A 243148-nucleotide genomic window follows, 5' to 3' on the forward strand; every position below is an offset into this window, starting at 1 on the left:
GCCTTTGTCATGTAAGTGTGCCCTGGGGCCTCACACTGAGGGATCTAACGTGAGGGAACCGCAAACACAACCCTGAGGGGATTCGGGGTTGGAAAAGGAGCTGCTTTGTGCTGTGGTGAAATAGGATATGTCTACATTGCATTATATGGTGGGGTTGGAAGGTTGTGAGGGCCTCCATCCAAGCATTGCTAACGTGGCAGCTCCTGGAGCAGCTGGAGGTGTTTGGTTGTACACTCAGCACCTCAGATCCAGCTTTCACTTAATGGTAAGAGTCTTTAGAATCATTTAATTCCTTGTATGAGCTTCGTTTGCCCCCTTTACAATGATCAGTTCATACGTGCCCCGTCCATCATACACTGAAGGGACTCAGCACCTCAGATCCAGCTTTCACCTAATGGTAAGAGTCCTTAGAATCATTTAATTCCTTGTATGAGCTTCATTTGCCCCCTTTGCAATCATCCCTGATCGGTTCATATGTGCCCAGTCCATCGTGGGAGTCAATACTCATGAAAATCAAGCTGATCAGGGAAAGAAAGAGGGGCATTCAGAGCTCACTGTGTGAGCTAATGAGCCAGAAGGAGCAAGGCCTATTAACAAACAGCCACATCAAGGGATTCTTTTCTTCCTCCTCTTAGCTGGATGTATTGGATTAAAACCCACTATGACAGCCTGGCAGATGTGAAAGTTTGGCGTGCTTATGTCCCACTTGTAGGTCAATAACACGATGGTAATGAAGACAACGAGATTTTCCAGAGAAAAAGGATCTAATCTGTTTTGCTGGCAACACAGGGCAGTCCACACTGGATGCTTTATAACACCTCCTGTTCTTGGCAGCAAAACTGTTTCTGTTTTGATCTCACAAACCCATTTCTTAGGACTCTTGAGACAGGAAAACAACGACTACACCAGCAATGTCAAACTCTTTTATGTCAGACCTTTGCCATATTGCATTCATTTACAGTTTGATAGGGAGAAAACCTCCCAGCAGTTTCTTCTCTTTGTATAAACATGATAATACTGCAGTGTTACAGTAAGGAGAACCCTGTTCTCAAATACTTCTGCATAACTACAAGCTGTTTTAAAACCAAAGCTCAATTTTGACCTCATTGATTCTATTCCAGTATACATTTCTATGTGGATCCACAGATTGCGGTCATCAACATATTAAATATGTAACTAAATGTCTCTTTTGAGACCCGTGACCATAGATTTAAAGAGTTAAGCAACGAGAAACACATGGAATAGAGTGAAATAGGCATGGATTGCCTGGAATCACATAGAGTACAATGTCAAAGCAGGCACTGCAGGAAGGAAAAACCAAAGATCATTTTCAAAGCAGGTGGAACAGCAGAACAGAAATAAGAAAATCAGAAGAGATCTTCCTTCGGCTTTTCCTTGTTTCTAAGAGGCACTTAGGGAAAATCAAGAGGTCCGGATACTAAAAAGGCACTGGTACGTATCCAAGTGATGTACAGAAAGTATGGCCATGGAAAGTACAGGCCATGGAAACCACAGTTGTGCAGTTCCTGCTCAGTTCCAAGCTTTCATGGCTGCATTAGTTGGTCCTGGGCAGGGACTTCCACCACTGCAAGCCTCATCCCCTTCACCTGTATGGGCAGCTCTAACTCCTGGCCTTTGCTCAATTAGACAGCAAGCAATAAATAATACACAAGTCTTTACAGCTTCATGACAGATCCTTCTAAAAATCAGACCCTTTTTTCTCTTTTCCCTGCCATGTTTAGGAAGTAAAACACAACAAGACAGTTCAATTTTGCTCCTAACCACCCCTACACACTTCATGTGTTTCTCCAGTTAACCCGAAGGCACAGGGAAAGGTATATTTAAGTGCTTATAAGGCTGAATTTGGCAATATTTACACAACAAAATCTTAGCCTGGATATTTGGAACATAACATAGGCCAAGGTTTTGTAGCCCTTCCTCACAGCTTATCTTTCTCAACCCCAGATAACAAAAGGCAATCAGTTCTTGTTCTTACTCTGCATCCACAGATGATGGATGCTCTTAAGGGAAAGTTTTTCTGCCTTTTAATCTTTTGGCACACAGAGATGTAAACTATGAGAGAAAACATCATTGAAGAGCACTTGTTTAAACCCTAACCTCAACACAGGCAGGACACAACTCTATAGCACAGCAGGATGATGAGAAGAGCCCACAGTGCTACACAACTGCAGCCTTGCAGACTGGCCTTCCTTATTAACTCCTCCAAGATAACTCTAATGTGCTCTATCAGTTTGTAGTTGGGAAGAGCCATTCACAGCTAGGCACACCTGGGGGATACATTAGGAAAAGCAGGCACAAAAAAAGCAGCTGGGGAGCAGATTTCTTCATTTCCTTTTGCCCTGCAAAGTCTTTGCTTGCCCCTTAAAGCACTAAACCAGCAGTGGGCTTCCAGCACCAAAGCCTGCCACCAAAGTCACTGCACTGTAATGGTGGGAAGGTGATGCAGCAGCAATTGCAAAGCTTAGTGAGATGGTAGGACGCAGGGTGTGCTAAAAGTGAAAAGAACTGTTGTTCTGGCACACAAAGGAGTTTACAACCCATTCCTCATTCAGCTCCCAGTGTCCTAATAAAGCCGTAGCAGAAGAGAACATATGGGATTGTGCTAGACAGAGGGTAAGAGTGAAGGAACAGAAGGCAACTGGGCAACGCTGACAACTCCGCAGTCAGCACACACGTGATTTAGGGCTGTGCTCCATCTCAGATCCACACCTTAAGGACATTGGATGACAGTGCTGAGATGTGTTCGTCTCCAGCAACAGGCAGACAGAGGTGTGAAGTTCCAGAGCACGGAATGAAGGGTTTGCTGTAATCTCACCCCAGGAACCCACAGGAGCAGAGAGAACGATTCAACTTCATGCGCATCAAATGAAGGTCACTGCAGCACTCTGGAATGGTTGCCTCTGTGGATCAGGTGCAGGTCTTGAGGGATAAAAGGTACCAAAGGTGCAACAGCATTAAAAATACACGTTCCATGTCCTTCACCTTGCATGACACAGGCTGTCATATAGGAGAAGATGAAGAAAAGTGCTCAGTGTTTTAAAAGATGAATCCCAGCCATGTGCTTGAGCACAGACTGCGCCGTGCTCCCACTGCTGCTGTGCTGGAAGAAAGAGGGCTCCTTTCCTCACTCCTTCCATTCCTCCTTCCAAGCCATTGGATCAGTGCTTAGTGAGTACGAATGTAAAGAGAGGACAGTTCACTATCTTTGAAAACAGACAAAAAAAGGGGTAGAAAACAGAAGCAGATGGAGCAGTCAGTACATCAGCAGCACGCCCAGCCCGGCGGGGATGTCTCTTTGATATTAATATAATCCCCCCTCCAGGAAGAAGCAGAACTTCCATCACCAGTGGATGAGGACATCATCTTCTCAATCAGGACTCTGGAAGACAAATAGATGTGAATTAGGACATTGGAGCACAGAGAAGAACAAAACAAAACAGAACAACAACAGAACCAAAGCAACAACTCCTGGTTGGACACAAAACTCCAGAGCTTTAAGGAGCAGAGGATCAGCTTCCTGGGTACAAGCTGCTTGACCAAGGGCAGAACAACGTCTGACCTCTCTGAATTCAGTTTCCCTTCAGGAGATTCACTTGCATGTTATTGCTGCTATCTGTTACTCGCTGACAGCATCTCCCCTTACCTCAGCCAGCACTGTCTGAAGGAGGGAATTAACTCTTGCAGTGTGCCCCAATTGCTGTTCCTACCTCATAGACTCGTTAATGTTCTTGTTCTCCTTGACAGATGTTTCCACCCAACCAGAAAAGCCATTTTCTTTGCTGAAACGATCCACTTCTTCTCTTGTCACTGCCCACGGGGAAAGGTCACACTGTAAAACAGGAGTCAGCCAGGTGAGGCTCAACCTTTCCATTCCCAAGCTGGGAGGGGAACTTCTCCTCTTGCCCATTCAGTGTTGGGCAGTGGGAGGAGGGCTCAGCCTTTTGAATCTCCTCAATCCCAACCTGACACAGAGCTCTCAGGGCAAGGTTCTTCTGGAGGTGTTCAAGGCCATACTGGATGGGGCCCTGGGCTGGTATTCAATGTGAGGGTGGTGGCCCTGTCCGTGCTCACCTTGTTGGCCAGCAGCAGGCACGGCACAGGGCTCCCATCTGGAAGCGTCAACTTGCTGTCCAAGTCCTGCTTCCACTTCTGGCTGTTGCTGAAGGTGCTGACATTGGTGACATCAAACATGATGATACAGGCTGATGCCTCCCTGTAGTACAGCCGGGTCATGGATGTGAAGCGTTCCTGCCCTTCAGGATCAAAAAAAAAGACAAAAATCCCCATTTTTAAGTTCCCATTTTTAAGACTTACTCAACCAAATAAGTGCCCACAGCAGGACTTTGCTTCCTCAGCTCCAAACTCCACTTAGGAAACAGAGGTGCACCATAATGAGAAAGCACTTATGCAGCCCCCACTGAGCACTGCATGGGATGAGGGACTCTGCTTTATCTCCCCAAATATCTTTTCAGGACCCTTTGATTTTTAATGCACTTCTCAGGACTGAAACTGAAATCTGCTTCTTTGCTGCAATCCCTTCCCTGCAAACTTCTCCTTCCTATTTTCTTTATGAAGATCCCAGACACCCAAACCCAAAGCCCTGCATCCCAACCTGCTCTGCACCCTAAAATCCCACCCATCCCAACACATGGATGGATGGAGCCTCATCCCAATCTGGATGCACTTTAGGGCTCTATATGAACATACCTGCAATGTCCCACAGCTGAAGCCTCACCGTCTCCGACTCGGACCACTGAACCACCTTCAGTGCAAAGTCCACTGTGAACCCCCATAGGAAAAGAAACTCCTTTAAGGATTAAATCATCAGAACCCCCCCAACTCTTTACAGCTTCATTTACATCCACGTTACACAAGGAACCACCGAGCTCACCCATCCCAACCCCCCCCTCAAGGCTGTGCTCACCTCCCACAGTGGATTTGTAGTGCCGGTTGAAGCTGTCGTTGGCGTAGCGCTGCACCAACGATGTTTTACCCACCGTAGCATCCCCGACCACCAGCACTTTAAACATTCGGTCCCTCTGCCCCATCTTTCTATCCCACCCCCCCCCAAAACCCACCCCCTCCTCCCTCCCCCCACCCTCGGGTGCAGCGATCACGTGATGGTCAGGCGGAACAGCGCAGTTCCGGAGCTCGTTGGGGCGGGGAAAGATCGGAGTAGAACGGAATGGGATGGAATAGAACGGAATGGGATGGAATAGAACGGAATGGGATGGAATAGAACGGGACAGAATGGAATGGGATGGAATAGAACGGAATGGGATGGATAGAACGGGACAGAACGGAATGGGATGGAATAGAACGGAATGGGGTGGAATAGAACGGAATGGGATGGAATAGAACGGAATGGGATGGAATAGAACGGGACAGAATGGAATGGGATGGAATAGAACGGAATGGGATGGATAGAACGGGACAGAACGGAATGGGATGGAATAGAACGGAATGGGGTGGAATAGAACGGAATGGGATGGAATAGAACGGGACAGAACGGAATGGGATGGAATAGAACGGGACAGAATGGAATAGAGCCGCATGGAACAGAACGGGAGACGATAGAATAGAACGGGATAGAATAGCACAGAATAGAACGGCACAGAGGGCATCCCACCAAGCCTGCCCTACCGTCTAACCACCCCCATAGGACAGCCCTTATTGCTTCCTGACACCCCCATACACAGCTCTATGCTGCTCCCATTCAGTCCATAGGAGCACAGAACCAACCCCCCCCCCCCCCCCCCCCTCCCCCCCCAGGGCTGTTATCAGTGCTGCAAAACAGGAGCAGCTTAGAAGCACACAGAGATGGAAGAAAGAAGGGCACCCAAGTCCACATAAATAAATGTCATCTTTATTTAAGGAAATATAATTTATCAGCAGTTGACATCCGTCAATCCAGTTACAGTAGCTATAAATAATTAAGACAAGTCTTTGCTTTGTTTCTTCTTTAATACAAAGAGAGCTCAACCCGGCGTTTCTCATTTGCAGTCAGCTGTAAGGTGGGCTGTGCAACCGAGTGCAAGTGATGGGTAAAGCTTTTGGCTGTCCATGTGCTGAGATGCTAAATGAGATCCTGCCCCATCCCATTCACCCCACAGCACCTCAGCACCCATAGGAGACCATGGGAGATCCTCCCTCTGACACCACTGCTTTCTCAGGGAACCAAACCCTGGCATCACAGCACAGAGCAGTAATGGCACGGCCATACACAAACATGGCAGCAGAAGGAAATCTCACATCCCACCCCTCAGCATCAGGCAGGGATAGGAGGTGAGAGCAGAAGATGCTGGAGGAGCCCCCAGGCTCAGACTTCTTGCTTTGGGGTGTGAGTTTGGTTGGTTGTTCTGATGTTTTGGTTTTCCTTTGTGTTTTCATGCAGAGCTGTGGCTGAATCAGACCTGCGAGCAGCCAAAGTCAACTACAGGAGACAGAAGGAGGGTCAGAGCTACTGCCGCTAAGGGGACAGCACAGAGATGGAGAGGAGGAAGGAGAGCCTCACATCAGCAAGGTGAGAAGGGGAGCATTGCCTCTTTGTGCCAGAAATGCTGAAGGTAACCTAAGGGAGGAACTGAAGCCATTCAAGACAGAAGAAGAAAAGCAGCAGCCTGTAGGTGACCCCAGATCCTGCAGCTCTCAGGTGATGGCCCTGGATCTGCAGGCAAAGAGGAAATGCAGCAGCACAAAAGGCGCAGGGCTGCAGTGTGAGCTCTGGTCCTTTAAGGGCATCTCCCTGTGCTTTGGGCACTGCAGCACCAAAACTGGGTCCCATGGGACACTATGATCCCCACCCCTACCAACATTAGGAGCTCTCTCCCATGCATGCAATTTACATCAGAGCCTGCTGAGCACATCATTGAGTGAAGCTTCCAAGTCAATAAGACTCGCTTAAATAAACTGTGCTCAGCTCACTGAATTGATTTATATCCAAATGGGAAAAGTAAAAAGCTCTGACAGCACCCAGGAAGATGATTGTATTACAAACACCTCAGTCACACAACCAGAACTGGTTTTCTCTCATTATGCTGCTGCATGAGAATCCCCCCAGGGGGCACAGGTGGAGGAAGGGAAGGTTTTCCTGGCCACCTCCCAGCTGGGCAGCACAAAAAGCAGGAGGGAAACAAGGCTCACAGTGCTCAGCCCCCCTGCTGGCATGCTGGGCTGTCACCAACCCCAGGCTGCAAGTGCAGCTTGAAGCAAGCAGGGTGCTCTGCTGAGAGCCACATAGAGTGCTGCACTGACAGTGCATGGCTGCACAAGTCAGGCTGTGCTGCTGACCTGTTTTCCTGCTTCCTCCTACGCATACAGGGAAAGCCAAAGGCTGAACACAGATGGCATCTTCTAAGAGACAGCAGCAGCAATGATGCTCCCGAGTTTCATACTCAGCAAGGGAAGGTACTGAGCAGCTCCTGCCCAACTGCAGCTGGAAGCAATCCTGAATGCACAGAAGTGGATCAACTCTGGACCAGAGAGCTGCATGTTTTGGGAGCAAAGCACAGGTGAGGGGGTGCAGGGAGAAAACACGAGGGAGGAGGGTCACAGGACAGAGAAAACAGGAGATCCCCATGTCCTCACCCACAAGGCTGCACTTTGCTAGCAGGTGCCCTCTCAGCAACATCCATCTTAACTTCATCTCCAGCATTTAAAACGCTTATGAAGCGAACAAAGCAGCCCTTCACCTCCAGAAGCTGGGACAGGGGGGGCTCCTGTGTGCTCCATCGACTGATGGGCAGCTCCCCTGGAACACTGGTCAGACAACTGCTAGGAAATTGCACTTAGTGATTGTCTCATTACACTCCCGCGTCCTTCCTAAAACTAGATTTATTTTCTGTACAAACTTGGCTTGAAATAGAAACCACATAAAATTCCCATTGAAAATAATGAGAATCCTGTATCAAAGATGAAGTCTCGTGAGAGACAGGGTAAGGGATGGGGGAAGGAAGGGGAGCAAGAGTGGAAGAAAAACAATCATGACAAAAATGAATGGAAGAGAGCAGAGAGGAGGGGTGGCAGGGAGAGCTAATCCCCCACATCGGAGTCCCGGTCACCAATAAGCCATAGGACATGAAAGCTGAGAGCAAGGAGACCTGTTCCAATCAGGTCGCCCAGCGCTGTCAAGTAAGGGATGGAGAAGTTGTCAGGATCGAGGTCCCTGCCCCACATCCAGTGCACCATCCAGTCAGCGATGTACAGCAGAATGAGAACCTGGGAGGGAGGCAGAAAAGAGCCACATCAGCCACAGCCCCAACCTCTGCCATCCCTCTCCTCACACAGTACCTCTGCAGCCCCTCCTTCCCTTCAATGCATCCCCAGCACGTTCAAGCATAAAGGCTCAGTGCACTGATACCCAAACACCAGCAAGTCTATATTTTGCATCTCCATCTTCAGATCTAACCAGAACAAGCTCAGAGATATGGGGCAAACGAGAGGACTCAGAAGCACAGAGGACTCTTAGGAAGGGTCAGCAACATCTTTATCCCAGGGATAAAGAGCAGCTGAAGCCACCAGAGCGCAATGTTCCCCCCACCTCCTTCATATCAGTGCTGTGGATGGCATGGCAGCATCCCTTACTGCAGCCTGAGCAGTTGCAGCCCCTGGAGGGGCCTCAGCTCACCTGGAGGAGTGCAGCCGTCATATAGAAAACAATGAAAATGGGGGTGAGCGTAGTGTGTCCACCTTGCATGGAGCTGATGGTGTAAAGGAAAACCAAGTGTCCAGGCACGACCAGAAGGAAGAGCACACGAGCAGAGCGGGAATTCACATCTGTTGGGAAACAAAAGTGGAGTTCAGGAATCAGTGGGATTGGAACACAGCAACTGTGCAGCCTACTTACAGCTGGGGGCACCTCAGATCTCAGAAGGCCAGAACCAAGGCTATGGAGTATCAAACCTCCCCCAGGCAGCCTGGAATATGACCACCTCTCCACACACTATGTAGGAATGCAGGTTTGGCTGTTCACTGCTACAAATAACAGGGCTAAGAAGCATTTGCAAGTTAATTTTCTCTAATTGTAGCTCTATAGGCCCAGCAGACCGTCAACATTTGAGCAGCTTCAAGGCAGGTTTAGGTATCCTGAACATCTGGAAAAGATTTGCTGGGTGAAGGAATTACAGCATTACACACTTAGGGCACAGAACTTGGGCAACGTGCTTTCCTAACCCAGCAGGGATGTGTCGTCTTTGTATAGCAGCTTTGCTAAAGGTCCACTGGTCTCTAGAGGGCAGGGCAGGCCAAAAGAGCAGACATCCACGAGCTGACAGCTGCCTCTGAGCCTCAGCCACCATTTCCTGTGACAGTGCTCCAGTGACGGCCTCAGCCGAGCTCAGCCAGCCATTTGCAGCAACTGCTGCTTGCAGAACTCAATACATTCCAAGCCTTAATTTGAGTACCTGAGCTGAAGAAAGTGCTGCAAGGGCTGGGGCATTTGCGAGGGGTTGTTTCAGGGCTCTCTCCAGGCATCCCACTCATGTGCAGGTAAGTGGAGATGCGACTCGCCTGCACTGCCACCAGGTTGCCACCCACACCTGCAGATAAGGAGAGCACAATAAGGGAAGTTTAAAGCTGCTGGTTTTTGCCTGAAGCACAAGGAAACTCTGAACTTGCCAACCCATAGATGAGCTGCTGCAGAATTAGCTCAATTTATTGCAAGGCTGAGAATGAGTGCACAACAGAACTCCCTTGGTTCATTAGGCAGAATGGAGGTCAAAGCTTCATTCCAGAACAAACCAAAGATTTCCCGACTTGAGTTGCAAACCCAGATCTTTATGTTACCAAGAGCTGCAGGGCTCGTATCTTGGATCGGGGGTCTTCCATGAGCCAGAAGGAAGTGGATAACAAACAGCTCTTGTTGTGGCTCCGATTTGGAGTTTCTCTCATGCAATGGCCTCCCCTAGGCCTGTTACCCTCTGCTGAAGGGGCTGGCACCAGGAGGTGCTGCTGTAAAGGTTGGGTTTGATCTCATCTCACTGGTGCTCTAGCAGAATTAGCCTCCTTAACCTTCCTACACTGAGGCAGAGGCCAAGAACCATCAGAGCTGCAACATCACCATGGAAAAGAACTCACCGTTAATAACAGGGGTGAAGACAGCCATCCCAGCAAAGTTCGGATCTGAGACTGTTCTGTCCAAAATTAAACCCCCAACGCTGCAGAGAGAAGAATGAAGAGGTCAGTGCTGAAAGCCCATCAGGCAGCACACACAGAGCACTGCAAGTCCTCCCTGCTGCAGCGTGTGCACTGGGTGACGTATCCACCCACTAACGCGTGCAATAACCACGTGCTGAGGCCTTGGATTCCAGCAGTCAGGTGCTCAATGCCCCTGGGCCTCAATCCCAGTGTCTTTGACTGGAAAACACAACGTGACCTCCAGTTTCCTGGCAGAGGCTGCTGTGGAAGGAGAAGTTTGGATTGCCATCTTCTTTTGGAATCTGTCAAGTGTGAAAAGGTTGGAAGGGCTGGGGGGAAAAAAGGTGAGTTTTGTGTCTGTGTTTCAAGGAGAAGAACTCTTGCACACCTTCCTACCTGCTAATTGCCATTGCAATAATGACTGGCTCCCAGCCAGAGTACAGCACCTCCCGAGTCGCTGCGTTCTTCTTGGCAATGATGATCCAGATGGGCAGCAGGGCTATGAAGAAGGCACACACCAAAGGATTCACGTATGCTTTGCTCCCTGAGGGGGAAATAAGCAAAGGCAACAGGTCAAGGACACATCCTGCAGCAGAGAGCTGTGGTACTACTTCAGCTGAGCTCATCAGCCCTGCCAGCATAGAGCTGCCATCCCCAGAGTCAGAAACATACAAACAAGACCCAGCGTTTCCTCCTGATGCACCTGCTGAATTGAAACCTCTTTAGTTTCCCAACTGCTCCTTCCTACTTCCCACTCCTGGGCAAGACCTCCCAGCGCTGCTTCACCTTTGAGTGAACCTGGCTGAGTCACATCCTCTGCATCCCAGCCACCAGGGAGGAGGAAATCCATAGCACACAGCTGCAGCTCTGCACTGAGGACCCCCAGCTGGTGCTGACAGTATAAAAGACTACAACCAAAGCTGCCTTCCCCCATTGTTTTAGCCACTACCAAGCTCCTAGCACTTGGAAGCCCCAAGAGGATTAAGGGTAAAGGAACAGGGTGAAACACAAGGGAAATGCTGCAGCAGACACAAGGACCAGGGAGAGACAAAAGCTTTTTGTTGCTGCTCACCCAGCTCTTTGTACAAGCCCCAGCTGATTCCTGAAAGCAGAGCCAGGGTGATGAGATCCCCCAGACTGGCAGCAATTGGTGTGGCTACGTTATCAGGATTGATTCCCATCTTCCTGGATCCAATGATGACTCCAATCATGATCATGCCTACAGCAAAATAAAAGAGCAAGAAATTAGGATGAAGGCAAGGAGAGCCCAGCATGTCAGGAAGAGGTGCATGAAGAATATACATGATAGATCTCCTACCTAGGACAAGGGAAGCAATGAAAGCAGTAGCCACGCTGCTGGCACAGAGCAGGACAGCATGGTCAAGGCTGAAGTGCCCATCTGGAATCCATCCAAATATCACTGCTGCAATCGAGGCCAGGAAGCCAACCACGGTAGCCTGAACCTGAAAATGAAAGTGAGATGAACACCAAGAAGACTGAGGCAAAATGGTACATGAAGTTCAACCTTCAAGGCAAACTGCAATGGTAATGTGACCATGGGATAATAAGGTGCCATTTGTTTCCCCCTTAGACATGCAATACCGATAGTCAATACCCAAGAAAAGACATTCAAGCCTTCTGACACCTCTTCAAGTTGGACTTCAACAACTACTAACGTCCCCATGTTTTCTTTCCCATTTTCTTACCTGTATCAGTGCCATGTTCCCTGTTATCATCTTCCAGAGCTCTTTGGGTGTATCCATTTGGCCAATATTAGCCTGCAAAAGAAGACATCACAGCATCATTAGAACCTTAAAAGACGGATGGCTCTGCTCTTCCAACAGTTAGCCTGGCTTTATAGCCCAGCACACCAAAGCTGTTCCCAGTTTGAGCTTTGATGCCCTGTCAACAGGAATGGGCTGACACTCCTATGCAGCAAAAGCAGAGCACAATAGAAGGAGTTCTGAAGGGAGCAATAGGAATTCTGATGAAAATCCAGTAAAAGCAACAAAATACACTTTGCCCTCACACAGAGCCAACACTGCTGCTTGAATCCACTTCAGTGGTGATGAAGCCAAGTCTGGCCCAGGCCCAGCTGGGTCACAATGCCCCTCATTTTAGCCAGCCAGGAGGGAAACAGGAGTTGCAGAGATCCCAGGTCAGCTATCAGTGGCCCCCAGCTCTGACATGGGGCAAGGCCAGAGCAGCACCACGTGGGCACAAGGAGCTGGCAGCAGGAACTACAGCTGGGGATAAAAGTTGAGTAAACAAGGCTAATGCCACGTGGAGACCTACTGAGTAGCAGGAAGCAGCCATGGCACACGGGTCATCTGGCATCGCTACGGGAGATGCTAATCAGAATAACCAGAACAGAAGGAAAGCTGCTTGAATTTCTTGGCATACAATCCAAACAAAACCCAGCAGAATCCCTGCAGGTTGCAGCTTATGGAGAACACAGGAGATCTGCTCTCCCCAACACCTTCTGGTATTCACAGTTGGAAAGGACAGGCAGAGAGATGGTGCCTGCATGCAATCTTGTAGCATTTGAAGCTGATGAATGTGAGGGAGAAACAAGTTTGTCACTATGAAATCATAAGGGAAAGGCTTAAGGAATATGAAGTAGTTGCATGATGGAGTCACTGGCTGAAAGTGTCAGACTTCTGACAAACAATAGAGCAGCAATTCCTGCCTCTCAGGTTTCTTTCCTGGTCCACACAAAGAAAGAAATCTATGATCAGCCAACCTTCACACTTCTCATTGCATCTACACTTCAGAGAGCTGCCAGGCCACGTCCACCAGCTCTGAGACATGCACATCTCCAGGGTGAATTCTTCTGCTTGGTTTAAGGGGAGGGGAAGAGAGAATGGAGAAAAACAAAGTCTTGGCTGTAGAGCTGCACCCACCACATCCAGCAGAGGAATTTGAGCTCCATACGAAGCCTGACCTTAACATTCCTGCCACATGGCAATTAGGTTGGGATTAACATAACCTAGCTGTAGTCAATGGCAACAGGATGTTAATCCTTTGACTTAATGGGAGAGTTTTACTTCTTAATTGTGGAAGGGACTTTCTGAGGTGCCTTAATGCAGCACTAATTAGAAACCCACAATCTGAGAAATCCTTCCAGACTGTTTTCCTGCAGAGCGAGCACGAGAACGGCATCGTGAAGCGCTGCCCAAAGGAGAGCCCACTCCCCATGGGAAAGAAGGGAGAACTAAAGAGACTGTCAGACCCCATCATGCATTGATACAAGGGAGTGGTGTGCAAGGCTGGGAGACTTGCACATAGGCAGCACAGCCTTCGTTCCTGTTGGGGTGAAGGACTCACCCTGATCAGTCCATGCTCAAAGCGTGCTCTGAAAGCTGGCCAAGTCAAGGCCAAGAGGGAGAATGGCCTGTGTTTGGGTCAGCGAGGATTCTGACATGATCTGAACAATAGGGAATGAATAAAACAAAGGGATTTGTTTCTGAGAATGAAGAAGCAAACAAAGCTCAGCCTGCCACAGGCTGAAGTGCTCAGCCTGACCCTGCAAGCCCCGGTGCAGGAGCACAGCAGCTTTGTTCTCTCCAGTAACACCTGGACAGAAGACATCAGCACCAAGGGAAGCTGTGCCCAGGTGGAGGTGGTCCCCGGCAGTGCTGGGGCCAAGCCAAGGGTAATTCATGCCCAGGTGCCACTGGTTCAGTGAGTTAGAAGGTACTGAGAGCAAAGAGGCACAGCTGGCATCAACCCACTGCTTCAGGTGGAAGAAAGAGGAGCCAGAGGAGTGAGTATACAGAGAATTTTTCAGCTCTTCTCTATGCTTTCTCCTGCAGCAACCAGGAAGAGGAAAGGGAGCACAACAAGCAGCAATTCTGCTAGCTGTGCTTGCTGCTGCTATCCAGACAGACAATTCTCCATCTGCAATGCCAAGGCTGAGCCCAGGCTCTCACTGCAAGGGCTCTCTTCCAGCACTACCCAGCTCAGAAACAGTAAACACTCAGCAGCAGGTAGCTAACACCTTGTAGATGTAAGATTTAAAGCTATACGCTCACCACAGGACCCACAGAAACATCAGGCTGTCACTTGCTGTCACTTTCAAGTAGATGCTTTACAGACAAAGGAGTATTACTGTCCCTGTTAAGATGCCTCTCTCCAGCGCTGCTCAGCTACAGGGAGACTGCTGTGCTACAGAAACATTTAAACACAAAGCAATTCATTTACAGCTGGACTAAGACACTGTTCTGAGGAGCTAACAGAGCCTGTCTCCATTTCTCACAAGGAGCTCAGTGTTACGTGGGAATCAAACTGAGTTCTAGCAAGAAAAACGCCCTGCCATTCCTCTCCATTAACTTGAATAGGCTGTCAATCCACCTGACAACTCTCTGCAAGCTCTCTTCTATCTCACCCTTTGCTGTACAACTCTCTGCAGGCTCTCACCTCCCAGCCCTGTTGAACCTGGCTTGTTTTGGCCTGCTCTGTGTGCTCTGGTTGCATGCCTACACCCAGCTTCCTTGTAAATGAAACCAGATCCAAGCACTCCAGGTATTAAACTGCCAGAGCCCTTTTGTGCACCGTACCTCCAGGTTCACAAGCAGTTCTGATGAGGAAGTGAACTGTCAGCAAAGCTTAAGGGCTACAGAGCCTTTAAATCTGATCAGTCAAATGGGATGGAAACACCTGGCTAGAAAGTTCAACTCCAGCCTCTGCTTTAGGTGGTCACTGCATTTATCACATCCCTTCCTGCCCCCCAGAAAACAAACATCCTGCTCCTCAGCATGTCCTGGATACTCACAGCTGTTGACAGGCGAGATGCCAGAGTCATCTCCAGGTTCCCCTTCAGGCCCAGTAGTGCAGGCACCAAGATGAAAACCTCAGTCACATATTTGAAGACATCCCAGTGCTGCAAGATGGAAACAAAAAAAGACCCCCCAAGGTTAGAAACCTTTACTTTGTATTGAGAACCTCCTTTGCACTCTGGCACTGCCTGTGTGTAGCCCTGGGTGGATGACTCAGTTTCACTTCCAGTTCTGGTGCCACACTTTCTAGCAGTGTTACTGCTTCTGCCATTTACATAGTAGTGACCACATGGTTCCTGCTGAGCTTACAAACAGGATCTCAGCCTGCAACTTGCTGTTCAAAATCCCCTAAAGCTTAACTGCTGACAAAACACTTACGCACGTAGAGGCCAAGAACACAGAGAGAGGAAGAAGCCTTGCCCAACACACTCCAGTTTTGGCAGAATCCAGTACTGAAGTCTGCCCAGAGGCATTCCCCATAGAGCTTCTTCCAAACACCCCTCAGGGCACAGCACTGCTGCTACTCCCTGATGCTGCAGTGGCTCACCGCTGTCTCTGCTCCCACTTCTGCTGCAGAGAACCATACAGTCTTTAAGATCCTTTCCAACCTGAGGCACTGTAGGATCAGAGTAACTGCAGGGTATGCAGTCTTATAGGAGAGCAACTGGCTTCCCAGAGATAATCATCCCCAAAAACTCACAACCTCATTAAAAGAAATAATAATGCAGGCGGTGCAAATCTCACTGCTCGATTCCCTGCTCTCATGAGTGTTTTGTGAGAAGACTGTGTCCAAAATAACCCCTGCTCCCCACACTGGTATCCTCCTCAGAGGAAGCTGATGGAATGGTGTGTTCAGAAGCTGCCTCCTGTGTTGAGCTTGTTGGCAGCTGCAGTTTCCTTCCTGCTCTGTTACCTGCACTGGGTTCTGTCTCCTCAGCTCCCCCCTTGGCAGGGAGGCTGAGAACCCAAAGGGATGTGGAATTCCTTCTAGGACAAGGAACACTATCAGCCAACACCTCACAGCAAATAAAGCTCACTACCTGCATGACTAACACCTTCCTGTTGGGAAAGACTTCAGTTATTCTTGTTTATTATTCCATCCTTTGTGATGCTCGTCTCCAGCACTGGGACGCTAAGAGCCAACGAGCTCCAACTTCCTGCCAGGTCCTTTCCAATACCACGCTAAAGCTGCAAGCACTGCAAGAACAGTCTGAGAGCGAAGTGTGATCACAGGAGGCTGGTAAATACTTGAGAAGGATGAACTGGAACCATTTCTCCTTAAAGGGAAAACTGCTTCCCAGTCACTCAAAAAGCAGAACATTTGACAGCTCAGTGAGATGAGCCAACAATGTTCCCATTCCAGGGATGGATGGAAGCTGCTCAGCTGTTTCAGGCACATCTCAGAGCCCCCCACTGTCTGAGGACAGCAGGTTCCAGACACTCACCTCCTCCTGAAGCAAATTCTCTCCCATCTGCAGTGATGGGCAGTGCCCAAGGAAACCCTGCAGCCTCTGAACTGCTTGCACACAACAAGCCTGAGCCACAGAGACCTCCGGCCCACAGCCAGAGGTGCCCTAAAAGCTACATCACTGTACAGCCATCCCAGCCAGCAGTGCAGTGGGATCCTTCCCTTACAGCACCCACCACTGAACAGGGGAGAGAGAATCAGTCTGAAAGACTTCCTTTGGCACAGCAGCACGCCAGGCTGTGCTTCCTTTAAGGTCACACCTAGGAACAGTGAGCTCTGCTTTCTTCAGCCTATTTTTAGGCAGGCCTGGCAGTCATCACAATTATTTTGCAACTCGCTCTAACTGGCAAATCCTTTACTACGACTTCCCTGGGCAGTACCTGGAATTTAATCAGCTCCCACATCCCAGCAGGATGAGCTGGGTGTCACCAGGATCACTTCACCAAAGGAACACTGTCGTTAGTCTGACCACAGGCTGGAAGTGCTGTGCAACAGCTTCCTGGCTCCTCCTTCCTCCAAGGAGACCATAGAAGCACGATAGGGTCAGGCAATAACCAATACAGGGCTGCAGCCCTCTGCACCTCATCCCATTGCCAGCCATGCACATTAACCTGTACAAGAGGCTGCACTGCAAACCATGCCAGGAGCTGCCATAACTGGGTAAGACAGAAGTGTTCCTGGGGAAAGGGAAAAAAGCCATCTTCAGGGAAGGAAAACAAGAAGATTTCTGCAGACATCAGCAGCTTGCTCACTGCAAAGTGCAGGACCTGTGGGCTCCTGCCAACTCGCTTAATATAAGATGTTATACAACACTGGTCTACAGGCACTTTGTATGTCTCAAAGGCCTTCTGGCTCCTGCAGAGCTCGGCCTTATAGGAGAGGCACTTCACACACCCCATAAGGGGAGCAGACAGCACAGCCCACATGGGTTGCCTTACTTCACCCCACCAGCATCAGGCCCAGGTGGTGTTTTGCTGTTCCTCCAGGCTTGCTGTGTTTCAGAGGCTTTGCACCTGCAGGTATCAGACACTTCCAGGACAACAGCTGCTTTTCTGCCTCTGCTGTGTTCTGTTGCTGTGTTGGGGGGGTTAAGACATGCAGCAGCATCATGGGGTGGGTCGGAGCAGGATGGTGACTCAGGACAGCTCAGAGGGAAGGAAATGCTGTGGAGGCAGCAGGTCGGAGCTATCACTGCCTCAGCACATTGCATCTTGATTCTCCCAATGCCCCAAAGAGACAAACATTGCCAGGAGAGCTTGAGCCCCATGATCAGCAGATGCATGAGGAGTCCTGCAAGACTCTTCCAGGATCACCCTCTCAATCACAGCACTCAGAGGACAACAGCACAGCAATGAAAAGTGAGCCCAGACCTGGATGAAAGAGTGAAGCTCAACATTCCCCACTGCACCTGAGGGGGATGTTAACACCTGAGGTGGTTAAATAGGGAATGAGCAGACTCCCTCCACCATATCCAATCCCATCCAAAGCATCTCCAGGGAACAGGCAAGTCTGGAAAACAACAATCAAGGCTCTGCAGGGAGATGGGACTGTGCCAACAGTTCCTTGCTGTATACAGAAAAGCAGGTGGCACACATGTAGGTCTCCAAACCCAAAGGGAGCAGAAGCAAATTAATAGGGACACATTAATGGGACAGCGTGGCCAGAGCTGCTTGTTTTCACACTGGGGAGACCAATTACAGCTGGCTGATTACTCCATTTGTCTCAAGTGGAGGAAATTGAGTGCATGGATCCCTCCATCCTTCACAAACCATGGCTACATCCAAAGCAATGGGGCTCCTGCCCACCCCCAGCAGCTCGCTGTCTCCTTCCCCCAAGGCTCTGAGAAGCCAGTTCTCAAGACCAGCTCCCCAAACTCTGCAGGAAGGCAAGCTTAGAGAGCACATTTCCCTCCCCCCCATTTCCACCCTATGGCATTTAATCCCAAGGCTAAAGGGAGTTAAAGGAGTTGGCAGGACACGCTGAGTAGCTACATGCTGAGCTGCTGTGGAACAGAGGAATTATGAAGCTTTATTTCTAATGGCTGTAAATAAAAGGCAGGAGAGCACAGTGGAATGCCACAGTATCCCATCCTGGCCCTCCCCTCCCCACTCAGGAGGGCTGTTCCTCTTCCAGGAAGGACCTGGGGCTGCATTCAAAGCCCTGGTGCAGGAAATTGCCAGAAGATCCAAACATGAGCTTAGAGGGGACTTTGCAAACAACATCGTGCTTGAATTTTCTCTCTTTTCAAGTAATCTATTAATTAATATTGTTACTTCCTGTTCTGAGGCACAACTCACAACCTCCCCCAGCAGGTTGCATAGGGAGAAAGTGTAAGGATGTAAGGATGACCAGCATGCTATGGCATGCAGGAAGCAGCCATAGGGGCAATATAGCTAAAGAAGTGCCTGCATCACGACAGACCTGCTGGCATTCAGCTCAGGTGCAGATAAACATCGCTGCCATCAATACACACACACACACAAGTGACTGATATTAGACTTTTTGTGTCAACACCATCAAACTGAGAGATTTTGGTTGACCGCAGCTCCAACGTGGCTACACGTGAATCAGCTCCACATAGCTGTCAGGAGGAATCTTCCTGTTAGCTCAGTTGCTCTTGGGTTGCTTCAAGCACATGAGAAGGCAGAGCAGGGTCACTCAGCCTGAGCAAGCACCCACTGCAGAGGGGGATCATTAACCCAGCTGGCACCAGCCCAGTGTGCTGAAACAGTACAGCAAACATCACAGGCTGTGACAGGAAACAGGACCCAGGGAACTGCAGAGCAGGGCTGGGATGATGGTCATCATCATCAGGGGATGATTACCACATTATTCCCAGCAGGAATGTGCCTCAGTTCCGAGATGAGTCCTTTGGCTGCATGTTTGGCAGTCACGACCTTGTCCTAAGAGCTGGAGCAGGGCAGCAGGAGTGTAAGGGTGACCAAAGAACCACTGAGGTCTGCCTCTACCCCAACTGCCATGCAATGAAACACAACTCTTCCCTTTGTAGCTGCTATCTACCAAACTAGCATTACAATTCAAATAGCCCCTAACTTAGGATCAAGCCTACAGAGATGGGGTTCAGAGCCCAGCACCACACAAGGGAGGGTCAGTCTTACCTGCACAATGTCCAGCACCATTCCAGCAGCGACCGTCCCAAATCCTGCCAGGAGGAAGGGAAAGAGGACTTGCAGCCCAATGGAAAAGGAGGTTTCCTTGAGCGGTGATGCTGGTTCAGGGCCTCTGTCTGTACTGGTGTCATCGCTTTCATTGCTCTGGCTGCCATTTTCCAGCAGGGCATCTTCTTCTCGCACACCTTTAGCATTAGCACGGGACTCCAGCACCACCACTTCCACCCCGACACCATCAGGTCCCAAGAAACTGGAGGGTTCCACCAGCTGCCCCCGGTCCGGACTGACAAGGCAGTCCATGGGCACAGCGGGCAGCACAGCCCCATTGGCCTGGTGGGTCTCCTTCTGCTCCTGCTTCGAAGCCATGCTGCACAGAGGTTTATTCTGAACCTCAGCTTGATGGGCCTACAGCCAGCAGCTGTTCCAGAAGAGACCTTCTGCCAGGAGCTTACACAAATGGCCTTTCCGGCATCTAGAGGCCACCTCTCCCAGCCCTGCTCTCCTGCCTTTGAGTGCAGAGACTGCTCCAGCAGCAGAGATCCCCATCAAGCAACGTCCAGGAATGGAGGACACCAACAGCAGAGCCAACAGAGAACACAGCGGTTAACTGGGAGCTACAGCAAGTTCTTCCTTATCCTCCTTCCCTCCAGGTTACACAGCCACCAAGGCAGGATCCGAGCTTCTCCTCTTCAACATGTGAGGCTTCAGCACATCTTTCTCCAGTCCAGGGCTTTATACTTTCTCCAGTGGCACTTTTCCTTTGCAGAACTCAATGCTGACAGCTCCCTGCAGGCGTTTGCTCCCTTTCTTGCCTCCTTGCTGCTCCCTGCCAGGCTGCCAGCACCACCAATGAGCTCCAAGTGTCACCACCGTCCTCTCCCAGAAGAATTTCTCACCTTACAGCGCGAGGCAACGGAGAGTTCTTATTTAAAGTAACAGCAGCACCCAGTTAAGGTTACTCACAGAGGCTGCGGGGAAAGGGCTGGCATTTAGACGTAACGCTGCTCTCCAAACAGCCGGCATTCACCTGAAACACATAGAAGGGAACACAGGGATTGGAACACGGGGATTCTTTGGCTCTCGCAGCACAACGCCTCATTCATCCCGCAGCATCAACGCGACACGTCAACAAACCGCCTCGCTCGCTCCCTCCGCCCCTCCCAGCTGCGATACCGGAGGGCCGAGAACGCTCCACGCGGAGCCCCCCATTCGTAATACCGCAGTCGTTTCCCCACGCGGGACTCACGCAGCCCCCGCTCCCACAGCCCCCTCGGCCACCCCCCACCCTACAGCACGGGATCCCACCGCCTGCAGCTCATGGGGCTGCTCAGCCCATCGCCTCACCGCTCCGCACCGGCCAACGCGAGCACCCCGCAGCCCGTAGCCGTGCCCATGCGCGGCGGGGAGGAGCGAGCTGCCCACGCACCGAGACGAAGCTCCGCCCCATCCCTATAATACACACGGAGGTGACATCTAAACTCCACGCTGCAGCTGGGATGGCAGCCCCAAATCGTGCCTCCAGCCCCAGCCTTCATCCTCCTGTATCCAAATAAACCCGGTCTGCAAAGCTCTGCCTTCATCTTTCCTTCCTGACCTGGAAAATGCGCATCTCACCCAAAGGGAACCACTCGTCTTCCAACCCCCATAAAAACAACGTGCATCAAAATGTGACCTTGTTGATTAGCAGCCCGGCCAGCTGCACGCTCAGGAAGTGGAAGCGTGAAGACAAAAGCGACATGAGACAAGAGAACAGAAATAGATAACATCCCCAACAGCTACAGAGATCAGAAAGGCAGAGGATGAAAGGGCAGGAAATAGCTTTCCAATTACAGGGGAGCAGGTACCAAAAGCAACAAATGCTTGGAAAGGAAAGGATTTACCACTGAGCTATGCTGGATGATGGAACTTTGTGCCCATGTGATGTCAGCTCAGCACTAACACAGCACAGTCCAGCTCTGGACATGCACAAGAAGGTCCAGCAAAAGAAAGTGGTTTGGTCAAAAATCAGTCAAAAACAAAAAGCTGTTGTATAATCTGACAGTGTTATGTTCAGACCCTCTGCTCCCTGTTCCAGCTTTGCTGCAGTCTGTCCCACATCCAAACTCAGACTAAATAGGTTATGGATGATGACTTACCCCTGCAGATGTCAGACCTGAGCATGTTCATGATATCAGACAACACTGGAAGCTGACCCTAATCTGGCTCTGATCTGAAATACAGCTCGTGGCATTTTGCTTGACCAGCCTGGAAACAAACAGACCCATCACAGTCCTTTTTCTGAAGGATTAAATCACATCTCTCAACTGCACTCAGGTGTCACCCACGTGCTGTGTCCGCTGCAACAAACACAAGTCACCCCTCAGCCAGGAACATCCTGAGGGCTTCAGTCATGGGAGAGCAGCTGGTAGAGGGGAGCTGGAAGGTCCTGGCTTCCCGTGCTCCAGGGCAGAGGTTCCTGTGTCACAGCTGCTGCCCCAGTGACAGCACAGACACCTGCCATGTGGGGCTGAGGACATGCTGTCATTGCTGCTTTGCTCCGGATATAAGCTGTAAATTCATTTATATTCTAATATTGTGGTGAAAAAAAGGACTAACAGCACAAGGCTGCTGGGATGGAGAAGCAAGAATCACCTTGATTCCCCACTATCCCCCACTCCATAAAGATCCTTTCACTTCCCAACAGCCCAAAGGTGACGCTGGATTAATTCAGGTGTCTAAATAAAACTACACAGCACTGAAGTAACAAGATTTAAGTATCCAAGTGTACATGAGAAGATAAAAGTTCTCCAGGGCATGTTATTCTACCTAAGTACTTAGTATAAGTACAGCTTGCCAGATAGGCTGAAATCAGCCCTGTACCAAAGTTAGAGTATGGAAGCTAAGAAATATAAATGTGGTTTGGATATGTACATAACAGCTGCAGTGGCTGTAGCATAGCCAAAATAGACCAAATAAACCCCCAAACAACAACCAGCCTTTCACATTCCCTCTTGTCAGTCTTCTGGAGCAGTTCAACTCCCTTGCTGTGGCCTTTGGATCAGTCTACAACAGCAATCTGCCTCTCTGTAATCATCTTTATCAAACAGGAAACACAAAAATCAGCTGGTAGAGCTGTGCTAGTCATAGAGCATGCAGAGAACCTCAGCACTGCCATGCAGTGAGCACAGTCCCTGAGCAGAGCATTGCTGCCATGAGCTAGAAGGAGCTTTCTGATTACTTAGAGGTAACTGAAGTGCAGCCAGGCTCCTCCATGTGGCTGTCTCAGTAGTGCACTCTTAGGCACAGTGCTCAACGATCCAAGTGCTCACAGGGCTACAATAAGCCACATATATATAAAAGAAAGGATATTGCCAAAAGCTTCCTAGAATACGCTTCATGACTTGCAAGTTGCCCCTCACACCCCACTGCCCAGGCACAGGCCAACGCAGAAGTGCGTTCACTCTTTGTCTCCCACCCACTGCATTAACCACCCTTCCATGCAGTCATTTTCCTTCCTGCTGAGAACCGAGTGCAGCTTCCTTTGGGGCCCCCCATCCCTGCTTTGAAATAAGCCAGCGAGATCTCTGCAGAGCAGGGCAGGGCACTCCCTTCCCCCCCATGCTGAGCTCTATGATCACAGCCACCCTGACAGCTGTGGAAGTGGAGCTGAGCCCCCCTGCACGGCAATGCTGACCACACATGCCTGCCTTGTCTGTGTTGTTTGATTAAAGCCAATAAATCCTGGGGCAGCACTGCTGAATAGACTTTGCTGTGAGCACTGGGAGATGGCAGCATGCAACTGGTAGCACTGTAAAGGAGACCTCAGAGGTGAAGGCAGCGTCATTTCCTCAAGCAGTTATACTGAGAGCTGAACCTGGGGACTAAAATGACAAACCCATGGCTGGCAGAAGAATGGCAGCTCTGTAAACTTGGTTATGCAGAAGGAAGTTACTATGGCTTTAATACAGGAACACGTTAACATACTGGAATCTGACTAATGCAAACAGCATTCACAACCCTGTTAGATATAACACCAAGTGTCTACAGAGCAGAAAAATCTGGCTTTTACTTCTCTGATGAATCAGAGGTAATTGCCCTAAATGATCAGAGCACTGTGACTCATTACAGAAGAAAAAGCCAGAGCTATCAACCTGTATTTGCAATGATGTACTTGATATCATCAAGTAATTCCTTATGCTATGCAAAGTATGTGATCTTAGAAAAGGCCAAAGCATTGTCCTGCCATTTTTATTGACATGATGACACTGAGATTTCAAATACTACTAGTAGTGTTCTGTCAGAAGAGCTGCAGATACCAAACACTGAGCAACCCTTCAGAACTGGGCCAGATGAGGATGGCACAGCTGCTAATCAGCTGAGAAAACAAAAGGAAAGCAGAAATGACTGGAAAGAAATGGGGAAAGGTGGGAAACGTGCTTTCCACCATTGCATCCTGCTGGATAAGGCCTTTGGTTTAGTGGCTTCAGGTTGCAGTAATGTTATTTTAGCACTGGCTGATGAGCAGCACTTAATGAGGTTCTGCAATGAACTGCTTTAGCAAAACCTCATGGCACACATTTGCACGTTACCTGCCAAAAACAACCGTGCCCTTCCCAGAACTGTTTTGCTCTTCGCTTTTCCTTCAGCAGCAAAATGAATCTTCAAATGAATTGCTTTTAAAGAAACAGTCCTCACCAAAACACAGCTGATTTCTGTTTGGGGACAGGAAATGATGAAAGAATAAAAGGATGTCTTGATTCTTTAGGGCTCATTTGCTATTAGAACAGGCAACAAATCCCTCCTTAACACCACGACACCATCTCCAGCATGGCGTGAGTTCAGCTTTTTGCAACACAATCCCTATAACAGAATCAGAACAGTTAAGATTCCATGAGACACCACTGAACCCTGTATGTTACTACCCAGTAACACATAAACAGAGTTAGGTAATTTTTGTATCAGAAGAACACCAAGGAGGGTACAAAGACTAAAGCAGGCTGGAAAATATGTGAGCTTGTTTTGATGGAAACTTTACGACTCGCTCTGCTGTAGAGTCAGGTGTGGAAATGATTTCATTGCAATTATAAAGGTACATCATAAAACTAAATAAGCATGAAAAGAAACTGTATTTGTTGCTTTATTAAAGTGCTGATTTGGTTTCAGTTATTTAATAGCTTGATACAGTTCAGCCCATTGGCAATACTGATAAAATCAGACTGCAAATAAATAGGAAACGGGGATTAGGAATCACAGTTCCACTGGTTTTTAGGATACATTCCTGGGTATTCCCTGCACATCCCAGCACCATTTTACACCATGAATTAAGAGCAGAACAACCATCCAATTCCAGTGTATCGCTCACACTCTGAAAGAGAGACACATCCCTGCAACAGGAGAAGGTTTGTCTCCTTCCTACAGCAGAGTCTGCATGTCAGTGCAAGAAAACAGCCTTCACAGTCTTTTCTTTGGCTAATGCCTAGTTCTGAATTCTTTAACAAATGACAGTAACTCCAACTGAACAGACTGTTGAGGCCAAAAGAATGCTTAACCCCTTAAGTGCCAACAAAGATAGGGCTAGTGCAAGAAGAAATAAAAACACAGCCAATATCAATAGCCTGTGTACATTAGGATTCCCAGAGAGCTGAGCAGAAGGTAAAGTGAGGAGTGGTAGAGTAGGCCATGAAGGTGGAGAGGAGGCTCAGCTCCCTCTGAACTGGAGGAAATGGGAGAGCTTCACCATCTTTCACGATGAAGCTCTTTGGGGAACAAAAGAGGAATGCTATAGAAATGGATTCAGTGAAGAAAGAAATGGGATGATCAGTAAGTACCGGTTTAGTTTAGCTGTTTAAAGCCATGTTTCCTTACTTGGACTGTCAGCATCACAACACATCCTGGGCATTACTAGAGACAGTCATAGAAAAGAGAGAAAGAAAAGCTTCTAGCACCTCATAGATCAGAGCAACTTACATTAAAGCAACATAGCTCCAACCCCCAAAGCTCAGCATTCCAAGCTACAATCAGACATCAGTCAGGAAACAGCAGGATCAAGTTCACCCTGGCACCACCTGAGAGCACCACTGATGCTGGTTGAAGGGATCAGCTGGGAAAGAAGCCCACACCATCGGCAGTGCAACAGCCTTAGTGCAGCTGTACCCAAAGACATCCAACCTACACCCCATCATGTTCTCATGTGAGCTTCTGACAGGCACATCATTAGTGAGAACTAATTAACTGTAAAAGACAGCTTTGTCAAAAGCACATATTGGAGGATCAGCCTCTTTTAAAGATGCATGAATGACTACAAATTACGGCTTCGATTTTTAAGTGACTTCCAATTTCAGAGGCTTAAAGACTGAAGAAGATGCTGAAAAAATTAATAATGTCAGATTAATGGCTGCATGTAAGGCCAGGGAAGCACAGAAATCTGGGTGGTTGTGTTTTGTCCCTATACTTATCACTTAACAGCAAACTGTATGTTTGCCTGGTGCTGCAAACCAGCAGTGTTTCCATCTGTATGTAAACCACAGTATGTAAAACCAAACATCACTCAACGTGCAACACACAACTGCTGCTTACGGCCCAGACTTCTGCCATCCCAGAGTCCACCTCAGCAGCTGTTCCTCTTGGGTTTTTGTCTCACAGCTCATGAGAGTTTGAGTGAGGCTCCGGAAGCTCGTCAACATCACAGTTCTTAATGAGCTGAAAGAGAAACTCGACTTGTTTCTCATAACTCTCAACCGAGATTCTCTCATTCAACCCATGGATCCTGGTAGAAAGAGAAGAATGTTTTTCATTCCAACGTGCATTTGTGACCCACTTGCACATTCCCAGCACCTACTTGCCTCTTCATTAAGCAACGCTCAGCACAAAAATACAGCAGTATATGCCAAAAATGTCTGCTGCTCAATTTAACTGAAATACTTTACTGATCCTAAGGCTCACAGCACAACTAAACTCATGGTGTGCATGGAAAAGAAAACTTATCTCAACTATCTTCTCACCTCTTGGCCATTTCTATCACTGTCCCACACAGCTATCAAAGCATCACAGCAGTCCTTTAACACATGCACTTCAGTAAGATGATAAATGTATTACATAGAACATAAGCCAATCCCTTGTATATTTGAATTCATGGAGTTATTGCTTTACCCCAGGAATCAGCCTTAAGGTGCAAGCAAATTCAGTGTCCAAACACAGGGACAAACCTCTTAAGCAAGGCCAAGCACCAGAACAACACCTTTCATACTGCAGCAATATATGAAGGAGCCAGACAGCTTCACTATACTGCCAACATGGGATACCTGAATGTGGTCTTGCTCACATTTAGAGTAAAGAAGAGTAAGGGCTAACGCTCTCTCAGTGTAATTACCACCCCCTATTTGTGCAGCACCCAAATATGCAGGAAATGGGTGGCCATACAGAACATGCGGCAACACCAGCACCATGCCAAGGTATACAAGGCTGGGTTTCCTTCAGCCTAACGCATATCAACTCTCTCTTTTCTCTAGTCCCCACCCCAACCAGCTGCCCACATGCAGACAGAATACAGTACCTGGGAAGATCATCTGACTTCAAGAGCACAGGGTTAAATCGATAAATGGCATTTGTGACGTTAGTGAAATGCCTGCTGTCTGTGTTTCCAATACACGTGCCTGGAAAACAAACCTCAGCTTTACTTTGCATGACAGCAGCAATTTAATGACTCACAGTTTTTTCCCCCAGGAGAAAGGGAAAGCATCTGATTACAGTTTTGTGTGACACTGAGCTACATCAAAATCAAAAGTCACTGAGAACAATTTATTAGAGCATCCTGGAAGGACAACATCGTCTCCTTCACGAAGAGGAGGAACCAAACGTATGATTCAGTCATGCTAAGAACAGCTGTGATACTAAACCTGCACCAAAGTTCAGGCTTCAAACTGCAGTCCAACAAACAGTACAGAAATAGGAAGGAGCTGCAAGCAAGGGAAGGGGCTGGGATCATAAGGAACAATACAGAAAAGCAGGAATGGCTTTGCCAGCTCTGAAAACAATAAAAGAAGAGCTAAAGAAAGAAGAACTCCTACTTTCCCCTCACAGTTCCTTTCTTCCTTGAAGAGATTCCTTTGTATGTACAGAGAGTCAAATTCAAGGCTCATTGTTCCTGTCTGTTTCCTGTTTGCTTTTTTACTTCCACCAAACTAAAAACTAACATAGAACTTGAAAACATAAAGAGGGAACTGAGCAAAAGAGGAAAAAACAGCTGTTTCCAGTAGTTAACAGCTGGGGTGGAGAAACACACAGCAAATGGAAACAAGGCAATATTGGGAGGTGGGGGAGAGAAAAGCAGGACGGAAGCTGAAGAGGAAACACTTGTCATGTGCTTGGTGTTACCTGGGACCACACTGTCAACATCTGGGAAAGTATCCAGAATGGTTCTTTGGAAAACATGGACTCCAAAAGTTTGGTCATCCCATGGGCTGATTGGGAGGGGGTCAAATGCCTCTACAACATCAATCTTCACTCTGTCATCAGCAACTGTGTTTCTAACTGTCTCTAGCACCTATAGGTAAATCACAGTGATTAATAATAATAATAATAAAGAGAAGAAGTTATCCAAGATGAGAGCAAAAAATGAATAACTGTGCAGGCAGGAATACCTCTGTGGCCTTCTCTGCAGAGTGGATTCGGAAGTTCACTGTTGCTCTTGCAGATGATGGGATGACATTGAGCTAGAAAAAAGATCAGATTATTGCCACATTATTTCTTCTCAGTTATGGGATATGTTGTGTCTTCACTAATAAAGTAACTTACTCTTTGCTACAGAACGAGTATTCACACTTTGTTACACTGAATAGGTATGAATTCAAGCAAAAGAAATCAGAGTGTTACTTCTCTCCTGGCCACTCAGTGTCACTGTTCAGCCACTGTATCACTCCTGTTTATTTTCCAGGGCTGTGATATTTTCTGGACAGCTACACCTCTTTATCAGGGCAAAATCTGCCTGTATCAGCCAGAACTTGTTTTCTCTCAGTCCAAGGTGCAGGCTAACCCTCCTCAAATGATGGTAAAAGCTTGACCTACACTGACAAAAGCAAGTTCCCATTTAGGCCAAGGAAGCATTCACAGCTGTAACACAGTTTCAGTTAGTGTCCACAATACTTTGTGTGGTTCTTGTCTATCCTATAACGTAAACAATTTTAAAGCTGGTTTACAAATGTTTCTTTGTGACAGGTTTCGGATAATTCAGAGAGGAAACAAGATGCAACTGTAGCTAAAGGCAAATCATGCCTGAAGGAACAAGGCTGGTTGTGATGGCACAAAGGGTCTAAGACCAGAGCTGTGCTGATCTTACAATTAGATGTATATAGACAGATACTGAAAGCCCTAACTGCCCCATTGTACTAAACAAAAAATAATGATAAATAATCAAGATGAAGCTACCTTAATTCCTGCATGGAACATTGTCACTGCTGTAGTAGTTCGAATCAAGGCATTAGTGGAAGGTTTCCAGGCAAGAACTCTTACAAAAAGAAAAGAGTCATTTTTCAAAGACATTTCTTTTCAACATAAGCACCACATTTACATAGGGAACAAGCTGAACTGAGGCCTATTTAATTAACAAATTGCTTATTAACTGTAAAGTATTGACTTTAAATGATATGGAGTGACCAGGAATCAATAGTTTCTGTGAGGCTGAGAGTGTTCAGCAAGGATATGATTTCTTACCTGCTGACAATAGGTGAAAACAGCCAGAGATTGCTCATGATGAGATTGAGAGGAAAATTGAACTAAATGAAGGAAATAGAACCACATATCAGTAAGTTTCTAGTTTTCAAGAAGATAACACATTCATGCATGCAAAACAAGGCCAACAGGAACAGCTCTCAGCATGGGATAAATGCCAGCTTCAGTCTTCTTTCCAAGAATTACATAACTGTGCTCCAAGTTCATATGCTGGGTTATTCTTCACTTAGCAATATGAAAAACTGGGAATGAAATTATGGCTCTTTCCTCACCTCCGATGCAAGGTGCTCCATAGTCATGAGTTCCGGACCATGGCCAAACAGATTGCGCATGGGATTCTGCTCCAGTCTAATGCAAAGCAAATCAACATTTGGAATGAAAACAGTCTTTGGCTGTTGCTGCTCCAGAAGGCTGATGGGGATTTGGTTTCTAAAACATATCTGTGTATTGGAGATGGAATCATACTTTCATATGTGAATACAGTTCCACTTTACATTTCTGAGCATCCCAGTCACATGCAAAAATCTTGTAAAGAATACATGGAAATCTATTAAAATGACTCCACATTTGAGGTTTATCTGAAATATGAACTTACTACTTTGCTACCTACAGAGATATGTAATGAGAAGATAAAACATCTAACATTACATCATGTTGATTGCTTTGGACAATTACCAGCTCAGACACCCCAGACATTTGGCTATTGTCCCTTTGCTGGGCATTGCGTTTCTGCCCTTCAAAGTGAGCTGCAAACTTCAGCTTCAGATCTGTAAGGGGGAATTTGCTAAATACTCTAAAAACAAATATTACAAAAGCAAGTCAAATATCAACGCCTGAGGAACCAGCTCAACTGTCTTTGATGTCAGACAACAGGGAAGCTCTCACCTGGACATTGCTGCTGCAAGAATGCCAATACTTGTCTCTTTTGGAGGGAAGGATGAATGTCCTGGCTCTTTTTCCACGGTGAAGTTCAGTGTTATTGAACCTTTTTCAGTGACTGCAATTCTGGCCAAATACAAACAAATAAATGATTGATGCGACTCCAAACGCAGAGCACAAGTAGAAGAAATCAGCCCGTATAATTCCAGCATTACATATAACACTGTAGAAGCAGCAATAACAAATTCCCAGCACAGTCTTTAAACATTTGGAGGTCTGATGTCTTGGCTTCTCCTCCTGTGAACAGACTCTACAGCATACAATTAACATGCTTGCATGAGATAAGTAGAACATTCTGCTTTTGTCAGCACAGCTGTGATGGACAGCAAGCAAACTGGAGGCCCTTTGCTCACTGTCATTTCAGCAATGCCAACTCTGCCTCATGCCTTGAAAACATTTAGGTGACATTAGCAAGGTCAATACTAACACATAATTAATGGAAATGAATCACTTTCATCACAATGATCCTCTTTCTCTTTTACTTACATCGCTACTGGCTTCTTCATGCCTGCAATGATGCCATCCAGTACAGCACTTCCTTCATCCAGCAAGAAGGAGAGTTTGACTCCTCTGGATTCCAGCAGAGCTGCAATCTTCAATGCTCCCTTCCGACCAAATACCTGTGAGAAACCAGGCAGGAAATGGCAAAGTTTAGCCACACCACAGAGAAGAATGCTGGAAAGCACCTTACTGTTGATCACCTGCAACAACCAAGCCAATCTTTGGCCAGCTTGCCATGTCTTACATACACTCCCAAGCACTTCCACGTCTTCAATCAGAAAACAACATGAAATAACACCCTACTGCCTTCTTTTCTCATTGCTCATTACACCAAATACCATCAATGTCACTTAAATCCAAACAATCAATACATAACTATGAGCACGAGCCCCACAAAATCTATACACAACAAATAACAGGAAGGATTTTCTAGGTGAACAAGGTTTAAAGAAATAAACCTTGTTATGTACATGCCCATCAAGTGGTTATCTATCCAAAAATGAAAGAAAATACCTCTTCATCATGGCCAATGCCAACATAGAAAGACCTGCGGGGTCTGTAATTTCTTCTCAGTAAGAATTCTAGAGCTTGCAGAATGCCCTGCAGAAAAGAAACACATCAACCCATCTCAGAACATTTTACTACTCTATGGTGTTAATAGGAGAATAAGTGTAAAGGATTCTAATGCAACAGAAAGGAAACACGATGCATTCTCAGACTGCAAGGAGACTTTCTCCTGCTCACAACTGAGTATTTATAATCACTCAAACAAACGCATCTGCATCTCTAAATATGTTTTCCTACATCTTGAAAGCAACCTACAATGGCAGAGTTCTTGTTGTCCAGCGTTCCTCGGCCATAGATGAAACCTTCATGCTCTGCAGCTGAGAAAGGAGGGAAATCCCAGCCCTCAGGGGGAGCAGGAACGACATCCATGTGTGCGAGCAGCATGTAGGGCATCATTGCAGAGTCAGAACCATGAACTGTGAAGAGGTGGCTGTACTCCCCAACGAGCTCATGTTGAATGAACTTAGAAGAAAACACAGCTGGGAAGGCTGTTTGGAAGAACAAATAAAAACACAAGAGAAAGAAAAATCAGCACTGATTTCCCATTTTATCACTGTATTAAATCAGAGGATGGTCTGGGTTGAATAGGACCACAGTGATCATCTCATTTCAACCCCTCTTCTATGTGTAGGGTTGCCAACCATCAGACCAGGCAGCCCAGAGCCACATCCAGCCTGGATGTATAAATCCAATGCACTCAGGAGCCATAGGGATTCCCTCTGACTTGTTTACTACAATAAAATGGGGTCACTAAGGATGAAAGTTTAATACCTTTCTGAATGTAATCCCCAAATTCTGCCATAGCGGTTGCATTGAAGTCATCCGGAGTTACGGAAACAGTTGGGATTTTAATAGCACCTTGGGTCAAACAGAAAACAGAAATCAATTGACACCGAAATCAGCCAAACTCCACTTGACTGGCACTTCAAAAAGGCAAAACAATATTTACATTCCTTGGCATTTTTGAAGCTTTACTGATCGTTTCACAGCGCTGTGACCGCAATGGGAAGGACGGGTGCCCTTCAGCTGAGCCCTGTGCTGCATTTCCCTTCTGTTTCAGCCAAGATAGAGACTTTAAGTGTCATTAAGGATGCTCCTACACAGTATATCACTAAGGGGAACTGATTCCTTGGCCATACAGCATTATGGCAAGTAGTTGAGGCTTCACATTTCCTCCCCCAATTTCAATCAGGCTACAATGGCAATATATTAACAACAACCCACAAGGCCTTATCAACACAGAGGGCCTTTCCTTGCTCATTTTCAGCCCCATATATAACATACAAGGCCCTATAACACCGAGCCCTACGGGACAGCCCGGGGATCCCGGAGTGCCCCTCACCTCGCAGCGCTTCCTTCAGCTCCAGCCTCTCTCCAGCGCTGAATACGGCGTTACCCCCACGCCGAGCCCACAGCCGTGGGATGGCTGGGGAATGGAGCACATAAGCACGGAGCAACACTGTGGCCAAAAGGGCCAAAAACACCGAAAAAAGCCCCAAAACAGCCGCTTTTATCGCCACCCTCCACCGCCCGCACCCACCCGCCATGTTGGACTGACTGACTTAGGCCGCAGCCTCCTTGTCTCGCTTGGAGGCTGACTGACGTATCCGCGGACCAATCAGCGCGCAGCTATTCGAAGGGTTGGCCAATAGGCTCCGAGGTCCCGCCCCCCTGTATGGTGTGTGTTGTAGTTGTGCTGTTGGCATGGCGGCGGGTGGAGGGGGGCGTGTTACTTCTGTGTGTGGAAATGGAGCTGTTATCCAGGCCTGAGCTGTGCTATGGGGCTGCTGGCAGTGTGAAAATGGGGCAATGAGAAAGAAATGGGTGTTTTTGTGGGGGTGTCATCTGCGATGTGGCAGCAGGAGATGGCTGGGAGATGTAGGCCTCATCCTGAGGGGGGATTCGGGCCTTCAAGGGGTCCAGGCCCTCATAGGATTCAAGCCCTCATAGGGTTCAAGCCTTCATAGGGTCCAGGCCCTCATAGGATTCAAGCCCTCATAGGGTCCAGGCCCTCATAGGATTCAGGCCCTCATAGGGTCCAGGCCCTCATAGAGTCCAGGCCCTCATAGGATTCAGGCCCTCATAGGGTCCAGGCCCTCATAGGGTCCAGGCCCTCAGCTCCACAACCCTCTCTATCCACATCTTGACTTCCATTACATTTATCCCTTCAAAAGCTGTTTCCCAATGTTCCCCCCTTGCTCCACCCAGCATTATGAACCCATATCCCCTGTCTGCTTTCACCATGGAGCACGATAGAAAACATGTTCATTCTTTCAAGCCGTGTTGTGCTGAAGGGTTGCATTGCTTTTTCCTATGGCATCTATATTTCACCTCAGAAATACCATCTGGGAGCTACCAGAGAGCCTCAAATCAGCAGCAGAAGTGAGTGATTGTTCACACATTCTTTATTATATATATATAAAAAAGGGGGGAAAAGAACAAAACCGATATTAAATTAAATAAATTACAAACATTCTGAGCTGGTTATACAACATGAGTTTTATCTGGGGAGGCTTTAGAGCTGTTAAACACTTTAAGAGCAATAAAAGGACACCGTAATATAAGATTTTCTACCCCTTTCCCTCACTTTCCTTTCCAGGCCATGGAAATGAAGATATAGAACCACTGGAAGCTCTATCAGTCCATCTTATCACCAGAGGTGCCCCGTGGTTACCAAAAGGAGGAATGATTTGTCCTGGGCTGTCATCACTGTATGTATACTGATTCCTTACTGTAAGGTAGCTTCGTGTTCCATTGCACCTATTTCTTTATTCCTTTTCTTCTTTGTTTTTCAAATGGGTGAATAGAAGGAACTCTCAGGCAGTAGCAAAACAACATGAGTAATCACTCTCCAAGATAAGATAATTCAGCTCTTGTTTGCAGCTCGTACAACAAAAACACAGTTCTGGAATAATCAGATCAAAATAAGTAATAACTATTAGTAGGTGGCTTTTTTTCTTATGGGAAACTCACTTTCTTTGGTGTTGTTACTCTCCTGCACCACGTAATCTGAAACTGAGGTAGAGAAATGGTGGCTTGGTTAATGAGGTGTTACATAAAACCGAAGTGGCGGGTCGTGATGTGGTTACCTGTTATGTTTCTTTAGCTATGATGGTTCATGAAGCTCTATTTTCCTTCCAAATGGGACATCTGGGAGCTTTGTCTGCTCAGAAAACTTTCCAGCAATGTGTTAATGAATCAACTCAACCTGTACTTTGCAATTGTGCACTGAAGCTTGCTTATCTCCTTAAAGTCATGGAGTGATAAAATCGAAATGAGCTTTAAAAATATCATTTGCTTCGATTATTAATGCTACTTTATTATTATTTTGCATTCCTGGAAATACAACAGACTGTTCACTTTTGCTTCCATGACTGTTCAGTTTTGCTTGTTGACTCTTGTCTTTATCCCAGTGCCGGATATACTTTGTAGGAGGATTTGAAAATCAAACAGAAAAAGCTGCATTCATTGCAACTGAAGACATAATACATTTCCTATGGCCTTACATACATCAAAGCCACATTTGAGGTTGAAATGCACTGAAAAAGGGTCCCTTTAACTCTTGGCTTCTGCTTAGATTTTTTTCAGGCTTTAGATTGTTATCTTGTCATTACTGTCACAATATCAGCACTGGGGAGATGTCAGAAAGGGGAATTAAAATAGCACTTGTTACAAGCATCACTCAAATATAAAAGAATGCCAGGTTTCTAGAAATGATTAAGATCTCATCTGTCTATCTCTGGGTTAGAGTGTCAGGCTTGTTTGCCTGAGAGGTAGATGGTCCTGGTGTTACCAACGTGAGATGAATTCTAATGGAAATCATCAAATATGCAATAGAGAATTGTTATAGAAATATCACATATAAAAAGAGAGTTTTGCTGCCTGAGTGACCATGTGAGAGCTTGTCCTTAGAAGCCCCCTATAGTGCAGGTGTTGCCAGTTGAAGATACAAAATGGACTGCTGCCTTGGATGTAGGACTTTATGAGCAGTGTGCAAGAGGGGATTCCTTGCTGTCCCTGCTTTTTTGTGCTCAAAATGACTCGGGGAAGAAAATACATAGACGTAGATATATCTCTTAAAACACTAATCCACATAGCAGGCTGAATCATTCAGGTACTGAAAAGAACAAGATGGGAAGAGAGGCAGAACACGCTTGGAATTAATGCCTTCATGACATTCCTGGTCTAAAAACCTTCTGTGAAGCTCTGTTTAAACAGAAGGAAGATGCCTAAAAACATCAGGAGGGATTTTAACTGGAGCCTGGGACTTCTGAAGTCTTCTGACTTATTGGGCAGGCAGAGCAGCGTGCACACATAGCACACAGTAACGAGGAATTCATACATCCGATTACAAACTAGTCCTATTAATAAGTCAAAATGTAACCCAGAAAATAGCCCCGCTGAGATAATGCACCAGGGGTCTTTGGGGTGGGAGAAACACAGCGCTGATTGGAGGCTGTGGTTTCTGGGTCACACAGAGAGCAGTGCAAGGGGCACGGGGAAGCTGCAGAAATGTGGGGGAGCACAAAGGTTGGCACCTGCAGTGCAGGCACCTGGATGGTCAGTGCATGTTTCCAAACGTTTCCTTACAGGCTGCACCTTGCAAGAGCTGTTTTTGCTCATGATTCAGAGCTGTGAGAAGCTCGCAATATTTGCTTAATTTCATTTCATCGGAAAAAGAAGGAGGAGGAAGGAAAAGGAAAAAAAGGGGGATGCCCAAATGATGTAATGCCTCTGTGGGGAGAAGAGTGCGACTGTGTGAGACAAAGGCAAGCACGTGGCAAAGCCAAGTGATCATCCCATGTGCTGAGGCACCTGCCATCGGGCGAGCTTGCTTCCCTTCTGTGATTAATGGGGTGGCATTTCCTGAGTTCCTGCTCTGTGCTGATCCGTTGTCTGCTCCAGAGGCCGTTTCTCTGAGCACCAGAAGCAGAGCAGGAGGAGAAATATACCAGTTCAAGAGGCTTGATGACTTCTTGCTTTGCAAACTCTTTGTATTCCTGGGTAGGAATGCAGCTCTTCACGATGGGATGAGAGAGAGGAGGCTGTCCAGGAGGGTTTATCAGCACGAGGCTCACAGCGCTGTCTGTGTCTCTGAATGGAACATGCTTCCAAACATCTCCTAGAGGGCACATAAGGCGTGCTGAGTTAGGGCTGATGCCATGGCAGAGTGCAAACCCAGCAAGAGAAATGTCACCTGAAGCCCCAGCCCTTCCCTGGCCTCCTCTTCATAGTGTAGGGGTCAGCATCAGACAGTGCCTCCTCCTGATTAGAGGGAGGATGTCCCACCTGGTTTCCTTCTTGCCCCCAGGTAAAGAAGTGACCCCAGGCATTAGGACTAACCTCCTCCAAGTTTGTGAACTCTGAGCTGCTTTCATCCACAGACTCATCGTAGATGGAGAGCTCTGTCTGATTCGGCCTCTGGGATGGAAAGAATCAAATTCATGTATTAACAGAGTTCAGAGACAAAACACAATGAAAGATATGAGTAGCTCACACTTCAAACCATCACACATGCCCAAAGGGAAATGCCCAAGCAGAAAGGGCACAGGTGGAATCTTGTTGCAGCTATTTATCGTTGCTGACTGAGTTAGCACTTACATATCACTGCAGAGATAAGGCATACGTAAACTTACTCTTATAAGGTAACTGAGTAAGACTGCCCTGGTTCTAGCTCTGCTTATTATGCAATAAACCAACCCATGTTTGGGAAATAACCTATCTGACCCTCTGTTGTCAGCATGTGCCATGTTCCTGCTTTGACCTTTTCTCTTCCCACTAAGGGAAGCATTGATGGATGTTCAAGGGCAGGTGCATTTGCTTTACCTCCTTTTGCAGTGGCCATATTCTGCCCTTGAGTGCAGTTGCATGTTCCAGCCAACACCAAACAGAGAGCACAGACCTGGCACTGCTCTATTGGCCCCTATGGGCTGGAACAACTTTCATCTCCAAGCTGGAGCCTTGCAGAAAACATTTATGCTTCCGACTTCCCGTTTAATGCAATTCAATCAGCAGGTGTTTGGCTCGTACATGAAAATTCGGATATGAAACATTTGGTTGGATTTAGACCTTTACCACTTAAGATAAACAAGAAAGTTTGCTATGTGCATTAGTGAGATTTTGTTCTTCCTTGTGCTGGCACAGTGTATGGACTTAGCAGTACAGTACTGTGAGGTGGAGAGAAAGCAAATGGGGAGCGAATGTACCTCTTCTAAGATGGGTGGGTGGACGACTTCTTTGATATTAGCTAGTGCAAACAGAACGGCATCATGGATGGTGAGGAAGATGTGCTTTCGGTCCAGGCCTCCTTCTTCAAAAACACCACCTGTGCTGATGTCGTTGTACACCTGGGCTGGGGAAAAGGAAGGTGTGTGAACCAGGGTGAGAGCAAAGAAGGAAACCAGGAAACCTTTAGTAGTGAACATGGCTGATGGTGGTTCTCAGAGCTTAAGCAGGAGCAGAGAGCATAGTTTGCTGAACTGTTCTATTGCCAGCCTATTTTTCTATGTGCTAAATGCAGAGATTTCCCATAATATCTCTTCCCAATAGAGAGAACCTATTATGCAGACAGAGAACAGCGTTTGTCATTTGTTTCTTCTGTTCTTTCATCTGTTCTGGTTTGGTCCTAAAAAGGGATGACAGCCAGTCCAGTTTGCATAAAGAAAACTAAAGAAAGTCCCATAATGGAGGAAATGCACATGGAAATGTGCTCTTCATGTGGATTCTTACCATGCACGTTTGCCAAGAACACTTTAATCCCAATCTTCTGATAGCTGGAACACAGCTAGAAGGGATGAGAGGGCAGAGAAAGCATTAATAACACTTCTACTCTGGCTTTGTGTTTATACATCAAGTCTTTTATCCAAGGCTTTACACGTGTCCTGGGAATGCTGAAGGAGAAACTCACACAAACCTCCGATTGAGGAGGGTAAACATCATTATCTAAACTGCACAAGGGAGTGGAAGGTACCTGGGTGGTAAGGAGCCTGGCTGTGTTCGTAGCAGAGGACTCACCTTGCCCAATGCTTTCGTGCCCATGAGGTCAACAAAGCACACCCCACTCATGTCCAGGATGATGGTGTGGAAGCTGACATAGGGCGGTGCTGTGGCCATGGGGTCAACATCTGCAGCTGACGTGGCCTTGAAGGTGCTTCCTTGCAGAGTGGTGGTGCTGCCCAGCTCACTGGAGGTGTGAACCTGCCCAGCACCATTGGCAGGAGGGCAGAATGTGACGTAAGAGATGCTGGCGCCGTTAGCAGTCGTCTGGTTGTTGTTGGTGTCTGTTGGAGAGGTGCTTTCAAAGTCTTTCTGGAGCTCTTGCAAGGATAAGGTCTATGGGAAAGCAGAGGTAAGCAGTCAGGCAGGGCTGCTGCACTTTGTGAACCAAGAACTGCTTTCTTTTTCGCACTGAAGTACATGCAGGATCTTTTCAGGCACCGAGAGGGGATGACTGGAAACATGCTTCACAAGGGAAGGATTTGAGGAGCTCCCTGATGGAGATCTGGGGAGCTTCATTCAGCATCACAAGCACCCAAACCCAGTTACCTTGTTCTGCCTTAGTAAGAATTTTGGAGGCTTTGTTGATGGTTTTGCTCTCCCCTTCTCCTGCCATTTCACGTATTTCTTCCTGGCTAAATACACTTTCCCAGGATCCACTCCAGTCTGCAGAAAAGAGAGAGAGTATCTCTGAAGAAGCCCCTTCAGCTCCAGAGTCAGGGATCCCCCTGAGCTTTCCTGGCCTGTTGTATGTGGCACAAGAGGACAGCAGCAGCTGTGCACAGTGAGTGACAGTGGAGGCAACCAGACAGCACCATGTCCTGCCATGCAGGGTGGGCACATGCATGGAGAGACACGTGCAGCAGGGTGACTGCTTTGGCAGAGCCTGGAGGAGGAGACATGCCAAGATGCAAATATAACTTCTAAAGTGAGACCTAAAAACAGATGGGAGAGAAAAGGGCAGAAGAGTAGATCTCTTGATCTACAAGAGCATCTTTCACGGTGTTCCTAGGATTAATTATCTCAGCCTGGCAAGGCAGGAGAGAGTAAAGGCTATTTGGGATTGGCTGCAAGCAGGAATTCCTCAGGGCTTTGCTCACCTTGGCTATAATCTTCTCGCGGAATATCTCTGAGTTGGCAAAATACAGTGGTGAGCAGTAGGTCACAATTTTAATGCCATTGATTTCATGTACCTGAAAGAGAGAGGAGAGCTCAAACCAGACGTGGTGGGTCTGTGTGGGGTGTGGAGTGGTCAGGGCTTTGGGCAGTGGATGACTGGGAAAGCCAAAGTGAAGAGCAGCCCTGAAACAAGCAGCAAACAAACTCAATGGGACAGAAACCTGGGCCTGGGATTCCTGGTCACATTGGGAACCAAAGGCAAAGAACAGCTTCTTCTCTGAGGATATTTTAACTTCTGCTTACCTTGTTGTAGGCCTTAGGATTCTTGTAGATGTCCATGGATGTTACTTGGCCGAGTGCAGAACCATTCCGGCTGGGAGAAAAATCCAACCAGAGTTAGAGAAGGTCTTAGAGCAGAAGCAAACTGCTTCTCATTGCACCCATCACTAGGATTTGAAGGAAAAAACTCAGATTTCAGCCCTGCAGAGCCTGCTTGGATGCTGGCAGAACACAGCCAGCCCATGGGACTGATTTGCTCATCAGGGGAGACCCAGCATAAGGCTGCAGAGCAGCCAGGCAGAGCTTCAGCTGGATCCCATGCCTGGCTGTAAGCCTGCTCCTGGCAGGGCTCCCCACCCCCAGGGCCGACAGGCTTTTCCTGAGCTCCCAGTCTGGGAGGTGTTAATGAAGGGCTTTGTGGATTAAAAATAGCGCTTCTCTGCACCATACATGGGGCTCTTTCTTTCTATGAGCAGCACTGCTGGGAACTATGCAGGTAGCTTTTCTGGCTGAGGTAAATACCTTCTGACATCCCCCTGCCTTGGGATGTGCACATCTCTAACCGTGCTCAGGAGTGGGAATGAAGGCAGTAAATTAGCGCCTGCCATTCCTGTTTGCACATTCCAGGGGCTGAGGAGGACACCTGCACTCCCCCAGGCTCAGACTGCACGTTCCTTTGAAACATAGGCCAGAGGTTGCTTATGAAAATAACTTATTGCTTATTATTTTGCTGCTGGGAGATGTTTCGTTCTCTTTAGGTGTTTGGACCTATGGTGGTACTTACAACTGGGTATGGAAAACCACAACCAGCACAGAAAATCCCACACCCACAGCGACTCCATAGGGCAGGCTCAAGAAGAAGGCAGCCAGGAAGCTCACCAACCAGACCAGCTGCAAAAAGAGAAGAGCATGGCACAATCCTTCTGCTGTGCCCTGGGCTGGAGCACAGCGAGGGATGGAAAATGGCTCATGCTGATATTCAGGACCCAAAGAACAGCACAGCTGAGGATCAAAAGAATGCTGCAGCTATTCTAATTGCACTGCTTATTGCATGTTTTCGCATGAAGCATCGCTGCTGGGAAGCTTGCCAGGAGCCCCAGCTTTTCAGCTGTAAAGCAACCGGTGTAATTCTTCATAGCTGCATGACCCCCTGTCACTCATTCAGCTCAAAAAGTCTCCTACAGATCAGACCATCTGCTGCTCGGTAGCACTCCCACCCCCAGGAAAACTCCTGCTGTCATTCAGAGTGTTTGGAAGGAATGAGCATCGATCTGCAAAGCTCCTGAGCCTCCTGCTGTAAAAGACCTGAGCACGGAGAGGATCTGATGACAAAGTGTGACAGGGCATAACAAAACCTGCTCCACCTCTCAGCTCAGAGCCCTGTCATTTGTCATTTTTATATATCAGCATGCAAGCATCTCCCTCCAACATGAAATTAGTCCTCTATAAACGTGCCCCGTGAGAATTATTACTAAGGGGATTTTAAGCACAACCTCAAGACTATGAAGAGTTAACTTTGATCTTGATCAAATCAGGGTAATTTTGATAATTTCAACATCTTAATGTCAGATTAAGAATGATGCCTATACATGTGAATTCTCTCCATCCGGACTGGACACAGGAGTGTGCCTATGGTGCAATCCCTGTGATTAGCACCAAAATACAACCGGACCTGAGGTAATGGACACCAATAGGCTGACAACACCCAGAAGTGGTGTTCCCCAGTTTGGGACAGGAAGGACATTGAATCTAGTTCAAATTCCAGGGAGATTAAGGTCAGCGGAGCGTAGTTCACCCCGATGGCATTTGCTTTGTCCTCACTCTTCTTGCACTGAAGGCAGTTTGTGCTTGCTGGGAGCTCTATGCTGGACAGTGGGCCCATACCTTCATCTCACATCACAGAGCTCATCTGGGACTGCTCCCAGCTGTTTGAACAGCGTTTTGGGAAAGCTGTTGAAGACTCAGGTCAACCCCTTTGGACTCGCGATGTCTACCGATAAGGCAGCACTGACAGGATATTGGCTGGGTGTCCACACACACCACTCAGCCCTGGGAGCCCTGTTCAAACACTGTCTTTTTATGTCAGACATTTCCAAATTCCGTTCTCACTCCCCCTCACGCCCCCCCCTTGGGTTTATACATCAACCAGTGCCTGGAGTCCTTATCGCTGCGAAGGGCTCTCCTCACCCTGGAGGGCTATTGTGTGAGTTTTTAAGTCATGACTCCTAGATATTGAGCAGGGCCGGTTTGGCTAGTTCTGGGCAAACAGGCTCCTGAGGATGATTGGCATTTAAACAGAGCAGGTAATAGTTCAGCCTCCATGATATGTGGCCAGGCCACGGCTCCGGACCACTCAGAAGTGGATGGAGCACAGCAGTAGAGCAAAGCCCACCTTCCCAAGGATGGATGCAGAGATCCCCCCACCCATCCCCAGGCACTCACGCAGTCCAGCTTGCTCTTCTTCCACAGGTAGAAGGGATCAGCCAGCTGCTTGAGGGAGTTCTTCAGGTTGACAGCGATGAGGGCTCCCAGCACAGACTATAGATGGGAGGACAAGGTGTTACCCTATATGTGGTGCTGAGGATGTGCTTTCCCAGCCCACCAGCACAATGGAGACAACGAAGATCACAGAGATCATGTTTGGAGCATGATCATTGTTTCCTACCGATGGGACCCCAGCCCATAGCAAATCATGCTGCACAATGGATTGCATCAAGCAAGGTTTGATGAGCTCTCCAAAGCAAAGCTGGGCATTCTCCAGCATGGAGAGGTTGAAATGCTTCTGCTGCACTTTTTGCACATTTGTTCACCTTACCTTTGGAAGAGGTTCAAGATAAATCCCCAGAGAGAGCATGGTCACCATAACCACCATTGCCACAAAGAAGCTCGCCACCTGCAGAAAGGAGAAAAACCACCTCATTAAACATCAGGGCCTTCCTGAACCCACTCCTGGTCCTTGCTCTCCAGCTGCTTCAGCCAACACTGGAGCTGGGCACTGCAGGACTGTGTGAGCAGCCATTGCCTCTGATGAGGGTCTCACAGACAGCCCCCAGCTTCCATCACGTGGCAGTTCTGCTCTGCTTTGCTCAGTCTGAGCAGCCAGAGTGGGAGCACACGCTGACAGCCCAGTGTCTGAGACAGGTCCAATGAACCATGCAGGGAAAAATTGGGCTGTGGGAGTATATTTTGTATTTAACAGCACTCCTACGTGTGATGTCACACTGGCAGCATGCACCTCTGCAGGGATTTGCATTGAAGATGGGGGAGTACTAACTTGTGATTTCCCTCCTGCCCCATCCACAGCGAGAGTGACAGAGAGAGCGCAGCAGATGACGTGGATCTTGAAGAAGGATCCAAAGAAGTTACTGCAGCCCAGGGCCAGCATTTCCTGCAGAGAACAAGGAACACATTGATCTCAGTGAGCTGCTCCACTCCTGCCCTGTAGAGGTGTTTGAGAAGAGAAACACGACCCCCAGCTCCTACTCTCTGCAGTGTATCCCAGAGCCTTTCCCTCCAAGAAGAGATGAGATGGGTTGCAGCGACTATGGCAGAGAAGCCTGGAAGCACCATGCCATACAAACACGTTGTCAGCTGTTGACACACTAAGGGCAGGGCTTCATGTGGTATGCATGGCTCTTATTGAAAGCTACCACCGGTGCCAATGATGACAGGTGAGGATTATTTAATGTCCTGCTTCTCACAGTATCTAGGTGACACACCAGGAATCCAGGCCCTCGTCTGCTCAGGGAGAAACACATGTGCTTCACTGTGCTTCAACTACCTGCAAAAATGCCATCAGGGCCAAAACCTGAGACTGAAGCCTCAGCTCTGGAGGGAAAGCAAAGCAATGAGCTGAATCTAAGTCTTTTCCTCCCCTTGACAGTGCCTCTCCCACCTGTAGGAAATGGATCTACCATGTCCTTTCAGCCCCTGCCTGGCAGGCTGCCACGTGCGTGGGAGAAGCACGTACGTTTTGAGCAGCCACGTGCATTTGCAAGCTTCCCATTCATGCAGCAAGGTCTTCCTTTCATGCTTGAGGGCCAAGGGAACATTCCTGTGTCCCTCCAGAGCAAGCATTACCTGGTTGGGGTCCACATCATAGCCATGCTTGGCTGCCAGAGTCCTCCCCATGGCCAGGTTGATCACGTAGCTCACGATGGCGAGCGAGAAGGCTGTGCCAATCATGTCCTTCCACTTGCTCACAAGGGGCAGGGTGGGCTCTGGGAACCTGCATTCAGAACAGAGGCGAGAGGTGGTTGGGATGCTGGCATTGGAGGCAGGGATGTGTGTTTAGGAATGGTGTCTGAATGTGTCTAAGCTGTGGACAGGGTTAGGGGATGGTGGTGTGGTGGAACAGGGCACAGCAGATCTGCCTGGCAGTCCTGAAAGGGGTTGTTGTAGAGCAGGGAGTGGTTTTCCAGGATATAGAATGAGGAAGAGGAAGGGAAGTTATTTGGATGGTGAGTCAGATGCGCACATGTACTTACCCCATGCTGATCTTCCCAACCACTGGCATGTTGTACTTTTCGGGCATCTTAAAGCTGCCAGAGATAGCAGTTGCAACTATTACCTGCAAATGCAGAGAGTAAAAGAGCAGTAAGCAGAACGTGAGCTGTCTCAGAAGCATTAAGTGGTAATCCTGGGGCTGGTGGTAGAAAATCAGCACTAAATTCAGACTGGAACAGGAGAGAACATCCCATGCAGGAGTTTTGTTTCTCATGTTTGGTGATATCAGGATGCAGGTGCAGCCCAAGGGGGATGAGCTGTGTTTCAAGGGTATCCTCCACAAGGATAGCCCCATTTCATACCCAAGAGTACTGCACTGAGCATGGATGTGCTTTCCTCCTCCAAAGTCCCCCTCAGAGCAGAACTGGGCATCCCAGGGCTGAGATGGGAGGGGAAGGTCTGTCACCTGGAGGTCTGAGGGACAGCTCATGTATTACTTACAATGATGATCTCCATAGGAATGGGCATCCGGATCTTTTTCATGTACTTCAGGTTGAGTTCCTTGACGACGATCAGGAGCACAGCACTGATCAAAGCATAGACCAGGGAGGCCACATTGGTTTTGGGCAGACCTTTGCAAATATCAATGAATGTCTAAAGGGGAGAGAAGAGAAGAAAATGCCATGGGACTTTAGACCCAGTGGATGGTAGTTATTACAGTAATCACCTGCAAACACCCTGAGTTGTGATGGGGCAGCAGTGCAGGTGTGCAGCCAGCTGCATTCCCCCTCCCTCCACCCTCTCCCAACCCCAGTTTCCCCATCACAGTGACTATGGTGCCTGCAGTGTGGTGGGAAGGAGGTACAGGGAAGGTCCCTGTCCAAGCACCCACTTACATAGACGATAGCTAAGGGCCCGGTGTAAGATGGGACTGTCAAGCCGAAGACGTACTTGAGCACGGAGATGAGGATCTGCAGCCCTGCTGCTGTCATGAAGCCCCTGATGAAAGACTCTGACAGGTAGATAGCAACAAAGCCAAACTGCACGAATCCCAGGCACAGCTAGGGTAGGACAGACAAGGAATTATTAGAAACAGGCCAGCTCCAGTAGGGCCACTTCCAATATCTGCTCCCAGCCCTTGCTTCTGCTCCAGGGAGGATGAATCCCTGGGGGCCAGCTTCGGACAGGGCACATAGCAGAAGTGGTGCAGAGTCCTTACTTGTATGATGGCAGTCAGGCAGGCTAGCGTGGCAGAGATCTCCAGTCTGGCTGCTTCCATGGCTGTGGTATTCACGCTGGTCTCATTGGTAGTGTGGTTGAAGTACTGGAAGTCTGACTCTGGAGCCAGCTCATGGCAGACGTTGCCAACAATAATGCTGATGACTGCAAAAGTACCTTTGGCACAACACAGTGATGTCAGTAGTTTGCTTTGGAGAATGTCCTGCCCTGGAAAGCACTCAGACAGGTTAGGCTGTCCTGAACGAGTCACTCAGCCCATCAGGGGATCAGAAACACCATAAACCAAGCCTGCCCAAACATTGCTATTCCAGGACACACTGAGTATTCCCATCCAGTTGGTACTTAGCTGCTCTGTGCAGAGAATTGCTCTGCAGACTCACCTGGGACCATCTGGTGAATACCACCAAGGAAGAGGTACGTTATCAAAGGGAAGAAGGAGGAGTAGAGCCCATTGACAGGAGGCAGATTGGCCAGCAGCGCAAAAGCCATCCCTAGGGAACATAATGGGAAGGTGCAGGTCAGCCTGGTCCAAGCAGCCCTTGCCCATGCTCTGGTTCTGATCTTGAGGATGCTGACAGCCCCAGAGCTGTGTGGCCAGGCAGAGCTGGAAGGGGAAGGGTCCACAGGAACAAAGAGGGACAGACAAATGGGAGGGAGAGCTCAGGTTTGCATGGAAACCCCCAAAGGCTGGGGGGTTACCCACTTGCATCGCAGTGCTATCCCCTCCCAGTGGAAGGGAAAGCTGTTGCTTCTCACCTTGTGGCACTTGGATCGTCCCCGCACTGACCCCACCGAGAACATCAGGCAAGATGTACTCCTTGATTTTATACTTGGGAAGCCACACAAGTATTGGGAACAGGCTGAAGAGGATGAGCTTGAATCTGGAAGCCGAACATCTGGAGGAGACAAAATATATATATATGCAAAGAAGCAAAGAAGGGAAGAAGTAAAGAGGGGCATGAGCAGGGAAGGAAACAAGAAAGCAAGGAAGGACCTTCTGAGCAATGACAGGGGTGGTTGTGCAGAGCCAAAGATGAACTTGTGCAGGTGTGTGATCAGAAAACCCCAAGGATGTCAGGGAGGATGATGTTTCTGAGCTGACACATGCAGCTTCTCACACCTCTGCTTGCCCACATGTGTGCTCTGTACCACTGCCTTCACTCTGCCAGGGAGCAGAGTGAGATTTCCTGGACAGCACTCAGCAGGATAATTTGTTTTTCTTAAATGGAAGCCAGTACAGGAGCTGACAAAAGGAAACCCCAGCTGGAAAGCTTAAAGAAATAGTCTACATGCTCATACCTGTATCATCAGCAACCCAAACCCCAAAAGCTGCTTCTGTGCCTTACAGCATAACAAGCTGATGCAGTGAGAACAGCATCCTGTCCCACTTGCTTCTGCACCATGCATGTTTATCCCATGCTTTTCATCCATCAAAGACTGTGGAGGTTTCCCAGGCTTAAAATATGAACTACATCCCCAGGTCCAAATTATAACCCAATTCCAGACCAGCTCAGCTGTAGTTTTACCCCAGGAGCAGGGATAGGATTCTGTGTTACCTGAAAAGGCTTTTCAACTTGTCCCCAACGGGATAACTTCTGCTTTTCTTCTCAAACTCTTCATCAAAGAGGCTGACCGAGTACGCGGGGCGTTCGATGGCATAGCGGGGTCTGGCGTGGCTCATCTCTGGATCATTTAAATGTTTCCCATAAGAAAAATAGAACAAGCAAATCCAAGAGTGTGACTGGAGCTGCCCCCACCTGCTGTATAACAGACCGGACACCTCCAGCCTCTGGGAGCCCTCCCAGAACATCTCCACCCTAAATAGTTTCCCTGTGCGCAGAGGCAGGCGCTGGGAGTGGCTTCTCCAGCACCAGGGACTGCTGATCCCCATGAGCCTTCCCCAGCTACTTTCAGGTGATGCTAAAAGTGATGCTGTGTGAAGGGGACAGAGCCCACCCTGGATTGCCTGGCAGATGAGCACAGGTATCAGCCTCGGCTCTGCCAGTGCCTGCCCTTTTTGCCTTAGGCAGGTCACTTAAACCATCTCTTGTCTCAGTTTCTCCACCTGCCATCAGTGTTGGCACAGCTGCAGCTCATGCAGCAGCAGACACCGGTGCTGTGATGAAATGTTGCTCCCATCCAAGCTGTCCCTGTTTCACTGCCCATCACACTCAATCACAGCAGCCTTCCTACATCCCATTTGCCATAAGAGCCCGTGAACTTGTCCTGGATCTATTATAGGAAGCGATGCACGGAAAGATAACTGTTGCTAATTCGTTTCAGTGATGATGATGCCAAAGCATCCTGATGGACTAGTCCTGAGTGGTATCTGGGTCTTACCAAAGAAGCTGATGAACTTCAAAGAGCTCTTTTTACCATGACTGGGAAGAGGGGAGAAGCATTACAAGCTGAGGAGCCTGAGGGTGGAGAGAGGAAGTGGTCAGGCATGGATCAGGGTATTGGTAATGATCTGTGGCACAGCAGTGATGTAAGTGGGTTGTTGCCCAACACAGGAGCAGAAGAGGGGGTTTAAAAAGCAGGTGATTCAGACAGGAGAGTGGATCAAGAAACAACATCCATGTTGCCAAGGTTGCGTGGAACGATCTGAAGCCTCCCCCTTTCTCTTTCCTCACTGCTTTCAGGTACCACTGAAGTCATCACACATCCAGGATGAGCAAACGTTCCTGAGTAGGAGCAATGCTGCCAGTGCTGTGCAGATCCCTGCCTGGGCTGGAGGGTGTGTGCAGCCTGGAGCAGGAAGGAACATGTGATGCATGCAGCCGAAACTTTGGGGGAATTTAGGTCAGCAGATGATGCTAATGGGTTAAGAGAGGGAGGTCATCAACCCCACTGCTGCCTTAGGAATCACAGTGGCACCGAGTGCACCTTGCTGTTAACCAGCACTAGCAATGCTTGGGAATTCAGGCTCTGCTCCACATACATTGCCATGGCTCATGGGACCCCCAGGAGCCCCTGCCCTGGATGGCTCTGAGGGCCTGGTGAAGTCCCCACAGCAGGCAGTGCCCTTCCTCCTGCACCCACAGATGCTGCAGCCACTGCCCTCTGCAGGCACACATCCACTGCCAGCTCTGCATCCCTTCCTACCAGGGATGCCCTTCCCAGAGAGACTGATTTCTGCCTTCTGGAGGATTGGTGCAGGCTGAGAACAGGCGACATCCAGGGCTCTTCTCTAGTCCCCACAGCAAAATCCCCTCTGCTGTTCCCATATTGAGCTGCAGAAATCCTGTCCCAGCTTCACAGCCTTGCTCCAGGTCCCAGCCCTACTGCTCTGCTCTAAATTGCCTGTTCTCCCTCATAAATATTCTTTACCCCAAGTTCAGTCCATGCAACAGGCTCCTAAGGTTGACAAACCCAACAGTTTTGGTCTCCCAGCTTTATTTGTCAGCTCCATTGCTGCCCAGCAGCCTGCCTGCCATCAGACAGACTGAATCAGCCAATTATATCACAGCTCTTTAATGAATTTCTCCCGCTGAGCGAATGTGCTGGCAATCAGGAAAAATAATAAACAAGGCAGGAATAGAGGGGAAAATATCCCCATGATTAAATTCCATCTTAAACAAACAGGCTGATGATGTCAGCGTCTCGGACAGAGTCAAGTTCTTGACTTGGCTTATCACTGGCCTTGCCCTAGATCAAACAGCAGGTTAAACCTTTGAGATTTTGGTATTAAAGAGAACTAGCCGTGAGATTGTGCCCTGAACAAAGGCAGGACCAGCTGTCCTGGTGTTAAGGGGTAAGACCATGGCAAGCAATGCAATGCACGTGGGAAGGGAAGCAGAGCAGCAGCGTGTTGTTGCCTCAAAGGGACCAGGCTTTCTTAGAGCTCAGGTCCAATATGGGCATGGAAATAAAGGATGGGAATGGGGGAGAGCTCTGAGAGTAGATCTCCTATGTCTCAGTGCCCATTACAAGCTGAGGCTTCAGGAAATCTATTTCTCTGTGGGTTGGCTGGAGTGGGTGACGCTGAGAAACATGATGTTGGATGAGCCCACTGAGCCTGGCATCTTGGAGAGCTCAGGAAACACTGTGGATGTAGCTGTGATGTGAGACCTGGCGTTAGCAACAAGTGAAGGCAGGACCACATCACTCCGAGACTGTGATATGGGTGATAGGTGTTGTGCCAGGTCACAGCTGAGTCCCACCAGGACACACCTGGCTGCTCCCTGCCCTGCTGATCTCAAACCACCTTGTGTTTGCCAAGCACAGACTTTTCCTCCCAGTGTTCATCTCGCAAGTGCACTCGCTGGGCTCTTATCTCCTGTCCCCGTGCTGGTGATAGCTTTGTTTGGGAAAAGTCACATTGAGGTTGATAGGACCCATTGGCGTAACGCTGCTTTCCTGTGCTGGTACAGCCCAGCAATGGGACTCCAGTCCAGGCAATGGGAATCAGAATTTGGTGAGAGAACAATGTGATTTTATGTTGTGCACAACATAAGGGCCCAAATTCATCCCAGTTTGGGAGTGTGGCATTCAAGGAATGCCCATCTATAACTTAGAGAGAAAAGAAATCAGTGCTCTGGAAATACTGTTGCCTCCTTTTTCTACCCCCTTTCCATCCCCCTTCTCCTTGCACAAGCACATGCACACACAGATCTTCTGCTGACTATTAGTGGAGGTCAGAGGTCTGGCCCCTTCCAAATCCTGGCTGGATCTTTGTTAGAAACATCTCTCTCCCAGCTCCATTGCCCAAGAATGGGCTGTAAAATGCTGCTTTCCCCCACCCCAGGAGGCAAGGTCTGGCCACAGACAGCAAGCACAGGTGCAAGGGTTTGGTTGCAACACCAGGACAAGGTCTTGACTCTAGCTGCTCTGAACCACCACTTCCAGCTCCCACTCACAGCTCTGACTGCAGGTGCTATGGGAGCCCTGGGGCAATGCAGCAAAAGGGCTCACATCTCTGAAGCTGTCACCTCTCCCCTGCAACCCTTGGATGCTCACATGCTGAGATGGGGCATGGAGAAGGACTGGGTGGTTGTGGTGCTGGATGCTGAAGTGCTGGGTGCTGCAATGCTAAGGCTGAGGTGTTGGATGCTGCCATGCTGGATGCTCCCCATAGCTGAGCTCTGCCTCAGCCTCACATCTGCATCCATCTCACACCTTCTCCCTTTCACACCTCCAGTGTCCAGCTGGGCTTGCCAAGCACTCAGGCAGGAAGAAGAGGAGGAGGTGGAGGTTTCTGCCATCAGTCAGCTCAGATATTACAGAAGGATGTGATATAATTCTCCCCACTATCAACACCAGTCAACCCTGCAGGTCCACTCCCATGTCTGTCACACTCTCAGGCCTCCTGGTATCGAGTCTGGCTGATGGTCCTCACCAGCAGCTTGTCACCAGGGCAGTGCCTTCAGTGGGGCTGTTTGGCAGAGAGCATCTTTTTGCAGTTAAATTCCCTTTGACCCAACTTGCCTTTAGCTTTGTGTTGCCCTAGGGCTTATCTGTAGGAAGAAAGCACCTTGAAGAAGTGAGGTCAGATCTATAGCCCTGTGTTTTTGTTGTAAGTATATTGGTAATAAATGCCTTTCCTAATAGTGCAGATGAGAAGGTGAGCAGGCAGAAGTGGAGAAGCAGGGATCGCATTGCTGAGCTGCCAGCTGCATTCAGCAGCATGCACTGAATGTGGGTTCATAACTTTCTATTACTCTCTCCCCTTTGGATACAGAAGAGGCTGATGCCAGTAGAATATGTTGTTCAGTGATGAAAAATATCCCACCCCAAAGAGGGCTTTTAGCCTTGGAAAAGTCAGAATGACAGTCTACAAAGTTCAGTCTACTCTCCTTTCAGAGCTCAGGTTCCCTCACAATGGCCAATACAATAAATGCTGGGGAGACAAGAGAATGAGGGAGGCACGAGCTGATCCTGCCTGACTGCTGGGGCCAGGATGGATCTGCTGATGGCCTCAGCTCCATCATCCCTCTGAGCAGCCCACACTGCTGTGCTTTCACCACAGAGCAGCCAGGCATGGAACCAACGCTTTCTTTCTGTTTAGATTGAACATTTGAGGTGTTTGGTTGGTGATTTCCATCAGGCTCTCCTCTTGTTTGGAACAACCCAGCCCAATGCGGGCAGCAACAGCGCTGCGTTCTGCTCCCGTGCAGCACTCTGGAAATAGCCCTGGGCTGCTGCCAATGTTTGATGTACCACTTCACACGAGTTTCTAACCAAACTAGCTCTGCGCTTGGTAACCAGAATAATAAGATCTGCAGACATCTGCCAGCTAAGGGAGGTGAAGCCAAAGTGTTTGGCTCGAATGGGAGTTTAAAGTGCTGGTATTCGGCAGCCTGACTCCTGCTCCTTTTAATGCCTCTGTTAATGCAGCAAATGCTGCGGGCACAGGGATCTGCTCTGTGTTGACAGCAGGTTAAACAAGCCCAGATTTGGCCAGCTCTTTCCATCATGTGTTTGATCAGCCCGCATGCTCTCAGCTCCTGCCCTGCCCTCTGTGGCTCCTGCAGTTGCACCCAGCGCCGTGCCCAGGGGGCTGTGCTGTGCACATGGAGCCCATCCCAGCTCGGAGATCCACAGCAGCAAAGAGATTTGGAGCTAAGAAAAGGCACAGTGTGATGGCTCTGGGGGGACAGAACATCTCATCCTACAGCCCCAGCTCATTGCCTGCAGCCACTCCACCTCACCCTGCAGCTGGAACCCCTTCCATCCTTCCCCTTTCTGCTAGGAGGCAAGAAAGGGAACCAGGATGGAGATTGACTTTTGGGATGTATCACCAGCTGGGGCTCCATGAAAGTGCTCCAGGAGCTGCCAGCTGCCCTGCTCTGTGCTGGTGGCAATGCCTGGAGGTGTCACCTTGCTGTGGGCAGTGCTGGTTGCCAGCTCCTTGGCAGGCAGAGTGCAGCGTCTGACCTTAATGGCATTTGCTTCTGTTCCTAGGAAGCACTGTGCCCTTCCTCCCTATCCCTTGGCTGCTCCCTCTGAATACAGAACCCTTGGGATGGGGAGGAGGAAAGGTTTGAATTAGAGGCAGAAAAGAAGGCTTGGCCTCCCTCGTGAGTCTCTGCATGCCTCCAACACAGACCTCACCCTCCGCCTTTGAAGAGCAGGTGGGCAACACAAATCCCAAAGGAATTAATAAGTCTGCAGGCTGCAGCATTCTTGCACTGAGCCGGGTTCCTGCTGAGAGCTCTGCAGCACAAACACCTGCTGGTCAGCAGGTCCATCCTCCCCTAGAGGTAGAGGGTAGGAAAGCTTTTCTCTGCTGGAAAGCTCTGATCTGGGGCAGAAGTGCTGTGTGGCAGATGTCACTTCAAGGACCTCACTTCAAAGGAGGGAAGGACAGGTCCCAGCTGAAGCTTTCAGATCGCTTGCGAGGAAGGCATGGATATATTTTAATGGGGCAGAGAAGAAAGCACCCTGCCCTCATGAACAGCAGCGTACAGCAAAGGGAGGAATTCTTCTCTAGTGTGTATTTGAGGGACATTGCCCAAGCTGAGCTGTCACACCCCAAGCAATGGTATCGGAAGGAGATGCAGCCCATGCACCCAGGCTGCACTCCTCATTTCCAGCTCCAAAAGCTCCTCCTGTTCTACCTGTGTGCTCACAGCCATTCATCTGCTGCCCTGGTTATCAAAGACCCCTCACTCAGTCTGGGTTCCTATGCACAGCGAATGCTCCTCTCCCATTGCACAGAGCTGCAAATACCTTCTTGCTACACCTGCATGTGCAAAGTCTAATCTGTGCTGTGACATCTGATGTTACAGATCCCATACACGAGATGTTCTGATAACAAGGATCACTAAACTGAGGGTCTCTCATCAATACTATAGCAGGGAAAACCCCATGTGGGTCTCAGCAAGAGGACAAGATGGCAAGATTTATACCAGCAATAACCAATTCAGATCTTTGGCTCTTTCAGCCTCTCTACATAAATCAACCTCTCGGTTTGCAGGTGCTGCTGTAGTTCTGCTGCCTCAAATCCCCTTTGCAAGAAGAGGGGAGGGAGGAAAAGAAAAAAAAAGGGACCAGTTCTCCAAATAGTGAAACTCACACCCAGTGGCCGTGTAAAGCAGAGGGTAAATCCCCCACGCCCACCCAGACAAAGAGCGGATTGTTGGAGCCGGGGTTACCTGTGCCTCGCCGGGCGGAGGAAGGGCCGGTCCTATGCGGAGCCGCGGAGGTGGCACGGAGAGAAGAGCGACGGAGCTGCCGAGAGCCGCTCACAGCTCTGCGTTCAAATAAGCCCCGTGAGTCATTTATAAATCACCTCAGTCAAGGGGACCGAGGGCTGTGCTCGGCGCCTGATTGGCTTCTCCGAGGTAATTGCAAGCAAGTACACCCAGGCTGAGCCCAGGAGATAGCTGGGGAGATAAGGAGAGATCTGAAGAGGGACAAGGGGTTGGTTTTTTTTTGGATGTCCCCCCTCACCCCACCCCTTCCTGCTCTGTTTGATCCCCTGTGCAGGTCCCGGTGCTCGGGGCTCCCCGTGACAATAGCCCATATTCAGCGGACCCCTCCCTCGCTCCGACCGCACGCGGTGAGCAGAGGATGCTTTGTTGGCCAGGGCGCTGGGCAGCGTCTCCTGGTCTTTGTGATCCAAAAGGGACAATGGGGTGTATTGTGCCAGGGCCTGAACCCCGGGCTTTGAAGGCTGGATTGGCAGAAGAGAGCGGCTTGTGTCTCATTTCCAGGTTCAAAGAGATGAGAGGAAAGGAATCGGATGGGAAGTGATGGGTGAGGGCAAAGGGCTCATCCTCAGCCCGTGCTGCATGGAGCCGTGCAGCCATCTGTGTGCTTGGGATGTGATGAGATGGACAGCACCCATAGAACTGCCACGACACAGCTCTGGGTGTGGGAGGAACTCATCCCTGTGCTCCTGTTGTGTCCCAGATGTGAATCATCTGCAGGGAAAGTGTCTCTGCCTGCAATGCTCCAACAGCGAGACTAAAAAGCAGGTGGGAAACCTGCAGGGAATAGGAAAAGAGAGGGAGAGGAGGAGGCAGGCGGTGGGATGGCAGGAAGGATGAGGGCAGCCATGCAGCCATCAGAGCAGAGAGCTGTTATAGATGGCACCAGCCACAAAACCTCATCGTATGGGAATCAATAGCTGTGTCTGCAGCGCACCAAAGCAACACCCTGCAGCGGGGTGCTGCCACAGGGGGCTGATTCATTGCCTTCTGACAGACAGAGGTAATAATTGCCAAGCACTTCTCCTGTAAATATCATTAATAACCCGTATCAACTGCTTTTTAAAAGGGCGGCCTGATAGGCAAGGAGCCCTTTGAAACGGAACTGTGTGACATGGCAGGAAAACAGCCAGGCCACCCCTGTGCCCGATGGTCTCTGGTGCTGTGTGAGCCCAGGGAACAGCCCCAGGGGTCCAGGGGGTCTTTTTCTGGCAGATATCTGAAAGATGCAATTTTTTTGGTCCTCATCTTCTTAAATCAACATCTCAGTGTGGGGCTGGAGATGTGACCAAGGGACATGGGGGTAAATGGCTTTGATAAGACTTGTACCTAAGCATGGGATAGGACCCATTGCCCTGAGCATCCCCTCTGAGGTCACCCAGCCACCCCTTGTCCAGAGCAATGCTGCTCCCCTTGGCTGGAGCCACTCCAAAGTCCTGCTGGGTGTGATCAGCCCCGTGCAGCCACTGATGGTCCTTTGGCATTTCTTGCAATGGGAGGTGCACTCCTGGGCAAATTCCAGTCTCAGTGATTATAAATAGAACCCCAATTCTTCCCCTTCCTGCTGCAACCCAGTTCTCCTTATAGGATACGGTCCTGACCCCAATCCTGACCCCAATCCTGACACCCAATCCTAATCCCTGCCCCAAAGCAGAAGGGCACTGAGGGGTGTGAAGGCACCTCAGGGTCTTCTATGAACCCAACACAGAGCACTGAGTGCACGATCTACTGAGCTGCTTATCTTTGGGTCTGATAACAGCATACCGAGCAGCGCGATGTGTGGATTTATTTGCAGATGATTAATATTAGCAGATACATTGCACTTATTGAGGGTAATAATTCAGTGGTAATTTACTGCTGGGAATGATGGGAAAGCTTCCTCGAGGCCTTGGGTCACAGAGGGGAGGTGGTACAGCCCCCAGCAGGGAGGGGGTTGCTTTGTGGGTGCTGCCATCCCATCCCATCCCATCCCATCCCATCCCATCCCATCCCATCCCATCCCATCCCATCCCACCCCTCTCTTTATCCCATCCTTCTCTTCATTCCATCCCTCTGACCAGTGGAGCCCCACGATGGAGATGTGCAGTGTGAAGCTGGGAGGCACTCCAAAACATTGGACATTATGTGGTGTGAATGTAGAGTTGCTGAGAGCTTTCTGGATATCTCCTGTGTGCTCGTAGCCTTTACTGCCTTCCTCAGCCCCAAAGGCAAAGATGGGGAGTGATGAGCCCATGTCCCATGTGTGCCTATAGCCCTGTGATATATGGTGTTGGTTGACTTCCTTATGGGAAACCCATTGGCCAGGCAGGAGAGCAGGAAGGGCATGATGTGATCTGTACGACAGCTTCTCCAAATGGGAGGTTTGCAGCACAGTGCTCCCCATCCCAAAGGGCAGAGCCTCAGTCCCATATAGGACATGGATGGGGCTGGAGGCAGCACCCAGCTGACTGCCCATCCTGCTCTGCCTCGGGTGACCTTGAGCATGGGCTGTTATCTCACTTGTGAAATAAGCACAAGATAACTGCCTCCTCTGAGGGAACGCAACGTGTGAGCATCAGCAGAAGCGCCGGGAGCGGGGAGCAGCCCCAACACACACCTTGCTCTGAAAATGCCTTGCATTGCGGGGCTGGGGGGGTGTGGGGGCTCAGGTGCAGCGGGGCCGTGGGTGCTGGTGCTGAGGAATTTGGGCTCGGGGCTGGCTGCAGGCTCTGCCTCCCATTGCTGAGCCCTATACCCCCTGGAGGCTCTCTTCCCACTCATTGAATTAGCAGAGCCATCAGCTTTAAGGCTTTTTGGATTCCAAGAAAGGGAGGTTTTCCAATTTGTAAAATTCCCCCCCTGAAATAAGTGGGGGGGAGGAGGGGAGCCTCCTTCACAGTGTGGTGTGAGGTGGTGCAAAGCTTTGGGGGGGGTGTTGAGGTTTGGGGGCTATCTATGGGGTTTGGGGGCTGCACCTGAAGGTCAATTGTGGTCCCAGGAGGGCAGGAGCCATCACGTCGGTGCTCTGCTGCTGTGGGTTATGTGGCCTTGGGCGACTCATTAAGGCCAAAATGCTCAAACTGCAGCGATGGGAGATAAGCGGTGACATCAAATGCTTCTTTGTTAAGGGTTCTGAGGTCAATGTCTTCAGGAGTACTCAGGTGTTTGGGATGAGGATGGCCGTGCTGGAGGTCCTGTCACCCTGCTTAGGGAGCTCAGCCTGCAGGTGCTGGGGATGAATGCTGCAGATGGGACGTGGCCAGGCCCATGGCTGAGCTCCAGCAGCAGGAGGCCAGCAGCAAGCTGGGGCTGTTGCTCTGCATGCCTTTAAACCTGAATAAATCATTTCAGGCCAATGTGTTGTTTCGCTTGCATGAAATCTACCCTGACAGCTATGGCAGGAGCGTGGGGCTCTGCCCTGAGCCAGGCTCAGCTGTGGGTGCTCATGGGCTGGTGGCATCCCCAGGGGCACCGTGTGCTGCCAGGGCAGCAGGAGGAAGATCTTTGTGTGTTCCCTTTGGTCAGTGTGGGTGGGTTCACCCACGGGGCTGCAGATCATCATGGGTCACATCTGCCTGTGTTCTGCAGGGCTGTTGGTTCATAAAGGTCTGGTCTGAAAAAACAAAGGAGCTGGGGTGCACTGAGCATCTCATCTGACAGCAGTGATGCATCCACGTGTATGTATGTGTGTATATGGATACATGTACACATCTGTCACCTGGAGGTAACCCATAGCACCAAAGCATGGGTGCTGGAGGAACACAGGGAGTGCTTTGCTGTGTCGGGAAGGGCGTGTGGGGCTGTGGATCATTGCTGACTTCAGCACATCCCCTCGCTGCCTGCAGCCCCTAATCCTCCCTACGTGCTGCCTTACAGATGGCCCCGGGTCGGGCACAGCCCCACAGCCCCGTGTGACCCCACAGAGACACACGGCTGGGACAGGGAGCAAAGGGCACCACAGGGATCCCAAGGGGTGGGTTTGAATGGGAAGCATCGGTGTTTGCTGTAAGTGGGTGGACAGCAGAGCACGGGAACAGGGAATGGCACGTGCTGCTGACTGAGGGTGTTGCTGAGGGCTGGTTGGAAGTGGAATAATGGGGTAAAGAGGCAAAGAACTAACATCCAAATGCTTAGTAACATTGGCCGTACATGGTGCAATCAGAGATGATTTGCTTTGCCTCCTTCCTCATGCCACCTCTATAGCAGGTGTCAGTGGGTGCCATGGGTGCAGGGTGAGCAGTCTGGGGGCTGAGCACAGTCCCAGCACAGCAGCAGGTGGGGAGCAGGTAGAGGTAAAGCTTTGCTTGATGCCATCATCTTCTTTATCATATCTGAAGCTCTTGAGGGGTTTCCCATAACTCTGAACCTCGGGGGTTTATCACGTTTGTTTTAAGACCAATTGCAACATCTTTAAGTGGCTGAAACTCTGTGCAGCCAGGCCCAGCTATGGGATAATAGGGCTCTGCTTTGGGGTAGAGCCATTGCACAAAGTCAGGCTCTGTCCCAAGGGTTTCCAATTGGGAATTAGCATCCTCAGGTGGGTGTTCTGTGCATGGCTTCAATCAGTGGAATCTGCAGCTCAGCAAGGTGCACAGCACAGAGCTGGGAAACCTCTGACACAAAGTATGGCAATGCAGGGTCACAACAGAGTGAGGGCAGAGCTCAGTTTGGGCCGGTTTCTGTCCCGTCTCCACACTCAAGGCTCTCTCTGCTGGGATGAGCTGGTGCCACTGACCACACAGGAACTCACTGAGTCACACAAGGCAAATATTTTTTCCCTTTGATTTTCAGCCTGAGAAAAAAAATATCTAGAGCTGACCTTGTTAATCCCACGCATTACAAACCACCCCCCGTCCTTTATCACGTTTCGGTTGTGGGGTAATGTTACCAGCTTAGCACCTCTGCTGGCTCCTGCCAGCATCCTGCCTGGCATCCAGCCACCCCATTGAGTCTCCAGGTCTTCCTGGAGCCTTCCCAAGCACTCAACCCTTCTGTGTTATGCCGACCATCCCGGGCACCCCAACCCCATGGCTGTGCTGCAGGAGCTGCTCTGCACACACAGCAATGGGAAGCAGCTGCATGCCCCGACCACCCAGCACACAGCTTGGGAATGACCCCATGATTGAGTCCGGGTGGCTCTGGTTAGTTCAGAAAGGACAACAACCCAAACCTTGGGGAGATGTGTGTGGTCTGTAGCCGCAGCAGACACCCTGCTGTTCTCCATCCCCTTGAGTTGGAGCCCGTTACCTCCAAAACAGCCCATCTCTCCCTGTTTCTCCATCTCCCTGTCCACCTCTGAACCACATCTGGCCATTGCCCTGTGATGGCAGCAAGCAGGATGAGCTGCAGCTGGAGTGATGCACAGCCCAGGGCTGGGTGCTGCACCCCATGGGTGATGCTGGGTTCTCATCTCACTGCAGACTGCTATGGGATGGGGCCTTTCTCTGCCTGCTTTGGGGGCACAGGTAAAGGGAGTTTGGGGGAGGAAATAGTTAATGCCCCTTTTCTCTGAATATTAAGGGACAAATCCTCTCCCCAGCTTGGTGCCCGAATAAACAGGCTGAGAGCATTGCGTAAGGAGGGGGATGGGAACATCTCTACATGCTTTGCTGGAGCCTGGCAGGTGAAATGCAGGTCTGGAGCCTCCACACCCCCAGCACCCCATGCCCAGCCTGTGCTCGGGTTTCACACAACCCTGCAGGCACACAGTGTGCTGACACTGATGTCACAGCCATGGATGAGCTTTGCTGGGTGGGAAACAGCTGCAGTGGTGCTGTTGCAAAGGGAAAGATGATGGTGATGCTGAGTCTGGAGGATGCAGAAGTCCCTGATTTGGAGACCTCCATAGGTGGGCACAACACAGGGTGTATGTTGGGGACACCAGACAGGCATCATTGTGCTCTTACAGCTCATAACGCTGTAAGGAAGGTGGCATGGGAAGGTGGCCACCAAGCTGTCCTGCCCCATCCATGGGCTGTGTCCCAGTGCAGCTGCTGGAAGGTGCTCAATCAAGAGCTGAGCAATGAAGTGCAGTAGGTGTAGCTCCATTCGGGCTCCCTCTGCTGACAGCTTCTCCACCGAAGCCACCACACTGTGGTTCCGTGGGTGATTTCTTCTCGTTGTCTCCAGGATTTACACAAGAGAAAAGAAACAACCAACAACCCCCCCAAAGAATCCTCCTCCCAGCTCCTGATGCAGCGCTTTGCAGCCCTCCCTGTTCTGTCAGAAGACTTTGCGAGCAAACGTAGAAATAAAAAAGGAAATATTTAATTTTCTTAGGGAAATAATAATAAGGAAAAAAGTGCTTTAAAGGGGATCCTCACCAGCGAGGTGGGAAATGGAAGACATCTGGAAGACAAGGGTTTGTGTGTGGGGGGGGGAAACTGAGGCACAGTGCAGTGATGGGTGCAGCTGATGGGGATGCAGAGCTCTCAGTGTCCCATCCAGCTGCCCCACTCCTCCCCTGGGAGCAGCTGTGTGTCTGTGCATGGTGAAGGCTGCAGTCACCCAGCGATGCTCTGGAGGGTGTCCCATGTTCCAGGGGTGCTGCTCAGCCTCCTGGCACCACAACTGTAGGGTCACTGGCACCACAGGGACACCCCTCCCTGGGTGCCACGTCACCAACCATCCCATATCCAGAGCCCTGGCACAGTCAGGGGACACAGAGCCCCAGGTAGGATCCAGCCATTGGCATCACAGCCCCAGGACGTGTGGGGTGCTCAGCTACATGTGCAGAGCAGAGCACAGCTCCGGTGTTGGACTCAGCAGCATCTCTTGGTGGGTTTGTCTTCAGGAGTGAGCTTGATGGAGTCGGTTAAATAACTCTCGTAAATCCCTTTATACTGGAAAAACAAGAACAAAAACAGGTTAAGGAAAGGACGTCCCCATTGGGTTCTCAACCCCCCATTGGGTTCTCTGTCCCCATTGGGTTCTCAGCCCATCTGCTTCAGCCTGAACACAAGCAAATGAACGTGAGCCATGGAGAGAGCAGGGCAGGCTCGTTCCCAATCTGGTTAAGGACAAAATCCAGGCAAAAGGCATTCGGCTCAGAGCGGGGCCACCGCCCCATTGGCGACACAGGGACACGAATGTCCCCATAGGACGGCCGCTAGAGGACAGTGGTGGCACACTGTGCATCCAGCCCTGCCGGCAGAACGATATCGATTCTCGCTCCTTTCCGACTCGTTACTGCATGGTGACAATGCTCACCGTGCTCAGGGCTTGCTTGGCGAGCGTCTCGAAAGCTTGTGCCACGTTGATGTTGTTCTTGGCGCTGACTTCGAAGTAAGGGATGTCTTTTTCCTTGCACCAGGAGGAAGCGATCTCTTTGGATACCTAAAGGAAGGGATCCACATCACAACCCTGCGTGGGGATCCACATCACAGCCCTGTCTCCGTGCTCACCAACCATCCCTACCTCCCGGTCACAAAGGTCTATTTTGTTCCCCAACACAACCATGGGGAAGTCGTGATCCCTCGGGATGACCTTCTCTAGGAAATCATCTCTCCAGTTGTCCAGGGACTCGAAGGACTCCCTGTCTGTCACATCAAAGGCCAGCATGCATCCATCAGAGCCCTTGTAAAAGGTCGACACCATGGACCGGAATCGCTCCTGTCCCCCCGTGTCCCAGATCTAGGGCAGAGAAGGGCATAGGAACATCAACAGGTATTTGGGGACATGGGTGTCATGGGGGCAGGGTGCCTCACCTGCAGCTTCAGGGGGGTTTTATCCACTGCAACGACCTTGGTCAGGATGCTGGCACCCAGCGTGGTGCGATAATCTTCATAGAAGGTCTTGTGCACGTATTGGTGCAGGAGGGAGGTTTTGCCCACACTGGTGAGATGGAAGGGACACAGGTGAGGGCTGTGCACTGCAGAGCCAGGCTTGAGGGGTTGGGTGCAGCCAGCATGAGGGCTGTGCACCCATAGGATCCCAGGCTGGGGCATGCATAGAGTTCCCCCATTGCCTTCCCTGCAGGGACAGCGTGGGGTTTGGGCAGTGTTTAGAAGGGTTTTGCATTGCTTAAAAGCACAGAGAGACTCAGCAGCCTCAGGGATCCCGTGTGGCTCCTTACCCCAGAGCTCCTATGATAATGATCTTCAGATCCACCTTTTTGCTGGAGTCCATGGGTGGGCCCTGAGGGACAAGAAGTGTCACACACTGAGCGCTGGCAAAGGGACAACCTTGGTGAGATCCAGTGCAGGAGCAGATGATGGACCCCAGAATGAGAACTGAGCTGTGCCAGGGGCTGGGAGCAGAACCCCATGTGTCAGCCCAGCCCACATCACTGCCTGGATCTGCTCCCCAGTGCTGCAGCACGCCTGGACATGCTGCTATGATCATCCATGTGAAACCCTGCCGTGAGAAACCTCCCAGCCTTTCTGCCTCCTTCTGAAGTGCAATTCCCTCCCCAGAAACCTGACAAACAGGGAGGGGGGGGAACTGCATTTATGAAAGGAGAATGTGGCTGCATGGCACTGCCTGGCTGCTCCAAGCACTTCAGGAGCACTCTGAGAGTCAGGAGCTTATGGGGGAGATGGGAACCTGGTGATGGCTTCAGTCCTGGTTAATAATCACTGCTGAGGGCAATGCCTGTGACTTGACTTGAGCCCTTTGCTGCCTCTTTGGCACCTGTAGGAAGAGCCTGAAACAAGAGCTGGGGCTTTGCTTTGGACTTTTGCATAGCCCCATGCGAGCACCAAGCCCTGAGCACCCCCAGCACCCCCTCCCCAGCAGGGACAGTGCACAGAGCCATCCCTCCTCCCCAGCGCAGTTCGTCCTGGAAGCCTTGGAATCACTCCCTAATCCCCGCATATTTACTCGATGCGCTGTCAGCCTCGGCTCAGCTCTCCATACACAGGGCGTGAGCAACACGCTCCCCCCTCCAGAACGGATCGCCCACCCGGACCCCAACTTTCCCACCCACCCCATCCCCGATGCTCACCGAGCCCCGTGTTGAAGCTCACCCATCCCTCCCTGACCCGATAACAGCCTTCCCATAGCCGGCAGTTCTCTATCCTTCCCCATAGCGTTGCTCCGGAGGGGTCCGATGTTTGCACACCCACCTGCTGGGGCATCGTCCGACGGATCCGGAGGTTTTTTAAGTCTCCTTTAGGAAGAGCGAGAGGAGGATCAGGAAACGGCGTTGGCCCCAGAGTTGGTTCCTTGTGCTCGAGGGAGGGAGGCTGCGTGACATCAGCACGAAGGGGCCGGGAGCTGCGGGTTGGGCTGGATCCTCTCGCTCAGCATCTCTCGGTTGTACAGGGGCAGGTTCTGAGTGTTTGCCGGGTGTGCAAAAGGATTCAGTGCTTCCCCACGTTCTTTTGTGAACCCCCAGGCTCCTTCAAACATGAACAACAGCCACTGGCTGCTGCATTTCTGCTGCCTGCTCTCAGTTTTTGCTTTGCTTGCTGGCTGTCCCCAGCACCGGGGTGAATTCGGGAGGTGTTTCTGGTCACAGCCCAGCAGTGACTCACTCTCAGCAAGGCTGGAGCTTCCCACTCGCAGCCTCACATGCTCCGTGTCAGAGCACAGCCCTGAACCTGCTGTCCCTTCTATCTGCAGATGGGCTCTAAGAGGTTGCTGTGCTCAGCAGGACAAACTCTCCTCCTCCTTCCCAAGTGTAATTTTGGGACCTGTCTGGCCAGAAACTCTGCCTTTCCCCCACAGGGCAGGCACAGGGAGGTGGGAGAAGCAGCTGAGCCACCAGCTCTGTTTGTTGGATGGCACTCGGGCAGAGCAGCTCTCTCCTGCCTTCTCCTGCTCCCTGTTTGCAGCCTTTGGATTGTTCTGCTTCACCTTTGCCCTTGCAGGAGGATTCTGCAAGGATTCTGCGGTGTCTCTTGCCCCACATCTGTCTGTCCTTCCCTACCCCATGTGCCCATCATCCCGGCGATGGGTGACGCTCACTGGTCAGATGATCCCTGTGTCTCCATGCAGTCAGAGATGGGCTGTGTGGTTGCATTGCCACAGCTGGTGCCCACTTCTGCTTTTGTGCAGGAGGGCACAGACCCATCGGAGGCCCATTTTGGGTCAGATGCAGCTTTGATTTTGCTTGGTTTCTAATGAAAAGGGATTTTCCTGGGCTCTTGCTCTCGTCATCACTCCAGAAACAGCTGGGATGATCTTTGTGCAGTGCAGTGCAATGGGCTGATGCCATGACAACTCCTTTAGCTGCTCAGCAGCAACCACAGCTACAGTCCTGCTTGTTTCACCCACGGTCAGCAATTCTAAGGGCAAAGTGTGGGAGTTTGTGCCCTGTGACAAGGAGGAAGGGATTGCAGCTGGGAAACAGTGAGACATAGGATGGCTGCATGCAGAGGAGAGGGCGTGTGGGCAACAAGAGGACACATCGTTCTGTGCAGCAAGCAGAGGCCACAGGATGAGGGAAGGGGAAGAAAGTAAAAGGCATCCCAATGACCAAAGTATTCTCTATGAGTCGTGCAGCTACTCCTACAGGGACAAAGGGAGATGCTTACTGAGATATTGCTGGAGCAATATCTCCTGATACCCCCCGAACATCAGCTGTGTGCTGAGAGCTACAGACCTGCGTCCACCTCTGCTGTCTTCCCCCTCTCTAAAGCCCACCAAGGGGACACAGGATGCTCTGGGATCCCAGGAGCAGATGGCACTATAGGGCTGCTCCTGGCTGGGTCCAGGCAGTGCCACCATCATTTAGGGACACCAGGTGGTCCCTCACTGTGCTGGATGCCCCCCCTCCCCATCCTTGGCCATGGCAATGTGCAGGTCCTGCAATGCTCGGCAGCACTGTGGTGTGCAAAGCGTTAAGCTGTCAGGAGCTGCAGGAGGAGAGCAGACCTTTGTCCAGCTGCCCCTGCACCTTATCTGCACGGCGCCTGGGTGAAGCACAGCAAAAGGTGATGTCAATACAGGAAACGGTTACAGAAACCATATGCTGGTCAGCAGCACAATCAATGTTTCAAAGTAAGGCAGGTATTTCATGTTGTGGCAAACAGAAATCCAAAGCCTCAGTGTTTATTTGCATTCAGCTCCGCAGGGAGACCCGAGCACCCCATCCCCAGCCTTGCTCTGAGCTCAGCCCCATTGCAGCAAGGAAAGCTGTGCAGAGCCATGGATAAAAATAGCCCTTCCCTGCACTTCCCCATGCACTCATCATGCATGAGCCACCACTTGCATCCCTTGCACTGTCAGCCAGTCACATGCATTGAGGTGGCTCCTTTCTGCAACCCCTGCAGCCCCCAACCCACTGTAATGGCTGCAGAGATTTGGCAGCACGTTGCTCTATGGCTTCGTGCACCCACAAACCACAACAGCCCTTTGAGAGCACACAGGGGGAATGAAGGAAAATCTGCTGGAAATCACCTGCTGTGCGGGGAGTTTTGTGGCACACAAAGAGCCGTGGGGTTTCTTCACTCTCATAATGATCTCCTTGTTTGTTGGTGGCAGCTCAGCCTGATGAAGCCTTGAGTTCTACACCCACCCAGCTGCCCCCACCCCATTCCCTGCCCAGATCCACCTCCTGGGGCTTTCTGGGCAAACTTTCCACTTCTATCACTGCAGAAATCCCATAACAGAGGACACCAAATGCACATCACAGTCTCCTCCTGCTGCTCCCTCCAGCACAAATAGCGCTGGATGGGGAGCACAGGCTGGGGCAGCAGAGACCTGCAGGATTCAGTGCTTTAGGAATCTCAACACTCACGGTTCTGTTTTACCAAAGCATTTATTGAGCTGTGTTCAAACAATGACCATCCGCTCCGTAGGGCCGCCCAAGGCGCTTTGTGTGCACTGCTGGGCACGGAGTGAACCTCTGTGTGCTCTGCACTCCCCGGCTTAGGGATTCCATCTCCATCCCCATGGGGTGCTGAGCAGCTCCTGCCCCACTCGTGGCTGCAGCCACAGCCTGGCAGCTCCACTTCCCTCCCACCCCATAGGACTCACAGCCCTAAGGGGCAGCGGGTGCGAAGCCCACCCTGTTATTTCCACGGTCAAAGACAGTGTAATACTGTCGGATGAAAACGTCACCCAAAATCCAGAGGGGTCCAGTAGGAGGAGGGACATCCATACCCTGGAAGCCACTGAGGCAGATATCCAGTCCATCACTTTGCTCCTGCAGGGAGAAGAGCGATGCTGGGGCCAAGCCCAAAGCACACAGAAAGAGAAGGAAAGGGGGATTTGGGGTCCTGGGAGCCCAGCAGGTGGGAGCTGTGGGTACCATGAGGGTGTAGGCTTGGGCAGAGAGCGTGTAGGGGATCCCATTGATGGTGAAGGTGACGATGGGCATCGAGCTCAGGAAGCTGCAGTCCACGATGTACTGCAAGAAAACAGGGATGGCTCACAACCCAGCACGGGGTGTTCCTCTCCCCCTACCAGCACCTTGGCCCCTTAATGTCAGCACATGGATACCAGTGAAAGCAGAACTCTCTGCTGTGATGGGAACAGTGCCACAGCCCACACTGTGCTGCCATCCTCGGGTGTCTCTTGAAGCACCCCCCCCAGCAGTGCCCACCCCCAGGGCTTTGCCCCTATTTTACCTCCCCATCCATAGCTGTGGCACCGATGTATCTCTGCAGCTCCTTTATGTCCTTGGTGGGACCAGTGAGCAGCGACGTGCCAGTGTCCACGATGGCCTGGCAGCCGTTGGCACAGAAAGCAACTCTCCCCCCTACCTGCACACTGCGGGAAGGTGCAAGAGATTGGGAGCACTGGGAGATGACTGGGAGGGACCCCAAGCCCCCGCAGTGCCCAGCCCCACTCACTTGTCCAGATGGATCTGCCAGTAGCCCTGCACTGTGACCGGCACCCAATGCAGGGTGCCCAGGAAGCGGGAGGGATCAAAGCCCCCGAAGAGCACTTCTCCACCCAGCGAGGAGTCGGGGTTCCTGGTGGAAGGGGGGGATGTGAGCCATTGGTTTTCCTTTTCCATCTTAATTAAAATGTGGGTTGATACCCGTATGCATCCCACAGATGCTCAGGGTTTTGACTCTGGTATGGTCTGAGCTCTGTGATACTATCAAAAATCCTCCTTGCCATCCCATTGCAAGCAACACCTGCACCAGAGCAACACCCTGCAGCAAATCCATGTCCTTACGAGCTCATGTAGACAGAGAAGATGGGCAGTTCCACCAGGTCCTGGGCCATCATGTTATCAAAGACGGGGGTGACCCCATCCACAGCCAGAGAGGGGTACGCCAGCCCCAGGATCCCATCGAATTCTGAATCCTGGAAGGCTTTTCCCGGCTCGCTGACACTCTCTGCAAAGGGCTGGTTGTACACTGTCATGCCTTCCACCTGTGGGATGGATGGACGGGGCTCATTGATGGCTCTGGGACATCCCATGTAATGACTCAGAGCAGAGAACCTGAGCACGACTCACAGTGACTTGATCAGAGCCAACGATCCCCGTCAGGCTGCCGGTCCCATATTGGATGGAGATGGGGAGGCCCAAGGGCTGGTAGGTGCTGGAGCGAGTGGGATGGAAGCGGGCGTGCTTGGCTGGGGAGAGAGTGATTGCCAGAACAGTGGGAATGCTGGGGGGCTCTGGGGAGCTTTGCTGGGGGAAAGGGTGAGTTTGTGCAGTATTTAATGAGTCAATAGTCACCAGTGCTATTCCCAATGCACAGACAGAGATTCTTGCAGCAGGCTGTGCTGATTCTGGCTTCATTCCCCAACCCCTTTGTGCTTTGCAGGGCATTGCTGCGTGATGTGCTGCAGTGCTGGGAGCTCAAACAAGCACAACACTTGTCCCCAGCCCGACCCTGGGCACCCAGCCCAGCACTGTGGTCTCTGTGCCTGCCTTGTTCCTGCCACTCGGCTCCTCGCTGACCATCCACATTATGTGCTATAATCTCTCCTTGTTTGCTTAAAGGCCCTCCCATAAGAACGGCTCAAAGAGCCCGGCCGATATCTCATGTGGGTTGATGGTACTGAGTCCTGGTTGTGTGATTGCTGCAGTGCAAATAAACCCACGCTGCTCCTGTCCCCATGCAGAGTGCAAACATTGCACCTCCTGCATCCTGCTGCTGCTCTGACCCCCTGGCCCCACTGGGGCCAGTTTGCACAGTCAAACTGGTTTGGGGATCCCCTACTCACTGCAGGCTTTGCTGGTGCAGTAGATGGATGGAACCCAGAGGTTGGAGGAGCCCGTGTCGAATATCACTGTGAAGTTCTGTGGGGGGGTCCCGATGGAAATCTGCCCAAAATACTCCATCTGGGAAAGGCAGAGCACAGGTTGTTGTTGGCCACCGGCACCACAAAGCACCATGGTAGAGGTGAATAGGGGTCAGTGTGAGGATGGCTGCATTGGGGAGTGTTTGTCTGCCTGGGCTGCATTGTGCAGAGGGAACAGAGAAGCCAAATATTTAAGGAAAAGCAATGCAAGCTGAGAACAGATCAGGATGGTGGGTGTGGGCATGAGCCGCTTCCCATAGGGTTGCAATGTAGGCTCCCTTTGTATCCCCACCATAGAGATCCAAACAATACATGGGGCTCTGGAGACCCCCTGTGCCCCTGCCCATATATCCCCAGTGCAGAGGCCTTCTCTGCTGCTGCAGATGGAATTTGGCTCCCTGGGCCCGGGTGGGTAGCACAGAACAGGCAGGGGGAGGGCTGGCAATGAACACACTGCCTTGTTTGTGCTCAGCATCACCTGCAGGGACAAAAGGAGCAGCCGGGTGCAGCCACCATCCCTGACGTGCTGCAGCTCGTCCCTTGAGCAGGAGCAGATTCATTCGAGAAGGATTTGGGCATTCAGGAGCGCTCATGCAGCACAGCGCTCCTTCAGGGTGCCACCTCCATCATTGCACTTACATCCAGGTAGTTGATGAGGGGCTCATTGGCCTCTCCATACAGCGAGCAGTCCTCGGTGTACTGCACCATGTCGAGCTTCTGGGCCTTCCAGAACTGGGTCAGCTGCCCACGGTCCCGCAGTGACTTTCGTACAGAGCGGTTCCGTGTCAGGGTCACCCTGCAGAGTGTGGTTCTGCATCACTGCATGGGCACAGGGCTCGGGGCTGACGCTGGGATGCTGCCACCCCTGTGCCCCTGCATCCACCCCGAGCATCTCTCAGTGCTGATGAAGCCCCCAGCTGCATCCCCACCTCCCAGTGCCTGTATGGGAGATAGCAGCAGTGCCCCCCAGCAGCCCCCCAGCACCCTGCAATCCCCTTTACCTCTTCAAGCTGCTGCATGGGGTGAGGCAGAGCACGGCGAGGAGGAGGAGGAGGAGGAGAAGGCTGTGCATGGCGGCGGTGCAGGGCTGCACAGCGAGGTGTTTCTTATACCAACAGGTACACCCTCGCCCCGCGCTATCAGCGATAACGCCCCTCTCCGTGTCAACACTGGGCTTTGGCTGTGGCAATGAATCACTGGGCACCTCTCGGTCAGGTCAGAACATTGGGTTGATGGGGAGGACGAGGGGCTGGGCCACGTAGGGCTGTATGTGGGGTTGTATATGGGGCTGTATATGGGGCTGTATGGGCACCCCCAGCGTTTTTATCATCCCCATTGCAGGTTTTCCCACTAGGGCTGCAGGAAGGGGACATTGAGATGGTGCTGAGTTGCCTCTAAAAGCTAAAGAGTTCATTAGCCTTGATGAGCTGCTCAGGAATCTGCAGCTTTGCTTTTTGTCATCACAGGCTTTGGGAAGAAGGTGCTTTGCATTAGGAACAGTTACACGTTGCCTTACAGCCACTGATGGGCTCTTCCTCTGTGGTTTCTAATACTGGACAGCCATCTCTCTTTAAGCCTCTGAGAATGCAAATAAAGGATGCTAATGAACAAACACAGCTCCTATCTGCTGCTGGGGCTTTGTCTCCCTCTGGTTGTTCCCCATGTCTGCGGCCCTGCAGTGACTGATGATGGATGCCACAAGGAGAGGTGTGAGCAGTGCTCATGTTATTAACAGCGTTTCTACCCTCAGTGCGGCGCTAATCAATTTCCCATTTATCATGGTTAGACTGTTTTATTTAATCTTATTTAATTAATGGCAAAGAGACCAACACTGAGGGGGTCCATAAATGCATGGCAGCCGCCTGGAATGCAATATAGTGGGATGGATGGAGCAGGGATGCAGTGTGGATGGGAAGCAACCTCCCCTCGTCTCCCTTTATGGCACTTGACTCATTACAAGAAATCTGCTCTCAAGCTAAAAATAGGTTATCTGCATTCTTTTTTTTTTCTTCTTATTTCCTTTACTTCAGCCACTTCCACTATTAGCAATGAGCGTTTTACATCATACTCGAGCATCACCTTCTGAAAAGCCTTTTTCCTCTGGTTATCAAACCCATCTCCCACCTGCTAATCTGTTTGCGTGTCACATAAAGAGTCAAACCCTGTAACAGCAGCACTGAGAAAAAAAATAGATGTTTTTATTTCAGCAATGAGAAACAACCCAACTCCAGCTAAATATTTACCCACAGCAGCTGATGGGTGATGGCTGAGACCCAATGGCATCACCCAACAGCACCCAACAGAGCATTTATCGCTCCATACCCAGAGCTGCTCTGAGTGCCCTCCTTGCAGTGAGCCAACGTTGGCTCACGGGATCTGTGGTTGTAGATTTCTCAGCCCAGGGTCCACCCAACAGCAGAGAAACACCTCAGGATATTTAAATGAGAGCGTGTGAGCGTCATGGAACCTGGTGCCATCACCTCTGGGGGCAAAGCAAGACCGCATCCGGCACACAGACAGTGAGCACTGCTGCACCAACTGCAGGCAAACCCCCACCAAAAATGCTCCAGAAACATCCTTGACATCTGCAGAACATCCCACCCATCTGCTCTGTGCACCAGGAGGAGGACGGAGGAACGGAGGTTTCTGCATCCCAGGTAACATCCAATGGGTTCCCAACGTGCCGTGCTCGGTGTGGCGGCTGGGAAACACAGGGCTGTGCTGTGCTCTGTGCTGTGCTGAGATCTAAGGCTAAAACTGAGTGCCAAGGTCAGGCTGGAATAGATTTGAAGTCATTTGGGGCATCGCCGTGTGTTTGCTTACCTCTAGACTGAGCGTAGACATCTTGCTTTTGCAGCTCAACCAGCCAAGCGCTCTACAGACCTTAAGTGCAATGGGGCATCTTGTTATAGATGGGGTTAATACACCAGGGGTGGGCAGGAGGGGGCTCACAGCCCCTGATACACCAAAGAAGATGTACTGCAGTGTTGAGCCCTTATCTGCAAAATAGTTATTTCAAGGCGCATCTGTGCGTAATCTCTTCCATCTCAGTGCACCCCAGCAAAGAAGCTGCTTGCCGCTGGTGTTTGGGTTTGGGTCCTGCTTTGCCGTTTCCTTCTGAGCAGCTCAATTCTCAGATTGCTATCTGCTGCTGCAGCATCTCCTGCACCAAAATAGGAAACGAGCCGCTCAAACGACGGCCATTCGAGGAGGATATTTGGGGACAGCTCATATCAATAAGGAAGGGGGAAAAAAACCTTGGCGAGACATGGACTCCTAGCTCAGCAGGTACCCAAGGGTTGGGTAAGTGGGATGGTGCAGAGGAACGATGACATTCTGATGCTTCTTTACTCTTGGAAATACATGGTTGGGATTTTGGCCCATGGGATGGATGGCGCCTTGGCTCTACCAACCTGCATTTATCATTCATATCGTTACGGCTCCTTTAATCACTGTCTCTAAGCTTTAGATGAAGATATCTCTGCATGAAAACCAAGTGAGCTTTTCTTCCCACTGAGCACTCATGCAATGAACGCTTTTGGTTGCCATCCTTCATTATAAACCCTCTAGAAGTACGGCCAAAAATCCCAAGCCAAGGGGTCCGTTCAGGCATTATCTGACGTGCTATTATCTGATAGCGCTTTAAGCCCTATCAGCTTCAGCAGGATTGAGGCTCTCACCTACAATGAAAGCCGAGGAGCTTCAAGCACAGTTAAAGGGAAGTGTGCTCCTCCATTTGCAATGGGATTTGAGCAAATGATTTCCTGCAGCACTTGGAAAATCCTCTCCCAGGTGCCCGGCGGGTGGCACTGAAGCACCGAGCACAGCTTTGCCTTTTGGTTACTTTCTTCTATGATTTATTTTTGTCTCCAGATGAGACTTAGGGAGTATTATTTTTGTGGATTGAAGAAATGTGAAAGAGGATTAAAGCAAGGAGGATACATTGCAGCTGGCGGTGATGGGGCTGTTATCAGCCCTGAAGCTCCGTGCTGGGAGCAGATAGAGCTGAGGGGATAAGAGCAGGGGGAAGCTGAGCTTGGGGGTGTTTGGGGCTGCCCATCTCTCTCTGTCTGTCCCCAGGAACCTCATGGACGTTGCTGGCACCGCTCTGACGGCGGAGATGGAGCACTGTGAGTGGTGAGTGCTGCACGACCCCATGGCACTGCTGGGCTGAAGCTTAGTGGGAACCATCTGCATCACCATCGCTTGGGGTTTTGCAAATCCCTTTTTGGGTTGGGACCCCAGAATGAAGGGTGAGGAGCGTGGGGTGTTAAGAATGAAAAGCAAAAGCAAAACCTCTGCCGGCAGATCTTGGGTTGAACAGGCTTTGAGGCCGTGTCAGTCCAAAGCGGTGCCAAAAGATGTAAAGTAATTCCAATATTTCTTTCTCCTTTTCTCCCATTCAGGTGGGTGCCCGTCGCCAGCTCAGCTGTGTCCCTGCTGCTCTGCGCTCTGCTCCTGCTGGTGCTTTACATCATGCTCAGCAAGAAAATAGGTAACGCACCGCTCCTCCATCAGCCCTCATGGAGTCTGACATCACAGACACCAGGGAAAGCACTTCATCAGCTCCGCAATTGAACTGACAGATATTTGCTCACTCCAATACAAGATAATAATTGCTGCTGTGATATGGCCAGCACCGAGCTGGCTTTGGGGAGCAGAGGTGGGGATGAGATGTGCAGGAAGCTGCAGAACCAGGCAGAGCAAGCACCCAAATGGCACTGGGGGGATGTGGGGGGGGGTTGCAGTGGGAATGGGGCTGCAGCAAAGGGCTGAGCCCATGTCCCCCTATTGCAGACAGGCACAGCTGCAGCGCTCAGGTGAGCAGCTGTCCTGCAGCAGCACAGCCCCATCAGATGCTCAGCTCTACAGCTGGAGGAGAAGGGATGCAACAACCAGAATGTACGGGTAAGTGGGATCCTGCAGCATGGCCATGCATTGCTTTGTGCTTTGTGCTTTGTGTTTTGTGCTTTGTGCAGTGCTTACACAGCGCTGCCCTTTGCAGCTCCTCCAGGTGCTGATGCAGGAGGTCTGCAGCCATGTTATGATGCCTGCAGCAGCATTCAGGGCTTCTCCTGCTCTCTGTGGGCAGGGGGATGGATGGGGTGGGATCACACTGTGCCTTCTGCATTTGCACTTTATATGAGCATTATGGGCTGAGAGCATTCCCACCTGTGTGCCATTGCTAACAATGGGGAGCATAGAGGCGGCCCCTTCTGCTCTCCCTGTTCTCTAAGTGCTTTTTCTCCCCATTTCTGGGATACATGTCCTGTTTTGAAGGGAGCAGTGAGACGTCTTCAGAGACCTCGGAGGACTCGGACAGCAGCTCCCTGCACCCACAGGTACAGAGCTGAGCTCCTACCAAAAGCAATCACAGCTGCTATAGCCATGGCAGCACTATGGTTGGGGGTACCATGGTACGGTGTGTCCAACCCAGTGCTGTGCCTGCTCCCCTCTAGGAAAGGAAAACCTCAAAGGATGATCTCAACTACACATCCGTGCTGTTCTCTGGGAAGGGCCACAGGTCTGGTTCATATAGGAACTATGAGAACATGAAGGTCGGTGCTGATTATGTCAATGTGGACCCGAAAAAGAAGAAAGCAGATTTCTGGGCCTGCTCCAGCCCCGTGGCGTCCAAACCCATCGAGTACACAGAGGTGAAGCTGTGACACTCCCTGGGGTCCCACGGCAGCTGTGCCCAGGTCAGTGCTGGCACAGGGATGCTGCCATTCCCTGTGATGGTGCAGCTCCCCAAGGGATCTCTTGGGGTTGGAGGCTGTGGGTGTGGGGTGATGTGGGGCTGCCCTACACCTCCCTGTGGGGAAACGCTCCTTCTCAGACTGCCATGAGCTCTGCATGTGTGTGTGAAAGCAAATGCTCCCCCAGTGGGATGTGGGTCAGAGACCAAAACACCCCTCCATTAAGCTGCCATCTCCTATGAATCGTGCTTCCTTTGCTGATTGCTGTCATAAAAACCTTTTAAATACACTCTATCCACCATCTTCACCCTTCCTGCCCCCACACTGAGCCCTCCTCCCTGCGCCCCATTATCCTTTGGTGCTAAACCCCATCAGGGCCCCGTTGCCTGGCACAGGGGTGGGCACTGTGGGCATTGCCTCTCTCAGCTGCTGGAGAGCAATGCAACATAATGCAATGCTGCAGAGAGCAATGCAACGTAATGCAATGCAGTGCAGCAGTCGTGTGCCCTGCAGCTCTGGAACACATGCATAACCACAGGGCAAGGGGAAGCTATTTGCAATGGCTGCTCCACCAGCAAAGCCATGAGGCTGGGAGAAGGGTAATGTGGCTGCAAGGAGCTCTCGAGCAGATGTGGCTGCAATGCCTCCTGCTGTGCTCACACTGCTTTGCTGGCAGCTGTTAAACACCCAGAGCTCTCATTAAAGGGTCTCTCGTAAAAGATGTGCTGATGCAGCATCCCCCAGCGGATGCCTGGGTAGCGCATGGAGGGGAGCAGAGCGGTGCTGGGATACACTAATACACACAGCAGGAACAAAACCCAAGAGGGATGGGGATACATGCTGGGTTAAGCACTCAGTGCTACCAGAAGGGGAGACAGTTCTTCATTGCTATTACCCACAATGTCACAGCAGCATCACAGCCTACAGCGTGCCCGATTCTGTCACCACCTCCTCCTCCGGGGGGCTGAGGTCTGTGCCACTGCCCCTGTGCATTGGGATGGCAGCATTGAGGCTGTGGATGAGGATGGTGGTCCTCCTGCTGCATAGGCTGCCAGCTGAGCCCTGCCTGCGTGGTGCTGATGGGGGGCAGCCCCACAGGGCTAAGCAACGTGCCACGTCCTGCAGTGGGCGCCCGCTGAAGAACATGTAGATGCAGGGGTTGCAGCAGCTGCTCAGGCTGGCCAGCAGCATGGTGATGGTGAAGGCGGCATCAGCGGACTCTGGGGAAGCAAAAGGGGAAGGTATAAACCTCCAATGGAGTGGGGTCAGGGTGCGGCATGCAGGGATTTGGGGGCTCCCTACAGCTGCTGGCCAGAAGTGATTGGTTTTCAATGGGTTCGGTGGCTAAAAGCAAAAGGTTGGCTCTGCAGAGATGCCAAAAAGAAAACCCCAAACACCCAAGGAAATACACAAAGGGCTCATCCCCAGCACTACTCACCCTCGTCAGGAGCATCCTCATCCCACACCGACCACATCTGCATGCTGAAGAAGGGAGCCCAGCAGGCAACGTAGGCCACCACGATGACAAACGTCATCTTCACCGTGCGGATCTTAGCGCGGGAGATGGTGCGCACGCTGCTGACACGTGAGGGCTGCCCAGAGGGGCACTGTGAGCCCTTCTGACTGCAGCACGGGGCGCTGGGGGAGGCTGCAAGGAGCCCTCCCGATGTGGGGATGCAGCTCTGAGTTTTGCCTTTGAGGTTCTTGCAGATCTCCCTGCAGATGAGGCTGTAGCAGGCGGTGAGGATGCCGACGGGCAACAAGAAGATGCACAGCGTGGTCCAGGTGATGTAGGCACGGGCACCCCATGGGTAACCAAAGTCGGCCCAACAATCCAGCACCCCTGAGCCTGGCTTCACCTCCCTCAAGGAGAATATGAAGAGCTGGGGTGTGCTGAGCAGGCAGCTGAGCAGCCACGCAGCCCCAACCATGGCACAGGGCTGGCGGCTGGGCTGGCGCAGGGCACGCAGCGGGTGGCACACGGCTACATAGCGATCCAGAGTCATGGCCATCAGCATGTAGGTGGAGGCGAACATGCTGAGCACCTGCAGGTACTTCACAGCCCTGCAAAGCAAATCCGGCCCTACAAAACGATACGTCACCTCCCAGAGCATCTGAGGCAGCACCTGGAAGAGAGCAACACCCAGATCGCTGAGCGCCAGGTGCAGCACAAAGAGATGCATGCGGCTCAGCTTCCTCCCGGGGCGGCACACGACCAGCAGCACGGCCAGGTTGCCCGTGGTGGCCACCAGCAGGATGGCTGCCAGCACCCCAACCTCTGCCTTGGCCAGCTGCTCGTCCCGGCCCTGCAGCAGGGTCTGGTTGGGGGTCCCTGCTGGGGGCTGGGAGCTCTGCAGCTCTGTGCTGTGCGTGGTCTGGGTGCTGTGAGAGCTGTTCCAGCCCCATTCTGGCTCCATCCCACTCCTCTGTCCCTGTGCACCCACTTGGGTTTCCTTTAGTGGTGCAGCAGTCCCGGCTCAGCCTTTGATCTTGGCAGCACTGAGCACTCCTAAATCCTTATATCTCCCTGCACGGCTCATCTTGCAATCCACCTCTGTCTCTCAATTGAAAGAGAGCTCTTCTTTGTCGCTTCCTTTTAGTGCAGTGACAGCAACAGAGCCTTCATCCCTTTGGCCTTTTCCCTCCAGGAGCAGACAGGACACCAAAGAACCCAGCACACAGAGTCCCTACAGTGAGCACTGCGGGCAGGGATTTATACTGGGATCCCCCCCCCCCCTCGCTGCCTCCAGCTGCTGCGTTGCTGCAATCAGGGCTGTGATCCCAGGCTCTATGGGGAGCTGTGCTGTCCCCCCCTGCAGCCCCTTTTCATTGAACTCCACCAATATATATTCTATATACTCGTGCCATTGTTCCGCACTTGTTTTGCAACCCTGAAGCTTTGGTTTTCCCCCTCCCAGCTGTTGATTTACGCCAAGAAGAAACAAGAGATATGCATCTGTTTGTGGAGCTATTGCTTTTCAGGGGGGAAATAGAGTAGCAAACAAAAGGAGTGCACTGGGAGAGGCTTCTTCCCAGCAGCTCCCTGCCCCACATTGATCGGGGTGCGCACGGCTCTGCCCCACTGGGTGTGATATCACCATTCAGGTGCCCGTAAGAGGCGATTATTTGCTGAGTAAAGATTTGCAGATCGCCTCCAATAACCATAAATGAGCACAGTTTGAGTCTAATTAAAAGACATTCATCCTTAGAAGAGACCCTACGGGGTAGAAGCTACCTATCATAAGAAAGAGCCTCTGTGTGTTGGTGACAGGAGGTGTTTCGGGGTGGAAAGCAATTTGCTGCGGTGGTGATCAGGCAGCTGCTTTGCTGGGAGATTAATGGAGGTCAATGCAAAAAGAAACCCAACAAGAAAACAGCCCGTGAGTCAATAAAAAGCAAAGCTGAAGGCAGAGCTGGAAGGGCTGATCCTGCATAAAGCAGCACTTTTTAAGGCCACACTCAGCTCTCGCTGCCACCAGTTGGATTTGGAGCAGCTCCTTCTGTGCTGGGGCTGCTGCTTTGGATCTGTGTGTTCAGCAGCAGCGAGAATCCTCCTGCAAAGGCACTTAGGGGAAAGTGGAGCTCATCCACAGAAGATAGATGTGTATTTTCTATAGGGAAAGATGGTCATGGAAAGGAAACTTCTCGAGCAAAAGGACTGGAAAATAAACTGGAAGCACAGGCTGAGCAGGGATGCACAGTGCATGGCATCAACCTGCAGTGCATGGCAGCAACCTGCAGTGCATGGCAGCAACCTGCAGTGCATGGCATCAACCTGCAGTGCATGGCAGCAACCTGCAGTGCATGGCAGCAACCTGCAGTGCATGGCAGCAACCTGCAATGCGTGACCTCCTGGTTGACCTGAGGTCCTGTTCACGCTCCTGTTGCCACTCACTATCATCAGCTGCGAGCTCAGAATTGAGCAGCTCAGGACTTACCCCCACAGAGCTGTGCAGGAGCCTTGGGGCTGAGGGCTGAGCAATACACAGCTGTGCCCCCCACTGACCACCCCCAGCTGCAGCCACTTGTGGCCATTCCCCAACCATCAGCCTTTAGGAGCAGAGCTTAAAGCAGGGTGGGCTGACACTGTTCTTTTGAGGGTGGTTTGCTTCTAAGCAAAGGAAGGAAGCACAGGGGGTCATGGGGAGCTCTATTGCTCTGCTGGGTGCTGCTGCACCGCTCTGCATTTCCTCATTCCTCCTGGGTGTGACACTGAGATACCGGACCGTGAAACTCAATTTGTAAGTCCTTAATGTTGCATTTGTCAAGGTAGAACCGTGTTACAGAGTCAATTTTTGGCAGCTGGTAGCATCAATATGACGTGAAACGGAGCATGCAAAAAATACCCTGTGTTTCTGCACCCTATGGCACAGAGGGGGGTGTTTAACAGTGATTCAAGCTCTTGGCTCTGTACCTGGTTCCTTTGTTTTGTGGGCAGTTAATTAATAGGAGGGAAAATAATGAACGAATGGAGGTTGTTGGCTCGGGTTGAAGCGCTGCCTTGGCTCAATTCTCAAAACAAATATTTTCCTTGTGGTATGTGATGGAGTTAATCTCGTGTTGCTGACAGCACAAAGCACGCTCAGGCTGTCTTTTGTCTTTAGTATTTAAAGGCTAAAATGCCTTTTATAGTTCAGGTCAGGAGGGGTAGATCTGCTCATGTCAATGCTCTAAGGTCGGGTGTTGCAGTGGGTTGGGGTGGCTGCCTGGGGTAGGAAGGAGATCAGCTCCTCTAAAGCCATCTGGCCTCTAAGATTAGGCCCCATGTTTTCCTTCCACCCCTGAAGATTCCCCTGCTGAGGGTTCCCACCCCTATGTGTTTACAACCCCAGCTTGGCTGTGCCATTGACTGCAGCCTGGGCTGCAAACTGAAAACGTGACATCATTGCTTCTAGTTCCTCATGATGTTTGTGAAGAGCTTGCAGAGAAGTGCCCACGTGGTTCTCCCCTTATCGAGGCACCAAATGTCTCCGTGCTGTAGTCATCGAGGAGATGTGATTGCACCCATTGAGGGCAGGGCTGGGATCGGGCACAGCCCAGCTCTGTGGGCACACAGTGACAGCCCTGTGCTCCCCTGACCCTGAGCAGACCCAGCTCAACACCTTCCTGCCATCACCCTGCAGACCAGACCAGCATCAGCTGTGGCCCCAGGGAGCTGCTGTGATTTGAAAGCGATTACAAGCCAGATGTGCCCATCAGCTTCTCCTCCTCCCCCTGTTCCCTCTTTCAGAGCTGTTTTGCCCTTTAATTAAAACCCGTGGTGTTGCTTCGTATTGGAGAGCATCAATAAATATGCTGAACAGGTCGCAATGGAAAGCTGTGCTCTGGGGTCAGGGCTGGGTTTGGTGCCCATCTGCAGAGCAGCAATGGGGAAGCACAGAAGGATGGGAGGGATAAAGTGCATCACATTGGAATCCTTCCCTTGAATATATTTGGTTTTTACTTAACTTATAAAGCAAAGATTGAGGGGTGACCCTGCAGTGGTGGATTGCATGGAGAGGGGATAGGAAAGGTTTCCATTGAATGAGATGAATGTAGCCCTGGGGCTATGGCAGCTGATAACTCCATTATTATTTGTTCTTTCTGCTTGTTCTGCTGTACTTTCTAATTGGACACACACACACACACGTGTGTGGAAGCAGTTAAGTACAGACAAATGCCAGAGGGCAAACTGAAGCCGTGCACCTTCAATCTGATCTGTGCATGTGATTTTGAAGCCCTGCAGCCTGTAGGGTTGGGAGGTATTTCTTTCCATGAGAAACTCTGCTAGCAAACCTGCATCCATGGGATGAACAACTCCAGCACCTGCAGTGGGTGATGGGATGGAGCTCTGATGCAGATAAAGGAGAGTGGAGGCTTTAGGATGTTTAATTCAGTGTAAGAAGCTGACTGAGACTCTGCTGTTTTCCCTCCCCTCCCAGTGTCAGCACTGCTGTCATTGGGAGCCCATTGCCTCCCAGGTGAGAAGCATCAATCAGGATGATGAAAGCAGAGGAGCAGCTGCTTTGGGACGTGTATTAGGAGATGATGAATGACAGGAAGGATGTCTGCAGTGATCCGTGCTCTCCCCACTAAAGCAAAGTTCAAGGCTTTATGATTAAAGGCTGCTCTTCCCTGCTTGATAATCAGGCCCAGGTTATACCCAGATACAGGGGAAATTGGTTTGGGGGTTATGTATTGCTTCCATGAGACAATGTCTTATTAAAGTGACTGCTATTGAGGACAACGTGTTTCCTTCCATTAAAATAGGTGATGCTGGGTATTTCTCACCTGCCTCACTATCACTGCTTTTGCTATTATTACTGTTAGGTGGCCAACTATAGGCCTCAAAGAGGTTGCAAGCAAGGACTTGGCTGCTAGAAGCCCTATGGGATGTGCTGCTCAGCACCTGAGCAACGTGCTTTCCTCTCCTGCTGTCATTTTGTGCTTGTAAGATGGAGAAGAGGACAAAAATAAGCCCAATTACGGCTCACTCTGGTGGTTTCACCAGTAGTTTAGCTCAGCAGATCTGAAGTGCCAGTGGCATTTCTACTTTCTGCCTGCACAATATGTGCATGTCTTATGTCCCCCCTCCCCATTTAAGTGTGTGAAAATCTCCTAGGAAACACAGCCCTAATGATCTGCCTCCTCCCTGTGCTGTGCTTCCTGCACATGAAGCAGAAAGCTGCTCTCTAAATAGGCTGCCTGCTTCTCCCAATGGAACGGCAGTGGGCAGAGGGTGGGGTGGTGCTGATGGAGTTGTGGCATTGGGTTGATGGCTTCGTTTGCTGGCTTCCTGGTGGTGGTCCCAGTTCTTGAGGTGCACTGTGTGTTGCTGTGCTCTGAGCATTCCCATTGCTGCAGGATCTGGAAGGAGGCGTGAAGGCAAAATGCAGCACAGAAGACGCTGAGAGATTATTGTCTATTCCTGGATGTGATTCTCCCTGTTCAGCTTCACCCTTTGGCAATGGGTGGGATTGGGGTTACCACCCCATGCTGAGGGCTCACCCCTGTCTTCTCAAGGCTGTGGTGCTGCTGTCCCCAAACCACAACTTGTTTGGGAGCAAACAGCAGCTGGTGAGAGCTGGCACAACACAAACCAGCCCTTCCCTTTGTCCTTTGCTTGGGATAAAGCCAAGCCAACCTGCTCCCTTTCTCCGGGTCCTCCAGCAGATTGGAGCCCTGGGCAGGCACTTAATGCTGCTTAATCCCCTCCCGACGTGGGATGTGTACAAGGGGAAGGTGATAAAGCACACGGCTGCACACAGTGTTCTGCCTGATGGTCAGGTCATTGCAGGTTGCTGCCCAGAGCTCAACCTGTGATTCCTTTTGGGATCTCATGAAGAACAGACAGAAATTGGTATTTTCAGCCTGTGAGGTTGGAAAATTATCCATCTATTCTTGAAGGGCTTCTTGCTTGCTAGGGGAAATGGCATTTGTAGGCTGCTGGTGGGGAAACCACGGGCTGAAATCAATGCATGTTCTTTTCAGGGGCCTCTATGTTATCTTGCTGTCTCACTGAGCTGCTGTTGTCTGGAAAATGAACCGCATTAAGATGCAGGTCAGGCTGCAAGGGGTGATTTCTTTCTCCTTAAGGCTTCTGTATGGGTATGGCAACATGGTGTGTATTGTAACAGAGGCAGATTTCCATCTGTTCTGCCCCATCTTCAGAGGAGCTCACACAGCAGAGCTCTGACCATCACCTGCAATAGGGCTGAGTGTGAGTGATGTGCTCCACACCTATAAGAGCAAGGAATAAATCCAAGCATCCTTAGCCTTGCCAAGGAGCACCAGAGATGACTTTCCATGCAGTGCTGTGGGACTTCGAGGCTGAACCATGCAGACCTGGTTCCATTCATAACCATTGGGTGCATTGGGTTCCATCCTGAGGCTTAGCAATGTGTTTCACCTGTCGCATGGAGGTGACAGCAAGTACAGCCTCGGTGAGGGGATGGATTTACAGCTAAGTGTTGGATGCAGGTGAAATGTGGCAATCACTGCTCACCTCTTGGTAATGAGCTGAGGTTGGAACCCTCACAGTCCGAGGTCTCCTGGGTAGGTTAATTTAATGGTGAGATTTAAAGAATAATTAAATGAATTTCTCCCTCCCCGAAAGCTAATTGGGAAAGGGATTACTGGGAGGAAATTGGAGATGCAATGGAAAGGTTCCCCTTCCCTTATGTGACCCATTCCTGCTGCCTGGGCAGGTGCTCAGCCAGGTGCTGCTTTCTCTCTTAGGAGATCTGAGCATAACAGAATCCACTATGCTGCACTCAGGGTGGATGCTGTGCTGCCATCAGCACCGCTCACATCCACCCCACTCTAAAGACCCCATTTGGGATGCAAGGGAATGAAGCATTGCTTGGGAACTTGCAGAGGTCCCCAGAGCCCTGAGCAGCCCCATTCAGTTAATATCCCAACTTCTGACAGCCAATATCCACTGTCCTGCCCCACGACTAATTAATTTTATACATGAGTGGATTTAACACCATCATTTAGCTCCGTCTGCTAGAAGAGGCTTTGAAGTACAAACTGATTATGCAGGGAGCAAGCTGGGAGCTGGTTAATCAGCTCCACCAAAGTGTGTGTGCTGCTGGGAGGCCACGTTAGATGAAACATAAAGGTTTTTATTGTTGTTTAGCCTCAGATTTCAGCTTGAAGATGAGGAGGGTTTGTCACCAGAGGGAAGAACACGGTGACAGCACCGGGAAGCATTTAAAGGTGTTCATGTGCAGGGTCTGGCTCTGCTGCTCTGAGAGCTCTGTTCATTCATCACCTCGTTTGTTGGGCTTTGCTTTGCTGCAGGCTGGCTGCGTGTTGATGGAGGAGATCAAATGGAAGCAGCTGAACCAGCCTGCCTGTGTGGCTATCACTGCTTGTGTGGGTATCACTGCTTGGTTGTTCCTAAATCCTGCTGCTCACATCTCCCTCTAAAGGCATCCTCTCTGGGTGGGCCCTCAGTAGCCACGTCCTTTTGTCTTAATCACCTTGAACAATAGGCGAGGAGGTTATTTAATCGATCGCCTTTTACATCGGCTGTTTGTTTCTTGCTTTTGTTACTTATCAGATCCGGCTCAGAGAGAGCACTTTAAATAGCAGATTGAGAGGCTGGGGCATCACCAAGGGGCACAGCCGTCCTTCCCGATGTGGCACTGTCCTCTAGTGGAAAAGGGGCTGCGCCTGGAGGTCTATGGGCACGTTTAAGAAGAGGCGCATCACTGAGAGCGCACACAGCTCCGTGCGTTCTGCATTGCAGCCACCCGGCCGTGCTTGGGATCTGCTGTGTTCTCCAGGAAGGTGAGAGAGAAGCTCTCCATCCCTCCTAACTCAGATCCGCAGGGCAGCTTTCAGCATCCCGTACCGCAGCCCCGGGGCGGATCCCAACAGCGCTGCTCTTCCACGCTCCACAAGGTGGTGCCATGGTGCCGGCTCCGGTGCGCTCTGCGTCCGGGCGGTGCCGGGCGGAGTTCCCTATGGGGGGTGTGGGGTTGGGGGGCTGGAGTGGGGGGGGAAGGCGTTTAAGGGGCGCTGTGAGCTTCAGCGAGCGGTGCTGGAGGTCGGGGGTTGGGCAGCAATGAGATGCTGGGGGAGGCTTTGTGCATCTGCTGGGAAGGCTGCGGTGCGATGGAGCCACGCGAGTGACAGCGCGCTGCGAGTGGAAGGGATGTGAAATGAGGCTGAAACGGGTTGATCGCTTCGCTTCCCGGCAGGGAAAAAAAAGCCTTTCCAGTTCTGTTGGTGCCCTGGAGGTATTTCTGGTTTCCACCACAAGTGACGGAGGAATTACCCCTCGGTCTGCTGCTCTCTTGCTGACGTGGCTGAGCTCGGATGTCAGATGCTGGAAATGGTTTTTGCAGTCTCTGGAAGTGCTGGGCTGGAGGAGGGGGCTGAGCTGCAGATTGTTCCCATGTTAGCATGGCAGGGACAAGTTCAAGGCCTGCTGGTACTGCGCTTCCAGCTGCTGTGCCATTCATTCCCATCTCTTTCAGGCTTTGATGTGAGGATTGTAGTTGCCAAAACGTGGCTCTAATAGCCACAGAGGTGCTTCCCTGTCCATGCTCACACAGGGGTTGCTGGCTATCACTAGCATGTGGCCAAACCATGTTTAAGGTCTTATTTAAGAAGCTGTATGTTGCTCAAGTTGCTTTGTGATGCTCCTTTCCTCCTCTCCTGGGGCTGCATGTAAGGCTGTGTCAGGGCAGATGCTGGCTCTGTGCTCACTCAGCTGAGCTGCTCCCAGACTGCGGCTGGGTCAGTGCATGACATGCCCAGCAAAGTATGTCTGTGCCACTGGAGGTCGGCAGTTCTGGATGAGGGCGAGCTGCTGCCATTGCTTTTGCACTTGTTAATTCCTGGCCAAGTCCTTTAGAAATGAGACAGAGATCTTTGCCCCCCAAACTCCTGTGACATTCTTTTGGTTACATGTAAGCAGTAAAGAATTCTGGAACCGGTTGGGAAATGTTCACCATCTATCAGAGGGCTGGGACTGCTTTGTTTTTGCACATGTGAAACGTCTGCATCTTTCTCCTATGTCTGACAGCAGAGTTAACGCTGATGCTCCAACCTGGCTGGTTTTCCATAAGCTACTATTATTCCTACCATGGTTCTATCTATGTGGTTCTTTTCCTGTTCAGAATAAGGCAGTTTTGTCTTGCACGCTTCAAGATCTGACTATACAAGGAGGGATATGGTGCAGACACTGCCCTGATGCCTGCATTAACCACACCCTCACAATGGCAGATTGATTTCTGTCTTTTCACCTCCCTTTGAAGCTCCTGATCTGGCTTTGGGCTCCTGGAGGGCGTAACAATAAGGAATGAGAACCTAAGGAACGTTTCTTTTGGGTTTAATAGCAGCATTTCTTCCCTTTGCTTCATGCCTTAGGAGTGACTCCAGGCTTGGCCCCACATCTTGCAAAACCCATTTGGCATTCTTAGGAGAGCTGATGTTTTTTGGCGAGTTGGAGCTTCTGATAAATGTTGTTGGCACATCTGATTTATTGTCTGCCTCTGTTCCCAAGGAGACCACATATGGAGCAGTCTGAGATAAGCAGCTTATAACCCAAAGGTGGTTGCCTTAAAATATCAGCGTCCCTTCCTCTGTTTCTATTGATAGCGAGCTCTCACTGTTTCCCTGCTATCTTTATTTCACTCTGTTATCAGAGAATGAAATGCTTAGCGCTGTGCTGAGGAACCTCTCTGTCTTTAGATTTGGCTCAAGTTATACGTTCAGTTGGATTTTCCTGTTATGGCTCTGAATGCGGATCCATTGAATATAATGGCAGCCTGTGGGCTGAATCCAAGCAGCAAACGGCTTCTTATGGCATCCTCTGTGAGTTCCCAGCTCTGCTCCCTTCTTGTGGCTGAGTCAGCAAATGGAAGATGAGTTTCCCGATTTCTCACTTCTTATTTCTCCTATTGCCTCCATGCTGTGGTATCAGAGCTTGTGTTGGTGTTGAGCCCTTCCCAGTGCCCATCTCCCAGCCATCATGGGGCTGGTTGCTGCCTCTTTGTCCCTGGGCCTTTTGCAGTCCAAGTTTGGTTTCAAAGAGCAGATGAGGACAGTGAGAATCTGTGAGGGAGAGGTGAAGGAAATGACAAAGAGAGAAAGAATTCATTTCTAGCAGAGAAATGTTCAGCCCGTAATTAACATGGGTTCTCCATGCTTGTATGTGCATGCATGCAGCCAAGCAGAGCTGCCTTTGATCTCAGCAAGGCTCAGGAGAGCAGGGCTGTGAAATCAGACTTATTAGGGACAGAGCATGGGGATAACTGCAATGCTTTCCTTGGAGGGCTGGAAAACAGCAGGGTTGGGTTCACTCAGCACCTCCCATGGCCTGTAGAAGAGATGCAATGGAGCTGAATACAGCAGCAAAGCGCTGAGAGGGGAAGCAATGCTGCACCTGTAATAAATGCAGATCAAGTTTTCTTCATCAGTCCTGCTTTGCACCAATTTCTACCTACTTTGATGTGCAGATGAGAGTGCTGTGGTGCAAATATCCCTCATGTGCCATTAGCTGGATGCATCAAGCAGTCAGCATCGCAGTGACATCAGAACCGAAGCACTGGGGATGCTATTTGCCTTATATCTGACCAGCTTTGTTTCTTGTTATATTCTTTTTTCCCCCTCAGTGCTGTCCAAAACGTGAGCCTTGCTTTCTAATGAGAAATCAATAGGGTGCAGACTCACTTTGTTAAGCTTGTGTCACGCATGCACGATGACAAGGCTCTGCAGGCAGCAAAGCAGCTGAAGTGTCCCTCTGGCTGTTAACTGCCTAGAAAACAACAGTGCTTTCTTAAAGCATAACACAGTTGATATTTCTGAGTGAGAGGGGATTTTGGGTGGTGCATCAGCAGCTTGGAGGTCATTTCATAATGTTGGAGACCAGCATCCTGCTTTTCTCTTTTGTTATTCTTATAGTGCATAAACTGCAGAGCACGTCTCTTAATTCGATGTATTCTGAAGCCATGCAGGTTTGGAAGAACCTGTTTTGTATGCAGGCTTTTGATGCCTGTTTGGCTAAAGGGAAGGTTCACTTTGTGTGATAGAGCAAGAGGAAAGCTTAATAATGCAGCAGGGCTGTGGGAATGTTGGTGTAGAGGCAGCTTCTTGCTTGAAGTACGAGGTGACTGAGCACTGGAAGAGCTGAATCTGTTCATAGACTTGCAAATGCACATTGGAATAGGAAGAAGTGATCTATAGCTGCAGGAATGGGCCCAGCTCAGCTCTCTGTTGCAGCCTCAGAGCTCAGAGACTCCTCTGCAGTTCTGGCTTTATCTCTGATGGAGCCAGTTGTGCTGTTCCCATCCCTTGGCTGTTTTGTTTACAGTGCAGGTTCTTGGAGCCTACACGTTGCTATGCTTGGGCAGATTCTTGCACAATAAGCACCCATAGCTGTTATACTCTACAAGCCTGTAGACACTCCCTTAATCCAAATAATAGTATACAAAGGCTGTTTACTTGGGATATGTGCTGTTCCTTGGGGTATGCTTTCAGAAACCACGCAGGTTGCAAACGTAATAAGCTCCGTGACAGTAACCTCTCAAGACAAAGTAATTAGATGGTTTATAATGAACGAGCATTTTACCCAGCTTAAATTAACGCCAGCTCTTGAATGGCAGAGAGAAGAGCTGGGATGGCTCAGCCATTCCTGCCTCCTGTCATACCCAGTGAATGTAAAGCTCAGTCCCAGGAGAGGTGGCCCATCTTCATCTGGTTTGAAGAAGATGAACTACATTCCAGGCTACAAAGAGAGCGCCTCACATGTGGAGTCTCCCTCAATAATCAACGTGTTGGTTCATATTGATAGAGATCACGCTGGATTTCATTACAGGATGATGCTGACCGTGGTCTTTGCAGTGTGCTGTCGTCCCCTTGTCAGCTGCTTTGAATCTTGGAGTTGGCTGCAGTTCAGTGGCAAAGAAATTCTTTACTGTTTGTCATTGGAAAGCACTTTGGGGTGAATGGTGTTATATAAATGGGAGATTATGATTAGGCATTAATCTGTACTGGGATAATGAGGAATATTTAAATGTGCTTTTTCATCTAGCAATCTTCACTTAACAGGAAGAGGAATCAATCGATTTATCACTGTCTTGCTATGACATTCTCTTACCCCTCCAGCTGGAACAGCAGAAAATGCTTGACCACAGAGGGCAGCGTGATTGAGCAGAGCCCTGTGATCCAGATTGAAGCTATTTATCCTCAGTGGCTTTGGGAATTCGACTTTCAAATGATTTCATCCAAACAAGTCTGATATACCCCAAGCCTACCAGTCAGTGTTACACAACCTCGGGGGGATGCTGGTGCTGTGTGTGACAGCTGAGAGCCCAGTGGCAGAGGTCAGGCTATGGGCATTGATTTCAGCTAAGTGGTCAGTGGCAGGAGGCTGTGCAAGGCTGGTGGTAGCACTGACTTTGAGTCTAAAATTGAAGGTTCTTTGCCTGTTTAATCTCTATTGAATGCAACCAGATCTGATTAGAGACATTAACGTTCTTAGAGTTAATGAGGAGAAAGGCCTGCTTTGCGTTAGATGCATCTATCAACCTGGAAGGGAACTCCAAGTGAGTCTTGGAACCTTAACCCAAAACATCAGGGCCCCATAAAGAGGCAGTGCTGGCTTTACCACAAGCTGCTTAGTCAGGTCTATTTTAACTTCAGAGAGAAAGCTGCTCCAGATAGGGCTGGTAGGTTTGGTAACATTCCTGACAGCTGGAGCAATAGATGATGCTTGTTTACTTTTCATATACTACAAACAATTTATTATTATTATTTTTTTTTTAGGATAAAGATAGAACTTACTTAAGAGTTGGCTCATCTCTTATTTCAAGCTGATGCCTGGTAGAGATGAACTAGCACCAACAGGCCTGGGTAATTATAGTAGTTCATAGTAGATCTTCCAGTTCTGTGTGCATGAGAGCAGATAAGAGAGCAAAATCAGAGTTAGTGACTTGCTGTGAAGTCCTCTATGGGTAGAGAGTGAGAACAGCTCTACAGTCACCTCTGCCACTGACACAGAATTGCTTCATGGTTGTGCGGATGAGGTTGAAAGTGGCAAATATGGAGCTCACAACAAAGCAGAGTTCTATTCTGGGATCTTTTTTGAGCTATTTATTATTTTGAACCATTGTTTTCATCGCCTAATTGATGTCATTGCACATCCAGGCTCATTACAGCCTGTAGAACACACAATCCAAGCATTTTATTTCATGTGCAAACACAACACAGGAAATCCAAACGAGGCATACAGACATCCATGGGCACACCAATATATACACATCAATATACATTTATACAACGCAGAAGAGGTAGCACCATTAATTAAGGAATACGTATGATGCAGTAAAGACATGAGACAAGTCAGATCTGCCTTCATTGTACCTCTTCAAAGCATCAAGAGAGGTTATGGAATGATTTATTCAGCATCAACCAGAGATTAAAAATGTAGTCAGGTCTCTTATGTGACTGTAACTTGAATTTTCCAGAGGTGATCCTTCAGGTAATGGGACAGTGGTTAATTAATAAATAGCTTTGATGAACTTTAAATCCATTCATTCTTAGAGGAATGAAGGTGATTGTATGCTTCAGGATAAAGCTAGGCACAAACCTCGAATATTTCACTTGATTGGTTTTCCCAACCTTGAAACAGACTAAATTCTGTCTTAGAGGAATGACTAAAATAAAGAAAAAACACAGAATTGGATGGATTTCAATGGTGATCTTAACCAAAGTTCTGCTGTAGTCCTGAAGTCACATTAAATGATAACAAATATCAGTATATAGGTTTAGCTGGCAGGTGTATGGGGAAAAGAAACTGAAACCTCTCAACTTAATTCCTGCAAAAACGTGATCCTAAAAGTACTCAAAGATGAAGGCTAGAGAACTCAGTAAGGCAGCTCCCCAGTCATCATTCAGGAGCTTTCCTGCATGTCTTAGATGTCCAGAGAGCAAGCTGCTAAAAGCAAGAGATCATAGAGCCAAAGCTACAACACTTGGAGACGTTCGTTTGGCTGCTCTTGAATGCTCTGGGCAAAGGATGGTCTGTGTGGCTTCACAAGCAAAGCTCCTTCAGAGCATTTTCCATCAACCAAACCAAGTATTTTTCAAGACTTTTAAGCTGTATTTCCAGCGAGTGAAAGAGCTCCCTGTTAATACTGTTATAGAAAAGAAGAAAAATACTGTCAAAGACATGTGTTAATTGTGGAGATTTAAGTGTAAAAGGAAAACAGACCAGGAACTCAGTGTAAATGCACCTGCTGTCTGTATGTCCAGGTGTTAGAGATGCAGATCTCATCAAGCCGTGTCTCTGGTCAGAATGATGCATACACACCAGGCAGATGTAAGAGATGAAGGAAGGCTACAGTAAAAGATGACAACTTCCCTTTTTAGGGTTGCCCTCCAGATTTCTTTGCTTCCTCTATTGTTGAAGCTCTGATGGGCCAGCAGGAAGAAGAGTCCAAAACAAACAGCAGCGCAATGTATCTAGGGGAAATACTGTGGTGTATCTGAGATAAATGTTATCTGATATACTCCTCCTCGGAGATGCATGACGTGTCTTCATCTGCGTTTTCCTCCAAATCTGGCAAGTTGCCCCATAGCAACACATTCACACCTGGTGGAAAAGAAGGTAAGACAAACGAGGAAGAAAACAGAAAAGGTATTTTTGGCTTGTGACCTCGTTTTCAGGTTGCTGTAGTGTCTAATTTCAGAGAGAATAACTACTTTTACTGCTGTACAACCTGGTAAATCATATTCATGTTAAACAGATCAAGACTATCCTTACTTTCCTTCCAAAGTGATCTTAAGTGTTGTTTACAGCACAGTTCAAAGAATTAAGCCTCTGTATACCGATGTATTCAGGTAGCTATTGATAGTCCCTTCATGGCTGATTTATTTTTAAACGCATTGATTTGAAGCACGGGTGATGCTGAAAGGTTTAGACAATAAGTTACTCTCATGTGCGAGGCAGAGAAATGATTTGTCAGAATGCTATGCACTCCTGAGGACTCAAGGCAAATTATGCTAGACACTTGGCATCCAAACAAGATCGAGCTGAATAAAGCAGTGAGCACGAGCTGTAATTTCAGCTTGAGCTAATGGGGACTCAGTTCTATAGGGTCAAAGTGACAACATGACTCACCCAAAAAAGAGTGCCCATTGGACAGCTGCCTGATAGCACAGTAAAGCCATACATACTGTTATAAATAGCAGCCAGTGGCCACGTTGCTTCTGCTCGTTATAACACTGCCTCAGAAAATCCTGACTTCTTGTCTTTGAGAACAGGAGGTTAAGTTTCCTGATGAAGGCTAATTTCTTCTAGAAACATTAACTTACCAAATAACTACCCCTACCTCCTCCAAAGTAGCTCGCTAGATTAGCAATACAGTAACACTTGCTGTATGCCTCCATATGTTATATGTTCTCCATATGCTTTAACTACATTGAGATGTCTCATTAGAAAGTGGATTTGGAATTCAGGATTTCAGGGAAGAGAAGGAAACATATGTGTTCCTTACCAGAAGAGTCTAGTCTGTTGGTGCCAAAGACTGCTTGGCTATAGAACATCCAGAAGTGACCATTATTACAGGACAGCAGGCAAGGTTTGCAGGGAGAAATCACATGATAACCCACTATGTTACCACTGGAAAGACAAGTGAAATAGTGAGAGACGCAAATGCCTGATGGAAAGGTAATGCTTTTTAGTTTATCTAACTCAAATTAGTGTTCTATAGCCAGGGAACAAGACAGCCATGCGATGTGATAAAGTTAAGGGAACGTAATTAAGCAAGCATCAAAAATATTTAGGGAACATCTGCCAGAAGTTATGGGATATCAAAGTTTTACATCTTTGGCACAGAGAACCATTTAGTAACACATAAATTGTGTAATCCAGAGCAGTAATCTGGAGTAGTTTGCATACCAATGGGACTGTATCACTAATAATTGTATTGTTTTTTTTCCTGTAGACCAGTGGCTCCATTGGAATCAAATCCATCGTGTGCATATAGTCCCTCTACAGCGAAACGATGTGTATGAGAGAGTATCAGGAGTAGGAGTATTGAGACTGAGAACAGCGATGCCTTATCTGGTTGGAGCTTAATGATAGGTTTTCTGCTTTCTCTGTCACGTACAGTGAGATATTTCTGTCATGAGAAGACAAAATTTGACCATAACCCACTCCTACCCTTTAAATGGGAACAAGGTAAAAGTCACAGTCATGAAGCAGGGAGGATTCTCTCAACTCCACGAGAAACGTGTTAGGGTTGTTTTTTAATCTTAAATATCACGCATTAGTAAAGAGGATAAAAGAACTCCAAGAACTTTAGTGACAGCATCTTCCATCTGCTAGCAACAACTAGATCTGCCAAGAGGATGTTCTATTAATTAGAATGAATAACCACTTCTTACTGCGGCCTTATTCACACAATTATCTCAGTGTCGAAGCAGACGTTTAATCAAGCAGGTGGCACACAAGCCTTCCCATACACTCAGACTACTGACAAGGTTGTCACATTTCCACTTGGGACTTGGGGCAGAAATAGACTGGCAGCCAAGCCTAGAAGCAGTGGGCTGAGTTCCTATCAGGCAGCATTAAATCTGAAATGGAGCATGCAATCTGTTCCAAAGCTGAAGGAACCGCAGTGTGAAGGCTGAGCAGCACTGGGGCTCTGCATGCACCATGGGTGGGTGCTGCTGGCTCTGAATGACATCCTTACCACTTCAAACATGCGATGTTCTTCAGTTTGCACTTGCAGATCTCAGTGAAGTAACAGCTGCCGATGAAGTCGATGGTGCTGGGTGGGAAGAATGGACAAGTTTAGCTACGGTTCTGCATCCAGCAGCAAGGATTCAATAATACAAACGTTAAATCCCAACAGAGCCGTGTTAGTGTCAGTTTTACGCACCTCTTCATTCATTTCAAGCTCTCCCAGGAGGAAACTGGGTCTGTTTCTTATCAGATAGGGGTGATGCTCCCAAGGGAATAAAGACCCACATGATGCCCCTATTGGGTTTGCAATGGAGAACACATAAAGTCCTCCCACACCACCAGCACCCACAGATAGGGCCCTACAGCCTCATGGCCCAGCTCCCAGCAGCTTAAAGCCTTGGGTAAAGCAGGCCTTGGATCTCATATCTCCTTTTAACCCCCTACTTTTCTTATTAACATCGTTTTTCAATCTTATTTCCTTAGCATTCAAATGCAGTTATGGGAAAGCAGCACAGCCAGCCCTTAAGCCTTGTTGTTCCAGGAACAGGTTGGTTGTGTTTGCAGGTTATCACAGCTCACTTTATGTCCCAATATCGCTCCCTATTGGGTCTGAGGCCTAATTCGGGCCTACCCGACTCGGTTCTTACCCCGAAGGTGGGATGTCTGTGGAGAAAAGGTCGGTGTCGGTGTCAGCCAGCAGCACGGCCTTCATCCCCCGTGAGCTCAGCACCTGCTGGCAGTAGCGGCAGCACAACACGGTCACGTTCCGATCCGCGAACGTGCAGCCATTGCCCGACATTACGAGCGGCCGCCTGTGGTACGGCTGCACCCGTAACGGTCGCGCTTCTTCCTGTCAGTTTGAAATCCCAACCTCAGTCAGCTATTGGTCGTAGCAAGACACGCCCCCTATTCTGATTGGTGGAGAGAAAAGGCGGGGTGATCTCTTTCCTGCTCGGTATTGGAGGAGATGGGTGGCACCACCCCTACCGGCAGGACATTGGTGGAGGGGTACGCCCTGCTTCACTCTCATTGGTCCCTCCAGCGAGTCATTTGCATACCACGCCCCGCCCCCCCGCAATCCTCGGGGCGGAGGCCTCAGCTCTGCGCCAAGCCCCGCCCACTTCACCACAGAGGGGCGGAGCCACGGTGTTCTCTCCCGATTGGCTGCCACACCTGCTTATCACCCTAAATCTCTCCATCTATTGGTCGAGCAGAGTGGAGGGGGCGGGACAAGCTGCTGGCTACTGAGGGGGTTAGCGGGTGGCGGGCGGCAGCGCTCAGAAGACGGCGGGTGAGTGAGGGGGCGACACAGCGCCCAGGTAACAGCGGGCAGCAGCCGCTGGGACTCCCCTTACAGGCCCTTATACGGCCCTTTATAGCCCCTTACAGCCCTTTAAAGCCCCTTACAGCCCTTTATAGCCCCTCACAGCCCTTTATAGCCCCTTACAGCCCCTTACAGCCCCTTCCCCTTCAGCTCTATCCCTGTGGTGCAGGCCCGTGTGTGTGTATGTGTGTGTGACCCCCCCCCCCTATAATGGGATCCGCCGCCGTTTCCTTCCCCACCGCCCTTATTGTTCTGTATGGCGGGATGCGGATCCGTTGTGTTTATTCACTCCTTCCTCCCAAGGGGGTGTATGTGTATGTGTGGGGGGGTAAAAGAGATTAAAAAAGGGTGATAAAAAAGCATAAAACCCCCCCAAAAGAAGCGGATACTGAGGGGGTGCCGCCCCCCTCCCCGCCCCTCCTCACCTGCCCGCCCCTAAAGCTCCGCTCCCTCTTTGCAGGCACACGGCGACGGAGCCGCTGGACGGATCGGATTCACAGCCCCCTTTGCGACTCCCCCCCACCCCATTAAACCCCATTATACCCCATTATCCCCCATTAAACCCCATTACAACCAGCCATGCGCTGCCCCAGCACGGGAGGGGTCGGGCTGATGCTGCGCTGCCGCCCTGCTGCCCCCCACCCCATCTCCATGGACTGATCCCTTTTCCAACCCTTATTCTTCCTCTCCCCCCCCTCCCCTTTTCCCCTTTCCCCCCCCCCCTTTTTTTCCCCCTTCCCCTCCCTATATATATATCTATATAATCGTGGCGTTGAGGGCGAGTCGCCTTTATAGGTCGTGGATCCGCTTGGAGGTTTTTTTAAGCTTGAAAACATGACGTCGCCAGCCAAATTCAAAAAGGATAAGGAGATCATCGCCGAATACGACACTCAGGTGAAAGGTAGGGAACCTCTTCGTTCCCATTTCCCGTCTGTTCCATGTCTGCCCATGGCCATGGTGGGAGTTTGCAGTGTGGATGTTGGGTGGGGAAGGGGAAATGCTTTGCAGATTGCTTGGAATCTGCAGGGCTGGCTTGTAATGCAATGCTGGGTTTGCCTTGCAGTGCTGGGTTTGCCATGCAATGCTGGCTTTGCTATTTAATTCTGGTTTTGCTTTGCAGTGCCTTTTTTTGCCCCCCCCTTCGTCTTCCATAGGGTGAGTTCCTCCCCGTGCTGTTGCTATTTTAAGGTGTCTCGGCTTTCTTAACCAACGAGACGGATCTTTTTGAGTGTTCCGAGGGATCCGTGTTGTTCTGTCTGCTGTTCAGAGCCGGGGTTTGGCGTTTGAAATATGAGAGCCGCTTAATTGCTTTTTAATCCTCCCAGCGTTGGAATCTTTGCAGTATCTGTGCAGGGTCGGAAGAGCCTCTTTCAGTCAGCGGTAACTGGGACTTTGTTGGGGTCCCTGTAAAGCAATTTGTGCTGGAAAGTTCCATTATTCGGGCTTTTGCTGTTGCTCAGCCCCTTCCATTGCTGCCTGCTCTCCTCCCTGTGCTCTTGAGTGCAACGCCTCAAGGTTGCATGCAGGCAGAGCTTGAAGCAAGCTGATGCTCCAATGTTACTCCAATATCATTGCAGGGAAGGTAATAAAGCAGCAGAGGCATATTTGCAATGATTGTGCAAATCTTCAGCAGAATTCAGCTGGTTGGGCTGCAGGCCATCATGTGCCAAAGGGGAAAGAGGAAAAAGAAGAAGATGGTGAAATGTCTGCTGAGCTTCTTGTTTTTTGCTGTAAAGTTTTTCAATAGGAGGCTTATTAAGAGCAATCCTGGTTGCTCGTGCTTGGCTCGGTGTGTGGCTGTGAGGGCGTTAGGAGGGTTCGTGATTTATCTCATGGGTTCAAACTTGCTTGGTATGCTTGTAGCCTGCAAGAAGGATGGCCTTTGGGCAGGGCTGACAGCGTGAAATCAATGGGAGTTTAAAACAACAGCAACAAAAAAAAAGGTGGTTTAAATCTGAAGTAGGAAACCTAGATTGAAAGTGATGATTAAAAATCACCCTGCTATTATACGCTGAGCTGTTTCCTCCTGCTGGGGGTGTGTGCTGCTTGTGGGCCATTGGGATGGCTTGGTGTGTCCCATCCTGACCCCAGTGCTGTGCACATAGAAGAGATTTGGGCAGCTTTGTTTTAAACCATGGCACAGCTGAGCAAATGTAGGGTTGGGTAAGAGCTGCTTTTGATGGGCTTTGTTTGTCAATTGGGTTCTTGAAGATAGAAATGGAGAAGAATGGGTTTCTTTTTTACTCGTTGGGTTTCTGTTCCTGTTTTCTCATCGTTGCTGATGGAAATGGGAATTGGAGACTGTGATAGTTGGTAAATGCAGTATTTGGGATGAAAGGAAATAAATACTGACTGTGATGTGTCAAAGGGACACAGTGACCGGTAGGGCTGTAGAATCAGTCGGGCTCATCCCACCTCTCCGTGTGTTAGAAAAGCAAAACCATTTTCTTTCTCATTTAAAAGAGTCCAACAGGAGCAGAGCTGGGAGGAGCCCTCCATCTGCAGAGACCATCGGTGCCAGAGCTTGGGTCAGCTCCTCCTGTGTGCTCCTGCTGCATCTCCATCCTCTGGGCAGCTCTGGGCTCCCGTCCCCACGTGGTGGAGCTTGCCTTACATCTCACATGCTTTGGTTTCGGGTCAGATAAGTGATCTGGCAGCATCAGAGTGGAAAGACCTCTTCAGCTTGTAATGCAGGAGGGCGCTGGGTTGTGCTGCAGTGGGAGCATGAGCAGTGTTAAGCACTCACATGTGGTGCTGCCCAGTCATTAAGCATCCAGAGGAATATTGGTGTCCTGATGGTGTTTGTACACAGGGACAGCATGGAAGTGGTGCTCACTGGGCTGATGGGATGTTCAGCATCTTCTGTGATGATGGTGGGAATGAGATAAGTTGGGTGCTGGTGCATTGGCTGCTCTTCTCCTCGTGGGGGGGAGCTCTGGGATGTTCTGTGCTGTTATTTAGCACACTCAGTGCTGGGTTCTGTGTTTAGAGGCTCCATTTAAAAGCATTTACCCACTAACGTACTCAAGTGCTTTAAATTATTACTGATAGAATGATTGAGCTTTGTTTAAAAATTTAATAGTCTTAAGTTAATCAACGACTACTTCCAGGATGATATTGGTTTATGGCTAATAGATCATTTACACAATGCTTTCTGGTTTTCTGTTGCTAAATTAACTTGGTAATTCTTTATTGTAAGAAGTGTATGGGGGGGATGGGATGCTGATGGAGGAGACTTTGTTCTCCCTTCCCTGTGTGTATGATCTTATAGCAGCCAACTCTCTGCTTTTTGGGATGAGATTCTTGCAGTGGTTTCTGCATGCAGCTAGTGATGTTAGGTTGAGATGGGAAAGGTTGAACTCTTTCATATTGACCAGGGGATGGGGAAGGTGTGATGTCTTTGCAGGTACCAGTGCAGCATCCATGTGCAGCCTGTGTTAACCAGGTCTGAGCTCACAACCGACCACCTGAGCTCCCTCCAGTCTCAGATAGGTGATGATCCAATGCAAGTCCAGTGTCAGACCTCTGCCTTGCAGGTATCAAAGTGTTGGTGGGCGCAGCCTGCAGCGTTGGGCTGTGCTGCCTGGTCCCTGTGTGCTGCTGGGTCTGAGTCTGGCTGTGCTCCTTATGAAACCTCCCTGAGATCACTGCTTTGGGGGGGGGATGATGAAATGGCCGTGTTACACAGCAGGAATTCTCTAGACAAGACAACATGGGGTCAGCAGGGGAGGGAAGCATGGCTTTGATACGTCCCTGTACCATGTGCTCGCAGAGATGCTGAGTTCTGTGAAGCTGGAAAGTGAGATTCTGCTGTTTCCATATGGAGCCTTTGATATCTTGAGCTCGTCCCCTTGTTTGGATTGTCTGTCCCAATTCCTTTCCACAAGTTGTGGTAAAGCAGAAATAATGACTTTATTCTGTGCCATTCGGGCTGTGCCCCACCGAGGGCTCTCAGACTGATATTTGGTTTCATGTATTAAATCAGAGCGTGCATCTGCTGTGAAAAGCCAGTGATTTATCTCTTAATTCTTCACATATATATATATATATTTCTCCTCGCGTCCCATGGGAGCATTATATTTAATTAGTTTGTATGAAGCTCCAGTAAATAGCTCCATGGTTCGGGCTACAGCAATTTAATGCTGATTGTATTTATTTTTACATGCAGTGAGAGCACAGGGGCTGCTCCTGTCCTTCAGCAGTGCTTGACAAAGGCAGCACCTGCAATACTCAAAGCAGTGCTGGGGCTGTGGGGTTTGGTTTAGTAGGGGAGGGGGATCTATTTAGTGCATCGCAACAGGGAGAAGAAGGAGAGGAGGAGTTCCCCAGGTGCTGCTCTGATGTCTGAATGCTTCTTTTAATCACCCCTAAATTGCTGATCCATTTCAGGTTGGCTCTGGTGGTATATCTGATCATAGAAAGGAAGGCTTGGGTTGGAAGGGATCCAGCGCCCTGCAGCAGGCAGGGCTGCCAACTACTACGTCAGGGACTAGATCAGGTGAGCTTCAATTCCTCAGGCAAGCAAAAAAGCAGGGAAACTAAACAAGCTGTTCCCTTCCAAGCTCTCAGTCTGCCCTTGAGCTTGTGGAAGCTACGCTATGCAGAACTGATGGTGATCTTTTGTCCTGAGCATTGCATGTGATTGGAGGCCATGCCTTCTGGACATCAACCAGGCCATCAATGCAGGTTGTTGCTGCATGGGTTAGGTCTTCTGTGCAGTCTGTTAGCTCACTCAGCATTACTCTGCTCACACTCAGCACTGCACACAGTGCCTTTCCCAACCCATGCCCTGGTGTGGTTCACTTGAACAGTTTTACATTTTGAGATGTTGAGTTTGTGTGCATTGGATTACAGTGTGCCTTTAGAATGTCAAACTACCTTTTAAGGGGTTTTTACAGTTAATCACTGCTCTGTATGTGTGTAAGTGGTTCCAGTTGTGTGCAGCAATGACTTGCTCCAAACTCTGGCTGTGGAACTGCTTGGGGATCATCTGTTTCTGTGCAGTTCCTGATAGTGCTAATCCCTGGGTGCTGTGTTGCCAGGACAGGGAAGAGGCTGCTGGGCGATGGGTTTGATGTTGCAGCAATAGTTTGTTCTTCTTTGTCTTATGCACAGCTCCTACTAATGGGTTATTAAGAGGCAACAAAGAGGTGATAAAATGCTCTTTCTTCCTGCTTGCTTCTTGATTTCCTGAATTCCTGGTTAGGTCTGTGTTGCAAATCCAAGTGTAAGGCAAGAGATTGGAGCTGACCCTGAGCACTGAGGTGTTGCAGTTCATCCCATAAGCAGAAGGAATTGTCAGAGCAAATGTAGGAGTCCTATTAAGAATTCACTGCTTATATCCATCCTTCTCCCATCCTTCCAATTGCAAGAGCCCATTTTGCATTCCTCCTTCTTTTCTCCTCTTCTTCCAGAGCAGCAAGGCAGAACAGAGCCTTGTTTTGGGTAGATCTCAGCATAGTGGTCAACAGAGCTCTTGAATTGAGTGTGAAAGCCTATGAATGTGCATGTGAAATGACTGTCAGGGAGGCTCGGCTGATGTGTTTTCCCAAGTAGATGCTGCAGATGGATTTGAGCTATGTCAAATGTTATTTCTTGCCATCAAAATAACTATTGGTGTGTAACTCTAGAGCTCCCGATCCCCATCACTTTCAGTTGGTTCAGTGAGAGTTAATCTCTCTCAAAGCCGGAGGGGTTGGGAACGGGCAAATAAATAAATAAAGCACTTCCTTTTCAGTTCTGGATGTGAAAGGAGTCACAAAATGCTCGTGGGATTCTCCCCTATCCTTTAAAAAACCTCTTTTCCCCTCTCAAACAGTTTCTCTCCAGGTGTTGGCCAACGTGGTGCCTACATTCCTTGCTCTGAGTGCTGCCAGCGAGCTGCAAAACAACTTTTACACTCATTTACTTCTGTGCTACCAGCTGAACCAGGCTGGGAGCTGACTTATCTGGAGGCCCAGAAGCAGCTCCTGGCTTTTTGGCTCTTGAGTAGGAGCCAAATAAACAGATTAACTATAAACCGAGAGAGGATTTCTTTCTTCTGCAGTAGAGAAGTGCTGCAGCAGGGTAATTTGGTCAGCCCTGCTCATTCAGAGGCTGTTTTTTTATTGCAGGACTTTCCAGGAAGAGCTTTTTGGCTTCCATCCTTTTAAGTAGGGAAGGCTTTTTTGGTTTGTTTTTGTACCGCTGTCATTGGGCAAAGGTTTTCCTGCAGATGTCAGCCATGGAGCTGTGTGATTCATGGATGGGGGGTGCTCACATCTACTGAAAGTAATGCAGTTGTTGCCCAGGAATCAGTCCCTGGCTGCCTTTGGGTAGCTGTCCCAACCTGCTTTAAGGATGTTTTGTGGTGTTTCTTTTGAGGAAGGCAGGTTTTGTTTCTCTTCAGCTGTGCTCTGAACATGCGGATGAGCTGTGCTCTGTGCGGAGATCCTCCATCAATGGAAATACTTATGTATCATTGCTATGTTCTTGTAAGGTGAACTGTGCCAGGTGAGCGGATCTGCTTTCCTCACCCCAGCCCTTAATACAGCACTATCTGAGGAGGGAGAGGACGAGAAGGAGCCCTCACACCACTGCTGTGGTGTCAGGGGATGTCTGGATTTGGCTGTAAATAAAACACAGCCCTTCATGCTCTCAGCCCTGCATCCTCACCTTAGCGTGGCCCTATTTAAGATGCCTATTGGATCAGCTTTGGATGCTGCAGCATAAATCAGTGCTGTGTCTTTGAGGATGCTCCTCTGTTAGTATTTAACTTACTAAGGTAGGCATTATGGGCAGTTCCATGTAATGCTTTTCTTGACTCCATCTCTCACTGGGACGGTGCTTTTGCTGCCCTCCCATCCCCATTCATCAGGGAGAGCCCTTTGTGTACCTTACTGTGCTGAGTTCACTTCTAAAGCTGTTGGTGGCACCACGAATACCCCTCTGGGAGATGATGATCATTAACTCGGAATGAAGCTCTCTAGAAAACCAGTTCTTGGATATCATCCACCTACAGAGCAGAACTGGGACGTACAGAATGATGCTTAATGGAATGTGGCTGTGCCTCCTTTTAGGAGCTCTCCTGCCTGCAGCATTTCACATCTCCGGTGATGGAGTTATGTTATTTGTTTTGTCTTCAGTAGATGGAAATTCAGGTCTGCGGGCCATAAGGGAGAAATAGCAGCACTTCCAAGCACTGGGTCTGCTGCAGATCTGTTCTGAACAGTCATAGCTGATGGACATGGAGTGCTCAGAAAGCTCAGCATAGAGAAGCTGTACCCAAACAGCTGTTATTGCTGTGAAGAAGGGAAGTTTCCTTTTGATTAATACATGCAGTGGATGTATTAAGGAGTAACAATGACAAACCAGGATATACTAAATATTTTATGAACTGTATGAGCACTGAGCAGCACCACAGAAGCTTTTCCCTTGCGTTCGATAACCAGCTATCCAGAAACTTAATAAATGAACGTCTCTATGAAGTGGTTTTGGAAAGGAGCCTGTTCTTGCTTTGGTCTCTTTAATGAAAATAACTCTTCCTAGCTTTGTGTTCTTTCCATCTGTTGAAGAGAGGCCTGTGTCATCCCATTTATACCCCCCCAAATATCAGCACTCCAACACTATCTGTGCTGCTGGTTGCTGCTGTTCCCATATCAGCACTGCAGGAGTGACCCATGGCACTGCAGGAGGATGCTGAAACACCAACAGAATTGGTTGGAGCCAGCCCAGAAGCGTGCAGCTGGGAAAGGGAGGGAGGGGATGAGTTCTGTGCTCTTAAAAGGGAGGAACAATTGCAACGCTGCAAAGGTCACAGGATATCGTAATGATGTTTGGATGGAAACTTTAGCTTGCAATGAATGAAAATGTGCTCGTGTGTTTTCCCCCTGGAGCTGAGCGTCTGAAAGATCTGGATACTTCTTGTTCTGTTTCGTTTCTATTTATGTTGTGTTTTTTGTTTGTTTTTTTTTTACCTCTTTTTGTGGCTCTTCCATGATTTGTGCTATAGAAAGGAGAAGCAGAGGGCGGGCAGCACGCAGCTGCTGGCAGAGGCTTAGCTGTGTGTTGCTTTAATCAAAGCCGGGGCATTAGTAGTTTGTGGTTAATCAGAGGGTTCCCTGCTTTAAATTAAATTATCTCTTCTTTTCCCCCCCTTACATCCATCAGAATGAACCTAATAGCTGTGAGGAGCTTGGTGCATCCCTCTGCTGCTGAAATGCCTTTCATCTCTTTCTCTCTCTCTCTCCAGAAGCTGTGTCTCTAAGTGCCCTGGGGGCAGATGGGGCTGAACCTTGCATGTAAACCAAGGGAAGAAATCCCAGAGTTGGGCTGGGTGGAAAATCCCTATCAGGTTGGATTCGTCTTTTTTGTGCTGAAAGCAGCGAGCAATGAATTGGTGGCTGGGTCTGAGGGAGCGCCCATGGCAGGAGCATCACAATGCCATGATCCTCGAGGGAGGAAGGCTCTGTTTGTATCATGGCAAGGAGCTGGTGGTCAGTAGATCCAGCCTAAGGAGTGTGCAAGGCTGCTGTGCTTTCCTGCTGCTGTGGGTTCCTTCAGGAGCAGCATCTGTAAGTGGCACAGCTCTGTAATGAGTACTTGCTGCAAGCTGGAGGATCAGCTGTAATTTTCTCCATACTCTGTTGCCTTTTCCAGCTCCCCAGCACCGTCCCCGTGGTTTTCTGATTAGGATTCATGCAAATAGTTCCTCGTGGCACACCCTCCTCCAAAGCCAGAGGAGAAAGACTGGCTGCTGTGGTTGGGAAGAAAGCTCTGCTGCTTTGCTGTTACCTTCAGTTAGAGATTCTGGATCTTGTGATAGGTTTACAGTTGTGCTTGCTGAGTTATTTATATGTTGACTATTTAAGCACATCTATCAGTTCTGAAAGAGCAATGCTTCTCCTTTCAAGGAGATTGCTTTGAGATGCTACATGGAAATGCACAGGTGGGGGATGAGAGATGAAAGCTGTATGTATCTGCAGAAAAGAGTCCATTCATTTCTATGTTTTCAGTATTTATGCAGCTAAATATAGTGGTGTCACTGTGCTGCTTGGGGTGCTGAGCAGCATCTTTCACATCCGAGATCCAGAAGATGCAGAGGAGCAGTGCTGTATTCGGAGCAGACCGAGAGGAGGTGCAGAGATTAAAGGGCAGCCAATTACTTGACCTGACCTTAAATCTCAACGGGGTCGTTGTGTTATGGGATTCCATTACAGATCTGGAAGTGCATTGAGAGAACATTGTGGATTTCTTTACCTTCTCTTGGTCTGGCAGTGCAGCCCGTATGGTTGGAGATGTGCAGGAATACCCCGAGCAACAGCTGTGCAGCTTCTGCTTCTCTGCTCTCTTCATCCAGCAAGGAACAATCAGAAGCAATTCCATGAGCAAGGCACTGAGTTGGATTGGCACGTAGCTAAATTGCAGCCAGACAGCACTCAGAGCTCTTCTCTTCACTCCTTTTGCTCCTCTTTTCTTTTTGTCCACCCTGCCTTTGGGAATTGGACAGGGAACGAGTGGGAAAGAGATGCTCCATTGAAACTTCAGAATGCAAATAAACAGGTTTGCTATTTTTAAATGCCAGTTGTTTTTGTTTTTGATGGTTCTTTCAAAGTTGTTCTTGCTCCAGTGGGAATGAGTCTGAATGAATGTTTCCTTGCTGGGTTATTTTTAGGAGTTAAGGGCTTACACGATCCTCAGTGCTGGAAGAGATTGACGGTCCTGAATGTCAGATGTGCTGTAAAACCTTTAAACTGCCAAAAAGATGGGTGAGTTGAGAACGTGGCCAGAGATGCTCACCCACCTCTTGCACAGTGGGCACTTCCCTGCAGCTGTGAGTGCTCAGTGCTGCAGCACACCCTGCAGCCCTTCCCTGCTGAGCCATCCCAAGGCTTTCTCATCTTCCTATCAGCTGGGGCTGGAACAGACACAGCTACAAAGCAATCATTCGCATCCAAGGAAGGGGAAAAGTGCATGGAGAGCTAAGAGGAATGCATTTGGCTGTGTCAGTAGTTAGGGTGGGCTGTCAGTTGGGATCCTGGTGATGTCATTTCCTACATGCCTTAGCTTGGTTTGAGGTTAGGCTGCTCACACTGATGTGTTTCTATGGAGTGGATGTTCTCTGCATAGTGGTGGTGGTGGGGATGTCTGTTATTATTGTTGGCAAATGGTTAACAGCGTGGTTAGGCTAAGTAAATGAATAGCACAGACTGCATTTCTTTCACTACCTAAGTTAGTATTTTTATGCTCCTTCGCTTCCCCACGTGGCTGTTTTGGGTGTAAATTCGAGCTTCTACAGGTATTTCTGTGTAATTCAATGGAAGAATTACTGAATTGCCAGCTTACTGCCTGTGCACCAGCCAGCAATGGAGGTAATATTTACCCTATGGAAGAAATTCAGTGTACAATCTCTCTTCCCACCCAGGTTATTCATTGGTTCTATATGTGCCATGGATGTTCCAAAACTGGATGCTGCGGTGATAGCAGTGTTGTGACCACGGCTTCAGTGCAAGTCTGACTCCACGCTGTGTCATTAGCAGGCAGCCTTTGGGGATGCAGTGATGCTGCAGGCTATGCTAGCTCTGACTTCCCGTATGGAGCTGACATTCAAAGAGAAACTTGCTCGTTTGACACTTTAAATAGCTCTCAGATGGAAACGTGGATAGCGAGCGCACAATGCTGCGGCTGCTGGGCTGTGTGGGCTCTGTGGTTCTATTATTAGCTGACAATAGCCGGAATGAGAAGCCATAGAGCTGTGTGGCCTCTGAACTGTTTGTCATCCTGGAGCCAGAGGTCCTTTCTTGTACTTCTTAGAGACCTCTTGCTCGTTTTCTTTGCTGGGTGGTAGAAGGGTAAGTGGCATTTGAAGCTGATGTGCAAATTCTGCTTCCTTGGGGTAACGCTTCTGACTGTATAGCAGACAGTACACATCTTCCCCATGGAGTGCTTGGAAGATGACAGTCTGCCAATGGAGCAGAGTGCTTCCTGGTGCTTTCACAGTCAGATTTGGTGTATGATGGGTGTGCTGAACATTGCTGCATCCTTCTGGGTGAGCTGAAGTGATGCATCTGGCACCTGAGAACCAATCCAGACCCACCCTCAGCACCAAATGCCATTCTGGTCTTTGAATATAGTTTTAATAGCTCTTTTTCTTGTTTAGAGTAAATCTTGGTCTGGTTTTCCACTTGTTCTGTGCCCTGTCTTCCATACAGGTTGCACACCAAAACAAGGCTCACGAGTGTTTCTCATTAAACCCCAAGGGCTGATGCAGTGGCGGCTGATTGCAGCTGGAAGTTGGACCATGTCACACCAGGAGGGGGGTTGATGAAGCTTTTGAAAAGAGGGAAGCGAAACCTTTTGAGGAAAGAATCTTCTGTTCATTCTATTTTTAAATCAGTTGTGAAATCCAGGAAAGCGCGGCGTTCAACTTGAAACAGCAGCGTGTGGCACAGCAGAAAATGAATGCTTGGGGTCAAGTGTTGCATGAGCAGCAGAGCGCATCTGCCCTGTTGTGCTGCTGCTGTCCCCAGGCACTGCTGTCTTTTTGCCTCATCTGAGTTTGAGGAAGGCTGTTTGCATTGCTGTTGCATGGTGTTGATTCAGTTCAGGCCTGCTGTGTGTGTGAGGATGTACGATAGAGCTGCTGTGTCACTGAGTGTGAAAATGGAGGTTTTCAGGTCAGGTGGGGTGGAAAGCTGGGATTTGTCCATCTGTCTGCAGGCTGCATTTGAAGGATGTCAAGCCAATCAATCAATGGTTCCTGAGCTGTGTTTAGAAGGAGATGATGAGCTGGACATGCAAACCAGGAATGCAGAACCTCCTCGCAATGGCACTTCTACAGCTGCAATGATATTGAGTTCAGGAGGCTACAGTTTGACTGCTCTTGCTGAAGACCATCCGTGCTCATTTGCTGTATATCCAGTTCTGTTCAGGCAAAACAGCTGACTTGCATCCGTATTCTTAAAAATCTTAATTTTATTCCTTCTTTTAATTACAGCATCCTCTGCAGATGTTGCAGTGCTGTAAAAATGAAATGTAGGAGCAAATGCGGAGCTGTCATGGGTTGCTCTGAGTTGGAGGCAGCAATTGGGGAGCAGGGGGAAGTTCTGCTGACTTCAGCTGAGCATCCTTGGGCAAAAGGCATGAGCAAATGTGAAATGAACTGGGAATGGCTCTTTGTTCCTGTATCAGTTGATATATAGGGATCTATCTATCTGTCTATCTATCTATCTATACTGGTTTATATATAAACCAGTGGCCCAGGGCTGAGCACCCCGCATGGCATTGCAGGGATACATCATCCTCATCATCCAAAAGTGATCTTCTGCTTATTGTCATCTTCTTTTAGGTTTGTTTTTGAAGGGAAGATGGTGAGATATCTGAAAGGAATCGGAATGTGCACTGAAATGGAGCATGCCAGGCCTCTGAAATAGCTGGCACTTAATCACCTTCCGGCTATTTCCAGTATTTCAGTGCTGGCCTGTTTGTTTGGTTTTTATTGGGTGTGTTTTTTCTTAAGTTCCCTGGTAAACAAACCAACATAAACATTCCTTTTAACGAGGCCTGGCAGAAGAGCTGAAGGCAAAGGCTCAGCTCCTGCGTCCCATGTTGACTTTGGCTTCTGCTCTATGGGGCTTTTTCAGCAGCTCGTCTTGGCTGATCGCTGCCGCTTCAAATAGAAGGGTAAATAAGTCACACCCAGGATCGCAGTCCCAACATTGAATGGGTTACGTGTGCTTTGGTTTCCTCCTGCCCAAATGGTTTTAATAAGTCTCATAAACCTTCATGTATTTTTTCTCATGCGTTTTCTGGGGACGGAATCATTTCCATTGCATTAAGCAGGTGAACAATGAGTGCACTTGCTCATTGGGCTGCAGGTATAGGGCTGTGGTTAATGGTGTGGTGGTGATGGTTGGACTTGGTCATCTCAGTGGCCTTTTCCAACCTTAATGACTCTACATTGAGCTATGTGGGCTTCCAATAGCAGTGTTCTTGCCTCCCTTCCACCCCAATCCCACCTGCCTGATGATGGAAAAGAGCCCATGGGTGATGATGGAGAAGGGCCTATGGGATTTCTCAAGAGCAGAAGGGCACCACTGGGCAGCTTTTTGCTGCTGGTGAATGCATTCTTGCATCCAGGTGCTGCTGTTTGATGCTGTGAGCGGTGCTGGGATCTGGATGAGCACCTGGCTTATCCACCACTCTCAACCTACAGTTGCTTCAAAGATACACCAGAAACACGTTGTGGTTTTGCTTTCTTGCATTCCGCTACTAATTGTGTTTCTCTGTGATCATCTTAATGAATAGCTGCAATCTGTTTGCTCTGTTGCATTCGTGTGTCTTTGGAAAACCCTTATTTTTTTGGCAATAGGGCTTTGTGCAGAGAGGAGCAGAGGAACAGCTTCTTAGATGAACCTTTGTATTTAACTTCTGCACTAGTTTACAACTATACATAATAGTAGGTAGAACCTTATTCATGTACCGGAGGAGGAGGACGTGAGTTTTGGTGTCAGCTTTGTGATGAAGGCGTATGGAAAGCCAGCATCTCCTTGTTCCTGCCCTGTTCTAAGCTGTGCTGATGAATGGGTGTTGCTCCAGCTGACAAAGAACTGATAGAAAAACGATGATTCACATAATTCGTGCTCTGCAGGCTCTGTCAAACACTCATTTTGCATCTTTACAAGAGGTGCTGTGGATCAAAATGCATGGCAGTCCTTCACGTACGCTGCTGAATATTTATGGCTCTGATGGAATTCTTTCCCTGTCCTATGATTGCATTGGGGACTCCTGCTTGTGCCGCCTTTGCTTTCAATTGAGCTATTCCTGGGCTAAAATGTGAACAAGGACTGAGCAATAGAGACAGGAGTAACGTTTTTGCATCTCCTTTGGTGGTTTGAAATTAGGTTTGGATCTTCTGCTTATTAGCCACGCTAAAGCTGGGTAAGGAACAGTGCTCCCGTTTCATTTCTAGTGTAAGCAGTTAAGATGGATGTGCCATAAGGTATTGTGTCATTTCAAGGGTGTGTGTGACTTAGATTGGGTGCAATGGGCCCCATAATGGCTCCTGTGCACAGGGATTGGGAGGTGATCAGCTGGGAAGCAGCCCTGTCCTTGTGCCCACGGCCACCTCGGCTCACCACGTGGGCCTTTTTGATCTCACTGAACTCATCTGCCACGATGCTCATTATTCATCTCTCCTGGAATGCTCATGGTTAATTAATGGCTCCCCAGAGCTCCCCAAAGCACGCATAGGGCTGGCTGGGAGGCGGGCTGGCGCTGCCACTGGGCTGTGCTTGACTCACAGTGTTGAGTTGTCCGTCTGTCCTTCCTTCTGTCCATCCACCCTGCTGTGTGCAGGCTGGGGCTCCTTCGGATGCTCACCATGGTGCTGTCCCCCAGGCCATGGGGCTGCTGGCCCAACGTGTCTCCAGGCACTGCACCACTCCGACGCACAGGTGGGTGTAGGTCTAATGCCACTGCATGATGGTTGATGAGCCGAACCTCATCCCCTTTGCTTTCCTATCTGTAAGAGAGATTCGAAGTGTTGGTTCTTTAGGGTATCAAGAGATAAGAGAGGCTGGTGGCACTGAAAGCCATTGCTGTGCTCCCACTGGGTGTTGGCTCTGTGCTGGAAGGGGCTGTTACGGAGCTCGCACGTCCCTTTCTGTTCCTCTTCATTTATTTCTTGATCATTTATGCATGTTAATCTGTTAGCTACCAAAGAGGAGAGGGAGGGGAAGGAATCCTGAGGTGAAATTAAATGAGACGCCGGCATTAATCATTCTGTTTGTATCTCTAAATATATGACATAATTCACCCAAGGATTTTCCTTTTATTGCGGAGATTAAAACATAACTCATTAATTGCCACTCGTGTTCCAGCAATTTTATTGCCTTGATAAATGCACCTGGCTTTGCTTTGCTTGATATGCCCTATGTAAGTATCACATAAACAGGGGAGGATTGTTGCAGAGCATTCTGCCCACAGCTGTACAGTGCTTTATGGATGGGCAGTGATGCTTGGGCAGCCCCTGTGTGCTGCTTTACCTTTATGGCCACCAAATATCCACAGAGCTCTGCCAGGTGGGCTTCGGTAGCTTTGTAATGGGAGAAAATGAGCTGCAAGTTGTTAAACTGGGAGCATTTGGAATGGAAATCGCTTGTTCCTCTTTGATACTCAACCCCTGGAGGTGGGCGTATGAAAGGATGGGGCAGGGCTGTGCGTGGTAGGGATGGAGAGTCTCTCTTAACTTTGCTTTTGAGCGGTTATATAGAGAATGATCATCTGAGCAAAATACAGCTCACCAGGGCACGTTGGCTTCATTTCAGACCAACCAGGTCCATTGCAGAGTGATGTCCAACAGCCCTCATGCACACAGTCCCAACTGTGCATAGCAAGTCTGGGTGCTTTGCCAAAGAAGTGGCACCATCTGAACTCTGCTTTTGTCTTCCAGACCAGTTTTGCTGTTCTCCTCCTGCTGGATTTCCATTCTAGCATAAATAGATGTTTCTGTTGAAAGCAAGTGCCAGCCTCTCCCTTTTACACAGGAATTTAACTTGCTTTGTGCAGCCTGAAACACAGCCGTGCAACATTCTTCATTTAAATGGCTTTCTGTTTTGAAACTCAGAGCCATGAGTCCCTGGCTCCCCTCCCTCCTCTCCCCACGCCCAGCCCTCTCATTGCTTGCAAATGAATTAAATGAGTTTCCCACACCTTCTGATGGAGCTGGTGCATTCTCACAGCCCATGGGGAAGCTCAGGGTGGCTGCTGCTCACCAACCATCCTTGGACTTGATGCTTTTTTCCCCTTGTAACTCTCTTATGATGTTTAAAGTGTTAAATGGTGGTGTGTATACAAGTGTGTCTTTCACCCACTGGTGGTCATTTCAATTCTGGGTTAAGACCAAAGCCTAAACTGTGCACCGCAGTGTGTGCAAGGAAAGCAAACTTGATTTAAATGGGAGAAAGATGCAAAAGGTGTCAAAGGCCGAGCTCTTCTTTGGCTTGCAAAACATGGGGCTGTGGACAGAGCTGTTCCCCCAGCTGTGCACCATAGAGATGCTTAGAGCTGTGCATTGTGGCAGCCCATGCCCAGGGATGGTGCAGTTCCTTTTCCCTTTGTGCAACCCAGATCTGATGATGGCTTCTGAACTGTGAGTTGTTCCAATAACTGGGCTGTCTCTGGGCTTTGAAACCATCAGCCAACGTTAATTATTTCCAGTGTCACTCTGGCCTGCCTGTGCTTATTGCAAGTGTAGCTCGTAGAGCAGCGGATGTGCTTATGGAGCAGATGAAAGGAAGGAAGCCGAGCTTTGCAGGGATGCTGTGTGCTGCGGGACAGCCCGTGGGAGCCCCTGCCCCCCAGCCACGTCTTTGGTGAAGAACCCACGGCTCTGATGTGATTTATTCCGCTTCCTGCAGACAGCTGAGCAGAACAGAATTTCATTGTGGCTCTGATAGATCAGTGTGAGCTGCTGATAAAGAAATCTGTCGCTGTGAAAGCATTCGCTGAGCTGCTTTCTTTAAGACATCTCAAGCAGTGCGCTGCTGCTCGGTTGTCCAGGCGACTCATCCCATACATTAACAGCATCCACCAACTCTTTGGCCATCCCTGCAGCTCTGGATTTGTCACTGTGCATGAGAGCAAAGCTGTTCAAAGAGCCGTTATGAAGCTGCTTGGAGAACATGTCGTTTCGAGCTGCTCCATAGTAGTCTGTGTGTGCTCAGGGCTGGAGGCTGCAGAGGGTTTGTCAGCAGGAGTCAAATTCTGAGCGCTGGGGATGCAAAGTGATGTCTGTGCATTGGGTTTGCTTATGCTAATGGTCCCTGTGTCAACGTGATTTAGTTCTTGCATTCTAGAAATCCACGCTGCAGACTAGTGGTGTGGTCCGACTGCTCGTCTGTAAGACTTCCTATGGCATTCAGATGGCATAAGCAGGTTTTATCTGCAGGTATGGAGAAGAAATACGTGGGTTTGCTCATTCAGTGGGGCTTTAGCTAAAGAACACTTGAAAACATCCAAGCTGTGAGTGGGACAGCATGCAAGTGGGTTGAGCGTGGGCAGTATGAGCTGTGTGGCTCCTTGGGGTGACATTGTTGTGTCTGGGACAGCAACCCGAGTAATTAGTGATGCAAATAAGTTAGGATGGAGGTATGCAAAGGAGAGATGAGTGTTCTCAGTAGTTCTCAGGGACCCAAAGCCTGCCTTGCTTTTTGCTTGCAGGCATGTCTCCTAACCTCTTTGACTTCACTGCTCCAGCATTTCCTGTGCTCATCTCATACCTCCAAACATCACCATGATCTGTATTAAGTAGAATTTCAGTATCTGATGCCTGTAACTGTTCTACATGTGTGTGACAAGAGCCCATCTGCAGCTATAACGTGCCTTACCCAATGGCAGTAATACTCCAATGAGTCATGAAGATCCCGTTGTAAAGGGAAGTTTACCATTTTCCAAGGCAGGCAGTTTTTAATAGGACTGTGAGCCTGAACCTCCCTCCTGGCTCTGGCCCTGAGCTAAAGCTGCGTGTCCTCCTCTTGGCATTTCCACTTCAAAGTGCAGTTCTTGGATTACTATGGGATGTGTCTGTAGCGCTCAGTGCTGGCAAAGGGTTTTGCTCCATTCAATCCTCCCTGCTGCTGGATGGGAGGCTTAGCAGTCAGTGGTGTCCTGGGAGCATTCTGTGTGCAAGGAAGGTGTTGTGCACAGCAGAAAGCAAAGCTCAGCTTATACAGCACAAAGTTTTCTCCTGGATATGGGCTGATGCAGCTGCATTGTGGAACCGCTGTTTAAGTGTCTGTGTTTAATTCAGGGGTAATTAGTTAATGATAAATGCAGGATCAGTTGTGCCTATCAGTACTTTGTGTGCTGTAGGGTTTCTCATGGAGGGGGTGTAAATGGGGAGGATGACAAATGTGGCTGAAATGCGGAAGGTAGAAGATCTTTCTATATGTAAATACGTTAATAACAAGATGTGCTCGCTGGGTGCATACAGGGAACACTGGAAAGCAAATTGCAGAGAGGATTAAAAAAGCCAAACAACTGTCTGGGATTTTACAATGCTCCGTGACTGAGGTGACATTGTGATGTGATGATGGAAGTGAGTAAACAGTTTGTTTTAAAGGCATGGGAAGCTCTTTCCTTTTGCTGCTGGGGGTGTTTGGATTGCGGCATGTGAGAAGATGCAACAGCAGTGAACTCGAAGCCAGCAGGTACAGGGAGCTGCTGTGATGGGGGACCTGCACTGTGCCCAGCACCAGCATGAATAACCCATCCTCTGCTTGTGCAGGGGAACAAGCGGATGCTTCATTCTCTAGGAAGCCCAGTAAGCCTCAGGAAATTCCTGCCTCGATGTTATGGTGTGGCAAAATATGGCGAGGTGATGTTGCAAGATGAGCAAAGGCTCCATCAGCTGCATTTGAATGGGGGATTGTTCCCATGCACCCCATCAGCTGCTGCTTCCCTCCCAAACAGCGTCTTTATTGATAACAGAGAGTGCTGAGAGCACTTTTGAAGCTGAAAGAGGAGGTTATGAGTCTGTGCTGCTTGCAGCAGGAGAGCTGCCTGCGAAATACTCTGCCCTGAGAACCACTGACTTCATTTTGATTTTCATATTAAAATGAATTGACCTCTCAGTGGCAATTTTGTGCATGGAGGGGGTGGTGGGTAGGGAATCTGATGGGGAGGTTGAGGGTCAGGATGGGGCTCTGAATGGGAGGGAGGAGCAGCAGTGTGTGCTGTGCGAACGCAGCCTGGAGGGACACACATGCAGCAGTGGTTCTGATTAAAGAAGTATGTGGACAACTTGGGCTCATGTATTTGCTTGTAGCTGCGTTTCCTGATGAAAAGACAGAAGTTTCCTGTTCTCTGAGATCCTCTCCCCGGGGTGAAGTTGGCGTTGACCAGCTTTGCCCGTGGGTTTGTTCCTCTGCTGTCACTTTGCTGCCCTGTGTTCTTTCTATGGCCTCTCAGAAGTGGTCCGTGCTAATTGCAGTGCTGAGAGAGGTCATCTTTGAGCCTGAACAACCCACATTCTTGCAGATCACTCCTTGGCAAGCCTGATGAGTAGCTTTGTTTGTATACACGTGTTTTGGGTTTTTGTGTCCCGAATATAAAGATGCATGCTTGCTTTGCTAAGCAGCCCCTGACCCTCTGAAACTGTTCCTGCAGATGTGAGTGCAGCTCAATGCAGCAGATAGGCCTGGCAGTGAGGGGTGCTCATAAGATGGGGCTCGCTTGGCTTTGCAGGGACTGGGCATTAAAAAGTTGAGTTTGGAAAATGATACTTCCTCATCTTTGGTTGTGGTGACCGAGTTGCGTGGACAGAAGCAGATCTGTGTGTTGGGAGGGTTCCACTTCCCATTTGTATTTCTTATTGAGTTCAGGTTGGAACAGCACATCTCTGATCTTTGGACAGAGCGCAGCAACTGTCCGGCTGCAGCAGGCAGCTCTGATGTTTGAGTGCTCAAAGTGCCTATTTTGTTAGTTTCACGCTGAGTTTATTGCCTTCTGAAAGCAAGCCCTCCCAGCTGCAGCACTGAATGTTTCCATGTTTTTGGGCTGATGCATTTCTGTGTTCTCTTGCCCTGTTGGACAGTGGGGAAATGGTCTCACCCAGTCCCTGGGTCTCCATAATGTGCTGGTGGGAAGCTGCCACGTTTGTGACACACTCTGCAAGCAGTGGCTAAAATACAGCGTAAATACAGAAGCTGTCTTCAGGAATAACTACATGCAATAATCATATTAACACTTGTCTGTGTTACTTCTTTATGGCCCTTGAGTCACAGTGTGTTTTTAGGCAGTGATTTCTTAATGCCAGAAGTGCATAATATGTTTTTGACTGTATTTTACTAGGCAGTTTTGATGTTGTTTAATGGGACTTTGTTTAATCTCGAGTGCTTTTTGTTTGTTACAGAGATCCGTGCCCAGTTGGTAGAGCAGCTGAAATGCCTTGACCAGCAGTGTGAGCTCCGGGTCCAATTACTTCAGGACTTGCAGGATTTCTTCCGCAAGAAGGCAGAGATTGAGATGGATTACTCGAGGAATTTGGAGAAGTTGGCTGAGAGATTCCTGGCTAAAACTAGGAGCACCAAAGACCAGCAATTCAAGTAGAGTATTTGCCTTCTTATTTTTGCCCTTTTTGTTTCCTTCTTCTCAATGTGGTTATGAGTGTAGGAATGCAAGAAGCGAGCGGATACAGTGGATGTTGGTGTCAGCATGGCTGTGAATGTCAGTGTTTCCAAACTCCATGATGGACACAGAACCTGTTTCATGTTTCTGCATAGTCTGCTTGCTGGGTTCATTTCAGCATCTCCTTCTAAGTCATACATTGTCCACAAGGAATGGAATGGTAAAAAATTGGCACAATCTAAAAAGGAGGCATTTCCTTAGAAAGGTGGGCAAGGTTCTGTGCCACGTTTGGTGCAGAGGACTGGGATTTCCTTCAGTCTCAGTGACAGCAGTTGCCTTGCCTGCTTGAAGTGCTGTGTGCAGGTAGGTCTGGCCATCCAGCTCTGGCTGCTCCCACTCAGCTCCTTGGGTTGGATGAGCAGTGAGCGGCGGATGTGGTTCCGTGGCACTGAGTGTGAGTGAGCAGCCCTGGCCATGAGTCACTGAGCATCCTGCACTGCCTCCACCCCGGCTTCTGGGCTGGGACCTCATCTCTATGTTGTTGTTGTTGCTACGTGGGGGGGGTGGGGGAGATCAACTTTCCCTTCCAACTACGGCCCTTCTTGCAAAAAGCAACATTTCAGCTTCCATTCTGCACAGCTTTGTCATCTGTTTAGTTCTCATTTAAGATGGACATTGTGCTATGTTGCCTGGAGAGCGTGACTCTTAAGTTGCAGCGGAGTGAACTTATTCTGCACACCTATAGAAAGTAATGGTCTAAAGCATAGTGTTTTCTCATTCACCCTTTGAGCTGTTTGTCCTCAGATCCCCTAACTATTGCACGGCCTGAATTGGGCAGGTGAATTTATCAGCACAAAGCTTTCACCTGAGTCTCTGAACTGTGTATCTGTGCTGTTCTGTCATGTCCAGGCCAGCACCCCAATGCTCTGAGCACTGTGCTCACATTGCTGTGCTCACTCTGCTCCTTTTGCTTATGTGAGCAGCAGATGGCTCCTAGCAGGAGAGCATCTTGCTTTGGGAACATCTCGCCCCGCGAGGCTGAGTCTCAACTGACCAATATGCTCATTTGGGTAAGAGCTGGGATGAGGGGAAAATCCCATCTTTATAAATCCCATTGTCATAAGGCTGATTGGCTGCAGACTGTATTGGTCAGTGCAGTGTGTCCTGCTGAGCTCTTGCTGTTGCTTGTTTGGTCTCTGCCTTCTGCTGGCCCCAGCATTCAGGAATACATCCAGACACCCCAGGGATCAGTAAGGAAAGCAATTCCAATTGTAACTACCCATCCCAAATGCTGCTGTGTTTGAGCAGCAAAGAGTGACTTGGCTGATCATCTTTTCAGTAGGCGCTGAAGCTGTAATCTAATCTGGAACCCCCTAAAAGGCAGTTTGATCAAAGCCAACCATCACATCTCTCCACCTACAGAGCCTGGGATTATATGACTTTGAGATGTGCATGGGCTGCTGGCTCCTCTGTAATTGCGTGGCTGTGACCCTATAAATATCCCATAATAGCATGTTCTTTCTATTACGTGACAATTACATCGGAAGGTACCATATCATTCAGGGACTGCTTACCATGTCACTTGCAGATTTTAGATCTCATAACACGCTGTCAAGGAGGAAACTTGTCAGGCAGGAACCCTGTAATTTGCATGTGCTTTCATACTTGAGAGCTATCGTGTAATTGCTGAGCTGCTCCAAAGGGGTTCATTTCATGGAGAGCTGTCAAGGGCAGGAGGCTTCAGCCTGACCCTCAGACCTGGGCTCTGTGGCATCCTCTACCACATATATGGTAGAAACACACCAAGGAGAGCATGGTGAGGTGCAGCTTGTAATAAGCGCACAGTGTGGGTTCTGTGCTTTGTAGCTGTGCCACATCACAGTGGCTGTGTTTTCCAGGTGGGCTTTGAGATGTGGGTGCTGGTTCTTAGAAGCACAAGCTGAGTACGGGCAGCGATGGGCTTAAAGGGTGTTGCACGTTGTGCAGATTCAGGCTGGTTTCGTGGGAGCATCTTAAAGGGATTTGCAGAGGTAGGTGTATGTTTTTCTCATTTCATGGCTTTGAAGAGGGGGAACAGATTGGTTTAGCCAAGGTGACATCCGAGTTGATGGCAGTTGGACACATCCCAGGTTTTAGTTGCTTTTATCTCCTCTGCTGTGGCTGTGAGAGCTCGCCTTGCCTGGTCCTCTTCAAAACTGGTTTTCCAATCAGGACAGACTTGCTCAAGAGAACAAACCAGATCTACGTGGTAAAGGCTTCTTCGCTGCCCCTTGGAAAATATCCCCACGTGAGCTGTAAGGACTGGAGGGGGAGGAAATGCATTTTCCAGCTCAATTCTTCCAACTCCTATTGTTAAAAGAGCTCATTGCTCTGAAGTTCTCAGTCATCACTCTTTAAATATATGTTGGACCAGCAGCCCATTATGTGGCTGTTCATGGGAGCTCCCTTCTGGTGGCATGGACGTGGCTGTCCTGCACTGAGACCCTGATGCTCCAGTGTTTCCTTTGCCTGGCTCTATCCTATAGACATTTGCCTTTTGGAATACCAGTTAATGTGAAAACCACAGCAGACCTTTGGTCAGTCCTTTCCAAGGAAGAAATTTAAAGGGGGAAAGGAGGAAAACAAAACCAACCCCAAACAATGCTAATGTTAAGGCCGTGTTTTAAATCAGGGCAGTCCTTGCAAGTAGGATACCAAGTAGCAATCAATTGTCAGCTGGAGAGCAGAATGTCCAGGATATCCCAGCGTGATTCAGATGGCTTTCTGGCAGCCTTTGCCTTGAAGTCAAAGATGCAGAATAAGTCTGGCAACCTTCAGGCCGAGCACTTGTAAACAACAGATGTTCATAACTGGAATCTTTTGGAGGAGAGGGGCAGGGAGCAGCATGTCTGCCCGTGCCTGAAGTGCTCCAAATTTGCAGCTAATGCTGAGCAGTGTCAGGAAGACTTGAAGGGGAAATGAAGAGTGTGTGTGTGTCAGCACTTTGCTGTTCTTAAGAGTGCAGTGGTTTCTTGAAAGGAGAGATTATGCAGGTGGTGAGGGAGGTATCAGCAAAAGCACTTGTGCTGGGTGGGCTTCTACAGTATTACTGTAATAGATAAATATGCTGTTTTGACCTGGGATTCCTCTTGATGGGCTGAGCCTGGAGCACTTATCCTGAGCCTTTCAAGTATTTCACCCTGGGGCAGAGGGTTGTAGTGGCACCGAGGTATGAGCAGCTTCTTTTGTGCTGGAAATCATTTTACTGCTATCAAGAAGCACTTGTCAGTATTGCTACAATGGCGATGTCACCCGTTCAGGACAGCTTCCCGATGCCTTCTGCTCTGCATGGTGACTCGTGGTCCTTTCTCTGGCTGTGACACCCTCAGGGCTGCTCTTTGTTCAGTGCTGGCACCCAGCATTGCCAGGGGATTTGCCCCCAGACCCGCAGTCTGACACCGCTGCTGTGACAGGGTAATGTTCATTTCAGCATTTTTCTCTATTTTAACAAGTTCGTTTGCCCTTTACTCATCCTCCTTCCCATGCTCCACATGGATATGTTATACTCCCATTGCTGGGTTGTGGGTGGGCCTTTTCTTCTTTTGGGGATGGGAGGAACTGCTCTTTAAGATGTTTTTTCTGCTCTTACCCTGTATGGGACTACCATGCAGTGCCAGGCCGATGTCACTGCCTTAGAGCAGATAAATCTCTGATCGTCTGTGAGTTCCTCGTATGAATCAGTAATTTAATTAAGAACCCTCAGATACTTGGACTCAATCTTCTCTTCTGATCTTTTGAGACCGACCAAAGCCTTTGAAGTGGAAGTTGCACAGGACTCGATCAAGATAACACTCGAAAACCACAGGGCTTCATACTTTGTGGTTCCTTATAAATCTGTGCACAGCTTCCTCTTCCTGTTCCCAAACACCCCCAATCGCTGTGATCTGCTGCAATTTAGGCTAACCTAAATAAACTCTGGATTCGTTATCATCACACCATCTCGAAGCTGTATAAACAGCGCTTGAGGTGAACCTGGATGCTGGCATCTTCTTCCTGTTGCAGGGGAACCTGGAATCGAGCAGCTCAACTAGTGCAAAATCACTTGGAGAAGCTTGTATCCAGCTCCTGAGGTTTGGTTTTTACTGCTCAGCAGCTCTAGGCCATCACTGCTGGGTATATCCCATCACTGCTGCTCTGTTTCCTTCCTCACCCCTCCTGCAGCGCCCTGGAGCTGGGAGCAGAATCTCTTTGCCAGCTCCTTTGAGAATTGAAATGGTTAATGGAAATCACAATTTGCTTCTCTACCATCTGCTTGTGGTTATGATAGAAAAGGGCCTGTCGTAAACAGTTGTATAACTTCTGCTCCGCGCTGTGAAAACTGTTGCCACGTTCCTCCCCAGAAAAGGCTACGTTTTAGGGGTGGTTTAACAGTTAATGTGAATACAGTCCTAAGGGTTGTTTGGAAGTCCTGAAACAAGTAACCATAACAGCTTGAAACAAGTAGCTTTCCTTTTCTGTTCTGTTCCTGTGCAGCTTGTCATCTGGCTTTCCTTTGTGTCCCTTTTGCCAGGGTGACAGCATTTGTGCTGCCTGGTCATTGGGGGAAGTTGGTTCTCGCTTCCTCTAAAAGCTCAGCAGTGAGCAAGCTAAAAGCTGCACAGAAGGGAGCCAGTCTCATTCAACAGGGGTTAATGAAACCAACAGGCACCAGGAAATGGAAGGAGTTGGAAAAGGAAAACCTCACGGAGCACAGAGTGGTGGTTACGTGGGGTTGGGGTTGGGGTGCGTCCCTTCCAATGCAGACCTGGAGGTGACGATCCCGGTTGCAAATGAGAATCATGTGGGGTTTGTGACTGCTCCTTCCTGCAGGACGGCCTTTCATGTTTAACCACATGCAGTGTGTCAACAACCTATACGGCGCCATGAGACACCAGCAGTTTTGCTCACCATACTTTACATGGGCTGGTGGTATTCGTGCTATGTGCTGCCTTTAAATGGCTTTGGGTGTTGTGGTGCAGCAGTTTGGGCAGTAGGGAATTGGCTGCTTCACTATTGCATCTCTCCTGCTTCCCATTTTTGTGCTCTGGTTTTCTTTGGAAAGCAGGGTGCTTTGAGCAGGCTGTTGCCCTGCAGGCTTTCCTGGCTGTGGTTGTACCTGGTTTCATCCAAAGTGCGTGGTGAGGCTGTGAAGACTCATAGCAGGAGAGGAAGATGCCATGGGGGTCATTGGGACTGAAAAGAGCTGAGTGTTTGTGGGCTGACATCTGGCACTGTGGTGCAGAGGCTGCATCTATGGGCTCCGGGCTGCTCCACTCCTATGAGCTGGTGAGGCAGCAGTGGGTTGCTCAGGGCTTTGAGATGGGATTTGGAATGACTGCAGCAGGACCGGCTGTGAGGAGTCCTTTCTTACTGTTCCTAAGCTTGTTTCCCATCCCTTCTCATGACTGTGGGGTCATGTCTTCTGCCAGCACCACTGTGGCACATGCACCTCATTCCATCACTGCTCCATGGGGACCTCATCCTTCTGAGGACCTCCCGCAACCCCATTTGTATTGGAAGAAAGTCTCACCTAAAATTGAAAAATCACAAATGGAAAACAAACAAACAAACAAAACCCTCTTCCTAAATGGAAAATGCCCAGCTCCTGTTGTGACGGAAGCTCTCAGCCCTGTGATTCAGATGGATTCAGCCCCTCTTGTCTGTGCCCTTCCAGGGCTGGCTGCAGCCTGCTGCATTCACACCAGGAGTGGCCTGGTCTTGCAATTGCTAATTAGCGCATTGGCATATTAACAAAACAAACAGTACGCTGCAGACACTGATTGCAGGAGATCTGAGGGCAAGTACTTGATTTATAGAGCTTAACATCTGGCAGTTTCAACCTTGTGCAGTTCTGCATTTTGATCGTTCCATCTGGTTTTGCCCATGTCAGCAGTATCTGCAATATGCGACACTGAAGTACAAAGGCAAATATTGTCTAAATGAAATCTCTGCCTTCTCACATTTTATTTTCTATGTTTTTATTCAAAACACCAGAACCAAAAGCCCAGAATCCTTTATATATATCCATATATACACACAAACTCACACGTGCCAAGCCCTGAAACAGCGCAGATGATGAGCTGCAGTTGTTTCCTAAGCTTTTCATTTTCTAAGGGAAAGAAACCAAGCATCAAAATCAGCTGTTTGGAAGCTGCTTTTTTTTTTCCTCTCTAAAATTGTCCATATTGCACTACAGCTCCAAACACTGATGTCATGTGAAGGGCTGCTGTGGCTTCTGCTCTCACTGCAATCGGCTTTTGGGTATTGGAAGAGAGCAATCAGGTCTCCCCTCAGTCTCCTCTTCCCCAGCCCAAACAGCCCCAGTTCCTTCAGTCTCTCCTCATAGAGCACATTCTCCAAGCCATTCCCCAGCCTTGTTGCCCTTCTTTGGACCTGCTCCAGCACCTCAGTGTCCCTTCTGTATTGAGGTGCTCAAAACTGAACGCAGCACTCGAGGTGAGGCCTCACCAATGCTGAGTACAGGGCAGGATGACTTCCCTGGCCATAAGGTTTGAGAGAGTTCATAGGTGGGAGTGTTGAGCTTGTGGGATGAGCACTGCTGTCTCTTTCACTTGGGACAGATGCAGATTCTTGCAGAGAACTGTTTTTATACAAGACATGACATTTTGTTTCCTATGCAGATGCTATTTAACTAACGGTGTGCATGAAGTCTTTTGCTTGAGGTGAGGTGCAGGGGTCTGTGGCAGCACTGCAGGCACCACTGTCAGGCTCCATAGCCATCACTGTGCCTCAGGCACTGCAATTTGTGCTCGGCTTCTTGGATTCAAAGGAAAAAATCAGAGCGTGCATTTGGCATCCTGTAGCTTGCACTCACCCAAGCAGTTTATTATGGGGTAAAAGCTGAGGCCATGTGTGATGGAGGGCTCATTCTGTGTGTGTGCCAGAGCCATATTCTCTGCTCCTATCTCCCTTATCAAATCCACATGTACTGCAGCCATGTTTCTAGCGTGTGTAGATACAGACCGTCATTAACAGAACCGTTTTGTCTCCTTCAGGTGAAGTCCTATCCAATTCTTGTTTCTATTTTGCGTCCTTTATAGGAAGGATCAGAATGTGCTCTCACCAGTCAATTGCTGGAACCTCCTCTTAAATCAAGTGAAGCGGGAGAGCAGGGATCACACCACCCTAAGTGATATCTATCTCAACAACATCATCCCACGCTTTGTCCAGGTCAGCGAAGATTCTGGACGCCTGTTCAAGAAGGTAACTTGAGTGCTGCACTGCATGTCTTTATTGTTGAGCCCTTCCAAAATGCACAGTGGGAGACATTACTTCTGGCCCATCTTGTTGTTCATTGTATCTAACACCTGGTTTTGGGGATAACTGCACTTGATTTGTCACTGTAATATAATGGGGATGTAATGGAGGTCCCTTATGTTGGCGTTTTCCCCTTTCTCTCCCTTTGAGTTCCACTTGGAGCAGGATGGTGGGACTGTGGGAGTATACTTCTATTAAGAATCCTTTCTTCCTGTTGGAGAAACACGATATGGAGACTCTGAAACTATATTAAGTGGTTATGCATGGGCTCTGTAGAGGTTTGTCAATGGCTGTACCATCTGTTGGTTGACACATTAAGAGCATTGCAGTTTGAGCTGCCCACCTCTGCAATGTGCTGTGCTCTGGGTGAGTTATTTCTGCTGTAGCAGTGTTAAGGAGAGTTCCAGCCTTCAGTGTTATTGCTATACTTGTTCCTTGAGGTTTTAATGGCTAGTAACAGGTTGTGATTACAACAGGTTACATATTGATGTGTCACATTCTGTTTCTCTTTAGTATATGTGTTTTAAACATCCTCCGAGTAGAGGAGGAACCTTCTCTCTTTCAAGCAACGTCACAGTGAGGCCTTTTTGACCTTTTAAAACTTTCTGGTAATTACATTATGGTTGATTAGATACTTACACGGGATTACTGAATGGCAGCCACTCTTCAATTCCACTAATCCTTCCAAAGGATAAGTAATCTCTGCTCTGAATTTCAACAGGAGCTATGCTTGAGCAGGGGGTGGCTCAGGAAGGGCCTCATAAGGACATACTGGAAATGGACACCTCTGCAGCCTGGCTGGAAGCTTGAAGCTTAACTTTCAGCCCCCGCAGAAGCAGCATCTTACCTTGTCTTGTTTGGGTTTGAGCAGACGTACTCTAATAGGGGGAAAAAAACCCAATTAACAAGCAACAACGCTTTGGTTTCTTTCTTGCAGACGGAGCGGAAGCTCTGCAAACAAAGGGCACTTGTTGCTGAATTCCAGCTCCGTGTCTGGCTGCAGGCCAAAGCAGTATTGCATTGCATTGCTCTTCCACCTGTCCTGGGTGGTTAAAACCAAAAACTGCTTCCTGTCTCACCTACAGTCATGCAGTGGTTTAAGATAACAGCTGATAAATAGAGAAATTTGGTACGTGTTTTGGGCTGTTATGGTTAGGAAGGGGGATAGAAACCAGGCTGGCCTGAATGGGAGTTAGAATTGTGTTGATGAGAGCATCTCAAAACCTTTTCCTCCCTGCCCCCTTAGCATCTCCCATCCTTTCTTAACCCTGAGACCTCTTTGTCATTTGTGGAGGGAGAAGAGATGAGTGCAGGATGCAGCAGCTCGTGGAATGGAGCAGTTTATAACAGCCTTGAAGCATATTGCTTGTACAGAAGTTGCATAGGTAGGTGTAAGGGAACTGCTATGTCACAGCTTGAACTGATGATTGAGCACCTGCTGAAGGGCTGACTGGCCCAGGAGGCATCACAGGTGGAAGCAGGTCAGGTGGAAGCTCCCCATCAAAACTGCAGCCTATGCAGCCAGCTCTGTGTCCTCTGCTCCCTCCAGCAGCGCTTGGCTGCAGGATGAGCTGGGCTTTCCTGATGCTGCTGCAGCTGAGAGGTCCTTGTTGTTGTTGGTAATGCTGCTGTGTTATGTCATGCTAATAGTAGACCCGCAGATGTTATTTTGGGTAGCAAACTTCACACCAGTCTTATTTTCACGACCTGGAATGAGGAATTGCCCGGCTGTGTCTGGAAATGCTGTATTGTGACTCCTGGCATCTGGAAGTCTGGAGTGAAGGGTTTGTTACATCTGTTTGGAAAATAGTTTTCTAAGAGGCTTTGTGTGTCAGCCTCCTTGCAGGAGCAGCAGTAAGTGATGTTTAGGAACTGCTTGCAGTCTGGGTTGTGTGTGCTATGAACTGTAAAGGAGATAGTGGTATTGGGATCTTTGTTTCCTTAGAGTGCTTGCAGTAAAATGCTGAGGTCTATGAGATCTTTTTCTTGGGCCATTTATAATTGAAAGCTTTTTAGGCTCAGCACTTGGTATCATGCTCGGATAAAGCAAGTGAGCACGAAGGGATGTGTGGGCTGAGAGGGATGCGCTTGAGATCCTTTTGTTGCTGAACTCTTGAGCTTTGCTGTGCTGTCAGAAGCAGTGAGCTTTTATGGGATGTAAGTGCAGCTGTAACACAGCCCCGAGGCTGCAGGGGCCTGGCTGGGTGTGATAAGGGCTGTGCTGGGAGGGAATGGTTTCTGGTGGGTGGTGGAGGTGTGGGGAAGCAGCAAATGTGGCTTGAATTGCACTGGGAACCAAATCATCGGGGCTTCTTGTAACACTGTGCTCCTTCCTATGTGTTGTATTGGTATTTTAGTGAGGACATGCTTTTGTGTTTTGGTGCTGGGCTGCTGGTTGGGCACAGCTCGGTGCAGTCTGTGCTGTGACAAAGGAAAAGGAGGAGAAATGATGAAATAAATAACCATGCCTGTGTGCAAATAAACCCAGGAGCAGCTGGTGGAAGTGCCTGAAGAGCAAAGTGCTGCACTGTGGGAAGGCAATGGGATTTTAAGGCAGGGTGCTGCCATCCCATTTCCTTTCCTATCCTGGGAGCTGGCAGCGCTCTGAGGTCGGCCCCATTGCTGTGCCCACATCTTGTCCCTCTCTGCTTTGAGATTTCCCAAGAAGCAAATTGAAAGTTTTCATTCCAATTTAGCAAAACCCCTCTCCTTAAAATGAGGGCTGTGGAAGTCTCGCTCGCTTTCATTATCTGCTAAATGGATCTTTTTGCAGCTTAACCACCCAAAAACCACCCTGCTGTGCTCCCTGAGGGCTGCTGCCCCTATGGATGTGCAGTGGCATCGTAGCATTCCTTTGCTCTGCCATTCCCTTACAGATATTTAGGGGGGGGGGAGAAAGCCCAACAAGAAGAAAGCAAAAGGACTCTTTGAAATTCGCTTCCCGATTAATACCTTTAATTGTGGAGAAAATCAGTTTATCTCTTGCGCCCTGTGCAGCTTTTGATGTGAAATGGAAAAACCTACAGTGAGTCGGTGGAAAGCCTTGCAGTAATCAGGAAGAGGAATTATTAATTCTCCAAAGGGGTCCTTGCTTCAGCTGACCTACTTTCAGCTGCGCTGCGTCTCGTTTGCTGCACTGGTACTGGGAATATGAAGCAGTTGAAAATACATTGCGTGTAGGAAAAGGAAGCCTGTGGAAAAGGCACTGCTTGGGGTGTATCTAAAAGTGTGAGAAGGTAAATCACTGTGAATAAAGCTGGCACTGAAGGGCTGAGTTCTGAAGTGCTCTGAGGAAGGCACGTGTAAATGCATGCAGCTATGGGTGCATCCCTTAGTGGCAAAATCACATGCAGTCTTTTGCAGGACTTCCATCCTTGCTGGAGGCTCCGCTCACCTTCTGCAGCCTGTTTCCCATTCAGCTCCTTTGAGTGAGAGCGTTGCTGGCTTTGCAGCAAGAACGAGTGCTCTGAGCCAGAAAATGGCTTGGTTTGCTGGAACGGAGTGCCTGAAGCTCCAGATTTCAGAGCATCAGCACTGAATGCTGCAGGAAAAAGGGGTGGGGGTGTTGGGAAGTGATTCCTTCAACCCAGAGTGTGGTGGGAGGCGGCAGTGATGGGGTTTGATGTCGGAATGGCTTTTTCCAAGCGCAGCGTTGTACACTGTGTGGGAGAAATTCCTTATTACTGACATAACGGTGGAGCAAATCAGTGGCGAAATGGTGGAGAGAACTCGATAATACGGCTGTAATTTAAACGAGACTGACCAGCGCATAATGGATCATTAAACGAGAAGCTGATGATCTGTTGCTCCAAATATGTCTGTGCATTGTATTGCACACATCTCATTTTTCTAAGCTTTTCAGGATTCCTCTGAGTGTTTGATGCTGTGGAAGAAGAAACCTTTGCAGAATTCCCCTTTGGTGGGGATGAGCACTGCATCCATAAAGTTGTGCAAGAAATTGCATTGGGCTTGCAGAGGTTTTTGGGTTGGTTGTGAGCAATGCTGAGTGTGCAACCCTGTGGGCTGGGTGTGATGCTGGTAAGGGATGGACCGAGCTGCTGCTGGCCATGGGATGCTCTTATACCATCCAGCTGGTTGCTCTTCTGTTTAGGTGAGAGCATGAGGATGGTAAATCATTTATTGCTGTGTGCAAATGAATTCAAGGCCTGTTGAAAAAGAATGGGAAAAGCATGTTATTGGGGCTGTAATTAGAAAGAGTTGTAAGCTTTTTGTTAGTGAATTTGAAGTGCTGTGTGTACGGTCTTGGAAAATCCTACCTGGTCTACCTGCTTGTTAACCAACTTTATGAGTGGATGTTAGCTGGGGTATGATAAATGCTCTGAGTGTAATGTCAAGGTAGGATTCCTTTTGTTCCTCTCTCTACTCTGCAAATCTCATCAGGGCTCTCAGCGAGGCTTTACCTCCCTGCTCCCACTGCTAATTTAAAAAGCATTGCAGCACTTAATGTTACTGTGTGCTGCATTTCTCTGTTCTGAGAGATGTGAGAAGCAGTGTGTGAGGGGACGGGCTCTGTGGCTCACATGGGTTTGGCTGCAGTGCTGCTGGGCTGACAGCACTCGGTGCAGGGCATGAGATAAGTGTTATCACAGCTCTTGGTGTGCATGCTGTGCGTGTTCAAAAAGCATCCGTGAGCTTCACAGCTGCTTCTACAGCCATCCCATCTCCTCTCAGATCTGGAGCTGCTGAGATGCAGGGCATGAAACACTGACAGCATTCCTGAGCTCTCTTGTTTATCATCCCCCCCCTCTCCATGAAATATTTGGGAGCTGAAGTCGTTAATGTTGGGTGGAATGCGGAACAGCCAGGCTGTGCTGCAGTCAATCCCAAAAACATCTTGCTTGAATTAGAGGGGAGGAGGGATGGACAAAGAGGCCTTCAGGAGCTGGCACGGTGTGCTGGGAATCCCGGCCCCAGCACACAAAGGACTGTGTGTGCATGGATGTGTGTATGTGTGCACGCTTGGGGCTGCAAAAGTAGTTTGAGAAAGGCAGTTTGGAAGCAGCACCCTGATGCTGGTGGAGGTTGATGCTCCTGGGCAGCAGCTGCTGCCATCACCTTGCTTAGCAACTTGGCTGTGCTGCTGGTAACCTTCAGCCTTGCTGTCTCAGCTGCTGGGATCTGTGTGGAGGAACATTAAGTGCTCGTGGCTTAGCTCTTGTTTATGTGCCACCTGTGATCTCTTCCCTCCTGCTCAATGGAAGGCTTTTTCCAGTCTGAGGGTGCAGCAGTTTCTTTCTTGAGAGCTCATTTGGAAACACAAGGAGTTTTGTGTTTTGACAGTTTCGGCTCCTACGCTTCTTCCGTTCATCTCCAACCCGAGCGTGCGTTAAAATACTCATTTTATTCCACCTCACCTAATTGATGCTTCAGCAGTTTGGTGTGAGAAAGGAGCAAATGGGCTGAGAAGAGCTGGTGAGAGGAGGGCAGCAGCTCAGGCAATGCAGTGAATGGAGCACGCTGCTCCTGTGTCACAAGCACTCGAGCTCCCACTTGTGCTCCTGCTCGTACAAAGATGGGTTATTTTACATTATATAATCTCTTGGCTTTTTAATCCATCAGTATTTTTTCACATGCCTTAATGCCATCTTGATATCGTAGCCCAGAAGTACGGGTGAAGTGTGGGTTTGTCTGTTTGCATTACGTCTCTTAATCTTTCCCTGAGTCAGGAGGCAGAAATCATCTTGAACCTATCAAATTTGCTTAACCCAACAAATATTGTATGCCTAAAACCTGCGGAGCATGGAGGTGCAATCGGGCAAATGCTGCCATTGTGGGCAGTGGTAATGAGAGAGAAGTGCTGCTTCAATAGCTGGCTATAGGTGCAGTTGTGCTGTCTAATTAGTAGGAAAACATGGGTAAAACGTAGCTATTAGATTGTTTTAACCTATCTGTTTTTCCTCTGAATAGTCCCTATTGGTGTGAAGGGACATCTGTTCTGTCCCCACTTCCTCCAGTAGCTGTTCCGGATGTCTTTCATTTATAAAACCTCCAAGGAAGTGGAATTCAGTGTGTTTTTTGTCCTTCCTTCCTGCACCTCGGAACGATGAGAGCTATTCAATTGCAGACAGATTATAAAAGGTTAAAGATGGCACAGCTGGGGTTGCGTGTCTGGGATCTGCCATGAAACATCCCCTGCTGGGGGCTCCTCCTGGCCAGGGCAGTGCAGCCTGAACACTGGGATGGTTTTATCCTTCAGTGATTGGGTTGGTTTGCTTCCAACAAGGTAACGCATAGAGGTGTGTCTGCATGCCCTGAGTTATCTGTTCTTCACGTCAGGCATCACAGAGCCTTACAGGTGGGCTTTGTCTCTCCCAGAGCCCTCTGTGCATCTCCTTCCCCTCTGCAGAATGCAGATCACAGCGATTTTAGCATGAAATCCCATTGCTAATGAAGAAAGCTTCGTAGTACAACTGAAGTCACTACAGAGGTGGCTTCGCCCTTCTTTGCATGCTGTGCTGTGTGCAGGAGTGCCTCTTCAAAGAGGGCTTTGCATACAGAGGTGCCATCCCTTGGTAATCACAGGGGTGAATCTTTGGGCGTTTCAGTATTAGAAAGCCAGAATCTGTTCCTCTTGTATTTAGCTGAAGCCATACGTTTGCCCTTTGTGCAGCAGTCACCTCCAACCACGACGCAGAAGCATTGGCTGCTTGTTGCCTTGCAGGGAAGTTAAATAAGTAAATATATACGTAAAACCTGATGCTTGGCTGCAGGGTGGTTTGGATGGCAGCCGAGTTTGACGGCCCCTTGTGTCCACCTGCAGGTTTTTATGTCTATTGTTGCAGCAGAGGGAGCGGGTTGGAGCCGTACAGCCTTAGGTTTAACTGCACAGCTCACTAATGCAAGTGCCCCTGGGATAGAGTGATTTATATTGCTATGGCTAAATGGCATTGTACTCAGTGTAGTTAAAAAAATAGATGTATTTGACATTAACACTGTGCTCAGAAATAGATGGAGGGCTCGTGTAGGCTTTCAAACAGAGTCAGACCAAACTCCAGTCGGATCGGAGCATCCCACAGCACCATTGTGCACCTCCATCTCCATTCCTCTGTGACAGACGCTCTGCTTCCAATTCAGTGTCCCAAAGAGTTTCTGTTGCCCTCTTAAATCAGGGGAATAGTTCTGGTAATGTTTCTAGCTGTGCGTGCAGCTTACATCAAGCAGGAGCTGGCAGACACTGCAGTAAGGGTTTGCTCCTGGGCTGAGCAGCTGATGGATTTGCTCATATAAGTAGTAGCACTTAATTGAGCCTAGATTGTTTGTAGATGGAGAGCATGCTTGCTTCCTCTGCCTTTCTGCCATCTTCTCCAGTTAACTTTCATTTCTCTGTTCTCGTTGCAGAGTAAGGAAGTGGGATTGCAGCTCCAGGAAGACTTGATAAAGGTCCTGAATGAACTCTACACAGTAAGTCCAACTCACTTCTTGGCATCTTTTCAGACAGAAAGAAGAAGCATTGGGCTTTTCCCAGCCTGCTGTTAGAGCACAACCTGAGCACCAGTGCTGATAAGTTCCTGCAGTCCTTGTGGTTGGAGGCAGCAATGTACACCAGTGAACACAGCATCATCAATCTCAGTTTTCAGTCTGCCTTTACATTGCTTTAGCTCTGTCAGTGTTGGCTTTGCTTCCTGAAGATCCCACCTTCACACACAGCTGCCGCTGCTTTTATGAAGAGAGATTCAGAATTATTTTCAAGCTCCCAGAAATCTTTGTTCAGATTCAGGTTGCTGAATTGGGTCAGCACAGAGGGTTTTAACTGCTCTGCATCTGGAAATGAGCATACAAAGGATGGCATGCAGTTCAGCAGTGAGGAGCCTGCTGTGTTGGTTTGTTCCTCAACTCTTTCAGCAGCACAGCTCCCCTTAGAGTAATAGTCTCCATCTGTGCGTTGTGCTTCTCAGTATATCCATTGGAGACACCAAGGCATTGCAAGTTCATGCACTGCTTGGGGACTGTTCCTTTCCCATAAATGAGGGGAAGAGCCTGTTGTTTGATTAAATTTGTTCCTTTTGGTAGCTGTTACTGAGCGGGTTGTGTTGTATAAGCAGAATCCACTCATGGTTTTATTGCTCTGATGCCTCTTGTTGCTTCTTAATGACACGTTGGGTCATTACTCTGAGGTTCTGTGTTCTTTTCCTCATTCCTTCAAAAGAAGACCCAGGGATATTTCACAGGTCAGCACATGTGATGAAATTCTATATTAATATCAATATTAGAAGGTGATGGGGAGCTTCCTTGGAATTGCCCGTATCAACGAAACAAATAGAAGGGAATTGTTTCATTCCAGTATCAGAACCAAATATTGCCTTAGAGGGGAGAGAAAGGCATTAAGAAGTAGGAAAAGATCATCTCTGTGTGCTACGTTTGCCACTTAGGTTGATTGTATTAAAAGATTTCCTGCTGGACTCAATACTTGATGACTTCTGGGGCTGCTCTTAGGGCTAGGAACATTCCCACAGACTCATCTCTTGCTATGTTGTGTATCTGAAGGACCAGCAGCAGCTTTGACTTCAGGCAGAATGGATGTCCATAATGATATAAAAATACATAAAATACAGAGGGCTGCTACCTGTGAGTTGTCTCTCTGAACTGTCCCATGCTGCTGACCCTGGTAGCAGGGGTGATTTGCTAAGACCCCCTGCCAGGCCTGGGGCTGCCAATGTGGCTCCATCAGCAAGATGGAAGCAGTAAAACTGGGCTGCATTTCTCTGCTTCTCTTGCTTTCTGCCAGCTCCACTCGTAGTGACAGAGGAAAAGAGAGTGCTTTGCATCTGTTATGATAAATGCCTGCTTTATAGTCCAAGCGTATGCAGTAGCTGAAAGTGTGTGTGTAAATTATTCAGAAAGTCTCTCTTTAATACTGGCTGCATTCACAGTCCCTTTCATGTTTAAATACAACATCTCTTTGTATGTGAGAACCTTTGCTGATTGCTGCGTGGAGATGGAGCGTGCATCCTACTTACAGGGAACTGTGTTACAGTTCAGGCTGAGGTGGGATAGTTATAAATAGGTTTCCATCTGAAATGATTTGCACGTGGGTATTTATTAGAGCTGAGGTTTTGGGCTTTATTTATGCAACTGTGCAGTTTGGGGCACGCAATGAGAATTAGAACTGCTCGTTTTGGTGTCCATATGTGAAATGAATCGCTTTGTGATGATGGATAAAACTGGCAGTGTGTATATTGTGCCCTTTGGCTTAGTTCTGTTTTCTTAACACGGAACTGGATGTGAATATCCTTTGAAACAAGGATGTTTTGTTCTTGTTTTGAGGAATCTTTATCTGGACCGGTTCATTTAATCCATAAATAAAAGAGCTGTGATAGAAGATGTCTGTGCAGTGCGGGATCCAGGTCTCCTTGAGCAAAAGAACTGCACTCTTTTATTAATATTGTTGTTAGATAAGGCTGGAAGGGCTTTTTCATATCAAATCAGATTTAAACAAGTTGAACCTTGAGTCGCTTTTGCAGCGGTTATGTTCAGGCTATAGATTTGCATACAGTTCCTTGAGACCTGTGATGTTTAAACGTCTGATTCACCCCGAGGAATGACTGATAACATCCCTTTGGAGCCCCTACCTGGTGATGAAAAGCCATCATTTCTGAGCCTTGGCGTGTAATTCTCTTTGAATAGTAAGGAGGCTGAATTTAGTCCTTTTTTTTTAGGGGGGGGGTTATTGGATTGTACACGAAGGCGCGTGCCAACGTTAAACAAAGAAGCAGCTGCAGAATAATCTGCTTTGATTTTGGATTTGTGCTGAGAGCCACACTTCCATTTCTTTGTTGTGCTTTGTCGAGATGCAAAATTTCCCCCCTTATTCTGCCAGTTTACATACTTCCAACTCCCAGTCAGCAGCCGGGTCTGACCTGCTGGTTGCCGGCCAAGTGTGGTACTTGGCCATTAATTAAACACGATGGCCAGCTATCATTACGTAGTTACATTAAAGGAACATGCCATTTTGACCACGTTCAACAAGCATTCTCATGTTGTGGCATATAACTTCTTCCTTCCTTGCTTGTGATGCTTTCCAGTTTGATGTAAACCATTCTGCTCTGAGGTTTGGCCGTGCAGATCAGTGGAAGGCAAGGATGCCTGTGTGCCTGGTTACTGGTGCTGGTTAGGTAAGCTTGCTTTCTTCTTGAGCAAATCCAATGTGATGCACTGCAACTCTTGTGTATCATCCCTTGCAGGTTATGAAAACCTACCACATGTACAACGCTGACAGCATTAGCGCTCAGAGCAAACTGAAAGAGGCAGAGAAGCAGGAAGAAAAGCAGATTGGGAAGTCAGTGAAACAAGAGGAAAAGCAGACGCCGCGTTCCCCCGACTCAACTTCCAACGTCAAGTTTGAAGAGAAACACGTTCGGCGGAGCTCTGTCAAGAAAATAGAGAAGATGAAGGAGAAGGTACTTCCACTGCACTGCTGCTGCTTGTGTAATGTGTGTGAGGAGGAGGCCTTTGTAGGAGCTCAGCACAGGGGGCTCAGATGTTGAAACAGGGGTCAGTGTATGAAAGTAACAGCTGCTCGCTTGGAAGCCACGATGAACGTGTTGTGTGCAAGGTTTGGGGCTGTCTCTTTTGTTTATTCATGCCAGCTTAATGCCTGACCTGCATACAGGGAAGCATGCGCTCCCAAGGTGACTTGCAGGCAGAGCAGGTGCCTTGCAGTTGGCCAGGCAGGTGGTAGCTCAGCACTGAGGTTCGAGGCAGCAGAAGGTGCAGTGTTATTTTAGGATTGATTTGGGTGCAGCCCAAGTGAACAACAGTGTGTGAGCAGGGTGAGATGCACTCGGTGTCCTCGCTCTGGTTGGTGTTACTAAGAACGCTCCTGTTGCTGCTGCACCTCTTTTTAGAACACACTCTGTTTTCTCTTCCAGCGCCAAGCAAAGTACACAGAAAATAGGCTGAAGGCTATTAAGGCAAGAAATGAGTATCTGCTGGCTCTAGAAGCAACCAACGCATCTGTCTTCAAGTATTACATTCATGACCTGTCTGATCTCATTGATGTAAGTGCTGCTGCTTGGGTGCTTATGGTGAATATCATTGCTGTTAACCCTCATGTGTGCCTCTCTTCCTTCAACGCTGTATATACACAGCTGGCAATATCTGCACAGCTGTAGAGTGATGGCAGTTACAGCCACAATAACCAATCATTAATCTGTTCAGTGAGCTTTCCTTACGTGTTTTAGTCAGACTGTTACACAGGTAGAAGCTCACACAATACACCTGGCATGGAAATGTGTAGAAGACAAAGTCACTTAGTTAAAATGAAATGGTTTCAGTGTGACTTTTGTTTGCTATTTTAAGCAAACCCTCAGCTTAGAAGTGTGCTTTTATAACAGGGGAGAGTGAACTGTAAAATCAGTATGGCAGCTGGTGAAGGAAATCAAGGGCAGGAGCGTTTCCTAAAAGCCATTTGAACTTGTTTCTGAAGAATTCCATCCATTTCAAACAAATGCTTTGGGTAGCGTGTCTGACAGAGAGGGATGTCCGTGCCATTCAGAGCTTCTGTTCTCTGATACCCCCATCCACCAGAGCCTGATGTGTTCCTCCTGTCCGTGGGACTGCAGAGCACTGTCAGAGCAGTTCTGGATGGTGTGAAAGGAGCCGGTTCCCCAGCTGCCCCCAGACTTTGCTCTGGAGCCAAGTGAAAGCCCTCAGCATTCCAGGGGCCTTAGTTCTGCTCTTGGTAAGATGCACAGCAAGAAAATTAACCTCTCCTCTTTGAAAACCCTTGAAAGCCGGTTAGGAATCCCAGCATTTCTTACAAACACACAACTGTTCTGCTTCAGCGTGCACAGCTGGAGTACCAAATGCACTCAGTGTGTCGTGTCTGGGTCTGTGACTTCTGCTGGGTCTTCCTATGTCCCCCAGGCACAGCCCACTGCAGTCCCTGTTCAGGACAATGTTATAGAGGGAGCTTTCTTTGTAGGTGGGTAGATAACTAGCAGAAATGTCTTGTTACAGGCAATGAAGGTCACTGGATGCTGCTAATCAGCCGACTGCACAGCACCTAACAGTGTGTTATCATACACCAATTCAGCTGACTGTAAAATCACACAAGGTGCACGTAGGCACTCATTAGCTATTTAGATGATTATTTTAGATCCCTCCTTTGGAAGACAGGCCTGTCTGTGTTAATAGCTTTGAGAAACGCTGTTATTTCAAAATACCATGTTTTGTAATGTTTGTTTTGGAAATCTTCTCAGTCCTCCCCCAGATATTGCAGATGAGCTCGATTCGGTTGCCTGCTATCAGCCTGTGCTTGGTGTGTTTTCATGGATCACATAGGAAGGAATTGGTTTGGATTTCATAAACCCCAGACAAATTTTAACCCTGACCTGAGATCTAAAGTGGTTTGTTGACAGATATAGGTTACCCAGCTTGGATAGAAACGCTCTTCTCACTGGGTGCTCTCAGCCTTCCCTGGGGGCACTGCAGGCAGCAGTGCAGGAGCAGAACCCACACACTGCAGTGCACTGATCTGTCACTGCTCCTCAATAGCAGCTGTTGTGGCTCAGAGCAGTTCTATGTCCCTGCTAACCCCCCTCCCCTCCCTTAACAGAGCATCACAAGCTCTCAGAATCTTTAAAAGAAAAGCGTTATCTGCTGTGTTTACAGAAGGCACGGGAAGATATGGAGCGTAACTGAATTGCATCTCCTGCGCTCCCAGGTATCTCATTGCTAAGACACAGCGAATGTGGGTCTGCTGATGCTTTGATCTGAAGGGCCAAAAATTGACAACGAGAGCCAGTGATGTTTATCTGAAGCATCTGAGTGAAATAGAGATGTTTTTTAAAGTCAGCTCTTAATTCTTTTCCTTGATCTAATCGTTTGATACAGCGGCTTCAAGCATAATAGAGAAGCAATCTTCAAAGTTACAAACAAAATTCTGTTCAGCCAAATGGCTTTAAACTCGTCGTGTTTGTACAGCACAGACCCGTGTTCACAGAAGGATAACAGCACATTGCTTCTACAGTGTGAGTTAAAAGCAATAAGCTGGCAGAGCTCTGAATCTCCCGACTTTGGGGACAGAGGCGCTTCTTTGATGCTAATGAAACATTACAGTAATGGGGAAGAGATATTAACGAATACCTCCTGTTTCTGGAGAGGTCACTGGGACAGAGTGTCTATTAAAATGCATGGGGTATTCAAGTCCTAGAGCTGATTTTATGCTGTTTGCTCATGGAATTCCTTCTTCCCCTTTCCAAATGGAGATGGTGCTTTGAGACAGAGGGCTCTTAACTCTGTCCTCAACTCTTCTGCTTTGAGGCAGAAAGCCTCTGACTGGAGAAGGGTTAATCAGCTGTCATGTCGGGAAGTGAATGTGAATGAGTTATCATTAAATTCTTATAAAAAATTGATTTCCTCAGAGAACGATTCCATCAAACATTTATGTAACCTAGCAGAGGGATGGCAAGAAAGATACGTTCATAAATAGGGTGTGCTGGACTTCTAGAGACAGCCAAGTGAGGGAGTGGGCTGAAAAACGTTCTCTGTCACAAGCTTCAATAAACTAAAGCTAAAACCCTTTGGCATCTTAATGTGGCTTTGCTACTCTGTGAGGTGGGCCATGAAATATTAACTCTCATTTGACTTTGCAGTCCCTGTGGTTCCTTTTGAGCAGCTCTGCTCTGCTTGCAGGAAGGACGGGCTGCTCCTGTGTGCCATGAACCCATTCTTGTGTGGCTGCACATTGGCTTATCATGGGTTGGCTCTATGAAATGCATCAGGCATGGCAAGAATCACATGTGTATGTGCCAGAGAACTGGGCTTTTGAACGGCTGCTTTTCCCCAACACGTGCAAATTCTCATTCAAGCATCTTTTAGGGCTGTTTTCTGTTGTTTCCGTGTTAATTATCTGCCTCCAGCCTAACTGTAAGATCTGCTCTTTTTGCAAGGCCCTGTGACTGCTGCAGCTGGTTGGCACAGAAGTGAGGCACTGCTGGTGGCAAATCCTGGGAGAGCAGGGAATGGGCCCCCAGTCAGCGGCTCCCTTCTTTCTCCCTCCACCCCTTCCTTTTTTTCCTCTTTTTCCTCTCTTTTTTCATGCACAATGACAGTGATGAGACCCAAATGATGGGTGAGGAGGAGATTTCATCTCAATTTTGCTTACAGAGCAGCGCAGCAATCAAGCAGATGGTCTCTTTCTTTCTTTCTTTTTGGATATCCTTCTAGCATGCGTAATCTTGCTTGTAATTCCAAGAAGGTGAACTCCTTTCTCACTCACTTTATTAGATGCCTGAAAAGTCTGGGCTTTTTCATGAAAAGCTCCTTTCTCCCTCACAATACGTGAATACTTGGCTGTGCAGCCGTGGTGGAGATGAAGCTGCTTGATTGTCTTCCAGTGACATCATCTTCATGTCGGCAGCAGCCAGGAAATTCTTGACCGTGACCGCTCTCTGCATGAGCATTTTTGCTCTTATTTCACCCCAGCGATGAAGTCAGCCCTGCCAACCACTGCTGGCTTTTGCACTGCTCCCTTCTATCTGCCTGTGGTTGTACAGGTTGTGTTCTTGCTCCCTGGAGTACACCAAGTTGAGCAGCTTTCTGTATCCTGGGTGGAATAATTTAGATGCAGATCTATCCTTGCAGATGATGCAAATCCTGTGCTTTGTGTTTTTTCTTTCCCAGTAGGACTTCAGTGCATTGTTTTCCTTGTGTTGAGAATAAATTTACTGGAGGGTTTTGCAGTGCTCTCAGTGGGCCTGGAAGAAAAGTTAGAGTTGGTAGAAGAGTTGCTGTTGTATGTTGGAATGTAGCGCTTCTAGTTCATCTTTTAAATGGAATGAAATGGGGTCTTTGGTGCTCCACGTGAGCTCCCCTGGCTGTTAAAATACTTAAAGATGTGCTTGTCTTGGAGAATAACTAGAACACAATGTGGACATTTCTATGGGATTATGGGCTCAGAGATTGGTGTAGAGACAATTCCAGACCTCAAGTCAGGATACCTCTGTGATCCGTGGGCTGGGAGACAGCTCTGGTCCTCAGAAGATGATAAAATAACCAGTTTGTCAGCTGTTTCTATGACTTACAGCCTCAGATGCATTTTAACTTCAGTTTCAGATTGTCTTCTCTTATTCACTTATGGAATTGTGTGTTTTTCCAGCAGTGTTGTGACCTGGGATACCACGCTAGCCTCAATAGAGCCCTCAGGACATTCCTGTCTGCTGAGCTAAACCTGGAGCAGTCCAAGCACGAGGGTCTGGATGCCATTGAAAATGCTGTTGAGAACCTGGATGCCAACAGTGATAAGCAGCGCCTGATGGAGATGTACAACAATGTCTTCTGTCCGCCCATGAAGTTCGAGTTTCAGCCGCATATGGGTGATATGGTCAGTCTGTGTTGCTGCTCCAGCTCTGCCTGTCTGCTTCCTTCATCTTTGATAGATGGAGCTGTTGGAAGGCCACCTGTTGGCCTCTATTTTTGGGAGGCAGAGGGGAGCTTTGCAAAAGGGAGCTGGTGTGAAGATAAGAAGTGATGGGATGGGTGCCTGAATGCAAGCGACCCTCACTTCTGCATTGTCACAGCTCCTGAAGGCTGAAGTGCTTAATTAGAGTACTAAGAGCATGTTTTCTGTGTACATTAACCTATTCTTTAGGCTGCTGTTAATTCCTGCACCCTGAGACAGGCTCTGGTTAGAGATCTGAAGTGTGATCTGAAAGAAATACTCGTTCTGTGCTCCATAAGAGGGCTTCTGTTGATGTGTTTGGTGATCTCATCTCTGGCGATTCATGGAGCTGCTTAGTTTTACTGTTGGCATTATGAAGAAGATGAAAGGAGATAGCTTATGTGGGTTAAAAGATGAAAGCATAATACCTGGGCATGTGCTGCCAAGGTATCAGTCAGCCTGCTGGGTAGATAAAGCAGCTTTTATACTGCTTTTAAGTAAGTGTTGTGCCATGGGGCTCCCAGAGGAGTGAGATGACCATCTCCTGGATGCCTTCCCACCTTCTCCAATTTGGGTAAAACTGGGTTGAGCTTCTGGTCTCATGAATCCCTTTGTAGCAGGTGATGTGTCTGCAGAGACCTTTGAAACAGAGCGGTGGTTTCCCAGAAGCAATGTTTGTCTGCTTTTAATTACTACCATTATTTTTCTGTCTGTGTCAGTAATCCCCATAACTTAAAGCTTCACAGCCAGTCAGTGATCAGCAGCTATCACTATGACCCAGCCTGATCTAGAGACCCACAAATGCCTCAAAAAGGGCAACAGATAAAAGGTGTAAATGCTGTTTTTGGGGGGACGTGTGAGTGTGTAATCTTAGAGCAGAAGCAGTTTATAATGGTGCATTGTGCTTGTTCACTGTGAGACAAAAGCAGCCAAAGGATTTTCAGCTTTGGCACTGAAAATCTCTCTTTACAGGTTCATCAAGCTTGCACAGGTACGTGGCTGGGAGCTGTTTAAATCACATAAGCAGAAACCAGCTCACAAACATAAATAGGAGCATGTATTATATATTACTTTAGGTCAGTTAGTTTGAGTTCTAGATTCCTCTCTTGAATAGTCAGTAAAAAAACTGCAGGGAAGGCCTCATGCCTCATCTTTTGTTCCAAGAAATGCAGTCACTGCTTAAGGCAGAGATGAGGAGGAGCCTTCTGAAGGGAGTCCCTCAGACTGCAAATGACCTTTCTTGGTTTTCCCATGCATTGAGAGTAGCTGTGAGATAGGAGGAGGAAGAACAGCCTGCACGTTTTCATTGCTACCAGCTCACGTTGACAGAATCATTTATCACAGCCCTTCTCGAGGCCAAATGAATGTGAAAGATGCAGAAGTGGTCCTGCTCATGCCAGATGAACTGCACGATTGTATACATGCATTAATAAAACTCCAGTTGTGTTGTCTGCCTTTAGAAAGAACCATATACAGTGAGAGCAGTGTTTTCCTGCCTCATGCTGTAATTTCAGACTAATTATTAACTGCACAAGGCAATCCACAGTTCTGGCATTTTCCACAGGTGTCTGACCAGTTCTTTTCTGTATAAACTCCCCTGGGTTGATTAAGCAGCCTGCCCTGTGTGTGCCCTGTGCCCGTTGTGCATGGGATGCTCTGCTCATAGAACCCAGTTCATGGTGTGACAGGTACAAGCTCGTCCACTTCTCCTTAGGCAGGGGGGGTTTGGGGGTGTGATGCAGCCTAACTGCTGTGATAAAGCACCTCCAGGCTTCCAGAAGATAGAACTACTTCACATCACTTAAACCAGCTATTTTTTTCTAGTTAATTATGGATATTCACATTCTCATTAACTTTGGGACAATGGAGGAGTGATCTGGAATTTGGTAGGAAGCTCTTTTCTGATTGAAGTTGGCAGCTGATAAAGGTTCAAGATGAGGCATTTTATGGGGTGTTAATAATAATAATGGGGTAATTAAACTATTGTTGATGGTGGTTTTTCTGTAATCAGTGCTGCTTTCCTTCCAGGAGTCCCAGCTGTGTGCCCAGCAGCCGGTGCAGAGTGAGTTAGTGCAGAGGTGCCAGCAGCTGCAGTCCAGGTTATCTACACTGAAGATAGAAAATGAAGAGGTGAGTTAATTGACCCAAATCAGCAACCCTCTTGCTGTTTCCAAAGGGTGGTGGCAGCTAATTAAGGAAGAATGGAGTTGTGCTCCTCCTCTATGGAGATTTCTAGTAAAATTGAAGAATAAGGCAGCGCTATGTTAGGTTGTGACTTTGCATTAAGGCTGAGTGTCATGGAGGGGAGCCATTAAAATACACACTCATCCGTTTTTTCCCCATCCTTAACTTAGTAGAAGAGGTTTTGTTGCAAAAACTGTGTTTGGGCAGTTAGGGTGAAAAGCTAAACTTAATGCTTCAAGGTTGAGGTCAGTGAATAACAGGAGATAAGAGCTAATTTAGGTTTAATTGGTCCTCTAGGATGAGGAGAGCTCTTGGGCAAAGTTGGCAACCCCTTTTTGTCTTAACAGGCTGCTTCTGGCCCTCAGCAAAGATTTGCAGTGCAGCAAAGCCTTTTTGTAATCTCACGTTTCTGTTACACCCAGTAGATGTAATTACAGAAGTAAGATGTTTATTTCTTTCTTCCAGCACTCCTTGCTTTAAGGTTAAATTTCTCTGCTTCCCTTCCTCACCCCAGCCTGTAAGGTTACAGCCCTTGTCTGGCTGTATGCTCAGCATGCACCAAGCTTTCATTTGTAGGGACAGTGTTAATGAGCAGAACTTGTGCCTCACTTACAGCTCACATGGAACAAGTAATACTTGTTTATTAGTAAAAATGCTCTGCAGTAACATGAATTCTTCCTTTGTTTCCCCACTTGCAACTTAGCTCCATTTTCTCAAGCATTTTCTCTTATTCCTTCTGCACAGGTGAAGAAGACCATGGAAGCTACACTGCAGACAATCCAGGACATAGTCACGATAGAGGACTTTGATGTCTCCGACTGCTTTCAGTACAGCAACTCTATGGAGTCTGTTAAATCCACTGTATCAGAAACCTTCATGAGCAAACCAAGCATTGCCAAGCGACGAGCCAACCAGCAGGAGACAGAGCAGTTCTATTTCACAGTAAGGAGTTAATTTTCAGTGTAAGCACGTATAATGTTTTTAGAATTATGCTTGCAGGAGAGAGCAAAATAATGCTATCATCTTGCAAAAATGCTTCTGTAATTGATTTTGGACGAGCAGAGTGAGCATATTAAGCTGTAAAAAGAGTTGCTTTGAGTTCTTTACAAGTACACTGGGATGTGTTTGTCTCTTGATGCAAGCTTAGTGTGGATAAGTCGTGTAAAATTTGATTTCTCCTGTCTGTCTGTGGGGAAAACAGCTATCAGAAGGGCAAAGCTGCAACAGCGTGCTGCTCCAAAGCAGCTACATCAAGCACCAGGCTGATCTTCCTTTGGGTGAGCAGAAGTATCCTTGAGGGTGGGTTACAGGGTGGGTGTCTGTGCTAAGCTAATGCAGGTGACTGAAGCAGTGGAGGAGCAGCAGTGGCTCCACAAGCCAATGCAGATCAATGTGCATTTACCAAACCCTTAAGACATGGGTAAGTATTATACTAATCTCCCCTGCTGGTGGCTCTTGCAGCAGTGTCCTGCTGGCCCACCTGCAACACCTGATCCCTGTGCCTTGAATCACTGCCTTGTTCATAGCTGCTCCTGGGGGGCAGAGGGGAAGAGAACTGCTTTGATTTCCAGATTGTGGGCAGTTAAGGATGTGGGACAGGGACAAAAGCTGTGCTTCTCTACAGCCTCAAAAGCACTGAGGCTTATTCCCATGGGGTGGGGAGATAAGGGCTGGGCTGCGCTTAGTGCTCCCACCCACCCACTGCTTTGTGCTGGAAAAGTACTGGTGTGAGTGAGGGTGTGGGGAAGGTGTCAGGCTGCCTGGATTTGAGGAGCTGCTGGGTGTGAAGGTTCACCTTCCCAGTCTGACAGCAGATTTTCACCTCTTCAGTTCTTACAATGTGGAAATAACGTCATTTGAGGATGTTTCTCCTGCATCATGTCTGACTCCACTGTCAGAACTGAAATCCTGAGGAGTTCATCCATACTTCTTTTGATTATTTTTTTTTAACTAAGCCATGAATTGAACCCCTGTGCATCCTTAATGCCTTCAGAAAAGAAAAGCCTTAACTTGAAATCACTGCCAACAGGCTGCAGAACGACAGGCATGAGGAAGAGTGAGGAATACATGACATATGTGCTCCCTGTTGGTTGGAACCCTCCCTTCTCTCTCGAAACCCAATCCCTGCAGCTCCGCTATAGGCAGGCGATGCTCTCAGCGTCTGTTGGAGCTATTTTGAGCTGAGCCTTCTTGTGCTGCCTCTCCTCGCCTCACATTGGCTGTGAGCAGCATCTCGGCGCCTTCCAGAGATGCATTGATCCTCAAATCCACACTTAGACGTTTGGAGGGGGACAAAATTTGATGCAAAAACATAACTGGTTATAAGAAAATACACTCAATATTGGCAAAGCGGGTCTGCAGAGGAGTTTTGCATCAATGAATGCTTTCTTTCTGTCATAGAGACCTATGCTTGCTGCTGGAGCAGTTAATTAAAGCTTTGTGATTATATTGCTTCTTGATTTGTACCCTGCCTTTCTTGGGGCTTGCATCCAGGTTGCTCCCATTGTACAAATACCATTTTTCCCCTTAAGGATTGGTGGTGTAGTTGGGTAATACCAGGCCAGAACTGGAAGGTATTCAGATGTTGGGAAAGCTAATGACAGGAGTAGAACCTTGTGTTGCAATGAGAACCTTTTCCCTGTGTTTGTGTTTCTAGCTCTGTTTAAAAAGCCTCGTGTTTCTAAAGGATGATCCATGGTGTTAGCAGAGTTCCTGTGCTGTATATTGAATGTAAACATGTGCTAATGATAACATGGCCAGCTACTGTACAATGGTATTTCATGTGCTGCGACACAGCGGAGATAAATAATGCTGTTCTGAGCTGTGAAAGAAGAGATGAAAGAGCTTTGAAAACTGCATTTGCAGAGCTGTGAAAGATCAGGAGCAAGTGGGAAAAGTGACTGTATGATCGTATAATGTTTCTCCGAGGGAACAAATCCGAACTTCCATAATATCTCTATTTGTTTTGCCCTGTTTTCCCCTCCCTCCCCCCATCCAACGCTGTGTATCACCCGGAGTGGAGGCAGACGCAGTGTTTGACGAGTGAAGTGGGGTGAGAGAGGTTAAATGGGAGAATAAGCACAGTAGCAGCCTTTTAGCTGAGAGAAACAGATTGCTCATTCAGCTGGCGGTGATGCATTTCCATTTCCCAGTCTGAGGAGGAGATGTTTGACAGTTCCTCAGATGTCTGAACGATGCCAGACGTTCCACTGATTCCACAGTGAGACAATAGGAATGGCACACAGATACGTAAGGGCAGAGCAGTGGGTTTGCACCCACCCGGGGTGAGGGGGGGGTTCTGATGCATTCTTTGCACTGCAGATCTCAGTGCTGTATGGTCCTTTGGTGCTGTGTTCAGGATTCAGTGACCTATAGATGCAATCAGAGGAATCAGCTGTCAGCTCATCACATTGTTTTCTTCCATTCTTGCAGAAAATGAAGGAGTATCTGGAGGGCAGGAACCTGATAACAAAGCTCCAGGCCAAGCACGACCTCCTTCAGAAGACCCTGGGAGAAAGTGAGTGGGGACCTGCATATCACTGCCTGCTTTACTGTCTAGAATTACCCAGCAAGGTGGACGTTTTCATGTTTCATGAATTTCCTTTTTCCAATCTGCCTGATGGGGAAGCTGGCTGACCTACATGGCTGCTTGAATAATGGTGAACAGAAAGAGCTTAATGACTCATTAGTGTGCATCGCTCAGTTGGTAAAACGAAGCGTGTGCCTGCTTGCTCGTCCTGACCCCTCCCCATTTATGCACGTTCTGCTTCTCACTGAATAACCCATATTGAGTAAACCTTGTGACTTCCAGATTAGTGATTAGTTCCAAAGCACTGCCTCATTAGGTGGGTCGGAAGGTTTGCTCACGTGGTAGCTTGGCTGCTTCCAACCTCTGGGGTTCAACCCAGACTGAGCTCATGTAAGTGAACGTGGCTTTTGTTTGGAGGAAAATGAGTGTATTTTGCAGCATGGAAAATATGTTGCCCATCTGCATGACACTGGGCATTTGCTGTTAGTGTCAGAACAAAGCAAGATTTCTTTTCCTTCATGTTATGGGCAAATTCTGTTGGCCAAACACGCCTGAACTATGCATCCAAGTTTCCATAGAAACCTGCCTGCCTCATATTTGCAGAGGAGAAGGTTTGATGGTCTGAATGTCACCGACTGGCTCTGCTCACTCTGGGTTTCTAGGCCAGAGAATGGCTCGTGGTTCGTTGTGACTTAATGGGACTCCCCACTGTCAGTGCTGTGCAAATGTTCTGAATGGAAACTTAAACAGCGTGTGGTCCTTTAAGCACTTTGCTTTCGGTTTAAAAATTACACCACAAAAAATGTAAAACTCTGCTGCGGTAATTAAGAGCTCCCTGCTTATCAGACCCCAAAACTGGAAGGTAAGGCTTGAAATGAACCTATTCCGTCACCTGTGAGAGCATAGATACTGGGAAAGCCAGGCACATTGTGTGTTAGCAGGTTAATGGTATGAGCTGTGACCGTGTCGAGGCTTAGGAATAAAATGGCACTTAAATGACACGTGGGCAAATAAAATCCCTTTCACAAGTCCCAGGAACACGTTTAGAAGCTTTGCTGAAGAAGATGCATACAGCACGTTTTACTGTCAGTGACAGCCCATGCCTTCTGTCCCTGGAAGCTCCTGGGTTTGTTCCTGGCTTTGCTCTTTCCCCCATTCTCAGGCGACATTCAATAGTCCTCTTGCAAAGTACCTTAATCTACAGATGACAGGTTCCAGTAATAGAAACAGCAGCGAGTCTTCCTGTGTATGAGCAGTGGTGTCCCTGCCTGTTGTATGCGCTGCAGGAGCCCCTTGATGCTGCTGCAGCCATGGAATTTATATATATGAATATTCTATGATGGAAATGGGACAGATGGCTGGAAGTTTTGCTTCAGAACAACATTTTCGTGTAAATTATGCACTGTTTGGGCTTTAGCTGGAGAAGGGAAAGCAGCTATCGAGATGCATCCAACTCATTGTCAGCCATCAGCAATTAGCCACGTTCCTGCTCCTCCCCAGGAGCAGGAAGGCAATGCAGGAAGGTGGATTTCCAGCTCACATCAATGTGGTTTTGCTGATGCTGTCCTGGCCATCGCGATTCCCACAGCCCACACTGCTTCAGTGTCTCTCACTGTGCTATATCAGAACGATGCTGCGCAGGCAGGCAGCAGTTGTTAGCTTGGCTGCTCCCTCACAAACTCAGTGCAAGTCAATGGAACGTTTTTATAGATGTTTGTGGAAAATATCATTAAACGTCTGCCTCCCAAAATAGCCCCAATGCAAACGCGCTCGGTCCATGGGCTAACAATTCTGCAAATGTTTCCAATCCTGCTCTAAGTGGCTTTATAAAGTACAATCTCTCTCCATAGCAATTCCCTTGGGAATGGAGAGGGCGGGGAGTGGTTGACAAGCCCAGTTTTTTGGCAGCTGAAGTCACCAATTAAGAGTGCACGGGGAACCAATTTCCCAAAGCTGTACTTTCCAAAGAAAGAAGAGTGCTGGGGCAGCCTGAGCTGTTGTGTGCTTTGCTGGGGGGGGCCGTGCTCTGCTGACCTCCTTGGCAGCACTTGCAGGGATGCTCACATCCAACCCTCTGACTCTCCTTGTCCTCCTCCTCCTCCCAAACGTGGCCCTGCAGAGCAGCTGAAGGTCTTTTCCCATTCCTCTCCCCATAATGATGGTTTCTTTCTTTGTCTCCATCACAGGTCAAAGGACTGACTGCTCTCTTGCCAGGTATGTGTGGCTTTTGCTACAAATCAATTGCCAGCCTGGGTTATGCATGAGGGAGGGGAGAAAAAGAAACTCATTTCACCCACGTGTAACCACATTCCTATCCTTCACATGGCTTTAAATGCAGCACATCAGTGCAGAGTGGTGGTGGTGCTTCTGGTTTCATCCCATGATCTGTGATGGAACTGGATTGCAGCAGGCCCCGGAGGATCACCTCCTTGCTTGTAATTAGGACCAATCACCGAGCAATAACTAACCTTCCCTTGATGGGGTTTCTATAAAGCATAACAAATGTCTGGCTGCAGATGGATGGGTTTGGGGAGCTGGGCTGTGCGTGGGGGCTGTGCATCATCCTGCCTTGTAACAAAGGGAAGGTGATTACTGCTGATCCACAGCCATTACTCCTTTTCAGGTTCCTTACAGCAAAGCAGAGCTGACAGGTCCTAATTAGTGCCTGACATCTGTAATAATAAAATATTATTCATCATGAAACAATTTTAAATATCAAAGAATCATTACTGCTAATAGTTTAAAATAGGCCTCATTGTCAGTGACAGCCCATGGAATCTGCTTGCTTTTACTTTTTGTTTTGTGGTTCATTCAGTACTTTTGAGTTATTTTTTTCCTAAAAGGAATTTCCCCTAAATTAACAATCTGGTTTGGGTTTTTTTTTCCCTCCCCCCCCCCTCCAAACTGCAGTTCTAATCACCTTATTTATAATTCAGCAGCCATCTGCTGCAATGAGAGGCATTAGGGCCTTTCTCCCGCTACCTCCCATACTTCATTTTTACCAGGGACTATAGGAATCTTAAACCCCAGTAATAAATCTTAGGGTGGTATCTTGGCAGAGGAAGGCTCCTTCCTTGTTTCCCTGCAATTAATGTCTTCCAGCATCACTAAATGAAGCCGTCATGGTTTGAACTGAGTTGGCTGAGCCTGGTGAACCAAGCCTCAGTCTGATGTTTGGGGGGGCACTCATTTATGTGTGTGTATGAAGGCTCTCCCATGCAGGCATAGGGCTTTGCAGTGGTGCTTTCTGGCAGCTGCTCCCACCTGCTCCTCCAGGAGTGTGCAATTCATAATCAAACTTCACCTTGCGTGAGGAGTGGATAAAACAGATTTCCATCTGGTTGGAATTAAAATGTCAAGGGTAATCTTTTGTCAAAGCCTTGGGCTCCCCTGTGTCTGTGTCGGGTTTGTAGTGATTTAAAGTCACTTAAAATCTTCTGAAGTTCCATGCATTGAACGAGACTAAGTCATTATGATTTGTATATCTGGCTCCTTCCCTCCCAGATCAGCATGGCTTGGAATACCAAGCAAGAGCTACAATAGTAGAGAATTATCTTGACTTTTTCTCCTCTCTTTTTCCTATGGTACCGATGGGCTGTTCTGACCTCATCATCCGCAGACGCAGCTCCACTGTAAGAAAGCAGGTAATCAGTGTTTGCTTAACTAATGGGGGGTGTGTGTGTGCAAATGAGGATGGATGGGAAACTGAAGGCTTCTCATCCTTTTCTTCCACGTCCCATTTCACCCTCCTTGAAATGGAACTGCTGTCTGCTGACTCAGTAACTGAAATCAATAAACACAGATCCACAGCCTCCATTCGTTTTCTTTGACAAAAACTTCAGAAAGGGTTTAATTCTGTTTCTGAGGGACCTGGAACCAAAGAAGCCGAACAGCCTTGAGCTGTCTGCACGGTTGTGGTTTATGGGTTTCATGCTGCTCTATTTCTTTGTCCCCTTTCCCCTTTGTTTTCTCTCTGGAATGCTATTAGAGCAATACCTACTTGCTTGTTGCCTCCTTGTAATGAAGATTTACAACAGCAACCCCTTGGTTTGCTGGCTGTAGTGGGTAATTTATTTCTTTTTAGAACCTAGACAGATCTGGAACTGCACTGGAGCAGAACGTGGCAGATGAAAGGACAAATTTGCTCTCCATTGTTTCCCCCCCAATGCACCCCCACCCCACTTCTTCCTTTTTACTTTCTGCAGCACGTTTGAATACAAGGAATATGGAGATTTGTATAAAGCAAAGCTGATGTCCATAGCAGTGCTATCAAGATCTAGGTAGTCTTGGAGCACATTATGCTCTGAGCTTTTAGAGGCTTGGAGGTCTGCCTTCATCACCAGTCACTGTAATGAGGCCAAATGAGGATTTCTAGCCCTGTTTTTGTTTTTCTTCTGTTGTTTTTTTACCATCCTGCTGTTCTTTTCTCCCCACTGTGCAGGATTCCTCTCAAGCCATCCCCCTGGTTGTGGAGAGCTGCATACGGTTCATTAGCAGACATGGTGAGTTCATGGGGAAAAAAGTTTCCTGTTCTCTCTCTTTCTATTGTATATACGTATAACTTTATAGACCTGGAAGCCTTCTGAAATACTCAGAGAGTAGTTTGGAACATGGTACTTACACAGATGGATGCTGGAGACACTGCAAGATAAAGAACTAGTGCTGGCTTCTTGCTGTGTGCTTGATACTCTGTGCGCTCCTCAATCCTCCAGGCTGCTGCACGTAACCATTGCTGTAAACACAGAGCTGTAAGCTGTGCTTCCAACAGCATCCCTTTGTTCCTTATGAAATAAGGCTCCCATCCTGAAGTACCACTCACGCCTCACCTCCCTTCACCTTGTTTTGGGACATGAAATGTGGCCTTCACCACTAATAATTGTGCTTCTTATAGAGGAGGAGGAGGACTCCCAGCACTAAATGTAGGAGGTCAAGTAGTGAATTAATTGCTTGCTTATTGCTGCAATGAGACGATTTGTCTCTGTTTCTGAGGTTAACTTCGTAGCCTTGAATGCTGTGGAAGGTTTTTATAGGTTTGTTTTAATCTGTTTTCATTTTTAATCAATATCATCTGTTAGGAGCATGTGAAACAGCTGTTAATTAACATATGTAGAAAGAGGTTGCATTTATCTTCATTAACCAAGACAGAGCCAAATAGCAGGTCCTGTTTCGTTTTCCTTGTCTAATTACCATCTCACATTAGAAACTATAATTGGGAGTTCCATTCTCATCATCACCTGGGAGAGCCAAGGGCTGTAATCCTTTACTGAGGCCATAATTGGACGTTTGCTAGAGAAATCATTGTGGTCACATTGCGATGCAAATCAGAGCCTGATAAAATGGGAGACATCAGGAGGTTTTATTCTTAGAAGTGTTTTCCTGGTTGGGGTCATCAGCAGACACGTTTTCCAGCAAAGTCAACTGATTTCTGCACAGGATGTGAGATCGTGGCCTGAAGGTACAGCCTGCAATGAGGAGGAATATGCCTTTAGACAGCAAATCCACTCGAGTGGGAAGGAGCCATACAGCTGCTTGCCTGCCACAGTTATGCTGTAGGAGTTAATGTAGTTGGAGGTAGCCTGGCTGACATTTACTACTTCTTTCCTCTATGGGAGTGGGATGAATGTCATTCCCCTCCTTGCTTCTCCATGCTCAGGGTTGTTTCTTTTTGCTGTTGTGAAGCTGTGTCACAGCTGTTAGATGCAGCACTGCAGAGCTTCCATTGCATTGTGATAAGAGCAGTGCCAGAAACTGAGAGGAACAGCAGCACACAGATGCATTTAAGAGAGCTTATTAGTTTGTGGTTGTCATTATAAATAAAGCAATAAGGCATTGCAATGCTCCCTGTTTCAGATAGCATACAATTAAAAGCCTCAAGAGAATACGAGTTGATTTTGCAGATGTGAAGAAGGCTTTGTGCACCAGTTGATTTGTGATGGTTGGTGCTTCTCTTACACCATGCAGCCAAATAGTGGTGGTGGGATGCTGGAATATCTGACAGTTGGTTTTCATGGCTCTGCTAATGGTGGTGTTTAGCAGCAATGGTTTAAAGACCATCCTGGAGCCCTAGGTTTGGGAGGTACTGCGGAGGGCTGCTTTGCCCTGGGCCATAACAGCATTGCTCCTGAGAAATAAGCTACATCCTTGTGTGGTTGGCAGTGTTGTACTGCTGGCTGTTACATTATTAGCTTGTGGTTTTCTTTGGGTTGTCAAATCCCATGGGATCCCCCAGGGGACAAGATGGCACACGTGGCTGCTGTAACCAAGGTATTCTGTTCCTGCGTACTGTGTACATGCATGGATGTGTACAGGAAGACTGCTTTTCTCACAGCATCCTTGTTTTGGCCCACGTTTCTTACATATCCTATATCACAGATGCTGTAGCTGAGCAGGGTGCCAGATTGTTGATTAGCATCTCTTGTTGCCTTTCAGGTTTGCAGCATGAGGGGATATTCAGGGTGTCTGGGTCACAAGTGGAAGTGAACGACATAAAAAATGCATTTGAGAGAGGTAAGCAGGATCTTTTCCAGGGTCTCAGAAGTGATTGCCAAAGGTGTCAACTTGTTGAAGTGTTCTGAAATGGTCTGTTTTGAATGCAGCTTCCATTCTGTTCCTGTAGTTTTTGTTTCCTTAGTGCCTGTAGCCCAAACACCTCTCTGTGCTCATTAACCTTGAATTCTCCATGTTGTTTGGCATCGTGCTTTCTCTCTTGTAGAGTGTATAATAAATATTCTGGACTCAATCCTCTCTCATGTCCAACAGCTTATTGATTATTTGCAGCACTGTAGAATAGAGAGGAATTCATTATTGGGTGTAAATTATTTTCCTGCCCATTCCCTGCAAGCTGCGTGAGCAGTTTGTTTGCTGCAGGACGAAGTCTTGTGTATTCCATGTTCTTAAGACGTGCCCTAAGGAAATGAGAGAGTAAGTTTCAAGATGCAGTTAACATGGTGTAGCTTTTAATAGATTCAAGTTGCTTTTCCTATGTAAAGATCTGTTCCATACAAAGGCTTGGAATGACTGGGAAGCTCCTGACTCATCAGCTTCTTGCTGGGATATCACTTAGGCCCCTTTTTAAGTAAAGGGAAGAGCTGTCATCTTTAGAAAGCAGCCAGTTGTTCCAGCACTAATGTGCAGAGATAATTTATTTCTTGCTTCCTCTCCCTTGTTTCTCTGAAGCGTGTGATATACAGGACTGACAAAGTTAACAGTAATGTCTCTGCAGTTTATTACTTCCACCAGAACCCTTGGTGGCAGTTAATATCAAGGATAATGCTCTGGTTTTTAGTGCCCATTTATTATCTGGTGCATTATTAAGATTATAGGCGAGCTTTGGTAATTCCAGTCACATAATGGATATAGATAGCTTCAATCTGAGGTTTGCCCCATCATTAAATCTAATTATATACAATGGGGAGTTTTCCATAGGGAGCAACTCCTTAAGTGGGCATCTTCTCTTTTGTCACGCAGACAAACAGTGGCATATCTGCAGTGACAAATAGTTTGTCCCAGAAACACCCCCTGCAGTTCAGCACGAGGTGTGTGCTCCTCAGCATGGTTATGATGCTCACTGCCCTCTTATGTGTGAACCGAATGCAGTTGGGCTTCAGTTGTGAGTTTACTGCTGAACCCATGTGACATTGCACTCAGTAGAGGCTCTGTGAAGCTCTCACCACTCCAAGAAGCTGAGGTTTCTATTAGAAGCTTCCCTTCTTGACTGCTGCCTTCAGGGAGCTCTGCTTCGTTGCTGTTAGTGCAGCTGGGGGAGGTGGGATGAACTCTGTGCTGCGTAAATCTTTTCCTCCAGCTGAGTTGCATCCTTCCATCCTGATTGTTTTCTCCACTCTTCTGATCTTTCTTGCTTGTTTCTTTGTCACCCAGGTGAAGATCCTTTGGCCGGGGATCAGAATGACCATGACATGGATTCAATAGCAGGAGTTCTGAAGCTCTACTTCCGAGGGTTGGAGCACCCTCTCTTCCCCAAGGACATCTTTCATGATCTGATTGCCTGTGTCAGTAAGTATAGAGATAGGAATGAACAGATTGTGAAGGCTGTATTGTGGATTTATCTGAGACAAAGAATAGAGCAAAATCCTCCACTTCTGGGGACAAAAACCTGATCTTTAGGACCTCTTATCAGAAGGTGTGAGAAATGCTGTTTCAGAAACAGAAAGTGTTTCCAGCAGGGTTTCCTCCTGGTGTTAATAGATCTGCTGCCTGTGTGCTGACGGTAGCTACGAGGGGCCATCTATTGCCTCTTGCTACAGAATTCATGAGGGCAGTGGCAGTCCATTTGCTGACATTTTTGGTTGTTTTTAAAGGTGGTGGGCAGGGGGTCGGTCTGTGTTTTGGTACTGGAGTCACCTCATGTTACACGGCCTCACTATTGCCATGTTGCTTAGAATGAAAGAATGATTCCATTGTTCTGGTGGTGAAATGGCCTTTGCAGTGGTGGCCTTTGAAGCAAAGCGAGAGATAACTGCTTCTAACATGACTTGTGATTGTCTTCTCCTGCTAAATGCGTTTACAGAGTTGAATTCACATTACACAAGAAGAAAAAATCTGCTTCCAAATAAGCTCCCCTTTCTGGGATGATTTATGCTGCCCACTTGTTTCTCAGTAGGCTGCTGCACACAGAGCGTTTTGCCTCACCCCTTAACTATGTTAATTCTCCTTTGAGTGTTGTACGATTTCTTCTTCTGAACACCCACCTTTCTAAGCTAACTTGAATGAGCTTATTGTGCCAGAGCTATTGAAGGAGATGACATCCAGTGCTCCCACGCTAGGAAGGAGCCTGCAGTGAGGTTTTCTGTGTTCTGGACCCTTAATTGCAAAGGCATCACATGCAGGACCTGCAGCCTTTGGCAGGCAGCTGGTGAATCCAGGAAACAGGCTGACCCTTGTGATATGCTGGCTGCCTGTTTTAATATTTCACCTGGGAAGCATCCCATATACTGTCTGCATTTGGACTCGGTGGCAAGTTGGGGATGTGGTGATAACTCAGTGATTCTCTTTCTTCCTTTCAGCAATGGATAATTTGCAAGAGAGAGCCCTCCACATCCGAAAGGTGCTTCTGAACCTCCCTAAGACCACTCTGATCGTAATGAGATACCTCTTTGCATTCCTCAATCAGTGAGTACCTGCTGCAGAGCCAGCCTTGATACCGCTGCAATCTGAGCAGCAATTTAAAGTGCAGGTGTCACTGGATGACTCCTGCATCTGTCGTCCTGAGCTTTTGAGCCTTGCTGACGCTCCTCCAGATGTTAATGCCATCTCAAAGGAACTCCAGCAGTGGAAGTGAATAATGTAGCTGGCAAGCTAAGCAAAAAGTGATAAGGAGGGATCAGAAATTGCATCCCGCACCACCAGCGAGGAGCACCGTGTACTAAATAGTGTGATTGACATTACTGTTTTTTAAAGGTGTCCATCACATCTGGTGGGTTTGTTGGGCAGCCCAATGCAATCATAGGATTCCTCAGGTTGGAAAAGACCTTAAAGATTATCAAGTCCAACCACAGCTTCCTCCAGCACTGAGGATTTGACACCTGGGGTAACATGAAAAGAAAATGTCCTACCTGGGAGTTAGCACGTTTAAATGCTCCCCTGCTAAAGTTGGTAGTGTTGAGTGATGCTGCTGTTCTTCATCACACTCATCTTAACAGCAGGAATGAAGAAAAAGGAGAGAATGCATCGGGATGTGTTTTAAATCTGTATAAGGTGGCTAAACTATAAACGGGGATTTGAGCAGGGCTGGGATGAAATCAATAAGGCTGTTAAAATCTCGTTGGGGTTTCTATTTCATCTTTTTGTAATGCTGTCAGTCTGTCTTTTCTTCACAAAACCCCAGAATATTCAAGTGCCAGCAAAGCAGCTTCAGCAGCAGGAAGCCCAAAGCCAGCCCTACTCGCTCATCTGTGTTCTCCAGCAGATGATGGTGGTGATGATGATAACGTTTTCTGTTGTTAATCCTCCTCCCCACATCTGTCTCTTGCAGTTTATCTCAGTTCAGTGAAGAGAATATGATGGATCCCTACAATTTAGCCATCTGCTTTGGGCCAACGCTGATGTCTGTGCCTGAAGGTCACGACCAAGTCTCTTGCCAAGCCCACGTCAATGAATTGATCAAAACCATCATCATCCAACATGAGAACATCTTCCCAGGACCGAGAGAGCTGGAGGGTCCAACGTATAGCAGAGGTGGAAGCACTGAGGATTACTGGTATGATGGGTTCCACCGAGGGGAAAATGAATGGGTGCATGTTTGTTTGCTGGCCAGAATGCTCCAACCGTGCATTCTGCATTGTCTTAAACAGGATTCAGGCATCTAGTCCAGCCTCTGAGATTCAGTGTAATGCAAGTGAAGGTGTCTCTGGATAGTCATTAGCTTAGAAAGTCTCTCCAATCCTGGTTTTGCATTCTCTGATTGTGTAGAGTGGCTTTAGTTCAGAGGAAGGATCACTTGCAGCCGAACCCAGAAAGCTGTGGCACAGTCGGGTTTTCAGGGCAGCACTGATGGTGGGGGGAGGGAAAAGAGAGGAATGCAGAATCACCATTTCCATCCAGCTTAAAGCTCGAGAGGCCCGGCCGCGTGTTCAGTCTGAAAGCAACATCTGGAAGCAATTCAGCCAGCGCGGCTCCTGTCATCTGCAGGGGAAGGTGGGGGAGTGGGGGAAGGAGAGGAGGTGTTTTCTTTCCTACTGGCCAGGCTGATCTCTCCCACTGAAAATGAGGAATGTTGTGTCCTGCTTTTCCCCCCCTCCCCCCTCCGAGTTCCCTCCTCCACTGTCCCAAGAATGCAAATGATTATTTTCATTTACTAAAATAAATACATTTCTTAAATGAAGTCACTCTGGTGACAGAGCTGCCCTTGTTCCCCTGTCTTGTTCCAGGGTAATTATAGCTATCAGCTCGTTCCATGTATGTGCAGTCAGAAGCAGTTACTTCTCACTAACTGCTGTATGCTGAATCCTTACCAGTGTCTCTTTTGGAAATAGGATTTCTTTTAATTTACCCTTCATTCTGACATTTCTAATTCATGTGATTTATAATTGGATTGCATGGGGGGGGGGTGGGGGGGGGAAGCCATAAGAGTTCTTAAAACCTTCAAGAAACACACCAACAAAAGTCTTTGTCCTGTAAGGTGGAGGGATTAACAATGTGAAATGCTCAGCACAGTGCAGCGTGTGCAGCAGTTTGCATCAGGATGTGGGATGCAGCATGTCCTGCTTTCCTGAAGGCACTCTGCCCTTCCTAACTGCCCTGATGTGAGACCCTGCTGAGCACAGAGGGGTAAGAATGAGCAGGGGAGGTGAGGAAGAAGCATCTGTTTCTCACTGCAGCCTTCCCACAGCCCCACTGTTCACACAGCTGCTGGTTGCTGCCTATAGGGCTCCTTGCTGCAAAGCATGCCTGAAGCAGAGGGAAGTTGTGCGACTCAGCTCATTCATTGGGGAGCGAAGCCTGTGATGTTTGTAATTGCACTGTGCCACTTGGCTGCTCTCAGTATTTTGCCTTGGAGCCTGCAGGCTGTGTTGGCCATGTGGGTGGACATGCTGTGGAGGTCAGGAGCAGTTTACCCAGGGCAAGGTTTGGAGTTTATGGTGGAAATTCAGGGCCTGTGATGCAGGCATCATTGAAATACTGCCTTGCTTCAAGCCTGGAGCTTTGCTGCTGTCTGTCTGTCTGACAGTGCAGAGCAGCTCAGTGTTAGCAGCATACTCAGCCTACATGATGGCAGTGCAAGGAGTAGGACAGCACAAGGATGCTCTGACAGCACAAGGATGCTCTGGCAGCACAAGGATGCTCTGGCAGCACACCCAGCTGCACTGAGCCCTCACCATGACGTCCAGCAGCCCCAGGTTCTCCTCCCACAGCCCGGCTTTGCAGGCTGTCCCTGCAGTGCAGGCGGGTGCTTTGGCACTGAGTGCTGCTGGAGGCATGTGGGCTTCTCTGCAATACTTAGCTGTGCAGCATTGGCTGTATGCGACATTACTTCACAGTCTGCACGAAACCTTAACCCTCAGCTCTGCATTCCCCTAGGGATCTCCATTTGGCTTTCAGTCCTCCTTTAAGCTTTATGAAGCAGCGTGAGGGCTTTGCAAAGGATAGGAAAAGGTTGGTTCTGAGGCACTGACTCAGATGTGGATTATGCACAACGGGATGCTAGAATTATTCAAACATTTTACCCCTTCTTTTGTGTTTTTTTTCCCATCCTCTTTTAAAAGAGTAGGAGAGGTAGGTGTCCCTGCTGGTCCTGCCAGAATTTAGCTTTATATAAACATAAATGAGTACTCCTGGTGGGTTTGGTGCACTGTAAATAAAGATTGCAGGCAATCCATCTAGCTGGTGAGGTGGACTGGGCAGCCTGTGATGAAAGGGAAGGATGGGAGATGGCAAACTCAGACCTGGAAATATCACTATGAATTTAGTAATAATTTCCCCAGGAAGTGGCGGCTATCTCATCAGTCACATAATGAGCTAATTAGAGCAATGGAGATGATAGCTGGGGGAGTCGTTCTGGCATAGCAGAGAGGAGTTAGACCCAATGTACTATTGATGTCTGACTCCTAACCATCTCCAGAGCCCTGGGCTGCAAGGCCTAAAGTTAGGCTGTTCTGACAGCATACAGAAGCTGTTCAGTTTGCTTAAACAAATCAGAGCTTGCTTTGGTTGAGTCTTACAAGCTGACTTCAGCATGTGCAAATGCATCCCTCCCACTGGAACCTGGCTGTTGACTTCCCAAATGAACGTTCCTGATTCTCTTTGATATTTCTGGTTTTGTAAATGAGGGAACTCGATTTCCATCAGTGTAAAGCACTGTCTGATTTTCCTCCCCCCCCCCCCACCTCTGTTGTAGTGAAAGTCCTCATGGAGAAAGAGCCTCTGCAGAGGATGCAGTGCAGGACGTGGCAGCGGAGCACCACACCAGCGATGACGGTTCGTAGCTCCGTGGTTCAGTGCAGAACCCATGGGGGGGTGAAGGGGATGGAGCTTTGTAGTTTCACTTCAAAGTTAAATCCTAAAATGGGGGTTGAAATCATAAAACATGACGTTTGTTCCCCTTGAATCCTGCACCTTTGTAAAGCAGCCCTTTTTGCCAAGGCTGTGTCGATTTAGCAGCAGGCCTGGGCACACTCCAAGCTGCTGGAGGATTTTGGAGTTGGAAGGCACAAGGTAAGGATGGAGCCAGAGGCTGAGTGTGCTTCAGCGTGCTCTCCCACTCCTCTCTGTGCATGCCAGGCAGTTCTTCTCTCAGTAGCTCTGGCAGGGAGCTCAGTGCCTTGAGCTGCAGCGGCTCTGCTTCATGGAAGCAAGCAGACAGAAATCCAAAGCTGCTCTCCTTCCCCTGGGATGGCAGATTTTATGGCAGGATCCTGGTGGTGTCTCTGCTTGAAGCTTTTTTTGGTCTTCCTAGGGAAACTCCATTAACCCTTCTCATGGCCTTATTAGTATAAAGGGATGCCAGCTGTGAGAACTCAATGGGATCTCCTAAGGTCTTGGGGATGTCTGTTGTTAGACCTCCAAAGCCTCTTTCTGTAGTTGGGAACAGCTGCATGTGAACACCATGTGGGTCAAAGAGAAATTACATTATTGATGTGAAACTGGTCCTTAGAGTATAGAGTGTGACCAGCATATAAGACAGACTGACCAAAACAGTATATTTAATTTCTTTTCTGACCCCTCTTAAAGTCTTGATTTTATTTGTGATGGTCTCAGTTGTAAAGATGGGAGGAGGATGGCTTTTCCTTCAGACGAATTGCTGTCATGTTAATCTTCATTTGGTCATTCATCATTTTGGTCTTCAGCCACTTGCTCTATAGCCCTGTCATGCTCCTCCTACGCTGTCTTTTTGTTCTCTCTGCTCCACCAGTTGTCTAGCAAACCTTTCCATGGCATTGCTGTGCTCCTGCTGGCTGCATGGTGTTTGTACACCACTAACAAAGTAAGCCATGTTTGAGCACTGCTAGAAATGCTGCAAAATCAGTGCTCCTGCAGCAAGGTCAGTCACTGTCACAGCCACTCCTCAGCAGGGTTGTTGGGAGCAAACGCCACTGAGTGTCCTTGCACTGTTTCTGCATGGGGTTTTTAGGTCGTTTATGCAGCCATGAGGGCACAGTGATGGGAAAAGGAGCAGCCAGAGATTAGAGATTGACACCACTCTGCAGCCTCTGGAACAGGATGGTGTGGGGCCCCTGTGCAAGGTAAAACTTGGAGGAGTTTTGGATGGAGTTCTGCAACCTCCACGGAATATTCCATAGGAAGTAGTTGGGAGGGAGAGTTTGGCACCGAAGCAGAGGGAGAGCGGGGCCTCCATCCCTTCTGCAGGAGCAGCAAGGGCTCATTAAGCATGGACTCTCCCGGTTCTTTGTGTGCTCTGCACTGCAGGTGTACTCAGCAGCAGTGCTGTGGCTTGGATCACTCAGGTATGAGTTGTTCTCTCTCCTTCAGCCTTTAGTGAGGCTGGACCTGGTCCTCCCAAGGCACAGCCGCCATCCCATCAGCACTGAAATGCAGATGCACGGACACTGTGCAATCTGCAGATGCATTTTGAACAGCAAAGGAGCATGCAAGGCTGCTACATGGAAGGAAACAAGCCTAACTTTAGCAATGTTATTTAAGAACAGGCTTTCCAGCCTGGCAGGACTTAGCCTGACTGGTCCTTATTCTCCCAGCTTTCTGTTCTGGGCATAAGTGTAGTAGGAAAAAAGCTACTGGAAATGAGAGGCTAAAATCTCTCCTCTGGATGAATGCCAGAGTTCTAAAAGGCAAATTGGAAACATAAGAAACCTGAGTGCTGCTCTCATCTGGAACAATAAACACTTGTTAATGAAGCAGACAGAATTGAGAAAACCACAGCCCTGTCACTTTTGTAAATGGAGGGGACACCAAAAAACAGAATTCTCTCTTTTTTATTTGGTAAATAATGTGAATTAAACATGATAAAGAAGCTGGTTCCAGGGCAAAAACAAGCAAGAGGAAAGCAGGAGCCAAAGGCAGATAAGTGTTTGCTTCAGGGAGTCTGGAGCAAGGCTGCTATCGCAGGCTGGGAGCTCAGGCAGGCTTTGCACCCATGCTGGTGGCCAAAGGCTGATAATGGGATTTGTGAGGCCGACCACAGAGTTACCTGAATTGTGTCATTTGTGATAATTCCTCTCTGTCTGGTTCAGACATGAAGGAATTCAGTACTGGGGGCTCAGTGTGGCTGATGGCTCTCATTACTCACCATCAGGTTATGGTTTGTGGAGGGAGATGCTCTCTGGGTGCTGCCTCCATCCTGCACCCTCAGCTGTGCCCCTCTGGGGCTGTGTGTTCAGATGGGTTGACCCTACAGATGGTCTGTGTTCCAGCTGCTGCCTGACTCTGCATTGGGAGCCCTCATTTTTGGGTGGGTGCCCCCTCCAGGAGTGATGTGCAAAGCTGTGGCCTGTGTTTATCCTTCTGATCCTTTCTGGCTGCAGAAGCATCCCATAATGCTGATGGAGATCTTGGGACAAAATGGCACATCTCCCTCCTGGAGAGGAACCATGAGTGTTCCCCTGAGAAGGAGCTCTGTTTCCATGGCTGTGCTAGAAAGCTCCTTTCAAGTAATTAGCAGCTGAAGTCCACTGGGGCTGTGTTTGAGCTCATCTCCATTCCCCTGATTCCAGCATAGAATCTGGTGTAATACATCCTGACGTTCAACCAATGACAGATTATATATATATTATTTTTATAAAGTCTTAAAAATAATCCACACAAATTTCCTATTAATTTTCCCCAGTGTGTGAATGCCCACATTCTCCCTCTGCATAACGTGCCTCCCTCAGGGACTCAGATTAGCGCCTGGCTGCAGACACAGCATGGCTGCAATTCACCATGGAGCTTATCAGCTAGGAGCCATCAGCAGGAGCACGTGCTGTGGCTCTGAAGCAGCTGCACAGTGCAACTCATTAGTCTGCATAGGCAGCCATGGTGCAGCTGCTGTGTTTTCAGTGGTTCCTGCAGCACTTCCATGAGCACAGCAGCCTCCCCTGGTAGCAGAGCCTGTTCTCCTGGGCTGGGTGAACCCAGTTTCCTTCTGAATAGCTGCTTTATTTCCAAAGCAGGTTTGGAATCAGAGGTTTCCTTCCCTTAAATGCTAATAACAAATCCTGCTTGCCAGCCCAGAGGTGTAGTTGAGCTGCCTTTCCAAAACCACCACATAGGCAGGGTTTGTCCTGAGGTGTATCTCACTGCTCACTTTAATAAGCTATTAATTTTCTCATTGTTGTTTCCATCTGGATGCTTGACAGTCGCTGTCAGTGGGTTTATGACATAGAAGATGCAGATGTGGCTGTAACACAGAGATCAGATGCATCTGAGATTGCAGCATCCTCATGTTGTAGGGGCTCCCCTATGAATCTTTCTGCTCTCTGCTACCTTAAAGCATCTCTGCCTTGTGTTCCATGCTCTTTGTGAACTGTTTTGCAATTACTATAGACAGCCAAGTGCTTTCGGATCCTGTGTGCTTAGTGAATTACTGTTTATTCCCTTCTGTCTCCTAGAGTGTGAGCCCATAGAAGCAATAGCAAAGTTCGACTACATTGGCAGGACTGCACGAGAGCTGTCGTTTAAAAAAGGAGCTTCTCTCCTCCTCTATCAACGAGCCTCAGATGACTGGTGGGAAGGACGCCACAATGGGATTGACGGCCTTATCCCTCATCAGTACATCGTCGTTCAAGACACGTATGTTACACTTCTAAGTCCAAGGGTGCCAGCACAGCCCTGTTATCCTGTATGTGTTTGAGGTTCTATGCTGCTGGTCCTGTGCTGGTTGTGATTTCCTTCCCTCCTCCTTCCTAGTGAGGACGGTGTCTCTGAAAGATCCAGTCCGAAGTCAGAGATAGAAATCAATTCTGAGCCACCAGAGGAAAAGGTGACGGCCAGAGCTGGTGCCAGCTGCCCGAGCGGGGGCCACGTGGCAGACATTTACCTTGCAAACATCAACAAGTAAGGACAGCCTTGTGTTACTCTGTGTAATTGTGGAGGTATTGGTGATGAGTCCCATAAAATACTCCCTTCCCTGACTAAGGTTAATGAGTGCTTCCCCCTTTGTTCTCTGCTTTTTGCCTCTTCCAACTGGCTCGCCTTTTGCTGTCCTCTTTCACTGTTGTGGCCAATACTCATTTAAAACCCCACTGGCTTCTCTTCCCTACCCCTGAGCTGCCATCTGTTCCTGTTGTCCCAAATACGTCCTGTTTTGTAAGCAAAGGATACCGAGAAAGGAAGGGAGATATGGAATTAAAGTCCTCATAACCACGTGTCACCATTCCTTGTTACATCCTTGTGCTGTCGTGTCCCATTTACACATCGGTGTTGGGCTGGTTTGGTTTTGATGGGGTCTGGGACAGTCTTGCAGGATCCATTATCACACATTGTGTTGATGGCACACCCAGAGGCCCCCTCTTGCCTGTAACATCCTTCCATCTCTCCAGCACTTCTCACCTTGCTTACTAACCATAGGCTTGCAGTGAAACAGCACTTTGCCCTCTTGCTTTAACTTCTGCTAAACAAGAGGTGGTTCCCATAGCCAGCATTCAGCTTATGGGCTGAACTCCCCAGATTTTTATGAGGAGGCTTCTTGATCTTCTTTATGGCAGGCTTATCCCCTAAATCTTTCTGCTTGATTATTTGTTTATTATTAAAACGAAAGCAAGTCTGTGTATTGTGCAGGGACAGAATCTTAATGTGATAATTATAGTTTTATGGAAGTGGATATTTGGAGCTGATGGTTTAACAGGCTTCAGCAGCCCAAGCCTTTAAAGAGGATGCATTTCTGTTAATGCCTTTGTGGACTAAAGTCCTACACAGAGCTTGGCCCTCTGTTTATAGCATCAATACCTCTGTGTTAGTTTGCATCAGCTTGGGATCTGGGCCTTCTTATTTATGGTGTGAGCTGTTGGAAGCATGCAGTTCTATCAGTTACAAAGAGATCTATGCAATGAACAGACCTTTGCTGCAGCTTCACCACCTGCTAGTTTTTGGTAGCATTGTTTGTAGTGTTTGTAAGGGTAACATCCACTCCAGTAGTTTTCCCTTTACTAGGGGACCAGATATTTAGCGATAGCAGCATAAGACTCATTTTGTTGTTTTTTCTTTAGGAATGAATCTTCTGACCTATGTGTGAGCAGACTTGAGCAAAATTAAATCAGATGGTTTCGCAGTGACAGTTGTGCCACCCACTGAATTATTATTTGGATGCCAAAATCCTACTGGAGTTAACACTTTCTTGCAGTTATTCATGGGGCTGGTGCTATATATAAATGGATCCTTCCCTGTATAATGGATGCCAAGCTTCAGACCTATGGCATAAAGTGTTCTTCCGCAGTGGCCTTTGTGTAATTGGAGTGGAATCATGCTGTCAGACCTCATGGTGCTGGGGTAGAAACTAAATTGTTTGGACCACTTCACCCATTTGATGTCATGTTTTGGTTTATCTGTAGCCCTGTGTCGATAACGCCTTATGGTCCTGCTAAAGCAATGAAAAAGAAAGCTCTGTTACCACCAGCAAATATTGGAAATGATTGTTGACCTCAAACCTATGGGGTTCTTTGCTTGCCAATCTCTGAAAATAACAACTTGATGCCTTGGGCCGGGAGCTTAGTAGACTTATACTGTGTCCTCCAGACAAAAGATTGTAGCTATGCTCTTCTAATGTAATAAAAACACATCATCAAAACCTGTTGATGGCACAGAGGGTTTTTTTGTTGTTCAGAATTAAAAGATTGACTTCATGACCAATTCAATTACGTTCCATCCATCCAAGCTTTCTGTTTTTGCTATGAATGTGCACAGCTGCCAGACTCCTGTTGTTAGAAGCGTTAAATGGAATGGTTTTATAACTTCACTGTTTTCACAGCGACTCCTAAAAACCCCTGGGTGAATTTTGTAATGTGGACATCTTTATGTCTCTTCCCATTGTCTTCTGTGTTGTTTTGGGGGGATATCTTCAAATGAACAGCCCGTTACGTGTTCCTGCTTGTATTGACTTGTTTTGCTTTTGTGACTGAAGGCAAAGAAAGAAACCAGAGTCAGGCAGCATCAGAAGAGCCTTCCGTCAAAGTGACAGCCATGGACTAGGTAGCTCAATGGCAGAACCAGCCTTCCCAGGAGCCATAGCCGGTTCCAGACCCTCATCTCAGCCCATTATGAGCCAAAGTCTTCCCAAGGAGGTTCCAGACAAATGCTCCATCAGTGGCCACGGCAGCCTCAATTCTATCAGCCGACACTCATCTCTGAAGAACAGGATAGACAGCCCTCAGATCCGGAAAACTGTGACAGCAGGGAGGTCCAAGAGCTTCAACAACCACCGGCCCATGGACCCCGAGGTGATTGCACAGGTAAGGAGTGCTTTGCTTTGAAGGCTCTTCTCGAGTACAACGGCCTGGGTTGAAAAGGACCACGGTGATCATTCGGTTTCAACCCCACTGCTGTGTGCAGGGTCACCAACCACTCGTAGTAGATTTGCAGGATGTTGGGTGCAGCTCCGTGGTTTAATACAAAGTCTGCATTGATCTCCTATGCTTTCCCTTCTGGCAGTGCAGTATCAACGTGCTCCACGTGAGGTTTAGTCTTTCAGCCTCACTCTGTGCAAGGCACTGAGACTTCTTTCAGGAAGGAAGATAAACAGGCTGCTCTTTACTCCATAAAAGCTTGGCCCTCTTCTTTATTAACAGGATTTTCTTTCGACAATAAAAATGCCCACTTCAGAAAGTTATACAGATTCCAGAGCTGTCAGCAGAAAGATTAAACAATCCTGATTTCAAGACTTGAGAGAAGTACAGCACATGGAGAAGTACAGTCAAAATAAGAGCAGGCTGCTGAGTAGTACAGCGTTCACAGTGCCATCTTTATGTGCTTACAGGGACCGGTGTGATTAAAAACCAGCTTTGGACATAATGCTGCTCTAGTTTTCATTACCTGTTTGTTTAGACAAGTGAGGGCAGGCTACCAACACACATACAGCTGTGCTTTAGTTTTACAGAGCTCTGCTTTTGGGACTGGCTCCACATACAGCAAGCAAAGCCAGCCTTCCTGTGCAGCTGAAAGGGAACGAATGGTGTTGATGGTACTTCTCTCTTTGCTAGTTCTAAGGCAGGCTGGTCTGCTGCAAGCATTCCCTGCATCTCTCTGCACAGAACCTGCTCCGTTCCTGCTTTTGGGACCATGGGCTGCACAGCAGTGTTAGCACAAGGTCTTTGCATCTGTGATCCTGCAAGCAGAAGCAGAACAGAAAATAATTGAAAGCTGGGTATTTAACAAGCGGCAGCTCCTGATGATGGGGAATGATGTAAACATTGCAGATTCCTGCGTTCCTTATAGGATCTTCCCTTTCCCAACTGTTGGATGTGCCTGCATGCAAATGCTTGCCTGTACCAACTGCTCCCAGTATGTGATGGATCTATCTAAAGCCAAGGAATGCCTGGGTCTCAGGTTACAGGCAGCTCTGGAGACCTGACTTCTTGGCCTCTATTGGTGCAGAAGTCTGTGGATTTCTGAAGAGGGGAAGAGTGTTGGGAAAGATAAACTGTGTTTTTATTCACAAGACAGCAGCACCAAGGCATAAATAAGGACTGAATAAAAATCTCTATTTTGCCCTTTAGCCCATTAGTTCCAGTGGAGTAATAATAACACAGGTTGAGTCTTTGTAATCCATTGTCCTTCCAGGGCCTTGGTTGATATATAACCATCCCTCCTTTTCCATGCTTTTCCCTGACTTCCTAAGCAAAATCTGCCTGGCCTCGAGATAGACTTGGAGGCATCAGATTTCTGTCTCTGATTCCTTCCACTGTTCCCTGACTGATGTACCTTCCCTACCCCAGGCTGTACAGCACAGGGTGGCTGAGCCCCTCTGCTCTGAGCTCTGTGTGATGCAGAGGTCCTGAGACAGCTGGGAACAAAGCAGCCACTGTTAATATCCGAATTCTTCCAATGTTGGTGTTAATAACTGTAACACTTGATAGAATGATGATGTGCCGGCTGGAACTTCTGTATTTCTGATATCTTTTTGTGTTTTTTTGTTAACGTTGAAATTTTGAGTCCTAATAGTGTTATGGGAAGGTAAGATCACACGGGCAGCAACAGCCCATCATAGAATCACAAGGTTGGAAAGGACCTATAAGACCATCTAGTCCAACCATCCTCCTATCACCATTACTGCCCACTGAGATGCTAAACCCTACCTCATAGCACCTCATTCAGATTCCAGCATTCAGTGTCAGCAGCCTCTTCCTTTCCTTTGCATATTTCCCCTCCTGAATTTCCCACAAGAACAGGCCCATTGCACCATGTGCTTTTGTGTTTGCTGCTGCATTTTGGGATGGTAGTCATCTTTGAGATCCAAGCAGCATCTGGAGTCATTGGGATCTGTAAAGGATTGTGGAGTAGTGTTAGAATTGCCATTTATGCCCCATTTACTCAGTGTGTAACCTTACATAGCATGCATTTGTCATGGGGTTCACTTTGACACTTGAAGATGACCTTCCAGTTGACCTGCCAAGAAGATTTGAGCGCTGATTTTTTACAAGGATGTGTAGTTCTCCAGCACTGAATTCTTCCTACTTATTTATGTGTCTGTGTCCCTTGACTTACACCTTTTCATTCTTCTTTTGTGTTTGCAGGACATTGAAGCCACGATGAACTCTGCTCTGAACGAGCTGCGGGAGCTGGAAAGGCAGAGCAGCGTCAAGCACACACCGGATGTCGTCCTCGACACCCTGGAGCCTTTAAAAACATCCCCAGTTGTGGCCCCCACATCTGAGCCCTCCAGCCCCCTGCACACCCAGATCCTCAAGGACACTGAGCCAGCCTTCCAGCGCAGCGCCAGCACGGCCGGCGACATCCCTTGCACCTTCAGGCCAGTGAAATCAGTCAAAATGGCCACGCAGGTCAAACCCCCCGCAACGCGGCCAAAACCTACAGTTTTCCCCAAAACCAACACCACGAGCCCCAGCGTTGCCTCCTCTGCATCTCAGCAGCCTGCTGACAAGTCCTGTACTGTCTGATAAACCCGATGCTGCTCTGCGGGTACAGCCGCGTTGTTTCAGATGAAGAGACCGTGCTAAAGACGTTAGAATTCCTATTTAACTCCATCCTGAACTTGTGCTGAAGGTTTATGGTGAGCTGCTCCCTCCTGCTGGGTGCAGGCTCAGTGCTAACAGCCTCATCCTGGTGGTGTCCGTAAGGTGAAGCCCTTCGTGCCACGTGTGGGGAAATCCAATCCTGGGTCACTGTGAAGCTGAGGAGGAAAACACAACAGCACTGAGTTGGATCTTGGTTTCTCACTGACGCCTTGCTCCAAGCATTTGGCCGCTGGAGGGCATATTTGGCAGCATCATGTTTTGAGTACTGGTGTAGTGACTTTATATATTCCGTGTTTCGTTTATCGCAGGGGAACAATAGGGTAGGTTTTAGTCTATTGCATGTTTTGGTGCCACTCGTTTTTGTGGAGCTTGGACATGCCCCTTTCTTGTGCATTGTTACGACGCTGGTGCCACTGTGGTTAAGGGTCTGTCTGGACTTCCATACCATCCTCGGGTTATGTTTGTTTGCTGCCCCGTCCCTCCCTGCAGGGCTTTTATTCATCCAGCCTCGTCCTTTTATATGACACGTCATGAAAAATAGTTTCCTCTGGAACACTCTTAGGTTTTGTGGAATGATCCGTAATATGTGTATGTGCAAATATGAACAGATACGTTCCTGGGGTATAGGAGCATAACAAAGAACCCAGTTGTTGCTTATGGACAATCTGGCTGTTTTTCTCCTTGGCTCTCCCATATTTAAAAACAGCTTCATTGTTTTCCAGTGTACTTTTAGCCCATGGGCTGCGATGTGGTGTGTGGGCTCAGGAGACTGAATGTCAAAACAAGCAAACTTCTGCAATCCACCATCCTCTCATGGGGTTCCACTTCGTAACGCACACACTATTGTTTCGATCATGTATCAGGATGGATCCTTAACAAAAATCCCACTGATAAGCACTGTAAAACTTCAATCAGAAGTTCTCAAGCTCTGTATCTTTTCCCCTTTTACCCCCTCCATCATTCCTGGCTGTAAATGCTTCAGGGTGAGCTGCCTTGGGGTCTGCTCTCATAGAGCAGCACTGCGTGGGATGGTGCCATGGCAGCATACAGCTTCTGGAGTGGCTCTTGGTGGATGGAAGGCCTATGTAGGACTCCGGACATTGGAATGAACTCTTAGGACATGTATTTATATGGTAGGCAGCAAATGCTTCAGCTGCCAGCAGGTTGCATTGAGCTCTGATTGTGCTCTGCTGAGAATTGTCCACGATGCAATTAACACTTATTTAATTCTTACAAAGGAAGGCACGTGTGCCACTCACAGCAATGAGGAGGAGCTCGTGGTCCTGCAGGAGGGGAGACGGACTGACCCTCACTCTGCACCATTCCCAAGCTTTTCTGGGATTTAAAAAGTAGCTGCACATCTGATGTTCTCATCGAGTAAATGCAAGCAAGGGCAGGATAAGAGAAGTTATTTTCATATCTTCCATTTTATCTTTTGGTTTGAAATCTATGTGTTTCTCACACTTGGCTTCCTTGTGACTGCAATGTCCTGACGATCAGCAATTGCAACAAGGAAAGAAACAAAGCAGAACTTAACAAAGAACAGTTCCTTAAACGTACTTTTCTCTTGGATCGAAGGATGCTACTCGGAGAAGTGAAGGGGCTTTTATTGTGTCCTCATCCATCCCCACCCCTATAGAAGTCACACAGCCGTATTACACCCTGCTCCCTTATGGGCAGGATCCCCCAGCGACCAGCCAACATTGCTCTCAGGTTCTGATGGACTTCTACCACCAAGGAATCACTTGGGCTTTTGGGGAATAAGAACTGAACTTGCAATTTAATTTGCTCAGGCAGAACTTTCTGGCATTTACTTTACGTAGGGAATATTTTGCTTTAGTTTGTGTTTGGTCGCAAACGACCGATTACTCTTGTGTCAAGAGCAGGATCTCTGTGAATTTTACTTTTGAACTCATTTGTAATGCCTTATTTTCTTTCTATTTTTATGCCTAGCATTGGTGTTTCTAAGAATTAAGTGTCCGGCCACGCACAGCACATCTGGAGGAGATGCTCTTTTCTGTCTTTGAGGTCTGAACGAGTGGGAATTGAGAGATAAAGACTTCAGGTTACTCTGTCTGTATATGAATAACTGTGCTTATCTCTAGCATCCGCAGCTCTGGGACAATCCTACTGTCAAGAGGAATATGCTTAACAGGATAAACTGTATACGAAGCAACTCAACTGGAATTTTGGTGTGCACTGTGACTGACACTTAAACCTACAGCAAGCAATATGGCAGACTGAAGGACTTCTCCTCTTCTGCGTGGCCTGGGTTTATCCAGCCAGCAGGAAACGCACACAATATAGGGGGAACTGGAGAAGGAATTGGGTAGCTCAGCTCCTTCGCTCCATGAGCATCCCAGGCTGAGCATCATTGCCATCGTGGTTTATTGCCATGGGGGCACAGGGGAGGTGGGGAAGGAAAACTGGAAACATCAACACCACCCTGCAGAGGCAGCGGGCATCTTGTGCAGGAGATGATGGTGTGGATGAGGAAGGCACGGTGGTTTGCCTGGGGAGGTGTCACTCTTACTTCCTATCTTCGTGTTGAGAAGAAATATTTGCTCTTCCATGGAAATCCTTTTCATGACTTTGATGTGATGTATGTGTCAGATATAAAGACAAGCAGTGTTTGATAACTGGAATAACGTATGTCTGTTTGATAGTGCTTTGTATGAACAAAGGGTTCTTGTTCATCGGATGTTGGATTCAAGTAATCCAAAGCCAAACTTTTAAAGCAAAATACGGTTTTAGGTGATCAGTCTTAATAGTTTTGGAAGCTGTAACCTCTGATGTTTTATTTCCCTTGTTGGGAACCGAGCAGTGTGCTTTCATGGTTGCTAAACTCCTGCCTCTCTGAGGCAATCCAAAGGCTCTCAGTTATCTCTTGTCCACGTGTTCTTCATGTCAGGGCAATGGGACGTGAACCAACTCTCTCACTTGATCTGTACTGCCTGAAAATGATTAAATAATCAGAGCGCACTGTGACAGCAGGAAAAAAACAAACACCAACCAACCATGTTGTGTATGTATGTATTTTGATACCTGTTGAAAAGGAGTCTTTGGGTTTCCTGTGCTGAATACCTCATATGTTGAATTGTTTGGGTTTATTTTTGTTGTTGAATTGTTGTCGAATTGTTGTTATTATTTTTTTCTTTTTAAGGCAAGGTTGTTCTTGCTCAAAAGTAGGTTAAGGTAACCAAGTTCTCATAACTTTATTTACAGAACCGAAACCCTTTGGAGTTTGGCAAGGAATTCCATCTGTTCCAGTTCCTCTCTGGAGCAATAGTGAGACTATAGAGGTGCAGATGGAGTTTACTGCCTCACTCCTTTCCTCCCGTGTGTCAGAACCTCGCATTCAGTTGAACGCTGTGCGTGCTTTGGGTTTTGCTGAGCATTCGAGGGGGTTCTCTTCCAGATGTCTCCAGGTAGCACTTCGGACCCTTTGCATCCATTTAGCTGATAGACTGGAGTGCTCTGTGTGCAGAGGGAAGGCTGGGGGCAGTTCTCACAGTGCTTGGTTTGCTCGTCAGGCAGCTGTGATGATGGAGAAAGGCCCATAGGGACAAGTGGAGGGGCTCCTTGGTTGGTGGGCAGTATATAGTCCCTGTGCATGGCAGGATCCAGCCCTACATGGAGATGCTCTACAATGAGCAGATGCCTTTCCTCACTGCTCTATGAACCAAGGCGGGGAGGGAAGAAAGAACATAGGAACCCTTAGGCACTCCCATTGCGAATGGGGGTGAAGGAGTTGAACAAGCGAGGGCTTTATTTATTTGTGATGTTTTTGGTCGTAGCCTTTTTGTGGGCTTCAATGGCAGCCGTGGGGCCATGGCTGGAGGTGCTGAGCTCTGATGGGCCGTGCTGAGCTTTGGGTCTGAGCTCACACATCGCTTTATGAGAACCTTCCCTTTGGATCTACTCCTGCTCGTCTACTCCGTTTCCTGGTACTTGAAACCAATACTTGACCACAGCGGTGCTGGGCAGGGCTCAGTTTATGGGGTCTTTATGTAGACCCGGAGATGCCAACACAGCAACTCGAGGCCTGAAAAATGATGACTTTTATTTTCCTTTTTGTGCTTCCTATAAACGTGGTCAGAAGGACGAAAAGCATCGTTGTTTGAAGATGGGCCAAAAAGAGGCGAGGGCAGCTCCCTGCTGTGCTGATACTTGAGATACCACGCTTGGTACAGGGTAAACACTGAGCAGTTTGCAATGGGAACGAGAGGAGGATCCTTCACTTAAAGGCACTGTAGTAACTTTATGCTTGAAGTGGACTTCACCTTTCCTTTCTCTTCAGGCACAGCCCTGTGGTTGAATAAATGAAGTCCAATGGACTTGGACTCGTGTGTGCGTGTGCCAAACTGCTGGAGCAATACTTGGAGCAGCAGGTTCTGTACCAGACCAGCTCTATGTAGCCAAAACAGGGCCAACGTTGAACCCACCCCCTGATGCACGTTGAACAGCAGCCACGTTATGGTTCCGACTGTATTGGAGTAGAAAATCTGACTGCAAAGACTGGAAACTGCATCGTGTTGGTCCGAAGCCTCAGCCCTGCACTGGGCTCTGCAATGGGGTTTTGTTAACAGCTGTTGTTTGGTGGGATGGGATGTTCTTTGCTTCGACAGTTTCCATTGTTTCATGTCTTCTACACCAATATATATACGGTGTATATATTAAACCGTGTAAAGTTGTACTTTGTATATAGAACTGTACAATATGGAGGTACATCCTTTGGTTTTGTTTTTTTTTCCTCCTTCCTTTCCTTTTGGTACAGTATTGTACAGTATTTAGGAGTCTTTATGTGTTGGAAAATGTTAAATCCGTGCTGGGGGCTACGAACTGTATTCATTGTCGTTAGCAATAGTTTTTGGAGAAATAAATGTTTTTGGGTATGGTGGAAACGCTGACCTATGGATGCCAATGAATGATGGATGAATTGGGTGCTCTGGGTTGGAAGGAGAGAAGAACCAGCTTGGTGTGTATCATTAGCAGGCAGCGTGGCCTTGTAAGTGCTGGGCTGTGTCCATCTGCTCCTGCACACACCTCTCCAGCAGCATCAGGGCGCACAGGGGGTTCTTTTGCAATGACCTGATTTTAAACTGCTTAATCTTCATCGTTTTCCTGGAGAGAAGACGGGCCTCGAACTGGCTGGGAAAGAGGATTTGAGGTTGAGATTATGGATTGGGTCGTTATTGTTATTGCTGGGGTTGCCCCCATCTCAGCATGTGGTTTTTCAGAGCTGGGGTGAGGGAACCGTGTCAGGGCTTTGGCACATTGGATTCCCTTTGTTTGGGTTCCAAGGGATTAATTATTTACAGTGAGGGCTGGTGTATAACTGAGCTGTGCTGGGGGTGACCACTCTGTGTCCCCACATCCCTGGGCAGCTGTGGTTTCATCCCCCAGCCCTATGGTTTGTCACATAACAGCAAGTTATGACAGCAAATGGAGCCAGCCCCCCATAAAGTCCCCATTGATTTCCATGGGATGCAGCTTCACATTGCTTGGTGCTTTAGGATTCTATATGCAGTAGGAAGCGGTAATGGGATGACGCCCCAGTAATGGGGTGATGCCCAAACAGACGCTTTGGGGGCATTAACCCACTGGCCTGGAGGAGGATGCTCTAATCCCTTAAAGCCCTTTGATCCCATGGCTGTTGGAGCACGCAGCCCTCCTGCTGTTTGCATGCAGCTGGGATGCATTGCTGGGGCTCTGCTGCCATCAGCCGGTGTGAGCAGCGCACAGTGCTGAGCTGCCAATGGGAAGCAATTTTGGGGTGCCGTAAATGCATCAATTATTTCCTGCTGTCAGCCCAACTCGGCTCATCCATCACTTGCAAGCGGCGTGTGTGGGTTGGAAATGGAAGAAAGCTTTGCTTTGGGGGGTTTTATTGCTCCCAGAGCTGTTGTTTCGCTTTCTTTTCCCTGCTGAGTGCACATGGAGGCTCTCTTTGCACATGCTTCCTCTTTGCTTGGGCTTTATTTAGGGCGGTTTTACCTGGGTGTGAAGGACACACAGCTCTATGGCTTTGGATGGGAGCTGCAACGCTGCCATCTGCAGGGACACCCCAATAGGGTGCATTGATCCTGCAGTCCTGGGGTGACCCATCTCCTCTTGAGGGCTGCAGGCTTTTCCATCACATCACTGCAGCCATCTTCCATCTGCACATCCACATTGAGGACACAAAGAGCAGCGGTGCACAGCACTGCTCCAAACCTCAGCCCTTCCCCCTGGCTCCCTGCATGCAGCATTGCATGCTGGCCATGCCCAGCACCGTTTGCTCTTCCTGCATTCTTTTGCAACTCTGGGAATGCTTTTTTCTCTCTCTCAAGCAGGAAGCTGAAGCATTTCCTCCTCCAGCCGCAGCCGATGCTTGCAGAGCGAGTTTTGCAATCCCGTGGGTTTCTGTTCTGCAGCGGGGAGGTGCTTTTCCCCACCTTGCAGCTCTCTCTGCCTGCACTTTGTTGCATCTCCTTGCGTTGCGCTGCCGGTCCCAACAGGTCCCAGCGAGCAGCGGGGTTTGCTGGAGCACAGAGCAGCCTCCCATGTGCAGGTAGGAGGGCAGCCGTGCTGTGCATGCAGCCGTGCTGTGGCTCTGTGTGCATTGCTGGCAGCAAAAGGGGGAGCAGCGTTGACAGTGTTGACAGGCGATGCAGAGCACCCCCAATTACCTCTGGAGCACAGACGACCTGCTGGGCCAAGGAGCCACGGCCTGTGTCTACAAAGCCCGCAGCAAGGTGAGGAGATGGGGGTTGGAGGGGGGATACAGCCACCCCAGGGCTGCCAAACCCCTGTGCCCTCCTGCTGTGTGTTACCAGGGCTTTGTTTCTGTTTTTCTCTATGTGGGATACAAGCTGGTTTTGGGGTGAGCTGAGCTCCGTGCTCTGCTGCTCCCCCAGCATCAGGAAGGGGCCATTTGTGTGCCCACCCAGCAGCACTGGGGTAGACTCACAGCCCTGCTGTTCTCTGTTTCATTAAGTGTGGGGTAGAGGTGAGTGTGGAGCAGCAGAGCACAGCGCTTGGTGCCCCCACCCCACTGCAAAGCTCTGACAGCGCTGCAGGAACGTGGGTGCCACGTGGGTGCAGCGACAGGAAGCAAACAGAGCAGAGCAGCAGCGTTTGCTTTTGCAGTGTAGGAAGCCAAAGCTGTGCTGAGTATCATTGGCACCCAGAGCAGCAGCGAGGCTAATGGTGCTGTTAGGGATGGGTTGAGCCATCGTTCCCTTTTCTTCTTCTTCCTCCTTGCCCAGAAATCAGGGGAGCTGGTTGCTGTCAAGGTCTTCAACAAAGCCAGCTACCTGCGGCCGCAGGAGGTGCAGATGAGGGAGTTTGAGATGCTGAGGAAGCTGAACCATAAGAACATCGTCAAGTTGTTTGCAGTGGAGGAGATGGTAAGCAGGACCAGGACCCTCCCTCCTGCATTATATCCAAGCAGAATCCTACAGCCCTATTGATGATGTGGGAGGGGGGTGGGAAGGTGGGTCTGTACAGCTCACCCTGCATCCCTGCAGGGCAGCAGCAAGCAGAAGGTGCTGGTGATGGAGTACTGCTCCAGTGGCAGCCTGCTGAGCGTCCTTGAGGACCCTGCCAATGCTTTTGGTTTAGCTGAGCCCGAGTTCCTCGTGGTGCTGCAGTGTGTGGGTGAGCAGCGTCTCTGTCCCATTGGCATCGGGGCCAAACTACATGCATGGCACCACTGGGTGGTTGGGGAGTGTTGCTTTCCCCCTAAAGGATTTCCCTTTCCAATAGCTTTGGGGATGGACTCTGCCCTACAGCTGAGGATTTAGGGCTGTGCATCCCTATGTGCTCCCTGCTCCTCCCTATTACCCAAAGCCCCAATTCCTGATGTGATCCCCATTAACATGCAGCCACCTTTAGGGTCTGTCCCCACCTCTGCCCTTCTCTCATTGATCCCAACACATCCCAGTGGCAGGGATGAACCACCTCCGTGAGAACGGCATCGTGCACAGGGACATCAAACCAGGCAACATCATGCGCCTGGTGGGGGAGGACGGGCAGAGCATCTACAAACTGACTGACTTTGGTGCTGCTCGAGAGCTGGAGGATGATGAGAAGTTCGTGTCTGTCTATGGGACCGAGGAGTACCTGGTGAGTACAGGGGGACTGAATCCATCCCTCCATCCAGCAGTGATGCTCAGAGCCCCTTTCAAAGGGGTCAGCCAGTCCAACCATCAACCCACCTCCACCATTAAGGGCCATTTTGAATGGCCACCCTATGGGGCTCAGCGATGCTCTGCTCCATCCCTCAGCACCCCGACATGTATGAGCGTGCTGTCCTGCGGAAGCCACAGCAGAAGGCATTCAGTGTCACCGTCGACCTATGGAGCATTGGCGTCACCTTCTACCACGCTGCCACAGGCCGGCTGCCCTTTGTGCCCTTCGGGGGACCCCGCAGGAACAAGGAGACCATGTGTGTACACTCCTTGGGCTGTTCTCTCCCCCCACTCTGTGCTCTTGTTGTAAGCTGTGCCTTTTTACATCCCTCCCTGCTGCACCCCAGGTACAAGATCACCACTGAGAAGCCCCCAGGGGCCATTGCAGGCGTGCAGAGGCAGGAGAACGGCAGCATCGAGTGGAGCTACGAGCTGCCCCTCACTTGCCAGCTGTCGGTGTGAGTGTCCCTATGGGGTGCCCTGCACGTGGCTGCAGCAATACAGACGTTCATTTCACCTCCTCTTGCTGCCGCAGGGGGCTGAAGGATCAGCTCGTCCCCATTCTGGCCAACATCCTGGAGGTGGATCAGGAGAAATGCTGGGGCTTCGATCAGTTCTTTGCAGAAACCAATGACATTTTGCACAGGATCGCGGTCGACGTCTTCTCCCTGCAGCAGGCGTCCTCACACCGCATCTACATCCACTCCTACAACACGTGAGGGTGCACAGCGAGGCTGGGGGTGGGTTGGGGGGCTCAGCTCCTCCATGGCCTCGGTGCTGTTGTGCTACAAGAGGACGTTTGCAATTCAAGCAGTGGAAATCAGTGCTGAGCTCATGGCTCATTCCCCATCCTTCCTTATTTTTTTGTTCTCCATTTTAGTACCAGCAAGTTTTTAGACGCCGTCTTCAAACAAACAGACATAATCCCTCACCACCAAGAATATTTCTTTGAAGGCCACCCGTATGAGTTGGACCCCAACCTCCAAGCCCGTAACTTCTGCAGAACAACCCGGCACAACCCTCTGACTCTGCTGAGCTGTGCTGAGCAGCCCGAGGACGTGGTGGGTGTGAGATACAGAGACCGTGAGTACCCATGGAACAGCTTGGGTTGGAAGGGACCTCAGGGGTCATCCACTTCCAGCCTTGGAGAGCTGCCCTGAGCCTCGGGCACTGCAGTGCTCCGGTGCATGGGCAGCTCTTGACTTTGTTGGGATGTCCCTCCTGAATCTCTCTGACCGCTCTCCACCTTTCCAGCTGCGCTCGACTTCCCCAAGTTCATCCCCAAGGTTGACGTGGTGGCTGATTGCAGCACTGCCAAGGTGGGCAAAGGAGGATGGGGGGGATGTGGGGAGCCCCAGCAGAGCGGACACAGCCCCCTCTTCATCCCTTTGCTTTGCAGAGTGCAGTGGGTGCTGTGCACCAGACACTGAGGATTGCACAGGAGCTGCAACGGTGCCAGGAGCTGACAGTGCGGGGGCTGCACTGGGTGATGTGAGTGCCAGGCAACCCCCTGCTTCAGTGGGAGTCATCATCATCTTCCTCATTAGGATCATCACTGTGTATTTTCCCCATTGCATCCATTCCCTTTGGGTGGGAGCTCCTTATGTTGTGTCCTTGCTCCCTGCAGAGCAGCACCCTCCCACCCAGCACTCCTCCTTTCTTACCCTTTGCTTTTCCCTGAGCCCCATGAGCCCTAAAGCTGCTGGCATACAGGGCTCTAATACTCTAATTACTTTTTCTCCTGGCAGTGGCAACTTGAGGTCTGAGTGCTCGAGGGTTTTGGAGCAGAGGAGAGGGGTGCACACGGTGCTGTCTGGGCTGCAGCTGATGGAGGCGAAGACCCAGGGGCTGTAAGTGCAAAAGGTTCCATGGGGCTCTTACAGCCCACGATCCCAGAGTGGAAGAGCAGCCCTGGGGTGCTCCCAGCCGTCTTGAACCAGCTACAATGGGATTCTCTTTGTGTCCTTTATAATTTTACCCCTCTTATACCCTTTATATCCTCAAAACCCTTTGTGTCCTTTGTGCTCATCAGAGGGGCTCCAATAATAATAAGCCTGGGGCCGTCCTTGCCCTCTTTGGGTGCACCCACCCCAGCATTCTGCCCCAGGCAAAACCAACCCCATAATGTCTAAAGTAACCCAGGTTTACTCTGCTTATTATCTCGTTGTTGCAGTGCAAAGTGCCTTGCTGCTGGCCTGCCTTCCTCTCCTCTTTTCAATCCAGCAAGCTTCTTAATTTCCATTTCATCTCAAAAGATGCAGACACATGGTTCCCATTGACTTCAGCTGAATTCATGTAGCTCCAAAGCACTGATGCTGCCTTTGGATGCGATGCTCATCCATCCTTTACCAACAGCCTTTGGATTGGGCTCATTTCTGCTGGCTTCAGCAGCTCTCAGCCTGTGCCAGCTGCACAAGAGAACAATATAGGAACAAATTGCACACAAGCAGATTCATACCAACTAATGCTTTGCATCGTGTGGCTCCCATTGGGTGCCCTGAGCTTCGCAAGGGGACAGCCCTATGTTCTTCCTGCTTGGGTGATGGCTTGTTTTCACCCCCTGGATATTCAAGATTGCTCTGTTTTGGCTTCCTGCAGGTACGAGGCCATTCCTGGGGGCAATGCACTGCCTGCCTTGAAGGATGTGGCTGCAGTGAAGATGCGGCTGCAGAGGGTGAGCAACCAGGGGGGAAGGAGGAGGGAGCACCCATGGGTGCCAGCAGCACTGGGAGGAGCCAGGAACCTCCCATTGACCCCCACCTCCTCCCATTGATCTCTACAGGTAGCAGAGGAGCTTTCCCAGTGCTCCCACAGCATCTTTGACTTCCAAGGGGTCCTGGATGGGATGGTGTCCGAACTGGTGCAGCATGGGCAACAAGCACACGAAGATAAAAGGTTTGTAGGTACAAAGACAAGGGTTTTGTAGGTGCTTTACCCAAACCCTTACAGCTGTTTTCAGTTTGATTTCGGGTGTGAGGGAACCCCAGTCTCACCCTCTTTGGCCTCACACCTCCTTCCTGGTCACACCTCACAGCATCCAGCAGATCGAGTGCTGTCTGGAGAAGATGCAGCTCATCTACAAGCAGTTCCGCAAGGCCAGGATGTGTCCGGGTGAGTTTGGAAGAGAACAAATGATTTCCCTTTGCTGGTTTGTATTTCTATGCTATGTGAGATTAACCCTGGGGGCTGCTGCTCTGAAGAGCCCCTGTGCATTATAGGAGCGCACACTGATTGGGTTGCAAACTTGAGCTTGCTCTGATGGTGTCTTTCGTCCCACAGCATTGGGCTACAATGAGGAGCAGATACACAAACTGGACAAGTGAGTGGCATCACCTACCCCCCCTTCCAGCCCCACAGTGGCATTGCTATGGCATCCCAATGGGATGCAGCATGTCTGTGGCTCATCCAGGCTGAAGAAGGACATGCACAGCATGTGGCTCCATAGGAACCAACCAGTGTTCGTTTCCATGCCCATTTTCCTGTTCATCTCCTGGTTTCAGGGTGAATTTGGGGCACTTGGCCAGGAAGGTGCTGCTCATCTTCCAGGAGGACTGTGCACAGAGGTACCAGAAGGCTCTGGCCCTGCATGGCAGCAGGATGAGGTATGGGTCCAGCTCATGATTATGGGGCCATTGGTCTGATATTAAGAGGTGGATGGTGCCATTGACCTGGTGTTGGAATGGAGATGGGGCCATCGATCTGATATTGGGCTGTGGATGGGGCCATTGGCCTGGTATTGGGATGAGAATGAAGCTATTGATCTGATATTGAGATATGGATGAAGCCATCAGTCTGATGGAGATGGGGCATTGATTTGACACTGGGATGTGAATTGGGACCATTGACCTGGTGTTGGGCTGGAGACATTAGTTTGTCATTGGTATGTAGATGGAGCCATTGATCTGATACTGGGCTGTGGATGGGGCCACTGACCTGGTGTTGGAATGGGGATGGGGGGCCACTGATCTGACACTGGGATGTGAATGGATGGAGCCCATAGAACTGCTGCTGAGGGACTCAGAAAGTAGCAATATAAGAGCAGCAGCTCGGTGTGACCATGAACAAACCTTCCCCATGTCTGCTCTCATATTAAGTGGTGTTTGGGGTCTGAAACACAGAGCAGGCTGCCCTGCATTGCTCAAGCACAACCTGCTGCCCATCACAGCAGCAGAGAGCAGGGGAGGGGGGAGCAGCTGTTATTTCCTGGGGTATTTTTACATGTTTTTCCATCCTTGGGCACAATGAACTGTGAGTCACCATTGGTTCTTTAAAATTAGTTTCACTCCAGCAGTAATTGCCTTGTTTGGAGTCTATCCCTGAGCGTTTTGTGGTGATGTGGGTGTTTTAGGTGGATCGTTTCACCTGAAATATTCTTCCCTTTTTATTTTAAGGCCAAACCAAAAGGGTTTTGTTTATACAACTGTGTGCATCTCACCCCAAGGCACCCAGCAGCAGCAGGGACAGCAGTGCACTATGAGCAGCAGCAATGATCCCAATCCCACTTAAAGCAGCACTTTCCCTAATTAATTGCTTTGCTATTAGTGCTGTTTGGATAGCAGAGCTGCAGCCCTAATTGCAACACTCCTTTGCTTTCCCTTGGGGATTTTAACTCAGATCCGGCAAGGCCTGCAGAAAGCAGAATGAAAAGGAATATCAAACGGTGTGACCGACATTGACTGCAACATTTGCTCTTCTTGCCCTTCTTAGGAAAGTCTGTGAGATAAAGAAGCAGCTGAAGAGGCTCAGCAACCACATCAGCACTTGCAGCGTGGAAGCCAGCGAGTGCCAGGGCTGCCTGCAGCTGGTGGGTGCTGCAGGGTTTGTGTTGGGTGTTGGTGTCATACTTGGAGTTTCTAGCTTTGTGCTCAGAGGTTTGGGAGTTTGCTTTCCCCTCCAAGCAAAGCAATGGTTGGGTGAACCCCTTTGCAGTGCCACTCTTGCTCTAAAACTGGATTTGGGTGGATGGGTTTGTGCTTCAATAAGCTGAAGCATCACCTTTGGTTGTGGTGATGGATTAGCTGACATGCTGCAGCAGGGCTGGTGTGTAGATGGGTTGGGTTGTCCTGTTTATCCTAAGGAGTGGGTGGGCTGGGTGTGAGCCTGCCTGCATCATTTCCTTGAGTGCTTTGTCACCCTGGGGTAAGCACGGAGGGCACGAACAATGAGCAGCTCATGGGGTGTTTGAGCTTTACCCTCTGCATCTCTGCAGGCTTTGGACAAGTTCCTACAGGTGGTTATGGCAGAGAAACACAGCCTGGCCCTGATCCCTGCAGTGCCTTCACCCGTTCCCCTGAGCCAAACACGCCAGGAGATGGCTTTGCAGTGAGTGTCGGGGGCAGTTTGTCCATGGGGCAGCTCGGTGTGAGGGCTCTGCAGAGCTGGGGTGGAGGTGGGAAGCTGTGTGCAGCCCTATGCAATGCCCTTGTGCTGCCAGGTTCCCTTTCAATTCAGTGAATGGGGATGGGGGCATCTCCTCTGCTCCTCCGGGGGATGCTCAGAGCTGGGCTGTGTCTGTGCAGGATGCAGGAGCTGCTGGAGAAGATGAAGTCGGTAACGTGCGACCTCCAGTTCAACAACGGCATCATCGAGCGGTGAGTGGAGCACTTGGAGAGCCCTGTGTTCTGCATTGGGGCCGGGCACTGAGCACAGCCACAGCACCACGGCTGTCACAGCAGCACTGCACCTGCATCGCCTTCTGTGCTTCACCCCAACTTTGTTTGTATAGGACTGAATGCAGTGCTGCAGCTCATCCACAGTGCATGCAACAAGGGAAGACATCCCAGAAGCAGCCATGGGAACAAGGCCAGGCTCAGCACTGCCCCTTTAACCCCAAACTTTGCTCTGTTCCTACAGGCTCAGTGGGGCTGCTCCTGCTCCTGGGCTCTGAGCAGCTGCAAAAGAGAACAGGTCCTGCACTGCTCCGACACTGCAATGGTGCTAAAGCAGCCCTCTGGATCCTACCTCTGTGCTCCAGCACTTTTGCACAGTTCTTCAGCATTGGGTGGCTGCAAGCCTTGAATATTTAATGGGAAACTGCTTCAGCACCAGGTTTTTCTCCTTTAAAAAGTGCTTGAAGGACTCAGTGGCTTTCTGGCTTCTCTGTATCCCAGTGCCGGATGATGAAGAGTGTACACAAAGAAATTTCCTTGTGCCTTTTTGCCTATTTGGGGATTTCTGACCCTGCTCACTGAGCCCAGGGCAGGAAGGGGCTGCATCCAAAGGAGGAGATGGCAAAACCAGCCCCAGTTGTGCTGTTGCTGCCTCTTTAGCCCTCCTGCTACTCTCAGCCCCATCCCAGCACTGCTGATGGTTGTGTGGGCACAGGAAGCTGAGGGAGGTTTCTCTGTTTTGGTGTATTTTTGTAAGTATAACTGAGAATTCCTTAACATCCGCCTCCTGCCTTTAATTTGTGGGGTAAAATAGTGGAGATGGCAAAGCTGGGCTGCAGCAGGGATGGGGGCAGGAATGGGGATAACAGGATCCAGCAAAGCCCTGGGATGACTCCAAGGTTCAGAGGTGTCTCTGCAAGGAGAGACCAGGCCATGGTCTGGGCAAGCAGGTCTGACTCAATGCTGGGAGGCTCATCCTGCCTGTCTGAACCCATCCCATTATGTTCTATGGTGGTGATATATTCCAGCTCAGCCCAAAGCCTCCAGCTGAGGCTCACAGGGCTTCTCAGCTCTGGGAACTCAAGGTTGACCCCAGCCCAAGATTGGGATGGTGCATAGAGGGAGAGCAGCACCCAGTGCTGCTCCTTGCATTGACAATGGGGAATATTCCCTCATTCCCCTATATGCCTATAGGGAGGGATGTGATGCAGATCTTGCTGCCTGGCTCTCAGCATGGACACAGGGGGAGCAGGGAGCAGTGGCTCCAGTCTGTCCTGGCTTCATTTTCATGTAGGAATAGGAGAGTCAGGAGCTGCCCCTGTACAGGAAACCACTTTCTGAGTGGTATTTGGCACCAAATCTGTATATTCCCATTCATTTTAATTGTAAAAACCAACATCCCGACTGCCAAACCCAACCGCTTGCTGTGGAAGCAGTGGAGCAAAGCCACCTCTTAAAAGCTTCTCTCCTGCAAATTATTTCCTAGGGTTCTCCCAGCTTCACAACCAGCATTTCACTGAACCCAGGTCCATTGGAGCTGTGCTGATGTGGACCATGTGAGTGTTTGACCTGGAACGTGTTTTGGCTTCAAAAGGAAGGATTGATTTCTTGGCCTGCACCAAAAGGAAGAGCTGCTAATAGCCCTTCAGCTGCCATAATGCAGCAGCTGCAAAGAGGACTCCCAGAATCTAAATGAAATAGGGATTTTCTTGCCTGTGTTCATCAGGATTTAGTTCCCCCCCCCCCCCCCCCCCCCCCGAATTCTCAACCCTGCTCCTGTTTTCCTGCATTAGCTGAAAACCTGCTGAGGAAGCAGAGAATGGCAGTGAATCTGCTCTATCTCCCAGTCTGGAAGGAGAACAGATAAAACATCCCTCTATGGGGAAACCATTTACCCGAGGACAAATCTGCTGCTGGTCTCATGCAGAAGTAGAGGATGCATGAAAGTGAATCAGGATCCCGAATGGGGAAGAAAAGGACCTTCCAATATGAGTCATGTTACTTAACAAACAAAAATGGGATTTTTCAAGCTGTATTATTGCTCCTTTCATTTTAGGCTCTTATTAGGGGTTGCCTATTGCAATCGTCTTTTGTAACTCAGAGCCAGATCCATCCTTCAATTTAAATTATTTCAAAGGGATTTAAGCATCTTTGGCTCATCCCATCCTCAGAAACTCGCTTTGTCTCTTTGTCATCAGGCCTTCAGAGCAGCACCTGATCCAAACACCCTCATCTCTGCACCCCAAAAGCATTGCAAATGGGAGTCCTCAGAGCTGCAGTGCTGGAGCCTGTACAGAAGAGAGCGACTCCAGAATCTGCCCATCATATTTTCCCTTTCACTTCTCCCACAACCACAAAAGCCTCATCTGGGAGAGTTTAATTGCTTGGGCTCTCAGCCCTCCGCGTTGCTCCGGTGCCCTGCTGTCATTTCAGAGGGGAAAAGGTAATTTGTTCCAGCTGTCTGTGCAGCCTGGTCCATGCTCTGTGCAGGAGGGTCTGCGTCTTCAGCTCAGTGTATAAAGGAGCACCTGAGAGGTGATCGCCCTGATTCTGTAGGGGCAAAACCGGGGATGGGATGGGGATGGGATGGGATGGGATGGGATGGGGTGGGATAGAAGGGGATGGGATAGAAGGGGATGGGATGGGATGGGATGGGATGGGATGGGATGGGGATGGGGATGGGGATGGGGATGGGGATGGGGATGGGGATGGGGATGGGGTGCTTCTGCGCTCCTGCAGTGTGCACTGGGAACAGCTTTATGCTGCACGCTGCTCACCCCATTTGCACAGCCGGGATTAGGGTGATGTATGCGTGCAACGTCCCCGGTCCCGAGAGGAGGAGCGTCCCGCGGGGAGCGGTTTCACAACAGTGTGGGTTGGGATTCCATGGGGAAATCCTAAAGGGGGGTGGAGGAGGGGGGAAGAAAGGGGGGAATGGGGAGGGGAACGACTGCGATGGATCCTGTGGGAGGAACCGCTGCTCCGGGAGGGTCACCACGAGAAGATCCCACGCGGGGCCGCTCCCCGCACCCCCCCCCCCTATATCAGTGTCTCCTCCCCGGGGCGGCCCAATGCACCCGCCCTGCCCCGCTCCTCCCGGCCACACCGCCAGCCCGGAGCCCGCAGAGCGGCGTGCGGTGCCGTGCCGTGCCCACCCGTGGGGCCGAGCCCGGAGCCCGGCTCCATGCGGCGGGGACCACCTGGCCCCGCTCCCCCCTGCCCGGGGAGCCCCGGTGGTGTCAGGGCAGCTCGACGGCTGCGGAGGCGCGGAGGGTCCCCTCGGCTTTTGCCCGACGTGCGCAACATCTTCTCGGCTCCTCGAGAAGCGGCGGAACGAAGCCACGGTCACGGTCACGGTCACGGTCACCGCTTCGTCCCCCGCGCCCCTCGCTGCGGTTGGTGCGATCTGTGCGGAGCTGCCGTGCGGGATCGTGCCCTGCGCTGCGAATGTGAGTGCTGTCGTCCCGCAATTCCATCCCGCACCGCATCCATCACCCTGCCCTACTCCCCACCAACACCCCTCCATGCCGCCCCCTCACCCCCAGCCCCGTGTCCCCCCGCCGAGCTGTCCGGATCCGTGCGGGGGATGCGGGACTTGGGTTTTTTTTCCTCCGGGGAAGATGGGATTATCGGCTCATCGGGGCGGAATGGCTCGTGGTTGTAGCGCCTTACGGTGGAGCTAAATCCTTCCAGGAATAGCACGTTGGGAATATCTCCTTTAAGTTCTTTGGGCAGTGAGCAGTGGGAGCTCTCTAGGAAAGACTCGCTGTGCATCGGGTGCATTAAGATTTGGTTCTGCAGGAAGGGTTGGCGTTCCCATCGTGTTTAAGGGGTTGGGAGGAGGGGGTGGGAGTGAACGGGGTGTCCTGGGTCAGACCCAGCCCATGTCCATCACTGTGTGAGGGGTGGCAAAAGGACCGAGCAGTGAGTTATAGGCAGCAGAAGTCGAACCTGTTGCCTTGTTATTCCATATCTTCTGAACGGGAAAAGGGCTTTACATCCTATAGACTACGAGCAGTGCCTGGGGGCGGCGCTCCTCCTGCCCCAGCCCTGTGCCCAGCTGATGTTTTCAGGTAACTGAGGGAGCATCCCGATCTGACACGTTAATTGGCAGCACTTTGTGATGCTGTGAGTGCTATAAAGGGGGTGTTTTGAGGGATTTCTTTCCCAGGGCTCTTTTACGAATGATATTGAAAGAAGCCTGCAGTGCTTGCTTCCCTTTTCGTTTCTTCTGAGAGCTGTCAGGCTGTGGGAATAGATCAGCCTCTAAAATTCCCCAAACAACGACGTGTTATCGCTGGGGGGAGGGAGGGAAACTTCAGTGGGACTCATATAACATCAGCACCCATCGCCCTCCCCCTCCTCCTGCAGCACATCCGTTTCTGTTGGGGTTTTTTTCTCGCTGTTTGTTCAGGTGGGGCGGAACGTAGATGTTGGAATGTGAAGGTGACAGCGCGGCTTCCAAGTCTGTGCTGAGATTTATTTGGGTTCTAAGCGGGGATATCCGGGGTGGGGGGTGGTTCTGGAAGCAGAAACTCCTGCTCCTTCCCCTTATCCCCTGCATTGTGGGCTGGGCTTTTCCCTCAGGCATTTTCCAGCCTTAGGTCCTCTCTCATCCTGGCAGCTCAGGGCATGACTTACAGCCCTTGTATTTCCTGGGCTGTGCTTATCAAACTGCCCTATGGGGTGAGCTGGGTGTGCCCTGCATGGGTTTTTCCCATAGACCCGATCCCTCCCCAGGACATCATGTCACCTCACCAGCACTCAATCAATGGGGTTTCCTTGCAGGATTATGGCACAGCTCAGTCTGTGTTCCAGCACTGTTGGATCAGGACCCATTTCATTGAGAAGAAAGCTGGCACAACACGCAGCACTTTGCTTTCTAGCTTGTAAACTGCAGCTCTGCCATTACAGGTTCTGGAGTGGCTGTTTAATTATCAGTGCTCAGTAGCAGGTGTGGGTACTCCCAGCTGGGCTCTGGGATGGGGTCTCTGCCCACACCTGCAGCATTTAAGTGTGAGGTTTTCCCATATCTCCTCCCTGCGTGTCCCTCCCATTTCTGCTCTCATTACTGTAAACAATAATTGCCACCAGGAGCCACAGTTTTGGGGCTTCCTTAGTCTGGTTTGGGCAGATTCTTGTTCTCCCAGCAGCAGAGGATGAGGGTGGTGGGGAGGGTGCAGGGCAGGGCACAGGGATCAGGTCTATGGGGCAGGGCACAGCAGGTATTGCTCACTGGGGGACTCAGTGTAGGTAGGCTGCTATTCTGGGGGGGGGCTCAGGTCCTTGGGTCACCCTTTGCTGCTGCCTTCCCATCCTGTGCCTATGGAGGAAGACACCAATGGAGGCTTTGGTTCACCAGGTGAGGTTTGGGTTGTCTCTTCTTCCTTTCCTGGTCCTGCTGGTGTAGCTGGGCTTGATGGTCTGGGTTGGGAAGAAGGGATGTGTGTGAGCTGCAGGGCTGGGGGGTGAGGAAGGAATTCCTCTGTATTATCCTATGCTGCTTGGTGTGATGTTTGGATTTAGTGAGCTTTTATCTCTGCAAATTAATGGATGAAATGGGTAGAGTGTGTTGTGTGGGATGCTGGAAACCTGCCCCATGGGTGAGGGGATGGCTGAGATACAGAATGGGGAGGTTTTAAAGCCCTTTGTTGGGTGATGGGATGGATACGAGCATCATCCAGCACCTCACGTGGCTAGAAAGGATGGATGCTACAGGAAAACTGCAGCACTGATCCAAAAACCTGGCAGGGCTCATGTCAGTATTGCTCACATTGCTGATCTCAGTGTATTTCTTTAATGTTTCATTCAATATTGGAGGCTTTAGGCAACCACGAGGGAACAGCAGTGAAGTGGGGATGTTAGAAAGGGACCTCCCAGCTCAGCCAGCTCCTGCTCTCCCTTCTAATCTCTTCCGTTGGGTCTTTTTATCTTATCAAGTAAGAAAAAGAAAAAGCCCCCGAAATAGAAACTTTTCCATGGTGAACAGGACGAGCCCTGAGGTGTGTTAAGCCCCGAGCTGTGCAATGGGCTTCACTGTGCTCTAAATATATAAATAAATGTATCCGTCAAATAGATTCACCGATGGCTCATGTCAATGCTTTATCTCCATGGGATAAGGCTGTGGAGGCAGGCGCTGCTCTGCGCAGTGCTGTGCTGCCTTGGGAGTGTTGGTCCCCCAGCTGAGGATGTCGGAGGGCAGAGCAGAGGCTGCTGTTTGCTTTGGGTTCATTGCAAAGAGAATCCGCAAAGTATTCAGGCACTTTTTCAAGTCCAAGTCTTGCTCCGAGGGACCGCAGAGGCTGAGCAGGGAGGGCTCATTGCTGAGAGGTAGGGGCTGTGTTTGGGTGTCTGTTGGTTGCTATTAATGAAGGGGGGTAATGGGGTTCCATAGAGCACAGCTGGAAGTGCCTCATCCCTCAGCTGTGCTGCTGGGGTGGGAAGCTGCTCCATTAAGAAGGCAATGGCTTTAGAGCATCACCCACCCAGAAGCTGCTTTGTGCTCCTGTCCCAGCTTGGTGCAATGGCTGAGGTTACCCTATGAAGCTGGACAGCTTTGAATTGAAGAGCATTATACCAAAGGATGCCAATGGCACACGGGGCTGGGCAGGGTGACTGCAAGCTGTGCTTAGGCAGATGGATGAGCACCCAGATGGGGTTCAGTTGCACATCCAATGTTATCACTCTGAGAAGCTTTATCTGCATGCAGAGGGAAGTTCCTTTCAGCTACTAAAGTTTCTTGCTACGTTGTGAACAGACTCGAGGGTTTTCTTTACTTAAAGAAGCTGTTTCCAGCGGTGGCTTTGTTTGACTCGAATAGAAATGATCTCACGGCCGCAATGGAGGCATCCTGCCCCATCACGTGGCTGCTTCCCAGGGCTGTGCTGGGCTTCTAAAATTAGTGCTGCCCACCAGATAGTGGTGATTAGGGCTGCTAATAGGCGGCGGTGACTAAGGAGGTGTCATGCTGTAATCCTAAGGGGGAAATGCCTGGCTGTGATGGGGGTGGACTCAGTGATTTGTGGTCTGTATTTCACACTACAGACTGCTCCCCATTGTGGGTGCTCCACCATTCCCATCCCATAGGCTGTGCATGGGGACATCTGAATGTGATGCCTTTGGGGGCTGCTGTGTTGGTTGCTCAGGTGGGGCTGCAATCACAGCCTGCTGTGCTTGGCACCTTGCAGCATAGAGCTGGCAAATGTCCCACTGAGTGGCTGCTCCAGCTGTTTGAAAGGTCATGCATTGCATTACCATGCAACTGCTTGGCTTATCCCTCATTAAAATTAAGGGGGGGGGGGGGAAATCAATCAGAAGACCCCCTTGCTTGCCTCCCAGCCTTGAGACAACCAGCTGGAAATGGTAGGATGGCAGCTGGTGTCAATTGAATGCTAAGCAATCAATGGTTCCTCTGAGGGAGATACTCAGGCACTGCATGAATGCTCTGCTCCTGCTTGGGAATTCCTTGATAGGGGCAGAGATCTGATTCTATGGGATGTCACTTTGCTTTCTGCAAGTCCAAGGGGTTCAAAAGCAATGACCCAAGTGCCCAAAAATAATAGAGGGGAAGGCAGGTTTTCTTGTAGAGGGGGCCTCTGCAATGCTGAGGGTGTTGGTTTTGGGGATGAGTGGGTGCTGGGTGGCCAACAGGTCAATGACTGCACTGGAATTGTGGGTTGTGTAAGAAATAATTGATTGAATGCTGTTTGTGGGGCTGTTAAAAATTAAAAGGGCTGTTGGAGCGGGGGGAGCAATAGCTGCACTCAGAGGGGGGGGATGTGGCTGCAGACAGCACCCATGGATGTTGGTAGAGCACAATGGGGAGGACATGGGGCTTCTGGCTGCTCTCCCATCACAGCACGGCTCTGTTCTCTCCCAGATTGCAGGTACACGTGCCATCAGCAATGCTGCAGCCTTGTCCAGCTGGATTGCCGCCGGCCTGACCCCGGGCAGCTCTCTCCTGTGGGCACCATTGTGCTCCCCTGCAGCCAGGTATGCCCTCATGGTGGTCAGCCTCTTTCCCAAACCCTATTTCTTTGCTCTTAGCAGGGTGAGGTTTCATTGCAGAGGTCGGCCCGTGGCCCTAATTGATGCTTGCTAATACATTCCCTGTGCATCTTGCTTCTGTGCCCATCATCTGAAAAGGGAATAGGTGCCAGAATACACTGGGGAAATGGAGAACAGCACACTGGAAGGGTGGGAAATGCCGTGGCTGGTGTAGTTGGCAGCCAGTAAATAGCATTATCAAATGTAAGCAAAGCAGGAGCATCGGAGAAAGTTAGTAAAGTCCTGTTGGCACTTCATACCAAGCATTAATAATATGGGCCTTGATCCAGCAAAGTACTTAAGCGTGTTGTGTTTAGGTCCCAGATTGCTCTCCCTGGGTGCAGTGCAGCCAGCACAGCCTCTGCCTGGCTCAACCCTGGGGCTACAGCACCTTGATGTGGGATTTCCTACAAGAACAAAGGATTTGAATCATATTTTCAGCCTTGATGTCACCAAAGGTGATCTCCAGCTGACCCAGCTCTGCACCTGACACAGCACTTGGTTCTGCTCATGCCCTGCACGCTTGATTTAAGCCTATTTCTCTTCTAATTATAACCCAGCGCTGCAGAGGAGAAGAAAAATGCATTCCCTGTCTGCAAAGGTTCTAAATGTTTACAGCTTTAGCATAACTAGAAAGCAGCCTGGAGCCTCCTTATCTACACTGGCGGATGGGAGCAGCCCCGAGCTGGGGTCTGTGTCAGGCTGAGTTGTGGAGCATGAGTTTCCATCCCCCTGCACTGAGGGGGTTGCTGCAAACGGGGTCAAGGAGCTGGGCAGCATTTCCTTGGCTTGTACCTGCACAGCTCCCAAAGCATCTGCAGAGCAGATGGACCTTCACTGCCCCCTGCACAGCACTGCAGGGCTCGTACCCCTTCCCCACCTGTTTTTGGATGCAGCACATCTCTGCAAGCATCCCTCGCTCCAGCCTGTGTTTGGGATGCAGGGAAGGAGCAGCTCTCTCTAAGCTCCGCATCAAGGACACGTTTCCATTCGGCATCACCACGGGAGGCTCCGGGGCTGCCCAGCACTTCAATCCCTGCTCTCAGGGTGAGAGATTTTGCAATGAGGAAGCGGGCGCTTTGCGCAGCAGGAAGGGGGAGGCGATGCTGCGCAGCGAGCTGGGGGCGAAACGACACGGCGGCCGCTCCATGCTGCACGGAGGAGGAGGAGGAGAGAGAAGGGTTACCCGAACTCAGGAGCAATCGCTGCTGAGGATGAGCAGCAGGAGATGCAGATGAGAGCCAGGCAGTGCGGGATGTGAGCGCTGCAGAGCCGCCTTCGATGAGCCATTGGCGGCAGCATGAGCAGCGGGTATTGCAGCTTGGATGAAGACCTCGAGGATTGTTTTTTCACTGCAAAAACCTCTTTCTTCCGCAGCGCGCAGAGCAAGGGACCCACCAAGGTAACGGCTCAGCAATGCAGAGAGGAGGGCTGTGCGATGCGGGAGGTGGTGGTGAGCTCTGTGCACGTTTGGCTGCAGGTGCTGCTGGAATTTGCTCGCTGTGCTGCTCAGGGGGATCTGCCTCCTGCAGGCTCACTGCAGGGCTTTGCTCTGCTGCAGCCTTTCAGTATTGCTTTGCCTCCTTCCTGGAGGGTCCTCAGAGGAGGAACCAGCTCTTAATGTTGGGGGTTTGTTGTATGTTTTGGCTTTATGAGGACAGTCCCACACAGCTGTGTTTTGTGGGTCAGAATCCCAACTAGAGTCCTGTGGTTTGGCCCCACAAAATGCATGGGCCGCTGTGCAAACTGCACCTGTTGGGCTGGTAGTGAGATTGGGGAGTTCCAGGACCAAATTCACCTTTGAAGTGGTGCAAATTCACCTGTAAAATGGTGATTGCAGGGATGGACCCCATCCTTTCCTGGGTGCGTTGGTGCTGCCCTTGGGGGGAAGCATTGCCTGGGCAGGGTGAGATTTGTGACATCAGTAACACAGAAAGATGCACAGAGCTGCTTCATGTTGGAGTATTTAGTTAAAGAACAGCAACGCAGCCCTGCTGTAAACTTTGCCCCAACCAGAAACTGAACAGAAAAGCAGAAGGAGAGCAGAAACCGCTGCGGAAGTGGGGTTTTTACTCAGGAAAAGCCCTGAAGTGCTGAGAGATGAGATGTTGAGAAGGGGACAGAGATGGGGAGGGCTCCAGGAGATCATGGGGGCACTGAAATCAGCAGCACTGCACCAATTGTGGCCATGCTGTGTTGATATACCCAATTTTCCCTTGGGTTTAACGTGGGATCTTCCCATCCGCCACCAGCTCCCTCTCGCTATGATTACCAACACGTACTGCTGCTTTTTAAATGTCATCTGATGATTCATTTGTGTAGGTGGTGGATGAGATTACGGTGTCAACCACGGTGCAGGGCTGGTTCTCACTGTGCTCGGACGCTGCAGCTCCTCCAGCCTGGCTCTACCTGTGTGCTCTCCTTGCATAGGGATGCTCAGGTGCTGCAGTGGTGTTTTGCATGGTGGTTGCTGGAGAAGATGGATCCTGCTGGGGCTGTGGTGTTACATGGAGGAAATAGTTCATGCGCATGAAAAGACGCAACATTGGTTGCCCCAGCAGCGTTGCTGGGCAATGTGTGTTTGGAGGTGGTCCCCAGCTTATTTCTAGCTGGGGGTGGAAGCTTTCTGCAGGTCTTTCTGCAGGTCTTTGGTGGAGGAAAGGAGTGGGGGGCTTGCAGATACAGGAGGTGATATTGCATCTTGGCTCGGTTGGGAGCTGGCCCTACAAGGATGCATGCACAGGGCACATCTCCTGTAGTCCCTCATTGCTCTGCCCCCCTCTCTTTTCTCTCCAGGTGGCATCATGAGCTGCTGCTGTCAGGAACATCCTGTTTATTTTTAACTAAAGTTAAAAGCAGAGGTGGCAGAACAGCTGTTTCCAAGTGAAATCTCCATGGCAATCAACACACTGAGCCCACTGCTTGCTGCAAACCACTCTCAATGCATGGAGAGGCTTTTCCCCTTCTCTGGAGCTGCTTTCTGCCTTTTCCTCTGAGCCCCACAGTAAACAGCATTGCTTCATCTGAACTTCTTGAGGGTGGTGAGATGTGCAGATCTTATCTGCAGTGCTCTGGGGAGCTGCGAGGGAGGAGAGCAATGGGGTTGGGGTGCTGTCCCCATAGAACAACCCTGGTACCAGGTGCAGCCTGGCTTTCATTTGGGTTTGATTCCTGCAAGAGGCTTTGGGAAGGAGAATCTTTAGCTGGAATTGGAGCATCTCTCCCCCAGCATCTTTGCAAATGGATAAATACAGAAGTCGGTCACCGAGGCAGAGCGGCTCTTTGTTGGCTCTGGATCTCTCTTTTTGAGAGCGTGTCACCACAGTCACAGTGGCCCCAGGGCTTTGCCTCCCCCATAGCAATCTGTCACGAGCTCACCCATTTCTTACAACCCAGGAGCGGTGCTGGTTAGAGGAGGAGCTACATGGCAGGAGGATGTGGGCTCATCTCTACACTGCAGGGCCCTGCATCCCACACCTTGCTGTGCTATAAGGGTGCAAAGGGGTTTGGGGTCCTTTCCACCCTCTACACATGGCTCTGTCCTGACCCCATGGGCTCATAGTGCCCATGGGGTTGTTACTATGAGCTTGTGTTGTTTGCAGCTTGTTTCATCCTGTCCCCATACAGCAGGAAATGTGGCAACGGTTGATGGTTAAAAGCTTCTGTTTTTCTTCCTTCAGCGGTAACCGTGAGTTCTGCAGCAGAAACTGCAAAACCGGAGGTGTGGGCAGGTTCATGAAGAGCAACACACAGCTGATATATCAGTGCAGGGAGCAGCGTGGCTCCTTGCAGGCTGGGTCCTGTTGTGTGTATCCCTGTGTGCACAGGAGGAGGGCATGCAGGCTCCCATAGCATCAATGAGAGGAAGAGAGAGCCTTTATCCAGCAGTGTTTTGCTGCAGCATTGGTGCAGCACAGCACGTTGCAGTCTCTCTCCCTTCCAGCATCGTGGCTCTTGCAGGAGTTGCTCTGGTTGTTCCAAGCTGCTGCAGTGCAAGTGAGAAGTTCAGACTGCAAACTGCACAGGGGCAGGTTGAGCTGATCTATTTGCTTTTGCTGTGCACGTTTGGAGGGTGCTGGTCTGCACTGTGTGGGGTTTGTGTTACAGAACCAGTGCAGCACACACATGGTCTGTGTGCAACGTGGCTGCAGTAGGGCCAGGGAAACACCCTGCAGATGGAGGGATGCACCTCTGTGCATCTCTTTATGATCTATTGCAGACTGCAGTGTAAATGTGTCTTATGGCACGTTGTGGAGCTGAGATTGCTGGTGTGATAAAGTTGTGTTGGTGTGCAGTTCTTGAATACCACAGCCAAGCTTTGCTTTTGGTTTGTGAAAGCAGTGAACAAGAAGGAGAGTGTAAGACAACGTCAGTGCTCTTCCGTTGGGTTACTGCTGCTTCCAGAGGTCTTGCACTGTTTGTCAGCCTTGGGGAGAAGTTGAGACATCTGCTTTGGGGAACGGCTTGAATGAATCTGAGTCTCTCCAAGTCCCAAAGCTGGAGCTGTATTGCCAGATTGCTACCAGAGCTCTTGTTTGTCTTGTGCTTGATTCTCCTCCTGAAAGAAATGCCACAGTGAGCCTGGGGCGATGCTGCTTATGGTGTGCTCAACTAATGGATGTGGGCATCCTTCTGCATCTGCACCTGGGAGGAAAAGCTGCCCAGATCCTGGAATTAAGGCTGAGAATTGCAGGCTCTGCACCTTGGGCTGGGAATGCAACGGGCCGGTTCAGATGTGCTGGAGCATCATTTCTGCCCTCACAGTGGGGTTTTAGAACAGAGCGTTTTGGATGCTGTGTTCCTGCAGTGTCTGTTCTGGGCTCCACGTGTGGGATTGCATCCTGACATTTCCTTCCCAAGGGGATCCGTGGGACTTTGCAGCCGGTGCCTTGTGCTTGGCATATGGAAGGTGGGAGCACTGCTCAAACTCTATGAGCCTGCAAACCCCATCACTGCAGAAAGCCATCTGCAGAGCAGCAGAGTGTTCCTAGGGGCTCTGTGAGCCTTATTTTGCTTCCTGAGATGAGGTTTGGACACAGAATCGCCCCCAAAGAAACCCATTGACACCATCTCTTCTTCTTGCAGAATGTAACGAAAGCTGTAGAAGAAAAACCTGAGCCTCCAACTGTTGAGGAGATCAAAGAGAAGATAGAAAAATACAATGCAAAAGTTAATAACTGCCTGCTGATGAAGCTGGTAGGTATCACTCTTGTATTATCTCAGCTGGGAGCGCTCACACATCAGCTGTGGGCAGTGATAACTGAAAGCCAACAGATGGGATGGGGTGGGATTCCATTGCAGACTTGTTCCCACTTGTGATTAAAGCTGTGATGATGCAGAAGTAGGATCTGATTTACAAAGCCCATTGACACAGAGGAGCAAACTTCAGGTGCTCTTGCAGAGCAGTGAGAAGGCCAAGTTAAACTGTGGGGCTTCCATAAGCAGCATCTGTGTAACGTCCTGCTGAAGTCTGAAAGTCAACCTGAAGTTCATTTAAAATAGCCAAGATTAGACCAGTTTCTAACAAGCTGATCTCGAGTTATGAATTATTACATAGAGAATTGAAAATCCTGTAATGGGGGGGTTAAAAACATGAGATTCCATTGTGCATGAGGGGTTCCCAGGGCTTTAAAACCCTCATTTCAATTCAATTCATGGTAGTTTCCATAGCCAACTTGTAGCAGTGCTGACGTAAAGCCAGAGAAGATAGCACAGCTCTAGGAGGAGGTGAGTCACCGTGGAGTGGAAGGAACAGAAGGAAATCAGCAGTGACTAATCCTAAATTACCAGTGGCCAGAGCTGTGCAGAGCAGTGTTACCCACTATGTGTCGTTATGCAGAGTGATGATGGGACCTACACAGGATTCATTAAGGTGCACCTAAAGCTGCGCCGCCCGGTGACGGTGCCAGCAGGGATCCGACCTCAGTCCATCTATGATGCCCTGAAGGAGGTGAACCTGGCGGACACCACGGATAGGAGGACGTCCTTCTACCTGCCTCTGGATGCCATCAAGCAGCTGCACATCAGCAGCACGACCACGGTGAGCGAGGTGATCCAGGGGCTGCTGAAGAAGTTCATGGTGGTGGATAACCCGCAGAAGTTCGCGCTGTTCAAGGAGATGCGGAAGGATGGGCAGGGTGAGTTCGTAGAGCAACAGGATGGGTCAGGTTGGAAAAGAGCCTCAGAGATCCCCAAGTCCAACCCATCCCACCATAGGGACATACCCACAGCATCATTCAGTTCCCAGTTCCCTCTCCCCACGTCCCAAGACCCAACACAGATCACTATTAGATGCTCAGTGCCTTGACTCCAACCCTAAGCAGCACAACCAGCTCCCAAAGCCCACCCCACTGTTCCAAGCCTCCATCCAGGCTCTGCAGGGCTCACAGTTCTGTCTGTTGTCCCCCACAGTCCTCCTGCAGAAGCTGCCCCTCACTGAATTCCCGCTGTACCTGAGGCTGCTGGCCGGCCCCGACACCAACGTGCTCAGCTTTGTGCTGAAGGAGAATGAGACTGGGGAAGTGGAGGTAGGTGTGGGGCTCCTTCCCTTGGTTTGTTCATGGATGTGTAGTGTATGGCAATGGGATGGACCTGCAGGTTCATAGCAGGAGTGAGCCAGGCTTCTCCCCCCTCTAACACTGTTGGTTTTACCACCTATAGTGTTGTTACCCAGATTTATTGGCTGAATGGGCTGCTCATACCTTGCTTTGAAACTAAATAGACCTCTGGGTCATTTGTTGCTTCTGAATTACACTGCTTTTAAAAATAAAACCCGTGATCTATTTACAGTGCTGTCCCAGAGTTAAACCTCAGTAATCAGATTCAGCTAAACGCTGCCCATAAGTAATCCATGAGTTTAAATAGAAGCCTGGGATGCCCAGGGGATGAACACAGCTTTATACCACAGCAGTGCTCCCTGCTGGGACTCATTCAGCTGTCAGTGTCTGCATAGGAGCTTTCATTCATCCAAGCACAGATTCCTATTGAATCCATGGCTGTGTGGGCTCAGAGCTGGGCTGGTCCTTTATGGCACCTGGTGCTCTCAAAGTGATGCTTGGAGGTTAAGCTGCCTGCAGATCAGGCTGCAATTCAATGTCATCCACTGACAGCCACAAAAGCCACATAGGGTGAATTACATGTGCTCACTTTGCCTCTGCTTTGCTGTTCCTTTGCCTCTGCTTTGCAGTGGGACGCATTCTCCATCCCAGAGCTACAAAACTTCTTAATGATCCTGGACAAAGAAGAGAAGGACAAAATCCAGCAAGTGAAAAGGAAGTACGAGAAGTTCAAACAGAGACTGCAGCAGAGCTTGAAAGAGGCTGGAGACAAACCTGGTTAACCCTCAGGGCACACCAGCAGTCAGATTAAGCTACGTGTTGTTCTTCAAATGAACAGACTCTTCTCAGGACACCTTCTGGTGGTCACCCTCCCACTTCATCCCTCCATTAAGGATATAGGACCCGTTATATGGACATGTCATATTTCCTTCTGAAACCTCACACCCAAGGACCAGAGCCAGCCGGAGAATGGGATGTCTGCACCAGAGCTGCTGGGCTGTGCCATAAGCACATAAGCTTGCTTGTTATGGCTGAGGTTCTGCAGTTGCATTGTGCCCACGTGGCCCAGTTCCCATTTCTTAAGTGGGGCACAGGAAGGAGCAGATAACACAGAGGTTGGTGCACCGACCCACGTGGGTGTTGCAGCTGTAACCAGACAGACTTATTAAGGCTAAGGTGGGAAATGTGGCAGCTGCAGCACCCCGACAGTCCTTCAGTAAGTATTATTGAAACATAGCGATATTCATTCCAGGGAAAGTCGTTTATTTTGTTTCTAATTAACTTTGTAAACAGACTTGAATTTGAGCAAATATTCATGATGCTTCGCTGAGTTAGCCTGTATGTTATGAGTTTTCTACTCTGCAGGAATTGGGACCTATGTGTTAAGAGAAAAGCATGAAGACAGGGTGTGGGGATGGGGGTTCTGCATAGAACCCTGAGCAATACGCAGCCAGCAGGTGATTGCAGGGAAGCTCAAACCCTTCTTTCACCAATCAGACCCATTTTTGAGCTGTAAAGGGGTCTGGCAGGAAGGAGCTTCAAGCCAGGTTGGGTTGTGGATGTGGTACCAGGAGTGGTGTGTGTGCAGATCCTTAGCACCAGGAAGAGCAAGGGAACCACAAACCTGAGATGCCTTCCTGCCACCACCCCCTTGCATTGTGCCTCCTCTCGCTGACCCCTTTATCTGCTGCTCTCCCATCTCTTTTCTCCCTTCCAGGTGCAAGGGATGCTATGGGGATGCCAATCCCAGAGCTGATTTCCCATTTACTTTCAGCACTTTGTACTGAGCTCACTGTGTGCAGCCACGATCCACCTTCCCTCTGTTCACAGTGTGAAAAGCAAACGTGAAGGCTTAGCTGGATTCAGACGGAGCAATGAGATGCTCTCGGTGAGCTGAGTTCCTCCCACCTGTATAAGTGGGAAAGAGCAGGTTATTAGGGAACGGGTGATGGAGACAACTTGGAAGAGTCTAAAATGTACCTCAGTGCCTTTGATTTTTCCTCAAGTATAAAAACTTTACGTTTGGGCTTAAGGAGGAGGTTGGAGGGGCTTTTGCCAAGGCCTTGGCAGTGCTCCCCTGGGTCCCTGCAGGCTGCTTTTGTCCATAGAGAGAAGAGGAACAGTTGTTTCTTTCTGCAAGGTGATTGCTTGGCTTTTTTTCTTCCCCCCTCTCCCCAGGTTTATACTTGAGTATGTTTGTTTATAAAGGTGTGAGTAACTGCATCACCTACAGCCCTCACTTTGTGCAAATGCCACTTTGGTGCAAGCTCAGTTCCAGCTCTTGCCTTATTCAGTGGTGTAAAAGGGTTCCTAAGTGAGGCTCCAGCTGCTGCCACGCGGTGCAGGAAGGGCCTCCCAGCTGTACTGTATTCTCTACCCAGATGACCTTTAACAGCGTGGCAGCAGCCCAAACAGAGCAGCAATTTTCATGCTCTGGGGCCGTTTGCCTGTTTATAAAAATACTTAATTACTTCGCTATGCACTTGTGAAGTAATTTAAATAACATTTATCCACTGCTTTGAGTCTTGAAAGCACTGTATAAATACTTCTGTTAAGTGTAAGAACACTGTAGAAACTGCCGCTGGTTGTGAGAAGCAAGACCCAGATGCCTGCTTTCAAATCCCTTACCTTTCTGGCTATAAGTTTTTCAAAGGTTATTATTATTTCTCCTGGTTGCTGTTGTTTTCTATTTGAGTTCTGGTGACTGTCTGCCCTCCCTAGAACCCAGCATGTCTTTGACCTTCTGTAGAAGGCATGGCTTCTTATGCAATTACTGTGAATGCTGCTGTGAAAACCTCCTGCAAAGAGGAGGGCTCTTTCCTTTCTTTCATTTAAAGACATGGGGCGTTGGAAGTGGTAGACAATGAAACTCAAGTTCTCAGCAGTTATTTGTGTCCAGGACAGATATAATGGGCCCCTTCCTTAAGAGCTGAGTACTATTAGCAGTGCCTTTGGTTAGTATGTTGTGTTGCCTGGTTTGGTGTGACTTTATTTCCCTCTTGTAAAACATGTAAAATAACGTGTACAGAATGGAATAGCAAAGCTTCTATGGCAAAGTGAAATGCATTTTTTTGCGATGCTGTAATTTATTTTTCTTACTCCCCAAGAATTCTGTGGCATTTTTACAAAATGTCTCATTCCCAGCTTTATTTTGAAGGTTCAGAAACTACTTATCCATATGCAGATGGTGTAAAAGACAATGACAATAAAACTGTCGGTAATTAAAATAACTAAGGATATCTCTGATTTATTTTTCTGGCGCCCTCTTATGGTATTTCCTTGTATTGAGTCTAAAGGAAAGCAATGGGAGTCCTTCTATAAGTGACTTTAAGAGCTAAACTTCACCTAAAGCAGCACAGAATGTTGGAGAAACTCGAGTGCTCCATTAATTGCCTTTAGTATTTATTAGTGTTAATTTGTCTTTTGCATTAAGATGGCTTTGATAGAACTGCTACCTCTCATAAGCTGCAGTTAATCTTATACGTGTAAATAAGAGCTCATTCTCCACGCTGAAATGCCTTAATATTAATACCTGGAAGCGTTTAAAAGGATGACACCTAAAACTAAATGCTTTTATTTATGTGACATAAAATGCTCTATGGCACATTGGCCTGGATCATTCTGGTGTGCTGTGTTCAAATGTGCTGTGCCATGTTCTGGATGGGGTCCTTTGGTTTAAAAGATGGGAAGTAAGAATGTCAGGCTGTCTGTGAGGCTCTATAGCCTCCCCCATCCCCCCAAAAATGGGATGCCCATATATTAGAAAATATATGGAAAAGGATAAAGCTAGTATTTTTTTCAGCTTTTTATTTTTATGAAAAAATGATCACTTAGAGCAATATTATTCTTATTTGGGATAATCCTACATCATGTAGAAATGCAGGACTTTGAATGAATAAGGCCTGTACATAACCTTGATCTGTTGGCAGGATGTCTCTATAAATAACAAGAGCTGATTAATCCTTACAATAGATTTTTCTCCTACTTTTTCCGGCCGAGCTTTGGAGCCTTCTCAAGGCCTTGGATATATTTCCGAGGTAGCTGGTATTCTTCTGCAACATAAAGAAGAGTAAAGATTAAATTACTAACTATGATCCATATCTTGCACTAATCAGTCCAAACCCAGTTCCAGAACAGACCTACCTAGCAGCATCTTGGCCAAATGATGGACTTGGTTGCCTTGGATCTGGACCTGAACTCTGTCTTTGGCTCCAGGCACTGGGGTGATAGTGGTGCTGGCCTGTACTTTCTGTTGTAGAATACTGGCCACACACTGTGGGTCTAAACCGTACAGCTCCAGGTTCTTGATAATTGTCACCTGAAGATTTTAGCAATGATTGCAGACATTAATACTGTCAGTATTAGTGAATTACGTTGCATTCATCCCAGAAAAGCAAGCTGCCAAAGCTGCCCTTGGAATCAGGGCTCATTCATATCCCATCTTCTTGTTTCTCCTTCTTACCTTCTTATTTGATGATCTCTGTGCAGTGGTTATGTCAATGGGTTCAATGTTTCCTTTCCTCACAATAGGTTCTTGTCCAAAAAACGTCACCTGGTGTAAGGGCTGCAGACGCTCGAGGCACCTGAATGAAGTTTATAGATCCAATTGGTCTGCACAGCACAGCAAGACTGATATTAACTGTGTTTTTCTGCTGCAGGTTTTTGAGACTATATATCAAGTTTAGAACTGCATGGCCAGGAAAGACCTTGAACGTAAAGAGCAGGATGACCAGCATTGCCTAAGAAGGGCATGTTCGGTTGTGTGCTGCAAACAATAGCTTCATAGATAAGTATATAAATACTGTATAGAGAACCAGGCACTGCTTGTTTAGAAATCTTTCCCTGATAGTTATCATGTAAACAAAAAGCAACATTAGTTAATAACAGATGGTGGTTAAACAGTGAAGAATGAGATATGCTTCAAGTGAAGGTCTCTGGATGTTTTCTGTATCACCAGGAGGAAGTTACAGCTTTTGACTTGTACATAATGTGATAATTGTGTGCAATGCTGAAACAGCACAAGGGAATAAACAGTCACCTGCTCAGGAGGTCATCCCACTTCAGGTGTGAGATTTCATCTTGCTCTGATTTATCCAGCAGGCAGTCGCACAGAACGGCATTTACTTTTACAAAGCTGTAAATGAAAAAGCATTAGGAGAAAACAAGTTCACTTTTTGCTTTACATTCAGCATCTCCTGTGGAAGAAAGGTAGGACAACTGTTATATATACTCACTTCTTGTTTGTTTCATCAACCAACTCGTTAGCCTTCACGTAGTTAATGATGATATTTCTCACCTCACTGCTTGAGAGGATGCTTCCTTTTCTAAACAGAAATAAAACTTGATTGCTTACCCTTGTAGGTGAATGGGAGCAGCACAGGTTTTTTAACCTCTCTCTTAACCCAACAATGATTTTGTTGCATTTTTCCAGTGCTCACTTGTGTCCAGAGTCCTGAAAGAGCGGCATCATCTTTGCTGAGACCCCATACAGTGGTATGATTTCAGGAGCATGATATACTTGTTCCCTGTCTTCACTCTTGTTATCTTGGGCAGCAGAGGCTGAAGAAAATCCTTCAGGTACTGCAAATGCTTTAATGCTGGGGAAAAAAAACATTATTTGATGGGAATCAAAGAGGCTGGAATTTGTAATATCAGTTTCTGTCCTTGCAAGTAGGGGAATGTGGCAAACCTGAGTGTAACTGCGCCTCCTAATGACAAAGCTAAGGATGATGAGAGAAAAGTTAATGCTACAACTTAAATTCTGCTTCTTTCCAAATGCAGAAGAGAAAACATGCTTTTATCTACCAAAATATTCTCCAGCCCATTAGTTTCCAAGGAGATGTTACATAACAGCAGACCTCAGGCCCCACTGGGAAATTCGAAGAGAGAGCTAATGGGCTGGTATGCAAAAGGAAGGAATCTGGTTCTTGATATAACTATTAATCCTTAAGAAGATAATAGAAGCCCTGATAATCAGGTAACAAGGAACTAAAAAGGTATTTGTGTGAATGAATGTGTAATGGAAAACACAGCATTTTTTTCTGGTTTTTAAGGTTATAACTTTGGCTGCTGATTTTTCACAGTGGCTGATTTGATCCTACATGACATTTTAAGGCTGTGGTTTCACAGGCATTTGTGCAGCAGCATCTTTTCAATGGAGTTATTTTTTAGACAGGTAAGTTCACTTCAAAGCTGAACAAAGAGTTGTCCCAGCAGATAGATGGGACTGGGGGGACATGCTTAAATGGGAAAGGCATAAAGCAGTCATACCATTAGACTCGGTGTTAAATAGCTAGAAAACTGCCTGATGGATATAAAATACCATACAAATTATCAAGACACACTGTCAAAGGAATGTGCTTTTTAGAGACTGCTGACGAAGGTTATAATAGGTAACAGAGCTGGAGACATGATTCTATTCCTTCTTTTCAAGACCTATCACCTCTTTCAAAGACTACAATATTCTACATACTCTGGATGTTTCCAGTCCACCTCCACGATGCTTTCCACACCTTTGGCCAGCTCCTTCACTTGTAAGATCTTCTGGTGCTGCATACCTTGCAGGAATTTAGAAAACTGAGAAAACAACAATCAGAAACATGGAGCATTTTAAATTCCTCTTGTATTTTTTGACTGCCCCCAAATTACCTGCTAAATCAGGAGACCTTATTGGGGGGAGTGGAGCTCAGCACTGAAGGTCTTTGCTGCTCCAAACATAGCAATTGCTAAGGAATAGTGCGTGCCTCTATCATGCTCTAAAATGGAGTAAGCAAATGTTCCTTTTTGTAGGTCTGCCACCTGTTTGCTCTGTGACCTTGGCCAAATCACACTGTGTGTCACATGGACTGCTGTGACATCTTTGGCAACAGGCTTTGTCCTTGCCTGTCATCTCCACTCTTTTCATCTTTGTTCATTAATAGCTTCAGAAAAGGAATGATCCCTTCTTGCACGAAATTGTAATGTCCAGCAAGATCAGAGCCTTTAACAGCTATCACAGTACAAATACCAGACAGCATTAGGTATGTTCAAAGAAGTGCTCACTCTTTCAGGACAATAACTTCCTTCCCTCGATCTCTCAGGAGCAGAATCTGAGTAAGAGAACCTGCCTTTTAGGAACAGCTTACAGGGCTTTTCTGTCTGTTTTATTAACACTTCAACTTGAAGCTCAATGGGAAAATCTCACCTTCTTATAGCTTGACTTCTTTATATCCAGTTGCTGTCCAGCAGGGCTAGAATGGATTTTTAAAAGCAGTTCTTTAGTTATGGGCACTCTTTATTTCTTTGTAAAACTTTTGTTAAAATTATCTTAACAGCAAAAATATGAGCTCCACACAGAATTACTTCAAACAAAATAACAGACAGAACATGATGAATTCAACTAGCACTGATGTTCCCATAGGGAAGCAAAGAGCCATTTAAGTGATCAAGAAACATTTAAACAACTCTTAGTCAACTCAAGTTAGATATTAAATGCATATCCTGGTTTCAATCATACAAACACCTTGATGTAAGAAGAACAACCTTAGATAAGGAACTGGATTTTACTTTTGAATTAAAAACTTCATCCCAAATATTCTATTCTAAATATCCTACTCTTTCTTGCAACCCCAAAGACACTCCTCTTATCACGTACCAGCATGAGAACATATGGCTGCGTAGAAACGTGCTGGTGAGCAGAGGAAGGTCTGACTTCTTCACTTTGCATTTTAAAGCATGAAGAAAGCATTGATTAAACAATGCGTCCATTTGCTCTGTAGGGAAGAAAAGGATAAGCATGAAGTGAGAAGTCTCTCCTTCATAAGGTAAGTCTCAGCTTCAGACCACAGAACTCTATCCCTATACTCTGTGCTGTCTAGAATGCAGAATAACCTAGACCATGGGTACCAGCTTCAGCAAACAGAAGGTATTAGTTTGGATCCATTTGCATGCAAGATACCTTGTGGTGTCCTGCTGTCCTCTGCATCCTGCTGAGCCCCTGTGCTGTCATCTTCAGCTGTTTCTGCAGCTCTGTTTTCATTAAGTTCTTCCTTTCCCATTACTATTGCACAACTGTTTTGCTCCTTCAGGCTCAAATCACCAATGTCCACATGTTGTGGTGTGTCATTGGAGAAACTGTTGCCAGGCTTTTTCCCCTCTGCTTCTTCCTCATTTTCAGCAGGATCTGCTACCAAGGGAGCTAAGGTAGGAGGACAAGATTTGTCACCATATTCCCTACAAAAGGAAGAAAAAGCATTACGTAGCTTTCTGTTTAATGCTTGGAAACCCACAGGACAAGAATAGCCATAAATGTTCCCCTGATAAAAGGCACAGAGAGTTGTATGGATCTTAAACTGTAAGATTTATTTCCAGGTCTATTGGATAGACCTCAGGGGAGAGAACTGCTTCTGTGAGGAAGGTGTGGGCTTTGATTTTAGTAAGACTTGCCCCACATTTTACAGAATGCCTGGACATACACTCACCAGAGATGATCCATGTAAGTATGCAACACAGCAAAGCCCTTCCCTTTCATTCCAGCAGCCAGCATCTCTGTGGTAGACATAGCAGCAGCTGCAACTGCTACAGGAGCCCTGGGGAAACACAGCAACATTACAGCAAGACAGCACAAACACACAAGAACAGTGCTGTTGTGATAAACTGGGATTGTTTTACAGTGTCCTTGGTTCTTTACAGCCTGCTTTTCTAAACTTCCAGGCATTTTGGGGTTTTGTCCCATCTCTTTGGTATGTCAGGCCTTTCAAAGAATCCCAAGGATGTGTGCAGTTGTGCTACTGCAGTGACAGGTGGGCAGTAATGCATTCTTCCCTTTAAGAAAGCACAAGGAGCACAGGCAATGCTAAAAAGAGACCTGGGTGGAGGGGGAGAAATACAGCTTTAGTGCTGCTTCCTCTTTCTGAGCTTTCACACAGTCAAAGACAACTGTGTAGATTATAATCTTATGTAAAAACTGCTGTTTGAAAAGAAATCCACCAGGCCTCAGCTCCAGAATTTGCACAGCTCCCTACCTATTTGCATAGCTTTCAACCTGAGCTCAAATATATCCCAACCCAGGAATGTAGCTGCACTTTTTTGTGTGCTGAATATTCCGCTGTTCAGGTCCACAGCGCATCAAATACATGAGAATAATTCTGCTCCTATCCCCTCAAAAGCCCCAGATTTTTCATGTTAAAAATAGTTTCCCTTCCAATGCTGGTTTCTAAGATGGGAATAAAGAGTCCTCTGTACCTGTTTCCCAGGAGGGTGACAGCGCAGAGCGTGCCCCGCTCTACTTGTGGAAAGCCAGAAGGTGGCACTACAACCCCTGGCAGCATCAGATCTGTGGACAACAAAGCAACCATTTCTCAATGAAAGATTCAGCCACGACCTCCTCCACCCCCATCCCTTCTGTTACTCAGCAAAAACGCAGCCTGTTAATCGCTGAGTGCATGCCAGAGAAAACATCATTCTCTGTTTCCTCCGGTAAGTTAGCACTTCTTGCTACCAACCCATGGAACAGGGGATTTGATTTGGTGTGCACATCCTAAAACACAGCAGAAGAGCTATATGTGCTCAGCCCCTTGCCTTGCCAGGCACAAAGAAGGTACTCTTCTAACAAAAAGGAATAAGCTCCCAGCCTAGGCAGCATTACTGTTCACTAATGACAAGGAAAAAGAAAGGAACAAGGAGGCAGATGCAAAACCATCCATTTATTCTGCCCTACCCCAAGGCAGAAGCTCTCTCTTTGCTAAAATTTGCCACTGCTGATCCAACAACCCTGCCCTGACAGCTGCACTCAGTTGTGAGCTCTACTCAGCAGGAGGAAATCGCCTTCACCAACTCCTTGCTAATCTGGACAGAAATAAGTGGATCTTGCTGTGTGATTTGTTCTTCTTTCCACGCCTGGGATGAACAGACTGGCATGTGAGTAAAAATGTGTTCCATCCCTCATGTATGGCATCATGTCTTCATTAAATTATATTAAAATCATCTACTCTCTCTCATAGCAGCTGCAGTTGTCCTTGCAGTCTCATGGACTGACCTGTGTTCCATGGTTTGATTTGAAGGCATCTCACTTTTCTCTCTGCATCTTAGATCTAATCTGCATGCTGAGGGGCCAGCAATACTCTTCCTCCCATTCACTGTCACAACTACTTTCAGCACACCCAGGATGAACTCTGCAATGCAGACAAGGCTCCAGATCTCTAAGGAAAGAAATCATGCAAAAATCTTCAGGTGATGAGGTAATTAGCTGTGTGCATCATGTAAATAACCAGGGCAGGCAGTGAGACCTTTGAATTCAAGGAACAGATACCGTGAATAGCACTGCCTTCCTTCTCTTTGTGATTGCTTCCTCAAGTCTGCTCCATGTCTGCAGTGCTGGACAGTCTCACTCCTTTCCTCCCATTTCTATGGCAGGACTCAATATTTGCTCTCTGCCTTTGCTGGCCATTGTCTCCACGGCCAGTTTCTTATCTTTGGATCATACTCAGCAGTAGCCTAGTTGCCATGGGAGATGAATGACCTGCAGCCCTCTTTCATCAGTGTTCTTCTCTTGTTAACAAGACTTTTTTTCCCCAGAAACTAGGTCACTACAAGCCAACAACAAAGCTTGCTCAGATGTTTATCATAGCTATGCACTCACACACTTTATTTCCCCAACAGCGGAGTGAACAGAGGGACTTGTCTGCTTCTCTAGACAGTGTGTAATGGAAAAAAAGACATCTATTTCTACACGTACGCTTCCATTTATAGATTAAAGCTGCAGTGGCTGGAATTCAATCTTTTCCTGGTTGAGTAGTTCTGCTGTTTCAGGTTTATAAAGGCCCGACTCTCACGAGTCTGAACTGCATCCAAAGCAGATGCCAGAAAATAGATTCATTTCTTGTTAATCTCAAGTAGCTGGTAGAGCCAGTACTCCAGCAATTGAAATCCAACCCCACCTGTAATCGACAACTGACCTGACAGTGATTAGAACTGTAGATTCCAGTACAAACTCATTCACTCCCTGCAGTTATAAGCAAGCTCAGATCTGAACTGACAGGACCCAGAGTGGCAGCAGATGGAGTCAGCTGCCCAAGGAAAGCTAAAAAGAAAAAGGCCATAGAGCTGCAACACAGGCTGTGCAGTGTCCCAGTTCAGAGTCACCTATCAACTTTACACCCTAAACACCCTAAAGAGGCATTTCTAAATCTGAGTCTCTCAAATGAAACAGGTTGCTGCATTTAAACAGCTTAACCTTCATTCACAAACTGCTCTGCTGCTGACTTATATTCAGACTCGGGAGATCAAGGTGAGTTACTTTGTGCATATACTTTAGCATTGTTTCAGGTCCATCTCTCCCACTGGGAGATAAGAACACCAGAAAGCCCTGAAGGCAAATCCTATCTGCAATGGGATGCGACGAAGTCCTGGTCCTCTTACCTGCTCCTCCTGCTAGCTTCTGTAGCACGGGGGGCCATGTTGAAAAAGCAGGGAGAAGATCTGGGTAGACCCACAGAGTGTACACTGTGCCAAAAGAGAAGAAAAATTAAAGAGGTGGCATTAAAAAATGCTATGTGCTGCTTTTTGTCATGCTAACTGCATGGCCTGTAAGGCCAGAACAGTCCTACAATAAATAGAAAACAGTGGAGACAGGCAAAAAACCCAGCTATTTCATTCATGATTATGTGAATTGCTATAAAGATGACCCTTTCAATCACCTTTTGTAAGCTTTGAGCTCATCTGCTACTCCAAAAGGGCAGAATTTCTGGATAGGGGTAATATAAAGACACAGAGTATCTATCAGAGCAATTTGTTACCTAATTGCAGGGCTGCCTGCCTGGAAGTGGATGTGATACAGAAGAAGGATGAGAGGCTAGGATGCTAATCTGCGGCTGAAACCACTTGTTTCCTAGTTCCTAACCCCTCAGAGCCTCCATTTGGCAAGAATCTCACTGGGTTTCACTTTGATATCAGCAGAATAAACACAATAAAGTGTGTGCAGATGAGGTGCAATAGAGATGGGAGATGCATAAGCATTTCAATGCAAGTTTTTAGGGGGGGAATCAACACAAGTTTTTAGGAGGGGCAAAGGGGGAATCAACACAAGTTTTTAGGGGGGGCAAGGGGGGAATCAACACAAGTCTTTGAGGGGTGAAATGCTGGCTTGTAGTCAGTAAATAGGGAGGATTCCTCCACTGCAATGCCCTTACCTGTGGGATATAGAGCTTTTTCAATCTCAAACAGGATCGGGTTCCTGCCATTGGCGTACACAGTGACGGCCTCCCCTTTGTGAGTGTATATCTTGATGACATTCAGCTCTTCCTTGTTTGGAATCAACTCCGCCAACTGCTCAGCATTAAGGCTCGGAAAAGCAGCCGATACATCAGCTCTCAGCTTCCTCCTGCAACGAGAAAACCAACCCCTCCATCACTACCACACTCCCATTTTTCCACTTGGGGAAGAAACCAGACCTTCTCCTCTCTCCCCTCCCCTCATCTCCGACCCCACACCACCCTCTCCCCACACAAAGACACCCACCGGTCGGATCCCTTGATGGCGGTGCTGGCCTTGACGCGGAAGGCCTTGCAGAACATGGCGGCTCTGCCTTCACCCCCCGGCAGCCGCCATCTTGTCGTGCACAGCACAAAGTGTCCGGGTGGAAACCACCCTCCCGACCGGTCCGGTCCGAGGATGCTTAGAACCGCCTGGCTTTGTCCTAACGCTGAGGATTTCTTTATTCAGAGCGCTTTGTGGCTCATAATACTAACCGGTATAATACTGCTCTGACGGCAGAGCTTGGAAATAAACCCCAAAGGCAACACAAATTGCAGCAGCACCGATGGAATTGCAGCAGCACCGATGTGGAAACGGGGCTCATTTCAGCATCCCTCGCATGAGCGACTCACGGGGGAGCGTTTCCCTCTGCTTAGAACGCAATAATTCAACCCCTGCTTATAAAGCAATAATTCAACCCCTTTTTTTGCCACCTGGCTTGAAAGCGTGTTGTTTTAATACAAGAATGGCTGAGTTTACAGGAAAAGAAAGCGAGCTCAGGATAACTCTCAGGCATTATCTATGGGTCTTAAAGAAAGAGAGAGACCCAGCTGTGCGTTAAGAGAGCGATGCTCCCGGAGCCGGTCTCGAACCCGTGTCCTAGAGGGATGCACCGCCCCGCCCGCAGTGCGCATGCTCATTCCGGCAGCGGGCGGAGGCTCGTTCCTTGGCAACCAGCGGCCCCGCCGCGGCCCGGCAGTTGCGGGCGGCCGCAGCCTGGCTGCCCGCAGCGGCAGCGCTGGACGGCGGCGGTGCGGCCGGAGGTGCGGGGCGGCGGCGGAGGCGAGACGTGGGATGGGGGCCGCCTCCCCCCGCCATCATGTTGCTGGGTAGGAAGCCGGAGGCGCCGCCCGGTGCAGGTGAGAAGGGTTAGAAGGGCCCCTAAGCACCCCGAGGGGGTCGGCGGAACAATGAGGCCTACGTGTGGGCCTAGCTGAGAGGGGGGCCTCCATCCAGGCCCTTGCAGCCCTTTGAAGGGGGGTCCTGAAGCCACTCTGCTTCACTCCTGTGTATTTCTTGGGTCCTCTTAACGCTGCGTCCTCTTAATATTTAAAAAAACTAATTTATTGTGTTTTTTTCCCTGCCTGTAATCCCCCTGTATCGTTTGTAAGGGATAACCTACTTCCCAGCTAGTCCGATCTGCTCCTTTTTGCATTGCTGCTCTCGATGAGGCCACTTTGGGATTATGTGCTTAATGCAGGGAGGGGAACGTGCTGCCTCTTGTTCCTGGAGGGTATATTTGTAGTTGGAGGGTATATTTGCAGTGTAAGCGTGGATTGAAAAAGGAGAAGCTCTAAATTAAAGCAAAAGTGTCGATCTAAGATTCCTAAAGGGCGTTATAGGCTGGTATTATAACACTCTGAATGCCATAGTTAAATGTTATTTAGTAATTATATGAGAACCTCCCAAGGAGGCTGTGGATGCCCCATCCCTGCAGGCATTCAAGGCCAGGCTGGATGTGGCTCTGGGCAGCTTGACCTGCTCATTGGCGACCCTACACATAGCAAGGGGTTGGAACTCAATGATCATTGTGATCCTTTTCAACCCAGGTTATTCTGTGATTCATTACACCCAAATGTTTGCCTCCATCCGTAGCAATTTGAATTGTCAATAACTGTGTGGAACATTTCCAGCCAGGTTTGGAGACGGATTATATGACTCCTATATGAGGATAGATCAGCTTAGGTACCAAGAGTCTGCAAATGAAGAGCACAGCCCCTCAGGACTGCCTGCCCTCGGAAGATCTAATGTGAGTATTTTGAAGTTTGAGTGGCAATATATGGCAAATATATGGCAAATATATGGTAAATACATGCAAATGGTTGAGACCTTCTGCTGTGTCACCTCTTGTGCTGGTAAGTACATCAGTCCACACACATTTTGCTTTAGCTGTTGCTGTTTCCATTTCAGCTTCATTGAATCCCAAGGTTTCACTGTTAGGTTTGTGTCTTCAAATGTCTTATAAAAGTTTATTTCTTTGGAAACTTGGGCAAAGAAAACACTGTCATAACAATGGAAAATAAGCATTTTGCTGAACAGGATGCATTGAAAACCATCACCTAATGTAGATTTATTATATTACTAATTCATTTGGTCTTTGCCCTTCATTGAGCAAATACAGTAGCACAGGTTTCCTTTCTTGACTGCATTGAGAAAACAGAAGAAATGCAGAGATTTGATGAGCAGTAGTTTTGTGATGGGGGCAAATGTGAGCTCCTAAATGCAGTGTTTCAGTCACAGCATCACTACAGCTGCTCATAACTAAACAGAAATCAGTAGACTGAAATTATACAGTGAAGTGCAAATATAATTATATGGGTGTTTTGTTTCTATAGTGCAGCTTATCTTTCATTTGTATGTTGTTCATCACACCTGATGGCTTTTTAAGACCAACTTAAGGGCTGTAGAATGGCCTACCTTCACCCTTACATATAAAAAGAGTGCAGTCTCAGTGGTATCTTGCATGCTGAGGTGTGCAGGGATGAAAACTGAGCTCAGCTTTAAAGGAGAAGCGTATGGATTTCAGTGATGCTTAGTTTCTTGCGTTGTGATGTAAAGTTACGTGAGAGCTGAGGATGCCTGATATGTGCAGCTGTTGCTTCTTTTCATCTCCAGCTATAGCAGAGAACATAAATATTTCTGCTTTGAGAATAGATGGGTTTGATTCAGTTTGTGGAAATGACCGATGTACTTTGGAGAACAGTGTAGGAATTGGCTTTGAGTGTTTACTTATAAAACTTCAGTTGAAGTGAGAAGGATGTGAGAGTCTTTAATGCGGTGCCAGTTGTGTTGTCACTGTAATTTCCTGGCTTCTAACAGCGTGCTTTATCAACGACAAAGGAACACTGGGTAGCCTGGGATTTGTAAGAGCAAGCTGCTGAGGGAAAGCTGGTGTTGCTCAGAAGTCATCTGACTTCAAGTCAGATGGAACTCTGTGTGTGTCCTGCTGTTATGTGCATTGTGACAGGCACCTGAGAATGAGAACTCAGCCCTTGTTACTATCCAGGCTGGATGTGGCTCTGGGCAGCCTGGTCTGGTGGCTGGCAACCCTACACATAGCAGGGGGTTGAAACCAGATGATCATTGTGGTCCTTTTCATCCCAGGCCATTCTCAACTTAGGGATGTTGAGCCTGGTTTGGGCTCCAGAACCATCATTTGATCTTTAAGAAACAGTTGTGGTAGAAATATGCTCACAAATATTGAGGGAGTTAGAAACAGTAAGTGTTTGCTGCAAACAACAACACGTTTAAGATGGAACGGGGTTTGCTGAGCTTTTGTGCTTTGTCTTGTTTGTTTGTAAGCATGCTGCTTTATAGCGCTCCACTGAATGGTGTTTTTTCTGGCTCTGAAAAATACGCCTTCCTTATCTCAGGGGTTCAGCCAGGCTCCAAGAAAAAGGCGTTTATTCTGCATTGCAAGGGCTGGGCTTTGCTTTTTTGCACTCGAGAGTTTCTGGCAAGGCGTGTCTCACAGCACACGGTGGGCTGGGGCTGATAGGGCTCTGGGCAGTGAAACTCAAGAGGATGCATCCAGTGGCCTCACCGCCCTTCATCTAAAACCAACAGCTGCAGGCAATGCCCACCTTGTGGGTTTATGAGCAAAACACACCGTCTTTGAAGAGATGTAACTTGCTTTCGGTGAGAACATTCACTTCTCTTATTTATGGGCTGTGCTAGGATGTTAGATTTTGTGTAACTAAAAAGGAATTTGGTTTTATTGCTATGGCTCTGCAGGTTTATTTATATTTTTTGTGTGATTCCTGTGCAGCTATTTCAGTTTTCGGGGATTGGGTTTGGCATGTGTCTCAAATCTTTATTTTTAGATTAAAGGACAGAATGGAAAACAGATGTTGCTACTCCAGTCTCGGCTTCTTCCATGTTGTGTGGGATAAAACAACACCTCTTTGCTGTCTGTCAGCATGGAGCATCAGTGGGAAGAGGAGGGGAGTAACTGCTGTGCAAATCATGGTCTGAATTCCAGGGAGTTCAGCACTTACTTGTTTGAAAATGTCAAACTCGAAGCTTCTTCTCTTATTTATTTGCTATTTTTGATGCAAATACTTTAACATATGGCAGTAAGGGGCAGTGGTTACAAGCTGCTGTCAAAGAATAAAAGATATTATTGATTATGAAGGATTTCTAAGTCTGTTTCCTTATAGTTATTCAGCTATTGTGATTCCAGAGGGACTGTGGTTATGATGTGTTTTTCCTCTTTAAAATAGAATAAACACAAAACCAAATGTTTATGTGTATGAAAAGCTTTATATACAGAAGATATATCTTGTCCTGCTGCCATCCTTTTGCTGTCTGTTCAGCTTGGCTGTGCCAGCCTAACATCATTTGCTTCTTTGTCTTCCAGTGGCGTGCCTGTCTCTGCAATATTGCTAACACTTCCCTGCACATTCATGTTGTGTTGCTCGTTTCAGACAGGTGCAGATTGCATCTGTCATTGGTTGTGTTTGCTGCAGCCGCGTTTAAAGCTAAACATAGCCGTTCCCCTGGCTGTTTGCTGACTGTGTGCATGCTGCTGGAGATTGGCATTGTATCCTTGTTTGAATGTTTGACTCTCTAGGGTTTACCCTTATGGGCTTAAAAACACATTTGTGCATGTGCTTGTTTCACTAAGTTGCATTCTCTTTGTGCATTTCCCTTCTCTAACATCACTTCTAACTTGAGTTAGCTTAGGTAGGACGTGCAGCATTCTTTATTTGTTCCAAATGGAAATGCAAACCACGCTTGTATTCCTGTTTTTATTTGTGATACTGATTTTGTTCTCTGTCTGTTCTTTAAAAAGATTAAATAAAGCTTTTTTTTTTGTGTGTGTGTTTCTATCTGTAGGTTTGTAGCACCAAGCTTGCAATGAAGGATCACCCTCTGAGTGGGAGCCAGGTCAAAGTGGAACAATTGTTTGAAGACTCTGGGAACAGAAGAAGTGGTTCCCTTCAGTCTGCAGGAATTACTTGTTCAGAAAGATCTCTTCCTTCCCTGACAAGAGATAAAAGCATAGAGAGCTTAAGCACTTCTAAAGGTGGCATCAGTTCCTCAAAAGCACACAAGGCTATTTCCCAAGCTCCAGAAGAAGCCGTCAAACAGTACAAGCATCAATTATCAGCATATGAGCAGCAAGAGATATTTAACTTCTCTGAGATTTACTTTGTGGGTCCAGCTGCAAAGAAGAGGCAAGGAGTGATTGGTGGCCCCAACAACGGAGGTTATGATGATGACCAAGGCAGCTACATTCATGTGCCCCACGACCATCTCGCTTACCGCTACGAAGTGCTCAAAATCATTGGTAAGGGCAGTTTTGGACAAGTTGCTAAAGTCTATGACCACAAACTCCACCAGCACTTAGCCTTAAAGATGGTTCGCAATGAAAAGAGATTCCATCGCCAAGCAGCAGAAGAAATCCGGATCCTGGAGCACCTGAAGAAACAGGATAAAAGTGGCAGCATGAATGTTATTCACATGCTGGAAAGCTTCACCTTTCGGAACCACATCTGTATGACTTTTGAACTCTTGAGTATGAACTTGTATGAGCTGATTAAGAGAAATAAGTTCCAGGGTTTCAGCATCCAGCTGGTGCGTAAGTTTGCTCACTCTATACTGCAGTGCTTGGATGCACTCTATAGAAACAAAATCATACACTGTGACTTGAAGCCGGAAAATATCCTTCTCAAACAGCAAGGGAGGAGTGGAATCAAGGTTATAGATTTTGGGTCCAGCTGTTTTGAGCACCAAAGAGTCTACACATACATTCAGTCTCGATTTTATCGAGCACCAGAGGTAATTCTAGGAAGTCGCTATGGGATGCCCATAGATATGTGGAGTTTTGGCTGTATTCTGGTGGAGCTATTGACTGGATACCCTCTTTTTCCTGGAGAGGATGAGGGAGACCAATTGGCTTGTATGATGGAACTTCTCGGAATGCCCCCTCAGAAGCTTTTGGATCAATCCAAGCGAGCCAAAAACTTTATCAACTCCAAGGGTCATCCTCGTTACTGCACTGTAACTACACATGCAGATGGAAGAGTGACCCTCAACGGGAGCCGATCGCGCAGGGGGAAAGTGCGAGGTGCTCCAGGGAACAAGGACTGGGTGACAGCACTGAAAGGCTGTGACGATCCCTTGTTCATAGAGTTCTTAAAGGAATGTCTCAGCTGGGATCCTGCCGTGCGCATGACTCCAAGTCAAGCTTTAAGGCACCCGTGGATTTGTAAACGAACACCCAAACCACCCAGCACTGATAAAACCTCCAGTAAAAGGATTTCTAGCTACACGAGTTCTTTCACGGGAATTGGTTCCAAGTTGCCTCCTGTGGTTGGGGTAGCAAACAAGCTGAGGGCTAACTTAACATCCGACGCCAATGGCAGTATACCTTTATGCACTGTGCTGCCGAAGCTGGTCAGCTAGTAGCAAATCATCTTATTTCCAGAACACATACTTTTTATTTTAATTATTTGTTAATAACGTCAAAGGAAGTTAAAGGCAGAGGTTTTTAATGGATTTAAACATTTAAAGGGCTAACTTTTATCAGACTGTTTCTCTCGCAGTGTGGTGCGGATGGCATTCTAGGTAGGTCAGCTCATCTGATGAGTAACGTGGCAGTTTGGCTGCTGTGCTATGTAATAATGCTGTTTTGGAAACCAAACTAGACAGCTTAGGAGGTTATTTTGCTTAGGACACAAGGGAAATTGACTTACAATGTATATTTTCAGTTAATCCCCAAATTAACTTATTTTGGGGAGAGTTTTTACACCCGTTTTCACAAGCACAAATGCGTTATGGGTGTAATGCATTAGGAACTCACTAACTTGTGTCTGAAAGATTGGACTCCTCTGTGCTGCTTTTCCCTCATCTATTCTAAGAATTTTAAGAAATACCTTTGGGTAGAAATGCTGACAAATTTGGTGTTGACATTTTATAGCCTGAATTGTATTTTATTTCAGGAACGCCATGGAACACAGGAGGTGTAGGTAGATGTAATTCCTGCACATGTGCTATTTCCCTTTACAGTCTGTGGGAGGCTGACAGGGAAGCTCAGGAGCAGAAGGAGTCCATTGCAGGCATGGGCAGCTTTGTTTGGGGCTGATGATTCCATGACATGTTTCTTGGAGCTCAGATTAAGAAGCTCTCCCAGGTGTGTGTGTATATGTGTGTGTGTGTGTGTTTGCTTGTTGGTGTGAGTTCTTGGTTTGGTTTTGTTGTTGTGTGTGTGAAGTCTATTGAATTCCATGGAACTCTAAAGCATGCCATGCTGGTCAGACAAGTAATAGTTCTTAAGATGTAGGATATAAGAAGAAAACATGTGTGGAACAGCCCTAATAAATGGAATAGCTCTCCAAAATCTCAGTGTAATCTCAGGAAGGACTGATAAGATACAAAAAAATTCATAGATCCAAATCAAACTGCGTTATGAGATAAATTATTTTAGTCCTAATCATATTCCTTTGGGTCTGCGAGAGATGTTTCTGCATGCTGAGATGTGTAAGCTTCTAATTCCTTTATCTTCCAAGAATATGGGGTGGTGGTGTGACCTGTAACGATAGCAGCACAACTTGTTCTGGTTCTTAGCTCTTGGAGCCACATGGCGTGGGTCCATTTACAAAAACATCTGATCTCCTGCCAGGTTCCTGAATGCAATTTTAAACACAATTTAGAACTCTTATGAAGAGAGGGTTTTAAATTTAATGAGTTTCTCCGCAGCAAGTTTTTAGTATTAAAACAAGGAGTCTCTGGTTCTACAAACAAAAGAAGGATCAGGGTGATTTGTAAGATAAGGTGACCACATGTTCAATAGCAGAGCTGCCTTCTGAGGAGATGGGGCTGAGCTTTCAGCTTCTCCCTGTTCTAATTACAGCACTGCTCAAAATCTGGATGGAGGCGTGGATGGAAAGGCCAAAGAGTGAGAGCCAAAGCCCCAGGCTTCCCACAACTGTTCTTTAAGTGGAGATTCTCACATAGGAGCTTTGCTGACTTCTGCTTTATGAGAGTAAATGCACTAAGCTCAGTAATGCTATTCAAATAGTGTAGTCTAGCTTTTATCCACATGGCCACGAGCAACAGCAGTGTGTGTGTGTGCTGTGTTTGTTGTTCACTTCACACTAAGGCACGAGTGGTATTTTATGTTTAGAGAAGCTGAATGATGTTTTATTAGAACATACAAGCAGGGAAACAGATTTTGGGGGGGGGGAGGGAAGTGATAGGACACACCACCAATGTCAGCAGCATCTCTAATAGAAGGGACACATTTCCCAAAGCCAGAACATCCCATTTCCTCTGATTTTCCTATTTGCATTTTTAACTTTCTTTTATTTAAATAAACCAGGTGGGCGAGGAAGAAGGGGAACCTTGTGAGGAGCAGTAGCTTGGTAAGAAAGGTGTGTAGAAAAGGAGCACTTGGCATAGAAGGGCTGTAGAGTGGCAGTAGTGTTTGGAGCCAGGAAGAAGACAGAGTGTTTGTGTTAGGAGCTGTACAAGGAGGAGATGGAATACCCTGTTTTAGGAGCAGCAACCAGTGGCTTGGCTGTAGAATGCTTTCATCTCTAAAATACCCAATGTGGAATGATTGTTCTCCTGGGACTTCTGGGATCTGGTTATGACGAGGCAACTTCTCACATCACAGCTGCGAAGCAACAAATGGAGTCATTAGCTGGCAAAAACGTTGCCTTTTTTACCTCAAAATGTTGTGTTCACCTTGACCTGACTGAGCAAGGTGCTCTCTGTGAGCTGCACATGTTGAAGAATCAACCTTATTTACCTGGGACTACTCCTGTGTTTTAAAATCACACAGTTAACTGTCTTGCTAATCTGTTCTATGTAGCCACAGCAGATGAGAAGGAAAAAAGAAGCAACTTTGGAAGATTTCTACTATATTGAAAAGAGGTTCTACATAACCCAGAGCTCTGTTTTCATTTACTAAGCCCCGTGTTCTTTATGCAGTATTTGCTTTCTAAGAATAGCGTGGCACAGTGTGCCCGAAGTGGAAGAGCCCTTCAAGGGAGCTCATAAATTCAGTGTCTGGGTGAGCTGAGTTCTCATACCTGCAAACACTTCCCTTATTGAACTCGTGGTGGGTTCCTATGGGAATCACACACAGCCACGCTCACAGGGCTGGAACACAGGCTGTGTTGTTAACAGTGTCATTTATCAATCATGGATCTGCTTGCAGTGACAGTCTTCAGTGAGATGATGTCGAATCTCAAGTCCACATTTGCTTTTTGGGAAGCTGAGCACTATAAATGAGGTCCGAGGTTATCAGAAGTGCATCGCTTTCATTACTTGTGATGCTGGTTAGGATGTTGAAGTGATACAGTGCTGAACTCATCTAAATAGATGAACGCAACAGTGTTTGTTTTTGAGGAACCTCTTTGTTTTACCAGCACTCATGAGGTTCCCCTGCACCCTCAATTGTGTTCTCTTAGGAAGTTAGCACGACACAAATGCCAATTGCTTGGGTTTCTAACCAAACAGCCATCACATTTCTAGGAACTATAATGAAACCACCTGGACTTGTTTGTCGATGCTCCTTATGATGTTTCTTTCTGTTTGACTACTCGTTATCGTTAGTCTTTGTGTTGGAAGTAACGCGCTGTGTTCATTGTCCGCGTTTTTAGCTGTTTGTTTTAGCAATATCTTTTTTTAACTATAAAACAAATGATAAGGCAGAGCATCTGCCAGATATGCATCGCTTTTACACTGGGGTCCAAATACCACGTGGCTGTTTCAGTTGCAAAGAGAAACTTGTTTCTGTTTGAACTCAGTGATGTGGGATGTGGTGCTGCAGCCCCCAAAGCTGGTTTGGGCTCTGCCTCCAGTGTGCTCCTTGTTAAGGTTTGCTACCCAGTCTGACCTGTCTGAATGGGAGTTCTGCTTGTCTGCTAAGCTCAGAGCTCAGAACAAACCCCTCTGTAAGGTTTGAGGTGTGTTATGCAGTCTGCCATTGTTTACAATAGCTGCGAACTAATAGGGCTTCCGTGCAGGTGGAAGCTGTTGGAATTAGGAATTTAGCGGTAGAGGTTCTTTGCAATGGTCATCTTTGAATCTACCTCTGAAATAAACCTCGGGTCCTTTTTAAAGGGATGTTCACTGCAGGCTGCAGCTCTATTTTGTTTCTTTTTAAACACTAATAGCTGTTTTGGCTGCGAAACGTCCACATGATGATCTCAGCGATGTCTTACTAATCCTACCCACACAAACGAAAGGCTGATTGCGCGCTCGGATCTGGGCTGAAATGATTGACACAAATCCCCCCTGCCTGCCAAAGTTTAATGCCGGTATGGAAGCGAAGAGCCAAAATAACATGGAAAGATCTGCAGCGCTTCTCTGCGGTACCCAGCTGGGATGGAGAGCAAGCCACAGTGAAAGACTTCTCCTTAATTCAAAGAGCTTGCAGCTTTTCCATGTGTCGAGCACTAGGAGGCTGTGGGTACCCAGCATCTATCAAACTGGACGTCATGGTTTTATATCTGATGTATATCGAAGATACCACTTGATTCTTGTTATTTTTTTTTAACTTGATATGGCTGCATTTCCCATGTAGCATCAAAGAGCCCCAAACTCTGCCAACACTTTGTTCTCAGCTCCCACTGTCACATTTAGACCTTGGGGTCAGCAGAGCAGTCTTGCATGGGTGAGCATCGCTGTGTTCATAGGGAACACAGGCTGCAGCCCTGCAGGAATAACCCGTGTTCCCTATCCATAGTACTGTGCCTTATTATTTTACCAGCCTACATTCGTCTTGGTGCAATGAATTTACTATTCAGGGTTTCTTATCCTTTGCAGCTGTCCACACTTTATGTCGGTGTGTGTGTGTGTGAGGAATTCACGGGTTAGCCTTCTTATTGTAAATACAGTGAGGTGGAAATGTAGGAAACACTTTAAGATGCATGTGAATATAACCCTGTGAAGGAACACTTTCAGTCAGTCTCAAACTCTGTATCTAAATGTGACGGGCAGATATTTCCTAACGTTGTACTTCTGGTTGTTTTTAAAAGCAAATAAATGCATCATTTTCTTTAGCAGCAGACTGTGAATTCCTGAAAGAAGAGCTTGGTTTTAATCTATTCCGGATTGCTTCAGTGTTGCTATAGTTTGTGCTACCCTCTGTGTCTAAGCAGAGATGGGCAGGAGGTTTTTGGCCTCGACGTGGTGATTTCAGTGCCTCTGTGCTGATGGAGAGGAGTGCTCCAATGTGACAAACGTGCTGTAATTAGAACGTCCCGAAGTTTTGCCATAACATTGGTTGGTCATCACTTTCTTATTTAGCCCGGTGGAGATCTTTTTAAAGCTCAGAATCCTGCTTATCCCTGGGCTGTGTTGAGAAATCCAGCGGCAGCCACTTAAGGAAGATTTGCTTTTATTAGAAACCTATAAATGGGTAACGTCCCGCACACCAGTGGATATCAGAATAGTTGGGAGGTGAAGTCATCCTGCCATAAAAAGGTCTGGAGTTATGACCTGCGTGGTTAAGTGATGTACGTTACATGCAGAGACTCTTTGCAAGGCAGCAGAATGGGGTCTTTCCCTTCTTTTAGTGTGGGTGAATGGCAGATGTTTGATTAAACAAGAAGTTTATGGGCTGATACAGCAACAGAGTGTACATACAGACTCTTGAGTGTTCTCTGAGCTCCTTTATGAGCGGATACATGGATGTAGGTGCGGGCTGTAGGCTCTGGGCTGTGTGTGTTCCCCATAGGGCTGCAGTGGCACTCAGCCCTTCACACAGGCACTGCTCACAGGAGGGTTTGGCCCATGCCTTGCGATTGCTTGGGCTGCCGAGGTGACTTTTGCCCATAATTAGGTTTTCTTGAAGCATCAGCTAACGAGCCAATGCTGCTCTCCATGTGATTCATCTAATCCTTTTATAAACGGAGTCCTCCTCTGCACAGAAGATGAATGAATGAATGGTGGGCCGTGCTGGGGTTGTTTTCTTTCCTCTTGTCAGATCTGCCTGAAGGGTTCTGCAAACACTTCTCAGGATAACCACAACCACACATGTGGGTGCTCAGAAACACAGTTGCTCTGAAGGCCTGCATTGGAGTGATGTCCTTAATATCTCCATTCAGAACTGGGTGACAGCAGTGCTGGTAGTTGTGGCATTGCTGCTCCGGGAAGCGCTGGTGATGGATGGTAGGAATGAAGCGATGCCTGAGGGCTGAGCAGCCGGCTGTGAAGGCATCAAACAGGAAAGGTCACACAGGGAATTCACACCAGAAGTTCCCTGTCTTGAATCGAAGCACAAAATAAATGCAGGGCAGGCAAGCAGGGATGGTTTTTCTGGTATGAGCATAAATCTCTCAGCCATAAGCTGTATATCCCCTGTATATCCCTTTGCAATTCCCTGTATTGCCGTTGCCCTGTGCAGAGCTCAGTGCATTGCAAGCTTTTGGCACCATGCACTGCCAGCTCCTCCTGCAGCATGTGTGTCTACATCTGTGTGCTGCCTGCATGTTCCTCTGGTCTCCTTTGGATGCAGATAAATACTGTAGCAACCAGGATGCTGCAGTTTCTGCTCCTTTGCTGGGCAGCGCTGCAGAATCCTGGGTGCTTTATATCTCATTTCTTGCTATGTGAAACACTGATGGTGCTGTAGGAGCACCAAGGGGGTGAGAGACAGATAAGACTTCCTGCTCAGCTTTTTTCCTTCCCCCTGCTGCAATCACATGCAGGGCTGTAACTATTTCCAGCCCTTCCTTTAGCACTTGCAGGACCACGCGTGACCCATTGACACATCCCAGTGTGATGGGAAATGCACGAGACTGGCACAAAGCTTTATAAATACCCCTTGGTGATTCATTTCTTTTCCCTTAGACCTGACCCTTCCCTTGTTGCAGTGCAGTGAAGGGATGGCACGGGGTGATGGTCCCCACCTGCAGCTGCATCCTGCCCATCTCAATGCATGCAGAAGGGCAACATGCATCACTCAAAGCTGTGTGAGAAGATCCCTGCAGCACAGCTTGGGCTGCTCACCACGAGCAAAACCATTTGTAATGGAAACAGATCCCTTCCACCCAAATAAATAGATACTCCTGGCCTTAATAAATAAGTAACATAAATAGAGGGAGCTACATCTTACCTAGCTGCTGTTGCTATTATTTCCGTTGCTACATAAACAGTTTTATTTCTGGCCAGTGGCACATGCCAGGTCACAGCCTGCTGCAATGTAATCTCTGTTCCTGGTTTCAGCACACCGGGGTGGATATGGTGCTGTCAGTGCAAGGCCCTTCCCTCACAGCCCTCAGCAGCTGCTCCAGTTGGTCTCAGGCACTTTCAGCCTGTTGCTCAGTTCCCCAAGTGATTTTCCACCACGTGCAGAAATGCAGATAAAGCCCCATCAGCACCCACTGGCACAGTGCTGAGCATGGAGTGCTGCCCCTTGGCTCTGCGGCCCGAGTGAGCCTTGTATGGCTGCATTGCCCTCAGCCACTTAGGTTTAGAATATGCTTTTTATTAGTCTTCCTGCTGGTTTTGCTTGAGAGAGATGAGCCCTTCAGCTTCTGTAGGGAGAGGCAGACAGCAGTGGTGTGTGGGCTGCAGGCTCCTGCTGGATTAGGGCCAGCCTGGGAGCTGCTTATCCTAACGGAGCTAATCTCCGTAATCTCATTGCACAAATGCCTCCCTCCTCCCTGCTGGCAGACTGGGGGGGACCTGGTGGATGCCAGCAGATGTAAATGCATTGTTCACTGGGATGGCCCAATTTAAAAGCAGGTCCCTTGTCCCAGTGCTCACCCTGCATGCTGTGCTTCATCTGTCTTCACACCCACCCAACCTTCATTCCCTCATTCCCTGTTTTTCCCCTTCCTGTGGGTAGCACAGAGGTGATCTCGCTGTCCCTGCTCTGACACTGCTGCCTGCTGACAGGGGCTGGCTCTGCTCGTGTCCATCCGAGTTATTTCTCACCCAGACAGAGGCCCCTGGGCTCCCTATCTCTGCTCCAGAGCTGAGTGTGACATTGCCTGTAGTGATAAGTGCTGTGGAAGTGTGAAGCAGTGCCAGCCTTGCTGCCTGCTGTGGGGCAATGGCAGGAGAAGCAGGCAGCCCATCCTAAAGAACATCACCTATTTTTGCTCCTGTAGATCCAGCTGTGGATCTAGAGGAACCCAGGAGCTGCAGGGAGCTCACAATGGGCCTGTCCCCACCACAACACCTTGAGCTTCTCCATCTTTGTGCTGGTGCTGCTGTGGATTTATAGGGCAAAGCAAATAAATCTGTGCTCAGAAAAGCCGAGGTGAGAACCAGATCTGAAATGCTCATTCCTTGTGTCACAGCTGTGGAGCTGCGCTGCTGCTGTGCCCATAGAGGAGCACTAATATTTGCTTTCAGGCTCTGTTATCTCCTATGTGGGATCTGTGGTTTTTCTTGTCAGTTTGGGCTACATGCCTTTCAAAGCAAATTAAAGGTATGTATTCCCGTGCTTCTGAGCAGCGGTTTTTGTGACTGTGAGTTCAGGTTGTCCATTTGGCATCACCCCGTGGGCAATGAATCAGGATTCAGTTTCCACTTGGAGGGAGGAAAAAATAACCCTGTGTGGAGAAAAGTGGTGTTAAGGGGTCAGTGCTGGGGCCTGGCTGCACTATTAGATGCTGTGCTCCTTCAGTGTATGGGGTGGCAGCAGCTGGGGGCACAATCCTTGGTCCTAAGCAATACTTCCCTGTGTGTCTCACAGCTGTGGGCTCTGTGTGCCCAGCAGAAGGACTGCAATGCCATCCCACGGGTATGCCAGCACTGCTGGGGTGCTAATCTGCCAGAGAAACCATGCCAAGGGCATCTCTGCCATCCTGCTGCAGGATGGGGTGCCAAGGGGAATATCCCTGGCTGGGACCGATATTGCCAGCTGGGAATGTCCCTTAGTGCCCCAGGGTTAATGGAAGGCTCTCCATCTGAATGCAGAATGACAGCGGATGAAGGGCAAAGCGCAGAAAGCGTTTGGCTACTTTTTTGGCTTGTAAATCCAGGTTAGAACAGCTCCTTCCATCCCTGAAGATCCCAGAGTGCTCTATAAATACACTCTGCCCTGGGATCCCTTCCAGCAATGAGCTGCATCCCAGGGGCACAGCAGCTGCCGGAGCAGAGCAGGACTGTGGGCACAACACAGCACTTCCACCCCATCCACTGCAATGAGAGGGCAAAAAACTGCCCCTCCTCTGCTTGTTCCAACCCCCCCATCACTTTAAGGCATTGATAGCAGCAATGGGGATTAGCGGTACCTCCTCAATTCAATTACCCCTGCCCTAGAAGCATGCAGGATTATTTAAGATGTATTATCATTTTTAAATGGGAGAGCTTTCCAGTGGCACGATGCTCATACAAATCCACCAGGACGGGATGCACGCAGAGTTAATGATTGTTACCCTAATCTACAAGGTCTATTTTTTCCCTGCTAACTCCATGATAATCAAATAATAACGCAGCTAATTAGTGGCTGGGGAAAGCACATTGACTGATCAGCCCGCAAACCCACTGCCAGCCCTGCTGTTCCCAACTGCAGATGGAAATGGAAGGAGGGATGCATTGCTTTGGCTGTCAGCGGGCAGCAGCTGAGTAGGGTGAGGACAGCGGGGCTGCTGTGTTACCCCCATGGTGAGGGATCTGTGCTCTGATAACGGGTTGTTTGTACCGACTGCCTTCTCGGAGGCTGTTTCCTTGTAGGTGGTGGTTTGTTGTTTCTTTTCACCCCAGCCATCCTGCAGCTGCAAAGCTCTGCGTGTTATGGGGGCCACCTCGTGGCAGTGCGGCCGCCCTGCAGAGCCCAGCGGTCATTTTCAGTTCCTTTACCTTTCGTTTCATTTCTTTTGGCTTTCATTAAATCCTCGCGGGGGTGTGATGGAGCTGATTGACCCGGTGCTGTGGGCTCCTGCAGGGTGCTGGGTGACAGTATAAAACGTGAATGAAACTAAAGGAAGCAAAGCAGCATGAGGGGGGTTTGTGGTTTCCCTTTGCCCACTTTCTGCTCTGTGCTCAAGGCAGGGATGGAGGGATGGGAGGTGACATTTGGAAGCCCTAAGCAGCTCCGCAGTGTCACTGACCTGCACGAGGTTGGTGTAAGAAGGGCTGGATCTCCCCCCAGCTGTTGTTAAACGGAGTGACAGATGCTCCTCGTCACTGATGATGCTCTCTGATTAGCTGGAGCTGCTCCTCTAACAGCTACTGATCAGGTTTTGTTAAAAACTGACTTTTAAAGAGCGAAAGCTGACCTTTTCGAACAGATGGGGCTGTATTATTGGCTTGACTAACAGACTGGAGCAGATGCTATTGCTCATGGAAGGTACAGGCATGGCCCAGGGCCTCCTGCTCCACTGCCGAAGCTCCCCCCGTGTTTTTGGGCACTGGACTGCAGCTCAAAGCCCTTCTCGGGGTGTTTGTGTCCTCCTGGAGGCACCCCATGTAGAGGGTTTGGGGTCACAGCCATCTCCATGGTGTGTTCGCTGCTGTTTGTGGGCGATAGAGGGATGAGTGTAAACCAAAGGCGGCAAGCAGGCTGTGTATTCTGTATCCGCAAATAAAACATGAATTTCCAATTTCGTTCCAGCTGATAAATGCACAGCAGGCAGCCTGACTGCCCGTGGCATCCCAGCAGCTCCGAACTGATCCCAGACTGAGACTGGAAGAAGGGATAACTCATCACTTTATTCTTTCGGACGGCTCTCCCATGCTGTGTCGCTCCGCACCTCGGTGCCATTGTCCCCAGCTCCACGGGTTCTATTAGAGCAGAGTAACCATCAGGGATGGCACTCATCAGCCATCTACCCCTCCTCGCCTCCACCCCCGCTCCGCTTCTCCCTGCGGGGCCGGGCCGTGCGCTCGGTGCCCCCGCCCCGTCGAGCGCAGCCCATCCCCGCCCCGTCCCTCCCCCGTTGGCCGTGCCCGGCCGCGGCGAGGCGCTGACATCAGAGCCGAACCGCTCCGGGAGGAGGAGGAGGAGGAGCCGGCCTCACCGGAGCCTTCCTCTTCCCGTCGCCGCGCTCGGGGCCGGGGCGCACCGGCGGGGGGCGGCGGCGGTGGCGGCGCTTCTCCCCCTCCCCGTGCCCCGCTCCCGGCGCCCACCCGCCCGCTCTGCCCGGAGCTCTCCCGCACCCCGAGGCCTTCCCACCGCCCCCCGCCGGTTCCCACCATGCTCTCCGGGGCTCCGCCGCCGCCCTCCGGCTTTCCCAGCCCTCCGCCGCCGCAGCCGCCGCCTCCCCCGCCGCCCGCCGCTCCCCACGGGCCGCCTCCACCGCCTCAGTTTCCTCCGTTCCCCGTGAAGAGCGGCCTGCAGATCCGGAAGAATGCCATCACGGACGACTACAAGGTCACCACGCAAGTGTTGGGGCTCGGCATCAACGGGAAAGTTTTGGAGATCTTCAGCAAGAAGAGCGGGGAGAAGTTCGCCCTTAAGGTGCGCACCGGGTGCTCTCCGCACTCTCTCCCCCCCCGTTCGGGTTCCTCCGGGTCCCCAGGCGGTGCGGGTCGGTTCGCTCCGCCCCGAGCCCCCGCTCCTCCCGGTGTGAGCGGGGACACGGGCAGCGAAACTCGGGAACCGGTTTTGCGGACAATGGGAGAGCTGCCTCCCTGCCTTGCTGCCCGCCCGGCCGAGTTGCTTTCTATTAACAGAGCTGGGTTTGTAGCTTTATGGCTTTCTAATACAAACAAAGCAACTAACAGCTGCTTGAGCTGCCTTAGTAGCCCGGGCTCGGTGCGATTTGTCCGGTGAGTTTGTTTGCTTCAGTGTTTGGATGGCAGACTGAGCCGGGGTCCATGCACAGAGCTCCATTGGTGCCCACAGGTCTCCCCAGGCTCCATGAATCAGCGTGTAACAGCAAGCAGCAACAGAGCGTTTCCTTGTTACCCTGCTCATCCATTGTCTGTAACTCGCTCCTTAGCATCCCCGTTCAGCTGCGGATCTTACAGACAGGAGGTTTCCTTGTTTTGAAATCACTTGTTGAGGGAAGGAAGGCAGGAGTGTCTCCTTGCTGGAGAGAGACGAGGGGAGGTTTGTAGAGATGGGTACTGGGTGATGTGGATCTGCAGCCTGGGAGCACCGTGTTCCCAGCAGAGCTGCAGCTTTCACCCACGCAGGAGCTGTTCAGAACCCCGCTGTTCCCCTGAGGATGGTGAGTGCTGAAAGAATAACTGTGTGGATCCGTAACCCCCCACCTTGTAGAGCTGCTTCTCTATTGCTCTCGGAGTTTGCAATGTGAATGAATGAGCAGGTGGGCTCTGGAGGTATGAGTGGCTCCACTGAGGTACATGGGGACAGGGTGGTGTGGAAAGCATGTGGCTAAGGGGGCCTTGTTCAATGGGGTGATGAAAGTTTGACTTTTGCTCCCCAAAAGCAGGCAGCTTCCATTAGGAGCATCCCGTTACGCTGCAGGGTGACACGCGTCGGCACTTCGTTTGGGTGGAAATCAGCAAAATCCTCTTCTGTTTTGACAGATATTCTCTTCATCACTTCTGCAGTTGACTCAACCCTCTAAAGCATGGATCCAGCACTTCCCTTTTGCAGTGTTGAAAGGGGAAGGATGGAGCGGCGGTGCAGGGACGGGTGACACCAGGGCTCCTTTTGGGGTAGTTGGGGCTGCTCTGTGCTCCCGCTGCTACCACAGTGCAGTGCAGCAGCTGTCAGGACTTAAAGCTGGGTCCTGAATGGAAAAGCATCTTGTAAAACAGGACTTGGTGTTATAACTTGGGATGCCTGAGCAGCTCTTGGAGGGTGATGCTGGATCTCTGCATTGGAAAGTTGCTGGTCTTTTGCCCTCTGTCCCCTGTCCCGGCCTCTTTGCACTTCCCCAATGCAGAAAGGGGTGTTCTGGCTTTTCAAAGATCAGCACAGCTGCTACTGTAAGCAATTCCTTCCAGCCCCTTACAAGCCATTCTGTGCAGTGTTTGGGATCTCACACAAGCTGTCCTGTGAGCACAGACCCATGGGGTGACATCCTGGGATGCGATGGGAGCTGACTTCATCCATCCCTTGTTCCACAGTCAGGACGCTGTCTCTGCTGGGGACCTGCAGATGTATTTAGATTGGAATTACTCATGGGCTGCATCAGCGTGGAATGATGACCTAAAGCAGGATGCACAGAAGTGATTGCATCGAGTCGTCATGTTTCAGATGATGCTTAAAAGAATTCTAATGGCCTGTAGCCAGAAGCCACAGCTGAAATCTCTTCGTGCCGCCTGCTTTGGTGGTGCAGCAAACCTTTCCATTCCGAGCAGTTTCTCTTTACATTTTCTGTTCCAAGATCTATCTTAATGCAGCTCTTTGCTAGAGGGAAACGATTGTGCGTCTCCTTAGTATTAATGGTGTCTTCTGGTTACAATGTGCTTCCTTTTAGGTCAGGAGCAGCTATTATGTTGCTAAACCTAAACAGAGAGATGCATTTACGCCGGAGTTTTGCTGAGGGTCAGTTTGCTTAAGAGCACTTTTCAGTGCTGGGGGAGAGTTTGAGCTCAGACTTTGAGTTCCAACAGCACTGAAAACATTACAGCCAATTTTCTACCAGTGCAATGGTCCGTGGCAGAGATGCATCTTTAAATGGAACAATGCTGTGTGTGTGAGTTAAATGGATGGTAGTTATATTTGCTGCACCATACCTGGGTATAACGTGGAGCTATTCCTTAACTTCTCTTCTTGATCATTATTGTTTATTTCACCAGCTTTCCACCCTTAGTTTTATTTTTCACTATCAAGGAGGAACTGAAGCACTCAGGATTTCACATGCAGGCTCAGAGATGCACCTGAGCTTCCAATCTCAGCTGCTGTGAGACCCTGTTTGGTGCACAGTGCTCAACTCCTGGGTGCTGTGAAGGCTGTAGAGAAGTGATGGATGGAGTTGAAATGTGACGTTTGAGTGGGTTCTTACCCATTTCTTCCTTTTACCTCGGTGCCATTAATTAATAAGCAAAATTAGGCTTGTCTGTATGTAGTTCACTGCTGACCTGACATAGCATTGCTGGCTGTGGTCAGGCTGTTGGTGTTATGTGATGCAGGCTGTGATGGTGGTGCAGGGCTGCAAGTTCTGCTTTTAGCTCATCTTTAGGCAGGGTGCAGGTGGAAGGTTGCTGTCTGAATTCAATGCATGGCAGGGAAATGGCAGGTACCCAGAATGGGCTGGGTAGGTCAGGTGATGGGTTTGTTTCTTGGCTGTGTGTCACCGATGGGGCAGTTTTCCTTTAAAATAAACCATCAGTATTCCTCACTCAGACTTCAAAGTAGGAAATCTTCACCTCTTCCTTCAGGTGGGAGAGCCTCAGGCTGCCTGCAGGGCTGTCCCCTCTCACAGTTGGGTTTTGGAGCATCCTTAGTGCTTCAGGGCATGTTTGTGAAACATACTCAGTCTCACTCAGTCTTCTGTCTCATCAGATAAGGTGAGTGATGGTTCCTCTGATGGAGGAAGGAGCCCAGCACTTTTGTGCTTCATTATTCTTCTGAGCTGCCTGTCCTGGAAGTAGGGCAGGCTGTATTGTAGTTGTATCTGCATAGTGTTGGGGGTGTTCGTGTAGATGGTGGCCTTGTGGTCAGCTGTCATGGCTAAGATATTGTATAAGGCACTCAAAGAGGCAGAGCACCCTATTTCCCCTGGCTTTCTTTAGCTTCATTTGAGATCGAATCCTTTATCCTTCATATAAACTAACTGGAAAAATACCCTCAAAGTGATGGAGTGTGTGAATATCCCGGGCTTTTGCTCCAGGGGAACAGAACACGTGTTATGTCTGCTGTACTTCTGTGTCAGCGATGGGATTTTTGTGAGCTCTACCATGTATTTTATGTAACCAAAAATGTCTTCACTGTGGCTTTTTATGCAACTCATAGTTTTAAAGCCGTGGAAAGTATAGCGACATCACCGGGGCTTTTCCGACGCGGTGGTTTATTATCTCATTGACCAAAAGAGTTGACTGAGTTGGGTTTTGAGTTTGTTTAAACAATTTATGATCAGCCATAATCCCTTCAGAATACATTACGTGTTCCGAACAGTCATATTGACAACGGAGATAAACTGATAACAGCCTGGGAGCCGGGGGCTGACTTTTGCTTTGGCACATGCTCAGGAAATGATAGGGCTCTTTCTCTTAATGACTGAATGCCTTCAGCCCCAGGGGCTTGCAAAAGGAGCTCAGTGCTTCCTATGCTTGCGGGTGGGGAGGTGGGAGTTTGCTGGGGTTTGCTATATAGTGCTAGCCTAAATGTGTCCCCTTGTTTCAGTCCCAGAGATGACCTCTGGGGCTGCTGGATAAGCCCAGTGCATTGGCTGGACAGGTCAGGAGAGCTCCAAGAGATCTCATGCTGAGGAAGCATGGGGAGGGGGGAAGGAACCTGTGTGTAAGCCCCAGGCCCACATAGACCTCGCAGGCTGCAGTCAGGCCCCTCTCCCAGCCCGGCACGCCTGGCCTCAAGTTGCAGCATTCAGGCAGCATGACCTCACCTCCTGGTTTCCAAGAATAACGCGCTGCCTCCCCTCCCCTGCGCCGGGCTGGCTGCTGTGGGGCTGCCCCTGGGGCCTCTCAGGCCTTTGGCTCTCCCAGGCTTCCCCTACCATAGCGTGGGGTGCTGCAGGGCTCCTCTCCCAGCTGTGAGCTGAGAGTGAGGTGGTCAGAACCCATCTGAGCCCACGGGTTGAGTAAGGAGAGTCTGGGGCAGCCCCATGAACACAGCACTACCAGATTTATTTATGTTCCTTAATAAACCCACTGGGAGTCCAGTGTCCCAGGTGGCTGCAATGGGATGGGGCTTTAGCATGATCTAGGCTGCTGTGCATTGTGATCACCTTTGGGCAGCTGGCATTGCTCCTTTGCAGTGAGCAGCCTGCATGCAGGGAGCGAGGCTGAACCAGAGAGCTCCAACAGCCTTGTATGTTGTGCTGGGAGCACGTGGAACCCGGCCACAGCTCAACCTTGAGCTTGACGCTGCTGGGGAGGACGGCGTCATCCTTCCATGAATTAGTGCATCGTGTTGGTGCGTGGCTTTGCTGTGACAAAGGCAGTTCTCCCAGCGGAAAGGGCAGGTGAGCAAGTTGGCTCAAGCAGCCTGCGACTGTTGCGGTGTTTGCCGTCATATGTAATGAGATTATTTAAGCTGTTGGCATCAGGGATGCATGTGATTATGTGCCGGGGCACCCAGAGAGCTGCAGCCTAAACTAGAGGTAAAGTTCAAAATACAATCTCAGATCTGAATGTTCCTGGGGCATCCAGCCAGGCAGACACTCTGCAGTTCAGCTCCCATAAGATATCCCAGTATGGGATCGTTGGAAGGATGGGTTTGTTTTCTCCATCACAATCACCTTTGCTGCCTCTGTGTGTGCCCCTGCCTGCAGGCGGCTCCCTGGGTTCTCTTGATGAGTTCAGCCCTTTCAGCTCTCTTGTCCTCAGGATGGTAACGTGCATGAGTTTCGGCTGTCATTGCTGTGTGCCTTTCATGCTGGAGCAGACAAAAGCTGCACAGCATTTGGCCAGGGCTCTGCTGAAGGGCTGAGACGTCCAATGCTTTTCAGGCAGCCCCATCTATAGGTTCCCATGGGGCAGATGTGGAGCATCTTCTGCACTGACTCTGCAGAATAAAGCAGTTCTCATTCCACTTTCCTTGCCCGTGTCCTTCAGCCTTGAGTCATGGTGTAGAGCTCATGTAGCGTCTTAAAAGGCTCCTCGGACTTGGTGCCAAATGTGTGTTTTCAGGGTAAGAACTAAAGCTGGGACTGCTGTGGAAATTTGGCAGTGCAATAGTGCTGTAATAGTCACGGCTGGAGCTGATAGGTGAGGGTGGGAGCAGGGTCAAGCAGCACTGCTCGGAAATGGGCACAGCATCTCACTTGTCTTATCCTCAGCGAGGCTGGGGGAAAGCATGTGCAATCAGATCTAAGCAGACAGGAAAGAATGCGTGTTATCTTCAGCTTGCTGGATGAAAAAATAAACAGGGAGGAAGGCTGGTCTGGTAGCGAGACTGTTTTTATTTGAAGTAGTAATGATAGCCTTATTGCATCTACTATCTTGAAATTCAAGAATGTTTCAGAACAGGTTTAATACATTCTGTATCTGTGTGTGTTAGCAGAAGGGCAGGGGTTGTGCTTGCTGTATGGGTGTCATGTCCCATCCCCTTCTGACACAGCTGGGCTGCAGGGACCATTGAAGCCCCCCACATCAGCCTCCTCTCCCAGTCTCTGCTGTGTCTCCTGTTTCCTCTCCAGCCATTTCACAACGTTGCTCCTCATGAGTCTGAGCAGATCTCTAAGAAAACACGGGCTGCTGTTGCACAAGTTGCTGCAGTGGTTGGATGCCTTTCCCTGGGAAGGGGTGGGTTTGCTGGGAAGCTTGAAACCAAGCTGTGTCCTGGAAGTCATCAAAGCTGAGCACTGGTGTGTTGGGGTGTGTGCACCCTATGCCATGGGCTCGGTGTGGGTTTCCAGCTGTAGCACACAGTGTGTGGTGCCTTGACTGTGGGAAGGATGATCTGGGGATCCTGACTGAGAATTCCATAAGGAATGCTTTCATCTGGCTAACTCAGGAGCTTGCAAGAGCCTTGTTTTTGTCTTCGGCGAGTTTCCCTGCAAGGAGAAATCTCTTCCCAGCACCAGGGACACGAGAAAGAGCAACCACCCTGTGACTGATGGGGAATTCACTTTGACTCTTGGATGGGAGTTCAGAGCACAGGAATGCTCCCTGCTTTCCTGTCTGACCTTGTAAACAAGCAGCCCTCTCCCACCAGCCAGGCCATCCCATCCGGGAGCTGGCCACACCTCACTGCTTGCCTCTGGTGACTCAGTGGTTCACACTGTGTTAGCATCTATATCCTTGTATCCTCATTCACACTCTTTATTCAGCTTTGGGGATGAAACATCCAGTGTGTTATCACAGGAGGGGGAGAACATCTCCCTGCCCATGGCATGAAGTGGCTTTCCTGGAACTGGCAGGACACAAGAGCTGCTTCCATTCACCCTGTGCCTATAGGGCCATGTTGAGCTGACAGTGCCAGCTTGCTTTGGTCTTAGGGGCTGGGGAGGGGGTTGTCTGGTATGCACAGTTGGAGCAGTGGCATTAAATGCAGTGATAGTTTATTTTTCCCTGTTTGTTTTCACCTTTGTTTAACCCCCCCCCCCCTGCTTTTTTGCTTTTATCCTTTCATCCCCCTGTCTGTTGTAACGTGGCAGGTGAAACACTTGCAGTCGTACTTAGTAAGAAAACAAGGAACTTAGTGCTAGAAACTGCCTAGCAATGGGATACTGAGCATCTGTGAAAGGACCAGCAAGTCTTCCCAGCGTGTGCGTGTTCTCACTGTGTATTTAAGATGCAAGCAGATAAAACCTCAGCTATTGACAGTGTGTTCGGAGCTGGATCTCTTCGTGGGAGCTGCCTTTAGACACCAACATTTCCTTCTCAGTCGTGGTGAGAGGGGAGAAGGTTTTTCCTCTGATGGTGTTTTTGGAGGCGTGTTCGTCCCGGCGCTGTGCTGAATTCTGCATGCTTGCGGGATGAGGTATTTCGAGGTTACAGCGCTGACCGGGCTGCTGAGCTCCATCCTGGCTCTGCCAGACCTCCCTGCCTCCCTCCTGCTCCCCGTGCCCGGTGTGGGGCTGCTGCTACTGCTGGGAGAGCCTAATAATAGCAGCTGTGTCCTAAGTGCTTTAATGAAGTGCCAGCAGGATGCAAAAAGGGCTTTTTAAAATAGAAGCGTAACTGTGTTTTCCTCTCGGCTGGAACTGTCTCACGGTGCCTGGTGCAGAGGGGATGAGCCCTGGAGGGGGCGGCAGGAGCTGGAATTGCTGAGGGCTGGGAGATGGGGTGGGCTCTAATTGCTCTGCAAGGCCATGTGCAGGGATGGTGGTGGTCTACAGGGTTGCTTGAAGGGCTGCCAGTGGGGCTGTTTGCTTGCTCTCGTTGCATTGCTTTGAGGTCAGGATTTCCTCTGAAATGCTTCTTGCTCCGGTGCTCAAGGGTACACGTGCCCATGGATTGCTTTGAGTTGGAGGGTTGCTCGGTTCTTAACCCATGTGGGTTTGTTGCAAAACGTTTTGCAGTGTGCAAACTATCCTTTGGATCCTGCAGGGCTGTGGGGTATCCCCAGAGCAGCAGCAGCAAGAGGAGGAGGAGGAGGAGGGCAGCACTGGGAAAGCCCGAAGAGCTTTTACGTGTGGACTGGAGGACAAAGGCGGAGGAGGGCGGTCACAGCTCCGGGGGGAGCATGCTCAGGGAGGCAGCCGTGGGGCCCCTGCTTGCGCAGACAAAGGCTTGTTATGAAATCCCCGTGTTGCTCTTGTTCCGACCTTCCCCCTGCACAACACAAAACCTCCTTTCAATAGCAGCAGTGGCCGCTTAACGCAGGAGCTGGTTACGTAGGGCAGCAGCCGGCCCCATGTCCCTGGCAGCACCCAGACCACGTGGGGTTTGGGGGGGACATGGGGACACAGCTCATTCCATGGCAGCCCCATATCCCAAATGTTGGTTTTGGGTATGGAGAGAGGGGGCTGAATGTCTCTGGGTTGACATGGCTTGTGTGGGATGCTCATGTAACCTCAGGAGTGGGCTGCTGTGATTGCGATGCATGTCCCTGGTCTTGGTGTTGGGAGGTGCTTGCTGACTGCTGTCATTACCAGAGCCTGCCAAGGGTACAAAATGCTCTTAAACAAATCACCGCAGAGAGGACGGAGTGATGCAAACGTGCCGTGCGTCACCGAGCTTCAAGGGCACGTAAATAAAACCTTGATGATGCCCTGAATGGTGATATGAGGTTCGGGAGCGCTGTGCTGCATCATGTTGGCTGTTCCCAACCCATGTAGGGGTAAGGAGGCTTCACAAAAGCTGGTTGAATAAGTAAATATGGGGTTCCCAGTGTAGCCAGGCAAAGGGTTGCTGTGAAGCTGCTGTGGCCAGGGACACAGAGATGCTCTGAGGTCCTGGTGCTTGCTCAGGGCTGGGCCCACCAGTGTGTCCTATGGATGTGGGGCTCAAGCTGGCACCCTGCTGTGCTACAGAGGCACTGAGGTGCTGGAGCTGTGGGTTTTCAGGCCATTCCTGCTGCCTGGGGAGGGAAGTACAAAGTACGTAGGTCAGAGCCGAGTTAATGGTTTACGCAGTGCTTGCTTCTGTATTAAACGCGCCCATAAATATCAACCACTTCCTATCATAAAGGACGTGTATGTGCTTTTCCATTCACGAGCACAGCAGCTCTGATAGGAAATCTGATTAGACACATGGCTTCAGGGCTGGGATCTGAAGGGAGGGCTGGAAGCATCCTTAAAGGCTCTACAAGGAGGTGGTGATAAAGAGACTGAGCGTGAAACACTGGCTGGCCCCAGTGTAACTCATATGAGGGTGGTGTTCACCCCTCCCTGACTTCTCCTTTTGCTTTTTGTAGTGCAGGCCCTGGTGCTGATGGCAATGCTGGTCTCTGCCTGGGCCCAAGCCAACCAGCCCTGTCCCCTGTCTATCCTCCTCACTCGGTGTCACAGTGGCTGCCAGCAGGAGGTGACCCAAGGAAGGGATGAGCAGCATTTGAGGCATTCTGGGGGCCTTTCACCTCTATGTGATTTATGCTCTGCTCAAGCGTCAGTCCAAGCTGCTTCTGCTAGAAGAAACAGAAGCAGCCTGGGCTAAGATATTAATACACTGTCCTATTAGGAGAGAAGGATAATGAGCAAGTCACCAAAACTCAGGATTTCTTTTGATGTTCGGGTATGGCAGTGAGCACAGGGTCATCCCCAGCCAAAACCCAGGATCCGAACGGTCCTCTCCTGTTGTTTTTCTCAGATACACTCATCATTTGTCTCTATTAAGCGCTGCCTGCCGTGCCTGCAAGTCTCTGAGTCAGCAGGGCCGCCTCGTGCTGCCATTTACCTGCTTTGACTTCTCCTGTGAGTTCTGCAGCCCCCTCCCTTCATCCTCATCCTCCTGTGCTGGTGCCCTGAGTACCTTTAAATCACTGTACTTGGATTTTGCTGCAGCAGAGCTGGGCTGGCCGAGCAGCAGCACCCCGCTGCATGGGGCCCTGGCAGGTGGCTCCTGGTTAAGCCACAGCCTCTTTGTGAGCCCGGATGGCCTTTTGTTCCTGCCTGAAAAGCTGAATAGCTGTCACATCTGTTGTGGGTGAGGAAAGGCTCAGCAGATGCCCTGGGCTGCTAAGGGCAGCAGGGTGGGGGTCCTCAGCATCCCCCTGCAGTGGGACCAGCCTTAGCTGTGCTCTCTGGGCATTGCTCAATGCTTGCAATGCTCTTCCTTCCGGGATTTTGCTGGCTTTGCTCTTGCAGGGCTCCTTGTGAAAGCATCATCATGCAATCACCGCAGCTCTTCCCACGGCATCCTGTATCCTCTGCCTGCTTGTGAAACTGCCAACTCACGTTGGCATCGCCAGCTAAAACATGTGGCCACAAAAGGCGTGGGGTCTGCAGGAGGCATTTGAGAGGGAAAGTAAGCAGGGAGGAGGAAAGAGTCCAGGAAGCTGAGCTTCCTCCCTGCCCTTCTGTTGCTCCAAGGGAGATCATAGCTAGTATGGGCCTTGCAAATGTATTGGCAGCTGTTTGGTTTTCGTTTGCTTGTTTGTTTCTTTCGCCAGAGCAAAGTGTGAAGCCCTGCTGATGGGGGAGCAGAGAAATAAGGATGCATCTGGCTGTGGCAACAGGCCAGGGCTGCTGTTAACTCCCTGAGCCGTGGGATGCCAAGCAAAGCCTGGTCCTGCCCTAATGGGTTCCCTGCTTCCACCCTGTGTGACTCACACATGACGTTGTGGGGGGCGGTGGGGCTGATTCAGCTCTGTCTGTGTGTGTGTGGGGGGGAACTAGAGCACGTTGTGTGTGTGGCTGCAGCTCCTGTGTGTGCTCTGTTCCCTTCCTTCCTTCCTGGCTCCTACATTGCACTGATGCTCTCCAATAAGGGCTCTCAGTCCTTGCAGAATTCCATATGTTTTATGCTGTTCTTAAGGCCTGGGCAGCCCCAGCCTGGCATCACAGGATGGAGGCACTTAACCCTTCCTGAATTTAAAGGGAATATGAGATGCTTTTCCCATCTCTTTGCAAGCCAAGAAATATAAATATGGCTATGCCCTGGATACCAGAGCTAAAATGGGGACATGGGCATTGTTGTATGGTGTTGTATAAGCCAATCTTTGTTGCTTTTTGTGAACGTGTGGTGCTGTGTTTTAACCTGAAATAGGAAAGCGTGAAGGTTTGTTGTTGGTTCTGCAGAGCTTGTTGGAGGGCTCAGCACCAATGGGTTCTGTGGGGCAGGGAGGGATGGTAAAGGTGAGGGTGTGGGATGCTTTTATCATGGCTTGGGCATTACCATGTCCTTTCTGCATCCCCCTTCCCCAGCACCTCTCCATGCCTGGCCCTTAGTGGGCACCAGAAACGCTTCCTAAATAGACCCAATGGTGCCCTTAACAAGGCTGGCTCTGCTCCTCCACCCCTCCATCCCATAGCCAGCAGGAAGCCGGAGTGAGGCCGGGCTGTTGGCTGAGCTGAATGGCAGAGGGTGTTTGGGAGGCCATCAGGAAGCTGTTTGCTTGCCTGTGGGTGCCTGAGTACAAAAGCAAATGTCACAAAAGCAAATGTCACGGCCGTGCTGTACAGGTGATGGAGGCAGCTGCCTGGAGCTCGTTAGGAATACAATTAAGCTCCCTGAAAAGCACTTTAAAATTGGATGTATATTTTAGTACATCTCCTGCTTGTCTTGCTCAGAATTACCCTGTCTGCTTCCTGCTGTTCAATTTTCCCAGTGTGCAATTACCATTTTCTTCTTCTTTTTTTTATTTTTTTTTCCCCTTTCCTTTAAACTTCCTGACTCCCCACCCAGGCTATTGCAGCAGAGCTGTGGATAACAAAGCTTTTCTCCAGGCCCTTTCCCTGCTGCTCCAATGGATACGATGCTGTGGAGCAAGGTGTAGAAATACAGCATGATATTCCCTAAGGCCAACCCTAATCCTGGTGCCAGAGCCCCCCCAGTGTCAACCTGAGGTCGTGGCAGTGGGTTCTTTGCTCTGCCAAACCCAGCCCCGGAGCTGCTGGAGGCAGGAAGGAAGATGAAATACACTCAGGACAGGCACGGTTGTTGCTCTATATTTAGAAGTATAATAATTAAGGCTGGTTGTTTATCCTGATGAACACGGTAATTAATAGTCTATGGCAGCTTAGCAAATCCTTCCTGCACCTGGGAACTGTGAGTTGTCTTTGGGAAGGGCAAGAGCCTCATTAGAGGGCTGCTGTTATTTGGGGAACATCTGGCTGCTACTTTGTGCCCTCCTCGGGTCTGTGTGCTTTGGGATCATGGCCTCTGGAGCTGCCTGTATGTGGGGCCCTGGGCAGAATGACCCCACCATGGGTAGAAGGGTGAGGTGTGGGGCCAGAGGTGGTGGCTGGATGCAGATGTTGGCCCTGAAAGGAAGGAATAATGCCTGTGGATGGGCAGTGTGAGGCTGCGTTACTGCCTGGAGAGACGGAGGCTTTTGGTGGCACATGGGGATGTGATGCTAACAGAGCTGCTTTCTAAGCACAGTGAGGATTGATGCTGGTTGGTCTGCAGGAATCTCAGATGTGATGCAGGGAAATGAGGACAAGCAGCTTGTGCTGATGTAAGGATGCAGGGGAGAAGGGCACAGAGGAGCCCTGGATTTGTATGGGAGCTGAGAGCAATTCAACCCTGTGTAATGCACAAGCCTGGCTTCTGCTGGAGTGCAGCGGTACTGCAGTGTTCCCTGCAGGGCTCAGGGCTGCGAATGTGAGCACTTCCAGACCATCTGCCTTCCCTGGAGCTGCTCTTCTTTTGCTACCCACCAGGATCATTGGTGCTGGATCAGGAGCACAGCTGAGGGTTAACTGGATGGGCTGCACTCTGTCACCCCCCCCTGGTGCCTCTCGGGGTGGTGGCTTTGCTCTGCTCCCACTAGATGGGGATGGAGGCATTGCATGCAGCACCCAGCCGTGCTCACACTGTGCCTGCATTGCCTGGGCACTGTGCTTACTGCTCTGCTCCTCGGGGTGCTGAGCTGATGGAGTTCTGCCTCTTTGCAGATGCTGCAGGATTGCCCCAAGGCTCGCAGGGAAGTGGAGCTGCACTGGAGAGCGTCGCAGTGCGCACACATCGTCCGCATCATGGATGTCTATGAGAACCTCTACCAGGGGAGGAAGTGTCTGCTCATTGTCATGGAGTGGTGAGTGCACTGGGGCTGTGTGATGGGGAGAGGTGAGGTGTCCCAAGGGGGGACGCTGATGCTATGAGAGGTGCTGCACTATGATGTTCAGGATGGACTTCCAAGGTTCTGTGTGCCTTGCACTGGCTCTGAGTCATTCTGAAAGCTCGCTCAGGCTTCAGGCCTGAGTTCTGGCAGCAGATGGGTCATAACCAAACTCGCTTTGGCCGAGCAAAGCTGGGCTCAATACCAAGTGCTGGCACCCAGCGGCGCAGTGCGGTCAGCAGCACAGCCTGCTTTGGGTGGCTGCTTGATACAACATGGGGAGGAGGAGGGATGAAGGGGAAAGTATTGAAACCACATCCCAACCGCAGCTGTGATTTAATACAGCTCTCTTGCCAAAACCTCTGGCAAGCTGGCAGGTTGCCTGGGGTGGGTAGAGGGTGCACGGAGTGGCTTCAGGATGGGAGGAGGCTCTGAGACCTGTATCAGGATCTGGGAGCTGCAGGTGGGATAGGGTGGGATAGGATATCTGCCTGCATAGGAGGAAAGTGATGGAGTGATGGGCAGTGGGTCCTTAGGGTGGGGACAGTGGGTGCTGCATACCACTGTGGTGCCTTCCCCCTGTCTAAGGGATGCTTGGGATGCAGCTCCCTTCACAGTGTGGTGTGGCCATAACCCTGTGATCTGTGGTACTCCCAGGTGGTTTGGTGCTGTCCATGTTGCAAAATATCCAGCTTGAGATGTTATCTGCACCAGGAGGGCCAGGAGCTGTTTCTGCTTGAATGAGATAAGGCTGAGGCAGGAAGTTCTGTTATCCCTGTTCTCATGGAGAAGTGATCCCCGATCTTATCCTTGATCTCTCTTGGAGCTGAGCCTTTCCTTAGGGCACCTGGGGAGACCTTGAAGCCCAGGAGCCATGCCAGTTTCTCAACCCTTTCTCAGAGCCTTATATATGAGCTGCTCTGCTGTGTTGGAGTCCATCCCTGCCTCTCTCCATCCCATCTCCAAGCCAACATGAACCATGCCATGCAGATCCACTGGTAAAGCCCAGCTCTGCTCTCAGCCCGTTGGGATGTGAGAGGTGTCACCCACCCCATGTGGGCACATGGCAACTTGCTGTGCAGCCACTTGAGCTCAGCACTTTGCACAGCACGGGGTTTACTCACCAAAGAGGTAGTTGTCTCGTGAGCTAAACTAGGCCAAGCAGTGCCCTCGCCACATTAGAGCATTTTGCTGTCTTTACTGTAAATGTGTTTTTGTGGCTTGGTGGGCAGACCACGTCCGTTCACACACTCTGCAGCGCGTGTGAATCCTCTGCCCCTCTCATTTCTGGAAGGGAGAGGCTCTGGGACATCGCTGCCCAGAAGTATCAACCACACGGTGGGGATGGAGAGGAGGTTCACCTCTTGGTGAGCTCATGCAGCTCTTGGCTGGGCACCAAAGGGTCTGACATCACTCAGGCTGGGGCTGTTGATGTGCCCCTCCATCCCTAACCCTGCTGCTTCTCTTCCAGCTTGGATGGTGGGGAGCTCTTCAGCCGGATACAGGACAGGGGAGACCAGGCCTTCACGGAGCGGGGTATGGTGCCCTCAGTGACCTCTATTCAATGCTTGGGCAATTTCTTGCTCCTTATACCATTACCATTGAATCGGTATCAGGGTTTTGCATTTGGGGAATGCCAAGTTTGGATGTGGGTGTTCAACCCTTGATCAAAGCCCCAGTTCTCGCTCAGTCAATAGCAGAACTAAGGGATGTTTTCACAGCATCCTCCAACACAGAAACACTACCCCCAAATCCATAAAGCATGAGGGTTGTGGTTTTATAGGGAACACACGGTCTGTGGAATCACAGCCTGGGGAGGGAGGTTTCAGGTAGAGGAAGCACTTATACAAAGCTTATGCAGCCATAAGCTTTGGCTTCTGGTCTGAACAGTAACCTAGGGGACAATGCCTGCTGTAAGTCACCTACAAATGCTTTTATTGATTTCCTTGCTGCTTCAGAGGCCTCAGAGATAATGAAAAGCATTGGGGAAGCCATCCAGTACCTTCATTCGATCAACATCGCGCACCGGGATGTGAAGGTAGGAGTGGTGCTGAGCCCTGCCCTGCCACAGCACTGCTGGGGCTGTCCCCAACCCTGCCTTCATCTCTTGTCCCTTGTCTTCCCGCAGCCGGAAAACCTCTTGTACACCTCCAAAAGACCCAATGCTGTGTTAAAACTCACTGACTTTGGCTTTGCTAAAGAAACCACCACACACAACTCCTTGGCCACTCCGTGCTACACGCCGTACTACGTGGGTAAGCTGCTGGGGGCCAAGCTCTCAGGTCTGCAGGGCTGGGGGTGAGGGGACCCCCTCCTTAGTTGGAAGTGGAGGGAAGCTCAGAGGGTCCATGCTTACTGCCTGCAGCACAGCCCATCAGCTCTGCACCCACCTAATGGTGAAGCAGTTTTCAGGATGGCCCCTTGCTGGACTGCTTTGTATTGCTTTGGGGGGTCTGCTGCTTTTTGGGGTGTAGCTTTGCCTATGTTTGCAGGATGAGCTGCTCCATGCATGCAGCACCTTGCACAGGCACTGCATGGACAACACTGCTGTGCCTGTGCTGCAGCATCATGCTGCAAGGTGGCACTGACACTGTGCATTGCACTGGAGCTGCACTGCCCTGAGGTTCTTTGCACCCTAAAACTCACTCTGTTATCCCTCAGCCCCTGAGGTGCTGGGCCCGGAGAAGTACGATAAATCCTGTGACATGTGGTCCCTCGGCGTCATCATGTACATCCTGTAAGTCAGCCATTTCCTCTCCATCCTGATGGGGTGTCCGATCACCCACTGCTCCCTGCTGGGAGCACACACTGATTCTGCCCCTCTCCATTCAGGCTGTGTGGATACCCCCCCTTCTACTCCAACCACGGCCTCGCCATCTCCCCTGGCATGAAGAAGCGAATCCGCATGGGCCAGTATGAATTTCCCAACCCCGAGTGGTCAGAAGTGTCAGAGGAAGGTAAAGCCATGCAGGGTTGAACTGGCCTGGGGCATTTGGTGGGCTGTGTGCAGGTGTTTTGGGGCTGAATGGGGAGCTGCCCTGGCATGGACCCATACCTACCCCCCTTCTTCTCACCCTCTTGCAGTGAAGCAGCTGATCCGCAACCTGCTGAAGACTGACCCAACTCAACGCATGACGATAACAGAGTTCATGAACCACCCCTGGATCATGGTGAGCAGCGCGGTGTGATGGGATGGGGATAGAGACTGGGATATAGGCTGGGGATGGGACACCCCTGGCTGATGCTGCTCTGCTCTCCCCTGCAGCAATCCATGCAGGTGCCCCAGACCCCACTGCACACCAGCCGTGTGCTGAAGGAGGAGAAGGATCTATGGGAGGATGTGAAGGTAAGACTCTTTTGAATTGATTTTCTTCCCTTAAAAGCTCTGTGCTCTGGGTACTACCTGGCACTGAGCAGGTCCCAGATTGGGCCAGTATAAAATTGCAATGCAAATCCTTGTAGATAGAATGGGCTGGAAAAATCAGCTGCGAGTCTGTTGGACCCATCCCATAATTATGATTGGGAATGTGGGAGGTGGCTTTGGGGAAGGGAAGGCCTTGCCTTGGGGGTCTCACAGCAGAGCTGATGGGCGCTGTGCTGTTCCCACCCCTGCAGGAGGAGATGACGAGTGCGCTGGCCACCATGAGAGTGGACTATGAACAAATCAAGATCAAGAAGATCGAGGATTCCTCCAACCCATTGCTGATGAAGAGGAGAAAGAAAGCCAACCCCGCGGAGCCCGCCGCACTCCCGCACTGAAAGGCTCCAGCTCCGCCAGCCCTTTGAGAAAGCAATAACTATATATATATATTTTTTAAGGAAAAAAGAAAAAAAAAAAAAGACAAAAAGAGGCAGACTGTTCTACCAAGCGCATGGAATCCAGACCTTTATACCAGACTAGTTCTTTTTAGCTACTCACCCGTGTTTCTGACCTTTCTGGAGCAGGCGATATCCCCATCTGATCCACGCTCTCCAACCTGGGAGGGGGGGTGGGATTTTATCTTATAGTTGAACGACGCTGATAATTGGATTTTATCTTTTGGGGTTTTTTTTTTTTAATTTTTATTGTGCTTTTTGTTTTTAATTTCCTTCCAAAAGACATGGAAATTCCTGTGGTGACCCTTCCTATAGGAGGGGATAGAACAGAAATACTTCTTAAAACTACTGTAGAGCTGAAAACCTGAACAGCATCCTCCCTGCGTGGAGACTTGAGGCAAGCTTTGGGCATGGCTTGGGGAAGGAGAGCTCCCAAAGCAGCCACGTTGGTGCTGGTGGGTTGTGCTGCCCCCCTGGCTTGGAAATCTGCTGCTTTTGAAGCATGTTTAAGGGGAAAAAATACACTTTGGAACCCTGCCCTGCCCTGCAGCCTCTCCACTCGCTGTGGGCACAGGGCTCTCTGCAAGCACCCTGTGCATCTGTGCTGCTGTCTGTCCATACGTGGCTGTGCGTCGGTACGGGGCTCACCCCCACCCTGTGCCATCCAGTTCTGACCTCAGGGTGGCTGGGGGGCCGGGTTTGGGGGTACCCTCATGGTCCCTCAGTCTGTGCAGGGCAAGGATGCTTCTCCTTTCCCCCACCAACATCATGCTGTGCTGGGGGTCCCCAGGTGATGGAAGGAGGGGATGCGGTGGTGCAGGGCTGGAGTCTTGCTGCCCTCCTGTGTGGCTCCTATGGGGGGGCTGGGAGTGAAGCCCCCATCCCCGAGCAGAACAGCGGCGCTGAAGTCTTTAATCCATGACTTATTATTTGTCACAGTGTTTTACCACATTTAATGTGCTCGGGGAGAAAGAAAAAAACCTTTTGTTTTTTTTTTAAGGCCATGTTTAGTTTTTAGGTGATCTTTTAGACACTGTATGCAATTTTGTTTCAAGAAACGGTTTTTATCTTATATATATATATATATATTTTTTTTTTTTTCCTCCCATCTGTTTGCTTATACTAACCTTTCTGGTCTGCTCTTCGGTCCTTTTGGATTAAAGACTCTTCCTGCGTCTCCCAGTCTCTCCTCCTTGCTCTCGTGGCTCCAGACCAGGTGGTGATGTCCTGAAATGGCTCCAAAGCATCTGAGCTCCCCACAAAGTGTTCTGCAGGGATGCAGTGCTGCTGCAAAGTCCCTTTGTTTGGGGACGTGGTGAGATCTGGTGGCCGGGTCTGCCTGGATGATGCTGCAGGTGGAGTTTCTTGCATGGCATTGCTGCTGGGATAAGGGGGTTTTGGGGCCATGGGTGCTTCACCCAGGTGCCAGCAGGGGGAAGTACGCATCCGGAGTTGTGGTTGTGCTGTGGGCATGCTTGGTGCTGCCACTGTCCCTTCTCTTCTGGCTGTTGTCACAGCAGGTGACGCATCAGGGTCTACTGCTGCTCATCTCAATGCTTGGCTGCAGCATCTGCAGGTGGGGAGGAATTACCACCACCCTCCATGCTGCCCTCCTTGTGCTTCTCAAGGTGGAGATGCTGCTGTGCTGCTCCCATGGATGCTACTGCAGGCTGCTGTCATGCAGCTGTGCAGGAAGGACAAGCACCCCATCCCACAATGATACTGCAAGCAAGAAGGAGCTTTGGCCACCTCCAAGATGACGGGAGCATCGTCTTTGCAAGAGCCAAGCGGGATGGAGTCATTCTAGCTGCCAAGTTCCAAACCAGTGAGCTGATATCTGTACCCAGCAGCACCCTGTGGCTGTTTGCACAGCGCAGCTCTCCCCTGCGCAGCGGAAATGTGGACTGTGCAAACACACACTGCACCCAGAGGTGTGAAGCTCAGTAGATCAGCTTCAGGCTCAGCCCACGGCTGTTGTTAGTGCTCAGAGCTTGCGTAGGTTCAACGTTTTGGAAAGAATTGTTGGTGTTTTTTTTTATTAAACAAACGTAATCCCAATGATAAAACCCCATTTGTGGGGTGGGAGGTTGGTATTTCCTTTATTGCTCCTCCTGCCCTTCCTTGCAGATCACTCCGGAAGGGCCCCGTGCACCCCGACTCCTTTTATCTGTCACCACTTTCTGTCTGTTGAGGTGGATGAAACCAGAGCTGTGTCTTTTCTGTAACGATTCTGATACTAAAAGGAATAGTGGGGTCAGTGTGGGCGGCAGGCGAGAGCAGGGACTTACTCACACGGGGCCATATTGTCTCGCTTTGGGTTCAAAAGCAACATTTTGAGTCACGTTTGTCCACAAAGTGCTGGAAGTGAATTGGGTGAGGAGGAGAGGAGAAGGTGACCGTGAGCTGGGGAAAGGTGTGATGGTGTTTTCTGTTATACCTGGTTAGAGCATCTTCTGAGCTGATGGGGTTGAAGGTCTCAATCTTGGGAGGAGGTGCTCTTGTTCTCCTGCTTTCTAGAGTGGAAACCTCTGAAACCCCAAGCGATGCAGGAATGGGAGGAAGGTAATTTGTATGAAAATGTTCATTCCCTCCTTGGTGGAGTCAACCAGTGAATACCAGCGCTGTGCCCCCTGTATTGATGTCATCCAGTTCACCCTAAACTTTGCTTGACCTTAACAGCAGACAGAGGTGTCTGATTGGCACTGGAGATGAGGTAAGTGCTATATCCCACCCCTGGAAGTAGCACCAGTGACAACAGGCAGCTCTGTGTCTCACAGCCCCACTTCCCTCAGCACCTCCTCACCCATTGCTCTTCATCATCAGCCCAAGACCCTGTGGTCGGATTCTGCTCTCACGTTCCTCCTTCACACCACTCTCCCATTGCTCTGAGCTCATCCTCAGCACCATCACATTCAACCTTTGACCACCCTCACCCGTCACATCATCCCCCTACGTGTGCTGCTGTGATGTCGGTGCCCAACGCTTTGCGTCAACTCAAGGGCCCATCCGTGCAATGTGCTGACTCTAAAGGAATATGTGAAAGGTTCACCCGCCATCCTTTTAACGCTCGGTAGGAAAATAAGCCCCACCTTGTCATCTTTGGGTAGCAAACTTCCTGCTAAGAAGATGATACTATATTTCTCTCTCTTGCGGGGATCGGTGTTGATCAAAAACCTGGCCCTGCTCCAGGGGGACCGTCAGCATTTGCTGCCACCTGAGAGATGAATCATGGAGAATCTCGTTTCCTTGTTTGCAATGAGCAAAGTGGTGAGGACAGAGATGAGGTTTGGGCTGCTCGGGGTATAGCACAGTGTGTCCATCCTCCTGTAGTGTTGGTCAATGCTGGGCAGCCCCAAAGGGACGAGCTGTGCTGGGGATGTGCAGACAGGAAGGCGCGTTGTGCAATGGGCAGCCATCAGATCAGCACTGAGCACTGTTGGCTATTCATGCCTCCAGTTTTATAATGGAAAGGGTCATGATTTATCCCACGTGTGCACTATCATAAGCTGTTCTTGGTGCAGTGGAAGCTGGCTACTGTCTTCCATTGGCCGAGCAGGCTTTGCATCCATTGCATTTCTGCTCTGTTGGTCCCCAGGTGTGCTTTGCACAAGGCTCAGCTTTTGCTTCTGTGGTGTTTCAGAGCTGTGCTGGGATTCCTTGCAGCTCTGTTTGGAATTGCCTTAAAGCGGACCCAGTGGCAGGATGGGGTTTGGCCATTTCTTCTGATTCGGGGCCACTTCATGTTGCTAATTAGACTTTCTTGAGTGCTTTAATTAAAACACCAGGTATTAGTCTTGCTTGACCCTATGGTTAGGTGGGTCCTGCTGAGTTCTTGCTTTGAATGTAAAATCACAGAGACTTTGGACAGCCCTCATCAGGGCGATGTTGACTGTCAGTGTGTTATGGATATAAGGGCAGAGCTGGTCACAGGAGCTGTGCTCAGCATTGCAAAAGTGAGAAACTGAAGTTTCATCTCAGGGGAAAAAGAAATTTGGCATTGCTGCCAGGAAATGAACCTTGCAGCCCTGCCTTGACCCCCTGGATTGCCTGGAGCAAAGATATTGTTGCTTGTGTGTGATGAAATGGAGGAGAGATGCTGCAAGAGGCAGAAGCACAGAAAGCAGAGATGCGAGGTGAGAGCTGGCTGGTGTGTGTCATTGCATTGCCATCCCTATCCAATGGAGATCTCCATCTCCTCCTCAATCAGAAAGCCCAGCACTTGGATTGAGCATCCACAGGGCTGGTGTGGCTGGGAGCTAACGCAATGATCTCCCTTCCATATCACTGTACAATAGGGTGAGTCCCTGTTAGAGCTGCTCTCAGCCCCTTCCACAAATTAATAGATGGAATAGGATGAAAAAACACTGCAGGGATCACACATCTCTCTTAGTCCTGCAACCCCCCAGCGCTCAGTTCCAGCAATGGGAGCAGAGCCCTCAGGATACATCAGGATGAAGTGATTGAGAGCAAAGAGGAAAGCAAACGGTGGCTGTTCCTGTTGGGTCCCTGCGCTGAGGGTAAGCAGCCCTTAGTCATCATGAAACCGCCTGCGTGCCGAGGAGACACACAGGGCTCAGTGCAGCCCAATGCACGGCATGGGAAGGAGCTTCACTGAAAGTGGGTGGCTTGATGAGAACCGCCGCCCCCCAAAGGGCTGTGGGTGCTATGGGAGGAACCACTTTGCTTTGCACATCCCTCTGTCCAAACCCCGGCACTTTGCACATCCCATTGCACAGCCCTGGGGTAGAAGCTGCAGATGCAATGGGTGGAATTGCTTTGCACATCCCCTGGCCCCTCACATCCATTGGTTTTGCTAGTGATGCTCCTTCTGCTGTGCTTGGTTTCTGGGACAGCAGCAGTGGGGCTGCTTTCCTGGGCTTG

At 49.0% G+C, this 243148-nt stretch overlaps 16 protein-coding genes across 42 annotated transcripts; 7 read left to right on the forward strand and 9 right to left on the reverse strand.

The window, feature by feature from the left end:
- Positions 1–909: 909 nt before the first annotated feature.
- RAB29 (RAB29, member RAS oncogene family) lies at positions 910–5097 on the reverse strand. Its single transcript, XM_015885365.3, has 5 exons — positions 4946–5097; positions 4729–4800; positions 4093–4274; positions 3729–3850; positions 910–3400 (listed from the first exon to the last, which is right to left on the reverse strand). The coding sequence occupies exons 1-5, from the start codon at positions 5067–5069 to the stop codon at positions 3283–3285; spliced, it is 618 nt and encodes a 205-aa protein (XP_015740851.1). The 5' UTR covers positions 5070–5097; the 3' UTR covers positions 910–3282.
- Positions 5098–5865: 768 nt separating this feature from the next.
- On the reverse strand, positions 5866–20930 carry SLC41A1 (solute carrier family 41 member 1). 3 transcript variants are annotated; one of them, XM_015885289.3, is made up of 11 exons: positions 20887–20930; positions 19521–20559; positions 14930–15037; positions 11862–11933; positions 11474–11618; positions 11228–11374; positions 10552–10699; positions 10096–10175; positions 9423–9557; positions 8648–8796; positions 5866–8238 (listed from the first exon to the last, which is right to left on the reverse strand). In XM_015885289.3, the coding sequence occupies exons 2-11, from the start codon at positions 19896–19898 to the stop codon at positions 8053–8055; spliced, it is 1548 nt and encodes a 515-aa protein (XP_015740775.2). In that variant the 5' UTR covers positions 19899–20559; positions 20887–20930; the 3' UTR covers positions 5866–8052. The 3 variants fall into 3 exon arrangements, with proteins under 3 accessions (XP_015740775.2, XP_015740773.2, XP_015740774.2); XM_015885287.3 differs by having other exon boundaries at positions 20877–20930; XM_015885288.3 differs by having other exon boundaries at positions 20838–20930.
- Positions 20931–24635: 3705 nt separating this feature from the next.
- Positions 24636–32799, reverse strand: PM20D1 (peptidase M20 domain containing 1). Of its 3 annotated transcripts, none has more exons than XR_014938760.1 (13): positions 32587–32799; positions 32016–32102; positions 31500–31732; positions 31191–31277; positions 30663–30796; positions 30123–30242; positions 29510–29677; positions 29220–29281; positions 28935–29013; positions 28151–28222; positions 27885–28053; positions 27064–27163; positions 24636–26277 (listed from the first exon to the last, which is right to left on the reverse strand). XR_014938760.1 is itself a non-coding variant. In XM_015885286.3 (13 exons), exons 1-13 carry the CDS (start codon positions 32789–32791, stop codon positions 26148–26150), a joined length of 1554 nt encoding a protein of 517 aa, XP_015740772.2. In that variant the 5' UTR covers positions 32792–32799; the 3' UTR covers positions 24636–26147. The 3 variants fall into 3 exon arrangements, 2 of the variants coding, with proteins under 2 accessions (XP_015740772.2, XP_085383262.1); XM_015885286.3 differs by having other exon boundaries at positions 29510–29585; XM_085527136.1 differs by lacking the exons at positions 24636–26277; positions 27064–27163; positions 27885–28053; positions 28151–28222 and adding an exon at positions 28589–28673 and having other exon boundaries at positions 29510–29585.
- Positions 32800–33269: 470 nt separating this feature from the next.
- LOC146754799 (uncharacterized) lies at positions 33270–70661 on the forward strand. 2 transcript variants are annotated; one of them, XM_085527137.1, is made up of 4 exons: positions 33287–33626; positions 33844–33955; positions 53242–53536; positions 68725–70661. In XM_085527137.1, the coding sequence occupies exons 1-4, from the start codon at positions 33506–33508 to the stop codon at positions 68866–68868; spliced, it is 672 nt and encodes a 223-aa protein (XP_085383263.1). In that variant the 5' UTR covers positions 33287–33505; the 3' UTR covers positions 68869–70661. The 2 variants fall into 2 exon arrangements, 1 of the variants encoding a protein (XP_085383263.1); XR_014938761.1 differs by lacking the exons at positions 53242–53536; positions 68725–70661 and adding an exon at positions 34351–34615 and having other exon boundaries at positions 33270–33626.
- On the reverse strand, positions 33632–53526 carry SLC26A9 (solute carrier family 26 member 9). Its single transcript, XM_015885285.3, has 21 exons — positions 53420–53526; positions 46880–47006; positions 46080–46219; positions 45704–45814; positions 45304–45479; positions 44981–45145; positions 44586–44738; positions 44126–44208; positions 43719–43866; positions 42913–43026; positions 42454–42531; positions 42081–42176; positions 40423–40529; positions 39663–39732; positions 39341–39433; positions 38790–38906; positions 38259–38576; positions 37974–38028; positions 37451–37596; positions 36588–36665; positions 33632–36366 (listed from the first exon to the last, which is right to left on the reverse strand). Exons 2-21 carry the CDS (start codon positions 47002–47004, stop codon positions 36319–36321), a joined length of 2421 nt encoding a protein of 806 aa, XP_015740771.2. The 5' UTR covers positions 47005–47006; positions 53420–53526; the 3' UTR covers positions 33632–36318.
- RAB7B (RAB7B, member RAS oncogene family) lies at positions 59701–62628 on the reverse strand. The gene is made up of 6 exons (XM_015885293.3): positions 62521–62628; positions 61530–61591; positions 61162–61288; positions 60872–61087; positions 60665–60790; positions 59701–60297 (listed from the first exon to the last, which is right to left on the reverse strand). Exons 1-6 carry the CDS (start codon positions 62530–62532, stop codon positions 60217–60219), a joined length of 624 nt encoding a protein of 207 aa, XP_015740779.2. The 5' UTR covers positions 62533–62628; the 3' UTR covers positions 59701–60216.
- Positions 65176–68707, reverse strand: CTSE (cathepsin E). 2 transcript variants are annotated; one of them, XM_032449279.2, is made up of 9 exons: positions 68608–68707; positions 68246–68402; positions 67529–67646; positions 66813–66931; positions 66528–66727; positions 66196–66318; positions 65971–66112; positions 65652–65750; positions 65176–65546 (listed from the first exon to the last, which is right to left on the reverse strand). In XM_032449279.2, exons 1-9 carry the CDS (start codon positions 68676–68678, stop codon positions 65382–65384), a joined length of 1194 nt encoding a protein of 397 aa, XP_032305170.2. In that variant the 5' UTR covers positions 68679–68707; the 3' UTR covers positions 65176–65381. The 2 variants fall into 2 exon arrangements, with proteins under 2 accessions (XP_032305170.2, XP_085383266.1); XM_085527140.1 differs by having other exon boundaries at positions 65176–65750.
- On the reverse strand, positions 69784–75994 carry AVPR1B (arginine vasopressin receptor 1B). Its single transcript, XM_015885292.3, has 2 exons — positions 74744–75994; positions 69784–74525 (listed from the first exon to the last, which is right to left on the reverse strand). The coding sequence occupies exons 1-2, from the start codon at positions 75720–75722 to the stop codon at positions 74227–74229; spliced, it is 1278 nt and encodes a 425-aa protein (XP_015740778.2). The 5' UTR covers positions 75723–75994; the 3' UTR covers positions 69784–74226.
- On the forward strand, positions 70014–91658 carry RHEX (regulator of hemoglobinization and erythroid cell expansion). Of its 2 annotated transcripts, none has more exons than XM_032449278.2 (6): positions 70014–70263; positions 71687–71743; positions 72013–72101; positions 72404–72514; positions 72887–72948; positions 73066–73606. In XM_032449278.2, exons 2-6 carry the CDS (start codon positions 71694–71696, stop codon positions 73273–73275), a joined length of 522 nt encoding a protein of 173 aa, XP_032305169.2. In that variant the 5' UTR covers positions 70014–70263; positions 71687–71693; the 3' UTR covers positions 73276–73606. The 2 variants fall into 2 exon arrangements, with proteins under 2 accessions (XP_032305169.2, XP_085383264.1); XM_085527138.1 differs by lacking the exon at positions 70014–70263 and adding an exon at positions 90750–91658 and having other exon boundaries at positions 71447–71743; positions 73066–73308.
- On the reverse strand, positions 87880–92347 carry FAM72A (family with sequence similarity 72 member A). 2 transcript variants are annotated; one of them, XM_015885368.3, is made up of 4 exons: positions 92140–92347; positions 91500–91577; positions 90300–90424; positions 87880–89395 (listed from the first exon to the last, which is right to left on the reverse strand). In XM_015885368.3, the coding sequence occupies exons 1-4, from the start codon at positions 92289–92291 to the stop codon at positions 89301–89303; spliced, it is 450 nt and encodes a 149-aa protein (XP_015740854.1). In that variant the 5' UTR covers positions 92292–92347; the 3' UTR covers positions 87880–89300. The 2 variants fall into 2 exon arrangements, with proteins under 2 accessions (XP_015740854.1, XP_085383265.1); XM_085527139.1 differs by lacking the exon at positions 90300–90424.
- A 357-nt stretch (positions 92348–92704) lies between these two features.
- Positions 92705–168335, forward strand: SRGAP2 (SLIT-ROBO Rho GTPase activating protein 2). 12 transcript variants are annotated; one of them, XM_015885312.3, is made up of 23 exons: positions 92719–92783; positions 93277–93717; positions 112708–112900; positions 120002–120164; positions 127578–127640; positions 130421–130636; positions 131108–131236; positions 135340–135564; positions 137650–137751; positions 138550–138747; positions 141238–141322; positions 143521–143548; positions 144954–144978; positions 145776–145836; positions 147764–147841; positions 149213–149347; positions 150358–150463; positions 151326–151550; positions 154188–154267; positions 157855–158035; positions 158153–158299; positions 160362–160689; positions 162970–168335. In XM_015885312.3, the coding sequence occupies exons 2-23, from the start codon at positions 93651–93653 to the stop codon at positions 163351–163353; spliced, it is 3219 nt and encodes a 1072-aa protein (XP_015740798.2). In that variant the 5' UTR covers positions 92719–92783; positions 93277–93650; the 3' UTR covers positions 163354–168335. The 12 variants fall into 12 exon arrangements, with proteins under 12 accessions (XP_085383257.1, XP_015740798.2, XP_085383259.1 ...); XM_015885311.3 differs by having other exon boundaries at positions 92772–92811; XM_015885313.3 differs by having other exon boundaries at positions 92772–92811; positions 135343–135564.
- A 920-nt stretch (positions 168336–169255) lies between these two features.
- Positions 169256–177996, forward strand: IKBKE (inhibitor of nuclear factor kappa B kinase subunit epsilon). Of its 2 annotated transcripts, none has more exons than XM_015885389.2 (20): positions 169256–170168; positions 170682–170822; positions 170943–171072; positions 171359–171540; positions 171702–171862; positions 171953–172063; positions 172141–172320; positions 172486–172688; positions 172860–172924; positions 173005–173096; positions 173354–173455; positions 174204–174279; positions 174388–174500; positions 174640–174716; positions 174885–174924; positions 175106–175207; positions 176313–176409; positions 176815–176927; positions 177125–177196; positions 177459–177996. In XM_015885389.2, the coding sequence occupies exons 1-20, from the start codon at positions 170082–170084 to the stop codon at positions 177490–177492; spliced, it is 2178 nt and encodes a 725-aa protein (XP_015740875.2). In that variant the 5' UTR covers positions 169256–170081; the 3' UTR covers positions 177493–177996. The 2 variants fall into 2 exon arrangements, 1 of the variants encoding a protein (XP_015740875.2); XR_014938759.1 differs by having other exon boundaries at positions 169773–170168; positions 172486–172666.
- Positions 177997–180332: 2336 nt separating this feature from the next.
- Positions 180333–195047, forward strand: RASSF5 (Ras association domain family member 5). Of its 3 annotated transcripts, none has more exons than XM_015885309.3 (6): positions 180333–180663; positions 185094–185206; positions 190346–190456; positions 191100–191397; positions 191672–191787; positions 192447–195047. In XM_015885309.3, the coding sequence occupies exons 1-6, from the start codon at positions 180399–180401 to the stop codon at positions 192597–192599; spliced, it is 1056 nt and encodes a 351-aa protein (XP_015740795.3). In that variant the 5' UTR covers positions 180333–180398; the 3' UTR covers positions 192600–195047. The 3 variants fall into 3 exon arrangements, with proteins under 3 accessions (XP_015740795.3, XP_085382981.1, XP_015740796.1); XM_085526855.1 differs by lacking the exon at positions 180333–180663 and adding an exon at positions 182525–182576; XM_015885310.3 differs by lacking the exons at positions 180333–180663; positions 185094–185206 and adding an exon at positions 186366–186662.
- EIF2D (eukaryotic translation initiation factor 2D) lies at positions 194639–204410 on the reverse strand. Of its 3 annotated transcripts, XM_085526833.1 has the most exons (16): positions 204313–204410; positions 203985–204175; positions 203215–203298; positions 201833–201995; positions 201040–201130; positions 200277–200384; positions 199754–200028; positions 199451–199568; positions 199001–199046; positions 198290–198393; positions 197256–197414; positions 197052–197141; positions 196856–196951; positions 196280–196400; positions 195961–196135; positions 194639–195869 (listed from the first exon to the last, which is right to left on the reverse strand). In XM_085526833.1, exons 5-16 carry the CDS (start codon positions 201123–201125, stop codon positions 195799–195801), a joined length of 1449 nt encoding a protein of 482 aa, XP_085382959.1. In that variant the 5' UTR covers positions 201126–201130; positions 201833–201995; positions 203215–203298; positions 203985–204175; positions 204313–204410; the 3' UTR covers positions 194639–195798. The 3 variants fall into 3 exon arrangements, with proteins under 3 accessions (XP_085382959.1, XP_085382960.1, XP_015740788.2); XM_085526834.1 differs by lacking the exon at positions 201833–201995 and having other exon boundaries at positions 199754–199993; XM_015885302.3 differs by lacking the exon at positions 201833–201995.
- A 558-nt stretch (positions 204411–204968) lies between these two features.
- On the forward strand, positions 204969–215345 carry DYRK3 (dual specificity tyrosine phosphorylation regulated kinase 3). 3 transcript variants are annotated; one of them, XM_015885304.3, is made up of 3 exons: positions 204969–205187; positions 205962–206077; positions 209167–215345. In XM_015885304.3, the coding sequence occupies exons 1-3, from the start codon at positions 205148–205150 to the stop codon at positions 210736–210738; spliced, it is 1728 nt and encodes a 575-aa protein (XP_015740790.2). In that variant the 5' UTR covers positions 204969–205147; the 3' UTR covers positions 210739–215345. The 3 variants fall into 3 exon arrangements, with proteins under 3 accessions (XP_015740790.2, XP_015740791.2, XP_015740794.2); XM_015885305.3 differs by having other exon boundaries at positions 205966–206077; XM_015885308.3 differs by lacking the exons at positions 204969–205187; positions 205962–206077 and adding an exon at positions 207587–207966.
- A 5792-nt stretch (positions 215346–221137) lies between these two features.
- MAPKAPK2 (MAPK activated protein kinase 2) lies at positions 221138–239444 on the forward strand. Its single transcript, XM_015885126.3, has 10 exons — positions 221138–221701; positions 234288–234427; positions 235923–235987; positions 236410–236489; positions 236580–236706; positions 237113–237188; positions 237284–237408; positions 237536–237621; positions 237717–237797; positions 238067–239444. Exons 1-10 carry the CDS (start codon positions 221438–221440, stop codon positions 238208–238210), a joined length of 1188 nt encoding a protein of 395 aa, XP_015740612.1. The 5' UTR covers positions 221138–221437; the 3' UTR covers positions 238211–239444.
- Positions 239445–243148: the final 3704 nt, after the last annotated feature.

This window comes from Coturnix japonica, chromosome 38, assembly GCF_054131305.1.
Source record: "Coturnix japonica strain WE chromosome 38, WE-NBRP24, whole genome shotgun sequence".
Classification (NCBI taxonomy): Eukaryota; Metazoa; Chordata; class Aves; order Galliformes; family Phasianidae; genus Coturnix; species Coturnix japonica.

Bases quoted from the DNA above. Each gene is read 5' to 3' on its own strand.
- MAPKAPK2 (XM_015885126.3), top strand. From the start codon at position 221,438: ATGCTCTCCGGGGCTCCGCCGCCGCCCTCCGGCTTTCCCAGCCCTCCG. The intron at 237,409-237,535 runs GTAAAGCCATGC...ACCCTCTTGCAG, and splicing joins GTCAGAAGTGTCAGAGGAAG to TGAAGCAGCTGATCCGCAAC. The intron at 237,798-238,066 runs GTAAGACTCTTT...CCACCCCTGCAG, and splicing joins ATCTATGGGAGGATGTGAAG to GAGGAGATGACGAGTGCGCT.
- PM20D1 (XM_015885286.3), bottom strand. From the start codon at position 32,791: ATGGCGGGTGGGTGCGGGCGGTGGAGGGTGGCGATAAAAGCGGCTGTT. The intron at 31,278-31,499 runs GTAGGTTGCTTT...TCTTTTCTGCAG, and splicing joins ACAACAAGAACTCTGCCATT to GGCATTCTGCAAGCTCTAGA. The intron at 28,054-28,150 runs GTATTCCTGCCT...ATTTACCTATAG, and splicing joins CTGCAGAGAAGGCCACAGAG to GTGCTAGAGACAGTTAGAAA.
- AVPR1B (XM_015885292.3), bottom strand. From the start codon at position 75,722: ATGGAGCCAGAATGGGGCTGGAACAGCTCTCACAGCACCCAGACCACG. The intron at 74,526-74,743 runs GTGAGTAGTGCT...TTGCTTCCCCAG, and splicing joins TGAGGATGCTCCTGACGAGG to AGTCCGCTGATGCCGCCTTC.
- RAB7B (XM_015885293.3), bottom strand. The intron at 60,791-60,871 runs GTAGGGATGGTT...CCCTTCCTTTAG, and splicing joins TAGACCTTTGTGACCGGGAG to GTATCCAAAGAGATCGCTTC. The intron at 60,298-60,664 runs GTGAGCATTGTC...TTGTTTTTCCAG, and splicing joins CCAAGCAAGCCCTGAGCACG to TATAAAGGGATTTACGAGAG.
- DYRK3 (XM_015885304.3), top strand. From the start codon at position 205,148: ATGTTGCTGGGTAGGAAGCCGGAGGCGCCGCCCGGTGCAG. The intron at 205,188-205,961 runs GTGAGAAGGGTT...GAACATTTCCAG, and splicing joins GGAGGCGCCGCCCGGTGCAG to CCAGGTTTGGAGACGGATTA. The intron at 206,078-209,166 runs GTGAGTATTTTG...TTCTATCTGTAG, and splicing joins CTGCCCTCGGAAGATCTAAT to GTTTGTAGCACCAAGCTTGC.
- RASSF5 (XM_015885309.3), top strand. From the start codon at position 180,399: ATGCGGCGGGGACCACCTGGCCCCGCTCCCCCCTGCCCGGGGAGCCCC. The intron at 185,207-190,345 runs GTATGCCCTCAT...TTCTTCTTGCAG, and splicing joins TTGTGCTCCCCTGCAGCCAG to AATGTAACGAAAGCTGTAGA. The intron at 191,788-192,446 runs GTAGGTGTGGGG...TCTGCTTTGCAG, and splicing joins ATGAGACTGGGGAAGTGGAG to TGGGACGCATTCTCCATCCC.
- SRGAP2 (XM_015885312.3), top strand. From the start codon at position 93,651: ATGACGTCGCCAGCCAAATTCAAAAAGGATAAGGAGATCATCGCCGAA. The intron at 120,165-127,577 runs GTAACTTGAGTG...TTCTCGTTGCAG, and splicing joins CTGGACGCCTGTTCAAGAAG to AGTAAGGAAGTGGGATTGCA. The intron at 144,979-145,775 runs GTAATCAGTGTT...CCCACTGTGCAG, and splicing joins GCTCCACTGTAAGAAAGCAG to GATTCCTCTCAAGCCATCCC.
- SLC41A1 (XM_015885289.3), bottom strand. From the start codon at position 19,898: ATGGCTTCGAAGCAGGAGCAGAAGGAGACCCACCAGGCCAATGGGGCT. The intron at 11,934-14,929 runs GTGAGTATCCAG...CTTCTTTTGCAG, and splicing joins CATCTCGCCTGTCAACAGCT to GCTAATATTGGCCAAATGGA. The intron at 10,176-10,551 runs GTAGGAAGGTGT...TTCTCTCTGCAG, and splicing joins ATTGCAATGGCAATTAGCAG to CGTTGGGGGTTTAATTTTGG.
- IKBKE (XM_015885389.2), top strand. From the start codon at position 170,082: ATGCAGAGCACCCCCAATTACCTCTGGAGCACAGACGACCTGCTGGGC. The intron at 171,863-171,952 runs GTGTGTACACTC...GCTGCACCCCAG, and splicing joins CGCAGGAACAAGGAGACCAT to GTACAAGATCACCACTGAGA. The intron at 177,197-177,458 runs GTGAGTGGAGCA...CTGTTCCTACAG, and splicing joins AACAACGGCATCATCGAGCG to GCTCAGTGGGGCTGCTCCTG.
- SLC26A9 (XM_015885285.3), bottom strand. From the start codon at position 47,004: ATGAGCCACGCCAGACCCCGCTATGCCATCGAACGCCCCGCGTACTCG. The intron at 43,027-43,718 runs GTAATGCTTGCT...TGTTCTCTGCAG, and splicing joins ATGATGTGGACCCCAACCAG to GAAATGCTGGCCCTGGGCTG. The intron at 42,532-42,912 runs GTTAGTACTCCC...TCCTTTCTGCAG, and splicing joins GGGCAGGAGGGAAATCACAA to GTGGCGAGCTTCTTTGTGGC.
- EIF2D (XM_015885302.3), bottom strand. From the start codon at position 204,368: ATGTTCTGCAAGGCCTTCCGCGTCAAGGCCAGCACCGCCATCAAGGGA. The intron at 204,176-204,312 runs GTGGGTGTCTTT...TTCTCGTTGCAG, and splicing joins GCCATCAAGGGATCCGACCG to GAGGAAGCTGAGAGCTGATG. The intron at 201,131-203,214 runs GTAAGAGGACCA...TGTTGTCCACAG, and splicing joins GAAGCTAGCAGGAGGAGCAG to ATCTGATGCTGCCAGGGGTT.
- RAB29 (XM_015885365.3), bottom strand. From the start codon at position 5,069: ATGGGGCAGAGGGACCGAATGTTTAAAGTGCTGGTGGTCGGGGATGCT. The intron at 4,801-4,945 runs GTGAGCACAGCC...GGGGGTTCACAG, and splicing joins CTACAAATCCACTGTGGGAG to TGGACTTTGCACTGAAGGTG. The intron at 4,275-4,728 runs GTATGTTCATAT...TTGATCCTGAAG, and splicing joins TCAGCTGTGGGACATTGCAG to GGCAGGAACGCTTCACATCC.
- LOC146754799 (XM_085527137.1), top strand. From the start codon at position 33,506: ATGTTCATTCTTTCAAGCCGTGTTGTGCTGAAGGGTTGCATTGCTTTT. The intron at 33,956-53,241 runs GTATGTATACTG...CTCGGTTTGCAG, and splicing joins TGTCCTGGGCTGTCATCACT to GTGCTGCTGTAGTTCTGCTG. The intron at 53,537-68,724 runs GTGAGTCATTTA...TTATACCAACAG, and splicing joins TCTGCGTTCAAATAAGCCCC to GTACACCCTCGCCCCGCGCT.
- FAM72A (XM_015885368.3), bottom strand. From the start codon at position 92,291: ATGTCGGGCAATGGCTGCACGTTCGCGGATCGGAACGTGACCGTGTTG. The intron at 91,578-92,139 runs GTAAGAACCGAG...CTTCCCACCCAG, and splicing joins ACAGACATCCCACCTTCGGG to CACCATCGACTTCATCGGCA. The intron at 90,425-91,499 runs GTAAGGATGTCA...TTGTCTTTCCAG, and splicing joins AACATCGCATGTTTGAAGTG to TGGTAACATAGTGGGTTATC.
- RHEX (XM_032449278.2), top strand. From the start codon at position 71,694: ATGGACGTTGCTGGCACCGCTCTGACGGCGGAGATGGAGCACTGTGAG. The intron at 71,744-72,012 runs GTGAGTGCTGCA...TCTCCCATTCAG, and splicing joins GAGATGGAGCACTGTGAGTG to GTGGGTGCCCGTCGCCAGCT. The intron at 72,515-72,886 runs GTAAGTGGGATC...CCTGTTTTGAAG, and splicing joins GCAACAACCAGAATGTACGG to GGAGCAGTGAGACGTCTTCA.
- CTSE (XM_085527140.1), bottom strand. From the start codon at position 68,678: ATGCACAGCCTTCTCCTCCTCCTCCTCCTCCTCGCCGTGCTCTGCCTC. The intron at 66,728-66,812 runs GTGAGTCGTGCT...TCCATCCCACAG, and splicing joins TTGGCTCTGATCAAGTCACT to GTGGAAGGCATGACAGTGTA. The intron at 66,319-66,527 runs GTAAGGACATGG...CCCTTCCACCAG, and splicing joins TTCTCTGTCTACATGAGCTC to GAACCCCGACTCCTCGCTGG.